The following is a 249,310-nucleotide window of genomic DNA, read 5'->3' as shown; positions in this document are numbered from 1 at the left end:
GTGGATTCCTTAATTTCTTTCATCAACGTTTTATAGTTTTTAGTGTATAAATCCTTCACCTCCTTAAGTTTATTCCAAAGTATTTTCTTCTTTTTGTTTTAAGAGAAGGGGTCTTGCTGTGTTGCCTAGGCTGGTCTCATACTCCTAGGCTTAAGCAGTCCTCTCGACTCAGCCTCCCAAATAGCTGGGACTACTGGCAATATTTTATTCTTTTTGATGCTATTGTAAAGGGGATTTTTTTAACATTTCTTTTCAAATAGTTCATAGTTAGGGTATAGCAACTGATATTTTTTTGTAAGTTAATTTTTTATCCTACAACTTTAATGAATTTATTAGTTCTAATCTTTTTTTCTTTTTTTGGAGATGTTAGGGTTTTTTACATGTAAGATAATGTCATCTGCAGGGATAATTTTTTTTTCATAATTTTTTAAAAATGCATTTCGTTATTTATTTAGATGTTTAAGCTCTTGCAGTAAGTTTTACAGGCTGGGGTGAACACTGACAAATTATTTCTCCCACAGAACTATAACCACACATTCCCAGACAGTATAAATAATACATGGTTGAACTAACATTAATACACATCACCATTTTATCAATTACATAACAAATTTTAAAGTATCCAAATATTAAGTTACACAGCTTAAAAGGCATATAAAATACTAGATGTCTGCTCAGTTAATTAGCAGAAACTCAATTTTTTTTTGCAAGAGAGGTTGAGAATTAAAAAATTCACGCTTCAAACAAAAATGAATTGGTAAACAACCTCTGGTAAATATGGGGGGAAAATTACAAGAATTTCAGAAATTTTATGATGAATTATTTTAGCTACAATAACAAAGCATCTCTACCTTTAAAAAATATTTACTAATTTAAAGAGCATATTTTTACATGTTCGGTGCAAGACAAAAGCAACCTTCTGCTAAAAATATTTAATAAACACCTCCTGTTTTTTTCAGGCCCTCCCTGTTAGGTTGTACCTCATAGTGCAAACATGAAATTAATTGTAAGGCTGTTTTGTCTGAAGACCTTAAAGACATGTGCTTCTGTACAATGGAGGTTTTTTGTAACAGCACAAAATGAGATTTATAGAAAGACATTAAATAATCCTATGAGACTTAGTTACAGCCCCCCCACACACACAAATTAGTCGTTAAGCAAACGTGATGTGTGCTGGTGTAAATGTGGGAGAGGTAAGCATAAAGTAACCATGTAGAATCTACTTTCAATGTCTGAAATGACTGAAGGAAGAAACCACATAAGGTCCAGAGTGTTCATAGTTCCTGGGACTTTAGTTCTGTATAATACTAAAAATATATAAGTATTTTGGTACCTAATCTTTCTAAATTTGTTATATATGGATAAGATTCTGGCATGGGAATAGATTTAAACAAGACGTCACTCGATAACACATGATTTCAGGAAAGGTCAAATGGTATAAATGATAAGCACATTTTAAATGCTCAACAGCAAAAATGTTTACTAAGTGTCCAAAAAGGTTGATCATAACACAGACATGGAGGGTGCAATTCTGTCAAGTTAATGGCCTGGTAAAACTTGCTTTTCAGTACTCTTCTGGAAACTGCACTAGACACATTCACAAAACCAACCTGTTGGCTAATATGTACTACAAGTTGTGTCCTGTCTCAAGTTTTACTTCCGAGACGGTAGCATTAGGCACCTTGTTTTTATTGAATGCAACCGTTCTTTTGGAGTTTTTGAAGCGCAACCATATCTTAGGAGGATACTACTTCTCCAAACACTAAAGTTGCTGTTAAAAGCTCCATGTCTCTGTTGTCTTACGAATTGTACTGCCTCTTCATATTTCATTCCACTTGCAATTCATACAAGAACAGCAAGCACTGGGCTCTCCCAAGGCCTGCAACGTACTGAACAGCAACACAACAATCAGGTTCTTCATGAAACTTGATTTTTACAAAACTTACATCAACTATGTGGTTGGATGGTGGTGCATCTAAAGGCCAATTGAGAACATGGAGCCTTCTTCACAAGAGTGGTGTCCTAAGTTGCTTCATACACTCTTACTATTGTAGGGTCCTGCTCTATTGCCTGGACTCTAGTAACTCCGTATTTCTTAAGTTCCTCTATAAATTTGTTTAAGGTCACATTGGTTGGATTATGTGAAATAAGAAATCTCATGTTCTTGTATGTGATTTCTACAGGAACTAGGTGGTTCACTTGAGCCATATTAATTTAGTTAAAAAACAATGGGGCCTGGCACAGTGGCTGACATCTGTAATCCTAGCACTCTGGGAGGCTGAGGTGTGAGGATCACTTGAGGTCAGGAGTTGGAGACCAGCCTGAAAAAAAAGCGAGACCCTGTCTCTACTAAAAATAGAAAAAAATAGCCGAGTGTGGTGGTGAGCACCTATAGTCCCAGCTACTTGGGAGGCTGAGGCAGGAGGATTGTTTGAGCATAGGAGTTTGAGGTTGCTGTGAGCTATGATCATGTCACTGTACTCTAGCCATGGTGACACAGTGAGACTATCTCTCTCTCAAAAAAAGAAAAAAACCAATAGGACAATAGGGTTATTAAAGAATTTTTAAAAATTGAATACAGAAATGATGCAAAAACAAATCTATTCCAGTATATACCACTTGAAATTCTCCATGCTTTGAGTATGAAGTTGGAAGTAATGGTAAAATACGAACCCCCTAGCAAGAAGCAGCAATTCTTTTTTTTTTCTTTTTTTGAGACAGAGTCTTACTCTGTTGCCTGGGCTAGAGTGCCATGGTATCAGCCTAGCTCACAGCAACCTCAAAGTCCTGGGCTCAAGCAATCCTCCTGCCCCAGCCTTCCAAGTAGCTGGGACTACAGGCATGTGCCACCAAGCCTGGCTAATTTCTTCTATATATTTTTAGTTACCAATTATTAAGTTCTTTCTATTTTTAGTTGAGACGGGGTCTCGCTCTTGCTCAGGCTGGTTTGGAACATCCTGACCTTGAGGGATCCTCCCGCCTCGGCCTCCCAGAGTGCTAGGATTACAGGCATGGGCTACCAGGCCCAGCCAAGAAGCAGCAATTCTTAACAATCCAGTAATACTGAGGCAACAGAAAGAGAGTGCTCCGAGGTTCATCCATCGAGATCGGAACTCTTGTATAATGCTCTGCGGATTTCAATTCAACACTTCTGTGGCCAGGTTAATCACCCTGATGGGGGCTTCTTGAAGTGGTGATGAATTTCTACAGTTTACTCGTCAGCATAGAAGTCATGCTGTGTCTGGCAGTAATCTCCACTAACCTTCAGAAACTCCATAAATGTGCGACCAAGAACACCACAGGAGTATGTTCACTCACCGAAGACTATTGTTTAATACGCTGCCCCAAGGCAGTGGCAACGCGGCTGGCGGCAGTGGTGGCGGCTGCCGGGCAGTGGGTGGTGGTGGTCATCTCAGCTGTGGAGATGCAGGCTACTTCTTTTCTGATTTGGATGCCTTTTATTTCCTTTTCTTCCCCAGTTGCTCTGGCGAGCACTTGCGGTAATATGTAGAATAGGTGAGAGTGGGCGTCCTTGCCTTTTTCCTGATCTTGGCAAGAAAGCTTTAAAATTTTCACTATTATGGTGTTAGCTGTGGGGCTTTTCATATGTGGCCTTTATCATGTTGAGGTAATTTTCTTCTATTTCTAGTTTGCTAAGAGATTTTTTTTTATCATGAAAGGATATTGAACTTTGTCAAATGTAAACGCGATTTTTATCCTTTATTCTGTTAATGTGGCTTATCATACTGATATTCTTATGTTGATCCAACATCTTTTCATTTTAGGATGAATCCCACTTAGTCATGGTGTGTGGTCCTTTCCGTGTGCTGTGGAATTTGGCTTGCTGATATTTTGAGGTTTTGTGCGTCTACATTCATCAGGGATATTGGCCTGTAGTTTTCTTTTCTTGTAATGTCTTTTACGGGGCTTTGGTATTGAGGTAATTCTGGCCTCATAAGTTTGGAAGTGTTCCTTCCTCTCCAGATTTTTGGAACAGTTTGAAAAGGATTGGCATTACTTCAAGTGTTTGGTAGAATTCACCAGTGAAGCCATTTGGACCTGGGCTTTTCTTTGATGGAAGACTTTTTATTTCTGATTCAATCTCCTTGCTGTTGGTCTGTTCTGATTTTCTACTCGTGATTCAGTCTTGGTAGGTTGTATGTTTCTAGGAATGTATCCATTTCTTTTCTTTTTTTTTTTTTTTTTGAGACAGAGTCTCACTCTGTTGCCCGGGCTAGAGTGCCGTGGCGTCAGCCTAGCTCACAGCAACCTCAGACTCCTGGTCTCAAGCGATCCTCCTGCCTCAGCCTCCCGAGTAGCTGGACTACAGGCATGTGCCACCATGCCGGGCTAATTTTTTCTATATATTTTTAGCTGTCCAATTAACTTATTTCTATTTTTGGTAGAAACGAGGTCTTGCCCTTGCTCAGGCAGGTCTTGAACTCCTGAGCTCAAACGATCCACCCGCCTTGGCCTCCCAGAGTGCTAGGATTACAGGCGTGAGCCACTGCACGCCAGAATATGGATTCTTGCTGCTGTTGGGTGGAATATTCTGCATATGTCCGTTTAGTCTTTAAAAGTTGGATTTTGTGGCCTTAAGGCTGCAGGTTCCCCACCCCTGTAGAGTCTAAAACGTAGGCGGGCGGTGGGCGGCTGGCGGCATCCTGGGGCTGCCTGATGCTCAGGGGACCCGCTGTAGGCTTAGTGCCCGTGGGAGTCAGAGCAGCCTCTCCAGAGACCCCGCAGCTAGAGGACAAAGCGGGAGGAGGGAGGGGCTGACCAGGTAGTGACGCTCAACGTGTAGGACATGCGCTGCACGAACAACGCACCTCACCCAGTGGAACTGCGGTACATGGCAGAGAATCTCCTTATGGTGGCTGTCCCTACCACTTTTCTGGAATATTTGAACTTTCCCCAGGAAATGCTTCTGAACTAGGAGAAACATTTAAATTTAAAGAAGCTGTTGTTTTAGGGAGCATCTACTTGCTAGAAGATGATGTAGAAAAAAGATGTAGGAGAACTGGGAAAAGAATACAAAGGCGATGCCTACCATTTCATGCATAAAAACTGCAATCACTTTTCTTCAACTTTCTCGAAGATTCTGTGTGGGACAGAGATTGCTCACTGCATCAGCTGCTTGCTCCTGCAGCTCCTGAGTCCCCTTTCTACAGAGGTGCCTCCTGAAGGAGGGGCTCGCTCCTGCCAAAAGCTCAGGGTCCCCTGGCTGCCTCGGAGCACTGCGGCAGGCCCCAGGCTGGCACCACGCCCAACTATAATGTCTCTCCAGTCGCACTCTCAGCACTGTCTCTGGCAGTTGAATGTCACAGGAGAAAAGTAAAGAGTAATCGTCCTTTGGGTATTTTGTATGCAAAGATGGCTCTTTCCCAAATCCCAGCCTTTCAGCTCAAGATTATATTTGTAATTTTGAAAAATCACTTGGTGCAGGAGGGAGAACTTCGTGTGAAGCTGCCCTCTGTTTTTTTTTTTTACCCACTTGTAGATTTGGATTTACTTCTGCTTTATACAAGCTCTGTTATGTTTCCGGTGTTTTGTATTTCTGTTTACAAATCTTGCGTGGACTCTTGCCACCGTGAAAGAAGAAAACCTTCGTGTCTTCAAAAATTAGGTAATCTTTGTACATGTCTGACAATTGCTAGAGCTACGTCATAAATTACAGGCATCTAAGAGGTACTTGGATACTTAGCAGTCATCATCACTTGCTTAAGAATAGTCTTCTAGATCTGTGTTGTTGGCACCAGGATGCAGAGAACCAGACTGGCCTGAGGGGAGGGAGCACACGCGCCCGGGAGCTGGGGCCTGGGCCAGTTCTGCACATGCTCCCTCCGGCCCGAGTAGCCCAGGGAACAATTAGTTTTACCCCAAATATCCATCCATCTAGGCAGGGTGGTACATTCTTATGTCTTTCTGGCTTTGCTGCCTCTCATTCTATAATTAAGATGTTTTTGGTTAAAGATATTCTTGTTAGTAAATGACAAGCGTTTTTGCAGATGCTTTTGGGGAGGAGCTTCATTTTTATTTTAATACCCGTTGATTTCTTCCCACACTGGACTTTGTTGATGGTGTAGCAATATCGTAAGTGGTAGCCTTCTGAGCAGTGGTATGAGTTGACATTCAACTGCTTTTAACTATTCAGGCTGCTTTTTTATATTAGGCCTTGAAAACCAGAATCTAAAGTAACATACCCTCAAAATGTAATTTTTTGATATTTCATACTTTTTATGTACCACATCAGAAAGAATACATCGGAGTTAGTTTGTTATGGCAGTTGTTTCACCTCATAATAGAATACTTAATCTTACATCTTGTTGAAAAATCATATATGTGTGTCTTAAAATTCATCTATTTATGTCCTTTCAAATGTATGTTTCCTACATAACATACCTGAAGGAAGGAAGTGTCACCACAGATAAATCCTCCTTAGCAAGGGTCTACCTGCTAGAGTCTACTCTCAGTTTGACTCTTGGATGTAAGAACCAAGTTATTACATGTCATTCAATTTTTCCAACTTAAGAATGAATGTCCTGGACGGGCGCGGTGGCTCATGCCTGTAATCCTAGCACTCTGGGAGGCAAGGCGGGTGGATTGCTTGAGGTCAGGAGTTCGAAACCAGCCTGAGCAAGAGCGAGACCCTGTCTCTACTATAAATAGAAAGAAATTAATTGGCCAAGTAATATATATAGTGTCCCGGCCCGCGGGACCTTCTGTTACTCGCAGGGGAGAGGGGGACCGTGCCTGAAAGAGATGAGCAAGAGAAAGAAACGAGACCAAGCAAATGGTTGTCAAGGTCTGCTTTACTTAGATTCTTAGTAGGTTTTATAAGCATACAGAAACAAGGAAGTAGAAACAAAAAAATAGAGTGGCGACGATGAGGCTTGGGTCTGGGTTAATCAGCCCCAATCAGCGTCTTATCAGTATCCTGTTTTTGACTGGTTACTCATCTCCAACCTGGCAGGTGGTCAGGAACAATTGCAGTCAGCACTCCCTGGAGCATCCCGTGGTCAGCACGTCATGGACTGCATTCTTCTCGGAGCTATAGCTGGAATTTTCCAGGGCGAAGTCCGTGCGTAGGACGAGTCATAGGGGAGTTGAGGGTCTTTGAGGGTCCTTGCCTCTAACAATATAGAAAAAATTAGCCGGGCATGGTGGCGCATGCCTGTAGTCCCAGCTACTCGGGAGGCTGAGGCAGCAGGATTGCTTGAGCCCAGGAGTTTGAGGTTGCTGTGAGCTAGGCTGACGCCACGGCACTCACTCTAGCCTGGGCAACAAAGTGGACTCTGTCTCAAAAAAAGAAAAAGAAAATCCCATTCAAGTCAGGTCCTTCCCTACAGTTAAAAATTTAAATATGTTTACATAACTAGCATTTAACCAGCTTTTACTTTGGAGGAAAGAATCTTATTTTTTGTTCTGATGTGTTTTTGAGACAGAGTCTCACTCTGTCAACTGGGCTAGAGTGTGGTGGCCAGACTAGCTCACAGAAACCTCAAACTCCTGGGCTCAAGGGATCCTTCTGCTTCAGCCTCCCAAGTAGCTGGGACTACAGGCGTGTGCCATCATGTCCTGCTGATTCTCACTATTTTTAGTAGAGACGGGGTCTCGCTCTTGCTCAGGCTGGTCTTGAACTCCTGAGCTCAAGCAGTCCTCCCGCCTCAAACTCCCAGAGTGCTAGGAGTACAGGCGTGAGCCACCATGCCCAGCCTGGAAGGAAAGAATCTTCTCAACCTGATTTCTGTAGAGAAAAATCCTATGTCAAAAATATAGGATGTCATCCATGTGATAGGACAGAGTCTATTTGTTGTAACCAAGTGAAACATCTCTCATGGTGGTGTGGACAATAATACAGTGTTAGAGGGTCAGAGCTTCAGGTTTCCACTGTTTGTTTTCAATACCTTGGGTTTTTTATTTTTTCTTTTAACCCTTCCAAGGGAACATCAGCTTTGGGAAGTGTGCCCTGTGGGATTGTAGAGGGCAGTGGTATACGGTCTCAGAGAGCCCCCTCCATGCCAGCACTCCAGCCAGCTACTGCTCTGACCCACAGCAGTGGAGCAAGTGCCCCCACCGACATTTGTACAGCAAGGAGCTCTGGTTCCAGTCAGTTGGTAGCACTGTGCGCACGAGGAGGTTCAGCACACAGGCAGCCGCAGGACTCCGTATCCATGGCTTCGTCCATCTCAGTGCGGTAGGAACAGATTCACTGCGTCAGGCTTTTAATTTGTGTTTCTCCTTATGGCTCCGTTTCTGTACTCTAATTTTGATATATGCTGTATTTTTGTTAAATGACTAAAAGACATGGATTTTTTTGTTCAGCAAGCTGGCCATTGTATTCCCTTCGCTTCAGTATGGTTTTAGAGTGAGCTCAATTATTAGACTTTCCATGTCTACTTGTTCAATAGCCATACATGTGTGCTGTTTGAAAGGTCTTACAGCTGTCAAAGAATCTTCATGGACCTGAAGATAATTTCTTGAGAAGTTGAATGCAAGCGTTTTCATAGGGTTTATATAAAAATACCAGGAATCTTCACTTTTGCTTCCTTGATATGTAGCATTGGGCTGTCATGTCACAACATTGGAATACATTGATTTATTTTTAAAAGCTTCTATAAAAATAAATAAATAAATAAATCGAAAGCAGGTCTGGCCAGGGAGATAGTAGCCTGAGGACAGAGGCCGTTGTTTATTTGCAGGGCCAAGAACTTGGTATTTGTGCTTCAGGCAATTGGTAACTACTAAAAGACATTAAGGAGTGGCAGAATGACGATGGGGCCAGAAGAAGGAAAGAAGAGACACACGAGAAATATTTAGGAGGCAACACTGGCAAGGCTGGGTGATCATGTTTGAGGGGAGGAAGAGGGCAGAGTGGAAGTTAGCTCCCAGATAAGCGCTTGGGTGACTGGCTGGGTCACAGGATGTAGGCGGGCCAGGCTGGGGCAGGGGAGCAGTGGGTGATGAGTCAGAGTCAGGATTTGGAGTTTCCGCTCATCTGCGGGACACGCCCTGGAGCTGGCAGCTGGTTCTCAAGTTCAGGAGAAAGTCCAGACTAGATCCCAATTCAGTAACCATCAGTATATTGGTAGGTATTTTATTTATCTTTATTTTTTAATTGATACAATGACTTATTTTGGGCACCAAATACTTTGGGATCAATAAAGCCTTATGGTAATTACTGATGTGTCATTTGTTCATGAAGTCAAATTTGTATAAGCCTTAATTTAAAAAATACATTTATATATATTTTGCAGTGTTTGATGTATATATATTTTTAATTTTAAAGAAATTATAGGCACATTGATCAAGGTCAGCTCCAAGAAAAACAAAAAAAAAGAATAAAAATTAAAACAAAAAAGAAATTATAGGCACAAATAGCTGTACATATTTGTGGGGTACATGTGAAATGTTTTGATACAATGTAATAATGAAATCAGGGTAATTGGAGTATCCACCACCTCAAGCATTTATCATTTCTTTTTGTTAGGAACGCTCTAGTTCCACTATTTTGATTATTTTAAAAATATACAGTAACTTAGTGATGACTACAGTTACCCTGTTGTGCTATCCAATATTAGATCTTGCCCATTCTAACTGTATTTTTGCACCTGTTAACCATCCCCACTCTATCCCCCTCCCTACTACCTTTCCCATCCTCTGGGGACCGTCACTCCGTTCTGTCTCCATGAGGTCAGTTGTGTTAATGTGTAGCTCTCACATAGGGGTGAGAGTATGTGACATTTGTCTTTCTGTGCCTGGCTTATTTCACTTAACATGATGTTCTCCAGTTCCAGCCATGTTGTCGAGAAGGACAGGATTTCATTCTTTTTATGGCTGAATAATATTCCATTGTGTATGTGTTACTACATTTTCAACAGATAAGTATCTGTTGAGGGACACTGAGGCTGGTTCCCAGCAGTGGCTGTTGGGAACAGCGCTGCAGTAAACATGGGCGTTCGGGCGCCTCTCTGACATACTGATTTCTTTTCTTTTGGATATACTGCTGGACCACACGGTAGTTCTATTTTTAGTTTTCTGAGGAACTCCATGCTGTTCTTCATCGTGGCTATACTCATTCACATCGCTGACTGGTAGGCGTTCTAAACAGTGAGGGCGATGTGAAGACCATGGGAGAGCTTAGAGACTGGTGTGAAAAACAAGCCGAAGCCCGAACCTTGGGGCGTCAGTGGATGCAGGTTTGTTTTCAACAGGGAGGTCCAAGCCTGGGGTGTGGTGAAAAGCCCGGGAAAGCCGACGGGAGGGAGGGGACAATCTGGGCAAGCATGTTCGGTTCATCGCCGCTGGCCGCCCTCTGAAGCACGCCTACTTACTTGCCGCCATGTCCCCACGCTCCCGGACTTTCTTATCTGCATTGGGGAGGTGAATCCTCCTCAATCTTGTTTGTGCACCCTTGCGAGGACTTACCCTCAGCTGTTTTTCCGCGTTGTAACTCTCCAGGCAATCGCATTCATCTGTGCTGAAAAATCCCAAGCCAGTCCTCCAGCCTAGACTCCCAGTCCCCTGGGTCCCTGCAGCCACCTGAGTTCCCGACACCTCTGTTTACACATGTGTCTTGCGGTTGCCTCACACTCGGCGTGTCATGATCGGACTATTTGGCATGGCTTCAGTTACGAATGCCTCCCCTTCCAGGGCCCTCCCTGCGCCTACACATACATTCTTGTTCTGTGGTTTCGGATTCGGTGCCCAAATCTTTCCATAACCCGCAGGATTCCCAGAGCTCTGCTCTCCCCTGCCACAGCGCCTGCTATGCCAGGTCACAGTTGCCACCGACACTCTGCCTGCTTGACTGTGAACTGCTCGGAGACAGGGCTTATGTCTTCATTGCAATTATATCCTCTTTGTTTTTCGTTTGTTTTTTTTCAGACAGAGTCTCACTTTTGTTGCCGGGCTAGAGTGAGTGCCGTGGCATCAGCCTAGCTCACAGCAACCTCAAACTCCTGGGCTCAAGCAATCCTCCTGCCTCAGCCTCCCGAGTAGCTGGGACTATAGGCATGTGCCACCATGCCTGGCTATATGTCCTCTTTGTTTAGTGAAAAATGAGATTGGAAGATAAGAATACAATAGCACTCGTGAGGGACTCATACCCTGAAAGGGAGTAAAGAACACATCCTTCTCTGGGACTGAACTGAAGGCGGGGAGAATAGACGCTGATCTATGGATATTTATAGGTTACACAGGAAGTTGACAGGGTCGAGGGACACATTTTCAGTAGTAAAGAAGGGACACATTTTCAGTAGATAAGCTGGTTACTGAGAATGAGGGAGAGGGGCTTAGGTTTGGGGCTTGAGTCGAATCATGAAGATACAGACAGCCCGTCGAGGGGCCAGGTAGGAGATGACCAAGAGGGCAGCCACCCACGTGAGGGCTGGAGCTTGGCACCGGCCTCCTGCAAAGTAACCTGCAGTCGCTAAAATGGGTCCAGATTGCAACTGTCTTTTCCATTCATTGCAGAGATGGGTTTCTTCAGGATAGTTTGGGTCTGCCAGTAGGTATGTACTGTAAGCTATGAAATTATTCCATTTACCTATTATAAAAATAGTGGCATCTAAAGACAGAATCCTAATCTAGGAGCCAATTGCTATGCTTCATGAATCCCCACTTAATCTTCCATTTCGTAAATACTTACATATTAGAAAAATGAAGATTGAGGTAAAACTCTTGTGCTTTATTTTTTTAAGAGTGAAAATGCCCATATTTCTTTCAATGATAAAAGTGGAAATACGCTTATTTGAAAGTTTTGTTGTGAACACGACCAAGTTGTGAACTTAAAAGTTCATCCTTCTAGGGCGACGAATTCTGATAATAAAATAATGGTAACTCTGTTCAACAAAAGAATTTTCTAAGCACTGTTTCTCTTACCAAACCTTTGAGACTGATCCGCTTACACACACAGTGATTTACATTAACCATGTAGAGATCCCCCCCCCACACACGTGTACTACATACATACATACTCTAAGATAAAGTGGAATTCCATTTTTACAAGTAATGGTCACATCTTTATAAAATGTGAATTTGAGTCCTGTAATGGCACTAATAAGTATTCAAACCGAGCCTGATGGAGGGAAGTGGCTGAGAAACACCTGCAAGTCTTAGTTTGGAGGGTGGGGAGTAATCAATTACTGAACTCATGCAAAACCAAGGTCCCGTTCGCTCGCTGGGGCTGTAGTGTGGAGTCTTCTAGCGTATCCTTTGTCGTGGACAGCGGGCTACTGTTACTGCAGCTGTAAATACACTATCTTTCTACAACAGCCATTTCCCTTCCCCTCCAAAGTGTCGCTAAAGGTGGCTGCAGTTTACACTCTGACTATATAGCTGTCTGTTGAAGGAAGCGTCTGATATTAAAATAGCCCAGGTATTACTCCAGCAGAAGGCAGCACTATCTCTAAACTCCCTGTGCTAGATGTAGTCCATGAATTCTTTTGTTATTTTATTAATAATAAATATATTTGAAAAATCCTACGCTTCAGCTGATTTCTCGGATAAGGAGCGAAGCAAGTCCTTATAGAGGGCAGAGTTCATGAAGCGGGGGTAGGAGTCTCTGTGCATCAGCGTGTAAATCTGAAGCTGCGCGTCGTCGAATATGTGCTGGGACGGCTCCACCATGTTCTTGTTGATGACTTCGCGCACGCGGGAGTCCAAGCTGACCTGCCGGTGGGAACAGACGCGATTGGTAAATCCATCCCAAACTCCCTCAGCTTGTTTCATTTTTTAAAAATCTCAAGCGGAACAAGACCATCCAAACACCTAAACTCTCGAAAGAGAAGCTAAAAGCATAATGAACAGGGATCCCGAAACGCCAGGGCCTCAGTGGTTAAACAGACCGCGGGCCCCACCCCGGACGGGCGGGTGGGGCTTGGGAGGGGCCCCACATTGGCATTTTTCACGAGTTCCAAGAAATGCTGGCGGAGATCACACTGATTTAGAAAACCCTGACATTGTTTTGCTTCTGTAAAATGAGCACGCTATGCCTTTTGAAGAAAAAAGGTAGCATTTGCTGACTTATTCCTTGCTTTTCACTAGTAACAGGAGGTCTAAAACCTGGAGGCCAGGCTTCTGCCCGCCAGAACACAGTGGCAGGTTTCTGGGAATGAGTGCCAGGCCGACTGGTAGGGTTGGGCACTGGGTGGAGCGGAGCTGACTCGAGCGCTCTGGAAGGTTCGAATCGTGGGGCTGAGGGCAGACGATGGCAGAAGATGGTTGTGTTTATTTTATTTTTTATTTATTTACTTTTTGAGACAGAGTCTCACTTTGTTGCCCAGGCTAGAGTGAGTGCCGTGGTGTCAGCCCAGCTCACAGCAACCTCAAACTTCTGGGCTCAGGCAATCCTCCTGCCTCAGCCTCCCGAGTAGCTGGGACTACAGGCATGCACCACCATGCCCGACTCATTTTTTCTATATATATTAGTTGGCCAATTAATTTCTTTCTATTTATAGTAGAGACAGGGTCTTGCTCTTACTCAGGCTGGTTTCGAACTCCTGACCTCGAGCAATCTGCCTGCCTTGGCCTCCCAGAGTGCTAGGATTACAGGTGTGAAGATGGCTGTGTTTAAATCCCAGTTCTGTCGCTGCTCATTTGTGCGGCCTTGGGCAAGGTAAACTCTGTGTCCCAGTGGACTCCTCCCCTGAAGTGGGCACCACGATGATGGTCATGGTAGTTTCTAGATCTTGGTGATTTAATGAGAATTTGCTTATGGTACTGGGCATCCACTAAGTCCTTAGGGAGATGTCAGCTATTACTGCTCTGATGTTTTGCTCATCCGAGATAAGACTGTCTCACAGACCTGAGCAAACTACTGGGCTCAGACTTTTCCTGTAGGACACCAGTCAAACAGGAGTCCAGGTGGAAGCTGCAAAGATTGCCTCACACATCTCTTCTGTATAAAGAACCTTAGCTGGGCCATTTCTGCACCTGTTGGCCATGCTAGTTCTACTGCCACTCGATGCATATGCCATTAACATAAAACTGAAAATGCAATCAGCTAAACTGTTAACTTAAATATTGACTTCGGCGGTCTATCTGTCCAGATGCGTATATCCACCTTCCTCCCATCCTTCCTGCCCACAAGTGGTATCTCAAAGCAACGCATTCAGACAGACAGACTCCCAGCATTGCCAGGCCTCTTTCTTGCATAGCTCATGAAAAAATAAAACTACTTGCGTCATGCAGTTCCCAGTCCTGCTTATCCTGAACTTGCCCTCTGGCTCCATTTTCAGTCAGAAGATCCTGTGGACCCCACCTCTTTAACACTCTGGAATCTGCCCACCTCTCCCCTCCTCTCCGCCACGACCCTTGTGGCAGTCACTCGCCATCTCCCGCTGGATCTGTGCAGCGGCCTCTTAACTGGTCTCCTGGCGTCGGGCTAGCGCCCTCCAAGCCCTGCTCCACGCCTAGAGTGCAGCCCCACCCTGCCACCCCAGCTCCGCAGCCTGCACTTGCTTGCGGTTGCTCTCAGGATCAAGGCCACAGTCTGAGCCTCTGAGGCCGTTTCAGGTCTGCTGGTATGGATTCCCAGCTCCACCCTCCTCCACAGCAGAGCTGCTCTGAACCACTTGGAATTAAAGAAGGAAGGAGCTAGAACTATCTTGTCCTTGTTCGCTGGTCTAGAATAACCTTTCTCCTACCCCATCCCCCAATCTACAGGGCAATGTCCCCTTGGTCCACAGGAGGGAGCAGGTGCGGAGAGGGTCAGAAATACCCCCGGGCTGCGCAGCTGACCAGTGAGGACGGAGGTTCAGACCTAAGCTGGCCCCAGGGCTATGCTCTCAAACTTTTTCAAGCTTTTACATTTCAAATAATAAATGTTTCAGTTTGGAAGGAAAGGGGTCATCTTATATCATTTTTTTTCATAAATTTGCTAAGACTTTTTTGGGTGTATTAATGCTTTAAAAGACACTGATGAAAAATCTTGCCTTAAAAAAAGAAAAATCCAACATAGCAAGACCCCATCTCAAAAAAAAAAAAAAAAAAAAGGAAAATTATGACACAATAAAAATAAGTGGAAGCCATAAATTAAAGGACCAAAATTCTTTGCTTATGAATCCAGAATGAAAATAACTTTCTGAATTCAGTATTCGAACATGTCAACTGAGTATCTCCAACTCACCAACACAAACTTAAGTCAACTGTCCTCCCATTTGGTCTGCCCGAGCAGGACACGTGGGAGTCATTTGAGACTCTGGGGTTTGCCTGAAACCAAACCTTTCCTGTCTCATGTCTGGTTTGGGCTCCTGAATTAGTCCTCTAATATCTTCTGCCCCTTGTCAGCTCCCTCTCCATCCTGCAGCCATGCTGATCACCCAGAACCCAAATTCCATGATACTGTTACAGCAGGCTAAAATCCGAGTGCTTTCCCAGGATAAAAATCCCAACTCCTCAGCATGGCACCCAGCGTCTGCACGCTCTGGGACCACCGTTCCTAAATCTGCCCTGGCGCCTGCCACCAGCCCTCACGGCACGGTGCGTGTCCTGCACTCCCCGCACTGGACTCCTTGCACTTGTCCTATTGGACGGGTTCACGCTTTCCTCCTGCCATCGTCCTGTCCTGTCCCCTGGGACGTCCTCATCCCGCTGTGTTTCTGGTCACGTGCTTTTCATTATCCTCCGTCCATCCTCGGCCTCTCTGAGCGTCTCCACCGCACTCCTGCCCCACCCCACGGGCCTCTGTGAGCACCGAGCAGTGTCCCCAGATGTCCCTGTCTGTCTGCCCACTTCTCTGGGAGCTGCCTGACAGGAGAGGCCCTGCCTCGTCAGCCTTACAAGTACACCAGCACACAGCAGGAAGTAACGAATGATTGTGTAATTAGAGTTACAAAGCACTTAATTGTAAGAATAATCTAACCTCCTAAACTTTAGATTTGAAGAAACTAAAACCTCTGAGAGGCCAGGCATGGTGGCTCAAGCCTGTAACCCCAGTACTTTGGGAGGCTGAGGCAGGAGGATCACTTGAAGCCAAGAGTTTGAGACCAGCCTGGGCAACATAGTGAGATCTCAGCCTCTATAAAACATAAAAACAATTAGCCAGGCGTAGTGGTGCCTGCCTGTAGTCCCAGCTACTCAGGAGGCTGAGGTGGCTGGGAGGATGGCTTTGAGCCCAGGAGTTCGAGGCTACAGTGAGCTACGACTGGGCTACTGCATTCCAGCCTGGGCGACAGAGCAAGACGCTGTGTCCAAAACAACAACAACAAAAAAGCCACTCTGAGAGGTGGAAACTTGCCCAATTTCACTCATCTGGTAATTTCTCTGATACAACAAAAGGACACTGTGGGGAAAACCTCTGCAGCCTCAGCATGGTACCAGTGACGCTGTTACACTCTAGAAGATAAAGATACCTGTAAAAAAGATTTTGCTCAGCATGACAGGATAATTTTATTCCAAGGACAGGCTATGAGGTATAATATTTATAAACAGTGTTAATAGTAAAATGCATAGACTCCCCCTCCAGGAGAATCTGATGAAAGTTACGGATACATTTTCCAGAAAAATGCACAACATTTTTCACAGATTTCAGGGGGCACTTGGAGCCCATCAGCGGGCCCACCGTCAAGGGGATTCGACACGGTGAGTGTGGACAGAGCTGTTTTCTACATCTTAGCGTGGCCGCTACTGTGCACGGTGAACACGGCCGAGCACGGAAGGTGTCAGCTCTGCCCACGGCCTCCTGGAAGACAGCCTTTCGTGGTCACATACCTCTTTAGGAGAAAGAATGGAAATGTAGTCGTCATATATTATCCTTGCTTTCTCTTCGATAATGGTTTTATTAGCTTCTTTTTTCAGTTCTTCACAGGCCATCCAGAAAAGCATATTTTCTTCGCTGAATTCTGTTCGTAGGAATTCTCGGAAAGTGTTTCTTCCCGCGGGGGTGATCATCAATTTGTCGAATGACTGAGCCCAGGCACTGACTTCTTCCAGCGTAGGAGATGGGCTTCTCGGGGACCGAGAGAGAGGGCAAAAAGGAATTGTTATTGGTAGTTAATTTGAATATCCTCACTAGAAACGTATCATTCCTCCTCGAGAATGAAAAATGTATGCATTCAGGCCCGTTTAGGAAGGGAAAGGGCTGTTCTCGTTTCCTCAAGCCTTTGGCAAAACATGAGTATGATACCTCCATATTGTTTATCTGGATTGCATGGCTACTGCCAAAATGCTTGCAGATCAAGCTGCTAGAATAACTGGTGAGAACACACTTATTTACAACTAGACATACCTTGCAATATTTTTTAAATTGTTAAAAGTAAAGAAAAGTCCTACAACCATCTGACCCCAAATTTCCTAAATCACCCATAACAGAAGTAAGTCAGATTTGATGACACTGGCATCGTCACAGCTCACTGTAGCCTTGAACTCCTGGCCTCACGTGATCCTCCCACCTCTGCCTCCCAAAGTGCTAGGATTACAGATGTGAGCCACCACACCTGGCTGTAAGAATCTATTTAACATATTTTTAAATTATGTGATATTTGAGAAAGAGAAAAGAACATATGTAACATAAATGCAAGTAAAAAAGGTGACAGCACAGTGAACACTTATGAATGCACCATTTACCTTAAGATCCAGAACAGCACTGACAAAGTTGCGTGTACTCTTGTGCTACTTCTGCTTGCTACTCTCCCCTGCCCCGTTTTGGGCTTGATTTTGGGCTTATCCTTTTGGAGTTATTTTTTGCTTCTATTTTAACTATATTGAGGTCAGAAAACACAGTCTGTTTAAAAATCAGTGATACTTCTCTACCTTTTTTTTTTTTCCTATGGTAGAGTCTCATTTTCTCGCCCAGACTAGAGTACCATGGGGTCATCCTAGCTCATAGCCTAGCTCATACCTCAAACTCCTGGGCTCGAGCAGTCCTCCTGCCTCAGCCTCCTCAGTAGTTGGGACTACAGGCACATGCCACCATGCCCGGCTAATTTTTTTTCTATTTTTAATAGACACAGGGTCTTACTCTTTCTTGCTCAGGCTGGTCTTGAACTCCTGGCCTCAACCCATCCTCCCGTTTTGGCCTCCCAGAGTGCTAGGATTACAAGGATGAGCCACTGCACATGGCCAACAACGATCCTTAATATTGCTTTTCTCTTATCTTTTTTTTCATAGTTTTTAATGTATGTATGTAACCCTGAAGAATGTTTTTTCTGGAGTGCAATGGCACTATCACAGCTACTGCAACCTCGAACTCCTGGGCTCAGCAATCCTCCGTCTCAGCTTCCTAAAGTGCTGGGATTATAGGCGTGAGCCACCAGCCACTGCACCAGACCTGAAAAATGCATCCTTTAGTTCTTTTTAATAAAGGTTACAAAAATGACTTACTATACATTGTCTTCTGCTTGTTGCTATTTGTGGCCAGAGTTCCTGAGTAGGTTTCACTCCTAACTTTCCATTCTTGAACTCTTCCTCATCAGGTTTGGTATTACAGTACATTGGCCTCTTAGATATCTGGGTAGTTATGTAAAAGTTTTATAACCTTGGAATGAGCTATTTCTGGAATGTTTTGTGGAACTGGCCTATAAAATCATGTGGATTCAGTATTCTGTAGAAAGGTGGCATGGGTTGAATTGTGTCACTCTAAAAAGGTATGTCGAAGTTCTATGCACCCCCCTCGCCCCAATATCTCAGAATGTGACATTATGTGGAAATAAAGTCTTTGCAGAGTTATCCAAGTTAAGTCCAGGTCATAGGGGTGAGACCTCATCCAGTATGACTAATATCCTTGTAAGAAGGAGAAATCTAGACACAGACATGGACACGCTCAGAGGTGAGATGACAGGAAGACACACGGAGAAGACGGCTGCGTGACCAGAGCACCTATCTGCAAGCCAAGGAATGCCAAGGATTGCTGGCGACTACCAGAAGCTGGGAGAGGTGAGAAGGGGCCTCCCCAGCGCCCCCAGAGTGCAGAGAAAGCACGGCCCTGCTGCCTGCCGGCCGTGGGACTTCTGGCCTCAAGAACTGTGGGGCAATACATTTCTGTTTTAAGCTACTGAGTTTCTGGTACTTTGTTATGGCAGTCGTAGCAAACTAATATAGAAAGTTATTAATTACTGACATAGTTTAATAGTTACAGGACTATTCAGACCTTTTATTTCTTCTTGACTCTGTTTTAGTAATTTCCCCCTATTTAGAAATTTTTTCATTGGCATAACGTGTTCCTAGTGTTATCACACTATCAATCTCTGATGGATGTCTATTTCACTTTTTTCCCTAATATTATTTAGTTGTTGCCTTGTCTTTGTTTTTTTGACCTGTCACAGCAGAGGGTATCTATTATGCGTCCTCTTAAAAAAAATCAGCTTTTGCCTTGATCTCCTCCACTGTATCTGTTTTCTATTTCATTAATTTCTGTGCGTATATATCAATGTCTCCCTCCTTTGACTTTTTCATGCTTATTCTTAAATTGGACACTTAGCTTGTTAGTAACCAGTCTTTCTTCTTTTCTGATATAAATATTTAGGGCTATATATTTTCTCCTACTTACTACTTGACCCTCCATCACACAGGTTTGATATATAGCACTTTCATGTAGATCAGGTATTAGTGTTTTTCTTTTAACTTTATTATTCTTTGACTTGGGAGTTACATGGAAGTGATTTAAAAAATATCAAACATGGCCGGGCGCGGTGGCTCACGCCTGTAATCCTAGCTCTCTGGGAGGCCAAGGCGGGCGGATTGCTCGAGGTCAGGAGTTTGAAACCAGCCTGAACAAGAGCGAGACCCCATCTCTACTATAAAAATAGAAAGAAATTAATTGGCCAACTAATATATATATATATATATATATATATATATATATATATAAAAAATTAGCTGGGCATGGTGGCGCATGCCTGTAGTCCCAGCTACTCGGGAGGCTGAGGCAGAAGGATTGCTTGAGCCAGGAGATTGAGGTTGCTGTGAGCTAGGCTGACGCCATGGCACTCACTCTAGCCTAGGCAACAAAGCGAGACTCTGTCTCAAAAAAAAAAAAAAAAAATCAAACATATGAGGATTTTTAGTTTATTTTTTTATTTCTTCCATTTTAATTTGTATTGGGGTCAGAAAGTGTAGTCTGTTTCTTTTTTTTCTTTTTTTTTTTTTTTGAGACAGTCTTGCTTTGTCACCCAGGCTAGAGTACAGTGGCATCGTTATAGTTCACAGCAACCTCAAACTTCTGGGCTCAAGCGATCCTCCTGCCTCAGCCGCCCAAGTAGCTGGGACTATAGGCATGCACCACCACGCCCGGCTAAGTTTTTCTATTTTTAATAGAGATGGGGTCTTGCTCTTGCTCAGGCTGGTCTCCAATTCCTGAGCTCCAGTGACTCTCCCACTCAGCCTCCCAGAGTGCTAGGATTAGAGGTGTGAGCCTCTGTGCCCGGCGATGTCTGTTTAATAATGATCCTTGTAATTTATTGAGACATTTTATATTTACTAGTCAATTATTATAAATGTTTCATCTTTGCTTGAGAAGAGTATGTATTTTCAGATGGTTAGAGGCAGGTTTTTATACATGACCAATGAATATAGCTTATTAATTGCATTTTTCAAATTACTATAATTTGTCTTAAATTTCTATCTCTTAGAAATATCCATAAGTAAGAAAGGAATGTAGAAATCCCCGACTATGGTAGCAGATTTGTAAATTTCTTGCTATAACAATTTTTGCTTTTTATGTTTTGGAACCATAGAAATTGTTATACCTTCTTACTGAGCTAAAACCTTTATATATTTTACTAGTGAAACTCGCTGTCCCTAAAGTGCCTTTTAAATTCTGAAAAGTCTATTTTGTTTGATATTAATGCATGGCAAAATAATAGAATAGTGTATAAAAGCAGACTCAGGGGTCAGACTGCCTGAATTCAAATTCAGCTCCACCATTTCTGCAAGGCTGCCACCCAGCCACAGGGCACCTCTGTGTAAATGAGGAAGAGGTATCCCTTTTCTGGGCAGGACTCAACCCTGCTTCAAAGTACACAGCTGGCCCAGGGGCTGCAGGCTGTTATTTGAGCCCACACGTGTGCCCTTGGCCAGGTGCCCTTGTGCAAAGAGCAGTCTGCGTGGCTGTGGGGGTTAGTCTTTACCAACTTTTGAGACTGTGAACAAACTACTTACTCTCTGAGATAATAGTACCTGCCACACGGAGTTGTGAAGACTAAATGTATTAACATTTGTAAAGCACTTAGATAGTTTTTGGCACATGGTTAAGCACTATGTGTCTGTTTTAATGATTTTAGCTACTCCAGTCATCTGTCTGGTATACATTTCTCTTTACTTTTAGCCCCTTTATTTTCCATACATTATTTGGGCTTGTCTCTACTGCCTTGTGGCCTAATGTTATTCAGTAATTTATTCCTGTGTTTTAAAAAAACTTATACACTATTATTATTTTATACCAACAATATTTGTTTAGATCCACTAATATTTGTATTAGTTCCTTTGTTCATTATTTCCTTCTATAATAGAGACCTTCCATTTGGTAGTTTTCTTTCTTCTTGGAAATTGTCCTTTAGAAGTTCTATTTTTATCTGTTGGTAGTAAACTCTCTGTTTTTGTTCATCTGAAAATATCTTTATTTCCCCTTTACTCCTCAAAGATAGTTTTCTTGGATACAAAATTCTAGGTGGATATTATTTTTGCATGGCATTTTGATGAATCTATCTCTGGTGCCCAAATTGCTGTTGAGAAGTCTGTTGATGGTTTAATTATCTATCCTTTGTAAGTCACCTGCTTTCTCTTTTTTGCTGCTTTTAAGTTCTCTTTGTCTTTGATATCCTGCTATTTCACTATAATTATATCTAGATGTAGACTTCACTTATCTTGCCTCATATATATTGTAGGATTCATAAAACCCACACCCGCACATATCTGGGGATTCATGTCTTTCATGAGGCCTGGAAAATCTTAACTATTCAATATTATTTCCTGTCTTTCCTCCTGTAATCTGGGACCCCGATTAGATGTATGTCAGATCTTATCATTCTACCATATATTTATTTTAACTTAATTTTTATATAGACTGAGCAACCCAAATCTGAAAATCTGAAATCTATAATACCCCAAAGTCCAAAACTTTCTAAGCACTGACATGACACTCAAAGGAAGTGCTCATTAGAGCACTGTGGATTTTGGATTTTCAGATTTGGGATGCTTACCTGGTAAGTATAATGCAAATATTCCAAAATCTGAAAAAAAATCCAAAATCTGAAACATCTCTAGTCCCAAGTATTTTGGATAAGGGATATTGAACCTGTATTTCAATCTCCTTGTCACATGGTCTTTATGGATACTTTCGTGTTCACTAATTATTTCCTTAGTTGCATCTAATCTTCTATTTCAATCACCCATTTTTTATTTGAATAATGTTTCATTTTTAAAATTTTTATTTTATTCTTTTTCAAATCTTTCTGGTCATTAAAAAAGGGTGTTAGCAATGTTTAATCTCTTAGAAGTTGGATATCTTTCTGTGTTTGTATATTATTTAATTTCTGACAAGCATCTACCACTTTTTCTTTTTTGTTTTTTAGCCCTCCCCTGACCCTCCACATAACTTTTTCTTATATTAACCTTTTTATTTTGAGATGATGGTAGGTTCATATGTCATTGTAATATAACACATAGACTGCTAACAGGTATGGGATTTCTTTCTGTGGTGATATATCCTGAAATACTAAAAGCCACTGAATTATAAACTTTAAAATGGTTAAAAATGGTTCATTTTGTGTTATGTGAATTTTATCTCAATTTTAAAAAGTCAGAAAATTAGGGGGAAAAGAAATACAGAGGGATCCCAAGTGCTGTTTACCCCATTTCTCCAGTGGGAACATCCTGTAAAACTATAGTGCAATATCACAGTCTTGCTGGGTGTTTTTGATAGTTGAATGCTTCTTAGTTGTTTTTGTGATTCCATCTCTCATTTCTTTACACATTTTAGAGATCATTATTTTTATATTTTATTACAGATAATTCTAACATCTGAGGTCCTTTGAGCACTAAATCTAAGTGTTCTTTCTACCGACTCATTTGTGGTGAGTTATTCCTTTTAGTTTGGTAATCTTTGACCAAGAGTCCATATTTGGTTGGTCTTAATCTACAGGAAACCCGGTGTCAAAATTGAGGATATTTTCTTTCCTCCAGAGAGGATGGGTATTTGCTTCTTCTGAGATCTAGGAAATATTACTGGCCCAGGATCACTTGAGCTCCGTTCTGGGATCCAGGCTTAGTTTCAACACCCTGCTTCATGGCTTCTATCAATAATGCTATCAGTCTTTGTCCTTAGAAAAAAGGCTTCTTTCCTGTGTTTAGCAGTCACTACTCAGGGATTAGCTCACTTTTTTATTCAGTTTTGTTTTTTAGGTAATTTCTTATTTTTCTTACTTGCACAAACCATTTTAGATTTATGTGAAATTTGTTGCTCTTTACTGGGAAGACCCTAGGATCATCTACTTTGCCATCAAAATGAGAAAGATCTCTGTTTAGTTTTGAAGAGTAAAAGTTGTGTAAGAATTTGGTATGCGGATAACTTGCCCTAATTACGCAAAGGTTACAGAAAAACATTCTCATATAAACAAAGATTCAAAATATACATTCCAACTCCTTTTCTTGAAATCATATCTTGCAAATGGATTACAATTGACTCAGCAGTGAAACATAAATGAAAAGTTCAAGACCAAAAAAAGTGGGTTATAAAAGGAATAACCAGCAGAGAAAACAAACACAGATGTCTAAATAATAATTTCAAATTTAGTTTCAAAATTAGATTTACTGTATATAGATGGATCCTATTTCAGTACAACTGTGTGTAAGTGAATAGGAAATTCCTTTGAGGAAAAACAAAAAATCGTTGATGGCAATTTTATCCAGAGATTGAGATGAGGTCTGGAATAAGAGGAAGATTGAGTTTTTACTGAGAAACTTTTGTATTGTTTGATTTTTGTTTTTATCATGAGTATATGAATTCTTCATCATGAAAAAGTATTATATACAGAAAAATAAAGTATCTGTCATAACTCTGGAAAAGTTATTTATTTATTTATTTAATTAATTAATTTATTTTTTTTGAGACAGAGTCTCGCTTTGTTGCCCAGGCTAGAGTGAGTGCCGTGGCGTTAGCCTAGCTCACAGCAACCTCAAACTCCAGGGCTCAAGCGATCCTCCTGCCTCAGCCTCCCGAGTAGCTGGGACTACAGGCATTCGCCACCATGCCCGGCTAATTTTTTCTCTATATATTAGTTGGCCAATTAATTTCTTTCCATTTATAGTAGAGACGAGGTCTCGCTCTTGCTCAGGCTGGTTTCGAACTCCTGACCTTGAGCAATCCGCCCGTCTCGGCCTCCCAGAGAGCTAGTGGAAAAGTTATTTTTGAAAGAAAAAACGTATACTTTTAAAATAATAATTTAAAGTAATCTACAGATGAATCCTGGATTATTTTTACAAAGGTTAATTAGATTGGAAAACCTAAAGTATGCTAAATTATGTTTCTTAAATATATAGATTCAAAAACTAAACTTTTACTCCTGCCAATTTAAGAAAAAATATAGGCCGGGCGCGGTGGCTCACGCCTGTAATCCTAGCTCTCTGGGAGGCCGAGGCGGGCGGATTGCTCGAGGTCAGGAGTTCGAAACCAGCCTGAGCAAGAGCGAGACCTCGTCTCTACTATAAAATAGAAAGAAATTAATTGGCCAACTAATATATATACAAAAAATTAGCCGGGCATGGTGGCGAATGCCTGTAGTCCCAGCTACTCGGGAGGCTGAGGCAGGAGGACTGCTTGAGCCAGGAGTTTGAGGTTGCTATGAGCTAGGCTGACGCCATGGCACTCACTCTAGCCTGGGCAACAAAGCGAGACTCTGTCTCAAAAAAAATAAAAATAAAAATAAAAAAAAAAAAAAAGAAAAAATATATATATTTATTTTTGAGACAGGGTCTCACTCTGTCACCCAGGCTAAAGTACAGTGGCATCATCACAGCTCACTGCAGTCCTGAATTGCAAGTGGTCTCCTGCCTCAGCCTCCCAAATAGCTGGTACTACAGCCGTGTGCCACCACACCCAGCTAAATTTTTTATTTTTTGTAGAGACAAGTTCTCAGTATGTTGCTCAGGGCAATCTAGAGCTCCTGGCCTCAAGTCATCCTCCTACCTCAGTCTCCCAATGTGCTAGGATTAACAGGCGTGAGCTACCATGCCCAGCCCTAGAAATATATATTAAATAATGATTTTGAAAAACTTAAAGGTAATCAGTAGTAGAATTTCATTTTCAAAAGAGAGATCATATATTCATTCCATATTACTGAAAAATCTGAAAGCAAAGAAAGCATATAGTTCATTAAGCAAAAGAAAAAAAATAAGAAAATAATTAGGGGAATTATAAGAAGACAACCAAAGAATTTGCTGGAAGATTAATCCTATTAGTGATGATCAAAATAACTGATGCCATATAATTGTATAGTAATGCCCTATTTAAAAACAGAGACTCCAACTAGGCCAAAAAAGCAAAATCCAACATAATGCTATTTTTACCAAAAAAGTTAAAAACAAGTAGACAGACAAGATATATGGGGCAAATGCAAGTATGATATTAATATCCAAATAGAACTGGAAGCAAAAGACATCAAGTTTGATTAAGAGTCATTTATATTATTAATTGAATACAACTGAGAACAAAGACAGCCCCACATGTGTCGGGGCTCCTGCCAGGCTCTGTTCCAAGTGCTTTGCTTGTATTCGACACTCACAGCAACTGGCTCAGCCCCCACCAACTCCTGTGATCCCCACAGCACATCTAAGGAGAGTGAGGCACAGCGTGGCTACTAAAGGTAAAGTGCTCAAGGTCACTCAGGCAGGACAAGTGCAGGCAGGATGAGACACAAACATGCTGCTTCCAGATGCAACACTCTCCAAAGCCTTGGCACACGATGCCAGCCGCTGTTAACAAACTCACACACTGTGCAAGACTGCAACATGTTTCCTGTATTTAACAAAAGCTGGGCAAGAGTAAATATGATAAAGAATGAACAAAATATTTAAGTGACCTTTTGGACTACTGGTGTTTTTTTTTTTCCTCAAAAAGCAGCAATTTAAAATAAAATTTATTTGGACAATGCTTTCAGGATATTTGTCTAATGTCTGTAATTATAAAAGCATAATACCAAGAATAGGTATAAGAATAGTTAAGTGAACGTAAACCAACGGATAATGTAGGAAGGAAAATAATTTTAAATTGGCATTACATAAAGTAACTTATGTATTTTTTCCCCAAAATACTTATATTCAAAAAACAATACCATTTAGCCATTTAGTATAAATTTACAGTTAAGAGGAAAAGGGCATCTTAAACTTTCCCAAAACCCAAATATGTATATTTTGTTATTTTAAAAAGTATATTATAAAAAACTAACATAACATGTTTTGTCAAGAAGCACTAATTTGTATTTGTGATTAGCAAAGGGATAGTAATGGAACTGGTTTCTCTCCCCATCACACAACAAATTAAAAGGAGTTCTGCCAGGGAAAAATGTGATGCCACATTATGATTTGATGTTACTAAATTGCAATTAAAGAAACAGAGAACAATATAATACAAAGAATAGAAAAAGGGTGGTATTTATATTAGGTTAGTGAGCTAAAAAAACTTGAGATTTTACCTTTCTTCGCAGATTGGAAGATCATCTGTTCTGAGTTCATGGGAAGCTCTTGTGGGTCTCTGATCTTGGTTTCTAACTGTGAGACTGCAAAAACAAGACATTCCCTTGTTGACTGAGCTGCCTCTGTCAAGAAAAGACTTCTTTACAAATATTTTAAAGAGAACTTCAGATCTCCAAGTAGAATTTCATTCTCCCCCTCTTTTTTTTTTTTTTTGAGAGTCTCACTCTGCCAGGCTAGAGTGCCATGGCGTCAACCTAACTCACAGCAACCTCAAACTCCTGGGCTCAAGCGATCCTGCTGCCTCAGCCTCCCGAGTAGCTGGGGCTACAGGCATGCGCCACCACGCCCGGCTGATTTTTTCTATATATATTAGTTGGCCAATTAATTTCTTTCTATTTATAGTAGAGACGGGGTCTCGCTCTTGCTCAGGCTGGTTTTGAACTCCTGACCTTGAGCAATCCACCCGCCTCAGCCTCCCAGAGTGCTAGGATTACAGGAGTGAGCCACCACACCTGGCCTTTCTCTTAAAAAAAAAAATGGCCCTGATGGTTTTCTTAAGAAAACCAAAAGTATAATGATAAGATATTAAAAAAATAAATTATATTTATCTATAATATTGTGGTCTATACTAATTGAGGAAGAAATTATTAGAAACTGTTATACTCAATTACATTTAGTATAATAACTTTTTTTATAAATATAGACTCATTAGGAAATAGTAAAAAAGTAAGATTGTCAGGAATGTTTTGGGTTTTCATTTCATTTTCTGCACCTCAAAAAAAAGTATACATCTGCTAGGCTTTGTTTCCAGTTAAAATGGAGGCATTATACATTTATAGGCACATACACAAAAGTATTAGAGAAAATCAGGAAAGTGAACAATCAAAATCTACTATTAGAGAGTTTGTTTCCTTATAAATTAATAGATTTTGAATATTTCTCTGTAAACTTATTCCAAGTATTTTTGTTGTTATTGTAAATGGAATTTCTGTTTCCATCTCATCTTCTAACTGGTTATTGGGTGTACATATGAAGGCTATTAATTTCTTAATAGCTTTATTGAGCTATCATTTATATACCATAAAGTTTACCTGTTTTAAGTGTACAATTCAGCAGTTTTTAGTATATTTACAAAGTTATGCCTAATTTCAGAATATTTTCATCAGCCCCCAAAAAACCCCACACCTGGCAGGAGTCACTCATTGATCCTTCCTCTCTACCGGCCCTGGGCAATCACTGGAATACTTCCTGTCTCCACAGATCTGCCTATTCCCAGTCACACAATCTGTGATCTTTTGCAGCTGGCTCCTTTCACTGGGCATGTTTTCACCGTTAGTTCATGTTGTACGTAGCACATACCAGTACTTCATTCTTTTTTCCAGCTGAATAATATCCCATCGTATGGATACACCCGTCACATTTTGTTTATCCATTCTTCAGTGGATAGACATTTGGGTTGTTTCCAGATTTTGGCTGTATGAATCATGTTGCTCTGCACATTCATTTGCAAAGTAGGTGTGAACATATATTTGTGTTTCTCTTGGGTAGATGCCTAGGAGTGAAACTGCTGAGTCATATGGTAACTTTTTTCTTTAACGTTTTAAGGAATTCTCAAACTGTTTTTCAAAGCAACTGCACCTTTTTACACTCTCACCAGCCATATTTGAGGGATCCAATGACTCTGTATCCTTGCCAACAGCTGTGGTTGTTGTCATTTTGATTCTAGCCTCCTAACTGGTGTGAAGTGGTATCTCATTGTGGTTTTGATTAGAATTTTGCTAATGACTAATGATGTTGAGTATCTTTTCATGTATTTATTAGCTATTTGTACATCTTCTCTGGAGAGATGTCTGTTCGGATCTTTTGACTATTTCTAAATTGGTTTATTTTTATAGTTATATTTTTAGAGGTGGGGATCCCACTCTGTTGCCCAGGCTGGAGTGCAGTGGCATGATTATAGCTCACTGCAGCCTTGAACTCTTGGGCTTAAGGGATCCTTCTACCTCAGCCCTCTGAGTAGCTAGGACTATAGGCATGTGCCACTGTGCCTGGCTAAATGGGTTTATTTCTCTTTCATTATTGAAATGTAAAGGTTATTTATATTTTAGACACAAGTCCTAAAGACTATCATTTTTTATGTTAGTTTTATACTTTTCTTCTTTACTGAATTCTTTTTTATTTGCATGAGTTATAGCAATAATTCTCTTGGGGTGTCCAGATTTCTCATCTACAAATGGGGAGAATTTTACCTCTTCATTTCCAACTCTTAGGCCTCTAATTATTTTCTCTTGTGTAACTGCATTGGCTAATACCTAAAATACAATGTTAAATAGTGGTTGAGATTGTAGAAATCCTTGTCTTGTTTTTTATTTTAGCAGGAATGCTTTTTTAGTATCCCATCAATTAATTAATTATATATTCATGGAGTACAAATGCAAATTTGCTACATTGACAGGGTGCTCTGTGGTGAAGGCAGGGCCTTCAGTGCATCCATCACCACAGCAATGTACACTGTACCCACCAATCACCCACCCACCACCCATCCCACCCATCTCACACACTCCTACCCTCCGAGACTCCACTGTCCATCATTCTGCATCCATGTGAACACATTAGTATCCCATCAATTGAAAAATGGATTTTTGTCATTGATGACTGAGTTTTCTACTATATTAACTTTTTTTTCCCCTTGGGACAGAGTCTCATTCTGTCATCCAGGCTGGAATGTAGTGGCATGATCATAGCTCACTACAGCCTTGAACTCCAGGCCTCGAGTGATCCTTCTGCCTCAGCCTCCCTGGTAGCTGGGACTACAGGCATGAGACACCATTCCAGCTAATTTTTAAACTTTTTGTAGAAATGGAGTCTCAGCATGTTGCCCAGGCTGGTCTAGAACTCTAGGCCTCAAGTGATTCTCCTACCTTCTCTTCCCAAAGTGCTAGGATTATAGGCATGAACCACTGTGCCTGGCTGTATTAACTTTTCTATCCCTTTTATTATATCTTTCTTAACACTCATCACTCCATTTTATAAAAGTATTTTAGACTGTTTTCAGCACATCCACTTTGTAAATTTTGTGTGTGTAGTTCTATTTCTCTTTAAAGGCATGCAAAATCATTAGAAATGCAGAAATCCTTTTGACTTGTTTCTTTCTTGACACCAGGGCTAAACAGTTTCAGCAAATAATGGTTTCTTTAGAAAGAAAACCTGAGAGGCACCTGGTGGTTCTCTCTCTGCGTGAGTGCTATTACTGCCTGACTCCCGAGGCTTCTGTTGCGAGCAGAACACATTACTGCACAGTGGGAATGAAACAGTGAAAAGAAAAAAATGATGGATTTGGCATGATTCCACAGAGAACTGGATACTGTGAACTATTGAATAATGCAAAATTTATTTAAGTTTTGACATATTTCCTGCCTCATTTTAAGTAGGAATGTTTTTTAAAGAGATAATGTGCTTTAGAAAAAGTGAAGAATATGTTTTTCTGTCAAGTTTCTTTCCCTGGGTCTATTGTTATTACAGAAGAACAAGAACATGCCAGTAGAAGCCAGGAGAGTTGCTCTCCATGTTTTAGGAATATTCAGTGAAAGAAGACCTAGGGTTAAATACAGTTGGTAAAATTTTGAATGACAAAGAGCAAAAAATTCTGCAACCTTCTAGAAAGGAAAACAAGTTCATTTTCAACAGAACAAGAATCTGCATGCCTTTGTTGTAAGTCTAAACAGCAGAAGCCCCATAGCAGAATTTTGAGAAAGATGTTACACAGGGCTTAGGAAACATATTACCATTTACCTCTCTTGAAAATTGACTCTACTGTGTGTATTAATATGGAAAATCTCAAAAGGAATGTTGAGAAAATATCAAGGAAATTAAATATTAAAACAGTTGAAGTTTGCTGTTAGTTTTTTCCCATCTTATTTCTCCCTCTCTCTACTCTAGGAAAAAAACCACCATCCTTAACTTATCATTTCCATTTATAGGTATGCTACTATATTCATAAATATATTTTTAAACTTTGCATAAATGTTATATGATGTATATTGCTTTGTAACTTGTTTTTTTCCTCTAGCATATGAACTGATTGTTTTACAGCATATAAAATTAAATGCTGTATGGTTTTACACTGTATCATTCATCCATTCTCCTGTTCATGAACTTTAGATTTTTCTCACTCAGATTAACATGGTAGTCTCCTTTTGTAGGGTATAGGTTTTTCTAGTTATATATTTATAAGGGTTTACATTTAACTTCCCTTTATCTGATCTTTGTTAGTGGAAGCACAAGTAGATTATCCTTTCTGTCCTATTTCATTTGTTTACTTTCCTTTTGGTCATTTTTTTCCCTATTCATCTTTTGACATTCTTTATACATTTGGGATATGAATTCTTTGTTAAATGCATTACAACCGTCTCTGAGTATGTTTTATCTTTTCATTTTATTTTTGGTATATTTTGTTAAACATATTCAAAAATAGCTTTATTAAGAAAACACCACATAATTTGCCAATTTAAACAGTAAAATTCCATGGCTTTTAGTATATTTATAGACTTGTACAACCTTTGCCATGATTTTAGATCATTTCATCACCACCCAAAAAAACCTCTGTACACATTAGCAGTCATCTAATCTATCTCCCCTATTTCTAAGCAACCACTGATCTGCTTTCTGGCTCTATGGATTTACCTATTCTGGACACTTCAGATAAGTGGAATCATATAAAATATGTGGTGTTTTGTGTTTGGCTTCTTCCACTTAGCATGATGTTTTTAGAGTTCATTCCATGTTTTGGTGGTATCAATACTTCATTCCTTTTTATGGCCAAACAGTATTCCATTGTAAGAATACACCACATTTTTTATCCATTCATTAGTTGATAGGCATTTGAGTTGTTTTCGCTTTTTGGCTATTATGAATCATGTACATGCATGTGCAAGTCTTCATGTGAACACACATTTTAGTTCTCTTATTAAATACATTTTTATATTTTAATAAAGATAGATTTATAAATCTTTTCCTTTTATTGATTTAGCTTTTTCTTTTTAAAAGTAATTTTTCCCAACACCAAGGTCAAAAGGATATTATCTTGCATTTTCTTCTTGGCCTTTAAACCATCCAGAATTGATCTTTTTTTAAAGGTGGGAATTGATTTTTGTGTATGGTGGGATGTGGGAATATAAATCTATTTTGATAAATTTGGATACCAGGTGGGATGACCAGCCTTCCTGGCTTGCCTGGGACTTGCAGGCTTTTGGGCACGTGGGACTTTTCAGTGCTGAAACTGAGAAAGTTCCAGGCAAGTGGAATGAGTTGGTCACCCAAATACCAACCATGCTGGCATTTACTGAATAGCTCATTCTTTCCTTTGCTGACGCCACCTTTGTTATGTGTTGGTGAAGTTTTCTTTTACTGTCTTCCATTGATGTTAAAACTATATGCTATACTTTTAGACTAATTATGAACGCCATTAATTTTTAAAGAAAATTGTCTTGTAATTTTTTCTAAGAAAGTCTAAGGTTATTTAAATTGCCTATGATTGACATGATATTATTTGTTGATAACTTTAGTTTTATACTTTTTAACAAAAGATTAAATGCCACACTTCATAGCTATATCTGATCCCTTTTGTATCCACTATTGTTAACTGCTTCCTGTGCCTTCCCTCTGGGTTCACCGTTTCTTTCCTGAAGTATGGCCCTTCCTAGTTCTTCAGGGAGGGTTTGCAGGTAAGAGCTCTCCCCACCTTTGTATATCTGCAAATGTCTTGTTTTATCCGCACTGTTGAATTATAGTTTGACTAATTATCAGTTAATTTTCTCCAGTAATTTGAAGGCATTGCTCTGTTGTCTTTCTTTTTTTTTTTTTTTTGAGACAGAGTCTCAGTCTGTTGCCTGGGCTAGAGTGCCATGGCATCAGCCTCGCTCACAGCAACCTCAAACTCCTGGGCTCAAGCAATCCTCTTGCCTCAGCCTCCTGAGTAGCTGGGACTACAGGCATGCGCCACCATGCCCGGCTAATTTTTTCTATATATTTTAGTTGGCCAATTAATTTCTTTCTATTTTTAGTAGAGATGGGGTCTCCCTCTTGCTCAGGCTGGCCTAGAACTCCTGAGCTCAAATGATCCGCCCGCCTCGGCCTCCCAGAGTGCAGGCGTGAGCCACTGCGCCCGGCCTGTTGTCTTTCATATACACACATATAAGTGCTACAAAGTGCTGGCGGTGATGATGATGATGATGTCTAGGTATTAATTCTTATTATATTTGCCCTACTTGGTACTCACAGGAGGAGCCTGCTCCGGGACCTGCCCCACCTTACCCCATCAGGACAACGTGTTGTTCAGGCCAGAATCACAACCTCTGTGCACCGCCCAGGGCGGCGGGAGGGAGGGAGGGCGGGCAGGGTAAACATTAGCTAGGGGCTCACCTGCACTGAGACACCCTTGCACATCTCTCAGACGATCATCTCAGTTCAGCATTGGGACCTACTAGCAAAGGGGAGGCATGGAGAAGCGGCCCATATGCAGTCTGGCCACTGCTGGTGGGTGTCTTCCCAGTCTTGGGAAGCCCTGGACACCAACCTTTTCTCAGCCCACACCCAGCGCCTCTCCTCTGGTTCTCTTGTGGAGTCATCCGGATTTGCGCCTTGAGTGCCAGGCAGTGCAGCCCTTGCCGGCCCCACGGCCACATGTTCCCACTTGCTGTCCCGAATGGATAAGGGCCCTGGTGTCGGATCCCATCCGTCCTGGGAGTACCCTATTGCTCAGTCCCTTCAGCCGGACTGGACTTCTTGGAAATCAATACTAGTCTAAGTCTAGCAGGTGCCGACCAAGCACAGGTGTTTCATTGTCAACCTCCCACCTCCTCTCCAGACATCAGTTCTAATAGTTTCATGTCACTGTCCCTGATCAGGCCCAATATTCGTTTTTCTTCTTTTCCGCTGGATAGTGAGATCTTGGTCTTGCTTACAGCCAAGCCTGCATAAATTTACAATAATTTAATTGCCTAAAGTGGTGCACAAATTTGGCTGGCACCAAGCACTTCTCATATCCAAGATTTCAAAGATGCAGCCTGATGGTCCTATGATTTTTAGGTGTAAACTATTTCCTTTTCTCCAGACCTTTAACAGTGGCCCAGGCTGTCATGGATGTTTTACATTTAAGTCATTTATCTCTTTTTTGAAGCAATGACTGGATGTCTTCCTCTACCCGGTAAGTTGGCCTATGTTTTATATTTCTATTTCTATGTAAGCACATTTTGATATTTCTCTTTATTAAAAAAAATTAATAAAATAGAAGCAGTAGAAGATAAAATCTAGGCTCGCTCTCTCTACTTCATAACCCTAACCTTAACCCCTCCAGGTTAAGGCTCATCTTTTTTTTTTTTTTTTTTGCACAATTGGATGCTCTAAGAGAGGCTCATCTTAAACCTTAACCCCTCCAGGAAGCCTTTATTGCCAAATGAGTTCCTTGAGTTAACACCTTTCTGGCCATCTAGGCAATGTGTCAGCCCCAATTTTTATATTCAGTGATAAACAGCCCTAGACTGGTCTTTAGTGGTTTAATCTATGTTACCCTGATTTCAGGGATTTCAATGTAAGTCACCTGGAAGCTGGGCAGATGTAGCCCGTTGTTCTTGGGGTGTCCTGTACAGTCAGGCACGTAGGAGCTGCTTTACAAAACACCGAATTAAGCATAAACTGGCACTATTCAAGGGTGCCATTTCTCACTCAGGAACACATTAGTAGAAAGCCCCAAACCTTACCAGGAGCAGCTACAACAGCAGCACCAGCAGAAGCAGCAAGCATTGGACCCTCGACTGCCCACTCCCTGCGGGCCGGGCGCGGCCCCCGGTGCCTCGTGGGCGGCGGGCATCTGCCGCTTGCGCATCTCCGTCCGCTCGGATCCCATGGGCTGCAACAGGGAAGGAAAGCGGGGAGGCTGCGGGGCGGGCCGCGGAGTTACGACCACAAAACCCCAGGGGTTCAGCTGTCTGGATCACTGAGAAGATACAATATGACCATACTAGGGTCATTTTTACTAATTCTGGCAAAATCCGGTGTTTAGAATCTTGAATCCGTTACTTTATCAAACATTTAATGTCCAGCACCTGCCAAGCTTTGGGATACATTCTAGGAATGCAATGGCAGGAGGAGAGGAGGCAGACGCTGTGGGAAGCCGTACAATTTGGCTCCCTCTGGCCCCAATCAAAGGGGAGCAGTGAGTGCCACAGCTTAACTACAGCGCCCGTGAGGCCAGCGCACACGTAGATGCGGAAAGAAGACGCCCAGAGAAGGTCTCCCAACTGACACAGCAGGCTGGGGGGCAGGGGGGTGGTTCTAGGAGGCCAGACCGACGAGCTTTGGATCTTTCCTAGCTGCGTCACTTTGCAGAAGTTACCCAGCTTGGTACATGCGAAACACTCAGCACACCTGGTACAGAGTAATTGCTCAATTATTGCCAGGAAGAGAGGCAGGAGAGCCAGACTGTGGCCTGCCCCGACCTGCCATGCCATCGCAGGGACGTCGCCCGGGCCCACCTCAATAGAGGCCAGGCCACCGGACACAAGAGGTCTATGTCCCACAGCCTCTGTCCTGTTGTTGGGGACTCCAGGAATGTGTGAAGGAGAGAGACATAATACAGCATAAGAACTGAGAAATTGCTAAGCCTATTTTTCCTTTTGATACTATCATTGAAATTTTTTTTTTTTTTTTGAGACAGAGTCTAGCTTTGTTACCCAGGCTAGAGTGAGTGCCGTGGCGTCAGCCTAGTTCACAGCCACCTCAAACGACTGGGCTCAAGCAATCCTGCTGCCTCAGCCTCCCGAGTAACTGGGACTACAGGCATGCACCACCATGCCCGGCTAAGTTTTTCTATATATATTAGTTGGCCAATTAATTTCTTTCTATTTATAGTAGAGATGCGGTCTTGCTCTTGCTCAGGCTGGTTTCGAACTCCTGACCTCAAGCTATCCGCTCGCCTCGGCCTCCCAGAGTGCTAGGATTACAGGTGTGAGCCACCGCACCTGGCCTATCATTGAATTCTTGATAGAGCCAATTGCAATCTAATAGCCAAGATATAATCAAGAGCCTTACAAGTAGGACTTTGGAATTAAATCCTAGATTTATTATTCTATGCCAACATGAGATTTCTCTTTCCCTCTTCAGTATTATCTGGCCTTATATGGTACTGGACTTTGTTTATAATTATTCTAATTTTATTATGTTTTTTATATTGGGTAGGTCAAGTTCTCATTAACTTAAAAGGTTCTTGTTTGTTTGTTTTTGGAGGTGAGGGGCTGTTTTTGCCTATTTTTTTTCTCCCAGTTGAATTTTGGAATCGGTTTGTCAAGGTCCAAAAATGTCATGTTGGGATTTTGATTAGGGCTACATTGAATATACAGATTTATGGGTATCTTTTATTTAGCATGGTGTGTAAGTTTCAAGATTGTGAGAGAAGAGACCTATGAAAGGGTTTTACCATCCCTTCATCGGGTAAACAAAGCCCCAACACCCAGACACCACTCACATGCCTACTTGGTCAAAAGGTGGCGGCAAAGATATGTGCCCAACTCATAGCCATGTTTTATGGGCACCCTTGGGGGACGGCTTTGAAGGCAGAAAGGGTTCTAAGCCCCTTTAATGCCCAGAGCAGAACTCTAGGCTCAAGTGACTCCAGGCCTCACTTGCTCACCTCACCTGTGACGTTGCAATGGAGGCAGAATGACCACAGCGTCACTCATTCAGGACAGCAAGGCCCAAGGACAAGCCAGGACAATCTCCAAACTCCAAATAAAGATGCTTTGAACAGAAAGTGGTGCTCCAGGTAACCACTATTTTCTAAGAGATATTGATGAAACTTGTTTCATTACAGAAAAATATCCCAACTGCTTCCCAGAAGCAAGACTGTGGCATGGTGCTGTCCAAGAGTTTCAAGGGAGTCCTATTTCAACATCTCAGTCAGTACATGAAATATCTTTTCCCTTATATCCTCTCTCATGTATAATTTAAGAGTTTTCTTCAAACAGGTCTTGCACATTTTTGATAGCTTTATTCCCGAATATTTTGTGGATTTATTTTTGCTGCTATTATAAATGCCATCTCCCCCTTGCTCCCAAATGTCTTCTAAGTAGTTATTTTGGAGTATAGGAAGGATAAGAATACTACATTGAATTCTCTCACAGTTCTTGTAGTTTTTCAGTTGTTTCTCTTGGATTTTCTAGTTAGGTGGTAATACTGTCTGTAAATAATCAATCACTCTACTCTCTTTCCTTCCTGTACCTTTCCAAGGTATCTGTCTTTACCCTGGTCTTATTTCATTGGCTAGGAAGTTCAGTAAATATTTAAAAAAGCAATACTATTAGGTATCCTTGTCATCTTCATGACTTTCTTTAATGAGGAGATTGGTAATGCTATGTCGATATGTATAATGTGTGTTGGAAGTTTCTGAAAGATAACTTTAAAAGTTAAACAGGCTTTTGTCTACTATTTACATAGTATAAAATAAGTTATGGGCTCAGTGGTGTACACCTAGTCCCAGTTACTCAGAAGTCTGAAGTAGGAGGACAGTTTGAGCCTAGGAGTTCAAGTCCAACCTGGGCAACATAGCAAGACCCTGTCTCTAAAAAAATAATATGATACATTTTTTAAAAGTTAAAAAAATGAGGGAGCTCTGTAGCCTGTTATGGAATGATCTCTAAGAATATTATAAAATAAAAATTATTTTAAAAATAAATTGTGCTAGCCTGTCTTACTGGTTAACATACTTTATTTACTTATATACAACTATTTCCTTATAAATATCTGGAGAAATCTTAGTGATTTATTGAGCAAACTCTTAGAGAACATCCTTAAGGATGCTCATGACTAAATATAGCCTTCAGAAGTCAAAAGCAAATTCTATTAAAGTCTGTTCTTATACATTTTTAAAAACAGCTTTATTAAAGTCTAATGGACACACAACAAACTACACATATTTAAAATGTATACTTTAATAAGTTTTGACATGTATATACCTGGGAAACCATCACCACAATCAAGATGGTGAACACCTATCACCCTCAGAAGCTCCCTGTGCCCCTGGGGAATTCCTGTCTCATTCTTTCCCTCCTACACCTCACTGCCCCTGGACAGTCACTGCTTTCTCTCTACATATCCATTAATTTGCATTGTCTTGAATTTTATATAAATGGGGAACTACACAATATATTTTGTTTTTGGTCTGGTTTTCGTCACTTAACATAATTATCTTGAGATTGTTGCCTCGGTTGATAGCTCTTTTTTTATTCCTGAGCAGTATTCCATTGTATGGATTTACCACAACTGATGGACTCACACCTTTTTGATGGTTGCTGAAAAGAGTAAATATATAAGACACTGTCTTCTTTTGAACATGAAAGTCTTTACTCAGATGAATTGAGAGGGGTGTATTACTAAGACTGTGTTCACATTTACTGCAACGTATACAGTCGTCACACATTTCTGGGGTTCATTCTTCCATACTGAATGATGCTTAGTGATTACACTCATTGGTATTGCTTTGAATTAGTTCTAGGTTGTTAAGCATTTTTCTAATTTATAATTTCTCATGCTTCTTTTCAGTGTTCTTTGTCTCAATTTATCTTTGTAGAGTTCCCATATGGTCTCATAATCTATAATATTTAATTTTTCCTCTGTATCATTAGCACTTCTTATATGGTTTCTCAGAATTCTTATGCATAGTTCAATAATTCTGACATCTTAAATCATGTAAAGATTTGATAAATAAGTGTGCAGAAATACTTGCTATTCCTGTAAAAATTTTCTAAGCACTTATCACTTTTCTAGTACCCAATATTTTAAATTAATGGGGATGGTTTTTGTTCAGTTGTTAAATGCTGAAGTGTTTAGTGGTGGTGCTCATTTATGCCATACACTGATGAGCTGTGGAGAAATATGACAGTCTGAGAGGAAGTAAAAGTGTTAATAAATATGAAAATTAAAAGGAAGCAAATATTGATAATTGTTAAAATTATGTGATTAACACATAGGGTTTGTTATTCTATCCTCTCCACATTCATGTATGTTTTAAATTTCCATAATAGCATTCTTAAAATGTTTTATTCTATTAGCTTTTTAAAAATCTATTGAGGCCAGGTGTGGTGGATCACGCCTGTAATCCCAGCTGAGGTGGGAGGCTGAGGTGGGAGGATCCCTTGAGGCCAGGAGTTTGAGACCAGCCTAGGCAACATAGCGAAATGCCATCTCTACAAAAAATTAAAAAAAAATTAACCAGGCAGGGTGGTGTGTTACTGTAGTCCTATCTACTCGGGAGGCTGAGGCAGGAGGATCACTTGAGCCCAGTGTTTGAGGCTGCAGTGAGCTGAATCACATGGAATCGGTCCTGTTTTGACAACGCTATTCTATTCCTCTGTTCACGTGTCTCTGGAAGAGAATGCTGGTCATTTTGTTGTCCTTTAGGATGATTCCAGCATATCACCTGCACCATCCCCCAGGGTCTGGCTGCCCTTGCTTGAGGGTCCTGGGGCTCAGAAATGAGGTGACTGTAAAGGCAATGCTACCAACCTCACATGCTTCTGTAATTCATGGCATTTCACAAGCAGCCTGAGAAAATGGGAATAATACAGGTTGGCAGCTTATTAAATATTTCAGATCTCAACTGAGAGATAATCCTACCCAAATGAGGCTTTAACCTAACTATAATCCGCTCAGAAAAGCTTTATCTTATTTTCTGTTAAACTGAAACTTGGTGGCTCGATTCCATTAACAGCTATTTATTTTCATTATAGTTTCCAAATTCTGACAATAGCCAATATTGAATTATACATTGGAAATATGATGAAATATCAAGTATTATGTGAAAAAAATCTCTTATCTCTTAAAGCCTAAGACCCGAGTTCCTGTTCCATAAAGATAGAGAATCACAGAGGAGATCTCAATGAACCAAGAACCTAAGAAGACAGAAAATTGAAACCTTCCTCAAAGACCCTTAGAAGCAGGATCTTACCATCTGGGGATAGTTTAGGGACCTGAATGAGACCAGATTACAAGGAAATTAGAGCAGACAAATTCTCCTGGAGAAGACCCAATCTCAGATCCATTTATTTAGCCTCTGAGTTACTTTTGCCTTAACAATCTGTGGCTTTTGAAGTATTTCCCTTTGGGCAGTACTGCTAGGTGGGTCATGGGTGCTTCTGGAGAACAGGCCTCAGTTAGTTAAATCTTTGTCAGAACAAAGTACTACTAGAATACTCCTCAGTACTAGCTGTTTCCTGCTTGACCTTGAGATATTAACCTTAAACATCTTACCTAGTTTAACTTCTTTTTTTTATTTTCTGAGATAAGGTCTTACTCTGTCACTCTGTGCAGTGGTGTCATCATAGCTCACTGCAGCCTCAAACTCCTGGGCTTAAGTAGTCCTCCCACCTCAGCCTCCCAAATAAAGTGAGATCAGACAGTAAATCAAAACACACACACTTGGCTGGGCGTGGTGGCTCATGCCTGTAATCCTAGCACTCTGGGAGGCCAAGGCAGGCGGATTGCTCAAGGTCAGGAGTTCGAAACCAGCCTGAGCAAGAGCGAGACTCCGTCTCTACTAGAAAGAAATTAATTGGCCAACTAAAAAATATATATAGAAAAAAATTAGCCGGGCATGGTGGTGCATGTCTGTAGTCCCAGCTACTTGGGAGGCTGAGGCAGCAGGATTGCTTGAGCCCAGGAGTTTGAGGTTGCTGTGAGCTAGGCTGATGCCACGGTACTCACTCTAGCCTGGGCAACAAAGTGAGACTCTGTCTGTCTCAAAAAAAAAAAACACAAAAAAAACACACACAAACACACACGTTTCAGTATAGGTAATTATGTAGGTAATAGTAAAAGACAGTATAATTACATGTTTTTTTCCTTGTCTTATTTGATTTAAAAAGAAATTGCATAAGACAGTATCTATAAAGTTGTACTAATAACATAGAATGTAATATATTTGACAATAATAACAGAAATAAAGGAGGCAGGAATAAACCTATATTAGAACAAAAAACTGGCAGGAGAATGTCACTCAAATCCAGAGGAAGAGATGAAAAGAAACAGAAGTCATAAATAAGTAGGTTAATATTAAAAAAAAAAAAGAAACCCTATACATATATTTCTGCTCTTATTTCTTTTCTTAGCTTCTTTAAAAGACATAGGATTATGTAAGCAATAATTATAATAATGTATTATTGGATGTCTCACATACATACACTTTATATATATAGTAATAATAGGCACACACAAAAAAAAAAGCAGAGAAAGAAAGAAGCTAAATATGGGAGCAAATTTCCTATATCTTTCTGATACATTAAGAAGTATATTGTAAGCCCCACAGAGGCCATTAAAAAGCCCAAAAATCACTAAAAAGGTAAAATGGTACAAGAGAAAATAGCAACATAAGATAAAAGGGGTTGAGGGTGGGAAAAGAGAAACATAGTAGTCATAAAATATAAACAAACAAAAAAAATGCAGAGGTAAATCCAGGCCATATCAATGATAACTTAAAAGTGAGTGAATTAAATGATCCAATCAAAAGGTAGAGATTGTCAGAATGGATACAAACATGACCCAATTATATGCTGTCTACAGAAGACACACTTCAGATTTAAAAGCACAAAGAGGGCCGGGCGCCGTGGCTCACGCTTGTAATCCTAGCACTCTGGGAGGCCGAGGCGGGCGGATTGCTCAAGGTCAGGAGTTCAAAACCAGCCTGAGCGAGACCCCGTCTCTACTATAAAAATAGAAAGAAATTAATTGGCCAACTAATATATATATATATATATATATAAAAATTAGCCGGGCATGGTGGCTCGTGCCTGTAGTCCCAGCAACTCGGGAGGCTGAGGCAGTAGGATTGCTTAAGCCCAGGAGTTTGAGGTTGCTGTGAGCTAGGCTGACGCCATGGCACTCACTCTAGCCTAGGCAAGAAAGCGAGACTCTGTCTCAAAAAAAAAATAAAAAAAAAAAAAAAAAATAAAAGCACAAAGAGATTGAAAGTAAAAGGGTGGGAAAAATATATATCTGGCAAACAGCAACCATAAGAAAGCTGAAGTATTTATAATAATAGCAAACAAAATACACTTAAATAAAAAAATTGTTACTAGAGACTAAGAGGGATATTTTGTAATGATAAAGTGGCCAATCTCTCAGGAAAATATAACAATTATAACATATACCTAACAATAGAACCACAAATACATGAAACAAAAACTGACAGAATTAATGAGAAAAATGGACAATTCAACAAAATAGTAATGAAATTCAATACCTCACTTTCAATAATGGAGAGAACAACTAGATAGAAGATCAATAAGGATATAAATAGAGGCCATAAGGCCACTATAAACCAACTACACCTTACAGAGATCTCTAGAGCAGTCCACCCACATCAGTGGAATATACATTTTTCAATATACATTTTTTTCAAGTACACATGGAAATTCTCCAGAATAGACCATATAATAAAACAAAACAGACTTAATAGACTTAAAATGTTTAATATAATACAAAGTAAGCTCTCCAAACACAACAGAATTAATTCAGAATTCAACAACAGAAAGATTTTTTTGAAACTCAAAATGTACAGAAATTAAACAACCTGCTCCTAAAGAACCAATGGACTAAAGAAAAAAAATCACAAAGAAAATTAGAAAATACTTTGACTTGAATGAAAATGAATACACAACATAGCAAAGCTTATGAGATATAGCTAAAGCAGTGCTTGGAGGGAAATTTATAATGTCTGCATTAAAAAGGAAAACAAATCTCAAATCAGAAATCTAATGTTATACCTAAGGAAACCAGAAAAAAGGGCAAACTGAAGCTAAAGAAAGAAGAAGGAAGGGAATAATTAGGATTAAGTGGAAATCAGTGACAGACAGAATGAAAAAACAATAAAGAAAATCCATAAATCCAAAAGCTGGTTATTTAAAAAATTAAAAATGACAAACCTTAGTTAGTTGAATAAGAAAAGAGAAGACTAAAATCAGAAATCAGAGATGCAACATTAGTACTGATTTTACAGAAATAAAAAGAATTATAAGGGAATACTATGAACAACTCTATGCCAACAAATTAGAAAAGTTAGATGAAATGGAAAAATTCCTAGAGAGTCATAAACTCCCAAAATTGACTGAAGAAGAAAATAAATCTCAATGGAACTTTAAAAAAAATAAAGAGATTGAATTAGTAATAACAACAAAAAAATCCTACAAAGAAAAGCCCAGATCAAATTGGCTTCACTGGTGAATTCTACCAACATTTATTTAAGAATGAATACCAATTCTTCAAAAACTTTTCCAAAAAATGGAAATGGAATGAATACTTCCCAACTCATTCTCTGAGACTAGTATTACCCCTATATCAAAAGCAGATAAAAACATCATAACCATCCTTTATGAATACAGGTGCAAAAAATTCAATAAAATACTAGTACTTAGAATCTAGCCACATGTAAAAAGGATTATATGTCACAACTAAATGGAGTTTAACACAAGAATGCAAGGTTACTTTAACTTCAAAAATCAATGTAATAACCATATCCATAGAATAAAGGACAAAAATCAGAATCTCAACAGACACAGATAAAACATTTGACAAAATCCAACATGTTTCAAGATAAAAACACTCAATAATTTAGGAATATTAATAGATGGAAGTTTTCTAAACCTCATCAAGGGCATCTACAGCACATCTATACTTAAGATCATATTAAACACTGAAAGACTAATGGCTTTACCTCTAAGGTAGAAAATAAGAAAAAGAAATGTCTATTTTCACCACTTCTATTCACACTATAATGGAGGTTCCAGCCAGGACAAGAAAAATAAATAAAAGGAAGTGATTCTATTTATATTTGCAAATGACATGATATTATTTCCAAAATATTCTAAGAATTCCACTACAAAAACTATTAGAATTAATAAATGAGTTCAGCAAGGTTATAGGATACAAAGTCAATATACAAAAATCAATTGTAATGAACATTCTGTAAATGAAGTTAAAAAAATAATTCCAGTTATAGTAGTATCAAAAAGAATAAAATAATTATGAACAAATTTAATGAAAGTACAAGATTTGTACACTGAAAACTACAATTGTTGAAAGTAAAGAATAACTAAATAAATGGAAAGACATCATATATTTATAAATAAGAAGCCTTAATGTTGTTAAGATGGCAATCATTCCCCAAGTTGATCTATATAATCCCTATCAAAACCCCTGCCTCTTTTGCAGAAATTGCCAAGCTGATCCTAAAACTCCTATGGGAATTAATGGGACCCAAAATAGCTAAAACAATTTTTAAAAAAAGGGGGCAATGTTGGATATCTCCACTTTCTAATTTTAAACTTTACTACAAATCTACAGTAATCAAGACAGTGTGGTACTAACATACGAACAGACACACTAATTAATTGAGAATCTAGAAATAAACTCTTACATTTATAATCAATTGGTCTTTGAAAAAATGGTCAAGACAATTCAATGGGGGAAAGGACAGTCTTTTCAACAAATGGTGCTAACACAAGTGGACATCGATGTGCAAAAAAATCAAATTAAACCCCTACCTCACACCATACACAAAAATTCACTCAAGTGGATCATAGATCTAAATCTAAGAGATGAAACTATGAAATGCTTAGAAAAAAACCCAGGAATAAATCTTTATGGACTTGGGATAAGCAATAATTTCTTATATAGTACACCAAAAGCATGAGAAATAAGATTGATAAATTAGCCTTAATACAATTAAAACTTTTATGCTTCAAAGCATACCATTAACAAAGAAGAAGATAACACATAGAGTGGGGAAAAAAAAATTTGGAAGTCACCTATCATGTAAGGGACTTGTATCCAGAATATATAAAGAGCTCTTACAACTTAACAAAAAAAAGACAGAAAGCCCAATTTAAAAATGGAGAAGGTATTTGACTAGACATTTCTCCAATGAACATATTCAAACGGCCAATATTCACATGAAAATATGATCAACATCATTAGTCATTAGGGAAATGAAGTTAAAACCACAATGAAATAGTATTTTATTTTCACTAGGATGGGTAAAATAAAAAAAGACAGGCAATAAATAGTGTTAGCCAGGATGTGAAGAAGTTGGAATCCTCATACACTATAGGTGGAAATGTAAAATGGTGTAGCCACTTTGGAAAACAGTTTGACAGGTTCTCAAAATGTTAAAGATGAAGTTTCTAAATCACCCATCAATTCCATGCCTTCTAATCCAAGAGAATCAAAAACATGTACACGTAGAAACTTGCACACAAATGCTCATAGCAGCATTACAGATAATAGTCAAAAAGTGAAAAAAACACAAATGTCCCTTAACTGATGAATGGACAAACAAAATGTGATATATCCATAAAATGGAGTATTTATTCAGCTATGAAAAGGAATGTGTACTGCATCCCACTACAACATGGATGAACCTTGAAAATATGCTAAGTAAATGAAGGCAGACACAATGGCTACATATTATACGATCTCATTATAAGAAATGTTCAGACTAGGCAAATCCATAGCAACTGAAAATAGTCTAGTTGTTGCCAGGAGATGGAGGTAGGGAAATGAGGAGTGACTGATAATGGGTGTTGGATTTCTTTTGGCGGTAATGAAAATGTTTTGGAATTAGTGTGTTTTCCATGAGACAAATATATCATACGGAAGGTGGCCAAGGTAGAATCTTCTTGGAAGGATCCCATCTAAAAGAGCTGGATTGGGGAATAGGACCCTAGGGCTGTGTTACAGAGACAGAAATGGTGATAGGTGTCAGAGTCAGGTGGAAGTAGAGAGGTCCCTGTTAGGGAGGGGCTGGTCTGGTCTCCCATTTACCAGCACCCCACACCACCTTTGTTGTTGACCTTGCTAGAAGGCAGCAGAGCTACTACAAGAGGGAAAGCAAAGAGGGACCAGAAGGAGATACCCTTCTCCCCCTCCTCACTCAGGTCTGACCAATCTCTGGAAAGGCCTAAGCTGGGTGAGCAGCAACTGAACTGGATGAGACTGAAGTTGGATTTAGACAGGACTGAATTTTTTTAATGCATGAAAATGAGACTGTTCTAATATTGACATTGACTTAAAAAGCTCTAGAATCCACATGAGACAGAGTCAAGAGGGAGGAAGGGAGCTCCAGTAGTGTTTGAAAATTGTGGTGGGAGAATAGATTCATTGCCTGTTTACATATAGTTCAGTCCAGCTTGTTAAATTAGGAGAGTATGCAAAGAAATATAAAAACATCTAGCATGCAAGAATGGATAAGAAGCGATGGTAGGCAAATATCACAATTATATTCTGGGGGTAGGGACATTACAAGAGATCAGTAAGGGATAAGATCAAAAACAGGAAGAAAGCCCAGCCTAGAATCTTATTCCCTGCAAAACTAAGTTTTGTATATGAAGGAGAAATCAAGATATTCTCAGATAAGCAAAGACTGAGGGAATTCACCAAGATAAGATGAGCCCTTCAAAAAGTACTCAAAAACAGTGTTACCCACGGATCAGCATAATAAACACTCATGAATGTAACTCTACTCAAAGCTAAAGATCAAAGCCCAGATACCACAATGGCTCAAGAGAGAAAATGAAGCAACAAAGTTCAACCCAACATAATGAACAGAAATCTGCCCCACCTATCAGTTATCTCAATAAATGTGAATGGCTTGAACTCCCCACTCAAGAGACATAGGCTGGACGAATGGATAAAAAAACACAAGCCAAGTATCTGCTGCCTTCAGGAAACACATCTAACCTGCAAGGATGAATATGGACTAAAGGTAAAGGGGTGGAGAACAATATTTAAGCAAACAGAAGCCAAAAGAAAGCTGGCATGGCAGTGCTGATTACAGATAACTTAGTTTTTAAATCAATAAAATAAAAGACAAAGAAGGTCACCATATAATGGTGAAGGGTACAGTTCATCAAGAAGACATAATAATTCTAAATATATATGCACCCAAACTTGGTGCACCCAGATTCATAAAGCAAACTCTACTTGATCTAAACAAATGGATAAACATCAACGCCACAATAGTTGGAGACCTTAACATCCCACTGACAGCACAGGACAGATCCTCCAAACAGAAAATCAAAGAAATAATGGTCTTAAACAGAACTCTAGAACAAATGGGCCTGACTGACATTTACAGGACATTCTACCCCCAAACCACTGAATATACGTTCTTCACATCAGCTCATGGGTCATTCTCTAAGATGGACCATATCCTAGGACACAAAGCACATCTCAAACAATTTTAAAAAACAGAAATTATACCATGTATCTTTTCAGACCACAATGGTATAAATGTAGGAATCAATCCTAACAGGGGTTCTCATTTCTACACAAAGTCATGGAAACTAAGCAACCTTCTGCTGAATGATCACTTCATAAATGAGGAAATCAAAAGATTCTCTGAACTAAACAACAAAGGTGACACAAGTTACCAAAACCTGTGGGACACAGCTAAAGCAGTCCTGAGAGGAAAGTTTATTTCCATAAATGCCTATATCCAAAAGTCAAAAAGATCACAAATAGACAACCTAATGAATCATCTCAAAGAGCTGGAAAAAGAAGAACAGACCAACCCCAAACCCAGCAGAAGAAGTGAAATCATTAAGATCAAATCAGAACTAAACGAAATTGACAACAGGGAAACTATATGGAAGATTAATAAAACAAAAACTTGGTTCTTTGAAAAAATAAACAAAATTGACACAGCATTGGCTAGACTGATGGAAAGCAGAAAAGAAAAATCTCTAATAAGCTCCATCAGGAACAATAAAGGAGAAATTACAACTGATGCCATGAAGATACAAGATATAATTTATGAATACTACAAAAACCTGTATGCACACAAACTAGAAAATGTGGAGGAAATGGACAATTTCTTAGAGACACAAAGTCTCCCTAGCCTGAACCAGGAAGAAATAGAATTCCTGAACAGACCAATATCAAGTACTGAAATTGAAACAGCAATAAAAAACCTTCCTAAAAAGGAAAGTCCTGGACCAGAAGGTTTCACACCCAAATTTTACCACACCTACACAGAAGAATTGGTGCCTATCCTGCAGAAATTATTCCACAACATTGAGAAGGATGGAAACCTCCCCAACACATTTTATGTAGCGAACATAACCCTGATACCAAAACCAGGAAAGGATGAAACAAAAAAAGAAAACTACAGACCAATATCCCTTATGAATATAGATGCAAAAATTCTCAACAAAATCCTAGCCAATCGAATCCAGGTCCTTGTCAAGAAAATAATTCATCACAACCAAGTGGGCTTCATCCCAGGGATGCAGGGATGGTTCAACATACGCAAATCTATAAACGGAATTCACCATATAAACAGAAGCAAAAACAAAGACCATATGATCCTCTCAATAGACGTGGAGAAAGCATTTGACAAAATTCAACACCCTTTATGATAAGAATGCTCAACAAAATAGGCATAGACGAGGCTTACCTAAAAATGATACAAGCCATATATGACAAACCCACAGCCAGTATCATACTGAATGGGGAAAAACTGAAAGCATTCCCACTTAGAACTGGAACAAGACAAGGTTGCCCACTATCTCCACTTTTGTTCAACATAGTGCTGGAATTCCTTGCTACAGCAATCACACAAGAGAGCGGAATTAATGGCGTCCAAATGGGAGCAGAAGAGATCAAATTCTCACTCATTGCTGATGACATGATATTATACCTAGAAAATCCCAAGGATTCAACCAAGAGACCCTTTGATCTGATAAATGAATTTGGGAAAGTCTCAGGATACAAAATCAATACACAGAAATCAGAGGCATTCATATACACCAACAACAGTCAAAGTGAGAACCAAATCAAAGACTCAATTCCCTTCAAAATAGCAACCAAGAAAATAAAGTACCTTGGAATATATTTAACTAAGGAGGTAAAAGACCTCTATAGGGAGAACTATGAAACACTGAAGAAGGAAATAGCAGACGACCTAAACAGATGAAAGAATATACTGTGCTTATGGATCGGCAGAATCAATATTGTTAAAATGTATATACTCCCCAAAGTGACCTACAGAGTCAATGCAATCCCTATCAAAATACCATCATCATTTTTCACAGATATAGAAAAGATAATTTTACACTTCCTATGGAACCAGAGAAGACCCCGTATAGCAAAATCAATCCTAGGCAATAAAAACAAAAGAGGAGGTATCAATTTACCAGACTTCAAATTATACTACAAGGCTGTAGTAATTAAAACAGCTTGGGACTGGCACAAAACAGGGACATTGACCAGTGGAACAGAACAGAGAACCCAGATATAAAACCATCCTCATATAGCCAACTAATCTTCGACAAAGCCGACAAAAACATACACTGGGGAAAACAATCCTTATTCAATAAATGGTGCTGGGAAAACTGGATAGCCACATGTAGAAGACTGAAACAAGACCCACACCTTTCACCTCTCATAAAAATCAACTCACGCTGGGTAACAGACTTGAACCTTAGGTGTGAAAGTATTAGAATTCTATAGGAAAATGTTGGAAATACTCTTCTAGACATTGGCCTAGGCAAAGAATTTATGAAGAAGACCCCAAAGGCAATCACAACAGCAACAAAAATAAACAAATGGGACCTGATCAAATTAAAAAGCTTCTGCACAAAAAACTGTCAAGAGAGCAAACAGACAACCCACAGAATGGGAGAACATTTTTGCAAGCTACACATCTGATAAAGGGCTGATAACTAGAATCTATTTAGAACTCAGGAAAATCAGCAAGAAAAAATCAAACAACCCTATCAAAAAATGGGCAAAGGACATGAACAGAAACTTCTCAAAAGAAGACAGAAGAATGGCCAACAAACATATGAAAAAATGCTCAACATCTCTAATCATCAGGGAAATGCAAATCAAAACCACAATAAGATATCACTTAACTCCAGTGAGAATGGCCTTTATCAAAAAGTCCCCAAACAATAAATGCTGGCGTGGATGCAGAGAGAGAGGAACACTCCTACACTGCTGGTTGCACTGCAAACTAGTTCAACCTCTGTGGAAAGCAATATGGAGATACCTCAAAGCAATACAAGTAGATCTACCATTTGACCCAGCAATTCCACTACTGGGCATCTACCCAAATGATCAAATGACATTCTACAAATGGGACACCTGAACTCGAATGTTTATAGCAGCACAATTCACAATTGCAAAGCTGTGGAAATAACCCAAGTGCCCACCAATTCATGAGTGGATTAATAAAATGTGGTATATGTATACCATGGAATACTACTCAGGTTTAAGAAACAATGGAAATATAGGACCTCTTGTATATTCCTGGATAGATCTGGAACCCATTCTACTAAGTGAAGTATCTCAAGAATGGAAAAACCAGCACCACATGTACTCACCAGCAAATTGGTTTTAACGGATCAACACCTAAGTGGACATATAGGACTAACATTTATCGGGTGTCTGGAGGGTGTTAGGGGGGAGGAGGGGATGGGTATATACAACCACAACAAGTAAGATGTACAACATTTGGGAGATGGACACACTTGAAGCTCTTACTCGAGGGGGAGGGGGGCATGGGCAATATATGTAACCTTAATGCTTGTATCCCCATAATACGCTAAAATAAAAATAAATTAAAAAAAAAATAGGAAGACAGACAGAATAGGGCAGGGGCAAGGAACCTGCAGCCTTAAGGCTACATGTGGCCTTCTAGATCCTTTTGACTGAATCCAAATTTTACGGAACAAATCCTTTTTACTAGTACATTTTTGTTCATTTTTTATGTTTTTATTTTATTTTTAAAATTAATGTATTTAAAATGCCAAAGAATAAAATAAGTTTTAACAAAATAAACCTCCCAAATTGACTAGCACAATTAGATCATTAGTAAGCTAAACTGACAGCTGCTATCCTCATGATTTAGTTCTAACTTCCCCCACCAGACTGTTGTCACTGCCGCACACAAGGCTGGCCGGCGACAGTTTGTGGGGCTTGAGAACACCAGTCTGTTATTAGCTTTTTTTTTTTTTTTTTTTGAGACAGAGTCTTAATCTGTTGCCCAGGCTAGAGTGCCATGGCATCAGCCTAGATCACAGCAACCTCAAACTCCTGGGCTCAAGCAATCCTTCTGCCTCAGCCTCCCAAGTAGCTGGAACTACAGGCATGTGCCACCACGCCTGGTTAATTTTTTTCTATATATGTTTAGTTGGCCAATTAATTTATTTCTGTTTATAGTAAAGATGGGGGTCTCGCTCTTGCTCAGGCTGGTTTCGAACTCCCGACCTTGAGCGATCTACCCGCCTCGGCCTCCCAGAGTGCTAGGATTACAGGCATGAGCACCACGCCCAGCCCTGTTATTAGCTTTTGACAACAGAGCACTGTATTTCTGTTTGAAGTGGAATTTGTGAATAGTTGCACAGTAAGATAGTATTTTTTAATTCTATCTGCTTAAAAGCCATCGTGTCAAAGAATACCAAGAGAATGCTGAAGGAAGAAAACAGATTTTTAAAGTGAGGATTGGGAATTGCAATATTATCTTGTTTCTGCTAAAGATGATTTACTTACTTTGTGATACTGCAATGTCAACATTAAAGAAATTCAATACGTGTCAGCTTTATAACACTCACAAGGACCACAAATATTTTAAATTAGAGGGAGAGGTGTGAAAGGTTGTATTTCAGAAATTAAAAGATGAAAAGCAAAAGTAAAGACAATTCTTTTGAGCAGAAATAAGACCTGGAAATAATGCCACTGAAGCAACTTATAAAGTAGCTTATGTACTTGGGAAAAAAGGGAAACCATTCAGTAACATAGAAATTGTGAAAGAATGCATTATCTAAGTTGTAAGATACTTAGACCCTGATAATGTTTCAAAGTACAAACAACTGCCTCTCTCAAGGAGAACCATAACTGATCAGCAGCATGAATTAGTCTTCACCTTAACAGAACAACTTCATGCAAAACTTCAAGAGGAAAATATATATTATTCAACCACTTAGGAGGAATCAACTGACACTACTGACTTGGCACAGGTTTATACTTCATTCTGATCATAACAGAAGATTTTCTTTGCTATGAAGAGTTACTTGCTTTGGGCACTCTTGCAAACAACGCAGGGAATAGGTATCTTCAACAACTTTCAAGACAAATGTCGTGAAGTTGGATTGAATTTGGTAAATTTACTGAGTGTGTGTACAGATGGTGCACCTTGCATGCCAGGAAAACATGAAGGGTTTATTACACAGATAAAAAAAAGTATTAACAGATACAGATGTTCTCATTTCTTTTCATTGTATCTTGCATCAACAAAACCTCTGTGCTAAAGTTACTGTTTTAAATGATACTTTGCAACAAGTTATAAGTATTGTTAACTATATTCATGCAAATGCAACACGGCATCATCGGTTTTGTAACATGCTAAAGTTGAACCATGAGGTATTCAGTGTGGATTTACCATATCATTCTAAAGTGTGTTGGCTATTGAAGGGACAGGTGTTAGCCAAAATTTTATCTCTGTGAGAACAGATAGTTAAATTTTATGAAGAATAGAATCAGCAATGTGAATTATTGAAAGATTTCTATAGGATTTCTGTGTGATATAAATCATGGCAAATCAAGACAACTTGAATATTTCTTTGCAAGGTAAAATTAAGTCTATATATGATATGTGGCAAAAAATCCAAGCATTCTGAAACAAGCTATCTTTTTTCAAAATAGTTCTTCTTCAAAAGGAAATTTCAGATGAACATTTTCCTCAGTTAGCAAAGGTCATTGAGGAGCAGGATGATATATGTGAATCATCTGAAGAATGCTCAGGTGTTATAGACCTATTAATTGGAGAAAACAATGAAAGGTTCACTGACTGAGAATCATGACATCACACCCAAATTAGCATTTCAGCCTCACCTACTTGATATCAACAAGGCACCTAAAGAACTACAGGTGGAATTGATTGAGCTCTCAGTAGATGACATTTTCAAGTCATTGTTTGATACTAAGAAAGATCCAGTTGAAATATGGGAAAATGCAGTAGAATACCCACATCTTCAGCAACATGCCCAAGAAATGCTTTCTTGCTTTTCAAGCACTTAGCTGCGAATCTACATTCTCCCTAACCCAAATCAAGATGCCCTTAAGATCACAGAGACTGATACCCACCTAGAGGACCAACTGAAACTTCGGACCTCCACGATGCAACCAAATATTCAAATGTCTGCTTCAAAAAGCAGACACAACAAGGTCATTAAAAGGTTGATACCAAGGAACTAAGAAGGGAGACAAAGCAAACGCCAAGACACTAACACCAGTTAGTGATGAAAGCAGTCGTGCTCACACAACTTTTATCAGAAACCAGAAGCACAACCCTAATTTCTATGAAAGAATAAACTTTAACAACTGTACTGGTTTCCTATGGCTGCTGTAACAAATTACCACAAACTGGGTGGCTTAAAACAACAGACATTTATATTCTCATAGTTCTGAAGGCTAAAAGTTCAAAATCAATCTGTCAGCAGGGCCATGCTTTCTCTCCTCTCTGGGGCTCTAGGGGAAGCTCCGTCCTTGCCCTTCTAGCATCTCGGCCTTGCCAGCAACCTTGCTCAGCCTTCCTGGCTTCCGGCAACATCACCCCTATTTCCATCTTTGCCACAAGCCTTCTTCCCTCTGGGTCTGCCGGTATCTTCAAAGCTCTCTCTCCTCACAAGGATACTAGTAGTTGGATTTCAGGCCCACCTTAATACAGTATGGCCTTATATTCACTTGATTCTATCTGCGAAGACCCTATTTCCAAATAAGGTGGCACTCACAGGCACCAGGTTAGAACGTCAACATATATTCTGGGGGAACACGATTCAACCTGCAATAACATCTAATGTGGAATGAGGGGCTCCCATGAAGCTACTTCAATGCTTCTGTCCGGAACTATCAACTATATTAGCTTCAGAATGACTGGACACTTTAATCTGCAGCTGAGGTGACTAACCGGTACGATAATTTATTAATAATATTATTTCAAGTCATTAAAAAAGATGAAATAACACATGCACATGATAAGAAAACCCATACAATACTGAAAGATTTACAATGAAAGCTGTTTCCAAGAGAAAAACACCATCATCTGTTTTTTGTTTTTATATATCCTTCCAGATATCTATGTATATACATTTTTTATGAAAACAGGAGCATGGTCTACACTGTTCTGTGCCTCTCTTTTTTACTTGACAAGGTATCTTGGCACTGTTTCCACATTAGCTCATGCAGATCTACTGTTTGCACAGGTATCAATTAGATTTTCTTCAACTTTAAACAGTCTAAACAGCTCAGTATCTCAGAAATGACAAAGACACAACCAAAATGCTTTGCTTACACAGTAATGATTGGCTTACAAAGTGTTTGTGTATATCAAGATCATTCATTTGTTCAATAAATGAGAACAGTTGTAGAAAAGTAGACAACTTATGAAGAGTCTAATAATATCTTAAGAAGTTTTCTTATTCCTTCTCCAGGTAGTATTGGTTATCACTCCAAGGCTAAGCATAGCCAGGAGACAGAATTTCTCTGCTTGACAGAGTAGGTGGTAAGAAAAGGTCTGTTGGCATTATGCCTGCAATTCCAGTACTTTGGGAGCCTAAGGAGGGAGGATTGCTTAAAGGCATAAGTTTGAGATCAGTCTGAGCAACATAGTGAGACCCTTGCCACTACAAAAAATATAAAAAATTATCCAGGTATATATACCTGTAGTCCTAGTTACTCAGGAGGCTGATGCAGGAGGATTGCTTGAACCCAGGAGTTTGAGGTTTGCAGTGAGCTATGATTGTTCCACTGGGTGACACAGTGAGACCTTGTCTCAAAAAAAAAAAAAAAAAAAAAAAAGAAGAAGAAGAAGAAGAAAAGGAAAGGTCTGCTGAATGAATGACTAGATAAAACAAAATTTTAAAATGGACATTTTAACATAACATATAAATGATTATACTTTTGCTATGTTAGTTACTCAGGAGGCTGATGCAGGAGGATTGCTTGAACCCAGGAGTTTGAGGTTTGCAGTGAGCTATGATTGTTCCACTGGGTGACACAGTGAGACCTTGTCTCAAAAAAAAAAAAAAAAAAAAAAAGAAGAAGAAGAAGAAGAAAAGGAAAGGTCTGCTGAATGAATGACTAGATAAAACAAAATTTTAAAATGGACATTTTAACATAACATATAAATGATTATACTTTTGCTATGTTAGTTACTCAGGAGGCTGATGCAGGAGGATTGCTTGAACCCAGGAGTTTGAGGTTTGCAGTGAGCTATGATTGTTCCACTGGGTGACACAGTGAGACCTTGTCTCAAAAAAAAAAAAAAAAAAAAAGAAGAAGAAGAAAAGGAAAGGTCTGCTGAATGAATGACTAGATAAAACAAAATTTTAAAATGGACATTTTAACATAACATATAAATGATTATACTTTTGCTATGTTAAAGAGTTTTTTCTAGTCCTTTTACTATACCACATGTAGGAATAATAGTTCCATTAATAACATATCCGAAGGCTCCAATTTGATGAGCAATCTTCAAGGCTGATTAAGAGCAATAATGCTTTATATCGTCATAGGGTTGCGCTTGTGACCCAGGTCACCACCATGTCAATGTAACTCCCATCAGTTCAAGTGGCTCTTTAGAAACTGGACAGCTCAGTATAGACATGTGCATTACAAAATATACTGATGTGGTCACATTCCAGTTATGATGTTCACTTTTACTTTAACAGATCCAATACATGTGTCCTCAAACTACAGCCTGCGGGCCACATCCGGGTGTTTTTGACCGTTTCTTTTTTTACTTCAAAATAAGATAGGTGCAGTGTGCATAGGAATTTGTTCATAGTTTTTTTTTTAAACTATAGTCCGGCCCTCCAACGGTCTGAGGGACAGTGAACTGGCCCTCTGTTTAAAAAGTTTGAGGACCTCCGATCTAATACTTATGTTTTAGATCTTGTTATCTTACATTAGATACTCCCGTTCACAGGCATGTGACTAGTTGATAGCATTATGCTGGACTAGAATCCTACAGACTCCCACTCCCTGCCCACCCTGCCCCCTCACCACACATGCTGTCACTCTTTCTTTCCACAACATCAGGCTGTTTCTCATGGGACTGCACATAATTTTATAAACATTAACATGCACTTAGAGTTTCAGACATTCCAACCAATTTTCTACATTTCCTTTGGCCCAACTGCAGAAACCATTTGCAAATGAAATGGACAGATGTAAGAGTTCATCAAAGGCAGAACATTAATTTAAACCTGAGCTTGAAAATAGTGAAACTAATGTTAAACAAAGGACAATATTCCAAATGAAACAGGAATGCATGCTGGGGAAGATTCCACTATGCTTCTTTGCAGAACAGAGAGATGCACAGAGAAATCATACCTCCCTGTACTTTCCAATGCTGAGCCCATCCCCAGAATGAACCAACATCAAGATTGTGATGTGAACTTTGCAGAATAGAAAGATGTGAATCTTTGTATGAATTTAAAAACATAAGTAACTTTAGTTTAAAGCATAGTTTTAGTATGTTTATCTAAGTATCGCAGACTGTATGTATACATTTTTTTACTTTAAAATGACTCAGAAATGTTCTTTGACAGTATGTATAGATCCATCTATCTACCTATTTATTTATTTAGAGACAGGGCCTCGCTCTGTCACCTGGGCTAGAGTGCAGTGGTGTCATCCATTATAGCTTCCTGCAACCTCAAATTCTTGGGTTCAAGCGATCCTCCTGCCTCAGCCTTCCCAGTAGCTAGGACTACAGGCTCGCACCACCACACCCAGCTAATTTTTTTTTCTATTTTTTGTAAAGACAGTCTTGGTCTTGCTCTTGCTCAGGCTAGTCTCAAACACATGGCCTCCCAAAGTGCTAGGATTACAGGTGTGAGCCACGGTGCCTGGCCCTATCTCATTTATTTTAAGAGTTGGATAGTATCTCATAGTTTAGATACTTTGACGTATCATATTTACTATTCCCCAGAAACTGGCAGATTTGATTATATAAAAATGTTAAACTTCTGAAAAACAAGAGAAGATATGAACAAAGTTGTCCCTGGCACCTCTGGCTGAGTATGGGAGCATATAAGTACCAATAAGAATCTCAAGTGGAATGCCTTGAAAAACATGCAGTATGTGTAAATCTGTGAATTCATAGTAACACTAAGAACTCACAGATCACTTTTAGAAGATGATAGGGAACAATTTTGAAAGCATAAATAAGTAGAAAGAATCAAGTTTTTGTCTTACTTTTCCTATAAAAAATGATACTTCAAAGTAACCTAATAGTTGATAAGGGGAGGTTTCTCTTTAAAAAAGTTTACTAGCTAATAAAGAAAGAAAGAAAAAAATGAAGAAATCACACACTATATATACATAATAATATGAATTCACGTCACCTATGAAAACATGTTCAGTTCTATCAAAAGTTAATTTAGAAGACTCTTGGCATTCTCAACAGGGTATGATATTAGATGGACGAATAGTAGCTGAAATCCAGTAAAATGAATTTATTTGAGAGAATGGAACTGTGTGAAATGAAGGATTCCATTAACATTGAAAATGCAAAATCTAAATGGAATGTAACTCAAGAATAAAATTAAATTTTACATGGCAGAAAATCACGCAAAGAAGAGATGCAAATTAAAATGTGATATCACTTTTTATCTGTCAGATTGGCAAAAAATATTCAAGATTTATTATATCTATTTTAAGTGAGGATTTTGGGAAATTGCTTTAAATCCCAACTGCTACCTGGAGGTACATATCCAATGAGGCATTACCAGTGAGGCACTTCAACTGTGCTGGGAACATACAGTGAGCCCACTCAACAGCTGTTTGCCACGTGGTTATTCCTACACATGGGGATGTGCAGTCTTGTGGTATTATGAATAGGATCTCCCGTCAGGAATTTTCTTTTTGGGGCCATCCTTGTCCAGTTTGAATATTTGTATTCTGCTAACTAAGTTGGAAAGGTTTCCATCTGTTTCAATGTACTGGAACATCTGAATTACCTGTTCTTAAAAGATACGGTAGAACTCATGAATCATCTGTCCTGCTGCCTTTCTTAGGGACAAATCTCGTAATACTCTTTCAATTTCTTCTATACTTTTTGTGTGATTTATGATTTTCTACTTCTATATGGCTCGATATTTTAAATGTATATTCTCTCAGAAAAGTATCTGGTTTATCTAAGATTTTTCAACTACATTGGCACTAAATTTATACACAGTATTTGGTTTTTCGAACTCCTGACCTTGAGCAATCCACCTGCCTCGGCCTCCCAGAGTGCTAGGATTACAGGCGTGAGCCACTGTGCCTGGCAGTATTTGGTTTTTGTTTTTAAAAATCCCCATCTCTGGTTATGCATGCATAACTCATTTCTGATGGTTTGGGCTGTGATAGAAAGATGACAGCTCTTATCTTAATCCTGTCTGCCAAAGGTTAGTCTGTAGTTCTGTTGTCCCAAGAAATGGCTTTAGGTTTTATGGATCAATTTTACTTTTAAGTGTAAATTTCATGAATTTTTGCTTCTTTTTATTATTCTTTATCTGCTTTCTTTAAAACTGCTTCATTAGTTTTCTCCTAGATTCTCACATTAAGTTCTTACTTCATTTACTATCAGTCACCGCTGTTTCCTAATAGGTGCATTTCAGGCTGTGTATTTTTATCCAATTACTGCTTGGTCATAGCCACTGAGTTTTGCTATGTAGCACCATTTTTATTTCCACATAGTTCAGATCTAACAGCTCAGTTCCAAATACCTCAGATCTAATTTCAGCTCAGATTTCTTTTTTATTAAAGGTTTTTTTAGAAGTTTATTTTTGATTTCTTCACTAACTTGACTAGTTTGTAATTTTTTACATCATTATCAGAAAATGTGGCCTGTATGATTTTAACATTTTTTAAATATATTGAGATGACTTTGTAGCCTTATTCGATAGTTTTGCCTTTTCCAAAATGTCCTATAAATTAAATCATACAGTATGCAGCCTTTTGAGTCTCGCTTCTTTCACTTAACATAATGCTTTTGAGATTCATCTGTGTTTTTATAAGCATCAGTAGTTCCCTTTTATTGCTGAGTAGTACTCAATTATTAATATATGGGAATATTTCTAAAAGAAAACAAAATGACCCATTATCCCATCTCCTGACATGCTTCCTGTCTTTTTTTGGTAGGTGCACACCTTTTTTTGGTAGTTCCAGTGTGCAGATATCAACGATCTCCAGGTTGGGCACTCTCCATCAAGCATCGTGAATGGTCAGGCAGCTTCCACCTCTCACCACCCACCTCCATGATTTCATGGAACCCGAGGGTCTATACTACAGAATGCATTTCTACGTAGGCACTCTCTGGGCTAATGCTGACAGTACTGCCGGGTCGAGTGACAGACCCTCCTGCCTAGGATGGCTCCACAATGACCCGTAGGCAGGAATCCCAAACTTCACTCTCCGGAATGGTAGCAAGGTGTGACAGGAAATTCTAGTGGGGTTTAGTCTAAGACTATTTAACTTTTCCCAAGGACAGATGTTCCTATCCTTTATTTTTATTATTGCTGTGCTTACTTCCATCGTCCATTTATTCAACTACGACAGAGGAAAAAGTGCTGTTCAAAATCCAAGGGGAATTCGACAATTTCTCATTGTGTTGTAACTAAAATCTAACATATAAACAAAAAATCCATATGCTGTAATCTAGGAAGAAAGGTCCCCAGAAAAAGCCCAAGTTGGGTGCATTCTCACACTCTGCATCTGGGTCCGGCGCTGCCCTGGGAAGTCCACACGTAACATTGCTGGACAGGCCAGGATGAGGTTTCTCTTTCACTTTAGGCCACCTGGGATTCTGACGGTAGTGGTTTAGATAGTTCTAGGGACTTCAAATGTTCTGGGATAATCTTCAGATGTCCTCTGAGTATTTTAGGGCCATCTAAATTTGGATTCCTCTGGGTGAGGAAAACTAAAAGTAGCTTCTTAAATTTCACCCAAATGCTAATTTTAATGCCTGAAATGACCCCCGATTTGACCAAATCTTTCTTGGAGTATGGGGATGGCACATTATGGCATGGATATATAATTACTTTTAAACTCAGTCTGCATCCTGGTTAAATCTTTTGGCTCCCCAACTCTTCTGCCTGTAGAATGCAAAACATAACCTTGCAATTCATTTTCTGGGTTCCTAAAAAGTCATTAGATGCAAGGGCCCGTATAAGCCTAGCCACCTGTTCTTGCCTCCCGGTAAAATCATTACCTACCCCCTACCCAGCCCACGGTATCTCTCTTATTCTTTAAATATTTTGGAGTCTTTAAGTTTTAATTGATACAAGAAGACTGTCCTGACACAGGAAACAAATGTTTCACAAGAAATGAGATCTATACGCACAAGGAATTATGCATCTCCCCTATCTGAGATACCGAGGATGGGGACACAGGGAAGACAGCTCACGATGTGATCCTTTCTGCCTGTCAGCCGGATCCCGCCTCCCAGACCTGCGTCAGTGTTTGGCAAAGTTCACTGATGTCAAGTTTGGCCTTTTCTATTTTCACATGGAAAAAGTCATTAACAATGTTAAAATGGGGTGGGGAGTGAAGCCAGAAGGCTGTGCCTGGGGACTTTACAGCTTTAGTGATTCCCAGTAGACCAGCTATAGTAGATCAGCTACAAACACGGGGAGCCTTCCTCCTAACTCACAGGTGTGAGATTTCCCCTTGCATTTTGCTGGGATGCTGTAATTTTACCTTATTTCCTCAGTGGTACCCTATGAATCTCTCTTTCAGGATTTTTTCTTTGCTGCCTGTTCAACTGATCAGCTCTTTGTTGCTGCTCCATATTAGGAACAAAGCTCCTTCCCCCATGAGCCCAATTTATTGCAATTTCGCTGTTCTCCGAGCTCCCATTGACTGTGGTCCTGAGGGGCATGAAAAGCATGGCGACATTCCAGGAATATTCTCTGTACTGCGGCCTCAAGAGATAATCTCATTTCCTTGTTCTCTGCAGTAATGTTTCTGAGTATTTAGCACAATGTGTTCCAATTTGCTCCTAATTTTATCCTCGTTCTGGTCTTCCTGCCTTCTAGGTGTCCCCTGCCTGGGAATTTGCCCTGGATGCAAGGCGATTTTTCACAGTGACCACATTTGCAGGCACACCTGGGTGCACTCAGTAGCAAAGTGGCAGAAGGTCAAGTGTGAGTCTCTTGCAGGTTACTCTGGAAACCCTTGTGGGGGGAGGATGAGGGGCCTACTGTCCAGACCCCTCTCAACCCATGCTCTCACTTCTGGCAGAACTGGAAGACGACCTGCAGTGTGTTGTAGGGACACATCTGATGTGCAGATCACTGGGCTTCTAGAACCTGAAGGGAACCATTTCTGAGGATGTTTGCCTTTGAGGTTAATTAGTCCACAAGAAGTCTTTTCTTGGCTGTTCGTTAGAGTCTCATTCAAGAATCTGCACACTGAGGATAGAAAAACAGCCCCATGAAACCATGCTAAACTCTTCCTGGGTTTAGCTGCCCACTCTGAAAACAGCAACAGGTGAATGCAGCTCTCTGTGAATCGCACCCTCCGAGCATAACATCGGATCACCTGATGCTAATTAAGTCACAAACAGGCCCTCTGCCTGCCCGAGGCTTCCACCTGTTATTATTAGCTGCTGGGAAATAAGCTAAATCCAAGTCAACAGTGATGCTTCTGTTGTGTTTAGTAGGGTGCTGAGATGAGCCAATTCTAAGCTGGAGAGAGCACTGCCCATTATTCTGCAGTATTGGCATCACCAGAAAAAAGTCCATCTTACTGCAGCTCATCAAATATTAATGAAGAGCTGAAATTACTTGCACTGACTTCAGCACAAATTGACCCAAAACCCAACCAAAGCCCTATCTTCTACTACATATGATACAGAAAGCTGATGCTTAGCAGCTAGTGGGTTTTGGGGGGAGTTCTAAACCCTGCCTCTGTGCAAAACTGAGTTTTCAAAAACTTCTGTCTTTTGGTATTGTTGTCTGAATATTTTGGTTTGATTATTTTAAGAAAAAGTTGGTTCTTTGTTTTCTAGTAAGGGAAGTCAACTGGAAGCTTAATAGTAACAAAAGCCTTTTTTGAATTATAATTACTTCCAGATGGATGCTTACACATGTCCTCATCTTTTAAAAAACCACTTAGGCATGCTACCATCTGTTTTTCAGTGACTTATAATGGAAATCTTTACACTTTTGTTTATATAGCTGTTGCCCAATGTGTAAGCCCCAGGAGGATTTAAGCCAATGAAGCTTTTAAGACTGTTAATAGTAGCATCCTTCTCCTCTCTTTTGCTGTTACTAAATGAACGTACTGTATAATTCAACTTACAGTTGCCTTTGGGGAAGTATTAGAAATAATCAGAGTATGATCTGAAGGAAATTAATAAGTTATGTATGTTTTTACTTGTTCTTTCTTAATACCAACCAACCATTAGGAGCATTCTCTAAGTGCTGGCTGAAATCTTCATGACGGGCTTCCCGCACCCCAGGAAACCATGGCATTTCTCAAGAAGGCTGCAGAAGGGTGCATTCCCAGTGATGACTTAGCCCAGGGACACTTATGAAAGTATTAATCACTTATTAAAATCTTTATCCATGAGCCTGTTAGGGACTCTTCAAATTGCTAAAGAATGTGTCAGGCAGTCATTAACAGTGTGTGTGAGCTTCTGCCGGCTTTTTAGTGTTTTCCAGAAAGGAACAGGCTCTCTAATGAGAATTTCTGAGCAATCATTGCAAATTATAGAAGAAACAGAGCAAATTACTTACAACATGGAAAAATTAATGTCTAAAATGGAACTCACCATCTCCCAGGACAAACCCACCCACCCTCTTGCTGTCTCTCTCTTGGTAAGCAGGGCTTCTATCTGGACATTTGTCCAAGAAAACTGCTATCCTCAACTCCTCCCACCTCCAACTCCTGAAAAGCAAAGGAAGCTGGTCTCCCAGAATGGCTTTCAGGTCCACCTCTGCCCCTTTAATGTGCCACAGCACTCGTTGACAGCTCTGGCCTGATTATGACAGAAGTCTCCCAGCCAATCACTCTGCCTCCATTCTTCCCTCAGATAACCAGGTAAAATTCTGGTAGAAACTGTGAGTGCATTACACATGCCCTTCCTCCTCTGTGGTCTCTCTTCTTTACTTCTCCTTCTGAAGCCAGGTAGTGGTGGGTTTGGCAGGGAGGAGGTGGCTTTGGGGCGAGTGTAGTTTTGCTTGGCAATACTTTCCATCATGGAGAGTGGAGAAGGCAAGGCCCAGGGGCAGAACAGGCTCCCTGATGCTGCTTGCTTAGGCACTGACCAGGGTTTGGAAAAAGGATGGAGAATGTTGGGTTGTCTGACAGAAGTCATCAGAGTTGGAAAACTTGCAAAAATCAGGAGCAGAAACCAGGCAGGAATATAGTTTGCGTCTCATGATTTCCTGTGGGCTGTCTCCCCTCAGGAACCTAACTTCCCTGGGTGCAGATGTATCCAGGATAAGATTAAACTATATCCTTGGACGATGTAACTAGCAGTCCAGATTGGTCAAAGTTGATACATTTTTCTAAACTGATATTTATTATCCTGTAACAATTGTTGCAAGTCTCATTGTCTACCGTATTCAGAATATTTTTAAAAGAAAACAATAGTAAAAGATTGCAGTGCTTTTTTTCATGATGGTAGAACAATGTATAGCATACAGTAGACACCTGAAATATTATGTCAAGCAAAACATATCCATATATGTACATATATGCATATCTATATATGCATATGTATAGATTACACATGCACAATATTGATAACACATCTGCTTAATAAATTTACCTGTCCATTTTGATTTAAAGGAACTAAAATTAACTGTCAGTATATGAACTGATCCCTCTATCAAAAAGATATGAATCAATCATTTTTTAATTTAAAAGCTTATCTTGGCTGGGCGCGGTGGCTCATGCCTGTAATCCTAGCACTCTGGGGGGCTGGGGTGGGTAGATTGCTCGAGGTCAGGAGTTAGAAACCAGCATGAGCAAGAGCAAGACCCCATCTATACTATAAATAGAAAGAAATTAATTGGCCAACTAATATATATATATATATATATATATATATATATATAAATATAAAATTAGCCGGGCATGGTGGCGCATGCCTGAAGTCACAGCCACTTGGAAGGCTGAGGCAGAAGGATTGCTTGAGCCCAGGAATTTGAGGTTGCTGTGAGCTAGGCTTACACAATGGCACTCACTCTAGCCTGGGCAACGAAGTGAGACCCTGTCTCAAAAAAGAAAAAGAAAAAGAAAAAGAAAAGAAAAGAAAGAAGGAAAAAAAGCTTATATTTTTCTTCATTTTCACAGCAGTATCCATAACCTACTGGTGTAATGATCCAGTGCAAATGTCACAGCTATCAACACACAGGGAACAGCATGCACACATGCACACCCCCACCCATACCCCTGCCACACATGTACCAGGATAGCCAAGATAATGAAGGAAATGCCAAGTGATAGGAAGGATTTGAGCAACCAGAATCCTCCTGCATTGCTGATGGCAGTGTAAACTGGTGCAACCACTTTGGAACACCGCACTGCACAACTGACCATGTGCACACCCTCTGAACCAGCCATTCCGGTCCTCGGTGTATACTCCCTGGAAAAGTTCCACCAAAAACATGTATTAGGATGTTCCTGGATATACTACATATAATAGCCTAAAACTACTGAAATGTTCATTAATAGTAGAATGGATAAAATTGTGGTATTTTCACACAATGGAATATTACTCAGCAATGAGAATGAATGATCTACAACCACCTCAACATGTGAATGAATCTCACCAACAATGCTGACAACCACCACTCTACATTCCATCCCTATGGTTTTTTTTTTAAGAGATTGGGTCTTGCTATGTTGCCCAGGCTGGTCTTAGACTCCTGGGCTTGTGCGATCCTCCCACCCCAGCCTCCCGAGTATCTAGGACTACAGGTATGCACCATTGTGCCCAGCTCTATCTCTATAATTTTGACTACTCTATCTCATATAAGAAGAATCACACAGCATTTGTCCTTGTGTCTGGCTTATTTGGGCTCAGCATAATGCCCTCAAGGATCAACCATGTTGTGGCATGTGTCAGAATTTAAGAGGTGGGGTTTTTCAGGGAAGAAATGTTTCGGAAATGGCAACAGACAACAAAGAGGCGCCTACCTTACTTCTAAGCCCTGAAGTAAGCGGTGGAATTTCAGTGGGAAAATGTCTCCAGCTACCAGGGCTATGCGGGAGGCAGTGTTCTCAAAGACCAGCCCGATCCCAGTGAGAGGCGAAATGGAAAGGGACATTAAGGAATGACTTGGAATGGCGTGCTGCTGCTGACAGCCTGAGGTGCAGAAAACACAGTGTGACGCTGGGAGGGGTGTGGAGGTGCGACCCACGGAGTCAGGGCTGGATCTGAGTGTCTCCACGGTGACTAGGGCCAGAGGTCCAGTGGGAATATCGGTTCAGAGGAGTCTGCGAGCCTTTGGCTGGCCTACCAGCCCATAGCTGGTGCCACAGAAGACGCGTCAGAAAACAGTGAGCACTCAGTCAAGAATGCCAAGACATCCAGTGCCACATGGGGTGTCCAGTCAGGGGTTCCCTGCCAGCCTGACCTTTGCCACTTGCAAGTACAGACCACATCACTGTGCTTTTCTAAGCCTCCTCCACATCTGCTGATTACTAACAGCCTTGAGACTTGTTGAAGGTATGAAATGAGAGAGGCTGTATCTGAAAGGCTTCTGAAAACTCAGTACAACTCCAGGGCATTATTACTTTTTAAACGTAGTTCTTGTTGACATTTAATGTGAAAATAGAACGAGCAATGTGGGAAGACCTTATGTTTTTGGATCATAAACAAACTGGTCCTGGACCAGTGTGTCTGTATTCAGCAGACAGTGAAATAGCAGGACCCACGTATCATCCCCAGACATCTGGCACCTCGACCGTTCACAACCCCAGAAGTAACCCAGAATGCCTCTGAGGACATGCGAGTGGTGACAACAATAGCCTTGCAAAGGTGAGGATGGAAAGCTGGAGGAGAGGGAGGTAAATCTGCCAGTCTGCCCAGCACAGCACGCTTGCAGGCTGGGGAGGCTCGGGGAGCCCAACGCAGGGCTGAGCGGCAGGGGGTCTAGTCCAGGCCTCACTCTCCCACATTCTTCCACGGTCTGGCTTTGTGACCTCAGCAGTGAGGCCACCACCCTGAGACTTGGTTTCATCATCTGCAAATTGGAGGGGAAAGATGATCACCAAGTTTTTCCTCTCATTCAAAATGCTGTCATTTCGTGCCACAGCATAGCTGAACTGTGCAAACAAGATGCTAAACGCAGGAAGCCATATATGTCACATGGACCCACCTGTATGAACAGTCCAGAACAGGCAAATCAGAAGAAACAGCAAGTAGCTGAAGGGCTTCTATTGGCTGCAGGAGGGAGGGACTTGGTGGGCAACAGTAAAGGGGTGCTGGGTTTCTTTCTGGGGTGATGAACATGTTGTAAAATGGCCTGCGACAATGATTACACAGCTCTGTGAATATACTAAAAGCTGTTGAACCGCACACTTTAAATGTGTGCATTGCAGGTATGTGAACTATATGTCATAAAATGGTTTTTAAATGCTGGTATTTTAATTTACTTGGGAGGCAGCATAGCAGACTGGAACAAGTACCAAAAAGAATAGGATTTGCAGGATGCTAGTTCAGCTGTCACCAACTTGGTGACCTTACATGAGTCACCTGCCTGCTCCAGGCTGCTGTTGTCTGACTCTTCCTCCCTTCTGTTCCATAAAGTTATGATTCTGTGACTTAAAGCTGAGACATATCAGAAAAGGAAGGAAAATATGCCCAAGAAAGAATAAAGACAGACAAAAGGCAGTGGGGCATAGCAGATGAGTTGTGCTGTGGGGCAGTGACAAACACAGTGGCACAGGCACTGTGGTGACAGGGGAGACACAGCAGCTTCACACGCTGCAGTCAGTGTGGGGCCCAGCAGCCCAGCTGTGATGGGGGAAATGCTACATCACAGCCCAGGACAATGTGGAGGTCCCAATATTTAGCAGAAATTTTCATGTGTGTATTTGCACACAAATCATGTGCCATGAAAACACTTTCCCTGAACATCATGTTACAATGGGAACTACAGATGAACATGCCAGTCCTATTATGTAGCATTTCAGCATTTTTCTTAATAGACATAAGTCAGTACCAAGATCAGGAATGCAAGCCCTTTCCTTAGTTAAAAGCACCTGCAGTGCTAGAGCAGTGGCCTAGAGAATTATTTACAGTCTTTCCAGTGTTCGCCTGTGGAAAAGTGGGTTCCCACAGTGCTTCTGGAGAAGCAGAAATGCATAGAGCTTAGCTAATTACATTTCAGGTTTTATTTAATTGAGTGGACAATGAATATGTACAATTAATGCCACATAAGCCCTCACTGTGTTTAATCTCATACATATTTCATTTCCATCTCAAGTTTTGAAATCTAAGAAATCTTGAGCCCACAGAGCATCGTGTATTATGCATGCTTCAGTATAACTCTAAAAAATGTGAATTGAAATTTGGTGTGAATTTAAATCCTCTACCGATCCACACTTCTATTAAAGTGCCTGAAGTCATGAGGAAAGCCACAGAGCATTACGAAGGAAGCCAGTTTCTTCTTTGGTTATGAAGTGATGCAAGGAATGCAGCCACCCAAGGGAAAAGTATCAAGCCCCCCCCCCCATGCTCCCTAACTGCCATGCGCATTTCTAGGCACACACCGAGTACCCTCAATACCAGCACAAGGGGCTGGGCAACACATGATAACCTCAGAGGCATTTCTGAAGGTGATGCAGTTTCTTCACCTAGAATGTTCTCTAAATTAATAGTACAGAGGGGAAATGCAATGTCATTGTCATCATCATCATCACGGTCATCTCTCTCCAGGCCAGGCAGGGAAGTTACAGCCAGGGGGAGACGGAGCAGTGGCTCCTGGCGGTGCGAGGCGAGGGGATGGGCTGCAAGGGGGCATCCAGCCCTGCTGAGGAACAGAGCTTCCAAGGGCTGGCCCCGAGTGGACACTGTCAAGATCTTTCAACAAGCAGAAGGTCTCTGAAATAAGAGTGGCACCTGGTTGCCTTTGCAACTGTGCCCAGACACTCCTTGGAGCTATCAGCCACTCTGTAAACGTTAAACTGACCTACCGAGCTTTTAGAAATAACGTTCTTTGTATAACTAAAAGTGAGCGGAGCAGACATTGTGTCCCTCTGATGTGATGCAGTGGAAATCCAGTGCAGCCTTTGGATCTAACATCTAGTTTGCAGAAATTTAGGGACTAGAGGAACAAGCTAGCACTGTCAGGAACAAATTCAGAATGTGGGACAGTCACAGGGCAGTGGATCCAGTCTCTTCCATAAGTTGGTGCATGAAAAAGAAGATGGGGGATGAGGAAGATGAGTAAAGAGACTAATGAGAAAGATGGCTATGTGGTTAGGTATTAGATGATACTAATTAATTATTGTTAATTTTGGGGAGCATGACAAAGGCATTGCAGATATTATATGGATATCATATTTTAAAGTCTGCTTATTATAACATTATTATCTTTTTAAGAAGTAACATTCATTTTTCTTTTAATTGCCCTTAATGTATAACATGTCTATTGATGCTTCCTTTTGTTGCCACTAAATTATGAGCAGGAGCTAAGGAAGCTCTATGGACAAGCCGCCCTTGTTTGACCACGGAGGGAGCAGGGACTCCCCCAGTGCTGCAGGAAGCCCTCTCCAGTCTGGCCCAGCCTGCTGGGGCAGCGCTAACCCATTCTACCTGTGTTGGGCACAAATATGACAGACATTAAGTCTGGATGAATGTTTGCTGGTTGAAGCACTCCATCAGTTACAGCAAATAGGTTACAAAATGTGTTAACATACATGCAAACTAAGGATATAATAATAATGTACAAAAAAGTGTGTTCATAAGTAACTAGTTTTCTCTACTCCTTTTAAGGCTGTCTGGGCAAATTTTTCCTCTATGTTTCTTTTTCACAAATTCTACTTTTCCCCATAGAAAATTCTCCACAATCCCTTGTGGACAGTAGCAATTAGCTCCTCAAACTTTGCCTTGTGTCCATTATTAGTCAGAATTTTTTATGCTGGGATGAGTGTCCTATTATAAATGATATAACATAGCAAAAACCTGTTCTATTTAAAGCTTTCAAGCTGTAAGTAATTTGAATCTCTGAAAGCCATCTGAGCTCTCTTATACACAAAACCTTTGTGCATATTATTTCCCTGTGGTCCTTCTTCATTAGTACTTTTGGGGCTTGTTAATTGCCATTAGTTTTCCTGTTAATATGAAAATGCTGAACGTTGAAATGGTGGATACCCAAAGGAACCTTAAGTTGAGTCTTCTGGTTTTATTTCCTGTAGGAGATTGCCTTTAATTGGATTTTTGGTCTGCCTTTTTGAAAATTTTGTTTTCAGAGTGAATTATTTCTGTAAGAAATAACATGTTATGGCTTGGATTTCACGTGAACTTCCTATTTACTTTCATATAGACTGTTTCCTATGAGAACCTAGTAATACCTCATACTTACATTTATGTTATGGACAAACATTTCAGTGAAGGAGCAGAGAGTAAATATTGCAGGCCTTGCAGGCCATGTGGTCTCTGTGCAACTACTCAGCTCTGCTTCTATAGCGAAAAGGCAGCCACAGATGTCAAACAAACAAGCGTGACTGTGCTCCAATGAAACTGTATTTACAGACACTGAAATTTAAATTTTGTGTCATGAAATATTGTTATTGTTTTGATTTTTTTTCCCCTAACAATTAAAAAATTCCTAGTGTTCAGGCCATACAAAAACAGGCAGTGGAGGCTGGGCATGGTGGTTCATACCTGTAATTCCAGCACTCCGGGAGGCCAAGGACAGAGGAATGCTTGAGCTCAAGAGTTCAAGACCAGCCTGAGCAAGAGTGAGACCCCATCTCTACTAAAAATAGAAAGAAATTAGTTGTGCAACTAAAAATAGAAAAAATTAGCTGGGCATAGTAGCACACACCTGTAGTCCCAGCTACTTGGGAGGCTGAGATAGAAGGAGGTCTTGAGCCTAGGAGTTTGAGGTTGCTGTGAGCCAGGCTAACGCCTCTGCACTCTAGCCTGAGAGACAGAGTGAGACTCTGTCTCAAAAAAGAAAGAAAGAAGAAAAAAAAACAGGCAATGGGCTACATTAGGTCCCTGTGCCTGAATTCTCTGACCCTTATTATAAATATACAGAAACTCTCCGCAGTTTGTTATAGATAATTGAGAAAAGGACATGCAGATTCTAAAGTAGTAACATTCTACTGATTCTGTCCAAGAATTTCCCACCATAACCTCATGATAATTTAGTGTACCACAGCATAGCAAGCTACATACCGTAATAGTCTAACAAATGCACATTCTGCCTCTAGCCCAAGGCCAGTCCCCAACTGCACACAAATAGATGCACCCACCTACTTGGTGTTCTCGTGGACATCTCAGATATCAGGGTCTGAAAGGGATTCCTGAGTCTCCGTGTCCAGCCTGTTTCTCCTCCTGTCTTCTCTATGGCCATACACGGTGTCACCATCCACTCACATCCAAGGGGTCACCTTGCTTCCTCCCTCGTCCTGCTCTTCCACACCACACTCGTCAGCAAGGCGGCTGCACATCTAGAACTGGTGCCGGCTCTGCACTGCACCCCCACTGCGCCTCCCTGGGCTGGGTGGGCCCGGTCTCTTGCTTGGACAGCTATGGGAAGCCCAGGATCCACCCCCTTCCCTCTTTTCTGTCTTCTGCAGTTTTCCCACTATAGAAGCAGGGTTGAGTAGCTGCAAGAGAGAACACAGGGCCCACAAAGCCTACAATATTTACTAACTGTTTTAAAATAGAATCCAGATCGTGAGTATCCCCTCCAGTGGCCTTCAATGGCAAATCATGACACCAGAATAAATCTAAATTCTTTATCAGACTTCTTTCTGCACTAACAATTTCCAACTAATGCATAATTTCTTCCCTATGTCTATGAATACATGAGCAAATGTATCACACCTTAACGTTTAATTTTTGAAATGATTCTGAGGAGTGCATTTCAAGACTTCATTTTATCAGTGTGGAAACAAAGACTTGGAGAGGTTGTGTGCTGTGCCCAGTGTCTCAGCTCCTAAAGACGGACTCGAGTCCAGACCATTTGGCCCCAGGCCCGAATGGACACATCCTTCCACTCCACAGAGCCTCGCTGCTCACACCACACCTGTGCACAGGTCACAATTAGAAGATTGTGCTTATTTTTGGATGCCCATCAGTAGATACCTCTGGAGTCCTTTTTCCAACAGGTCTGCTGTTGATGAGAATGGGCTAACAGAAATGCCAGCGCGTTACTGTGTCCCGAGTGGCCTTTGTGTTCCCAAGACAGTTCTCTGGAAGCTGCACCAACAGAATGTTTTTGTCTGCCATTCCTAGGGTGTGTGTGAGAGAATCTCTGTTCCTCAAGGTTTGAGTTTTCTATAATTTTCACCAAAATATCTACTGAATTTTAGATCCCCCTTCCTCTGGGCCCGAAGTGTCAAATAGCTAGATACACTGAACAGACATTTAAAACTGAGGAAATCTCAAAGACTTGAAATGTTTAGTGGTTATGCATTTTGGACTCGTTGCAGGGAACCATATAAATTTACAATTCTTGTGAGACAACATAAAGCAGTTAGATAGAGAGACCCAGGAAGAAAACCCCCAGACTAAGGTATAGATTAAAAGGCTGGTAGGGGACTAGTTTCAATTAAGAAAATAGAATCTATATGTAGTCTCATGACTCTCAGAACAGATTTGATATATTTTAACATATTTGTTAAAATATTTAACATATTTTGTATCTAACAAATATCTAACATATTTTGTATCTAAATATGTATTTAATATATTTTGTATCTCAGTCAGTATTAATAGTTTCCATACTCTTTTGTTTTTTTAAAATAGATCACTAGAAGATAAGGAAAAGAAAGTCTTTAGTTTATATTTAACATGCCCTAGGTGAGTTTTTTTAAACTTCATTTAAATTTTGCATAATTTTATCTTTTTCATACTTAATATTCTTTTCATCCTTTAACCCACATGTATTTGACACGGTCTGGTTATGTATGACATTCTCGTGTTTGTTTTTGTTAAAAAGTGTTTCATTTTACCAAAAGAACAGCACAGCCTAACAAGTCATTTAAAGGGCCAGAAGTAGCTCATTTACTTTAGCAAAAACTTAGCTCTAGTGAGAACTTGATAAATGTCAGTTTGTATAACTAGATCCCATTAACTCTTGCGCCTTGACTTAAATCTTCCCACAAATGGTAAGGAGAGTCATCCTCAGAACACGGAGGTTAGGGCAGCGAAGCCACTGTCATCACACTACGGAACTAAAGACTGAGACACGCCCACAGACTCAGGGGCATAAACATGCAGTACTGTTTTCCCAGCCCGGTCAGGTCAGCCTTGAATACTCTGCCTCTAGGATTACGACTTTCATCTCAGATTTAGAATGGACTCTAATTGTTTCCATATATTACTACAGTAATTATTTCCCAAGAAATGAATGTTGCAGTCAAAATAAAAGAGCAGCTTGGTAACAGGAAATTTAACATGAAAATTAATTATATTTAAATCATTCATGGAGATAAGTTAAAAACACTCACAGCCCCCACACAGACTCTCATCTGCAAAGGTCAACCAGCTGTCCTTTCCAGAAAAACTGTTAACTTTTTCTTAATATTTCTCGACATTGTTTTCTTATTGCCAATATCTTATAATAAGCCCTACTAGATATAACACAAAGTAGTTAGATGTGGATTTTACTGAGAATGACCATTCTGAATGCAAACCTTTCTGCAACTAAATTTTACCTAAATTCTTCAGTTTCAGAAAGTCATTTTTTGAAGGTCTACAAATGACAAAGATTTGGCCAAATATGAATCCATACACTTATTCAGTAATATTTTCATAGATATTAAGTTAAGAGTATAGTCCTTTATATTAAAAACATTTTTTCCAGAACTTTGTTCAAGTAGTATAAATTTTACAATCTGTACCAAATAGAAATATATGAAAATATAAATGTTTAAAATCAAATGATCTATGGTCAGAGCATAAAATAATGATGGATAAATATTAGAGGAATATTGGTAACATGCACCAGTTATTCAATACTCTCTTGAAACCTCCGCTGTACATTTATTACCATAAAGTATTATTATCACTGTTACACGTTCAGATTCAGACATTCACAAAACTAGTGAGCAAAGTCAAAATTTGAGTCCAGTTCTCTTTCATTCTAATGCTCATGCTTTTTACATCGCATGACTGCAATATGAAGCATAAAGACTTACAAGGATTATAACATATTTCTTCTTTTCCTTCCAGTGTTTTCAAACTCACACAACACGTATTACATGTGTAAATGGAAAACTTTGTAATGTTCATTTTCTGAATTTTATTGGAAAAAAATGATATAATAGAAAATAAATAGATAAAAATGTAATCCAAAGAAAGAAGGAAAAGAAACTTAATTCAAGGAAAATGCCAATGGGTCAGGGCAGATCATTGTTCTTATGAAACACTAAAAAAGCCAGATAAATCGATAAAATTACATTTCTAAAGACATCAGAGAGCTGTGGAAGCAAAAAAGATAAACTTTCCAAGAGGGAGAGCTCTCCCAAGGTGAGCAGTCTATCAAAAGCTCTTTTTTTCCCCTGAGGGCCTTTGCTGACTCTGAGCATGTGCCAAGGAAGATATAAAGGGACTCTAGTCTTACCTGGGGGAACAAGTCCCCTTCCATAACAAGGCCTTCCTCAAATGCATGGCTGGCCTCTAGGTATTCACCAAATGTGGAAGCTACAGGGGAAGGTGTGGGTTAAGTGCGAACCTAAAAACTTAGGGTTGTGGCGAGCACTGTAGGGGTGGGGTGGGGGAAGGGAATACCTCTAACCCTTCCTAGTGAAAGCCAAAGATATACAATATACAATGTAACCAAAAGGTCAAAAAAGAAAAAAAAAACTTTTATTGGGTGGTGGGCAGATGGGAGGGGGGAGGAGGGGAAGGATATATACTTACAAAATAGGAGCAATGTGCACCACCTGGGGGTTGGACATGCTTGATGTTTTGACAAGGCAGGTGGGGGGGTTGGGAGGAATGGCAGGGGCAATATACGTAACCCTAACAATATGTGTACCCCCATAATATGATACAATAAAAGGAAAAAACAAAAAACAAAAACCTCTGAGGGTGAGATTGAGTCTCCCACTCTTTAAAGACTAAGGAGGTAGAAATCCACCAGGCTCTCAATCCAAAGCCCAGGATAAAATTCCTGAGGAACAGGAAAGAGCTAGGGTTAAGCTAAATCTTACTAAAACTACAACCAGCCCCAACTGTTTCAATACCTGCTGGCCTGAAACCATCAGCCCCTCATTCTTAGAGAGAAAAATCCCTCCAAGGGAGATTCCTTGCTGGTGAGAGAAATTATCTGAACCCACCTAGTTTCTTTATATACAATGTTTACACACAATAAAAATTACTAGATGTGTGAAGAGATAGAAAAATATGACCAATTAAAAAAATAGATATAGATGCACAAATGATCTCAATATTGGACTTAGTAGATAAGAATTATATGGACAAAATTGATAAAAAGGGTGTTTCATTGGAGAATTTAAATTTATTTAAAAAAATTAAAAAGATACACTACCTTTAGAAAAAAACAAGTTCTGAACTTAACAATTCACTAGATGGTTTGACAGAAGACTAGGCATAGCAGAAGACAGGTTAATTAACTAAAACACACTTCAATAGAAAAATATTCAAATTGAAGCAGAGAGAGACAAAAAACAAACAAAAAAACATGAAGGAAAAAAGCAAAAATTCTATCATATATATGATTTGAGTCCTAGGAACAGGACAGAAAGAGTGAAAACAGAACAAAATCAATATGTGAAGAGACATTGAGTGAAAAATTTCTAAAGCTGATGAAAGATATCAATCCACAAATACAAGAAGCTCCATAAATCCAAAAAAAAGAATAAATACAAAGAAAACCACACGTAGGCAAATTATATTCAAAAGCATGACTTTTCAACAGAAACTATGGAAGTCAAAGATAATGAAATGAGAGTGTAAAGACAAGTGACAGACTGGAGGAAGAGATACATAATACATGCACACACATAGAGACACACACACGTATTTTTGACAGACAGCCTGTCCAGAATATATAAAGAACTCCTACAAATCAATAATATAATACCAATGGCAAAATAGGAAAATGGGCCAAAGACTTGTAGATGTAGAGGCAATTTTCAATGGAAGATACACAAATGGCTAAAAACCATATGAAAAGGTAAACAATATCATTACTAACCAGGGAAATATAATTAAAACCACAATGATATACCAGAATGACTACACAGCCACCAGAATGACTAAAATTAAGTGAGTAGACAATACTAAGTACTGGCAAGGATGTGAAGCCACACATACTTTGCTGGTGGGGGTATAAATTGATTTGGAATGTAAAAACAGTTTGGAGTATCTACTAAAGCTAAACATATACTGGACCTATTATTCAGCAATTTTGATGTTAAGCGTATACCTAATGGAAATAAGTTCATCAAAAGACATGAATGAGCATGTTCATATCAGGATTATTCATAATAGACCCATACTGGAAACAACTCAAATTCCTTCAGCAGTGGAATGGATAAATACACTGTGGTGTACTCACACATGGAACATGGCGTAACATTGAAAAATAACAATATATGCAACAACAATGGGTGAATCTCAAGAACATAATGCTGAGCTAAAGAACCAGATGCAAAGATTACGTACTATATAATTCCATGTGAAAGTTCAAAAACAGGCACAACTGATTTATGGTGAGAGAGGTTATAAAATTGGTTACCTGTGGAGTACTGACTGGGAGGAAGCAAGATGGGAGTTTCTGGGGAGGGCTGAAAATATCCTGTATCTTGATGTAGAGCAGTGGTGAGTGATTTTGCCCTCAGGGGACATTTGGCAATGTGTCAAGGGACATTTTTGGTTATTACATCTAGGGAAGGGTGCTACTGGCATCCCGTGGGTAGAGGTCAGGGATGTTGCTAATCATCCTACAATGCACTCGACAGCCCTCCACGATAAAGAGTTATTCAACCAAAAATTCAATAGTTCTGAGGCTGAGAAACACTCATCTAGATGGCAGTTCCATGGGGTAATACTTACGCACAGTTCATTAAGCTATACTCTTAAGATATGCACCCTTTAAGTTACAACTCAAGTAAACAAAGTTAAAAGCTATCACAGGCCTCACAAAAATACCTAACAGCTCCTCACTAAAACCTAGCAAACTTATGTAGACACTTTGTTTCAGTTTTATAATTAGTCTAATTTATAAGAGTCCTAACCAGCTGAATTTGTTAGGCTTTACAGTAAGTCAGGAAGATTCAGCTCTTTACATTGTGTAAAGTCCCATTAAATGCAAAGTATCTATACCTTTCTATATAGCAGGAGATATATGATTGGCATCTGGGAAATCACTAGAAATGAATATTTGCAAAAACACAATAAATGTATACAGTAGAGCCCAAACATGTGATATTCTCTTGGAGCCATCAGAAGATGAATAGAGAAAAATATACATGTACTTTTTAATAGTAGTCTAATCTTGGTTCCAAGGATAAAAACTTCTTGCTGCTAATGATCAACATGACATTACACAAATTAAGAAATCTATTAGTCCCTTAAGTCTCATTATCACCCCATCCTGAGACATAAAAGTCACTTACAAGGGTGGGGTAAGGAATAGGTTGCATAATTCCTTTTCTGTCTTTGCATAAATGTAACAGCTATATAAACCTGTGTTGATTCTAACCAGACAGTCCTAGAAAGGTTAGAAGCATGAATGTTGCTAGTCTTAGAGCAGCAACACAAACTTGTGTTCTAGCTTTGGACAACTACTGTTCAGCTAGCTTCATAGGTGACAGTGGCATAAATAGAGGCAACCAGACAGCAGGGTGCTCTCCTCTACTTCACTGTTGGACAGAAGTGTACATTGTACAACCCAGCACCTCGAGAAGTCAAATTATTGGATAACTCTGCATGAGATGTCTCTAACTAAAATCCAAATACTAATATGTAGTAATGTTAATTAACAACTAGAAACTGAGCATTCCCAAACCAGAAAGGTCAACTGGCTTTAATAACTATTGAAATAAGTCACGTAAAATATCACTGTTGGGCAACAGAGCATATTACTTATATTTCACAAATGATTCCCTATGCAAATTGATAGAATCTAATCAGCTGGATTAGAATCAAGGTAATCTATTCTACAAATTCATAATCATATAATATTACCTTGAGCACTCATTCATATCAAACTTTATTATGAATGGCCTCAACAAGAGCCCATTCAATTGTACTGTGAACTGACTCACCCCATGCAACGTTGTCTTAACTCTCCAGTTAGCTGCTCAAGGTAACATTTGGAGACCATCTCAGATGGTGCTGGGTATGACTCACACTTACTGTATTAAATGCTAAGCTCTGACTCAGAGTGAACCCTATTAGTTGCTGACTGACACTGTACTTATTTGAATAGAAGCTCACATTGTGAGTCACCTGGTGGAGCACTGAAAACCAATCTGAAATATTCCCAACTGGAGAGTAATTCACATATAATCATATTGGGACCTGACTTGGCACATGTGATTTCAAAACTCAGTTCTGCCAAACTGGCTTGGGAGCATGCTGCAAAGTCACTCCCTGCTTAATGCCCTGTGTTTCTGTCTAAGAACATGTAGTAGGTATCCTGAGATGCAGAGTCAAGAGTAGGCTATTTCCAGAAGGGATTTCTCCAGGTTAATATAAAAAGAGAGTAAAATATTCAGTGTGCAGGAGAAAACCATGGTTTCCTTTTTCAACCATGCAGGCATAATTCCTAGAAGTACCTTCCCAGAAAGACACACCATTCCTATAAATAATTGTAAGACCATATGCTCGCTTGAAAGGCTCTGCCATATAATTCTTAAACTGTTCATGTGAGGTGAGGACTGGACTTTTAAGCCACAATCTGTATCCACCCGTGAAAGGCAAATGTCATTAAGACTGCCACATGCAGAAATGAAAGGACAGTACAGGGTTTTAGGAATTGATATTCCAGTGCCTGGAATGAAGCCAGTAATAGGCAATTGCATTAAAATAAGAAAGCTTTTTTCTCTTTTACTCTTGCTAGTCCACAAAAATCTGGTATAATAAAATCACCTTCTGCGTCATTCCGAAGGCCTTTCCTAAAAGGCTTTCTTATAAAAAAAGACCTTCAAAACCAGCAGGAAAGAGATTTTAAGCATTCAAGAAAAGCTCAAAAATGATTTCTAATATAAAACTGTTATAAGAGAACATGCAATCAAATGTATACCCAAGTAGGGCCTTAAGTTCTAATGCTGGCTCTACCTCTAACTTGATCTGTGACCTCACCTTACCTGGTGCAGGTCTTGTGGTCACGTCTTATCATGTGAGGGACCATGACAAAGCTGCCATGACATTACTGCCTGGTCTTTCTTGGTGCAGGAGATAACACATGCTTGTATGTTTTTTCCTTATATATACCTTCTGGTTTCTTGTTTATTAAAGGTTCACAAATCTGTGGTGAACAGGAAATCGGCGGGGTGTGTGAGAGCTCTGGGGAGCAAGGCAGAAGCTCTAATGCCAATTCTATCTTGACTCCTAATTAGCTAGAGATCTCTGGTGCAGACCCTTAATCTCTCTGAATGTTTCCTCGTTTGTAAAATGAAGGCATTAGAATAAGTAATCTGATTTTCATCATTCTTTATTTTTCATATAAAGGGTATTTTAGCTAAAATATTTCAGGTGGGCCGGGCGCGGTGGCTCACGCCTGTAATCCTAGCTCTTGGGAGGCCGAGGCGGGCGGATTGCTCAAGGTCAGGAGTTCAAAACCAGCCTGAGCAAGAGCGAGACCCCGTCTCTACTATAAATAGAAAGAAATTAATTGGCCAACTGATATATATACATAAAAAATTAGCCGGGCATGGTGGCGCATGCCTGTAGTCCCAGCTACTTGGGAGGCTGAGGCAGAAGGATCGCTCGAGCCCAGGAGTTTGAGGTTGCTGTGAGCTAGGCTGACGCCACGGCACTCACTCTAGCCTGGACAACAAAGCGAGACTCTGTCTCAAAAAAAAAAAAAAAAAAAAAAAAAAAAAAAAAAAAAATATTTCAGGTGATCTCACAAAGCTTAGCACTTCTAGTTCCTAAGGTAAGTTTCCAGATTTTCTTAAATAAAATTCACTTTTTCTAATTTTAAGGATGAATATCTATTTCATCATGTGTACTCTTTGTATTATAGCATTTTGTTCCTGAACTTTTTTATATTTTGAAGTCTACTTAGCCAATTTAGCATCAATATAGTAACAGTAAGAATAGTTTTTGCTTGGTATGTGCCATCCATCCAGTCACAAGAACTGTATTCATTTATGTATTTTTTTGTTTTGTTTTTCTGAGACAGAGTCTCACTCTGTTGCCCGGGCTAGAGTGCCGTGGCATCAGCCTCGTTCACAGCAACCTCAATCTCCTAGGCTCAAGCGAACCTCCTGCCTCAGCCTCCTGAGTAGCTGGGACTATAGGCATGTGCCACCATGCCTGGCTAATTTTTTCTATGTATTTTTAGTTGGCCAATTAATTCCTTTCTATTTTTAGTAGAGACTGGGTCTTGCTTCTTGCTCAGGCTGGTCTCGAATTCCTGACCTTGAGCGGCCCTCCCACCTCAGTCTCCCAGAGTGCTAGGATTACAGACGTGAGCCACTGAGCCCAGCCTCTATTAATTTATTGAATGCTGGCAGCTACTGTATGAGGTATGTACTTTTATTACTCCCATTTTACAGATGATAAAACTGAGGCACAAGATTAAGTAACTAGTCTAAGGTCCCACAGCTAGGTTCGGCTTTGAACCCAGACGGTTACAGAGCTCAAGGCTCTTACCTAATAGGCAATATTGCCTCTCACCTGGGTTACTAATATGTGATACAAAAGGTGCCACTTAATGAACAGAAGATAAACAGGATGAAAGCCAACAGAAAATTAGACTTTGAGCAAAACTGTTTCAACAAAAATAGTAAATGGCCATCATGGGTGTGCCTAAGAACTTAGATTTCATTAATTTCATTACAAATGTCCTTATCAAGCCTGGGAGGAAGTCAGACATTTCCAGAACTTGGACATTTGTTTAGTCAAGTCCATTCTCTGGAACCACTAGAAATGAAGCCAAGCTATACAAGGGCCCTGCCACCTGTGCCTGGGAGTAGAGGCGCTGACCCCAGGAGGGTGACTGAAGGTTGACGCGGAAGCTCCCTGCTCCCCACACTCGGGGGCAATGCGCAGGCCCTGTGGGCAGGTGACTGTGGCTAGCTAGTGGGGAAGAGGCTCCTGCTGGAGTGGAAGGTGCTGGCTCGGGTTGCTACACCTACAACTAGCGAACCGCAGCCAGGAAGCTGGGAGTGGGGGTGGAGTGGAGTCAACAAGGAACGATTGGCCTGTCAAATTCTGAGAAGGAAAGGAAATCAAGATTTCCTTCTAGCACTCTCTTCCTTCCACAGAGAAATCTCGTACCACCACGTTCACTTCCCCAGTCCACCACCGGCGGCGCAGGGGCAGCAGCTGCTCTCCCCGGGGTCCCCCTCGCCTGGCCCTGAGCACTTCACCACAGCCCCCGCCTGCTGCTGGGGTCGCTGCTGGCCCAAGCCACTCGCCCGGGTTTTTCTTCGATGCTGGCAAGTCCCGAAAGCTCAGGACCCATCACGGTCCCCACGCACCTCCTCTCCCAAGGCTCTCCCTCCACACACTCCCTCACAAGCGCGGGGGAGGGGTGCTGCAGCACACAGCGATCCCCTCCAAAGCCTGCCCTCTCCCTCCCCCACTTCTCCAGCAGCGACGCACACACTTTCACCCCAACACCCACCCCGGCCTGGCGAGCTGCTTCTCCCAAGCCCCCACCCGCACTGTTCCTCCGCTAGAGCTGGGTCGGGGAAGGTCGCCTTGCATGGAGACTCCCAGCAGCCCACCCCGTCCAGGAGAGCCGCCCCCTTAAAGGTCCCTAACCTGTCCACTCGCGCAACGCTGCCCCGCACACAGACCGTCCCCTCCAACGCCTCTCCACCCCACCGACCCCGTCCAAGTCTGCAGCCCGGGCGCCCAGACTCATTCCAACTTCCCAAGCGCAGCTCCCAGAGTGTGGAGGAGCAAGCTCCCGGACGGTTCAAGGAAATCCCCACGGCGCCCGCACCTCAACCGCCCTGGCACAGGCAAAGGGCGGGGGACAATTCTGCCCATTCGGTTTTCAAGCAGGCGAAGAGAGGCTCTGGGTAAACAGCGACTCCCACTCGGCCTCTCCAGGGTCCACGTGCGGGACACCCACTTCCCGGCCCTGCTCCTCCGGGCCTCACCTGGGCCGCACTTCTCCGAAAGGGAGGCACCGCGCGTCCCGGCGCGTCGATTTTCCCTCCCACCTGCGCTCGAACCGCCCGCCTCGGGCGTCCGGCCGGTCCTCAGGGCTTCCCCGCATGCACGGAGAACGCCGACGCTTCCGCTCGCCCGCAGCTTCCAGAATACGCGTCTTCGGGTGGGCAACGGGAATTTCAGGTTTCCCCCACCCAGTCACAATCCCCCTCCCACGGAGGTGGCATCGCGGACGCCCCGGCGGACCCGGCAACAACTGACCCAGGGGGTTCGACGCCCCCTTAGGACACAGACACACCCTGAGCCCACACCCGCCCCCAAACAGGCACCGACTACCGGAGGGGCTGGGCCCCCGGAGGGAGCGACCGACCGGCACCGCTCCGGCGGCCACAGCGACTACTGGAGTCGGAGGTCCCCGGGCATGCACGCCGCGCCGGCTCCCGCCGCTGCCCGGCCCGAGGCCTCGGCGAGTCCGGGGAAGGAGGAGGTGCTGAGGAAGCGGGATACTCACGACCCCACCGTCCACCCCGCCGGCCGCGGGGAAATCTCCGGCCGGCTCGCCTCCGTCGCCCATGCGCATGCGTGCCGCGTGCGCCTTATTCCTATTACAAAGCCGAGCGCTGCCTTTACTACGCCGAGATTGCTCGCCTAGGCTTTCCCCCGTCGTCGCTCGCGCCTTCTCCTCCCTCTTCCTCCCCCGGCTCTGCCTCCTCCCCGCCCCCTCACGCCTCCTCACTCGCCTGGGCAATCCCGGGTGTCGCCTCCCGCCCGCGGCGGCGCACTACACCGCGGCTGGGCTGGGGAACCCCCGAGGCCCCACGCGAGCGCGACCCACGCGCAGGCCGCAGCCCCACTCCTCTGGCCCGGGTTAGGAAGTACCGAGAGTGTGGGTGCGAAGCCAGGCCAAAGCTGAGGGCGTCTGCAGAGCCCCTCGGTCATCACCGCGCCTGGGCGCGCGGGGGCCGAGAGAGACTCGAACTTGCGGAGCTGCGAGCTCGGACCTTGTGAATGGAGGGAGCGGAAGGGAGGAGCTGGGGTGGGGGCGTGCGCGGAGGGGGCTCTCAGGCCCCCGAGTCAAGCCAGTGTTCTGCCCCGCCTCCAGAGGGCAGCCCCCTACCTTCTCCCCGGCCCCCAGGCGCGTCTCTGAGCTCAGCCCCCGCCCCACCAGGCGCAGCCTCCGCCTCCGGTTTTCCCGCGCAGGAAAGGGGTCCTCGCCCTCTCCCAGCCGCGGGAGCCCGGCGGCCGCACCCGGCAAGCGAGGAGGTTACGGGATGGGTAACCGAGACCCTCGGCAGCCTCTCTCCGTCCCCTCCTCCTCCAGGGACTCCAGAGTCCGGGGCGGTGTAGACCGGGCTGCGGAGGAACCCAGCAGCCCAGCTCTGCAGGCGCGCAGCGCGCCTGTCCCCGCGGCCCGCGCTGTACCCCGGGCGTGGGCCGCGGCGGGGCCGCCGGGGCAGTGCGCCGGGGCTCGGAGGGCTAACCTGAAGCTGCGAACTGACCTGACACCAAAATAACATCACGTCATTTCCTCCCTTGCTGCGGCGAGGGCAGAGGAGTGGGAGGGCGAGCGCCAGGAGCCGCGGAGGCGCGTCTGGGGGAGGCTGGAGGAGGAGGCGGAGAGCGACGCGCGCAGAGTTTGAAAAGCAGCCTGGGGAAGAGTGAGGGCTCCCGCCCGCGCCCGCGCCCCGCGAGAGGGACCGGGCCCTGGAAAAGTGGCTAGAGTGCCTTCCCGGGGAGGGGCGGTGCTGGGGAGCTGCCGGCGCCCTTTCCTCGGGTGTGCCCAGCCCTGTGCCGACCTTCCCGCCACCCCGCTGCTGCCCGGGGCGGCTGGGTCTGTGGGGGTAGGAGGAAGCGGGAGAGGCTGGCGTCCCGGCGAGGCCGGGTGCGGGGCGTGGTGAAGGCACGGTACTCACGGGCATGGGCGACTTCTGCCGGGCGCTGGCGTCCTCTTCCCGGGGCTCGGCGGGCGTCAGCGGGGTGCCCCCCGGGAGTCGGCCGGGCAGCGCCAGCGTTGCCCCCAGCAGGAGCGAGAGGCGGCCCGGCAGCTGCTCGCGCCCGCGCGGGAGCCAGGCGGCCGGCAGGGCGGGACGCAGGGGGGAGAAGTCCGGGCGCCGCCGGGCGGCCTCAGGAGGGGGGCGCCGGAGGAGGTGAGAGAAGCTCCGCGCGAGGCTGGAGAGCGGGCTAGGAAGGAGGCCGAGCAGCTCCGGGGCGGCGGGCGAGTCTGGGAGCTGTGCGGGGCCGGCGGCGGGAGGACGGGGCGGGGAAGAGACAAAACCAGCACACCGTTACTGCGGCGCCCAGCCACTTTGATGGGCTGTTTGCTACGGCGCTCTGAGGCGTTGCTTTAAGGCTCTGAGAGAGTATCCGTGAGAGCACAAGGAAAGGCCTATGGTTAGACTCTTCACCCTCTTTCCTGGTCCCACTCCCTTTTTTCTTAACTCCTGTGGTCGGTAGACCAGCAGCGTCACGAACACCTGGAAGCCGGTTGGAAATAGAGAATCTCAGGCCCCATCCCACCCTACTGCATCAGAATCTGATGTTAACATTCCTAGGGGATTCGTGTGCACGGTAAATGTGAGATGCAGTATGTGGAAGAGTCTGTGTTTACATCTCTTGGTTCTTTAGTATCTAGATGAAAATCTCTTAGTTCACATTTGCAACTCTTGCTCTTCCCCTCCCTCCTCTGACCCTCCTTTGTCCCACCTGTCCTTTCCCACCTCCCAAGTGCCTAGGATTCTACCTGCCAGAGGCGCAGAGCTGGACTTGGCTACCAGAGCCATTGGGATAGCTGTCTAGGGAAGACTCAGATAGTGGCTGAGGAAGGCTGAGGGGTCCCAATCCCACCTCAGGCTCGTTGGAGAAAGGGAGTAGCCGATCGGGCTTTGGATCTGCTGGGCGGAGTGAGAGACCAGTACTCCATGTTGGGGCTGTCACTACAAGTGAACACCCTGTAGACCCCCTATCCGCACTCCACAGGTTCCATTTCATTCTAGAGAACACAGGCCCTTCCACCTTCCGGTTGTTGCTTAGGTGGTGGTAGTGGAAAGTGGAGGGAAGCATTGGTTTATAAATCAGGAGCACAGAGTTCTAGACTCAGCTTTACCACCAACTTGACGACTAGCCTTAGGAATATCTCTTTATTCTTTGAGTTCATGTGCTTCATTTATAAAGTAAAGGAATTGAACTCAGTGGCTTTTTAAAGTCACCTGCCTTGTTCAGGCTCTCATCTTTGAGACCTCTCAGGGCTTCTTGGTGCACTAACGTTGAGTGTAGTTGCAAACCGGAACCTAACTCGGCCAATCCAAACACCCCCCTCAAGCATCAAGCAAAACAAAAAACAATTTAATCTGTGTGTGAAAAACAAGAGTGGCGGTTGCCAAGAAAAAATGAAGGTGGAGGCAGGGAGCAGCGAATAACAGTGCCAGGGTGGCGAAGTGTGGGAGGGGAGCGCGCGCGAGGGGCTGGGCGTGGGTCCGGGGCGCGGCGGCCGCTCTCCAGGGTCCTGAAGGCGGGAGCGGTCGCGGGCGGCCGCGTGGGCCTGGCGCGGTTCCCTGCCCTGCAGTCACCAGCCCTGGCGTGTTTTCTTTCCCCGTGGAAGTCTTGTGGGAAGCGATCGTCGGGAGGGAGGGAGGAAACCTAGCAACCCATTCTCATTCATGAGGCCCTTGTGGGAAGCTGTCGAGAGCTCAGGCTGATTTGTCTTTGGGTCATTTGTATGCGCTTGTGCGAGTTGAACTCGGCTTGCATTTCCGAGTAAGTTCATACTGTTTCACTTCCCCTCATTACGTTTTCCTGGAGAATGGGGTCGTTCTGGTATTTTCGTTCTCCTTGTTCAGATGCTCCTCTCCTCCTCCACTTTTTGGCAAAGTGCATTTATTTTCGGGGCTGGAGCTGGGAGCTGGGAGGCTTCTGGAGAAGTGCCAACAACTCACTTGAGGTGGGGAAATGGGCGATTTGGAAAACACTCTTAGCTGGCCTTGGTGCCCAGCAACAGAGCCCAGGAGCCTTGGTCTTGCGGGGAGGGGAGCAGGGGACGCCCCCTCGGGCTGCAGTGGGAGTGGGAGCTGGCGGCGCCAAGCCTGCTCTGTGGGCAGGAACCGCCACAGAGAGACCCTAAGCCAAGGAGCCCCAGCTCCGGCCACCTATACCTGACTGGGCCCACCCATGACATTCCCGACCTCACACAAGGACTTGAACAAAGCCAAAAGTGCTGAAATTGAGTGCCTGGCACACTCCTGTGACACACGCCCAAGTCTGAGGGGCCGAACAAAGGAAAGGTTCCCAGGGCCTTTCCCAGAATTTGCCATCTCTAGCTAGTTTTCACATGGTTTTGTGAGAATGTGGGAACATGTAACTTGACCCTTCTTTCTCGCCTCGCCCCAGCCCCTCTTCCCGAGTCACTTGCAGGCCCCTTCCTCGGACACGCTTCATTAGGCATTTCGCTTCGGTCCTGTGCTTCAAGACAGAGACTCTTGTGAGGGCAGTGATGAAAAATGTTCAGGCAGAATAAAAGTCCCAAGTCCGATTTCAGAAAAACAAAGCTCGGGATCCTTGGCTCCTCTGGAGACAGTCACTGTTTGCCCTTCTCCACGCGGGGCTCCTGATGGGCTGCCTGCCCTGCCCGCCAGTTCTGGCTCTGGGGCCTGCTGAATGCAGTCACACCCAGCCGGGGTGGGACGGGCAGTGATGAGGGGGTGGCTGTGAAGCACGAAAGGTGTGGGGTGCTGGAATCAATCCATCGACTTCCTTTGGCTTGGCAAGGATAGAGCCACGGAGTTATCAAGGTAGCTCAGAAATTTGACCTCAGAGGTTATCTGAGCAAAGAAGTTTGGCTGCCTGGGGTGCGGGTGCCAAATGCCAGAGACCCTGTCTTCCTTTTAGGCCAGATTCTAAATGACAGTCTCAGAGTTTCACTAACATGAACCACAGGGTGGAATCATCATGGAACCTGTATTCCTGAGAGCACTGGACCTTTCTGAGGGATCCAGAAGCCTTAGGGAATACTTTATTCTGATCAAATGGCCACTTCCCTGTTAGTCATGTTGGCCGTTGAACAGTGACTAGAGAGCCTTTATGCAGACTAGAAAATCACCACATCCCAAATCAATATTAACAGTGTCTCATCCTTTTCAAAGGCAAATTGAAGATTTTCCTTCACACCTAAATAGTACATTTAACAAAGGGAACATGCAACGCAGAATAAACTACTCTTGTTACCAAAAATTTCTACAGACCTTTAGAATTAAAATTAAGTGTTATAATGGGGTTTGAAGTTAGATTTAATTTCATGAAATGACCTACTTTCTCCTGAACTTTAATCTTAAAAATTCCACTTTGCTGTAGTTTAACCATATTATACATTTTACTTTATGATATTTGGAGACATGGTTCTTCCACTTGTATCTAAGAATCTAGCTGACAGTTCTCAAGAACTATAAAAGCAAATCTTCTCCTGCACTGCCTATAAATCATGCAGATTGGAAGGTGGCATTATATTAATAAATAAGCCAAATAGGTCATGGCTGTTGGAGTCACAAGTTAATATTAATTTGAGGCCAACCTAGCTATTAATAACATGTTCTATTATTAAGGTTCATTTAGAATCTCAATGTTCCTAGTGAAAGTACAACTGTTAAAAAGAATATTTCTGCAGCTAATAATTAGTTCTGACTTCATCAAACTCTTGGGCTCAAGTGATCCTCTTGCCTCAGTCTCCCAAGTAGCTGGGACTACAGGTACACACTACCATGCCCAGCTAGTGTTTCTATTTTTAGTAGAGACCAGGTCTCACTCTTGCTCATGCTGGTCTTGAACTCTTGAACTCAAGCAATCCTCCTGCCTCAGACTCCCAGAGTGTTAGGATTACAGGTGTGAGCCACTGCACATGGCCATCCATTCTTTTAATAACTTTTAAAATCTATTTATGCGTAGGGCTTATGTGGAGATGTCATAAAAAGATGTACTAGAGGCAATGATAATGAGAAAGGAGGGGCTGGGAATGGACCAGAAATGAGAGCTCCTTAGATGACATGTACATCTGGCAAGGGAAATATTTAAAGGCTCTGTCTGCCCTGCTTTTGCCAAGATAACTGAGTCTTCTGCCTGCCCTCCCCAGTGGTATTGCTAACCAAGAGAAGGGCTTAGGGTAGGAAATGAGGCTTTATTTGAAAACTTATTATATCCCAAAATGAACTCTTGATTTTCCCCTCCAAGCCTTCTGCTATAGTCTTTGCCATCTCACTAAATGGCAACTTGATTATTTCTGTTCAGGTCAAAAACACTGGAATATCCCCAACCCTCAATTTTTTTATGCTCTCTTATCAAATCCAACAGCTTCTTACATTCACAAGTATTACCCTGTGTCATAGGTTGACTTGCACACCATAAATATATTATATATATTGGGGATTAGTACCTCAGAATATGACCTTATTTGAAAATAGAGTTGTTGCAGATGTAGTTATTAAGATGAAGGCCATGCTACTTCAGTATGAATGGTGTTCTTATAAAAAAAAAGAAAATTTGGACACAGACATGTGCACAGGGAGAATGCCATGCAAACATGAAGGCAGGAATTAGGGTAATGCATGTATAAGCCAAGGAATGCCAAATATTGCCAGCAAACTGCCAGAAGCTAAAAGGAAGCATTGAACAGATTCTGTCTCAGAAGGAATTTGGCCTCAAGACTGCAACATAGAAATCCTGCCTGAGTTTCCACCCTGCCTGTCCAGTCCCATGGATTTCAGACTCAAGACTGTACCATCCACTCTTACTTGGATTTTCACCTTGCTGGCTTGCTCTACAGATTTTGGACTGGTTAGCTTCTACAATTGCATGAACCAGTTCCTTTAAGTAATCTCTCTCCATCTCTCTCTCTCTCTCTCTCTCTCTGTCTCTCTCTCTGTCTCTCTCTGTCTCTCTCTCTGTCTCTCTCTCTCTCTCTCTCTCACACACACACACACACACACACACACACACACTTAAATATACATGCTCTATTGGTTCTAGTTTTGGGGGAACCTTGGTTAATATAACTCCCCAACTGGTCTTCTACTGCCCCTTTGCCATACTTCCTATTACAGTCTAGTCTCAAAACTGAAGCCAAAGTCTTCCTTAAAAGCATCGGTCAGACTATGTCACGCTGCAGTTCCAGACTTTTTTTTTTTTTGGAGACAGTGTCTCACTCTCTCACCCAGACTCAGACTGGAATTCAGTGACATGATCATAGCTCACTGAAACCTCCAAATCCTGGGCTCAAGCAATCCTCCAAGCTCAGCCTTTCAAGTAACTAGGACTACAGGTGTGTGCCACAACACCTGGCTAATTTTTAAAAATTATTTGTACAAATGGGGTCTTGCTATGTTGCCCAGGCTGGCCTTGAACTCCTGACCTCAAGCAATCCTCCCAACTTGGCTAGGATTGCAAGCATGAGCCCTTGCACCCACCTCCAAACTTTCTATTGACTTCTCTTCTTAGAGTAAAATCCCAAATCCTTACACAGCCCTCAAGGTACTATATTAATAGTCCCACCTTCCCTCTAAGATCTCTGCTTCCTACAAAGCTACAAAGTCTCTGCAATATTTTTTTTTCCATAGCAGTTGTCACCATTTAACATACTATGTATTCACTTGTGTATATGTAAGAAGTAGTAGTTTTATCTGTTTTGTTCATTGCTATCTCCAGAGAGCCTAGAGCAGTGCTTGGCCCTTAATAAAATACTTCATTAATATTTGTTGGACAAATGAATTAGAAACAAACTCAAATATTATTCAGCCATAAAAGTGATACAACTTTGAGACATTCTACAACATGGACAAACTTTGAAAATATTATGTTAAGTAAAAGATGCCAGACACAAAAAGAAAAATATTGTATGATTCCATTTATATGAGTTCTCAAGAATAGCCAAATTCATAGAGATAAAAAGTAGATTGTAAAGGTAAACAGTGGCTTGCAGGAGGGAAGAAGGGAGAATTATTGTTTGATGGATACAGAATCCTTGTTTGGGAAGAAAAAAACGTTCTGGAGATGGTGACAGTTGCAAAACATTATGAATGTGTTTAATGCCACTGACTTGTATGCTTAAAATAGTAAAAATAATGAATTTTATGTCATTTATATTTTACTAAAACTTAAAAAATGCTCTGGAAACCCTTTTTAAAAATTTTTTTTTGGGGGTGGGAAAGAAAAAAAAAAAAAAAATTTTTTTATTTCAGGATATTATGAGGATACAAATATTTTGGTTATATTTTACATCTTTCCCTCACTCGAACGAGGATTAGAGGCATGCCCTTCCCCTCTACAATGCTCACCCTGTCCATTAGTTGTGAGTTTACCCCCTGGAAACCTTTTAAAGTATGAGCTGAGAAGAGCCTAGAGAAGTCCATCCAGGACTGAGTTAATCATTCTGAATTCTGCCATTGAGTTTTCACATATCTCCTGGAATTCTCTCACTTTGATCTCTCTGCCATCACTCAGTGTTTGTAAGAGAGACTTGCCTAGTTTCATTCTACTTCTGGCATATGGTAGAACATAGGTCATGAGGTGGAGGAGTAGAGAGAGAAGAGCTAAAGCAGGAACAGATGAAGAGGGGGCTTGTGAGCCACTCACTTATTCATTCTTTCCACAAACATTTATTCTGTGTACTAGGCACTCTCCTAGATACTTGAGATACAAAGAGTGAGAAAGAAAATGACCTGCACTCATGGTGTGGTGAATGAGAGGTAGTAAGAGTCTGTATATCCTGAATGAGACAAGCAAGTCATGGTAAGGATTTTGGATTTTATTTTAAAAGCAATGGGAAGTCACTGATAGGTTTTAAACAAGAGACAGATGATCTGATTTATACTTTTTTTAAAAAAGACTCCTTTGGCTACTGTGTATTAGAGTGAATGGGGGGCAAGGATAGGAATAAGTGAGAAGATGACTTGGACAGGTAGGTAATGGGAATAAGAATACAAAGAAATGGACAGATTTGATATTAATATAAGTTTTAGAGATAGAATTAACAGAATTACAGATGAATTGGATGTACAGGCTGAGAAAAAGGTAATTAAGGATAATCTCTAGGTGGTTTTTTTCTTTTTTTGACTTGAGCAGTTAAGTGGCTTGATGAAATGAGGCAGGCTGGGGGAGGGAAATCAGGAATCCTGGTAAAGACACATTTCTGAGATGCCTATGAGTCATTCAGATGGAGATGTCAGGTAGGCTGTTGTAAAAGGGATTGAGTTCAGGGTAGAGAGGTCTGGGTAGGAGTCTAGGAGATGAAATTCGGAATCATTAGCATAAAATGGTATTTAAAGCCATTGGAATTGGGTAAGATCCCTAGAGACCAGGAGAAAAAGAGAGAGGGAGAAAGAGAGAGATTGCATCTACTTAAGGAGTTTGAACCAGATACAGGTAGAAATGGAGATCCACTGACAAAATTTAATCAGGAAGTTAACAGGATCACGTGTGTATTTTGGAAAGGTCTCTCTGTCCTCTCCAGCATGACTGGAAGGGGGACCAGGGAGGAGGCTGTTGCAATAATTTTTTGAGAAATGATCATGACTTGATCTAGAAAGTGTTCAATGGGGTGGAGGTAATTAAACAGATCAAGAGATAATTTTGAGCAGTGTGGCAAAATTTGGGGATTGACTGGAGGTGTGAAATGAGGACGAAAACAAGGTCAAGGATTATGCCTCCACGTTTCTGGGTTTGAACTGGGTGGATAATAGGGCCATTTACTAAGATAGAAAACTTAAGAAAAGAAGAGCTTGGGGAAAGATGAAGACATATTGCTAATTTTGAAGTGTCTACTAGACATTTAAATCTAGACATTTAGTAGACATTTGTACACTGACGTGTGGGCTGCAGCAGGCAAAGCTGAGTGGAACCACAACCCATAAAGCTGTTTCGAAGCCGCTGACACAGCCAAGAACATCTAGGGACAATGAGTTAGGGGAGGAGATTAAAAGGCCAAAGTGGAAAAATTAGGAAATTCCTAATATTTCAGAGTCAATAAAGGAAAGGGAATTTGCAAATGAGGCTGATAAAGAGCAGCCAAAGAAGTTGGAGGAAAACAAGATAAAAGGGACACCACTTAGTACCAACTAGTACCGTCCCGACACTGTTCGTGCAGTATGTCATTTATTCTTTATAATAAATCCCAGCAGGTAGTAGTTCCATCTGCATTTTACAGAGGACTGTAAAGCCTTCAGAGACTCAGAAAGGTAAAATAACCAAGGAGTCATATCCAGACAATAGCAGAGCTGGTTTGAAGGAATGTAAGCAAACCCTGGTCTATCTGGTTTCTAACTCATTAATCTTTAGTAAAATGAATGAGGGGTGTGTGTGTGTACATAGATACCCTCTGGGAGGATGCGTAGAAGTTGATAAGAGTGAAGAGTGGTTGCCTTGGATCGGGGAAGGGGAGTTGGCAATGGGTGGGATGGAGTGTACTGTGTACACTTTATTCTCCATAGTATTGTCATAAAGAGTCTGTAACACAGAGTCTGAATTGTTTTTCATGTTTGACCATTGGCAGCCTTTAGTCCCTGCCACTGCCCCTGCCCCTTTTGCCCCACATCTGGGTAAACTAAGGCAAAAGGCCAGGGACTCCCTCCTTTGGCAGCACCTGCAGGAAGTTCAAACCATGAGAGTCTGGCCCTTACAAAGGAGAACACTCAGCTCAGCCCCACCATGAACTCCAAGCCATGCTTCTTTCTCTGTTCTCTCAGCCATTTTTGGACTTGCCTGGGATCCTGCCACACCCTCCTCAGAGGCTTCCTTATGTGACCAACAAACTTTTCTATGCTCCAGTGGTGTGTGAAGCCTCACCAGTCTTGACATCCCAACCAAATTTTGGGTGTCAGCAGCAGGGGGTGGGACTCTATCCTGCCCATGTGTTGTAACCATGCATCATATTAGCTCACAACCTTAAGGCTGTGCTATTCTTGTTTTGAATACTCTAATATATAAATGCAAATTACCTAAAAAAATTTAAATGGCAGGAATACTAAGGGTCCCTGTGCCAAAGTCCTAAGGTTTCAAGATCTACCTGGGCTTTCTCTCCACTTTTCTTAGGTGTTGGCTCATTAAAAGGAAAAACCAACATGAAATAAAATAAAGCCTATGATTTTTCTTCTGTAGCATTCTAAATCTTCAGAGACCAGGAAGGGAACTATTAAATGCAATATCAGAAAATGGAAAAGAAAAATTTAAAACTCATTTTCAAAGCTTTAGTGATGTTTATCTGGGATCTCTAGTTCCTAAAAATTGCATTTGTCTAAACTATGTTTTCTTTTCATGGAGGTTTATGATTTTAAAAATTTAGTATGTGTATCTACATCTATATATTTTTTTACCAAACAAGCCACTCCTAGAGAATACGAGGCAGAACCCTAAAATAGCCCCACTATACTTGGCATTCTTACCTTTATCATAAAAATAATTGACACTTTTTACCCTGAGGTATAGATATTTATAAAATTTCCCATATATGTTACACTAATTCCTACCCCTCTCCCCAGCTATTCATTGAATAAACTGTAGACCAGTGGGGTTAGATGATTTCTGTTAGAATTAGTAAGGGGCAGAACTGTCCCACCAACTTCTGCCTCCTGACTGTGATGCTTCTTGACACCACACCCAGGAGACACAGTCATTGTTTACTGCTGCTGATGACTGTAATCTATGACACTGACATTATTGATTCATATTTCCCCAGTGCCTATGATAGTTTCTAGGTGTAATTAAGAATTAAGTATCTTTGACAACATTCATTGTCTTGGACCAAAATTCTAATTTTTCATTCTTCACATAGTAATTCTTAGTAAGTAATGTAAAGTCCATGACTAATTACTAATTCCATGCTTACAAACCTACACTGGAGATTGAATTACTGACTTCAGTTTTATAGATACTGGATAGGTTAGTGTCCTGGCTGCTACTTCTCCACCCTCCTGACTAAATTGGTTAGTTCTCTGAGGTTCTAAATGGATAATGTAGCTTCCATAATGATCTGATTTACCTAAAACCAGGGAACAGTATTTTAGATACTGAAAGGGCAGTGGAAAAGCCGTAGGTGGAGGAGGAGTGCACAGTCAGGAAGTGGAGAACCAACCACAGGTTTCTCTCGTGACGTTGGATATATCCAAAGCAGTTCCTGCCTTTGCTCATACACAGCACCTCTGACCACTGTAACCTCTTCCCCACCCTGTGGACAAGTGATCTTTCTAAAAGGTGAGTGTGGTTATGTTACTTCCCTCCCTTTAATCTCTCAGGGGCTCTTCATTTCTCTGCAGGATGAACTCGAAGCAACTTCATATTGCACTGAAGACCTTTCGTGATTCGCTGACCTGTACTCTGTCTACCCATTCTCACTACAATTTCCTTGTACTTGAAGCACCAGTTGTATTAATGTTCCTTCAGTTCCTCAAATCTTGTTCACTCTCATTCTTGGGATTTTGCATCCACTGCTCCCTTTGCCTGAATCACTCCCCCTTCCAATCTGCTCCTCTCTTCTCTCCCAGGGCAATCTCCCATTTATCCTGCCAGTCCCAGCTTAGATGCAGTTTCCTTAGGGAAGCTCTCCCGAGTTGGGTTACTTGCCTGTAACGCTTTCTCATAGCACAGACTGCTCTGCATTGTGAGAGTCTGTTTTCTTGTTAGACTCTGAGCTGTCTGAGCCTCAGTACTTTGCCCTATTTGGACCTGTGTCTCAAAACCCTATGCAGTACTGGGATATAACATGTATTTCATGAATATCTGTTAAGTGAATGAACTTTGAAATGACTTTACTTGATAACTGTTGAACCTGGGTGATTGGCACATAGGGTTTTATTGTAGTATTTTTCTTTACATGTATATATATGTTTTACTTTTTATAATAAAAAGATTTTTAATAGATGCAATTTTAAATTCTAAACGATGTGTCTCATTTCTTCTTCAATTGTAATAGGTGAGAGACTATGAGATAGAAGCTGTCACAACAGCGTGAGCAAACCTGGAAGGTCTAAGGTTTGTTAAGAAGGGACTCAGAATGCTGCATGCCAGAGGAAATGCTCCATTTGTCCGCAAGTCCTGCGGACGGATCTCCCAATTTCACACTAGTGGGCCTGACAGTCAACAAAGGAGACGGCAAGAACAAGGGAAGACATTGTCCTGTCCAAAGCGGACAATTTGTGTCAGGGCTCGAGAAGGGGGCCTGGGCTTTGTAGCTTTTCCAGTAGTCCTTAATAAGCTGGGCATTGTGTGAGGCTCCTCACCCAGGCCGCGCAGGCTGTCCTTCTATGCCTTTTTCCCTCTTCCTGCCTGGCTGCCGGGAGAACTTGTTAGCAGTCATTGATTTCTTTGAGTTGGACACAACTGAATTGAACTGCTTTGCTTGGCATTTTAAAAGGAATGTTTCTCTTGGGGAAGTCGGACATTGGCACTACTATGCAATTACCCATTTGGGGGGCCATTCAGGATTAATAACTGTTGTTAATTTCTTTCAGGGCATATGTAGCTCGAAGAGGTCAAGAAATAACTGCTCTCTCTGAGTATGGTTTTTCTCCACACAGCGGGAATGAAGTAGTGAGATAATGCACTTCTATTTACTAATCAGTTGGCCAATCAGTACTAACTGGGCTCACACTATGTGCTCAGTAAGTGCAAGGCCCATCTTTAGATGGAGATAACTAGGTTAACAGCTACTGTGGGAGAAACTGGCTACAAACCAAGCACATAGGGTTCCAGGGGGTCCCAGGATGGCAGCACAGGACTAGTGGGAACCTGAGCTCACAGATGCAGGCTTAAAAAAAAAAAAAAGAGTATCTGATTTTTTAAAAAGCCTGCATCTTTGTAGCTTGCCAGTATTTTTAAATGCATTATCTCATTTGATCTTTTTCAAAACAACTCATTGAAATCATGTGTGAGAGGTATTATTGTCTTGATTTTATAGATGTTAAAAAGCGAGACTCAGAGAATGAAATCCAACTTAGACCTTAAGTGAAAAACCAGCTCTTGACATTTCAAAGACATTGCCCTTTATGTCATTATCCTGCTTGGTGGCAGTTTGTACCTGTGTCAGCCAAAGGATGCATATTATTGAGCTTTTTCACTTGGTGAAAAAGGATGTCTTCAAGTAATCAAACTTAGTTACAATTGAGCTTCAAATTTTTCCTATGGGAAATGTTGCAATGCTTGGATTTCCAGCAGATGTCAGCATTCACCATTCTCCCACTCCTTGCTTTTAAAGAGTATTAGGAAAGAAGAGCCTATCTCCCTCTTGGGCTCCTTGGAATATTTATTGCATCTGGGCGTGAGGCACAGAGAAGAGAGCATGAGCTCTGAATCTTGACTCAGGGAGGAAAGAATTTGAAAATACAGGGAGCCTTCTGGTCCCCTGATTTCCTAAAACCCAAAGGCAACATTGTTTTCCTCCTCTGAGTGATTTCATATATCTAAAAATCAGCCCACTTCTGATGGATGAACCAAACAGAATTCTAACCTGGCTTTTGGCCAAGATTGCATGAAAAGGAGGAGGTTTGGAGTGAAGGGAGAACACAGGAACGCCGCACCTTCTCTGTAACCTGCAGAAGCCAGTGTCATCGCTGTTGGATTTTAGACCAGTGTGTGGCTTCTGAAGAGGGGCTGGAAATCGTCCCAAACTGTAAGCCTCTAGGAGTTCATTCTTGTGGCTCTAATATGAGCATGCCTTATAGATTTCATGAGCAGGAGCAGTATATTAATTCCCTTATGTCTAAGTGCATATGAAATTAAACTTTATTTCTTGTCCTAAAGGGAGGAACCAGGCCAGAATAAGAGAATCAGATGCTTCAGGTATGCCTGGGGATGTTGGGGAAAGGCCTAAGGTGAGGGGGTTGTGTGTGTGGAGGGAGGTGAGCTTCTCTTACCTCCCAGTTTGGCTGGGTCTAATGGGCCTGCTGCCTAAGGGATCCTCCCTTGCCTTATTCATGTGTTGTTAGGACTGAGTTGATCCATACAGGGTCAGCTGGCCTGGCTCAAGCAGGAGAGCAGAAAGGGTCCCCCAGAGGCTGGGGGTCTAGTGACTCCAGACTTTAGTTTTATGGGAGCCATCACAGATACTTTGCAAAATATCTGGTGGTGGGAATGGGAGATAATCAAAGAAGGTAAATGCATTTATCTCTGAGGTGTGATTATAAAGCTTGTGAATGATAGGTATAAAAATGCCTGAACTCAAACAACCAAACCAGGGCTGTCTACTTCAAGTGTCATGATTAATTTAGGAATCCCATAAGCTGGTTCAAAGTTGTAGTTGCTCAAAACACGTGCTGGAAAACTCCTTACAATTGTTTCATGACCTACAGAATGGCCAGGAATAATGGATCCAGAGGTAGATCACATTCATACTGTGCCAGATTCTCTCTCCTGGGAATGTGAAATGAGAACATGGAGATGCTGTGATTAGAAGGTGCTGGTTGGTGTTATGCTGTCTTCCAGCATCTTCCACAAATTCCTGGGCTGAAGTTTCTGAGCTGCTAGCCTCCTGCTTCCCTGCTATTTCTTTTTGTCTTCTAGTCATATGCAATTTAAACAGAGTTACAAAAATGCATTAAGACTATGTTTACAATATTTTAGTTCATTTACAGTCTTATTTTGATAAAAGTCCTTGGAATGATCTATCACTTGAAAACAAATCATTATAATTTCTAGTGTTTAGAATTCAAAATCATATAAGAAAAATATATTCTTGTTAAAAAAAACCCTTTTATATAGTTGATATCAAATCAAATAACTTATGTAGCCCATGATTTGGGTCTTATTCTTGAATATTTGAAAGTATTCCAATTGTCACTACATGGTTTAAACTATTATCCTTTCAACGTATTTGCTTCATCTTAAACTTCCTTTTTTCAGTTATTTTATTTTATTTTATCTTCTTTTTTGGAGACAGGGTCTGTCCTCCAGGCTGGAGTGCAGTGACATCATCATAGCTCACTGCAACCTCAAACTCCTGGGCTCAAGCGATCCTCCTGCCTCAGCCTCCCGAAGTGCTAGGGTCACAGGTTTGCAAGTATTTACTTGCAGTTTGTAGCTAGTCTTTCATCCTTTAAATAGTGTCTTTGGCAGAGGAAAAGTTTTAAAATTCTGATGAGGTCTAATTTATTGATTTTTTTCTAATGGATCATGCTTTTGTTGTCTAAGTACTCTTTGCCCAGCCCTAGGTCACAAAGATTTTCTCCCACTCTTTCTTAAAAGTTGTATAGTTTTACAAATAGTTGTACATTTAAGCCCATGATTCATTTGGAATTACTTTTTGTGTAAGGTGTGAGGCATAGTTTGAGGAATTTTTGAGGGTTTCTCATTGGCCCCTGGACATCTAGACACATTTTAGCCCATGTCCCCTCTTTCTGCATCTATATATTCTTAAACATTATTTCATGTCTATCTTGATTTCACTCCTTCCATTCTTCCATTAGGCCTTTTTCAGTCATCTTACCCATACTGATCATATTCTATTCCTAATTTCTTACTGCCTTACTGATTGAAAGAATGTACAGTAATTACATAGGCATCCCATATTATCGACATGAGTTCATGTAAATAATACGTTAGCATGTTTGTCTTTGCCAATATGTTGTGAGTCTCTAGAGAGGAAGTAGCATATCTTTCTTTCTCTTTATTCCCTGCAGCACCTAGCCTGAAGTTTTGAAGTTAGTGAGGATTCCATGGTATTTGTAGAATCAAAATGAATTGAGTACTACCATCCTTGTATTTGTTAGAAGAGGGATATGTCTTCTTTCTGTATTTAGATGGAATATAAATTAAAAAAAAAAAAAAAAAAACCAAGTAAAGGAGCCAGTAACATCCCAACTGGAAACTTCCTTTTACTCTCTCCTACTGCTGTACAGGCCTGGACCTGTTTACGCTGGTTATTGAGGTCAGGACAGCAGCTCAGGCTACCTGGTGCCGGCGCGTGCGGCCTGTTCTTGGATGCTGTGGGCAGGTGAACTGCTGATGCTTAAACACTTCTCCATTGCATTTGCCTGTGATTCTACTTATAGCATACCTCCCAAGACAGTTATACATTTCAAATTATGTTTATGTGTGTATGTACATAAATACAGACATATACAACATACATACACAATGTTCGTACTTTTACAACATAAATATATATTTGCTGTTGTTGTTGCTATTTCCTCAGAGTAACCTCCAAATTCTACATTTTAGAAATATATTTGGTGTGTGTTTCCTACATTTAGATGTCCATTAATTAAGGACTCCTGGCCACTATGTCCTATTTCATACTAGTGTCTTAAACTCCTAGTTCTTAGATGATAATGGGGGTGTGGAAACTCATGTGTTATTTGTTCACATATGTCTGAAAGCTCAAAAGCAAAGGTCAGTACATTTCTACAGAAAAAACTTCTTATTGACCTTTTTTTCTATAAAACTTTTCTTCCAGTTGTGCCAATTGGTTAAAATAATATCAGGAAAAAGGGGACAACTAGCAAATTAAACAGGGAATTTGCAAATAAATGATTATTATCAGGATATGAGACATGGCACAGGAAGAGATGAATTTTTTAGGGTTAAGGTATTTGGGTAGGTTTGCTGTAGTAGGATTTTACAACATTAAATTCTGAGTCTGCTCATTGTTTGTTAGACATTAACACATGCCCATCTCCCATACCTAATAACCTTTTAAGAGATAGTTCTATTAATAGCTAAGAGGATTTGCAGACTTAAACTGTACACTCTTCAAAGATACACATGACACTGAGCAGGAAAACTGTCACTCTTTAGAGAAATAATGTTATTACCTATTAATAGAAACTTATGCTTAGAAAATTCACCTTAGGACACTGTGATTTTAGAAAAAACAGCCCTTAGCTCCTTAATGTTCTTATCATCTTACATTAGTTTATCAATTTTTTCTCTTGGAATTTTTGTAGGAATCAGTCTATACTTTTTCTCTTTCTTTTATTAGTACATGGGATATAATATTTATATCAGAGAAAAACATCCAAGGGCGAATACCGATAGCTATAAAATCTATGTCTACTGCTTTTTATTTTTATTTTTATTTTTATTTTTATTTTTTTTCATATAGACCTTGGAGAATGATTTTTTTTTCTTTTTTCATATAGACATCTACTGCTTTTTAAAACATGTCCTGAAATAAGCAAAGTAACAAAAAAAGCAATGAGTAAGCATTTGTTTTGATAATGTGAAGCTGTTCAGGTTAGAGAAAACTGGATCTATACGGTAATTATCATCAAGGTTTTATATTTCCCTTGGGGTTGGCTTGAAAATATTTTTGATAAAACATTAATATATGCGAATGACGGCACTAAAGCTTGCTCATGGTTTTGTATTCTTTCTGGATTAAGCCTTTCTCTTGTCAAGAAAGAATCATGGATTGTGGAGATCGTCTTACCTTGACATCAGGTGCATCGTTGGGGTCCCCTTCATTTTCTGGGGTTTGGCGAATGTTTGCATTGTATCTCTCAGCCCTAAACAGGAGCAGGAATTGTGTCCACATAGACGGCCGGGAGGCATGTTTCTGGAGGCACTCTTGGTCATCTTGGGAAAGCATGGGCATGTTTTTACGATGAAGGCACTAAATGAATCCTGTTGCCTGGTTTCTACCAACATTCACATGGGGTCTGCTCTGTGTCTCTTCCTTTGGCTAATGCTGGGCCATCTCCTGAGTTTGCTGGGGACCTCCCTGGAAAGTTACACTAATCCAAGGAAAAGGATTATCTGTTTTGCAGATCAGTAGCTTATCCACAGGTCTTTAATGTTCTATTCCTGGTAGAGCTGCTTATTGTGAATGTGTAAGTACTGTATGTTATGAGTGCCCTCTAAAGGTAGAAAGTATCCCTTATTTATTTATTTGTAGACAAGGTCTTTCTCTGTTGCCCAGGCTGGAGTGCTCATTGCAGCCTCAAACTCCTGAGCTCAAGTGATCCTCCTGCCTCAGCGTCTGAAGTCGCTGAGACTACAGGCACGCGCCACCACACCTGGCTAATTTTTAAAGAAATTTTTCTGTAGAGACGAGATCTCACTATGTTGCCATCTCAGCCTCTTAAAGTGCTGGGATTACAAGCACTAGCCACTATACCTGTCATGTATTTTTGATTTAAATGCAATCTTAAAACAGAAAGGAATGATCCAAGTGATATACAGCTTAGTATATAATGATAAAATTAAATAGATTGCTTGGAAAAACTTCTGCATTAGTGGTGTGTGATAGGTACTTGGCAATCTTGGACTGTGTAATTGACAAGTAGATGGTTAGCCTAATCTTTCCAGGTCATTTTAAAAGGTCATTTTAATAGCTGTCACCTTCGCAGCTAGAAACTTATGATAAACTCATACCCACATTTAAACTCAAGGATTATTATACTTTTTATTTACATCATGTAAAATTAAATTGATTTTTTAATGAGGTAACTGGCCATCTAATGAGTGAGCCAAGAATTGGCTTCTAACACCATACTTCATATTTATAAACTGCTTCATAAATATAAGATTATTAAACAGAGTGCAAAAAGGTAGACTACTCTTCTGTCAAGAGGTAACTAATGTCCAGGTAGCTTCTTGGACATTGGGTTTGGAGGTACACAAAGGTGAGGCTCCAGATGTGTATTACTGGGCAGTATGAACCGGAGAAGTTTCCTTTTGTGAAACAATCCTGGGCCTCCCAAATTGCTCTACAGATTCAACATAATCCCTATATATCCCAGCTCCCTTTTTTGAAGAAGTTAACAGTTGATCCAAAAATTCATATGAAATTGTAAGGGACCCAGTATATCCAAAAGTATATTGAAAAAAGAGAACAGTCTTGAAGGATTCACACTTCCCAATTTAAGCCTTACTACAAAGCTACCATAATTAAGACTGCATAGTACTGGCATAAGGATAGACGTGTAGATCAATGGAATAGAATTGAGAATACAGGAATAAATCTGTACACTTATGGTCAATTGATTTTTGACAAGGTGCCAAGATAATTCATTGGGGGAAAGAATTGTCTTTTTAACAAATGGTGCTGGGACAACTGGTTATCCATATGCAGTAATATGATGTTGGACTTCTACTCCACACTATATGCAAAAATCAATTCTAAATGGATCATAGATCTAAATGTAAGGGTTAAAACTATGAAAGTCTTAGAAGAAAACATAAAGATAAATCTTTGTGACCATGGATTAATTAGGCAAAGCCTTCTTAGATACAATATCAAAAGCACAAAGACAAAAGGAAAACTTGTACTTCATCAAAATTAAAACCTTTTGTGCTTTCAAGTACATCACAAAGAAAGTAAAGGAGTAACTCACAAAATAGGAGAGAATATTGCAAATCATTCATGTGTATAGCATTATTTATATATATACAAAATAAGGGACTCATAATCCAGAATATAGAAGGAGCTTTTATACTTCAAAAATGAAAAACCAAATACCTCAATTAAAAATGGGTGAAGTGTTGAAATTTGTATGTCCAAAGAGGACATACAAATGGCTAAATAAGCACACGAAAAGATGTTCAACATCATTAGTATTAGGAAAAACAAGTGAAAACCACAATGAGATAACCACTTCACACCCCAATGGGTTGGCTTTAATTAACAAGACAGACAATAACAGTGTTGGCAAGGATGTGGAGAAACTGGAACTCTCATGCATTAGTGGCGGGAATGTAAAACATTGCAACTACTTTGGAAAACAGTCTGGCAGTTCCTCAGAATGTTAAACATAGAGTTACCCTCTGATCCAGCAATTTCACTCCCAGGTATCTACCCAAATAAGGGAAATGAAACCTATGTTCACACAAAGACTTGCACACAAATGTCTAAAAACTTGAAACAACCTACATGCCCATTAACTGATGGATGGATAAACAAAATGTGGTATATCTATACAATGGAGTATTATTCTGCCATAAAAGGAAATGAAGTACTGACGCAAGCTACAGCATGGATGAACCTTGAAAACACTGTGCTAAGGGAAATAGCCATTCACAAAAGACCACACAACCCTGCGAATATACCAAAAACCACTGCATTGTACCTTTTCAATGAATGAGTTGTATAGTTTGTGAATTATATCTCAAGAAAGCTATTAAATGTTTTTTAAAAAGAGAGGCAACTTCCTCAAGTGACCAAATGTTTCACAGTGGGGCAATAAATCTCATTGATTATCTCATAGTTGCAGGAACAGAGCTATGGTTTAGCTGTGGTTTCTGGCTCAGGGTCTCTCACAAGGTTGCCATGAAGCTGTTGGCCAGGGTTGCAGACATCTCAAGGCTCACCCATACAGTTGTTGTCTGTATTTAGTTCTTATAAGCCTGTTGGGCTAAGGGCTTCAAGTTTTTTCTGGTTGTTCACTGGGGGCTGCCCTTAGTTCCAGCCGCACTGGCCTCTCCATAGTTCACAACGTGGCACCTTGCTTCAGAGTGAGCGACAGAGAAGAACCTGAGAGAATGCAAGCAAGACAGAAGTTACGTCTGTTGTGACCTGATCTTAGAAGGGACTTCCCCTTACCTTTACATTATTCTATTCCTTAGAAGAGTCAGCAGATCTAGCCCACACTCAAGGAGAGAGGATTATGTGAGAATATGAATCATTGGGAGGTGGGGATCATTAGGAGCCATTTTAGAAGCTGTCTAACCATAGTGACCATGTTTTTAAAATGTCAAGTTGTGGGAAGTCCTTATGGGACCTATGGTGCAGTATAATAAAATTAACTTACCTGGAAAATATGAAGATTAGTTGCCATAAGAATTTAGGGCACAGAGGGCAAGTGAAACCCTGAATGACTGCTGTTAGACCTGATTTGGCAATACCAAAGCAATGAGAGGCTGTTAGGGTAGTTGGTTAGAGTACTTTGTAAAGGGTCATGGCGTCAATATTTCGAGTTACTGTTAAGCCAAACAAAGCCAGCTTCTTGCAAATGCCTATTGTTTTCAGGGGAATTGTATGAAAGAGAATGGAAAAACCATTCTTCCATTAAACTAGTAATTTATTCAGTGAGCTGTAAAAACTTCTCAAAGTCCTTGTAATTGAAGGTAGGCTAGTAGCATAATATTACTTAGCAGTGGTAAGTTTTCCTGATAAATCTTCTAGAATAGGATTTTCTTTGACTAGAAGCCTATATTTCTATGGATAAATATAAGTTCAATTCATGTTTGGAAAGAAAATATTGGAAATGAAGTTTATAAAATTTCGTATATTTTAGACTGAAGAAAATCCTTTGAAACTTCATCATTTTTCTACCTTCTGATGATTTCTAAGTGGTAGATTTTCTCCAAACATGTAATACAATGCTATTCTAGAATTGTTAAAGATATGGGACATTAACTAAATTTGATGGATACATTTATTATTACTATTATTTTTCTCCTGTCAACACAGTTTTATCTAATTCCCCTTATGTCATTTTAAAATAACAAATCTGGAGCTCAGTTATAAAGAAATTACAAAGTAGCTCAAAGAGTATCTTGCATATGCTATAATATATAATTAGGCAGTTGAGATCACTGTTATGATCTGAATGTTCATTGCTCCAAAATTCCTTTGTTGAAGCCTTAACTCCCAACGTGATGAAATAAGAGGTGGGACCTTTTTGAGGTCATTAGGTCATGAAAATAGAGCCTTCATGAATGAAATTATTGCCCTTATGAAAGAGACCCCAGAGTGCTCTCGCACCGTCTTTCCACCATGTGAGGATACAGTGAGAAGTCCACAGTCTACAACCCGAGGAGAGTCGTCACCAGAACCCGACCCTGCTGATGCCCTGTGAGAAGATAAATTTCTGTTGTTTATAAGCCACCTAGTCTATGGTACTTTGTTATAGCAGACAGGTTGAAAGAAGAAAATCACCAGTAGATCTGCTAAAGAAATAATGTAAGGGAGGTAGCGCCAGCGACTACCTGCATCTTCTCTTCTCTTCTCCCTGTGCCAGACACACACCTGGTAATGCCATGATGCCCGTGAAGCAGCCCCCCACCTGCTCACTGCATTTGTTCCATCTCTCTGTGCCTCTCTGGAAAGAGAAGAGTTTCCCGGAACCTGCCGCATCTTGCCTGCTGCGGCTGATGTGGCAGGGAAGGCCACATGCGGCTCAGGCCTCATTGCTGGTTTTGCTCAGATACACAGAGAAACATGCTCTGGATTTTTTTATTTTATTATTAGATTTCATGAATATGTAATAGTTGTACATATTTGTGGGTTACATGTGATATTTTGATACAAGCAAACAATATGTAATGATGAAATCTGGGTAATTGGGATATCTGTTGCCTCAAATATTTATCTTTTGTGTTAGGAACACTCCAAACCTAATCTTTTAGTTATTTTGCCATATACAATGAATTATTATTAACTATAATCGCTCTATTGTGCTACAGAACACTCGAGCTTATTCCTGCTATCTAGCTGTAATTAACTATCCCCTCTTTATTCCTCCTCCCACTACCCTTCCCTACCTGTGAACCACTGTTCTACTCTCCTTCCATGAGATCAATGTTTTAGCTTCCACATATAAGTGAGAACAGTATGCTCTGGGTTTTTCTTGCCATGAAGGAACCTATTTCATCTTAAAACTGACCACATTTGCAAGTGGGTCAAGAGTAGAAAGGAGGAAGGGGACTCCTGCAGAATTTGAGACTCTTTCTCTCTTTTCCTGGAAGGCCCTTCACCCGTTTCCTAATCAGCCTGCCTTGTCTGGGACCGGTGCAAGTGTCAGTCCCTACGTGGGGTCCCCGACTGCTGCTCCTCTCTGTAGACAGCAGCACCAGCTGCCTCTTCCAGGCTCACAGAATGCTTAGATGCACTTTGTTATTGCTCTTACTGGCATTATCTGACTCTATCTGTGCTCCTCAACTTGACTCTGAGCAACTCCAAAGAAATCCCAAAGAAAATTGGAGTGTCTGGAAAATTCGGGACACCCAATAAATGTGTCTCCAACTGAATGAGCAAAAGAGAGATTAAGCAGGCTTTCTCTTATGTTTTGCATCTGTTTACAGGGGCTTTAATCTCTCTCTGTTGTAAATGATTATCATCCACACTTTGTTCTGATGGTGTGATTAAGAAGCTTTGTTTGTATTATGTAATTAGTCTGCCCAGGCTATCCAAACAAAATACCATAGAGTGGGTGGCTTAACCAACAGAAATTAATTTTTTTTTTTTTTACATTTCTGGAGGCTAGAAGTCTAAGATCAGAGTGTCAGCATGGTCAGGTGAGGGCTTTCTTCCTGGCTTGCGGACAGCCGCCTTCTATGTTCTCATGCTGCCTTTCCTTGGTGTGTGCTTATGGAGAGAGATTGCTCTCTCTCTGGTGTCTCTTCTTTCATAAAGGCAAAAATCCCTTCATGGGGGCCCTGCCCTCACGATCTCATCTACCCCTAATTACTTTCCAAAGGCCCTGTCTCCTAATATTGTCACACTGGGAATTAGGGCTTCAACATATGAATTTTGGGGAGACACATTCAGTCTATAACATATTGCATTACAAACTCCTGAGAATCAGCCCTGGCTGACACACAAGTTCCTGTCAAATCAGGGAGTCAGGCAGCAGCTCACGGAAGACTTGGCTGTACTCCCCTTCCTACCCTTTGCCTAGTTTTGTTTAGGATCTGTACTTGTGAAGGTAGCTATTGAATGCTGGTTCCCAGAAAGATATGTCCATGTCAAATCCCCAGAGCCTGTGAATGATTCTTTACATGGAAAAAGGATCTTTGCAGATGCAATTAAGGATCCGGAGATCAACCTGAATTATCCAGCTGGGCCCTAAATTCAGTAAGTGTCCTTATAAGAGACAGAAGAGGAGGAAGAAATGTGACCATGGAGGTAGAAATTGGAGTGATGCAGCCACGAGCTCAGGAATGCTGGCAGCCTCAGGAAGCTGGAAGAGGCAGGAAACAGATTCTCACACAGAACCTTAGGATGGAATGTGGCTCTGCTGACATCTTGATTTTGGACTTCTTCCTCCAGAACCTAAAAAAAGTAAATTTCTGTTTTTTTTAAATCCTCCAAGTTTATGAAAATTTGTTGTGACAGCCCTAGGAAACAAATATAGTCAGAAATCCTTTGTTAGTCTAAGGTAATGTTTTTCAACCTTTTCTTCATTGTTGCCCCAATCACAAAGAGAAAAGTTAAATTAAAAATAAAATTGAATTTAATTTCTCCCTAAAAGAGGAATTAAATAACAAGGAATAAAATGTTGTGAGGTTGGCTTGAGCAACTATGGGCCACTGACCCTTTTAACATATGAGATCCTCCCACCTCAAAAACCATTTTTGCTTACTTTGTCATTTGCCCCTTGGGCTGGAAGTAAAGCAGGAAATATTTTGCTGAATTTTTTTTTTAAAATAGCATGAATTCTGTTTTGGCTTTTAGGAGTTTATTATGAGTTTCTATTTCTCCTCTATGAAAACTTTCCCCCTCTAGATTTGCTTTTAAAAGAACACTCAGATTTCCACTTCTGGCTAAGACAGAATGGCAGGGACCTAATTTACCCTCCCAGCTGAAACAACTAAAAAACTTGACTAAGAGTAAGAAAAAATGGTGCCAAGACAATGGACATAAGAAACAAAGGGCAGTGATCTTCAAGTGACAGGAAACAAGTGCAGTGACCCCTGAGGATGCCCTGGCTTAGTGCCTGGAAAAAGTTTGCAGGCTCTGGTTCAGTGAGTGGAGACCAGGTGGAAGCCCGTGGTCTCCTTGATTGAGAAGATGCAGCAGGGAGTCTGGAAAGGCCAGGACAGCTGGAGTTCACGGGCAGGGTGTGGTGAGGAAGAGCTTTACAGAGAGAACCTGGAGTTCTTCAGCAGGTCCCCTGGAGTGTTCAGCTGAGCACTGATCAGGGCACCGGTGTGAGGAGACTGGCTGAGGCCAGGGAAAGAGCCACCCAAGAGTCGGGGAAACAGTTCCTTGAGCTCATGAAGGGCTGGGAATGGCACCTGTGTGCGATGGCCAGCATGGGGACACTTACAATTTACAAGGCATTTGTAGTGTTGCCCTAATATTGGGGAAAATTAACCCTATACGACATGTTGCTCTGGTCCTGTCTGACAAAGCTTAAAGCAAAGACCTCAAAGAATCAAATGTTGGGTAACATAAAAGTACATCCCAGAACAAAACCCAAGAATATTTATAGGAACAAAAGAAATCCTCATGCCCAATGAGGTAGAATTCACCACATCTGGCATGTAATAAAAAATTACCGACACACAGAAGCAGGAATATATGACCCATGATGAGGAGATAAACCAATCAATTGAAATTGACCCCCTATTGACACAGGTGTTGGAATTAGTAGAATTAGTAGCCAAGGACATTAAAAAAGTTACCATAACTATACTCCATGAGAGGCTAGATGGAAAAAAAAGACATGTTAAGTAGAGACATGGAAGATATAAAATTGACTCAAATCAAATTTCTAGAGACAAAAAATTCATTTGGTGGATTACTGGTAGAGTAGACATTGCAGAATGAAATGTTAATGAACTTGAAACACAGCAAAAGAAATTATCCCAAATAAAACACAGAGGGAAAAATATGGTAAAAACAAACAGCAAACAGAGCATCAGTGAGCTGTGGGATAACTTCAAGCAGTCTAATGCACAGGTACTCAGAGTCCTCAATGGAGAGGACAGTGGGGGACATACATATACTTGAAGACATAAAGGCCAACATTTTTTCACATTTGATGGAAACTATAAATTTTACAATGCAAGAATTCCAATAAACCTAAGCCCAAGAAACATGAAGAAAACCGCACCAGGTCACATCTTCATAAAACTGCTCAAACAAGTGCAAAAGAGAAAATCTTGAAAGCAGCCAGAGAAAATAAGTCATGTTAATAAGAGCCCCAATAAGCAACAACAAAAAGTGAAGGCAAAATAGAGATGTTTTCAGACATACAAAAGCTTCAAGAATTAATCACCAGAAGATCTTGAATATAAGAAATGTTAAGTGAAGTCCTTCATGCAGAGGAAGAATGGTAACCAAATCCCCCCAAATCTGTATGTACATAAAGGAGTGAAGAACACTAAAAATGGTAAACTATTGAGAATAGATGTAAATATTTTTTAAAAATTATTTAATTCTTGTTAAAAGACTATTTCAAACAAAAAATAATAAAAGTGCATTCTGGTGTTTATGACATGTATTACAAAGGCAATAATGAAGATCAGTGTGGAAATCAATGAAATAGAAAACAAATCAAATAGAGGAAAAAAATAAATGAAACAAGAGCTGGTTCTTCGAGATCAATAAAATTGATAAACCTCTAGCCAGATGGATCAGGAAAAAAAAAAAAGACACTACCAGCTATCAATATTAGGAATGAGAGAGGTAACTTCAGTACTAATTCTATACATATCAAATGAATAATAGATAACATTATGAACAACTTTAAACTAATACTAATAAATTAGACAACGTAGATGATATGGACAAAATCATTAAAAGATGCAAACTAATAAGTTCACTTAAGGAGAAATAGATTACCTAAATAGCCTTATATTTATTAAAGAAAGAAAACTTCAGGCTCAGATGGCTTAACTGGTAAATTCTGCCTTTAATTTTTAACAGTTAACAGTAATACATTCTAACTAAAACATGTGGCATTATACAGAAGTATTTAAAGTAAAAAGCAAAAATTAAAGCATCATATCCTACTCCCCAGTTACCTATTTTTAAAAACACTTTGATGTGTGTCACTATAGATTTTTATGATATGTACATATAAACACACATGTAAACATTTTGTTAAGCAGCAAAAAATTATGTTATTCTGTACATATTACCTGAGTGTGAATGTCCTTCTGTGTTGGAAGTCAAAGCTCTATTTAAATTCTTTTTAATGGCTGCATAATACTTCAATGTATGGTATTATATTATTTTCTCATTTCTTCAACTGATGGACTAAATTTGGATTGTGTTTGTGTTTACATATCCCCCAAATTCATAGGTTGAAGCCTCAACCCTCAGTGCAAGTGTATTTGGAGCTAAGGCCTTTATGGAGGTAATTAAAGGTTAAATGAGATCATAAGGATGGAGCCCTGATCCAGTAGGATTACTGTCCCCATAAGAAGAGACATCAGGGAGCTTTCTCTACACAGCAAGAAGGTGGCCATCTGCAACCAGGATGAGGGCTCTTACTGGGAACCAAATCAGCCAGACCTTCATCTTGGACTTCACAGCCTTCCAAACTGTGAGAAATAAGTTTCTGTTGTTTAAGCTACCCAGTCTATGGTATTTTGTTATGGCAGCCTGAGATGATCAATACACATGTCTTCTGTTTTTGTTTTGCTATTATAAAAATATTGCACCCCTAAAACCCTTGTACATTCATCTTTGCACACACATACTAACAGTTCTATCGGAGAAATTCCTGGAAGTTTGATTGCTAGATTATGGAGTATGCACATTTAACATTTGGGTAGACACTTAAGCTATTCTTTCTGACAGTGGGAGGTTTGCATTCATATGCTCCATAAGGATGTCATTTTGTTAGTAAGGCCATAGCCCCAGCATGGCCTAAAATTCTGCCTTTTTATTTGGAATGATAGATGAGTGAATACGTAGGGATCCAGCTGCTTTCTCCACAGAAGCACTACTTACATTTTAGGCCAGAAAATGCCCTGAGGGGGTATGTTCCCCACTTTCAACATCTTTGAAACATGTATCAAGTTTAAAATATTAGAGGACAGTTTTGTGATCTATATATAGGTTTGTTACCAATGGATTATTTTACTATGTTATTATCGAGATTTTGTTTTAATTCCAGTATTTTCTTGGTGAGCAAATCCTTCATTAATTTAGGCTAGAGTTTCACATATAAATGGACTCAACCCATAGTATCAATTTTTAAAAACAAAATATTCAAATAAACAGGATATAAGGAATATCTATGCGTCCGGTTTTAAAAAGATTAACATTTTGCCCCATTAGCTAGAGTTCCTTTAAACATTTAACTTTAGAAAACTAACGGAGATACCATGTAAGGTCCCTTTGTATTGTTATTCAACCAACTACATTAAATTAGTGTGTATTCATCCCTCCTTATTTGTGATAGTCAGGATAATGGTTCTCCTAAAGATATCTATGACCTAACCTTGCAGATATGATTAAGGTTAAGAACCTAGAGATGTGTAGAGTTGCTTGGATTATTCAGGTGGGCCCAATTTAATCATATGACCTCCGCCCCATAAAAGCAGACAACCCTTCACTGCTGTGGTCAGAGACAGAGGTGAGGAGGCTGACTTCAAAGAAAAGGCCACCAGCCAAGGAATGCAGGCAGAGGAATGGATTCTCAAGTGCCTCCAGAAAGAACTCAGTCCTGCCAAAAACTTGTTAGCCCAGTAAGATCTATGTCTGACTTCTGACCTACTGAACTGTGATATAATAAATTTGTGTTGGTTTAAGGCACCAAATTTGTGATAACTTGTTACAGCAGCAGAAAATTAGCACAATCTTATACACTGTTATTAGGTATCTTTATTCATAATCAATGCAAAATGTTGTTTTAAAACTTGACCTCAATTTAATATTTTTAGTAGGAATGTATTGGTTATATTTATAAATCCCTTTCAATGCTTTTTAACAAAAATATGCCTTATCACCAGGGTAGTGCAGTATTACTCATTATTATCTTAAAGCAAAGAGGGTAGCTTAGGCCTAGACTATGGAAAACTTGGGCTCAAAATAGGGTTGTCAGATAAAATACAGGATGCTGAGTTAACTCTGAATTTTAAACAAACAACGTTTAACTTTTTAGTGTAATTGTAAATATTGCATGGAATGTACATTTGCTAATCTCCAACCCTAGGTTAAGATAACTTTTGTGAACTACTTCTCAGCCTCAGCTTTATATTTAAAATCCAAATAAGAATGCCTGCTTCATCAAGCTGTTAAATCCAAATAAAAATATCTATTTAAAAGTACTAAATCAGGCTGGGCATGGTGGCTCATGCCTGTAATCCTTGCATTTTGGGAGGCCAAGGTGCGATACCAGCTTGGGCAACGTAGTGAGACCCTGCCCCCCACCATCCTCTCCACCAACAAAAAAATTAGCGGTTGTGGCAATTGCGGCAGCGCTTGTAGTCCCATCTACTTGGGAGGCTGAGGCAGGAGCATTCCTTGTTTCCAGGAGTTTGAGGTCGCAGTGAGCTATGAAGACGCCACTGCAGTTTAGCCAGTACAACAGAGCAAGACCCTGTCAACCAACTAATAAATAAATAAAAGCACTAAAACAAACTTTTCAAAAGAACGTGGTTAAGGCAGGTGGGGTGGCTCAAGCCTGTAATCCTAGCACTCTGGGAGGCCAAGGCGGGAGGATCGCTCAAGGTCAGGAGTTCGAGATCAGCCTGAGCAAGAGCGAGACCCCAGTCTCTACTAAAAAATATAAAGAAATTAGCTGGACAACTAAAAAAATATATATAAAATTAGCCGAGCATGGTGGTGCATTCCTGTAGTCCCTGCTACTCGGGAGGCTGAGGCAGGAGGATCGCTTGAGCCCAGGAGTTTGAGGTTGCTATGAACTAGGCTGACGCCACGGCACTCTAGCCTGGGCAACAGAGTGAGACTCTGTCTCAAAACAAAACAAAACATGTGGTTAAGACAAAGTTTTGGCCTCTCAAACTACCTCCGGGCAGGGTCCTCAGCTGCCCCAATCCTGGGCACTGGGTTTGGGGGCCCCGGCCCCCGCCCCACTCTGCCCCACGTCTTCTGCACTGGCTGGCCCCTCCTGCGAGCCACGCGTCCCTTCCGCGGCCACCCTGTTCCAGGAGCCAGTCGGGAACAGGCCCCTTCTCAGCGCAACGCCCCTCCTCCGGCTGTTTTGGACCATTCCGGCTTCCGCCTTCCGCGGCAGTCACGTGCCTCTGGTCACGTGACAGACGCTCCTGTCATTCTGCGGCCCCTCTGGCTTCCTTCAGCCTGTGCTGTCCTCAACGTCTCCTTGGTTCGGGCGTCGCTTCACTTTCAGTCTCCCGAGTCTCCCACCGCTGCTCAGGCCTCCGGACCTGGCAGGAGACGGCCACTCGGCTCTGACTCGGCGCCCCAGCCTGGCTGCGGACGCCCCGGACCGCCGCACCCTCTCTGCCTCCTTGTGGTGCGTTGTCGGGTCTCGAGGTTTCGTGAGGTGAGACTGCCTGCGAGCTGTTTCGTCTCAGGCACTGGAACGGGTGAGGCGACCCCCGCAGTTTCTCCAGTGTCCCTGGTGTGTGCAGGTCTTTCGCCGCTCTGGCCCCTTCCGCCCTTCCCTCCAGGTTGCGAGATTTCTTTCCTTCCAGGCCTCAAACAGATTTACGAAATTGCAGAACCTTCCTGCAAGGGAAAGAAATGGGAGGGGCGGGCAGGAGAGAGGAGTGGACGGGTAAAAATTATTCCTTCCCCAGGACTGGGCCAAGGCCCTGGCTTGCTGGGGGTGCGAGACATTCAGAGACTTAGGTAACCGTCTTGAGACATCTTGAGCTACTCCCCAAAAGGTCGCTGGGGCTAAGCCTGCCTGGTTCCAGCGTTCCAGCCTGGCCCGGATGGAGCCTGTTTTGACCTGGGCCCGCCAGTCCGCGCTGCTCTTGCTTGTTTAGGCAGCAAATTCTCAGATACAGAGATTAAGTTCCATATCGACTAAGGTCATTGGGAATCTGGAATAGAATTTGGGGTATAGCTTAGTGTGGCCATGGCCGTAAACTGATGTTTGTGAATGGGAACCTATATTTTGTGTTGTGATAAAATCAAGCTTAAGCTTTTTATCTGGAAATTTTGGAGTGAGAATTACATAGCCCATTAGTGTAGGTTCTTGTCGTCAGACCGGGCTCCCATTTGGCTTACGCAAATTGTAATAGGTATTTGTTCCAAAAATTTCTCCCAAAAGTGATTTTGAAAATATGGTGGATTTTGGTTGAAAAGAAAGAACTGTCTTCTGAGAAATTATGTTCCCACTTTGTATATTTTTATTTGAATGAGTATTTTAGAAAGGAGTTATAATTTTTAATGTCACTTCAAAATGGTGCTTAGTAAAAGTTTATAAGTTGGCCTCATCTGTATTATACAGTTATAATTTTTTTCTCTGTCAGAAGAGGAAAGTTGATCCTAATTGTATAGATTTAAAATATTTTTCCATTTTGTATGCTTGTTCTATTTAACCATAATATCTGATTTCAGTATCTTAAGTGGTCATTTAAAAAATCTCAGTACAATATTGGTGCCAATAATTAAAAAACCTTTCTTGGAAAAGAAAAAGCCTAGAGAGTAACTTTTTTACAGTACAGCGGACAAGATTTGACATACAATGATAGGGCTTTCAGACTTAGGATATTGAATATTTGAGTTGAATGCCTAGGGAGATTAAAGTGATGATAATAATAATCATTGTTAAAAAAATAACACATGGTATTCTCTTTTTACCTTACATCTAAATTGAAGATCTGTTGAAAAACATTCAAGATTATAAAATTTAGATGACCAAAATGGATATCCGAGGTGCTGTGGATGCGGCTGTCCCAACCAATATTATTGCTGCCAAGGCTGCAGAAGTTCGTGCAAACAAAGTGAACTGGCAGTCTTATCTTCAGTAAGTACCAGTTTGCTGTGAATCATGGATAATCATATGCTTTTGCATCAGACTTTTTCATGGTCATGCTTCTGTGAGAGAAATACTGGAAAAATTCTAGTAAATGTGGAAGAGACACTTCCTCCTTAGAATAATTAGCTGCCTTAGGGAGTTAGCATAGTGTGGTGGAAAGAGCTTGGGGCTCTATTGGGGAAGCAGAGTTGCTCTTAGTACTTTTGACATTCTCTGGCTGGAAGGAAGTACTTTTTGAATGAGTGGGATACTTGAGAGGAATGTTTGTGGGTTATGGAAGGAGGAAGGGAGTGGCTGGCAAATATGGCCAGCGTAGCCCAGCATGCCCTGGTGATCAATGTAGGGGCAGATGATCTTTTTAGAATGGCCCATACAACGAGTGAAAAGCATAGATGTTTACGTTTTAGACCTGGGTTTGAATTTTTCTCTCTACCAGCTTGGTGGTCTTAGGCAAATCTTGTAACTTCTCTGAGGGTTAGTGAAGTAAATATGAAATGAAGATACATATCCCACAGGCTTGTTGCTGAAATAATGTATTAAAAGTACTAGCCCAGTTGAATACAAGCATTAGCATGTTGAATACACTCAATAAACTTTATTTCTTCCTCCTTTCTTGGGTGTATATTAAGATTTAGTGTGCTGATATTTTAATATTCTATATTTATCTGTAAAGTAAGTGTTTATTGTTAACTATATTTTATCATATTGACTTTACTTATCTGCTTATTTTGCTATATTTATAACTGAATTATTGAGGAAATCCAGTTCAGATTTATGTAGACATTTTAAAAAAACATCGAGGAGTCTGTAGTTTTATATTTAATAGTTTGTTTTGTTATAGAGGGGATATACAGTGTACAAATATGATTCTTTTATTTCTGTTAATTTAGCACTCATCAAACATTTATTGATTACCTGCCAACTTTGAGGCATTTTTCCAGACTTTGAGGCTCCAAAAAAGATATAAAGTGCCATTTTGAAAGAAACTCATACTCTAATAGGGAAGTCAGATGTGTTAACAGATCATTTAAATTCAGTATGTTAACTAATAATAGAAAGTTGCTCAGGGTCTGATGGGTGCACAGAAAAAGGACAGCTAATCCTACCCTCAGGAAGTTTTCCTGAAAGAGGGTGGTCCTTGAACTGAGTTTTCATGGATGAGTGGTATTTAGCCACATGTCAAGAAGGAGCAGATTTCCAAGTAGAACAGACATTGTGAGCAAAGGCAGGGAAGCAAAAACAGCAGGCTAGGTGGGAGTCATACATGTTTTGGAGGCGGCAGTGGGGAGAACTGACGCTGAAGAAACTGCCAGGGGCTGATCGTGAAGGTCCTGCGTGCAGCTGGAAGGAGTTTGGACTTGATCCTGTCAGTCAGTGTTTTGCAAGCCCTGAAACACATGGTTGATGTGAAGTCTGATAAGAAAGCTCAGCATGTAGAACAGATGAAAATGATAGTGGAATGGATGTGGGAGTGTGTGTCTCTGACCCTCTTGAGAACATTTACGATTAGGGTTCCAAGGAAGAGTAGGTGTTGGAATGACCGAAGCTAGTAGGTGGGAGTTAGATGATCAGATTTGCCTCTTGGTTGGATTGTTCTGACAACATAAAGGGTGAATTTGTGGGTAATAAGCTTAGAGGTAGGAGAGGCTATAGCAGTATTATTGGAATAGATAGAAGCTGTCTCTCTACACATAGATCATTCAGCTTATTAACTCACTTCATTAGGGTGTCTTCGTAGGGGACCTCAGGAAAGGCCTTCTCTAAAATATGTCCCTCTTTCTGTTGTTCCTGTCACTTTCTAGCCCCCTACTGGCCTCAGTGTTTTTCATACCATATACATTATGATGACTTGTGTATGTGTATTTAAAAAAATGATTTGTTTTTATATTTGTGTATTTTCTGTTCTCCCCACTGGAATGTAAGCCAAAGAGAGATGTCTAATTAATTACTGTGTCACCTATTAAAAGGTGCCTGACACATAGGAGGCTGCCAATTAACATTAGTTGATTAATTATGAATGAGTAGAGTATTGTGTTTGTTGGGAAGTGGTGGAGATGAGTATTTGGAAAAAGAAGTAACATATTTGGTAATTAACATACTATCTAACATTATTTTCATAACAATACTGTGACATAGGCTTTTCTATTCTATTCTGTTTTAAAGATGTACGGATAGCTATTCAGATAGCTTAAGTAACATGCACATGCTTATGTGAATTTTTTTTTTTTAAGAGATGGGGTCTTGCTCTGGTGCCCAGGCTGGAGTGCAGTGGCCCGATCATAGCTCACTGCAGCCTCAAACTTTTGGGCTCAAGTGATCCTGTTACCTCAATCTCCCAAGTAGTTAGGACTTCAGGTATGCACCACAGGCCCAGCTCATTTTTATTTTTTTATTTTGTAGAGATGGGTTCTTGCTGTGTTGCCCAGGCTAGTCTTAAATGCCTAGCCTCAAGTGATCCTATCACCTCAGCCTCCCAAAGTGCTAGGATTACAGGTGAGAGCCACTATGCCTGGTCTTATATAGGTTTTAATTATTCAATTGATTTAAAAGATTTTTATTGAATGCCTCTGCCTAAGTGCTAGATAAAACTGCCACTCAAACTCACAGTCCAAAGGGAATATGATCGGATGCATGCTTGAGAAGGCTGTTAGTAGATAAGAAGATAGTTTGGAGAAGGGTTGGACTAGATGTGGGGAAACCCATTGGTGGACTGTTGCCATAGGACTAGTCAAAATTGTGTGGACTAGTGCCTGATTGGCTGTGGGTGATTAGAGAAGACAACCAGAGTCTCTAACCAGCTAGGTTATGGAATTGTCAAAGGAAGACTAAGAGACAAAAGAATTTAAACAAGGAAGGAAAATGGTTACCTGCAACAATGGTTACCTGTAATGGTTACCTGAAACAAAATGGTTACCTGGAAGAAAGTCAGACTTCAGAAGGAATGGCTTGCCAAATAAGAAACATAGTTATTTAAATAGAGAAGAAAGTTGAAAAATTATAAGGTTACCAAGTGTAACCTTCGTGGTACACCTTCTTTATGGTAGAAAAACTGCAATTTTTTGACATGATTATCCTATTCACAAGGGTTATGACATATACCTTTTATACATCAGCACAGCAAAATTAGGGGCTAAAATTGTTTTAGCTAGGGAGGTCAGGTTTATAGGTATGTTCATCATTTCATTTATTTTGAGGCCAGACCTAGACAGGATAACCTTGTTATCTTGGTCTATCTCAGGACGCAGAGTGCATTTTTTCCTGACTAGTATATGAAGTGCTTAGCCAAAGTCATAACTGGGTAAAGTGTCTGTTTTTGCATTCAACTTCCCATTAGCCAGTCTAGGGGATTAACGGTGTCAGTTCTGCCCCTGTAGGGTCTGGAGTGCCTCTGCCATATGTGGGAGGAGATGGAGTGAGGACTGCAGGAGCTCCGGCCAGAGTTCAGACTGAGAGTTACCAGTGCAGGGGGTGGAGGGCAGCACCCAGGGAGAACCCGTGGTGTGAGAAATGAAGGAGCCTTCAACCTAGGAGGCAGAGGCTCAGGAGTCATTGAAGTGGACTGAGGCAGAATGGCTTGAGGGGATGAGCAGAATCTGGAAGGTAAGGAAGGGTATCAAAAAGTGGCTGTAAGCCGGGCGCGGTGGCTCACGCCTGTAATCCCAGCACTTTGGGAGGCTGAGGCGGGCGGATCGCTCAAGGTCAGGAGTTCGAAACCACCCTGAGCAAGAGTGAGACCCCGTCTCTACTATAAAAATAGAAAGAAATTAATTGGCCATCTGATATATATAGAAAAAATTAGCCGGGCATGGTGGCGCATGCCTGTAGTCCCAGCTACTGGGGAGGCTGAGGCAGGAGGATTGCTTGAGCCCAGGAGTTTGACGTTGCTGTGAGCAAGGCTGATGCCACGGCACTCACTCTAGCCTGGGCAATTAAGCGAGACTCTGTCTCAAAAAAAAAAAAAAAAAAAAAAAAAAAAGTGGCTGTAGTGTCAACTGCTTCAGAGAAGTCTAGGAGGAAGGACTGAAAACTCTTCTTTGGGCTGGTGATTAAGGAATTGTTGGAAGAATAAATAGATGAGAATAGTTCCAAAAAAGGTTTAAAAATCAGGATGTATGAAAACACAGTGCTTAAACAGTGTATAACTATTATAAGAAAGATAGAATGGTAGATTACAAAGTCCAAAAGCAAATTCAAAGTATATAAAACAATTTAGTATATATAAAACCCAAAAGGGACAAAGTAAAACACTGATAGATTTTTGAATGCATAAAAATCAAGATCTTTGAAAGAGAATGGGGTTATGGGTGGAAGTAGCAAGAAGTATGCAAGTTCAGCAACCTTGTCTTGGGGAAAGGGCAGCTGTGAGTGCCTCACCTTCCCAGGCTCTCCTGTGGGCTCAGGGAAAGCTGTGGTCCTTTGCCTAAATCCTGGTTGGGCTGTTCCCTTTGATGTCCTGTGCCCTCCATGGAATCCCTGGTTTCTCCTGGGAGCACTTCCTTTATAAGTCACTTGCACGTGAATCCTCATCTCAGGGCCTGTCTCTCTGAACCTGACCCAAGACAGCTTGGAAACAGGGGTACCCTACTATGATCATGCGTTTTGGGAACCAGCTTCATATTCAATGTTTCTCTGATTGAGTTTTGTGAAACACCAGTCCTTCAACATACTTGGGAGTAGGGGGAAGGAACAGCTTTTAAACTACTGAGTTAAAAAATATACTGATGTTCTTTGAATGATAATGCATATTATACAATTTTTAAAATTTTATTCATGCTTCTGTACTTAAATATATCAAGTGCTTTTTCTTATATTTTTCCATTTAATGTGCATAACCGTTCAGTGGAACAGGGCTGGTGGTGGTGTAATTGCCATTTTACTGGTGTGGAAAATAGTGGTCAGAGGGGTGGTGACTTGCCCAAGTTTCACACCTGGAGTTGGAATGCATCCTCAGATTAACTCAAATGCTGTGCTTTTCCTACCATACAGAAGGCCTGAAAGAGTTGATGTGAACAAATGCTAAAGTGCCCAGAATCTTTACCAGAACAAGCAAGGCCATTTTGTGAACACGTCTTTTAACAAGGAAGGATCTGTATATAGAGATTAGGATGGGGGTTTTGCACAGTGTATTTGACTACCTGATGAGTGGAGAAATTGGTAGGTCAAGCTGGGTTTGGGAAGGAAGATGATGATTCAGTGGTGATGATGCTGAACTTGTGAAGATGTTAAGATATCTACATGGAAGTAGGAGACAGTTGTCAAAGGTTTGGGTGAGAGAAAAGAATGGACTCTTACATTGAATCTCTCACAGGAAAGCATTTGGGAAAGAAAAGCAAGATTCTAAGGATTGAGTACTGGGGAGAAGACTTGAAGAGCAAAGAGCCAGTGATGAAGGGACCCCTGGAAGAGATGGAGGAAAACAGGATGGTGCAGGGTGCTTGCTGGGAAGACAGGGTTGAGGGGAGAGCTTGTTTTTCAGAGAGGAGGAAAATCACCTTTTTTGTCTGGAAGGAAAGAATGTGCTGGAGAAAATGATTATAGAAGTTCATATGTTAGGTTGGTGCAAAAGTAATTATGGTTTTGGACTGTGAATTTTAAATCATTATAACTAGGCTCAAACACATCTTCATTAATCAAAATAGTAATAAAATGTCTCTGAACTTGATAAATTAAAAGGCCAAGTAAATAGTTTGCCTTGGGAGGGGGACTAAGGGTGAGACTTTGGGCAATGCTAAGAGTTAACATTTTGCTGAGTGCTTACTGTGGGTATGTCAGGTGCTGTGCTACTAACCACCTATATGGATTACTTAATTTCCTCCTCAGTGCAACCCCTTAAAGGCAATGTGGTTATTGTTCCCATTCTGCAGGTAAATTAACTCAAGTTCCAGAGATTTTTATACCATCAGTAAGAGGTGGAGCTAAACTTTGAACCCAGGTCTGTCTGATGCCAGGGCCCTTGTGTGAGCCCTCTTAGTTTACTGCCAAGGAGAGAGGAGAAAGACCAGGAACTCCTCTGTTTACTCACAATGGCTTTCAGCTCTTACTGAACAAAAACAACTTATTTTTACTTTCTAGGGGCCAGATGATTTCTGCTGAAGATTGTGAATTTATTCAAAGGTTTGAAATGAAAAGAAGTCCGGAAGAGAAGCAAGAGATGCTTCAAACTGAAGGCAGCCAGGTGATGGATATAAAAATTATATCCTGAACACTTCCCTGTGTCATTAAAAATTCTAGAAAAAGCTTAGTGATTATATGATATTACATTTTCTGTAATTAAAATTTGCTAATAGCATTTGTATACTAATTTGTGAAACAGAAATAATGTTATACTGAAGTTCCAATAAAATGTGTTTGCAAAGGAAAACAATAATTAACATTAATTTCACTTTTTTCTAGTGTGCTAAAACATTTATAAATCTGATGACTCATATCTCCAAAGAACAGACTGTTCAGTATATTCTAACTATGGTTGATGATATGCTGCAGGTAGGTGTTTTCTCTACTTACTATATTTGGTGACTCCATTTCTTATGTACTTCACAGTAGCCACATTTTTTGTAGATTTCACTCATAGCATTGGTTCTCTTTTAGAGTATAACATACATTTTTTTAAATTATGTAAGTTGTGATTTGCTAATAGACCTAAAGATGGAGATAACCACACACAGGCTATTTTTTGATGTTTTTTAGGATATCAAGTAATCAATATGTATTTTTTCTCAAGATATGTCAGAGTTTTTGTTGAACACCAGTGAAGTTTGGTGAATCAACTGAGGCTTTCTGGATGCTCTCTGTACTTACAGATGATGTGGCTCTTTCTTTTTCAGTCAGCTAGTACATTTCAATGCTCATGTGTTCCAGGCCAGTGTCAGGCCCTGAAGGTTCAGTGCTTTTGTTCCTTTTGAGAACAGTTTTGCTCATCATCTGAAACTTTCCCAGTTGCATAAAGTTTCTGTCTACTGCTTTGCTGTCCCTGAACTCAGATGGTCCTTCTTTATTCATACTTTTGTATTTTATACTAGAGTCTAGGTTTAGATTGTTGGTATGTAGAGCAGTTGTTATGAGACAGCCTTTCAGCTGCTGAATCCACCTGTCTGCACCTCTCTAGAGACTTGAAAGAAGAGTGTCAGTCCTGGTTCTTATGGAGTGTTGTTCTGTCAGTTTCCAAGGAAAAAACATTTATTGATGGCCTGCTATTCACCAGGCACTGTGTTAACTGTTACTGGGGATACAAAGGTTAGGAAGAATGGTGCCTTCTTCCTGGGGTCATCATGTCCTTTATAGGAACCTAGGGATTTTATAATATGAGAAAGGATCAATATCATGCCTGTCTGAAAATACTTTACTAGATACAATCTCTTGTTTTCTTGTTTGTCTCACTTAACAGACTATGCTACATATCATTACATGTCAGTTCATAGAGATCTTCCATCCATATTCTGTTCATGAGAGCTATCCACTATAGTACCCCATTAGTGGATGTACCATAGTTTAATTGTCCTCCCAAGTAATAGGTATTGTGGTTGGTCCCAGAATTTTATAATAAGAAATAATGAAGCAGAGATCTTGAAATGACCCCAACACATAGAATGATAAATACTCAAGGTGATGGATACCTCAAATACCCTGACTTGATCATTGCACATTGTATGCATGTAACAAATTATTACCTGTACCCCATAAACACGTACAATTTTATATATCAATAAAATAATGAAGCAAAGAATAACCTTGTGCAAATATATTTTCATATTGTGAGGAGTATAATGTGGGGGAAAGTCTTAGAAACCAAAGTGCTGGGTAAAAGGGAACTAAGTGTGTAGTCTTGTTACAGTATTGCCAGATGTTCCACTTTGCACCCCTACCGGCAGTGTTTGAGTAAACCTGCAACCTTGTCAACAGAGGGCATTGTCAAGCTGTTACATTTTTGCCAATCACAGTGGTATCTGAAGTTGAACATCTTCAGATGTTCTTTTTTTTTTTTTTTTTTTTGAGACAGAGTCTCGCTTTCTTGCCCAGGCTAGAGTGAGTGCCGTGGTGTCAGCCTCGCTCACAGCAACCTCAGACTTCTGGGCTCAAGCAATCCTCCTGCCTCAGCCTCCCGAGTAGCTGGGACTACAGGCACGAGCCACCATGCCCGGCTGATTTTATATTATATATATTAGTTGGCCAATTAATTTCTTTCTATTTTTATGGTAGAGACGGGGTCTCGCTCAGGCTGGTTTTGAACTCCTGACCTTGAGCAATCCGCCCGCCTCGGCCTCCCAGAGTGCTAGGATTACAGGCGTGAGCCACCGCGCCCGGCCTCTTCAGATGTTCTTAAAGGTTGCTATTATATCTTTTTTCCCCTGAATTATCTATATCTTTGCCCATTTTATTTTTTTTTGAGTTTTTTATATATTAGGGATATATCTGTGATATATAGTGCAAATATATTCTCCCAGTTTGTCATTTACCATTTGTCTTTGGTTATGGTGTTCTTTGCAAGGTTAAAAAAATTTTATTTTTATTTTTTATGTAGTCTTATCAAAAAAGTTTTTATTAAAATTCAAAAATTGAATAACAGTTAGAAAGCTTTTCCTTATACCTAGGGTATAGTGGAATTCACCCATATATTTTTTCCAGTACTTGTATAGTTTTATTTTTTATGGTTATATATTTGGTTTGTTTAGAGTTGGTTCTTGTGTATTGTATAAGCTCTGTGTCTAATGTTATTCAAATGGCTGTTCAGTTGTCCTATTAAGTGATGTTTATTAAAACATCAATCTTTGCCATAGTAGTTAGAGATGCTCTCTTTAACATTAAACCTCTATGTACCTAGGCTTACTTCTGGACCTTCTGTAAAGTTATTCTGGAGTGCCTGTGTATGGTGTTCTAGCACCACCCAGTTTTAATGATAAAGAATCTTATGGCCAGTTCCCTTTTTAGTTTGTTTTTTCTTCCATTATTTTCCTAGGAAAATGCATGCTGTTTCAATATGCATGCTATTTCAGTATGAAATTGTCAGCAAGCATATCTGGATCTATGAAAAAGTTTGTTGATATTTTTACTAAGTTTTGTTAAGTTTATAAATTAGGGAGAAAAGACCTTCAGTATAATACTGAATTTTTCTATGTAAGAACAAGGAATGTCTTTCTAATTGTTAAGTGTACATTTGTGTCTTTAGGAGTGTTATAATGTTTTCACAGAAAGGTTTTTGCACATTTCTTGTTAAGCTTATGCCTGAGTATTTTATCTTCTTTCTTGCTATTATAAAAGTTTCTCTTCAATTTTATCTTTGAACTGGTTTGTTTATATATATGAAAGCTATTGATTTCTATATATTAATTTTATATATTGGTACCTTAGTGAATTTGAATGAATTTTATGACTGAATTTTCCTTCTATTTATAAAAGCACAATCTGTAAACAAAAATAGCTTTATTTCTTTTCCACTTCTTATGTGTCTGATTTATTATTCTTTTCTGACTGTGTTGGCTAATTTCTCCAATACAATGCTAAATAGTAGTGGAGATAGTGGGCATCCATGCCTTGTTTCTAATCTTGGTGGAAATGCCTCAGTGTTTCTTTGTAGTTTGATCTTGGCTGTAGGACTAAGGTACGGGTGTGTGTGTGTATATTTAGGAAGCATCTATCAATTCTTATTTTTTGAGTGCTATTATTATTAGGAATAGGTGTTGAATTTTGTCAAAGGCTTTTTTTAAAGCATCTATGGAGATAATTAACTTTTTTTCCTTCTTAGATCTATCAATATAGTGAATTATAGTAATGGATTTTCTAATTCTGAACCAATCTTGCATTTAAGTACTAAACCCCACTTGGCTGTGGTGTATTATTTCCTGTCCTTGTTATAGGTGAATCAGTTTGTTTAGGTACATCTCTCAGATATAGTATAGGCTTGGATCTTGCTTTGTGATTTGAACACTTTTTTGTTTTAATAGGTGAATTAGCCATCTACATTTATGAATATTACTAAGAAGTTTGATCTCAACTCTGTCATACTGTGTTATAACTACTGTGTGCATGTTAAATTTACAGTTTTATTCTCTTCATGATATGTTTTGTTTGCATTTTTATTTAAAATTTGTTTTTGGCATTTAGGAATTTATTTTTTCTGTTGGTTATCTTTTAATGCTGTTAATCCCTTGTTTTATTTATTAATGTGTTTTTTAAAAATTTTTTTGAGATAGGGTTTTGCTCTGTTGCCTAGGGTAGAGTGCAGTGGCATCATCATAGCTCACTGCAGCCTCAGACTCCTGGGCTCAAGTGATCCTGGCCTCAGCCTCCCAAGTAACTGGGACTACAAGCATGTACTCCCATGCCCAGCTAATTTTTCTACTCTTTAAAATGGGTACAGAGTCTATTCTTGCTCAGGCTGGTCTTGAACTCCTGGCCTCAAGCAATCCTCCCACCTTGGCCTCCCAAAGTGCTAGGATTACAGGCATGAGCTGCCGTGCACTGCATGGTTTGTTATTTTTAATAGTATTCTTTGGTTTGCAATAATCAATGAGCTTATTCTGCTTCTTTTACTCATTTTTTAGTGGCAATTTTTTTTTTTTTTTTGAGACATAGTCTTGCTTTGTTGCCCAGGCTAGAGTGAGTGCCATGGCATCAGCCTAGCTCACAGCAACCTCAAACTCCTGGACTCTAACAATCCTGCCTCAGCCTCCTAAGTAGCTGGGACTACAGGCTTGCGCCACCATGCCCGACTAATTTTTTTCTATATATGTTAGTTGGCCAATTAATTTCTTTCCATTTATAGTAGAGACAGGGTCTCGCTCTTGCTCAGGCTTGTTTCGAACTCCTGATGTCGAGCAATCCGCCTGCTTCAGCGTCCCAGAGTGCTAGGATTACAGGTGCGAGCCACCACCCGGCCCAGTGGCAATTTTTTTACTTTGTCAGAACATATAACATTTGTATAATATTATTCTACACTTGTTCCTGCCTTTGTTTTGTTATGTTAAATTTTCACCCTGCTTCTTTTGCTGAAGTTTTGCCAGGTGTCATCTGCTAGTAGATTCCATAAGTGGAATACTTGTAGGTACAGTATTCTCTAAATTTCGTATTAATGTTTTTTTTTTTTTTTCTTTTCGTCTGTAGTCTTCATATTTGAACTACAGCTTGGCTTAGAGAATCCTTGGTTTACAGTTCTTTGAAGTTTGAATTTGTTCTCTATTGAGCACCTTATAATTTAGTGTTCATTTTGGAGACTACTTTGTTCTTGGAGTTCAGGAAAGGAAAGAAATCGACTCTGGTTTATTATTATTATTATTATTATTTTCCCTTTTTAGGGGAGAATATTTTGGCTTTGCTTTTTTATTTCTGATTCAAGGTGGTTTTTCATTTCTCCAAATGCTTATTTGAAGATGTTTAATTCACTGTGGATCATTATGTTACAATATTTTTTGTTTCATCATTTTTTTGGGTGGGGAGGAATTTCATCACCTGAGATAATTTGATTTGTGTCTTCCAATTTCTTGTTATGGTAGCTTTGTATAAATTTAGGCTGCTTTCACCTATTCATATCATGGATTTGGGTAGTGTACAAAATTCCTAGCACAGGAGCACCCTATTCTCTTTTTGTAGTGAGGTACAATTTCTCTAATGGATGACTTTCTTTTGGTGGGGGGCAGATTATATATCCTATTATTTTTATTTTATTTTATTTTATTTCATTATATTTTAGGTCTCATTTTGTTTATTGCAGGACCCTAAATTTCCCCCTTTTGTTTCTTTTTCTTTTTCTCTTTACCACCCAGTCTCCTAAAGATGCTTTTCACTCTCTTATTATCTTGTTGTCTCCCAGAAGTGATGCCTTTCTGTGACTGCTCTCTACTCCCTGTAGTCGGTGCTCTGGTCTACCAGGAGTCTTTCTCAGTTCCTGCACAACTAGGGGCATATTTTATTTTCTGATGGTGATCGTAGATCAACTCAGGGACCTCTTCTTGTGCCCATATTCTTCCGTCTACACACATTTTCCACAAGTACCTTACCATTCACAAAAGCTTGAGGAAGGAGTGTGAGAGAGAGCTTTGCTGGGATTTGGCATTTATATTTTTATGGTTAATTAGAATGTGGATTCTCTGTCTTCCTGTAATTCTGATGGCATGGGTTTTATATAGTTTTATTTGTTATTTTTGTCAAACTATTTAGGAAGGATCATTGGAGAGATTCAGATTTAGGTAGCTGATATTGTCCTCAGCTACCAATTCAATATATTTTAACAATTGATTTTATTTATAAAATTTTAGTTACATTGAGAAATTTGCATATATTTTTACCATTTGATTCCTTGTCCTTTTTAGAAATATTATGATTCAAAAGTATTTCCTACTTTTAATCCTATTACTTCATTCTCATCACTTCTGAACAGAATACTTTTGGACAGAATCGTTTATTTTTTCTTGTTTAGTTTTTAGTACATAATTTTGAGAGTTAAATTGTTTTCTGTGCCGGGTATCACAGTAATTGCTAAGTATACCTGACTAGAAGGACTTCATCCTTGTTTTCTTAAAGGTTTGCAACCTGAGTTCCTCATCGGTGAAGTAATGGTGGTCTACCTGAATTTTGAGTTCTTTGATAAAGTCATTATCATAACTGTTTCAATTGTTATTCTAAACAATAATGAGTCTTTATTTAAGGAGATTGTAATAGATTCCTCAAATAGGTAACTGTTAGCACAGACCAATATTAAAACCAATGTATTTAAAAAGAATTAAATGTTGATCTGACAATTGAAATTTTTGTTTATGTGATTATTTGGGCTTTTCAGCAAGTATTGCTATTTAGTGACTGTGTTCACTTAATGAAACAGAATATAGATTTCAGCCAGAGATATTAAGAGAAAATTTAGGTGAGAGGTGAAGTTTTAATGACATTTTGATTCAGTCTTACTCAGATCCTATATCTGCCTGCTTGTATGATATGCTGGGGTTTATTTTTTTTCTGTCATTTATCTGTCCTGAGTTTTTCTATCATGATATGCTAAGAAGTAATCTTCAACATTTGAGATTTCTCTAATTCCCTGTTTCCCATGCCTGTTTGTTAGTGGTTTAAGGTGCTTCCTGCTGATCCTTAATCTAGACCTTAATCTAGATCCTTAATCTAGACCTAATTTGTGATCTTTCTGTACCCACTCCTGATTTCAGTTTCCTTTGTGTGGCAGGCAGGGTGGCACACTTGGCGTGGGTAGAGGTGACAGTGTGACTTTGGGAACAGCATGTCAGAGGTGCAGGGTGAGAAGGAATGTAATTTTTAGTCCCACACCTTGTGACCAAAATAATTATAATCATTAAAGTTGATTTTATTTGTAAAATACCTGTCCCTACCACTGTCCCCACCCCATGCCCTGTAATAATGACAGAAACAAATCACACACACAGACATACACACTGAAAAAAGAATGCACACCGATGGGACATAAAATGAAAGGTTGACAAGTGGTGTACAATTATTAATTCTTTAGTAAAATTTATTCTCATGAATGATATCATTTCTTTTCTTTTTTAGGAAAATCACCAGCGTGTTAGCATTTTCTTTGACTATGCGAAACGTAGCAAGAATACTGCGTGGCCTTATTTTCTGCCTATGTTGAATCGCCAGGATCCTTTTACTGTTCATATGGTAAATTTTGAATTGATCACATTATGTCTTTTTTTAATATCATATAAGAAGGAAATTTATGTCTGAAAATTATTTTATTATTTTTAAATTGACAGATAAAATTGTGTTCACATTCTGATTTAGGTAAGAAACAAACCTGGGCATTTTATGATGTGGTAACATGTCCATTCGCATAGGACACGAGTTTTCTCAGTTGGTATTTAGTGAAGAGGGGACATTGGGAGTTGGAAGGACATAGGGACATATGATATAGGGACATAGGGACATAGGACTATATTGAAAACGAGTTCATTAGCATCAAAGCCTGTGGTGAATTCACATGTGCAAACAGCTCTAGATTGTCTGTAGTAGGATCAAGGACATTTTATTGTAGAAAAATTAAAGTTTTTTTTGAAGCAGCTACTGTCTTTCATTTTTATTTTAATTAAGTAATTGCTTAGTTGTCTTTTAATATCTTAAACACACTCTTGTTTTAAACTTAGCCTGAAGGAGTATGTTTGGAAGCCCTAACACTGACTAATCTTTCCTGGAGTGTGGAGAAGTCCTGAGAGCAGGGTTGAGAGAATAAACCTCTGTAAAAAACAAGCTGTCTGTATTTCCAGCGGGGGAGTGGGCTACAGGCGTATGGTGGATGGCAGGAGCTCCAGAAGTTGGTTGTTTCAGTAAATGTTTTTAGAATTTTCAAATCAAGGACCATTGTCAATGAAATATTTTTGAGCATGTTTTTTTTCTCTTTGTTCCTCCCTCCTTCCCTCCCCTTCCACATCTAATCTATTTTCATTTATATATTAGTATATTCATTGTCATGTACATTATAAAACATATATATGAAGAGAAATTAAGGAGGACTCTTGAAATAAACTGTATTTTAAAGAATACTTTTTAAAAAAGCCAGTAATAAGGTGAGGTGCCTTGGCTCACACCACTCTGGGAGGCTGAGGTGGAGGATCACTTGAAGTCAGGAGTTCAAGACTTGCCTGAGCAAGACCCCATCTCTACAAAAAGTAGAAAAATTAGCTGGGCATGATGGTGCATACCTGTAGTCCCAGCTACTTAGAGACTGAGGCAGGAGGATTGCTCGAGCCTGGGAGCTTCAGATTGCAGTGAGCTGTGATGATGCCACTGCACTCTAGCCAGGGGTGACAGAGTGAGAGTGCGTCTCAAAAAATAAAAATAAGAAAATAGTAATATATTTTCTTCTTTCAAATTGTAGAAGCTTGTTTTCACTGTTTGGTTTAAATTTTTTCCTAGTGTTATAATAAAATTGACAAGTATGTTATAGAACAAATATGTATGTAGAGCAAATTTCATTATTAATAATTGTGCAGCCAAATCCACGTTAACTTCTTGAATACTTTGATTACTTTTGGCCAGTCTTTCTAAGTTTGAGGACTGTCATTAGTCTACTACATGCCAATGTAGAGCTTATGCTGGGAGTAGAAATGTCAGGTCTCTTTTCATTCCTAACAGAGTTCCTAATAGTTCCTAACTTTGCTAGGAATCCTTTTAAGTCATTTGTCTATTTTGTGAAAGTTAGATCAATTTAAACTAGATATTATGTCTGTAAATCCGTTTAGCTGGACACGCGAAAATATCAGTGTGTCACAACTCAGTGAATAAGTGAAGGTGTCCTTGTTAGCCCCTGTGTTATACAGTTCCAAATACATCAGGACACTTGAATGTCTGGCATTTTGACCTTGGAAGTGCACCTCTGTCAGTCTGGTTTAGCTATATTTGAATAAGATATTTGTAAGAACAAACATCAGTCTATGAGCACCAGAAATAAATTGAGAGTTAGCTAGCCTAGCTCTTTCATTCTCTGATAGGATTAATTATTGCTGAATAATTGGAGTTTTAGGATAGTGATTTGCATTCAGAAAGTACTGAGAGAATGTTTATTTAATCGCATTTGTGTGTGGGAAAGTAGTATTTTATATTGCCTATTTAATAAAAAAATTAATGATTAGCTTTATAACTTGAGAAAAGTGGAGACATCTTTGAGGAGAAAAGGGTATTTGTTTATGTTGAGAGAGAAATGACTGTTTAATACCTAGGATGTATATTATACAAAGGTATGGATTTTTAAGTATTAGAGCTCACAGTGGGCTTGGAATGAGTGAGGGAGAGGCTGGCAATTTGCTGTAGAGATTGCTTATAACTTTGGCAAGTGATTTGGTGAAAGTCTGCCTCTAAGAAAGATTTTTGTGTTCTTTTGTTTTTCTTGGTGATATAATGAAGTCCAGTTTTACTTTTGAAACTCAGAATAATAAGGGAAATGTCAAGAGATTCTTAAAATACAGCTAGTTTTGGTTCACTTTAATTGAAATATTTAAAAATACATTTTGAACGTTTATATTTCAAAATACAACTATTATTTTGGAGGAGTTGAGTGTTATAGAAATCATGTAGCAGAATGGCTACAAGTTATTTTTAAGGTGTATGATGTGATTTTTAGAATCAGTAAAGTATTCAGATGTATTTCTTATTTGTTTTCAGGCAGCAAGAATTATTGCCAAGTTAGCAGCTTGGGGAAAAGAATTGATGGAAGGCAGTGACTTAAATTACTATTTCAATTGGATAAAAACTCAGCTGAGTTCACAGGTAAAAGAAATTTCTTTTAGTCTCTCTGAAAGGAATACAATATCCATGTTCTCTTAATCTACTTATAGTAAACATGTTAAATTACAAAAAAAGTTGTATTAAAATAATGCCATTTCGAACTTGGTAAGTAAGCCAAACTACTTAAGGTATGGTAGTGTGCTTTGCCTTTCTTTCCTTGACTTGCTTCAATTCAAACCTTTCTGTCTTTTCTGCTGCTTGGTGTTTTCCACTTGCTCTTTTTAGGGGTCAAAGGTGTATCTTCCTTTTAGGTGGCTGCCAAGATTATACAGGTCGGAGAACTGGCAGCATCTGCAGAACTCCAAAGAGCAAGCCCATGTCAGAGTCATGATACAGGAACACAAATGGTACAGCGGGAGTGTGCATGCAGGCCAGCTTCGGGCTGAGAGCCTTCCATGGCAGCTCCTGTGTCTGCCTCAAGATTGGGAATCACCAAGATTTGTGTGAGAAATCTTGGTTTTGGGAGAGCTTTCTGAAAGTTTCTAGTGAGGTCTTTTATGCCCTTTTGGTCACATAACTTGGCCAAGCCGTCTAACCAGTTATACCAATAAACAAACTGGTCTTCACTGCTGCCAGAGGAGTTTCAACTGCAAACAGCACATTAGGATCATTAGTCAATCTGCTTGTCCTTGTCTGGCAGGGTTGATACCAGGCTTCCAGGAGCCCCTGGGGGAGCCCGGAGCTGCTGGTCCAGCTGCGAGATGACTGACTCCTACTGGGGTTTGTCCTCGTGATTTCACGGTTTCATTGTGGGATTGAAGAGTTAGGGCTAAAGTGAAGTATGAGACCTGTTTATTGGTTGTCTTGGTTGCTTACGGGCCTCTATAGCTGTACTTCTCCATGCAGGAAAATAGCTTGCAGGTGTAATGGCTGGAAAAATGACAAGTTTTTGCTTTTTGTCTTCATGTTTCCTCAGATCAGTGTAAAAGATAGGACACTAATGAAAGTTCTTTGGAGTGTCTTTTAGGCTTTCAGTGATGAAGTGTTAGGTGGTAAGGGGGAGGTTTGGTGGGAATGATGCTCAGAAAAGGAGAGAAATAAAGATGGAGGAGGAGTCTTCTGGGGATGAAAGGTAGAAGAGAATGAGATTGTGTTGTGGGGGTGGGTGGCATGGAGGAATGGGACCAGGAGAAATAATACTGGTAGGTTATTAGATTACAAATTAAGTAGTAATATAGATTTCAGGTGACTTTATTGTAATAGATTTTAATTTGAGGCATAAGAGAGACACCATGATATTTTGCTTAGTTATACATTTTGTCTTATCATTGCCTGCCTGTTTTGGGGGAGCATAATTGCTATCTATATTTGGGTAGAGATTTTAGTGTCTTGAAAAAAATTAAATCTTTTTTATGTCACTAGCATCAATTTTAACCATTTTGGGAGGCTTAGTTTTAAAAAGTATGTTTATAAGAGCCACCAATTTGCAGATTTTACCGTTTGTGAGGTATTTAAAAAACTGGGTTTTTAAACCATGAAAAAAATAGGTGTGTGAAAATGAGATTTTAAATTTCTAAATGTAGTATATAATTTGGAATCAGAATGCTTAGTTAAATATGATACCCATCCTTTTTCCTACTTTGAAATGAGCTGTTCCTTTAAACTTTATTCTGCTTTCATGTTAGCTTTTGGATATAGTGGTAATCAGGCTCTATTAGAGCTGAATTCATAAAAGGACAATTGTTAGGGAGGGATATATGCTGTAGTTTGCTACTAGCTTTTTGGGCAATCTTACCTTAGACTTTTCCTCGTAGGAATAACATTTATAGTGTGCCTCATAGGTGATTTGTCACTTTTGGAATGATTAACTATGGTTGTAATCACACACAACAACTGAGGGGAAATATTTCTCTGTTCACTGGTGGAAGCAAATACTTCAGTATTTATAACAGTTTTCATTAGAATTGAGCTTTCTGGTATTAGATAAATACTTTTCAAAACATTTCTAATGCAGTCTTTTTATAGTAGACTCTTTGGTTTTAAGTTGTGGTTTCTGCTTTGCAAGTCCTGCTGCTGCAGGGTACTGCCTAGGGCACCTGGCACAGTCTGGCTTTGCTTCCCAGAGACCGGTCACTGCTTCTGCTTGGCTTTCATGGCACTGTCTCTCTTGCTGTGGGCAGATACTTCTTCTGTACTCCTCAATCAGGATTAAATTGCAGACTCCTTGTTTAAAAAAAGTGACATGGAATTATTTTTGATTTTATTTGCTATTTTGCTCCAATGTCATGTGATAGTGCTTTATCTGGAGGTCTGTTTTTCTCTATCATAAGTGTTTTCTCTCTCATGAAAAGGACCACAATTTCATAGGAATAAACTCTCAAAAGTCAAAGTTTGGCTATTTTATTCTTTTACCTTATTATTATTATCTTTAGAAGCTTTTTAGGTAGTGTAGAGCATTGTACTTGGGTTATGGGGTCTCATGCCTGACACTTAGTAGATAATAGTTATTGAATAAAACAAAATGAAAGTTTCCTTTCAGAGATTATCACTTTTTTCTTGCACTTTCAGCCTCTGACTTTCTGCCTTAACTTTTCTTTGGTCATTTCTGTATAACATTTGAGATTTTGATTGTCATTATAACTTGTTAGCATTGCTGTGGATAACCTCATTTTAAGTTTCATAATCTGATACGGTATCTTCCTATCACCAGGCACCTATTTTGAAAAGCTTTGCCACAGAATTTAGTATAGATAGTTCAGTACAAGGTAGGCACCTTATTGGAAAACAATTCAGTAAGTAAATCCTGAGGCTTGGAAATGTGTACTAGCTTCACCTATGAAATTTAGCTGGAACTTAGTATTCAGTTTATTATTATTCCATTTTTAGTAATTTATTGATGAAAATATTATCTGGAAGAGCATAATGACATATGGAATATTTTATGTCATCCCCATGCTTTTGCTTAGTAGGATTAGGGGGAAAATTATGAAGAAAAAGTTATTAACAAGAAGTAGGAGGCCGGGCGCGGTGGCTCACGCCTGTAATCCTAGCACTCTGGGAGGCCGAGGCGGGCGGATTGCTCGAGGTCGGGAGTGTGAAACCAGCCTGAGCGAGACCCTATCTCTACTAAAAATAGAAAGAAATTAATTGACCAACTAAAAATATATACACACACAAAAAAAAATTAGCTGGGCATGGTGGTGCATGCCTGTAGTCCCAGCTACTTGGGAGGCTGAGGCAGGAGGATCGCTTGAGCCCAGGAGGAGTTTGAGGTTGCTGTGAGCTAGGCTGACGCCACAGCACTCACTCTAGCCAGGGCAACAAAAGTGAGACTCTGTCTCAAAAAAAAAAAAAAAAAAAAAAAAGAAGTAGGGAAAAAATTTGCTTAGCTCCCTTTTGTAAGCTGATAAATTAGGATAAAATTAAAGACAAAACTAAGTAATAAGTTATTTATTTCATAATAGAAACTACGTGGTAGCGGTGTTGCTGTTGAAACAGGAACAGTCTCTTCAAGTGATGTAAGTATATTACTTCTGAATTCACTGGCCTCCTAACACCCTGAAAATAAATTATTTTGAGTCATGGACATTTAAGATTTTGAAGGTGTTTACTAGTTCTCAGACTGTAAATCCATGGATTTGCTGTGTCACCTTCAGTTAGGTTAATTGTATTGCAAAACTATATAAATATTTGTGGTCTGTGGTGATCACTTTTTCTGTGGTAGACATGAGACTTGTTCTTCTCTGTTACTCTTTTATTTAGGCTTCTTTTTATTTTTGTTTTTTTTTTTGAGACAGAGCCTCACTCTGTTGCCTGAGTGCCGTGGCGTCAACCTAGCTCACAGCAACTTCAAACTCCTGGGCTCAAGCAATCCTTCTGCCTCAGCCTCCCAAGTAGCTGGGACTACAGGCATGTGCCACCATGCCTGGCTAATTTTTTCTCTCTATATGTTTTTAGTTGGCCAATTAATTTCTTTCTGTTTTCAGTAGAGATGGGGTATTGCTGTTGCTCAGGCTAGTCTCGAATTCCTGAGCTCAAACAATCCACCTGCCTCGGCCTCCCAGAGTGCTAGGATTACAGGCATGAGCCACCGCGCCCGGCCTCTTTAGGCCCCTTTTTAATCAAAGCAAGCATCTGAATTCAGATGCACAACTGGAGGGAATAATCTTAGTTTTTCTTTTCAAACTTCAGTTGTCTGATAAACTGTCTAATATCTGTCTAATCCATAGGTAAATAATACATCAAACAATTGAAAGAAATTCAGTTACCTGATGGTACTAAACCTCACTGCTGCACTATGCAGTTTAGCATTTTATGTGGGGCTATGTTGTGGCCAACCCCCACATCTCTCCCTTTTTTCTTCTTTGACCAATCTTTCCCCACATTTTTGTAGTGTCAAAAGGTTAAAGGTTAAAACTAATCATGACTGTCCAAGTTCCTTTCTTGGCTAAAGTTATCTTTCCCATTTGCAAATGACTTAAGTTTGCTATACTCTTGGAGTAGCTCAGAAACTGGCAGTAAATTTGGACAAGTAATGATGGGCATGATTGCAGCCAGTTGGGAGAAAGATAGGAAAAAAAGAGGTGAGGTATATCTAACTTCATTTGTTGGAAATATCTCTGGGATATCTCTGGAAAACATTTTAGAGGGTAGTGTCTGCAACCTGCCTATAAGATTTAAATGAAGCTCTGTAGGAGCCATGTAATATCCATATTGGTTACTGGTCTTCCCGTAGTCTGAATGGAACATATTTGTATGTATGTCCTAAGACCATAGATGGCAGCAGACTCCATTTTCAAAGCCAAGAGCTGGGCTTCTTTTGGGGCATGAATTGAAGGCTTTGAAGAATACTATTTAGGGTCAGAAGATGGCCATTAGTCTTCTGAAGTGGAATCAGAACAAGGTGTAGAACTGGATGAACCATCTCGGGATCAGGATAGGGAAGAGGAAGTGATAGTGGGGAGGAAATCTAGGTGTTCAATCAGAAGCAGATGTTTACATTGGGAATCTTTATTTTATGTGGCTTGAATCTCTACCAGTTTGAAATTTGAAAAATTGTTTAACCTTGTGCATTTTAGGCTTATTGGTAGATTTTTAAAAAAGATGTTTTCAGAATCATTTGTCTTATAAACTTAAGTGGTTGTTAAAGTGTTTATAAGTCATTAAAGCTTAAATAAGGAAGTGCAAGCTCTGCTGACATGACATTCTTATTTTGCTGTTTTCTGTGCAGTGTATTGGAAAGACAAAACCGATTAATCGAACTGGCAGTGTGTTAGTTTGATGGCTTATCTGGTAGATTCATACACATACATCCTAAGTGGAAATTAGCATCAGGAGTATTGTAAGAACAGGATGGCCTTTGATTTTCCTTTTTCTTCCTCTTAATGCCCCTCAAACCTGGACATATTCTCAGATTCTTCCTGAAGGCTCTTACTCTTTCAGACAGCTATCTACTTGAAAAGCGACTCTATGAGTTAGAGTAGGGTGTCAGCCCTTCCTTTGATACTGTTTTTTTTTTTTTAATTTTCAGAATCTAATTTAAGTCATTTAGTAAGACTATAAACCAAAGAAAATAAAACATGCCAAAGACAAGAGAAGTATACACCAACCAATAACAGGTTTCATTTTCTCCTAAGAAAATACTGCTTAGTAAGATTTAAAAAGAGAATGAGGCAATTCATTTTGATCCTGTGGCAATACTTTGAAGCTTACTTTTTGACCTAGTCAATTTTACATTTCCAGATGCTATGAAAAGCTATTAAAAGCAGTGTATGCAGAAAGCAACACCAATGGGGATTCGAGTATTTCATTTTCCTGACTGTAGTGATGATTTGGATCTTACTTTTTCTTAAAGCATCTTTTAAAGAATTCTTCAAGCTGTCTGGAGAATGCTGGCTTACAGAATTAAGCAGTGGATCTCCATGGGTTGTTAGAAGAGGTTGTAGTTGATTGATGTTGCTGAGAACTTCTTTTGCTTTGGCTGTGTTTTCAGGTGAACAGTAAATAAACTGGTACCCAATATTTCTTCTTCCCATTTCAAATCTATGGAGTAGTTTCTGAAGACCACCATTCTTAAATCCCAGAAAATGGGCTGCTGGGGCTCTCACAACAGTGACGACTTCATAGACAGCATCTTGCGAGTGAGGGCTCCATGTGTGCATTCTTTGCAAATGTAGATTTACTAGAACAAATTCTAATGTTTTCTCTCCTTTGTTGCTGCTTGATTTGAAAGAGGACCCTGTTTCTTTGCTAAGTTCTGTCAGAATATCTTTATACATACTCACCAATCACAGTGAGTAAGGACATGTTTTTTGTAGATTGACCCCGTGTGGAGAAAGTTTACCAAGTTCTTTTAGCTTCCAGTTTCTACACAAATCTTTTATGTGAGGGGAAATCAATTCCTTAGGAATATGAAAAGAAAGTGTTCTCTGACGTCTGTTCCCAGATTTTCATCCACTTGTTATCTATCATGTGGGAAATCTATATAATTTACATACTGGGTTTTTAAACACTGTATTCAAAAAAGGTGACATTTCTGGGGCTGTACATTCACAAACGAGTGCACACTTTTGTCTCTGCACATCTGTTGCTATATGGTTGGCTTCCCCATCCTCAATCTCCCCCATCTTTACAACACTGACTTCTGTGGTGCCAACCACTTTGCCACCACCTGAAGTTCTTAGGCTCAGGGCCAGGAGTTGCTGCTTTGACTTCAGTAGCTCTCTCACTTTAAAATTGGCCTAGCTTAAGAAGCTTTGCCCACCTTCTGGCAGGGGATCCTCATGTTCAGGTAGGACACTGGTTTGAATGTTTCGCAGTTTGTTATAAAGGATATTACAAAGGATTCAAATGAAGAGATGCATAGGGCAAGGTATGGCGGAAGGGTGTGGAGCTTCTGTGCCCTCCCTGGGTGCACTACCCTCTAGGAACCTCTATGGGTTCAGCTATCTTGAAGCTCCTGATACTTGTATTTTCATAGGGGAATCTTAATCTGGCAGCTGATATTTACTTAGCACTCACTATGTGTCTGGCACTGTCTCACTCATTTTACATATATTAATACATCTCCATGAATATTTACACTCCTTCTTGTGTGGGTCATAGCATTAGCTACGTTTCATGGATGAGCAGTGAGGCCAAGCAGAAGAACATGCCAGCCCGCCCAAGGTCACACAGCTAATGAGTGGCAGAGACTCCAAAGGAATGAATTACATAGAGAATTACTTTTGAGGCAGCTGAACTGGAATTGGATCTTCAGGCATTCCTCAAGTCACATTGCCTACTCAGACTTTTTAATATATGGATGTCGTATTTTAAAATCCTTTTTTTCCCCAGAGTAAGGAAAGCAGTTTAATAAACTGCATTACCTGTTATTGCCACTTGATGTCAGTATAAAACAAAAAAGTTTTATACTACAAAATGAGAAACAAACATGATTCAACGGAATTATCTTTTAAAATGGCAACAGAAGCATCATCTATCTTAAGTTATAAATGAATCATTACATTTTAATCTAAATGATTGTACATAAATGGAATTTCCTTAAAATGTATTATTTTGTTTCTCTAATTGTGGAAATAATAGACCACATCAAACAATATGTACTTACCTTAAAATTGTTCAGTTCTTTATTGGGTCTGCTTTTTTTTGTTTGTTTTTGAGGCACCAGGGCTAGAGTGCAGTGGCCCAGTCATAGCTTACTGCAATGTCAAACTCCTGGGCTCAACTGATCCTCCTGCCTCATTCTTCTGAGTAGCTGGGACTACAGGTGTGTGCTACCAATGCCTGGCTGATTTTTCATAGAGATAGGGGTCTCACTATGTTGCTCAGGCTAGTCTTGAACTCCTGGCCTCAAGCAGTCCTCCCACCTTGGCCTCACAGATTGCTATTGGCCGAGTGTGGTGGCTCACTCCTATAATCCTGGCACTTTGGGAGGCTGAGGTATGAGAGGATTGCTTGAGGCCAGGAGTTTGAGACCACAGTGCCAGGATTACAGGTGTGAGCCACTGTGCCTAGTTTGGTTCTTGAATGTGAATTATAAATCTTCTCTTCTGAGGAAACAGTGTAGCCTTGGAAGTGGATTGTTGTGTTGATGCCCTGATCCCTCACAAACTTCACAAGACTTAGAAAGAATCTGCGAATTTCTCTTTGTTTTTTTCCTTGTTTTCCTTTTTCCTCTGCCTAGCTTCATTTGTGTAGTACACATATCTGGAGAGTGAGATGACTCCTAGCTCCTGTGTTTGTTTGTGTCCTATTTTCTGGCTATTTGTGTTGCAGACTCAGTCTAGCATTAATTGCTAGATGGACATTGTTTCACTGGCAGTAGGTGACTTGGTTAAATTGTCAGGTTCTCCTTGCTTGTTTTGTCTTGCTTCTCAATGTTCTGCAATAGTTCTGTCCAGTAGAACTCCCTGCGATGTTAGAAATGTTCTGTATATCCACACTGTCCATTATGGCAGCTCCTGGCCACGTGGCTCTGGAGTTCTTAGAAATGTGGCTAATGTGAGTGAGGAAGTAAATTTTCAATTTTATTTAGTTTTTAAAAATAGTTTTGTTGAAATATATTTTACATACCATAAAATTCATTCATTTGTAGTTCAGTAGTTTTTAATATGTTTAGAGTGTGCAACCATTTCCACCACACTCTAACTTTATAATGTTTCAACCTCCCCGCCCCCCCCCACAAAAAAAAACCAACCCTGTGCTCATTAGCAGTCTTCCCCATTCCTGTTGTCCCTTCCCACCCCCTGGCAACCAGTAGTCTACTTTCTGTCTCTGGACTTGCCAGTTTTGGACATTTCATACAAATGAAATCATATACATGATCTTCTGTGATTAGCTTATTTCATTTAGCATAATATTTTTAAGATTTATCCATGTTTTAGTAAGTATTAACAGCATTTTTGAAAGAGAAGGGGGAAGAAAAAAAGTTTTCTTGCTTTGTGCCAAATTTCTTACATTGTTTTTGTCACTGTTCTAATATCCTTATTAATGGGAGGTGAATTTTACTGCTTTGGCTTTTTTTTAAATTTATGGATGTTCTGATGTGATACTCATCTTTCTTCCAGAAGAGATGGACAACTTTCTTGAGTTAGTTCTTTACTACTTTGTTGATAAGTCCATCATAAATGCTGTTTGGGCAGAAGTCAGTGGGCTGTGTCAGTAATTCACATAGTGTAGGCCTGTTCTTTAACTGCAGTCTGCTCTAGCTCATGAGATGTGAAGTCTGTGGAGACCTAAAGTAACTCACAGGCAATTACAAACAGTCCCTGGACTTAATGATGGTTCAATGTACGATTTTTCGACTTTACAATGGTGTGAAAGCAATGTGCATTCAGTAGGAACAGTACTTTGAGCACCCATACAACAATTCTGTTTTTCATTTTCAAGTAGGATATTCAATAAATTATGTAAGATATTATGTTAATACACTTTATTAGAAAATGGGCTTTGTGTTAGATGATTTTGCCCAACTGTAGGCTAATGTAAGTGTTCTGAGCACTTTGAAGGTAGGCTAGGCTAAGCTAGGATCCTTTGTTGTTAAGTGTAATAAATGCATTTTTGACTTAAGATATTTTCAATTTACTATAGGTTTATTGGGACAACCCCATCTTAAGTCATGGAGCATCTGTACATGTTTTTTGTGTGTGTAAGTTTTGATAGTATTGTTATTTACCTAAAGCAATTCTTTTTCATTGTCCTTTTATCTTTTTTACAAAGTTAGTGCTTTTCAAACATTGGGAATCTTTAAAATATATGCGCAGAATGAATGTTAAGAAAAGGAGGAAAGATAAGAACCTATGACTTTTGTTTTTCTGGTGAGATTTTTGGAAGGATTGCCTGGAGATATATTCTGGCAATGCCAAAGAAAATTAAATGGTATTTAAGTACAAGACTTTCTTTTATATGTCATTTTCAGAGTATAGCACTGATGACGATAATAAGATAACTTAATACTATGTATTTATTAGCTGGGAAGTTGTGTACAAAGCAATAATTTATAAAGTCAATCATGTTTTCTTAGTTATGCAGCAATAATTTTTCCCTATAATAAAGATTCCCAGTAGCCATGTTATTAATTATAATACATGATTAAACACATTAGATGAAAGCAGTACTTGAAGAAGATTTATAATTTTTTAAACTAACAGTGAAATTATGTTTTTGTAGGACTGTATCTTAATTCAGTTTAGGTATTTTATAAGTATTGACTTAAGGGTCTCTTTTAATAAGCCAACTTTAAGAGGATTCTTGGGGTGAATATATTTTAGTTCCCGAATATCAGGAATAATAATAATATACCTTACAGTTGTTTAATGTTTTATAGAAACTGACTTCAGTTTCATAATAGTTTTTTTGTTTGCTTTTTTGGTTTGGTAGAGCTGGTATTATTTTCCTTTGCTAATGAGAAAACAGTTTGAAGAGGTTAAGTGATTTGTCCAGTGTAATGTGGCCAGACTTCTGATTTCTGTTCCAGTGTTTGCTCCCTTCTTCCCTTTCTTTTGTCTTTTTCTTACTTTTTAATTATGCCATCACTTACATAAAGTAAAATGCAGAGGTGTTAAATGTTCAGCAGGATCAATTTATATTTCATGGCTCCTCCTACTGCCTTCACCTCAACTCCTGCGAAGATTATCATTATTATGATGATGTCTATTACCATAGATTAGTGTTGTCTGATCTGGAACTCTAGAAATGGAATCATATATAGTATGAACTCTTATGTGTCTGGATTCTCTTGCTAACTATTATGTCTGTGAAATTCAAGTTGCATTTAGCAGTAATTCTTTTTCATTGCAATGTAGTATTTCATTATATGAGTATTAACCATTCTCTTCATTGATGGATATTTGGGTTGCTTCTAGTTTTTGACTACTGTGAATAATCTTATTGTGGACATTCTTGTACATGCCTTTTGGCAGATATATATACTTTTGTCTGGGTAATTTTAGAATGAAATTGCTTGGTAATGGGATATATATGAATTTAGTTATAGTAGATATTACCAATTTCCTAAACCAGTTTGTGTACCCCGCAACAAAGTATGAGAATTTATTCTAATTCTCTACTGACACTTGGTATTGTCCTGTGTTATTTTTTAAGTGAATGTCTATCATAGCAACCAAACTCACATGTACATACACGTGCACATTCACCTTTTGTTCTAAGAGAAAAGAGTTATTTAATAGTCATGAAACATTAAATACTTTTGGAACTGTTTATCAGCAGCCTTCCATTTCATGTAAAACTGGTTTATGGTACTTAGTTTAGTCAATTATTTGTTTGAAAAGTTAATCTTGGTGCTTCACTCATATCAACAATACTGTGCATTTTTACTATCTGTCTGTTAAACAGAGATGCCTTTTACTGCAGTGCATTCTTGGTTTCTCAAGGGCTGACAATTCCAAAATTTAGATGAACATATCTTTACTCTTTTTCATTTAGTTTGCACTAAAATCCTAGCGTTTTGAAGATGAACATTGAAAATTTGTAAACATTTTTATTATATAACATTAGTTTTACTTTGGTACAATATCACTAATGGTTTTATGTTTGTCTTTTAATGCATACTTATTTTGAAATTTCTTAATTCTTGAATTACTTTGTAATTCTACAGAATATGGATCTCTGAGAACAAATTCACCAAAGGTGTACTTTGGTACACCTTTTTGGTACCTTTTTGGTACACCTCAATTGCCATTTTCCCTATGATGTGATTATTCCACCATATATACTAAGAGTTTGCATTTTCAGCAACTTTGGAGAATTTATCTAAATGATATTCTTTTAAATGTGTTGAGAAATAAGTGTTTTTTCTGTATCGTTGAGATTTGCTAAACAGAAAGTGCATGCTGTGGCAGCTTCTCTGCCCAGGATACGTGGCACAGTTCAAAGAACAGTAGCTTAGGCATGAAGAGAGTTGATTTCTAGTGTCAATTTAAGATTTACTCACAATTTTAATTTTAACAAATTATCTCACCTTTTTAAGCCTTGGGTTTCTCATCTGAAAAAAATGAGGATCATAATAATGAGCCGCTGATATCATTAAAAGGGGAAATTTTTATTTCCCTTTTTAAAATTTTCATTTGAACTTTAAAAGTACTTCATTAATATATACATGTTAATTGTCTTTGTGAAAAGTAAGTTTTTTTCCTTTTATTGACAGATTTTTTGGTAGAAGGGTTAAAAAATCCATTTGATTGCAGAAAAAAACAGAAAAGCTTTACAATAAAGAAGAACTAGTTATGGTTGAATAACATAAAAACCCAAAGAAATATTATTCAGGAAACAATACATTGGGCATCTAAAACTTTTTTTATGTGAATGTATTTTTGTTACGTTAGTCCATTTATAGGCAGTACTTTGTCACTGGAGAAGTGAATTACTTTAGCAATTTAAATTTAAGCTATTATCTGGCTAAATGAGCTTTTACACCATAAATATTTCCTAGTAAAATAAGGTGACTTAGGATAAGCTAAAAATTGATTAGCAATTTTTACTGGTTCTGAAATTGAGATGATTTAAATTAAAAAAAAATTAGGTTGGTTTTATGAAGTCCATAATTGCTTTAGCAAGTACTTTTTTTATTTCAGCATATTATGGGAGTACAAATGTTAAGGTTATGTATATTGCCCATGCTCCCCCTCCCCCCTCGAGTCAGAGCTTCAAACGTGACCATCCCCCAAATGTTGCACATCTCACTCATTATGTTTGTATATACCCATCCCCTCCTCCCCCCCTCCCCCTGCCCAACACCCGATAAATGTTATTCCTATATGTCCACTTAGGTGTTGATCCATTAATACCAATTTGCTGGTGAATACATGTGGTGCTTGTTTTTCCATTCTTGAGATACTTCACTTAGTAGAATGGGTTCCAGCTCTATCCAGGAAAATACAAGAGGTGCTATATCACCATTGTTTCTTAAAGCTGAATAGTACTCCATGGTATACATATACCACATTTTATTAATCCACTCATGTATTGATGGGCACTTGGGTTGTTTCCACAGCTTTGCAATTGTGAATTGTGCTGCTATAAACATTCGAGTGCAGGTATCTTTTGTAGAGTGTTTTTTGATCTTTTGGGTAGATGCCCAGTAGTGGAATTGCTGGATCAAATAGTAGATCTACTTGTATCACTTTAAGGTATCTCTATATTAGCAAGTACTTTTAATAGTCATTGAGATTTAATCTTCGCTCTAAAAAGAAACTGGGCAGTAGTGCCACATTGTGTACATTTTTGCAGTATTTATCATTTATATCATATAGAATTTTTTGGTCAAATTTTTAAACATTTTTGTGTGTGTGTGTGGTTAATTTGTATTTTATGTAATGACTCCATGGAAGAATGCACCCAGACAGACACTTTACACACAAGACGAACTTTGTCTCATTAATACATACTTAAAAACATGTTACCAAAAAACCCTGCAGAAACCCACCTTGAAAACTGAGTCATTGCCTGTACATCCATGTGGGATCAAAATCCTGCACAGTTTAGTAAAACACCTTTCTTTCTCCTGCACCTTTTTGTCTGCTGTTTGCTTTTACAAACTGGCAAAATGTGGGATTAGGGAAGTATTTTGTGAGAGGCAGGTGCTACATTTGTTTCTCATTATTTGTTCAAATTGTGCTCTAGGCTTCCAGTGACAAAGTGCTTCTAGCCCTGGCGGGGTCACTGATTTACTGGCTCTTCCTCCACATACACAATTATACATCATTAAGCATGCAGCAGGACTAAATGGATAGTACAATTCTCTGTCTTTTAATGCCTGTGTACAGTATTTTACTAAATGGGCCCATAGAGAGGCTGGTTTCAAACACTGCTCTTACAGGCCGAATTATAATGTTGAAAATCTGTACTACTTACTTCTGCTAGTTGATTTTTCTTTGTGAAGGTGGAAGGAAGGCTTGGATATAAAAGGAGGAGAAATCAGAGGAGTGGTGTTATGTTGGTGTGGGGGGAATCTACCAAAAAGCCTGGCATCCTGGTGTAGGCTGAGCTGCCTTTGATAACCAACAGCTACAGAAGCCAAAATATGTGATATTGAGTACTCGAAGGATAAAAGTACTGGTTAATTTTCAACAGTGCTCCTTCATTTGACATTATAATTTACAACAATGAACATTAATGCAGGAATGGCTTGGTTGAGGAGGAGTTTAAAATTAGAACCCCTCTTCTCATTAGCCCCAATAGCCTGACCCAGGGTAACTGTTGAACCATATCTATTAGGACATCGTTCATTTGGAATTAGTGTAAGATGTGAAGTTCATTTGCACTTCTTTTATTGGTTTATTCGTTCAAGAAATATTTATTGACTGCTTCATAGGTTCAATGCATGGTGCTATAAATGTAATGTTGAATAAGATGAGCATGATTCCTGCCATCAGAGGGCTACATTGTATCTGGGGAGGACAGAATAATTGCTTGAACAAAATAATTGCTCTGATTATTTTAGTAAGCTTGTGGCACTGGCCCATAGGGGAGTAGCACAGAGTCTTTTGGGAGGGTACAAGAGAAGGTCTCATCTAGGGGCTCCCATTTGCTCAGCCAGTCCTGGGGAAGAGTAAGCGGTGAGAGGATGAACCTATAGGAAGGAGGTCTAGGGGAAGAAGGGGATGCAGACTCCGGGAGCTATGGCTCTTGGATGGGAAGGAGGCCTGCTGCTGTCTCTCCTAGGTGAGACAGGTAGGAATGACTGGAAATACAGGTTAGTTATGGGGGTGAGATGTTGATAGCTGAGTGAATCTCTAATGCATGGTCCTTGTTTTTCTCTTGCCTGCTAAAAGTGAGGGAAGTGAGCACGACAGGAAGAGAGTGGTGACTGAGTGAGAGTGACTCTATGGAATGTCAGAGAGAGACCAAAATGCTGATGGCTGCATGGATGTGCTGCATGGTTCTCCAGCAGTATTGAATTGCCATTGTGTAGGATTAGAGATGGTGACTGGTTGGATTGATCCAAGGCTGATTATTTTCTTTGAAAAAAATCATTAATTTTATATAGGAGACTCATAAGATGATTTAAATGAAAGATAAGAAATTGGTGCATTTTATTTTGTTTAATTGAAGGCAATGTTCATTCATTTCCTAGTGCTGTCTCACTCTGTACATTGAAAGTCATCCCTTGAATGGTATGGCAGCTGCCTGATAGTGTACATTAGGAGAGAGTATTGTCAGCTTTAGGACTTGCACCTTTTATATTCTCTTTTTTGTTTGTTTGTTTTTTGTTTTTTTGAGTCAGAGTCTCACTCTGTTGCCCAGGCTAGAGTGCTGTGGTATCAGCCTAGCTCACAGCAACCTCAAACTCCTGGGCTCAAGCACTCATCTTGCCTCAGCCTCCCTGGTAGCTGGGACAATAGGCATGCGCCACCATGCCTGGCTAATTTTTTCTATTTTTAGTTGTTTGGCTAATTTCTTTCTATTTTTAGTAGAGATGGAGTCTCAGTCTTGCTCAGGCTGATCTCGAACTCCTGAGCTCAAACAATCCACCCCCCTCAGCCTCCCAGAGTGCTAGGATTACAGGCGTGAGCCACCACACCCGGCCTTATATGCTCTTTTGTAATGTGATACTGAAACTATAAATGATGAAGAATCCATACTTGCAGTATGTTACATATTTCAACATAGCATGGTGAATGGGCACAGAAAAGAAAGACCTATACGGAACCAAGAAATTTTTGCGATGAGAGGAAATGGTGATAAATGGAATAGAAGAGAATGCTCTAGGTTGACTTTTTGTTTATTTATGTCTAGAAACCTTACTCAAGTTATCTTTCTAAACAAGAAAGATGGGATTCCTCTTCAGAAAAAGTTTCTAACTGCTAACTTTACTGGAAAAATACATATTTTTTCCATTATGGAAGATTATTTTAGAGCTGAAAATGCATTATTTCTTTGTCAGTTTTGCTAATGTTTTGAGTTTTCAGGCAAATTATATTACTGGATATATTGTATATTTGTGGAAATGCATTAACTACTTTCTCCTTAGAACCTAACATAACCTTTTCTTGATAACGTTTGACTATTCCACCAAGTGTACTTATATTATTGTATTTTTGTGAATGAGTGCCTGGAATTTCTTTGAAATGTTAGGTTTTTATGAATGTAATTTAAATTATAACAGTTTAATAGCATCATGTACATTAGGTTTTGTGAATTTATATAACACCCATGATTCTTTCCTTGAAAAATACTTTTTTTTATTAGCATGTTCTTTGTGAAGGCTAACATCTGAAATTTCTTTCTCTCTCCCCCATTCTTAAAGATATAAGGCTCATTGTAAAATTTAGGAAAGATCCTACATCAGGTATTCCTGCTAGCTTTGGTAAAATGAAGGGGTTTGTAACTTCTGGGAGTATTATTCCTATTTTAAGTTTCAGATTTACGGTACAGTTTCTATAGGACAGTGATATAGAACTGACAGTTTTAAAAATCATAAGCAGTCTTTTTCAAGTGTTTAATTAGACTTTTTACATGCCATATAGATTTTTTAAAAAGTTTCCATTTATTGAGTTCCTATAATATGTCTATCTGTGTGCTAAATGAATTATTTCCCTTAAATCTAACAATACCCCTTCAGGATGCTTGGCAGTGTTGTCCTTATTAAGGACAAAGAAACTAAGTACCATGTTTCCCCAAAAATAAGACCTACCCATAAAATAAGCCCTAGCAGGATTTCTAAGCATTTGCCCAATATAAGCCCTACCCGGAAAATAAGACCTAGTGATGGGCGTGGCTACACAGCGCATCTGCACAACCCATGCATTTCGTCCCGGAGCGGTAAAGAAGACAAGCAGCCCTTCTCATCTGCCCCATGAAAGCTCTGTTGCTCCACATGAGAGATTGGGGCCAATGGTTCTAAAGGAAATAGAGCCACAAGAAATTCAGGACGGAATTCAGGATTTGGGAGAGTTATGATGTTCCAGAAGAAGATGACTTAACTGTATTTGAATAAATGTAGATTGTTGTACCATACTTAAAAAAAAAAACACATCCCCTGAAAATAAGCCCTAGGGTGTCTTCTCGAGGAAAAATAAATATAAGACCCTGTTTTATTTTCGGGGAAACACGGTATTGGAAAAATTCAATAACTTGCCCAAGATCATTTGAATATAGGCCTGTCTCAAAGTATACACTCTTCTTTATGTTGATTTTATTGTTGTTCTTTCATATTTCTATAATTATGTAGAACAGTATTTTCTCTATATACTGTTTCTATTCAGGGGTGTATGAAACATTATAAGCATTATAAGATAATTGCTTATTTATCAAACTATCAAAGATACAATTATTTTATTCCTGATTTCTCTAAATATGTGTGTTAAATAATTTTGAATTGTGTACATTTAATTTGGGAGACAAAATCATCTTCATTTCTAAGAGGTAGAGAAAAAAGCAAACAGGATCAACTTTTGAAAAGATATTAGGGAATTTTGGATACTCTGATGCTAACAAACTGTGGCAAAAAATGAGACTTTTCATTTAGAAATTTGTGTGCATGATCTCATGACCTTAAAAGCTTTCCAGTTTTAAAACTGTACACTTCTTCTCACATAGAGTTCTCAGTACGTGCAATGTGTTGCTGGGTGTCTGCAGCTGATGCTCCGGGTCAATGAGTACCGCTTTGCCTGGGTGGAAGCAGATGGGGTAAACTGGTGAGTGCCCTTTACTTCTAATGTGGAATAGCATTTAAAAGCATCTTTCCTTGATGTTTTCAAAGAAATAAATACATTTAATCATCTAAAAGAAGGATTTTATTTTTTCATGTCTGTTTAACAATGGATTTATGCTAACCTTTTTTAGAAGTCAGTAACTATCTAACTGAATGTTTCCCCTTCCCTTGCTTGGTCTGTGCTTTTATAAGACATTAAGATTTCCGCAAAACCTGATGCTTGGCAGAACAAATTCCAAGTACTCAGAATATAAAAAAAAATTATGAAAGTATTTTTGTAGGAAATGGAGGCAAAAATCAACAAGAAAAGGTCTTACCCAAAAAGAGTGAGTAAAAACTTCCTTTCTAATGCCATATAATTTAGCCAATTCTTTATGGGGTTCTAATTTGTAGGTACAGAAACTTTGAGGAGTTGCCTACTCGGGCTTAAGAAACTTATACCAACAATCAAAAAAAAAAAGCCTTAAAACAATGGAAGTTCTGTTTTACCACCAGAAAGCCAATTTATTTATTCATAATGAGCAATGTAACTGTTCTTAAGCCAAATACACTTTTCAGTTAGTGAGGGCATTGTTTCTCTGTTAGAAAATCCATACAGGTTACCAACAGTGGGTTGCTTAATGAATGATGATTTAGAGCAAGCATCAGACTCCATCAGACTCCTGCGCTGCATCTCAGTATAGGGATATACTTGGGAAAGGGACCCAAGTTGTCTAGATCTCCTCAGTCAATATTTGTGTGCTGTTACTTAGAGTAGGTTCTGCAAAGGCTATGAATTGGATTTGAATTGTCACAATCACTCAATATTTATCGATCCAGTAAGTTAGTAATTATTTTTATATTGATCTATATAATTTCAATCTATTCATGTTTATTTAACCCTCAATATGGCAGAAAAAATAACTGTCACAATTTGCCATCTGGGTCTAATAGACCATTTAAAAATAGATTTTTAGTCATTTTGTGAAAAATTAACAGAAGTAGGAATAAAGAAAGAGTGAAAAACAGCTATTAGAAATTTTAATAAGAATTTGAACATAGCAGACCTTTTTGTAACAAGAATATTTTGATGCACAAATATCATAAAAGATGAAAGAAAATCATCATATGTCCTATTGCAGAATGGTCTAGGTTCTTGTTGCAAACCATTGTCCGGAAGTTTTTCATGTTGAGTGGTTGACTGGGTGAGAATACCATGTTTTTTTTTTTGTCCAAAGTATATTGCTCCATAATCAGTTCTTGAGTTTGAGAAAATTAATTTAAGACATAGTCATCTAAAGACTCACAGTTTAAGATTTCACTTATATGACCAATTTCACCATTATTGTTAGAAAACAGAATCTTAATCTGTCTCTTTGCTTTCATCTTCTGATTAACCTAATAATTGTGAAGTGCTTTCCTCTGTTAGTTGCCATTATAGGTGGAAAATAAAAAATTGTGAATTCTCAGCTGGGTTCACACTGTGTAAGGAGATTCATTAGAAAGACCCACGGGCTTAGCATATAGTTGTACTCACAGCTAAGATTTATTACAGAGATGTAGCTAGGATACACAGCTGGGCCACAGGGACAAAGACACAGGCTGTGTCTAGAGGAATCCATGTGCAGGATTCCTCATGCTCTTTCTTTCCCATGGGGGGTCATACACAGTGCATCTTCCCCCAGTGTCGAAAATGCAGCAACATTTGTGTGTAGTTTTTGTCCAGGAAACCCATCAGAGACTCAGCTCCCAAGGTTTTTATTGGAGATTAGTCACCTAGAATACACCTAGAATACGCCTAGAATACACCAAAATTCCAGACTCCTGAAGGAAAGTAGGCATCTTAATCTATTTCAGCTGCTATACTAAAATACTATAACCTGGGTGTCTTATAAACAACATAAATTTATTTCTTACAGTTCTGGAGTGTGGAAAGTCCAAGACCAGGGAACTGGGAGTAATTGCCTCCACAAATTAATACCATTTATGAACATTTATACTCCCAGATTTTGAAGTATTTTTAAAGTATCAAGTAGTATATAATTTAAATATGAGATTTTTATTAATAAAAAGCACATCGAACATTACATTGTTGGGTGACGTTGCATGATGAGGTAGGAGGTATTCATAGGTGTGTACAGCAGTAGCTTACTGAGAGTGACATGCCAGCTAGTAAACCAGCTATTTGTCTCCCTACAGTAGTTTGATTAAAAAAAAACAAACAAAAAACAAAACCTTGATTAGAAAACAAAACAGAAAATAATGAGTTTGGCCTCATGAACCTTAGCCTTCCTCCTAATCTTGGCTTTGACAATTATACTTATTGAGCTCTCTGCATAATATGGGAATACAAAGAAAGATTTATGGCCTCTTCCTTGAAGATGTTTATAATTTAATCAGAAATACCTAACAAAGTTAGCTTTAGGATTCTATAGCATCATTTAGTAATTTTTTCAGTGATTTTAAAAGCAACACCAGCTCAGTGATTTGCTATTTTTTCATGCAGCAGTCACATTTGACTTACCTTTGTGATGAGAGGGACAGCAGAGATCTCAATGGTGGTGAATGCTCACTCATCTGCAGGTCTCTTCCTCAGAGTTTCCTTTCCCTTTCTGTACTAGACTGTAAGGTATATGAGATCCTAGACAGTATCTATTTTTGCCTACCATTATATCCCGCATGTCTTGCACTGTATCTGCTATGTAGGTGCTCCATAAATATTTGTTAAATCACTGTATTTAGGTTTATTGTGGCCTTGTGTCCCCTTAGCATACTTGTCTTCATGTCCTATTGTATTCGGAGTTCTTAATCCCTAAGTGAATCCCTTCCTTATTCTGGTAAAGAGGAGTTTTATTTTTCTTCATTACGATGTTGCTTGTGGTTGATATTTGGGTATAGAAGACTTATCTTTTCAATAGAATCATGGGTATTGTATATAAATTTTAAACTTGCCTGAACTTCTCTGTGGTGTTCATCGTCACTGATAGCTCCCTCCTTTGAAACCTCTATACTTCAGTTTTAGCAACAGCGTAGTGTCTCTGAGCTCCCCTTAACCACTCTGGTTATTTAAAAAGTTTTTATTTTAATAGAGATAATTTGATATGAAGAATTATTAACTAGGTATAAATTTGCTAATTTATTTTGCTCTGAAAACAAACAAAAAAGTGACTTTTAAGTGTCAGAGAGGTAGCAAGTGCAGATACCACCCATAAAGCTGTGTGCTGGTGGGAGCAAAGGTAAGAGATTGGAATAGTGATTTAGTGAAAACTTGCATTCTTGGAGGAGGTGCTGAGTGAAGCTGAAATTTAAACCTTTGAAGAGGTTTTGCTCATCTGATGTTGGTGTCTCTGAACTCTGAGAAAGAGCCTTGTGGGTCTGGGACCAGGCCCCTTGAGTTGGCTAGTGCTGGTGTCTCTGAGGATGTGTGATGAGGCTGCTTCTGCTAGCACTGGAAAAACTGGATTTGTTGCTGCCATGGAAAAGAACTGCTGCTGCCAGGGCGAAGGAGTCTTTCTGGGGTGATGCTCACAGGAACAGGAGTCAACGGGGGAAAGTCCGTTCTTCCTCCATCCTTGCAGTCAGCCTCTAGCTCCTGCTCTTGGCACAGCCTAACAGGGAGCCAGCTGGGAAACAGAAATGTGGTCTCCAGGGTCTCTGCCACAGCATCAGAAAGCAAAGCATAGAAGGCTTAGTTAATAATTAGATCAGAGCAAAGGAAACCAGGTACTAGGTATTTATAGTATTAAATTACATGATTTTACAGCAGTTTATATACTGACATCAATATTAAATAAAAGCAAGTTTTTCATAACAACCAATAATAGAGGAGACAAGGGAGAAACCATCCATGAAACAATTAAGGACAATTTTGCAAATTTAGAACTATATACAAATCACAGAAATGGAGAAATGACACAGATACAAGCCTTCTGCTAAGTAAATACAATTTTAGATTGTAAAATTAGATTTAAAATTTTAAAAATTTTTATTAATAGAGCAGTTTTTGTTTTATTAAAAAAATTGAAAATGCACAGAATTCCCATATATATCTTCCTTCCCCTTAGGGTTGCCCTTATCACTAACATCTTGCATTAGTGTGGCACATTTGTTCTAATTCATGAACTAATATTGATAGACTTTTGTTAATAGCTTCATGGTTTACATTAGGGTTCACGCTTTGTGTTGTACATTTTATGCATTTGGAGCTCCCTTTAACCTTTCTCTGGTCGTTTTTTAATGATCTTATTTGATGATTTCTGTCTTTCACTGTTTGAGTGTAGGCATTCCCCAGGGATAGTTCCATAGCCCTCTTCCTCTATTATGTATATTATCTCCCTTGGTACAACCTCTTTTATGTTCATGTTTGTAGCTTTTCTAGTTTCTTTTTTTTTTTGGCAGAGTCTTGCTCTGTCTCCTGGGCTGTAGTGCAGTGGTGCAATCATAGCTCACTGCAGCCTCCAACTCCTGGGCTCAACCAATCCTCTCACCTCAGCCTCTCGAATAGCTGTGTACATGCCAGGTGTGTGTATGCCAACATACCTGGCTAATTTTTCTTATTTTTTGTAGAGATAGGGTCTCTATGTTACTCAGGCTGTTTTCCTAGTTTCTTTATCACTAAAGTAAGATATCAAACTAGAAGCATCTGAGTTTTTTCCTGACCCCCAAATTTAGTGATTGGCCGTGTCAAATTTGAACTCATCTCATCACAGGTTTCCCCACTCTCAACCCCTTTTTTCTGTGAGCTTCCTGTGTATTTTAAAGCTATCATTGATCCTCTTCATTGCCCAGACTCAAAATCTCGGTATAACATTTGGCTCTATTCCTGTAACTGTTTAGATTCCTCTAACCATTCCTCTAACCATTTCCTCTGCCATATTGCAAGTCTTTGTTCCCTTTCTCATTGCTTCTATGCAGCAAGGGCTCCTGATTCCTGAGGGCTTGTGACTTTTGGAGAGAGGAGTAAGTGGAGTTGTGCTGGAAATGGCCCTCTGTGAGTAGCAATCTAGCTGCTTGTTATTGTTGGCAGAAAAGAAACTGAAGACATAATTCAGAGAGGCTTGTTCCATTAGCACAAAAAGCTAATAATTGCTTATTTCTTCTTTCTCGTTGTGCTGTCATATTAAATGTTTTCTAAATGTTTTCTCTTTTTCAGCATAATGGGAGTTTTGAGTAACAAATGTGGCTTTCAACTCCAATATCAAATGATTTTTTCTATATGGCTCCTGGCATTCAGTCCTCAAATGTGTGAACATCTGCGGCGCTATAATATCATTCCTGTTCTGTCTGATATCCTTCAAGAATCCGTCAAAGAGAAAGTAACAAGAATCATTCTTGCAGCATTTCATGTAAGTGTTTTCTGTTGAGAGTGTCTATTTGTGTCTGTGTCTGTGAGGCATTTTTCACTGTGCAGTATACTTGAGTTTTTAGCAGGTGGGAAAAAGTTACTTATTTTCCATGGTTGTAAAACTGTAGAGTCTTAGTGAACATAGAGTAAATATCACTAATTTGTATTTATGGCAGGGGACAGTGGGACAGGTGGGAGGAAACCCTCTAAGTGAAGGAAATGTGTGAGTTATAGAATGCTCATACGGAAATACAGTTGCATTACGTTTAGATAGAGGAAGTCTCTTTTTGCTGCTGAGCATTCCAAGAGACTGTTATTGCAGTTTTCTCTTTCATGTTTTAGTATGGAGTTGTGTTTCAGATTCTGGATCTACTGACTAGCAGTATGTTTCTGGAGCAACTTTTTAAACAGTTAAATTATCCTATTAGGATATTGGAGTTTTGTCTGTTATCTAAGTCAACTTCCTCCTTTGAACAGATGAGGAGGTTGAGGACAAAATAGGACCTGAGCTAGAATCTGAATCCTAAGTTGCCAGGCAGTTATAAGACAGAAATCAAATATTTTAATTGGTTACCCAGAGCCAATGTGTTTGCTATCAAAATTTTCTATTGATAATTTTGTTGGTTGCTTTAGGATTTATTTTATTTTATTTTTATTTATTTTTATTATTTCAGCATATTATGGGGGTACAAATGTTAAAGTTACATATATTGCCCATGTCCCCCCCCCACTCGCTTTAGGATTTAAATGGGCTTCTGGGGGGTGGCTTGGTTGAAGTAATATCTCTTAACAGTGCTACTCGAGAGTAATAATGGGGGGCATGTCTCATGTAGCGCTTACTCTGTTCTAAGGGCTTTCCATTTAACTCATTGAATGCTCACCAGAGCCCTATAACCTAGCAGCTGTTGTTATTGTTAGTATCTAGGTGTTGTTAGTGTTGGTCTGTACTTTACAAATGGGGATACTGAGGTAGAAAGGTCACTTTGCTGGTAGATGGAAGACATGCAAATCCAGGATGTTGGCTTCAGAATCTGTACTTTTAACCATTACTTGTTCTCAAGCTTTCTTTAAATGAACAACAAGAAGTCAAAAATAGAAAGGAGTGCAGATGTATTATAAAAATTTAAATAGATATCACATTTGCCAGATATATTCACTAACATCTTTCAGATGTTTCCAAGCACATAAAGATAAATGTATAAATAAGTGTATGATTTTTTGTATTTAAAAACAAAAATGGCATCACATTATAAATTCTGTTCTATAACATTTTAACAATATATGATGAATATGTTTTCATTGATATATATATATATATATATATATGTATATGTATAGGTGTTCAGTATTCTTTTAAATGGCCATGTTCCACTGTTGGTATAAAGTAGTTTATTTAATCAGTGCGCTCGCTATTAATGGGCATGTGGGGTGTTTCTAGTTTCTTTTACATATGTTTGCCCACTTTGATGAATATTTCTTTTGGATATAGTTCTAGAGAGTCAAAGGAATATGCCTCTTATACTTTTGATAGATAATGTCAAATCACCTTTCAAAAATGTGCAAATTTACATTTCTGTCAACTGTATATTGAGAGTACATATTTTTCTTCTCTTTCACTAGCATTTCATATTATTTTTTAATTTTAATTTTATTGTTTTTAAAAGATAAAATAGGTGATTTATATTGTGATCATTATAAATATATATATTTTGAATAATAGACTTTAATGATCTATTAATTTTTACAAAATCTTAGGTGAAAAATGAAATTATTGTTTTATTTTTTAATTAAGAGCATATTTTATTTTATGTATTTGTGATTTTTTTTTTTTTTTTTTGAGACAGAGTCTCACTGTGTTGGCCCATCTAGAGTGTCATGGCATCATCCTAGCTCATAGCAACCTCAAACTCCTAGGCTCAAACAATCCTTGTGCCTCAGCCTGGAATTATAGGCTGGGATTACAGGCATGCACCACGTTGGCCGGCTAATTTTTTCTGTTTTTGGTAGAGACGGGATCTTACTCTTGCTCAGGCTGGTCTTGAATTCCTGAGCTCAAATGATCCACCTGCTTCGGCCTCTCAGAGTGCTAGGATTACGGGTGTGAGCCACGGAGCCCAGACTGTTTATTTTGAAACAGTCTCGCACTGTCATTCCAGCTAGAGTGCAATGGTGTCATCATAGCTCACTGTAACCTCAAACTCCTGGGCTCAAGTGATTTTCCTGCCTCAGCCTTCCTAGTAGCTGGGACTACAGGGATGCACCACCACACCCAGTTAATTTTTTCTGTTTTTTAGTAGAGATGGAGGTCTCAATCTTGCTCAGGTTGGTCTCCAACCCTGAAGCTCAAGCAATCCTCCTGCCTTGGCCTCTCAGACTGCTAGGATTACAGGTGTGAGCCATTGCCCCCAGCCAAAATCATTGTTTTAAATTTGCATGCTGTTAATGAATGAGGCTGAGCATCTTTTAATATTTTTATTCATCATTTATATTCTCTCTATAAATTGCTTATTCATAGGATTTGTCACCTTTTAAATTTTAAAATTTAATGTGGAGGCACTCTTTTCTAGATGTCTGTAGTTAATAACAACAACTAATGTTTATTGAGAGCTTATTCTGTGTCAGGCACACTTCTAATTATTTTAAATGTATTACACATTTAATCATCCCAAGAATGCCATTCAATGGCCATCAGGCCACTAGAGGTTAAATAATTTACCAAAATAGCTAGTAATTGGCAGAGCAGCGATTTAAACTCAAATAGTGTGACTCACTTTTAACCATTATGCTAACCAGTTGTTGATGCTGCGAATAATAATTGTTATAATTTATTGAGTGATTTTCATGTATTGCTTTATTTAATCTTCATAATTACCCAATAGGTTCTGTTACTATTTATATTTTCTAGATGAGGAAACCAAGACTTGGAAATTAATCCTTAGTGAGTGATAGGATTGGAATTTCAGTGAGATCAGTCAGGTTCTTAACTGACTTAACTACTTAAGTCAGTTAACTCCTCTGCCATCTCCTTTTTTCTTGTCTTGGTGTATTAATATTTTCTCAGGAACCCTAAGACTGACATTAAAAGGGGAGAAAACTGTGAAAAGGCAAACCAAAGCTAACATGAGAGGGGAGGATTCCTTTGCCTAAAATACCAGCTGGAAGTGTTAAACCCAAGTGTCTTTCCTGGCTTGCGTGGGTGACTGAAGGTGTGGAGAAGCAAGGAGAGTGTGGAAAGTGAAATCAATGCATGGCCTGCTGGATATGAAAAATGCTGACCAGGTGTTGGTCTGGGCATTAGATTTTTTTTTTTTTTTTTGAGACAGAGTCTCGCTTTGTTGCTCAGGCTAGAGTGAGTGCCGTGGCGTTAGCCTAGCTCACAGCAACCTCAAACTCCTGGGCTCAAGCAATCCTCCTGCCTCAGCCTCCCGAGTAGCTGGGACTACAGGCATGCGCCACCATACTCAGCTAATTTTTTGTACATATTTTTAGTTGGCCAATTAATTTCTTTCTATTTATAGTAGAGGCGGGGGTCTCGCTCTTGCTCAGGCTGGTTTCGAACTCCTGAACTCCAGCAATCTGCCCGCCTCGGCCTCCCAGAGAGCTAGGATTACAGGCGTGAGCCACCGCGCCCGGCCTTGGGCATTAGATTTGCTTTTTTTTTTTTGAGACAGAGTCTCACTCTGTTGCCTGGGCCAGAGTGCCGTGGCGTCAGCCTAGCTCACCGCAACCTCAAACTCCTGGGCCCAAAGTGATCCTTCTGGCTCAGCCTCCTGAGTAGCTGGGACTACAGGCATGTGCCACTATGCCCAGCTAATTTTTTCTATATATTTTTAGTTGGCCAATTAATTTCTTTCTTTTTTTTTTTCTTTCTTTTTTTTTTTTTTAGTAGAGACGGTCTCGCTCTGGCTCAGGTTGGTCTCGAACTCCTGAGCTCAAACAGTCCTCCTGCCTCGGCCTCCCAGAGTGCTAGATTTGCTTTTGATTATCTTTCTTTATAAAAAGTAACCTCTTTTTTACATAAAAATTGTTCTGTGGCCCTTAAAGAAGTTTACTGTTAAGAAACAGGCAAATGTGGTCCCTCCTTGTACCTCTCCTACACCATGGTGGCTCTGCCATTGGTGTTTCCAGCACTTTGTATATATGAGTTGTTGCGGTAAATTTCAGTCTAGTCCAGATAAAGTAATAATCGGTTTTTAAATTAGAATAGATTGTATCAATGAAGTTTTACTCTAAAATATTTTAGTAGCTAAACTGCATGTATTTTTCTAAGTGTTTCATTGTCCATATTCTTATTTATTTAGTAAAGATGAAATATTCCAGAAATAGGGTCTTTTGCCAGTCTCTTCTAATTCACAAAAAAGTTTTGAGTCCATTATATATGCCAGGTCCTTTGCTAATCATTAGAGAACACAGATAACCAAGGTACAGCTGGACGTCGAAAATCTGTGGTTTAGTGAAGACAGACTGCAAACAAGCAATGTCAGTATGATGCAGTGATAAGTGATGCAAAAGAGGCAAAGTAGTATAAAAGAGGTAGATGGTGAAGGGGGTTTTAAGAAAGTTTCAGAGAAGAGAGGGCTCAAAGGGCTTTGTGTGTGTGTGTGTGAGAGAGATCTGATCTTTATTTTTTGTTTTATTTGTTTTGTTTGTATTGTATATATTCATGGAGTACAAGTACATGAAGGGCCTTTTGAAGGTTGAATAGTTATTTTGGAATTACAAAGATAGAAATTGATAAATGTTAACAAGTAAAGAAAGAGCCTTCTAGAATCATCAGTAATTTGTTCTTGTAGGATTTATTACTCCCCGTGCCCCAAGTGGATACTGAGAGAGTAAATGGAACACATAAATCTGGCCCTTGAACATACAATCCTGCTATCTGTGGCTGTTTCCTTTCTGAAGGCACAGACTTGCTTCTTAAATGGAGCTTTTGCTTCTACTATTCTGGGCATTGGACTGGTGGGGCCAACACTAATATTTCAGATAACGAATAAGGTTAGTTGTCTGACCTTAACTTATATTCACTCTCAAAGACATCGCACATGAAAGGATATACCTTCAAATAAGCTTCTTTTTCAATTCTACTTTTGCTACTGTTTTGTGTACTTTGCATACTCTGAGGGAACATGGAGTAAGAAGTGATTCTTCTTTTAAATTTATTCACTCTAGCCAAATACTTATGGCATCTTTTCAACTCAATATATTTATTCTCCGAAAGATTAAAGCTCCTTCTGTTCTGTTTGTCTTTGTTTTGAGTTTCTCCATTGTCTTTCCTCCTTTCTGTGCTCTATAGTCATAGGAGTCTTTATTTTGCTAAAATCTTCTGGACTAAATAAGCATCTACCATTTTAAGAAAATGGAGCTAGTTTGATAATATGGAGCTAGTTTGGTAATATGGTCTTATAAAAGATATGGTAGAGAAATATTAAGAAAAAAAATTCAAATTATCTGTAGTCTCACTCCCAGATATGGAGCCCTCTTGATGTTTCCAGCAATTTATAATCTCTCTTCCCTTACTACACAAGGCTTTAACTCTGGATGAATTGCAGTGGGTGCTGAAAAGCCGGGGTTTCTGCATTCTCTCTTCACAATTGGGGTGAATCATGCTTGGCATTAATTACCAAAAAGGGTATGTGCACTTGTGGTGCTTGCACGGCATGTGCAGCGGAGGTCAGACTTGCCGGGCTCTTGCGCTGGCCTCCGGGTCTTTGGCAAGTTGCTTAGCCTCTCTGTGTGCTTCAACTTTTTCCATATGTCCAGTGAAAGCCATGTCTGGTACTGGTATTTTAATTGATTTCTTTATTGACTGAGTTAAATTCTTTTATAAACTTATGGATGCTTTGTTTTGTTCTCATATTTAAAACTATGATGATAATATTCTATGATGAATTATCCATTTACTTGAAGCTTCTATTATGTTGGGAATCAGTGTCCGTCAAAGTCTCCTATATCTAGTTTTCATAATTATGTTAAGACTACTAATATATTAGAAGTTTATTACAATAACCCACTTAAAAATCATATCACAGAAAGTGTGACTACAGGGAGGGAGTTCCTATTTTCTGTTAGTGCATGGTCTTTTTTCTAAATTGGAAGCTATTCATAAACTTGATATTGAAAGCTCTTTTCCGAAAATAAGATATTTTATAATTGCTAAACTGTTAGGAAGATAGTCACCCTTGATGCAATGTCTTTGGAGTTAGATTATTCTATGAAAATGAGTTATTACTGTTTTTATTTTGTTTGTACAACTTTTACTTTTGGGCAAAAGAAAGGTCAACAATTTCCTAAGTAATTAACAAGGAAGTCAGTAGTACGATTTTTCAGTGTATATTATATTTACCTGTCCTTTTTTGCATGTTACATATTTTTTGAAATTAAAATATCTATTTTTCAAAATGTGGATGATTGTAAAATTTACCATAAAATTTGTTATAAGCTTTTGTTAATAAAACAGCTTGTTTATTTTGTTAATAAAACAGCTTGTTTATTTAAGATAAAAGAGATGTGGGAAAGAGCTATAATAGAAGTCAGGGTCTTATTTTAGCTGTTCCATTGTTTCAAAAAATATATCTTTTCATTGTGTCTTTTCCCCTCAATTTTGAGAAACTACATTAGTTTTTAATGTATTATTTAGATAATATTTTAAGTGCTATGAGTTTCTGGGAAAATGTATAGTAATGAGTTGAGATTTACATAAGCTGCTGTATTCATTATACGGTAGCTGTTCTGTTTGAGCTTCCCGAGAGAGATACCTGAAATCAGGTATCTCTTAATATTGTAATGTCAAGGAAAAGAAGTATTAGTTGATATTAGTCGAATCCTACCTTTAAGTTCTTGCTTCCTCTTTTCTCTTCCTCTCTCGCTACTTCCCTATTCCTCTCTATCCTTCCCTTTATTCCTCTTATAGATTATTTATTCACCTTGGCTGTTTATTGAAGACCACATATGTACAAGGCAATGTGTTAGTTACTGATGGTGTGCAAAGTTAAATAAGACAAAATACCTTTTCTCAGGGCCTTTGAAATTTTGTTTAAATCTTTGTCTTTGATTTGCTATGAAATAAAAAGAAGACATAAAAAAATCTTCGTCTTGATGGAGTGACTTGGTGAAGTCACCATGTTTACATTATACGAAGCTCAAAAAGTCACAAGAAGTGTAGAGTGTAGAGCTGGACTGAAATCCTTAGTTTTTATTTTGACCTGATTTGGGAACTCTCTGGATTAATTATTTACTTTTATGGAAATGTGTGAAATAGAGTAGTGAACTCTTTGCTAATTTTCCTTTCAGTGTGGTGCAGTAGAAAGACTAGAGTATCTGGAGTGGATAGACCTAGGTGTGAATTCTTGCACTTGACTGTTCAATGTTAAGAGAGTGGCTTGAACTCCCAGAGCTAGATTCTTCATTGATGTGAGGTGATAGGTAATATTTAACTCACTTTAAGACTGGAAGAGGATTCAATGAAATAACAAAGTGCCTGACAATAATAAATATATAATATGTTCTTATTTACCTGCTTTTTTCTCCATAAGATCATACTATAATAGCAGTTTGCTTCTTTAATCTCCTATCTCTGTAAGTTGGTTTCTTGCTAAATTAATTGAGTCCAGGCAAAGATCCAGTGCTATTTTGTTTGATTTAAAAAAGGAAGCATGAATATGTTACTAATATTTAGCAAGATTTAAAAATATTGTTTAAGCTGTAGTTTTAATTTTTTACCCATAACATGTGGAATTTATTATAATTATTTCTGGGCTTCTGTTGTCTAATTTTGGCTCTAAATTAATTTTAAATAGACCCTGTCCACTGGCAGAAATATTAGTTTTTTTTACTCTCCTGTGCTAAATTTGGGATAATGAAATCATTATGTGAATATGCTGAGAGCTGAATGTCAGAAGAACATTTTTACACATCCACAGTTTTAATATACACAATGGAGCTAAAATTGAGCCATTGGTGAGTACCTAGTAAAGCCATTTGATTTAGACCATCAAACAGGTGGGAGAATAAAAGGGTGATTTAAAAAAAATCATTCTCAAATTCCTGTAACATTTAAAAAAGATATCATGGTTATTTGAAGATGGTCTGGTTATGTATTTTTCCCACATCTTGAAACTCACAAGGAAAGTTTTTTTTTTTTTTTTTGGCTGAAGACTTTAGAAAGCTTGCTGAGCTCCTGTGAGCTGAACAAATCTAGCAGCTGCTAATTATTATTATTTTCTCCCCATTTGGCTGGATGAATTTTATTTTTGAAAATGTCAATCTCACTTATTCATAGAAGGTGCTGAACTCCAGGTCTCTGCAAATATTACTGCTTTTGGTTAAATTGATTTGTCAATCTTCAGTTCCTAAAATAAATTAGAATGTTTTGGGGCTGTGACTGAGAAAGACATTGGAGATCATCTTTGTCATCTACAGTTTTATGTCTGTTGTGTGTTTGATTTCTCTTTTTGGCTCTTCATAGTCAAGAGCCTATGTTATATGATAGATAATAAGGTAAATTGTATTTTTACAACTGTGTGATTTTCATCAGAAAAGCCTAAGAAGAATTACCACCAAATTGAGTTCTTCTTTTCATTAAATATATTAATCATAATGTTTAAGTCACATCTATACACATATACTCACGCAGACATAGACATACACATACATACATCTTCCTATGCAGGCAGTTCATAGTTGTAACCCTTTTGAAGAGGCTAGCTCTAGTCTGAGTGTATGGAGGCTGTTTTGCCCACTGTTTGACATGGAAGTATTTCCATGAAGAAATTTTATTCTCAAGTCTATCCCTTTTTCTCTATTTTAGGAATTCTGCCTTGACCTCTTTGATTAACCTCTATCTTGCTTATTAGATAGCAGGTTTGGGTGAAGTCTAGCAAGACTGAGGCTTTTAAACATTTTTTTATTTCAGGATATTACAGGGGGTACAAATGTTTAGGTTACATATATTGCCTTTGTCCCACCTGAGTCAGAACTTCCAGCGTGGCCATCCCCCAAACAGTGTGCACCGCACCCATTAGGTATAAATATACCCATTCCTCCTTCACCCTCCTATCTGCCCGAAACTCAATGAATGTTATTACTATATGTACACTTAAGTGTTGATCATTTAATACCAATTTGATGGTGCGTACATGTGGAGCTTGTTTTTCCATTCTTGGGATACTTAGTAGAATGGGTTCTAGCTCTATCCATGATAAGACAAGAGGTGCTACATTATCATTGGTTTTCGTGGCTGAGTAGAACTCCATGGTATACATATACCACATTTTATTAATCTCATGTATTGATGGGCATTTTTAATTTCAAAGTGAGTCCTTGGCCGGGCGCGGTGGCTCACGCCTGTAATCCTAGCACTCTGGGAGGCCGAGGCGGGCGGATTGCTCGAGGTTGGGAGTTCGAAACCATCCTGAGCGAGACCCCGTCTCTACTAAAAATAGAAAGAAATTAATTGACCAACTAAAAATATATATACAAAAAAATAGCCGGGCATGGTGGCACATGCCTGTAGTCCCAGCTACTTGGGAGGCTGAGGCAGGAGGATCGTTTGAGCCCAGGAGTTTGAGGTTGCTGTGAGCTAGGCTGACGCCATGGCACTCACTCTAGCCTGGGCAACAAAAGTGAGACTCTGTCTCAAAAAAAAAAAAAATAAAATAAAATAAAAAAAAAAAAAAAAAAAAAAAAAAAAGTGAGTCCTTTTAATACAGCACTTTTTAAAGTCTGGTCCGAGTTATCAATGCAGTACAGTGAACTGTTTTTTAGCAGCCTGCAATGGATAAGTACAGAAAGTGAAAGTGAGCATTTAGAGCCAAATGCTATTTCTACTGGATTGGCCACTTTTGATTTTGAGGTGAAGATATCATTTAGTTTTAGAGAAAGAATAATGTATTCAAAGAATATGTTGCTGCCAGATTATGTATGTTTCTGGCAAATTCAGTTTCTTAAAGTACTTTTTATAGCCCATTCCTTTTTTTCATTCTTTATAATAAAATAGAGCAATGAAATGAGAACATGTTTTTAAGGAAGAATAGATAAAGCTTAATGATTAGTTTGCCAGAATTGACGAAACAGGGAGAATCAAAGATGACCAAGCTTTGCAGTGCCATTATCTTGGACAATTGGAAGGAAAGTTGGTTTTAGAAGAATACCATAGAGCCACCTTATATATCAATTATATTGAATATGTTGAGGTTATGGTTGAAGCCATTAGTTATAATATCTGAAATATGGAATTTAATTCACCAGGCAACAAATATATAGTGAAATTAACACACACACACAAAATATGAACAAGGCCAGGCATGGTGGTTCATGCCTGTAATCCTAGCACTCTGGGAGGCTGAGGTCGGTGGATTGTTTGAGCTCAGGAGTTCAAGACCAGCCTGAGCAAGAGGGAGATCCCATCTCTACTAAAATAATAGAAAGAAATTAGCTGGACAACTAAAAGTATACAGAAAAAATTAGCCAGGCATGGTGGCACATGCCTGTAGTTCCAGCTACTCGAGAAGCTGAGGCAGGAGGATCACCTGAGCCCAGGATTTTGAGGTTGCTGTGAGCTAGGCTGATGCCATGGCAATCCTACCCCAGGTAACAGAGTAAGAATCTGTCTCAAAAAAAAAAATGAACAAAAGGATATGAGTGGGTAATAGGAAAAGTAACTGGAAAAGATAACAGAAAATTTAGTAGGAAGACAAGTACAATCTCACAGAAGGAAAGGAAGAATGGAAGAGTTTCATAAAGGTGGAGGTTATCAGATTTAGGCCTTCCCATATTTTAAGGACTCAGAAAAGAATTTGAGTGGAAAGACATAATAGGTGTTCTGAAAGAGAATAGTTCGTAAGAGTAGTCATAGCCAGAACTGGAGGTTAAGGAAAGAATTAAAAATAATCCGTGATATCTAGTATGGTTCTACTGAGTAGGATTTCATAGTTTAGTAAAGGAGACAAGGATATAAAAATATTAATGTCAGCCTGGTGTGGTGGCTCACACTTATAACCCCAGCGCTTTGGGACGCCAAGGCGGTGGGGCGGTGGGGAGGATCACTTGAGGACAGACGTTTCAGACCAGTCTGTGCAACATGGCAAAACCTCATCTCTATAAAAAAATGAAAAGAAAAAATAAAAAGAATTAATGTCATATATCATGATGATTTCTTCTTTGACCTATGGATTATGCAGAAGTGCATTGTTAAATTTCAAAATAGAAATTAGAAGCTTACTAGTCTTTGGTACAGGACTCACTGGCTGTGAAACCTTGCCCGCAGCCGGCACTCATAGTCTGCACGATAGTTTGTGCTGTGCATTGACTACAAGTCCATTTTGCTCTTGTGTGATGAGGCGAGATTTAAAGCACTGAAAGCTTGTTTTACTTTACAGGCAGCTTTACTTGTAATGTAAATCAGAATAGGTAACATATACATACATGTTTTTATTACGTTATTTTTAAATGTTCATAATTTTATTTTGATAAATGAAAAGTTAGAGAACTCATATTACGGCTGTTGGCTAAAGTCGACACTCGGCCGTGCGTGTTCATCTGTGTCTATCGACTATAGTCAACACTCATACTGAAGTGGTTAATTGAATTCCATTAAACTTAGAGAACATATTCTGTAAGATTTCAATCCTTTGAAATTTGAGGCTTGTTTTATGGTTCCTCTTACAATCTATCATAGGGAATGTACTAAGTGTAAACTTTAAGAGAATGCATATTTTGTAGGTGGAGTAGTGTTCTATAAATATTATTTAGGTCAGGGTGGTTGATAGTGTTATTCAGATCTTCTGTGCAATGATTTTTTGTTGTTGTTGTTTAGTGGTTCTATCAATTGATGAGAGAGAGAACTGTTAAAATCTCTAGCTATTATTGTAGATGTGTCTGTTTCTCCCTTCAGTTTTGTCAGTTTTTGCATCATGAATTTTGAAGCTTTTTTATTAAAACATTGAGGCTGGGTGCGGTGATTCATGCCTGTAATCCTAGCACTCTGGGAGGCAGAGGCGGGTGGATTGCTCGAGGTCAGGAGTTAGAAAGCAGCCTGAGCAAGAGCGGGACCCCATCTCCACTATAAATGGAAAGAAATTAATTGGCCAACTAATATATATGGAAAAAATTAGCTGGGCATGGTGGCGCATGCCTGTAGTCCCAGCTACTTGGGAGGCTGAGGCAGCAGGATTGTTTGAGCCCAGGAGTTTGAGGTTGCTGTGAGCTAGGCTGAGACCATGGCACTTACTCTAGCCTGGGCAACAAAGCGAGACTCTGTCTCAAAAAAAAAAAAAAAATTATGAATGTTACATTTTCTGATGAATTAGCCTTCGTATCATTGTGAAATGTCTTTATCACTAGTAATGCTCATTTTCTTGATTTCTACTTTATTTGAAATTAATATGACACACCAGCTTTCTTATGGTTTGCATGGTATATCTTTTTCTATCTTTTTAGTGTCAGCCTATCTGTGTTGTTATATTTAAAGTTTGTCTATTAATTATTGGTCTGGTTGGATTTACCATTCTACTGTTTTCTGTTTGCTCATCTGTTTTTTGTTCTTCTGCCTTTCATTTTTGCCTTCTCTTGGGTTAATTGAATTCTTTAGAAATTTTCATTTTTCTTCAGAGGTAATCAGTGTGTTAAAAAAATTTCATTTTACTTAACATAATAACCTCCTGTTCTATCCATGTTGCTAAAAATGATAGGATTTTATTCTTTTTTATGGCTGAATGATTTTTGGTTATCAGAGGACAGGAAGGATAGAGGGGAGGAAGGGGATGAAGTGAGGCGGATGGATTAATGGGTATAGAAACACAATTACATAGAAGAAACAAAGACCTAGTGTTCGACAATTCAGTAAGGTGACTATCGTGAACAATAACCTGTTATAGATTTCAAAATAGCTAGAAAAGAATAATTCGAATGTTGCCAGTGTAAATATAAATGTTTAAGGTGATGGATATCACGGTTATCCTGATTTGATCATTACATATTATATGAATCTGTCAAAATATCACATGTACCCTGATAATATACAACTTTTATGTATTACACTTAAAGTTCATATTATACTATTTTATGAAAATGTAAGAACTTGCAATCTTTTATGCTATAGTTGTCGTATCTACATATGTTATAAATGCTATAATTGCAGTGTTTTTGCTCTTAACAGTCTTATGTATGTTATGGAAGTTAAAAGGGAAATACAGTTGTTTATATTTGTCCAACTATATAGTATATCTGCATCTCATCCTTCCTTCCTACAGATCTAGTTTTCTACATGATAGTATCATTTTCCTTCAGCTGTAGAATTTCCTTTAGCCTAGGGATCAGCAAACTACAGTAGCCAATGGGCCAAATGTGACCCGCCACCTATTTTTATAAATAAAGTGTTATTAGAATACTCATTTGCTTTGCTTATTCATTTATGTGTTTTCTGTGGATGCTTTTACACTATAACAGCAGTAGTGTGTAGTTGTGACAGACTACAAAGCCTAAAATATTTAGTCTTTGGCCTTTTACAGTAAAAGTTTGCCAACTCCTGCTTTAGCATACATCTGCTGGTGATTATCTCAGTTTCATTATATAAAAATGATTTTATTTTACTTTTATTCTTGAAGGATATTTTTGCCAAATGCAAATTCTGGGTTCATAGTTCTTTTTTTCTCTCAGCACTTTAAAGATATCATTCCACTGTCTTATGACTTCCCTCCATTGTTTCTGATGAAAAGTCAGCCTTCCTTTGTATTTTTGTTTCCCTGTACATCATGTGTTGTCTTTCTCTAGCTGCCATCAAAATTTCCTTGTTATATAAATATTTGGTTTTCTGAAGATCGAATGTGGTATATCTGGGTATATTTTATTTTATTCTTTCTGGTGTTTACTGCACTTACAGATTTGTAGATTTATGTCTTTTACTAAACTTAGAAAAATTTTGTTCATTATGTGTTCAGATGTTTTTTTCTGCACCTTTTTACTCCTCCTTGCCTTCTGGGCAATTACACTTGTTAGACCTTTTGATTATTACACTGTAAGTTACTGAGCCTTTGTTCACTTTGTGGAGGAGTAGGAATAGGGAGTATCTTTTTGTATGTGCTTGTGAAATTGAATAATTTCTGTTTATCTGTCTTCATTGAATCCTGTGTCATCTCCAATCTGCTTTTGAGCACATTAGCAAATTTTAAAATTCAAAATTATAGAATTTCCATTTGGAAATTTATAGTGTCTATTTCTCTGCTGAACTTTCCCTTTTGTTCCTTTTTCCTTCCTTTTTTCTTTCATTACTAGCATATGTTCTTTAGGCATATTTATAATGTTTACTTTAAATCTTTTTCTGCTAATCCCAGCATCTAATTCATCTCAGGGTTGATCTTCCTTGATTGACTTTTTTCTTGAGTGTTGTCACATTTTCCTGTTTTGTCGTATGTCTACTAATTTGTGAATGTGTCCTGAATGTTGTAAATCAATGGTCTCCAACCTTTTTGGTACCAGGGTCTGGTTTCCTGAAATAAAAATTTCCACGGACTGGAGTGGGGAGGTGGGAGAGCTGCTGTAAATAGAGATGAAGCTTTGCTTGCCCGCTACTCACCTCCTGCTATGCAGCCCCCACCTCCTGCTATGCACCCTCCCTTCCTAAGTTTCGTGGACGACAACTTTTCCATGGATGGGGCAGGGGGTGGGGTGTCGAGGGCAGCGGAGCTCTGTGGCTGTGTCCCTAAAATGCCACGGACTGATACCAGTTTGTGGCCTGGGGATTGGGGACTGCAGCTGTGTATGTTACATCCTAGAGACTCTGGTTTCTGTTGTGTTGCTCCATAGAGTGTTGAGTTTTTTGTTTTAGCAGGCAGTTAACTTGACTGCACTCCAACTCTTAAGTTCTGTCTTCCTGTGGTGAGCAGCAGCTGGAATTCATTTTTCATTTCTTTTAGGCATAGGTGGGCTGCTTAAAGTCTGTCTTTGCATGCACAGTGTAGTGGTCAGTCAGAGAGTGGGCAAAGTTCAACACAAAGGGACTTCTTTGTGTTTCTCTCCGTGATTTCTCCTCTCACTTTCTAGTTGATGTGGTCACTCTGAACTGTCTTTTGTTTCTTCAGGCCTACGGACCTGTGGGTTTCTGTCTGAGTTTTACCTGGATTGTTTCTGACTGGGGTCTGCCCTTGGGAGATAAGCTATTTGTAACACCAGAAATTCTCCTAGTACCATTTATTTTTTCTATGTGTAGAATCCCTTCCAATTTCTACTGTCCTTTGTTCCTTCGAGTTTTATATTTCATTCAGATTTTATAGCTATTTTCTATGAGAGTGTTGACCAAATAGGAGCTATTATACTTTTCCATCACTTGAAATAGAATCTGTGGAATATATTTACAATTTTGAACCATTTTAAATACATACTTTGTTCGCAGTATTTCACATGAAAGGATAAAACAGCACTTAATAGAAATTCAGAAGTAACATGAAAATATCACAAAATTGTAGTTTTTTGTTCTTTGTAGTAATTCTTTCACCATGATGACAATTTTAACACTTTAGCATGAAACATGGATTTTTGAAATGATTTTTATTATGGAAACTTTTTTTTTGATGTCTGCATGAGGCATATTTTATGACTTAAGATAACAGTTCCAAATTAGATTGACTCAAAGACTGAATAATTTCTACTTTAAATAGAGGCTTTACTAATCTTTATAAGTCTCATAAAATTTACCAGTGTAACTTGGTGCTTATATTAGTTTTGTCTTTTTGTCTGTGAACTATAATCTGAGAATTCTATATACAGCAAAAGTATTCTTCAAACTTTTTATCTGTTTGATAAGGATGTGCCTCTGCTTGGGCTTGGTGTTCTTTGAACATTTTATGTCCAAAAATTTCTCTCACATTGGATTTGGGAAATTTTCAGCTACTATTTCTTCAAATAAAATTTCAGCTACATTTTTTCTTCTTTTGGTATTCCATTTGCACATATGTTGAATTGTTTGGCAACATTGTTTGGCACATATGTTGGATCATTTGCCAAATCTATTCATTTCTTAAAAATCTTTATCTCTCTATTCTTCTCCTTAGATAATTTTAATCTATTTGCAAGTTTATTTAATCTTTCCTGTTTCATCTCCACTTGTTTAAGTCTATCAGCTAATTTTCTATTTCAGAAATTGTATGTTTTACTTATAGGATGTCCATTTGATCATTTTTAATAGTTTCTTGTTTTTCCCCTGAGATTTTCATTCATTGAAAGCATATTTTTTTTCAGCATATTATGGGGGTACAAATGTTAAGGTTACGTATAAGCATATTTTATTTCATTGAGGATTGTTGTAGTTGTTTTGAAATCTTTGTTGGCTCTAGTATCTTGTTCATCCTAGAGCTATACTCAATTGGTTTTCTTCTAAGACTGTATTCTGTGCTCTTTTTTTTTTTTTTTTTTTGTATTTCTGGTAATTTTGGATTTTATCTTGGCCATTATGAATACTGTGCTGTGGAGATTCTGCATTCTGCTGTTTTTCTCCAACAAGTTATTGCTTCCTTTGTTTTAGGGGAAAGTTTTCTTAACTGACTTTCAACTACAGACTTTGTTTCTTGGGTAGCAGCTCTGGTTGCAGTTCAGATCTTTGTCTTTAGCTGAGCTGGTTTGAGGCTGTCCTGCACATGCATGTTTCAGGGTTGGTCAGAGAACAGATCAGATAGAATTTGGGTCCTTTTTCTAGTTCTGCTACGCTTCTTGGTGGTTTTCTTCACTTGCCTCAGTGTTCATGGTTTTCCAGCTTCACTTTCTGGTTCCCCAGCCCCAAAACACTACTGAGCTTTTCTGTGGGTTCTCTGACTGCCATGGTGTCCAATGCACAGACCATACTTAGCTTCAAGTTAGAAACTTCAGTGACAGGGACTTAATTATATTGTTCTCCAACTTCCCTACCCTAGGAGAGTCTGATCTTCACATCAGAGTCTATCTGCTTTTATTCACTATTTTTTGAGGTAGTTGCTTTTTGAGTCTCTCCAGGTTTTATAGTTGTTTTCTATAAGGGAGGAGTTTGTCCAGTAGGTTCTTAGTCCATTATACCTGAGTGGAAGTTCATGTTTCAAAGTAATTCTTAATGCAAGTTAATTTAGTTATGTTACTGCTACTCATTATCTGTTTATATAAAAAAGGATTACAAGTAGTTTGTGATCTTTACAGTTGTAAGCACTTAGGAGGAATATTAGGTTAACAAATACTTTATTGAGTGTCAACTCTGAGCCAGACACAGCCAAGCTACTGGTGGTATAAATAAACTAAGGGAAACTCTCTCAAGGTACTTAAAATCTGAGGGAAACAGGAAGGGAGGAAGAATGGTGGCTGGCATCAATCTCACTAACTTCCACATGCTAAGCTAAATCTGTTTTTGCATCTATTTGTTCTAATTATTAGGGCTATAACTTGCTTGTAAAAAGGAAAAGAAGTAGTGTCAAATTTTGGTACATTGATTTAGAATTGTTATTACATGACTGCTGTGAAGTTGTTATTGTACTTTGTTTTTTGGGATGAGATATTTGACAATTCTTTAGCAGCTTGGTGAAAGTAGCTGTCTTGACAGTAGGGGCCTATCATGTTTCTTCTGCTTCTAGGGCTTAGCCTGGTCCTTACTCAGAAATACTGGTTAATTCAGTGAACAGTTTATATGTTTTTAGGTTCTTTTGCTATTTTCCTAAGTACTCTTTTTAAAAATAGAAAGTCACAGAAGAAAACTAGAGAATTTACCTGAATGTCACAGAACTTTTCTGATAATTGTTCAAGCAAGAGAGTTTTTTTTTTTTTAATTGTTGTTCCTTGTGCACTTACAGGTTGATTAGAGGGGAAGAAAAAAGGTGACTGAAAACTAGAGAGATACTTGAAGAAACATTCGTTTTTAGTATCTTAAGTACTCTAGGTGGGCAGCAAACGGAGAAAGGCCATGAGAAAGGATTGAGATGAATTTAATTGTGAATGTGTTCAATGTTGTAAGGCTCATCTGGTTTCATGAATTTGCGTGTCATCCTTATGCAGGGGCCATGCTAATCTTCTCTGTTTTAGTCCAATTTTAGTATATGTGCTGCCGAACCAAGCCTAAGTCTGGGTTGATAAAGATGTTTAGTAAGCCAGGAAGTATGGACGTAATCAAAAGTAGGCTCCTGATATGGGACACTCAGGAATGAATAAGGATTTGAGGTAGAGTCATCCACTTAAAGGTGGTGGTTAAACCTGAGACTAGAAGGGGGAAAGAGGGTATAAAAGAAAGTGTAGAGGTCTGAGAACATCACATGACAAATTATAGTTTTTCATTATCATTGTGTCTAACCCAGAACTTTTTAGAAAAGTCAACTGAAAGAGAAACACGCCAAGAATATGCTTTGGCCATGATTCAGTGCAAAGTTCTGAAGCAGTTGGAGAACTTGGAACAGCAGAAGTACGATGATGAAGATATCAGTGAAGATATCAAATTTCTTTTGGAAAAACTTGGTGAGAGTGTCCAGGACCTTAGGTGTGTTTTTCTTTTAAATTCTCAAATGCTGGATCTGTTGAGCTTTGTTTTGACTTACATAGCAAGCATTTCAAGATCTTACATAGCATTTCAACAATCTAAATTTGTTGCCAACTGTAAAAATAAAGAGATTTTACTAAAATATGTTATGTATTCTTTTGAGACATCATTTTTACATGGCGACAGTTGGTGAGAGCTATGTATTGTCTCTCCTCACTCAGGGAGATTCCCACTGTTTCTTGCTATCTGAAATTTGACTGGCTTTCCTCCCTCAGGAACCCCTTGAGCTTTTCTCGCCTGCAAAGGCTGGGAGGTCCTGGCCTGGCCGAAGATGTCGAATCTCATCGTTCTACGTCCTTTATTGTTTCCTGTCCCCAGTTCCCCTCAATAAAGTGGCTTAAACCCCCGCCCCCCAAAAAGGAACCCCTTGAGAGTCTTCTTTCAGAGTCTTTTTAAGCAGCTATCATTAACTATCATTAACTAATGATAGTTTGTTAATTTGTGGAGGAGGTTTGCCCATATATGGAGAGAATATTTTTCCTGCTTTTTGAAGTTCCTATTGGCTTATTTTATTTTATTTTTTAGAGATGGGATCTCTCTGTGTTGCCCAGGCTGTAGTGCAGAGGCCCAATCATAGCTCACTGCAGCCTTGAACTCCCGGGCTCCTGGGATACTCCCAGAGGCCTCAGCCTCCCAAGTAGCTGGAATTATAGACATGCACCATCACGCTAATTTTTCTAATTTTTTGTGATGGGGGTCTCACTATGTTGCCCAGACTGGTCTTGATTTCTTGGCCTCAAGTGATCCTCCCAGCTCAGCCTCCCAAAGTACATGAGCCTGTACATGTACATCCCAAAGTACATCTGGATGGATTTTATTTTATATGAAAGGTTTGTTTTTTATATGAAATTTTATTTTTATTTCTTATATGAAAAAATAATGCAAATAATATACATAGGATAAAGAAAAACCACCTTACACAGTAGGGAAGGGACTCCATACCACTCCTACCATCTTCCCCGCCTAGTCCTGCTTCCCCTCTGATTTCTTGTGTTTGTTTCCAAAAAGCCTCCTAGCTCCTCTCTGCCTACCCCTATCTCCCACAAAATAGGGCTTATGTTTCATAATATCTTGATGATTTTTCCCATTAACATGCATATTCTTTGTTTTCAAACTATTCTCAGGAAATAGATTCTTCTCTTTAGGTGGATTGGGTTTTGGAAGCCAGGCTGATGTGGGTTTGAATTTTTTCCACTACTTTCTCCATATGTGGCCTTAAACAAGCATCTTGAATTTTTCACGTCATTGTGGCAAAGTAGTAATAAAAATGCTAACCTTGTAGAATTTGTTATGAGGTTCCAACTGCCCAGCAAATACCTTTGCTGTAGTATGTGCTTCAGAAATGTATTTATCAGATAATTCAATGCAGCCATGATCCCAAGGCCCAAAAGATTTCCCAGAGATGGGAGGTGTTACCTGTATCAGCGGTTTGTACTGAATTTTTGTGGAGGGAGGCAAATTATTTTTGAAATTTTGTAATTCCAAATATGGATAAGTTGATTTTAATATAATAGGCAGGCCAGCAATAGGCCTTATAGTTATAGATTCTATTATTATTATGTTTATTTAACAATTTATGATCAGTTCTTTTGTAATCATTAAGGCCTTTTTTTAAAAAAATAAGATTACTGATAGTTAGCTTTCTAAGTGATTTAATTCATGTTAACTAATAACTGAATTTATTTACATAAAGCTAATAGGGGGATGGAGGTAGCTGAAAGAGGCTTGTCTCTGTTTTTGCTGTTGTAGGTTTAGGATATGAATGTTAAAAATACTAGTTTACTTCTTATACTAGCTGGCCCTACGTTAAAGTAAATTACTATTTTATTCAAACAAGATACTCTGATCAATTTACCCAGTACAGCCCAGTTGTACCGAGTTAACAGCCACATCCGAATGGCTACAACTCTTTTTTACTTGAAAGTAAGTCCAAACATGTCTTGACACTGTGTTTGTCTTCTGGCTTACCACATTAACAATTTCCTATCATAAAGCTTTGAATAATCAAGTTATTCTACACATAGTGAATAGTTTTTGAATTAAATTGAATTGCAATTTGTTATATGTACAGAGGTTTTTGTTTTTAATTAGTCTATAATAGCTTCATTCAGGTAACAAATTACCTCTACACTGTTAGTAATCACATTGTAAAATATTATACTGATACATATGATTTTTTTTGTGATATATTGTAGTTTATGATACTTATAATAGTATTAAGTATACTATTATTTTATGTTAAAGTACTATGCTTTTACATAAGTTTGCATTAATATATTTAGTGGTCTGGCAAATAAAGAATTTCAGGTGTCTTGGTAGAAATCCTGATAGATTATCAAGTCTTTTATTAATACTTATACACAATAATGTATATATTGGGGAAAAGATTTTGAAAGTAAGTGCTCATTTTAATATCTCATGCCCAGCATTCAAATTTGACAGGCATGTTGGACCTTAGTGACTAGAATAAAAGTTCACATGATTTACTAAAGATTGTTTCAACTTTGTTTAGTGTTCAGTCTTTGTTATTTAATCATCAGTGAAGTTGTTTATTTTGCTTATTTTTGGAGTAACTCTCAGATTTTTATAAACTTTGAATTCTTTAAAATTTTTATAGTTCATTTGATGAATACAGTTCAGAACTTAAATCTGGAAGGTTGGAATGGAGTCCTGTGCATAAATCTGAAAAATTTTGGAGGGAGAATGCTGTGAGGTTAAATGAGAAGAATTATGAACTTTTGAAGTAAGTTTTTTATTCTACTTTACACTCTTAATACCTGTTATTCTAAATCATTGCCAACATTTGTTTTTGTCACTCTTTAAGTGTGAGATACTCTGTGGTTTTAATTTATATTAATATTTTCTTGCTGACTGAAGTGATTGAATAGCTTTTCACTTCCTTTTGGCCATTTGGACATCTCATTTTCTTGTGGAAGTACCAAAGTACCTGTTGAAGTCTTTTTTTTTTTTCATTTTATAGGAATTCTATAAATAGTCAGAACATGAGTTCTTTGTCATACATATATATTCATTGCAATTATTTTGTCTCATGATGTTGCATACCATTTTACTCTTTTTTTTTTCTTTTTTTCTTTTATTTTTATTTTTGTTTTTTTATTTCGGCATATTATGGGGGTACAGATTTTAAGGTTTCAATAAATGCCCATTTCCCCCCCTCCCCCAAAAAGTCTGAGTCTCCATCATGACCATCCCCTAGATGGTACGCATCTCACTCATTATGTATGTATATACCCGCCCCCCCTCCCTCCTCCCACCTGCCCAATACCCTATTACTGTAGTACCTATGTGTCCACTTATGTGCTACTCAGTTAATACCAGTTTGCTGGAGAATATATCTGGTGCTTGTTTTTCCATTCTTGGGATACTTCACTTAGTAGTATGGGTTCCAGCTCTAACCAGGAAAATATAAGATGTGCTATGTCACCATTGTTTCTTAGAGCTGAATAGTACTCCATGGTATACATATACCACATTTTATTAATCCATTCTTGGATTGATGGGCACTTGGGCTGTTTCCACAGCCTTGCAATTATGAATTGTGCTGCTATAAACATTTGAGTGCAGGTGTCTTTTTTGTAGAGTGTCATTGGATCATTTGGGTAGATGCCCAGCAATGGGATTGCTGGATCAAATGGTAGATTCACTTGTATCGCTTTAAGGTATCTCCATATTTCTTTCCACAGAGGTTGAACGAGTTTGCAGTCCCACCAGCAGTGTAGGAGTGTTCCTCTCTCTCTGCAACCACGCCAGCATTTATTGTTTGGAGATTTTTTGATAAAGGCCATTCTCACTGGGGTTAGGTGATATCTCAGTGTGGTTTTGATTTGCATTTCCCTGATGATTAGAGATGTTGAGCATTTCTTCATATGTTTGTTGGCCATTCTTCTGTCTTCTTTAGAAAAATTTCTGTTCAAGTCCTTTGCCCACTTTTTAATGGGGTTATTTGATTTTTTCTTCCTAATTTTCGTGAGTTCTAAGTATATTCTAGTTATCAGTCCCTTATTGGATGCATAAGATGCAAAAATTTTCTCCCATTCTGTAGGTTGTCTGTTTACTTTCATGACTATTTCTTTGGCTGTGCAGAAGCTTTGTAGTTTGATCATGTCCCATTTATTTATTTTTGTTGCTACTGTGATTGCCTTTGGGGACTTCTTCATAAACTCTTTGCCCAGGCCAATGTCTAGGAGAGTGTTTCCAACTTTTTCCTCTAGAGTTCTAATAGTTTCATACCTTAGGAATTTTACTCTTTAATGGTGTCTTGGTGAAGAAAAGCTTTAAATTTTAATGTAGCTTAATTTATTTCTCTGTATGGTTCATGCTCTCCTGTGTCCTAGTTAAGAAATTTTTGCCTACACAAGGTCATAAAGATATCTTTCTATGTTATCTTCTAGAAGTTTTTAACCTCTTATATTTAGATCTCCAGTCCATCTGGGATTGATTTTTAGGTAAGATAAAAAATAGGAAAAAAAAAGGGAACAAGATTTATTTTTTTTCTTTACATGGATATCTACTTGAACCAGCATGATTTATTAAAAACAGCATTTTCCCCAGTGCTCTGGAAGTTTACCTTTGTCATAACAAGATGACCAAACATGTGCATGTATCTTTCTTTTTTAGTGAAATATAATTCATATGCCATCCAATTCACCTAATATGTACAATTCACTGGTTTTTATTAATAGTGTATTCACAGATAAGTACATTCATCAAAATAGTCAATTTTAGAACATTTTCATCACTTAAAAAAGAAATCCCATATCCTGTAGCTGTCACTTCTCTATCCACCCATCTGCCCAGCCCTAGAAACCACTAATCTCTGGATTTGCCTATTATAGAAATTTTCTATAAATGGAATCATATAATATTTGCTTTTTTTCTGACTAGATTCTTTCACTAACCATAATGTGTTTTAACGTTCATCCATGTTGTGGCATTTATTAGTACTTCATTCCTTTTTATGGAATAATAGTCCATTGCATGGATAAGATTATATTTTATTTATTCACTCATTAGTTAATAGACATTTGGGTTGTTTCTACCTTTTTGTTATTATGAATATTGTTGTCAATAATATGTGTTGTACAAGTTATTGCGTGGACACACAATTTGACTTCCCTTGCTTGGGTTGATATCTAGTAATAAAGTTGCTGAGACATATGGTAACTCTGTGTTTAACCATTTGTGGAACTGCCAGACTATGTTCCAAAGTGGCTGCACACTTTTATATTATCATCAGTAGGGTATGAGGGTTCTCATTTCTACACTTGTTATTATCTGACCTTTTGATTCTAGCCATCTTAATGAAAATACAATGGTATCTCATTGTGGAGTCTATTTGTATTTTCTGATAGCCAATTAGGTCAAGTATCTTTTTATGCTTGTTGGCCATTTGTATACAGTCTCTGGATAAATGTCTGTTCAGATCCTTGGCTCATTTTTTAATTGGTTTGCCTTTTTAAATTAGTTATAAATGTTATATTTTCTGGATGCCAGTCCCGGATGAGATACATGATTTGCAAACTTTTCTCTCATTTTGTGGGTTGTCTTCTTATTTTCTTGATAGTGTCCTTTGAAGCACAAAAGTTTAAAAATTTTAATCAAGTCCAATTTATTTTTTGAGTTCCTCATGCTTTTAGTGTTGTAGCAAATAATCCATTGCCAAAACTGAGGTTATGACAATTTACTTCTATGTTTTCTCTAATATTTTTATAGTTTTAGCTTACATTTAGATCTTTGATCCATTTTGAGTTAATTTTGGTAAATGGTGTATCATAAGGGTCCAAATTCATTATTTTGCATGTGGTTATCTGATTGTCCAAGGCCATTTGTTGAAAAGATTTCTTTCCCTGTTGAATTATCTTGGCACCCTGTGGACCTGCACAGTTCAAACCTGTGCTGTTTGAGGGTCACCTGTATAAGATTATGTCATCTGCAAATAGAGTTTTACTTCTTAACTTTTTAATCTGGATGCCTTTTATTTATTATTATTTTTTTGCCTAGTTGTCCTGGCTAGAACCTCTACTATGCAAATGTCTTTCTGAATTCTTTATTCTATTTCATCACCTATTTGTCTATTCTTACTCTAATACTATGTTATATTAATTGCTGTACTTTATATTAAGTCTGATATTTGATAGTATGAGCAGTCCTCTTCTAAGGTGTCTCGGTGCTTTCTGGCATTTCTGTGTGTATTTTGGAATCAGCTTGTCAAGCAACAGTTTTATTGGTATTTTTATCTGGATTGAATCCATAGTTCATTGTAAAGGGAATTGATAATTTTTAAAAATTTGGTGGGGTCTTCCAATCCGTGGATATGGTATATCTCTTCATTTATGTAGGATTTCATTTGGATAGTGTTATGATCGTTCCTATCTTTCATTAGATTTATTCCCATGTATGTGGTTTTTGGTGTTCCTGTAGATCATGCCATTATAATTTTTCACTTTCTATTTCAGCTTTAATGAAACTTTTTGTGATGATATAAATAGTATATATTTGTGCTGCTCAATACAATATTTGTGGCTAAAGAACACTTGAAATGTTGCTGGTGTGACTGAGAAACTGAATTTTATAATTTAATTTTAAATAGCCACCCTCCCTGCCAGCTTGGTATTGGTTTTCTCAGGTTATTTAATGTTTGTTTCTGACTTTCCACTTCAGCATTTTGTTGTTTTTGTTTCATTTTCCATTTGTTTTCCTTAAGGATTTATGCTTTAAAAAAATCCCTTTATTGTCATTTAAATGAAGTATCTAGAAGCCGCAAAGGTAAGTACATGTGGCTGATGGAGCATTTATAGGCACACCAGTCTCTGTTGTTTAGACTTCATTTTCTCTATATAACTGAAAATGATACATTATTATCATTTAAACAAAGTATGGCAAACCACAGTGAATTGTGGGACTGATGAAGAATAGGAGGCAGGAGAGGGCAGATTATCTTTTCAGCATTGCCTTGCAACTTGAGTTTTAACAACATCAACAGACAGAGCTTGGATAATGTTTTTTAAATTTAGTTTTTGGAAATCTTGAATATAATGGAGGGGAGCTTTTTACAAATTATTACAAAAGTATTACATGTCTCTTTATTATGATACCCTGAAAGAGGCTTTCAAAAAGGGCACATTCTGTTTTCTGGCATTAGGTGTCAGTTTTTATAGCTCCTTTAGATTACTCCCTTTATCTTTGTATGACTCTTAATGATTTTTCTGAAAACCAGAAACAATGATATGTGGTATTTTTCTTTTATGTTTATGTGATGATGAAGAAATATGAAATAATTGTCTTTAGTTTTTATCCCTATCTGCATAGGATGATTGTCAGGAGGGCATACTAGTGTTGTCTTCCAAACTAGTTGATAAAATAGATCTGGATGAAATCTTTACATAATTCTGCTATTTACAAAGAACAATACATATTTTTAATATGTGGAGAATCACACTTATGTCAGGCTATGACCTATGTTTGCAAAATTTAAATTCATTTTTTTCTTTATCACTTTTGAGTACAGTAGTGTTCAGAAATTACCTTGTAGCTTGTATATTATAGTTTTGAAATAAGTATTTATTTTGAATAAGGAAATATTCTGAAATATAAGAAAAGCAAAAGCCAAAAGAGCAGAACAAATTTATAAAACTGAAGGAAACCATGTGAAAGAGAATGAGAGCAAATTTGTTGAGTGATCAATTAGAATAATAATGTAAATTCTATTTTGGGTTTGAATAGGCACTTTTCAAGATTACATTTCTAGCAAGTATCAGAGTCAGAATTCATGTTTGGTCTGATTATAAAACAATGGTATGTTACTATCTGGATTTCATGGAGTATTTGATAGAATCATGGCTTGTGGCTCATGTGGTGATAGAAGTTTGTATTATGATTGATGAATTCATTGTTGACTTACAGCTGTGTTCAGAGATGACTTGGAGGGAGCTTTCTCTTTATCACAAAAATCTCTTTATTTTGAACTGTTTCTTTTGAACCTTTTTATTGATGATTAAACTAAAGAAATACAAAGCATGCTGAGCACATTTACAATCTTACAAAGATATTTCATTGTTGCTGAAGATATTCAGGGTACTAAATGGCCCTAAAGAATAATTGATGCAGCATAGATGTAGGGGGTGCCCCAATGAAGGGAGGAAAGCCCCTTGAACTCACCAAGTGGCTTCTTGGCTTTGCGCAGGAATGAATTTGAGAGAGAGCCAACTAGCTACAGGAAGGTTTTATTGAAACACAGAGAGACAACAGATCTTACTCCACAGACAGAGTAGGGGTCCTTTCCCAAGCAGGAGGGGTATACCTTATGGGGCAGTGGTAATATTTATATATATAATAAAATATATATATATGTATTTTAGGTTTTTTTAATTTATTTTTTATTTTTTTATTTCAGTATATTATGGGGATACAAATGATAAATGTTTAGGCTACATATATTGCCTTTGCCCCACCTGAGTCAGAGCTTGAAGCATGTCCATCCCCCAGATGGTGTGTACCACACCCATTAGGTGTGAATATATCCATCCCCTTCTCTCCACTCTCACCCGCCCAACACCTGATGAGTGTTACTACTACATGTGCGCACAAGTGTTGATCAGTTAATACTAATTTGATGGTGGGTACATGTGATGCTTGTTTTTCCATTCTTGTGATACTTCACTCAGGAGAATGGGCTCCAGCTCTATCCAGGATAATACAAGAGGTGCTATATCACCGTTGTTTTTTGTGGCCGAGTAGAACCTCTGTGGTTTACATATACCACATTTTATTAATCCACTCATGTATTGATGGGCTCTTGGGTTGTTTCCACATCTTTGCAATTGTGAATTGTGCTGCTATAAACATTGGCGTGCAGGTGTCTTTTTTATAGAATGTCTTTTTTTCCTTTGGGTAGTTGCCCAGTAATGGGATTGCTGGATCAAATGGTAGTTCTACTTTTAGCTCTTTTTGGTATCTCTGTATTACTTTTCACAGAGGTTGTACTAGTTTGCAGTCCTACCAGCAGTGTATGAGTGTTCCTATCTCTCCACATCCATGCCAACATTTCTTGTTTTGGGACTTTTTCATAAAAGCCATTCTCACTGGAGTTAAGTGATAGCTCATTGTGGTTTTGACTTGCATTTCCCTGATGATTAGAGATGTTGAGCATTTTTTCATATGTTTGTTGGCCATTAATCTGTCTTCTTTTGAAAAATTTCTGTTCATATCCTTTGCCTAGTTTTTAATGGGGTTGTTTGATTTTTTTCTTGCTGATTTTCCTGAGTTCTGCATAGATTCTGTTATCAGCCCTTTATTCGATGTGTAGCATGCAAATATTTCTCCCATTCTGTAAGTTATCTGTTTGCTCTTGTGATAGTTTCCTTGGCTATAAAGGCATCTATTAGGCATAGTAAGTCATCCATTCTCAGGTGGTCCCAGCAGTGACTTTGTGACTTTCTTGTTCGGGGTGGTTAGGGTCTGGTCAGAATGGCTTTACTTAGGCAGTTGACCTTCCTTTTCTGCCATATCCCTACATTATAACCATTAAAATCATTTCTATGTTTTGTAAATTTGACTGGAAAGCCTCTGAGATTTCTTCCAGGTCTAACATGCTTTGAGTCTAAGACTCTGCTTTGTAAATATTAATGGAGCTCTTGTTAAAATGCAGATTCTAACTCACTAGGTCTAGAGTAGGGGCTACAATTCAGCATTTGTTAGAACAAATGTCCAGGTGATGTAGATGGTTTGCACGCCATATTTTGTATGTTGGTCCCAGCCATATGGAGAATGGCTTAAGTCACTGAATGTGATTTAAGCAAAGACTGGCAAAATTTTTCTGTAAAGGCCCATATGGGAAACATTTTAGACTTTGTGAGCCATTTAGTCTCTGTCACAACTACTCAACTCTGCCATCATGATGCCAAAGCATCCATACAGTAAAACTTTATTTGCAAAAACAGATGGCAGCTAGCTTTGGACTCGACTTGTAATTTGCTGCCTCCTGGTTTGAGGAATTCAGAATGTCAACCTTAGGTAATGAGATTCAGAAAATATGATTAAGTATAGAGTTTATTTGAGCTCAGAGTTTGAGGATGGCTACCTGTGAGCATAGATTCAAATTGCCCTGCATCTATGAGGGCTGTCCTGAAAGTATCCAGCCATCGTTAATGAGAATGGTTACACTCCTGATTAGCAGCAGTTACAAGTGGGTTTTTTTTGTTGTTGTTGTTTTTTTGTTTTTTGGTTTTTTTGAGACAGAGTCTCACTTTGTTGTCCAGGCTAGAGTGAGTGCCGTGGCGTCAGCCTGGCTCACAGCAACCTCAATCTCCGGGGCTCAGCGATCCTACTGCCTCAGCCTCCCGAGTAGCTGGGACTACAGGCATGCGCCACCATGCCCGGCTAATTTTTTGTATATATATTTTTAGTTGGTCAATTAATTTATTTCTATTTTTGGTAGAGACGGGGTCTCGCTCAGGCTGGTTTCGAACTCCTGACCTTGAGCAATCCGCCCGCCTCGGCCTCCCAAAGTGCTAGGATTACAGGCGTGAGCCACCACGCCCGGCCTACAAGTGGGTTTTTAAGAAAAAAAGAAGAGGGAGTTTCTAAATTGTTTACTAAGAATTTACATCAAAATAACAAGCTATTGATTGGCTATACATTGTTCTTTGTATCATAAATTTGAGGAACCTGAAGATAATGGATGAGGTGGCTTGTCAGGGGCAAAATACCTTTAAACAATTGCCCCTGGCCCATCCTAATGTTGTCTGGGCTTGATAAATTTTGCATATTTTGAATAGTTCAGACTACTCTGAGCTATTTTTCTTTTCTCAAGAATAAACATTATGTCATGCTTTTAAGGAATTCTGTGTTAATGTAATTGGCTTACAATTTCATAAAATAATTTCTTAATATTAAAATATCACATAATGAAATGATCAAAGTCTTTTATCTTTTGAAATTACTAAAATGTTCCAGTTGAATTAAATTAAGATTAAGTTTAGAATATTTGCAAGGTGGTCTTTAAAAAGAACATTCATAGTTTAAAATATCAAAAATATATATACACATGAGAAATTGAAGGAGTCTACACAAGAGACACCTTTTTCAATTCTGTTGTTCATAGAGGCATAAGTAAGGAGAAAAGTATGATAGCAGAGAAATCTTGATCTGTGATCTTCAGAAAAAGCTATCCACTTCTAGGATGCTGTCTGCTTCTCAGGAGAAACTTCCCTGGCTAGTTTCTCACCTTAAGGTCTCCAATGGTGTATAGTTCCAAGAGTCTGGAGGGGCCCTTCAAGTTGTGAGTTTATTAACCCAAGGTTCAGGGTCCTGAAGTTTTGCTGCAGTTTGGGTGGCAAGGGCAGTCTGATGTCGTTCTCAGGAGACATAGTCTCCAGATTCTAGATTGTCCTCAGTCAATGTGCACCATGAAAGCTTTCTTTACCTGGTAAAAATACACTTTGGCATAATTAATTAAAGCTTTGCAGCATTTAGTCATATCAGTGTTTAGTAGCGGAGGATGCACAAGGTATTATGATTAGGTGTATAGGCTTTACCATGACGATTTCATAAGGGATCAACTTATGTTTTGCACTGCAAGTGGATCTGATTATCATCAATCTGCAATACCTATGACCAAGGCAATTCAGTCAATTCAGTTAGCTTTACCTAATGCTGTTGTATGTGTAATACCTTACTTAACGATTTTATAACTTGTCCAGTGAAACAAGTACTTCTATGATTAAAGATTTTTCCAGGAATGTCCCATGAGGAAAACATTTCCTAATAACCATTTAGCCACTGTTATAACATTAGCCCTCTTGCACAGGAAAGCTTTTATACAACCAGAAAACATACATTCAAAATGGCCATTGAACCAAATCCGTCTGTAAATGTTACAATGGCCCATCAGACCATTATATATTTTACTTTTTTTTTTTTTTTTTTTTTTTTTTGAGACAGAGTCTCGCTTTGTTGCCCAGGCTAGAGTGAGTGCCGTGGCGTCAGCCTAGCTCACAGCAACCTCAAACTCCTGGGCTCGAGTGATCCTTCTGCCTCAGCCTCCCGGGTAGCTGGGACTACAGGCATACGCCACCATGCCCGGCTAATTTTTTTTTTATATATATATCAGTTAGCCAATTAATTTCTTTCTATTTATAGTAGAGACGGGGTCTTGCTCTTGCTCAGGCTGGTTTTGAACTCCTGACCTTGAGCAATCCGCCCGCCTCGGCCTCCCAAGAGCTAGGATTACAGGCGTGAGCCACCGCGCCCGGCCATTATATATTTTAAATTTGGGTTATTTTACCTGTTCCATGATGAGTCATGGAATGCAGAGCTTTTTTTTATTTTATTTTTATTTTTTATTTTTATTTCGGCATATTATGGGGGTACAGATTTTAAGGTTTCAATAAATGCCATTTCCCCCACTCTCCCCACAAGTCTGAGTTTCCACCATGACCCCCCCCCCAGATGGTGCACATCTCACTCATTATGTATGTATATACCTGACCCCTCCCCCCTGCCCAATACCCTGTTACTGTAGTACCTATGTGTCCACTTAGGTGCTACTCAGTTAATACCAGTTTGCTGGAGAATATATCTGGTGCTTGTTTTTCCATTCTTGGGATACTTCACTTAGTAGTATGGGTTCCAGCTCTAACCAGGAAAATATAAGATGTGCTATATCACCGTTGTTTCTAAGAGCTGAATAGTACTCCATGGTATACATATACCACATTTTATTAATCCATTCTTGGATTGATGGGCACTTGGGCTGTTTCCACAGCAATTATGAATTGCAATTATGAATTGTGCTGCTATAAACATTCGAGTGCACGTGTCTTTTCTGTAGAGTGTCATTGGATCTTTTGGGTAGATGCCCAGTAATGGGATTGTTGGATCAAATGGTAGATTCACTTGTATTGCTTTAAGGTATCTCCATATTTCTTTCCACAGAGGTTGAACTACTTTGCAGTCCCACCAGCAGTGTAGGAGTGTTCCTCTCTCTCCACATCCAAGCCCACATTTGTTATTTGGAGACTTTTTGATAAAGGCCATTCTCACTGGAGTTAAGTGATATCTCATTGTAGTTTTGATTTGCATTTCCCTGATGATTAGAGATGTTGAGCATTTTTTCATATGTTTGTTGGCCATTCTACTGTCTTCTTCAGAAGAGGTTCTGTTCAAGTCCTTTGCCCACTTTTTAATAGGGTTATTTGATTTTTTCTTGCTGATTTTTGTGAGTTCTAAGTATATTCTAGTTATCAGCCCCTTATCGGATGCGTAGGATGCAAAAATTTTCCCCCATTCTGTAGGTTGTCTGTTTACTTTCATGACTATTTCTTTGGCTGTGCAGAAGCTATTTAGTTTGATCATGTCCCATTTATCTATTTTTCTTGCTGCTGTGATCGCTTTTGGGACTTCTTCATAAACTCTTTGCCTAGGCTGATGTCTAGGAGAGTGTTTCCAACATTTTCCTCTAGAATTCTAATAGTTTCATACCTTAGGTTTAAGTCTGTTATCCAATGTGAGTTGATTTTTGTGAGAGGTGAAAGGTGTGCGTCCTGCTTTATAACCTTCTACAAGTGGCTGTACAGTTTTCCCAGCACCATTTATTGAAAAGGGATTCTTTTCCCCAGCGTATGTTTTTGTCTGCTTTGTCAAAGATTAGATGGCTATATGAGGATGGTTTTATATCAGGATTCTCAGATCTGTTCCACTGGTCAATATTCCTATTTTTATGCCAATGGCAGATTGTTTTAATTACTACAGCTTTGTAGTATAGTTTGATATCTGGCATATTAATATCTCCCATTTTGTTTTTGTTGCCTGGAATTGCTCTTGATATTTGGGGTCTTCTTTGGTTCCATACGAAGCGTAAAATTATTTTTTCTATATCTGTGAAGAATGCTGATGGGATTTTAATAGGTATTGCATTGAATCTGTAGATCACTTTGGGTAATATAGACATTTTAATGATGTTGAGTCTGCCGATCCACGAGCATTGTATGGATTTCCATCTGTTTACATCCTCTGCTATTTCCTTCCTCAGTGTTTCATAGTTCTCCCTGTAGAGGTCTTTTACGTCCTTGGTTAAGTATATTCCTAGGTACTTTAATTTCTTTGTTGCTATTGTGAAGGGAATTGAGTCTTTGATTTGGTTCTCAATTAGATTGTTGTTGGCGTATATGAATGCCTCTGATTTCTGTGTATTGATTTTGTATCCTGAGATTTTACTAAATTCATTGATCAGTTCCTAGAGTTTCTTGGTTGAATCTTTGGGGTTTTCTAGATATAATATCATATCATCAGCAAACAGTCAAAGTTTGATCTCTTCTGCCCCTATTTGGATACCTTTACTTCCATTTTCCTGTCTGATTGCGGTAGCCAGGACTTCCAGCACTATGTTGAATAGAAGTTGAGATAGTGGGCAGCCTTGTCTGGTTCTAGTTCTAAGTGGGAATGCTTTCAGTTTTTCCCCATTCAGTATGATGTTGGCTATGGGTCTGTCATATATGGCTTGTATCATTTTTAGGTATGTCCCATCTATGCCTATTATATTAAGTATTCGTATCATGAAAGGGTGTTGAGTTTTGTCAAAAGGTTTTCCTGCCATTTATTGAAAGAATCATGTGGTCTTTGTTTTTGCTTCTGTTTATGTGGTGAATTGCATTTATAGATTTACGTATGTTGAACCATCCCTGCATCCCTGGGATGAAGCCCACTTGGTCGTGATGGATTATTTTTTTGATAAGCGTCTGGATTCGGTTAGCTAAGATTTTGTTGAAAATTTTTGCATCTATATTCATTAGGGATATTGGTCTGTAGTTTTCTTTTTTTGTTGCATCCTTTCCTTGTTTTGGTATCAGAGATCAGAGTAATATTCGCTTCATAAAAGGTGTCGGGGAGGTTTCCATTCTTCTTGATGTTGTGGAATAGTTTCTGCAAGATAGGTACTAGTTCTTCTTTGTGTGGTAAAATTCGGGTGTGAAACCATCTGGACCAGGACTTTTCTTTTTAGGGAGATTTTTAATTGCTGTTTCTATTTCAGCTCTTGAGATTGGTCTGTTCAGGGAATCTATTTCTTCCTGGTTGAGCCTGGGGAGGCTGTGTGTTTCTAGAAATTTGTCCATTTCCTCCACATTTTCCAGTTTGTGTGAATAAAGATTTTTGTAGTACTCATAAATTATATCTTGTACCTCTTTGGGATCAGTTGTGATATGTCCTTTCTTGTTCCTGATGGAGCTTATTAGAGATTTCTCTTTTCTGCTTTTCGTTAGCTTAGCCAGTGGTGTGTCAATTTTATTTTTTCAAAGAACCAAGTTTTTGTTTTATTAATCTCCTGAATAGCTTTCCTGTTCTCAATTTTGTTTAGTTCTGATTTGATCTTGTTGATTTCACTTCCTCTGCTGGGTTTGGGTTTGGTCTGTTCTTCTTTTTCCAGCTCTTTGAGTTGTTTCATTAGATTGTCTATTTGTGATCTTTTTGACTTTTGGTTATAGGCATTTACAGAGATAAACTTTCCTCTCAGTACTGCTTTAGTTGTGTCCCAGAGAATTTGATAACTTGTCTCTCCATTGTCATTTTCTTCATAGAGTTTTTTAATTTCCATCTTGATTTCTTCATTTAGGAAGTAATCATTTAGTAGGAGGTTGTTTAATTTCCACGTTTTTGTGTAGAAATGTGAGTTTCTGTTATGGTTGATTTCTACTTTTATTCCACTATGATCTGAGAAGGTACATGGTATGATTTCTATTTTTTTAAATTTCATGATGTTTACTTTGTGTCCTGGGATATGGTCAATCTTAGAGAATGTCCCGTGAGCTGATGAGAAGAACATATATTCAGTGGATTTTGGGTAGAATGTTCTGTAAATGTCAGTCAGACCCAATTGTTCTAGAGTTTTGTTTTAGTCCATTATTTCTTTATTCATTTTCTGTTTGGAGGATCTGTCTTGTTCCGTCAGTGGTGTGTTGAAATCTCCGGTGATTATGGAGTTGCTATTAATCCATTTGCTTAGATCCAGTAAGGTTTGCTGTATGAATCTGGGTGCACCTAAGTTGGGTGCATATATATTTAAAATTGTTATCTCTTCTTGTTGAAGTGTGCCCTTCACCATGATATAATGACCCTCTTTGTCTTTCACTTCTTTTGTTGGTTTAAAAACTAAATCGTCTGAAATTAGAACTGCCACGCCAGCCTTCTTTTGGCTTCCACTTGCTTGGAATATTGATCTCCACCCTTTTACTTTTAGTCTGTGTGCATCCTTGAAGGTTAGATGTGTTTCCTGAAGAAAGCATATACGTGGCTTATATTTTCTTATCCATTCAGCCCCCCTATGTCTCTTGAGTGGAGAGTTTAAGCCATTCACATTTATTGAGAGAACTGATAGGTAAGGTAGATTACTGTTCATTCTGTTGGGTTAGATGTTGTTGCTTTGATTCTCTTTTGAGCCATTGTAATATCTGGCCTTTAATCTTTGGGTTTTGGTTGTTTTTATATTCGTGAGTTTTTATTATGGTATTCCGTGCGTAACACTGTTTTGAGTACTTCTTGTAGGGCTGGTCTTGTCATGGTGAATTCTGTGAGACTTTGCTTGTCTGAGAATGTCTTTATTTCTCCTTCATATATGAAGCTTCGTTTTGCAGGGAATAAAATTCTAGGCTGGGCATTGTTTTGTTTCAGAAGAGTGAGAATGGGGCCCCAGTCTCTCTTTGCTTGTAAAGTCTCATTAAAGAAGTCTGGTGTTATTCGAATTGGCTTTCCCTTGTATGTTACTTGTTTCTTTCATCTTACAGCTCTTAGAAGGGCTTCTTTAGTTGATATTTTAGTCAGTCTGATGACTGCATGTCATGACGTCTTCCTGTTTGCATTGAATCTCCCAGGGGTCCTCTGAGCTTCTTGAACTTGTATATTGAGATTTTTAGCAAGGCCTGGGAAATTTTCCTCTATTATATCTTCAAATAGTTTGTCCAACCCTTGAGTGTTGTCTTCTTCTCTTTCTGGTACCCCAATGACCCTCACATTAGGTTTCTTCACATAATCCCATATCTCTTGTAGGCTTTGCTCTTTTCTCTTGTTTCTCTGCTCTATCTCTGTGACTGTTTTATTAAGTTGGAGGATGTTATCTTCAGTCTCTGAGATTCTCTCTTCTGTTTGATCTACCCTGTTCTTGAGACTTTCCACTGTAGTTTGTAGTTCCCTGAATTGTTTCTTCATTTCCAGGAGTTCGGTTAAACTTTTCTTCATTGTGTCTATTTCTTTAGTGAACTTTTGTTCCAGATCCTGGAGGCTTTTTGTGTTTTTTTGTGTGTTGGTTATTGAGTTGTTCTTGCAGGTCGTTTAATTTTCTGATGAGCCACATTCGAAATCCTCTTCTGTCATTTTGGTTGCCTGATTTTGGTTAGTGTCTGTTTCTAGGGGGCTGGTCCTCCTATTTGGGGGTGTGTTTTCTGCTTGGTTCTTCATATTTCCTGAGTACTTTTTCCCATGTCGATCAGTTGTTGTTTCTTTCCTTTAGGTTTTTGTTTGGGTATTCAGACGCCTTGTTTAGTTTCTGAGCTGGTAGGTGGTATCTGTGGGTGGGATTCGACCACTCCCTGTATAATGAGTCAGTAGGTGCCGTGAAAAGAGTGTGCAGGATGCCCTGCCTGTCAGTAGGTGGAGCTTGCTTGGAGGAACAGGCTACGCTATTGTTTTTATGTCCTGTTATCAGCTCTTGTTTCTGTAGAGAGGCACTCTTGTGCCTCAGGTGGTGAGTGCGGCCCTGGGACTTCCAGGTGTGTCCTTTTCTACCCCTTCTGTGAGGGCTGGTCTAAGAGTCTGGGGGTACCTGGGTTGGGTAAGCCTGCCCTCAGGCACCACCAATGCTGTTAGCAGGGGTCAAAGTTCTGTTCTCTGCTTCCAGGAAAAGCTGTGAGGGAGGGGCTGGAATCGCCCAGCTCAGTCAGAGAGTATGCGTGTGGGGGTGGGGCTGTCTGACACGCGCAGTCTGGAGCAGGCCTAGCTTCTTTCTACCCTCCCCTACTCCGCAGCTACTCCTGGGTCTCTGCCAGCAGGCCAGACCACACGCCACCAGGCTTCCCCTGCCTGTGATTCCGGCCAGGAGGTTCCCTGCCAGGAACACCACCAGGGCTGAGCGCACGGCCTCCCTTTGGGAGGAGGGTTGCCCTCTAGGACTGTGGTCTGCTCCTGAAGACACACACCTCAGTAGGCTACTCATGTATATCCCTTCTTTGTCCCGGGCAATGCAAGACCTCAGTGCACGGGATCTGGTCTGCAGGTCTGACCTCTGGGTCCCCGCGTTCAAACTGTGTCCCCATCAGGGAGAGGTATGCCAGTCCCGATTCTCCCACCGGGAGTCCAAGCTGGGTCTATGTCTCTCAGCCTCAGGGTCTGCCCCATTCTCCTGGGATCACTGTGCCGGCAGCACCTGGGAGGGCTGGCGGGTAGAGAGCTCACAGTCTGAGTTCCCCTTAGTCAGCTGTAGGGCCCCAAAAGGGAAGGTTCCGTTCCCTGTAGGTCCCTCTGGCTGGTGGCTATATTGTCTCTCTAGGGAGCTGCGGTAGGGTCAGGGGAGAGGAGAAGGAGGCAATATGGCGTCTGCCACGCGGCTCGGGTCTGTGCACACGGAGGTGCCCCGAGGGAGTTCGAGCCTGGTGCCGCGTCCGGTACTGGGTTACCACTCACTGGTGGCGGCCGTCGCTGGGATGGTGTCCGCAGGTCTCTCCACCCGCTGGGGAGCCCACCAGCAGTCCCAGATGCAGGGGAGGGGAAACGGCATATCCACCTACCCCTCCCGCTGGTGTCTGGGCTGCTCCGGCGGTCCCAGCTTCCAGTTCTCCTCCGGGACCTCCTCCTGTGGAGTCTCCCTGGGTCTCAGGTACTCCTCCTTTCTACCCTCATCTGATGAAGGCTCGTCTTCTTGCTTCTTCTAATTTCTGCTAGAATCTGTCTTTTCTGCAGAGACACTCTGTCTGGCGGTGTTTCTCGTCCGCCATCTTGATTCAATCCAGAGCTTTTAATAATGGAGGCTTTATGGTCTTAGGAAGGACCAGGTGGCTGTCCAGGCTCTCTATTAGTCCACCCTTAACTTAAGTAAGACTTACATCCTCTTACATAGCAATTTTGTTTCTCATTTCAGGTGTACTGTACTGTTTATTAGATGAATTATCACAGGTGATTTAACTTGGGCCATGGGGTTCATTCAAATTACATATCTAAATAATTTCAAAACTGGCTGATTTAGCATGAAAATCTGGCAAAGTATTTTCTGTATATTTGATTGTCTCATCCTGCTTAGGTTAGCAGTTTTGTATACCAGTCATTCTCTTTATTAGAGTGCTGGAAATTCTTACCCAGTCCAGATGATAAGATCTTAAAGAAGTCAGAAACCTGTGGAGTGCTCCTCTATAGGAGGAGCACCTCCAGAGTGGTTGTCAGGGTCCTTTTCATCTTTTTATGAACCTCCTTGAGGACACAGTTCTCTAGTATTTTACTTGCTTGTGAAGAGTTTTCAGAAACTGCATCAGTGTTAAGCCATTAACTGTGAAAGTAAAATGGTCATAGTTAAAGACACAGTCAACAAGAAATTTGGTTATTTCTGTAGCCTACAATAATTTAACAGCAACCATAATTATGAGTGATAACATATACCTAGACATATCAGAATTTTAGAAATCCTATATAATTTTGTAACATATATTAATGTTCATAAAAGTGTAACTCAAAGAAGGCTAAACATAATTTTTTACTTGACAGTGCTTCCCATGTAATTTAACATATCAAATAAGCCTGTTTCTCTCCTTTTTGAATGCAGCAAGAGCCCTCTGTAGCACCCCAAAATTAGTTTGAGGTAAGAAAAAAAGACTTAATTTTAAATTCAAAATTTAATTTTGGGAAGCCTGTCAGATATGTCAAAGGTTTAAAATACTTAATGAAAATAAGATCACAGGTTGCTGTAAAATATTAATAATAATTTATTTAGCCAAAATTATAATTCAGATATTTTGAAAAGCAAAAACCTTTGCTCTTTAATAGAGAAGAGACTCAGTTTTCCCAACAATCAAAGGACCTAAGAAAGACAGGGTCTGTTGCTCCTTTTCTCCCATCTTTTTTTTTAATAAAGTTTACTCAAAAGGTGAACAAAAATATTTTATTGTGTGTTATTAATATTACATGAAATTTTTGTTCAAAAGAGAAAACAAGATTTTACTTTTGTAATAGTTTATTATCAATACCAGGCTAATTATAATAAAACCATATAAACAAATCCATCCAATCTTAGTCAGTTTTTGATCACATCATATTTCCATAAACATTTTATAATCTCTTATAAATTAAAAATAAATTCTTTCTCTTCCCAACTTTCTATTCTTATGTAGTTTTATCTACTTTTTTATTACTTCAATTTGAAACAACCTTTAATAACTTTTAAACTTGACATTTTTTTTTAAGAAACACATATTTTCATACCTTTACAACTTTCCTCAAAAGCATATCTTGCTTTGTCTTCCTCAGTCATCTTAGGTCTCAAGTAGCAGGAAAGAAAACAGAGGGGATCCTGGAAACTGGAATTCAAACTCTGTGTGATGTTGCCATTTACTGCCAGTTTCTTTCTATCTAAGGCCTCTAACTGGATCCAAACCAGTTAATTATCAAATCTGATTTGATTCTGGACCCATCCCAGTTTCTGTCATGACTTCTGAACCCAGTTCAGATAAAAATTTGTTCAAATGAATTCAAGTAGCTCAAAACACAAATCCATGGAGCTTTGGAATCTGAGAACTTACCTGTGATTCCTAGTCAGTGCTAAAGAGATAAAATGAGACAGGTAAAATGAGTCTAGCAGGTACCTTGCATGGTCACTCAGTATTCCTGGTGGTGTCTGGGAGCTCTACTTTGGATCCCACTTCTGATACCATTTGTTAAAAACCTTGAACAAATTAAATTTAAGAGAATTTAATTGAGCAAAGAACAATTCATGAATCAGGCAGCCCCTGAACTGTAATAGGTTCAGAGAGACTCTGGCCCTGCTACATGGTCACAGAAGATTTATGGATAGACAAAGGAAAATGATATACAGAAAGTGGAAGTGCGGTGCAGAAATGGCTTGGCATTTGCTGAACAGTTGACTGCCTATGATTGGCTGAAACTCAGTTATTAGCACAGGAGTAGGTTATAGCCTATTTACATATCCAGTTAGGTTATAGTTCACTATATGTGGAGAAACCTTTAGGCCAAACTTAATATATGTAAGAAGGCAGCTTTAGGCTAAACTTAATTTAATAGTGCGTAAATATACCTTACTTGCATCTTTACATAGAGTTATTTATGCATGTCATCATACTAAATGTATTAATTTGTGACTTGTCTTTTCACTTCCTGTGGCTTGGAGTCAATTAAGATGGCTGTCTTAGTCATTTTTAAAGATACTATATACAGATATTTTATTGGAAATATGAAAATATTTCTGCAGGAAAGCTTCCTAGAAATAGAATTGCTGGGCCAGGAATGGTAGCTCATGTCTGTAATCCCAGCACTTTGGAAGGCCAAGGTGAGAGGATTGCTTGAGGCCAGGAGTTTGAGACAAGCCTGGGCAACAAAGTGAGATCCCTGTCTCTACAAAAAACAGAAAAATTAGCTGAGCATGGTGACACACACCTGTAGTCGTAGCTATTTGGGGAGACCGAGGAGGGAGGATCCCTTGAGCCAAGGAGTTTGAAGTTGCAGTGAGCTATGAGGGCACCACAGCACTTCAGCCTGGGTGACAGAACAAGACCCTGTCTAAAAAAAGAAAAAAAGGAAGGAAAGAAAAGAAAAGAAATAGAAAAGGGTCTGTGTGTTTTACACTCTATCAGAAGCTGTCAAAATTGATTTTCTTAATTGGCTTCACCAACTTAATGCTTTATTTATTTTTCAACAAGTGTTGAGCATCTGTTCTGTGGTTAGTACAGATCTAGGAGTTACAGATAAAATGTCAAAACAAAGTCCTTATTTTCATTAAGCTTACATTGTATTTGGGAAAGACTAAACAAATAGTTAATAGGTAATATAAATATGTAATATAAAGACAGGTAGAGAAGAGAATGATGGGAGAGGATATTGATTAGGGGGGACCATGGGCTCTTATGTAAGAGGTGACATTTGAGCTCAGAACTGAAAAATTCTCTTCAGTATACAACTGATTTCAATTTGCTAATTTGTTAAGGTTTTTATGTATCTGTTTCAAGTGAGCAGATATTGATAGAATATTAGAAAGCATTTTAAAAAAATATTTTAGTCTCTTCTACCTAGGTATTTAAAAAAGTTACCCATTTTGATTGGTTACCACAACTATGCTGTGCTTGTAGAATGAGTTGAGATCTTTTCCATTTATTTCTAGGCCATTGAGCAGTTAAGATAACATTGGAATAATCTATTTCTTGAATGATCTCTACTTGCACGCATGAGGAAGGCAGTCCTTTCCTAGCTTTCTTGGATTCTGAGCAGTGTCAGCCTCCTATTCTTTTACTCCCAAGGACATGTGTATCCCTGAGTAGATGCACTCTCTCCCTGCTGGTCCTTGAGGAGGGAGACAGAAACTGTGGCAAAGGGGAGCCTTCTCTGCCCTTGGTACCTGGCTGCTTTCTGAGAAGTACCCATCAGGTTTCAACAGCAGTATGAGAAAGTGCTAGGAGGGCAAGGGAGTTGGATGCCAACTGGATTTGGGCTGCCATCTTTAAGAAACATTCACTTGCCATTATGGATTTCATTCTATTTGTAAGGTACACGTTCCACCCTTTTGCTAGAGTTGAGCCAGAGAGAGGGAAGATGTGTGTGCTTAGTGCTCAGTCCACCGTCTTGGTCATAGGACACTGAAAATAATTTGTCCCAGTGCTAACAATAGATCCTGTGGTTTACAAGTGGTTTATTTAAAAAATATTAGCAATGATCCACTGGTAGTCCTACATTAAAATAACTTTACTCACATTCTAGTTGTCTTTTTTGAGATAGATGGAGAGAACGAGTCCCTGATATTTTGGGAATTATGCATAGTATGTGTTGTGAATCTAAAAGTAACCTGTTATGTATGTATAATGGTTTGGAAACTGCTAACATATGTAACAGTAAAATCCTTAGAAAAATGATTTATAAATGCCTATTTTCAGGAAGATATCTGCATTATACTTGTGTTCTGCTGTGCTCTATAGAAAACTTAGAACTTGATCTCTCTTTGGATTTTATTTATTTCAGAATCTTGACAAAACTTTTGGAAGTGTCAGATGATCCACAAGTCTTAGCTGTTGCTGCCCATGATGTTGGAGAATATGTGCGGCATTATCCACGAGGCAAACGGTAAGAGAAAACCATTAATTTTATTTGGTTTCTTGAAACCTTCAACATAGAATCCTAAAGAATGTACTTACCTAAAACAGAGTAGTTTAGCAAAGAAATAAGAGTAAGTGAAATCAAGATTGCCGTATAGTAGGAATTATGAACAACCCAACTAAAAGTGAATAGTATAAAAATATAAGTACACTTTCATAATACTATTGTGTAGTGGCCAACAGAGATTGCACTAGCTATTTCATGTTAAAGATTTTCTTTGGTTTGTATGATTTAATTCAATAGCCATTTTGTGAGCACTGGCTGTTTTTCAGTTACTATTTGTGTTTATAGAAATGAATTAGACATCGTTATTGAGCTTAGTAGATTCAAAGTATAAAAGGAAATATAACATCTGTAAAGAACAGTTATAGTAGATGAATAGTAATGGAATTTTATATTTCAAAGTACAGGGTATGGCATTATAGAGGAGGAGATACTGGTCACATAATTTAAATTTACTAAGATACATTAACAACAAAGGGATGGTCAGGTTTATTTTGGAAAAATAAGAAATCAAGGTATCAATATTGTATCAAGGGGCAAAACAGTAAATGCGACAAAAGGGCTGTTTTATTTTGTTTGGAAAAACAGGAATGTGTAGTGCGGTTTCTTTTGCTAATTGGTTCCCTAATCTATAAAATTGGAGTGATAATAATATTGATGTAAGGATTGATGTGAGAATTAAATGAGTTAATATGAGTACATTGTTTAGAATAGTGCTGGTAAGTATAAAGTAAATGCTTAATAACTGTTGGCTGCTTTTATTATTATTATTATTAACTCACAGTTTATTATAGGCAAAGGTGACCATGAATTAAAATCAACTAAAGGAAGAGAGATATAGGGCAGAGTCTAGGAAAATTACCAAATATAGAGCATCTTCTCTTCTCATTATGAAGTCAGGATAGCATTACTTTCCTGGCATAGGTGCATGACAAAACACACAGAGTATTGCCAATCAGGGAAGAATTTGCTTTTATTACTAATGCTAATATTTTATATTTATCAAAGCTATATATTAGGAAGAAATATAACAGTATTTATCTTGTTTATCAAGTAACAATATCAAAATGAGTAAACCCATGACTTCTTAGAATGTGTGGAAAAAATTGGTGGAGCCACGGTTGTAGTTGGAGACATTAACATTCTATAATTCCTCATGACTTCTTATTGTGTATAAATATCTAAACACTGTGGGTCTACCCTACAGTGGGAGCTCTTCTAGAGAAGCAGTAGGTAAGTGGCAGATGGGAAACTACTCAGGATGGTGGAAAATTAGTGTAGTTAATGAATCACTCAGTGTTTGAACTGCAGGATGTTTTCATTCTGATCCAGTGGTGCAAACCCTTGCATGGAACCTTATTCTAGGTACACTTCAGAAAGCAGATGGCACAGATACAGGTATATAAGAGTGTGTGTGTTTGTAAAAGAACTTAGTACATTACAAGAAGTTTCAAAAACAAATGGAAAACTATTTTTGGAAACTAGGAGGATAAAAAGCTTTTTTTGGGGAAAAATAGTATAGGCTGAGTATCCCTTATCTGAATGCTTGGGATTAGAAGTATTTTGGATTTTTTTTCAAATTTTGGAATATTTGCATTACTGGTTGAGCATCCCTAATCTAAAAGTCTGAAATCTGACATGCTCCAATAAACATCTCTTTTAAGTATCATGTCTGTGCTCAAAAATTTGAGATTTTGGAAGATTTGGGATTTTTGGATTTGGGATGTTCAACCTGTAACAAAAATATTATATTCTTGCTTCACTCTGTATTTAAAAGAAAACATTAAAAGATCCTACACTATTTCTTGAAGCATTATTTATAATAGCAAAAAATTTTGAAAATAACCAAAATATTCAATAATGATGACATAAACAGTATGGTACATGCAGATATCATAATATCAGGAATCTTTGATGACATGGGAGAATGCTTGTCACAATGAACAATAAGCTGAACAATGCACAACTGCAGTTATTAGATATGAATATACACATACTATATGAAACAAAGCAATGGAAATATTGACAGTGGTTGTCTGTCATCTGTGGGATTATAGATGATTTTTTTTTTGAAAGAAGTGATTTTTATAATTTTAAGCACGGAGGAACCAAGGCATAAAAAAATCAAGTTACTTTCTTCATTTCAAAATCTGAATTCCATCATTGCAGGTTCCCCAACCAGTGCTATCACTTGTTCTTTTTAAACAACTATAATAGGGTAATCTTGGCTAGCAGATTAGGATCTAAGGAGAAAAGATGTTAGGATTCCACCAACTCTGGGAGCAAGACATTCTCCTGTTACCTTTGTAGCTCCTGCCTGGATCCAGACACATGGGTGAGGCTTATACAAGGGAAGAATAAGTGATTGTATAAGTAATGTGATTTCAGAATATTCAGAAGATGCTGAATCTTCAAGAACTTTTTCTCATATTATTGTAATTCCATATTGTTGGTATAAAATATTAATTTCCATTTAAATGAAAATACTTCTGACAGGGCTGGGATGTCAAGCCCTTATCTGTTATTTTACCTTAATATGAAATAAAATTTATTTATTTTTATTTCAAAATATTAAGGGGATACAAATATTTCTGTTACATGGATAGCTTTTATAATGCTTTGGTCAGAGCTATAAGTGTGCCCATCACCCGAATAGTGTTCATTGTACCCATTAGATGACTTTTTACTTCTCTTCCCCGCCCCTCCACACTTCTTGATTTCCAGTGATTTTTGCTTATTACCTCTGTGCCCATTTGTGCCCGTCAATTAGTTCCAAATGTTAGAGTACATGTGGTATTTGTTTTTTGATTCTTGAGATACTTCACCTTCGATAATGGTCTCCAGTTTCATATAAATTGCTGCAAAAGATATTCATTCTTTTTGTTACTGAGTAAACACACACACACACACACATCACATTTTGTTAATCTACTCATGAATTGACGGGCACTTGGGTTGATTCCACATCTTTGCAATTGTGAATTGTGCTGCTATAAACATTCAAGTGCAGGTGTTTTTTTGTTGAAATGACTTCTTTTCCTCTGGGTAGATGCCCAGTAGTGGGATTGCTGGCTTAGGTCTATTTTTAGTACTTTAAGAAATCTCCAGAATATTTTTTATAGAGGTTGTACTAATTTGTAGTCCCACCAACAGTGTATAAGATTTCCTTTCTCTCTGTATCCATGCCAGCGTCTGTTGTTTTTGGACTTTTTAATAAAAGCCATTCAGGGGTAAGGTGATATCTTATTGTGGTTTTAATTTGCATTTCCCCGATGATTAGTGATGTTGAGCATTTTTTGATGTTTCTTGGCCATTTGTTTATCTTCTTTTGAAAAGCTTCTGTTCATGTCTTTTGCCCACTTTTTAATGGGGTTGTTTATTTTTTTCTTGCTCATTTGTTTGAGTTCTTTGTAGATTCGGAATATTAGCCCTTTATTGGATGTATACTTTGCAAATATTTTTCTCCCATTCTGTAGGTTATCTGTTTGCTCTGTTGATTATTTCCCCCACTGCACAGAAGCTTTTTAATTTAATCAAGTCCAATTTATGTATTTTTGTTGCTGCTGTAATTGCTGTTGGAGTCTTAATCATAAATTCTTTCCCTAGGCTGATATCTAGAGAAATTTTTCCTACATTTTCTTCTAGAATTTTTATGATTTTGTATCTTATATTTAAGTATTTTATCCATTTTGAATTAATTTTTGTAAGTGGTGATAGAGAGAGGGTTCCTGTTTCATTCTTCTGCATGTGGCTATCCAATTTTCCAAGCACTATTTATTCAACATGGCTTCTTTCCCCCAGTATATGTTATTGTCTGCTTTGTCAGTTGGCTGTATGTGGATGGTTTTATATCTGGGTTCTCTATTCTGTTCCATTGGTCTATGTTTCTATTTTTCTTTTTTTTTTTTTTATCAATACTGTGCTGTTTTGGTTACTATAACTTTGTAGTATAGTTTCAGTTCTGGTAGTGTGTGTGATGCCTCCAGATTGTTCTTTTTGCTTAAGATTGGTTTGGCTATTTGGGCTCTTTTCTGGTTCCAAATAAAGTGTAGAATTATTTTTTCTAAATCTGAAATATGACATTGGCATTTTAATGGGGATTGCCTTTAATCAGTAAACCACTTTGGGCAGTATGGACGTTTTAGCAATGTTGGTTCTACTGATTAATGAGCATGATATGTTTTTCCATTTGTTTGTGTCATCTGCAATTTCTTTCCTCAGCATTTCATGGTTCTCCTTGTAGAGATCTTTCATCTCCTTGGCCAAGCATATTCCTAAGTATTTTAACACACCCCTCTGAAAAGCAGCTAGCTCTCTATTGCTGTTGCAGTGATCCAGGGAGGGCTTGGGACTCAGAGCTGACATTTCTACTCTTGGGTGGGTCAATTCAGTCTCCACAATTAACAAGGTGGGATGGACCCAACAGGCCTCACTGGTCAAATGGAAATGAGATATTCAATGATATAGCAAGCTGGCCCCACGGCATCTCAGCTTTACACGAAAAAGTGACAGCTACTACTCGAGGGAAGGTCAGGCTGCCACAGCTGTTCAACCTCAGTAGCTGCTATGCAGAGCCAATGTGGATGTGGCCACTATACTTGGTGGGCACACTCAAGGCTGCTTTCATGGCTGTGGCCATCATCTCCTTGACGAACTGTTATATTTTTACTCACTCCTGGGATGTTGCCAATGGCCTAGCTGTGTGAGCTGACACTTGAAAAACTGTAGACTAGTGAATTAGAGACATGCCTCTTAGGCCAGAACTGTGAAAGCAAATTGTAGTTGCTGTTCAAACCCTCACTGCCCAAGTTGCTATCTTTGCTGTTGGGGTCTGTCATGCAATAGACATGGCAACACATCCATCTGTGTTGGCAAAAAGAAAGGGACTCTCTATTTCTGATGCAGACACTACTACTGTATGTCGACAGTGATTCCTGCCAACAGTTAATCCTATGGCATCACGGTGAGGGAGGCACATTGTGAGGCATGGTGCCCCCCCCTCCCCCCCGACTTCTCCTAGACCAACCACAAAGGATATATGTATGGCCTGCTCTCAGGGCTGTCATGACATAGGTTTTCAGGTGACAGTGTTGCCACTACACTCAAATTGGTTGAGCCTGGCTACAATAATTTTGACCTTCAAAACCAGTTTGTGTCTCCTGTTCAGTTTTCCTCACCATTTAGATGCTGACAGTAGTGTGCCTTTTACTTCAAAGGCCACTCAATAGTGGGCTGATGGCCAAGGTACTTGATGCATCTTCCTTGCTACCTACCATCCTCCTTCATCTGGCATTTTTGAGCTTTGCAATAGCCTCCTCAAAAATTTAAGTGAAAAGATTTCTGACTCTACCTTTCTCATCTCCTCCTCTTGCCATGATAGTTTTGCCATATTAATGTGACTGTCCCTAGAAAGGGGGTTGTTTCCTCTCAGCAGCTTTCTGGGTAATGCAAAGGATGAAAGATCTTGAAAATTTGGGATTCTGTCTTGACCAATCCTAGGCATGATGCTTCTTTCTTTCCCTTAATGGCAACTCCAGGTCAGCCTGGTTGGTGTTCCACAGTCCAGCCAAATGGGGGCTTCAGGGATTTAGACTTAATTTTGGTTCAGCTTCTTGGAGTCCTTTGTTGGACTTCATTGATCTAGATGAGGAGTCAGCATATCACAACTCATGGCTGGGTGACTATTTAACATTTTATCAGAACATTTTATCAGACTATTTAACATTTTATCGATTCATTTACATATTGTCTATGGCTGCTTTAGCTACAACTGGAAGAATTGAGTAGTTGCAACAGAGACCATATGGCCCGCAAGCCTAAAATACTTACTTATCTAGCCCTTAGGAAAAAGTTTGTTGACACCTGTAACCTGGATCATAAGGAAAAGGACAGCTTGGTTAGTGCAGTGCTCACTAAGTCCCTCTGTAGTGACTCACATAGGCTAAAGATGGGGATTTAATGAATCTCTCCAAGTTTTTCAGAAATGCCCTTGTCCCCTTGTACTTGGCCCCTTCAGACCAAAGGTCTGGTTACAATTAAGAGATGATTAGAGAATGGTGAATGGGACACAATTGATTTTGCGGTGGTGGGAAGATGACAATAACCTCAGTGCATCTGAAGCGAACACCTCAGACCTCAGAGACACAGGGCAGGGAGAGACATTAATCATCTCTGTTTTCAGCGAATTTTTTTTTCCTTTTATTTCATCATATTATGGAGGTACAAATATTGTTAGGGTTACATATATTGCCCCTGCCACCCCACCCCCCCACGTGCTAGAGCTTTAAGCATGTCCAATCCCCAGGTGGTGCGCACCGCACCCATTATGTAAGTATACACCCTTCTCCTCTCCACCCCCCCCCCGCCTGCCCAACACCTGATAAAAGTTTGGGTTTTTTTTTGACATTTTGGTTACATTGTATATCTTTGCCTCTCCCTAAGAAGGGTTAGAGGTATGCCCTTCCCCCAACAATGCTCGCCACATCCCTAAGATGTGGGTTTCCCCCCTGCCCCCCGAATCCCTGGTGAACACTACCACCATTTGAGCACCATAGTTTTAATCAGTCAGTACCAATTTGATGGCGAATAGATGTGGGGCCCATTTTCCATATCTTGTGTCGCCTCACTTTGGATAATGGGCTTAAGCTTAATCCAGGATAGCATAAACTGTGCTAGCTCACTGTCGTTTCTTAGAATTGAATAATATTCCATTGTGAGCATATACCACATTTTAATTATCCACTCATGAATTGACAGGCACTTGTATTGTTTCCATGACCGTGCAATAGTGAATTGTGCTATGATAAACATTTGGGTGCAGATGTCTTTATAATAGAATGTCTTATGCTCTTTTGGGTAGATGCCCAACAATGCTATTGCTGGGTCGAATGGTATTTCTATTTCTAGCTGTTTGAGGTATCTCCAAATTCTTTTCCACAAAGGTTGCACTCATTTGCAGTCCCACCAGGAGTGTAAGAGTGTTCTTGTCTCTCCACATCCTTGCCAGCATTTGTTGTTTGGGGATTTCTTTTTTTTTTTTTTTTTTTTTGAGTCAACGTTAGTGAGAATGGGGATTTCTTGATACAAGCCATTCTCACTGGAGTTAGATGGTATCTTATTGTGGTTTTGATTTGTATTTCTCTGATGATTAGAGATTTGAGCATTTTTTTTTATATGTTTGCAGGCCATTATTCTGTCTTCTTTGGAGAGGTTTCTGTTCATTTCCGTTGCCCATTTCTTGATGGGATTGTTTGATAGATTCTTGTTAATTCTTTTAAGTTGTAGATAGATTCTTGTTATTAGATATTTATCAGAGGTGTAGAGAGCAAATATTTTCTCCCACTCTGTGGGTTGTTTATTTACTCTACTGGTAGTTTCCTTGGCTGTGCAGAAACTTTTTAATTTGATCAGATCCCATTTGTTTATTTTTGATGCTGCAGTGATTGCCTTGGGGGTTGCCTCAAAAATTCTTTGCCTAGACCAATGTCTGATAGGGTTTTTCCCAACATCATCTTCTAGGATTCTTAAGGTTTCATGCCTTAGGTTTAAGTCTGTTATCTATCTTGAGTGAATTTTTTGTGAGAGGTGAGAGGTAGGGATCCTGATTCACTCTTCTGCATGTAGCTAACCAGTTTCCCCAGCACCATTTATTGAAGAGAGATTCTTTTCCCCATTGTATATTTTTGTCAGCTTTATCAAAGATTAGGTTACTGTATACTGATGGTTTCATCTCTGATATCTCAGATCTATTCCAGATATCGATGCTTCTGTTCTTGTGCCACTACCAGGCTGATTTAACTATTATTGCTCTATAGTACAGCTTGAAGTCAGGAAGACGGATGCCTCCCATTTTGTTCTTTTTATTTAAGATTGCCTTGGCTATATGAGGTTTTTTCTGGTTCCATACAAAGTGAAGAATTATTTTTTCTAGATCTGTAAAGAATGCTGATGGTATTTTGATGGGGATTGCATTGATTCTGTAGATCACTTTAGGTAATATTGTCATTTTAATGATATTGATTCTACTAATCCATGAACACGGTAGATTTTTCCATCTGTTTAAATCATCTGCAATTTCTTTTTTTAGTGTTTCATAGTTCTCCTTGTATAAATTGTTTTTGGTGAATTTCTCCAAGAGCTTTCTTCAAAGGAAACACACATATCTCCCAAGCTGTTACAGGTGCCTTATTCTTAATTGACAGCTGGGTCTGTCATCCATCACCAGACAGTTCTGACTACAATTTCATGACCATTCTCTTTAATCTGAGAAATATGTTGGAAACAGAAAGGATAAAGGTAGCTCAAGCAAAATGCCTGTCAACAGTTCTGTGTGCCTTCCCTACTCCCAATCCTGAAGCCATCCCTCAGCCATTCCATGGTGCAGACAGATGTCCCTTGTCTGGTGGCATGCACAAATAGTATAGTCACTCCTGAAATAATTAGACTCAAGTATTTGAATTGAACTGGGACTCCTAAGGTCTTTCATTCAGCTGGGAAGCCACTCTGGGCTTATGTCCCCAAGTCATGAAGGTCTTACTTGGGTAGCCCCAACAGTGATAAACAACTTTCTAGGTGCACCACAGGTACCCTGGTATTGTGCTTCTTATATGCTAACCAGGCATTAGCTCACCTTCCTCCCAAAGCCACAGTAACTTGTACTTTAGGGGTGGTTATAAGAGACCTTCAAATATTTCAGGAAATGCTACCAGTAGATCATATAGCCTTCAGAAAAGTATGGGGGAAGCTACCCTTGTAGACTCTGATGATTCGTTTCATTTGGTTAGCTGGTTGGGTCAAGGATGCTGGGGCATGTGGGTGGTGAGGTCATTGCTGCAGGTTGGCCTCATCCTGGTGCTTGGAGTCTTGTAGGAAGTAGCCTGAATTAAGTGGCATATGAGACTAATCGAATGGACTTGGTCTCAGCCTGTGCCAGCCAGATTAATCAGAGCCACCAGGGAGTGTTGTTTTCATGGGTAAATTTGCCAACAAGCAAGATGATGTAGAAATGAAGGGTTGATACTGTGCAAAAACATTTCTCTTGCGTTTCTGAACTTGCAACATGAGACACTGAATGCCCTTTTTGAAGAGATTTTTCTGCCTAGGGGCAAGAGGCAGGTGTGCTTACTGCCATATGAGAGATTTGGGTTCCATAAATTTAGGGTTTCTCTTCCGTATAATGTGTGGAGCTCATCTGGCTCCCTTTATGTTGCCAAGTAGAAATTGAGGCATTGGGGAACCAGCACAAAAATGCTAGTATCTTGCTACTTCTGTTGCTGTGAGCAATATACTGTCCATGAGATCTAGGAGTCTTGTGTCTTCTACCAGCATCCATCAAACTATGACAGGCTAACTTGTTAGCTGCAAGTAGGGTAAACATTAAGACCTTCATAAGTCTCATAAGACTATAACATCAAGAACTATCTGAGATTAATGCCATTCAAAAATAGCCTATTTTGCTGTGGAACATTAAAGATCTTTAGGTAAGGCAGATATAAATATAGCTAATAACCAAGGTCTCTAACCCATCCAAGATGTGTTTAACATGAAAAACAGCCTTCTGTTTTTATTCTGTTTGTATCTGTAGATATAACCTTCTTAGAATTATAACTGCTAAAAAGTGAATGAAGGTAAAAGTATCATAATAGTCTAAAGTAATCTAAAATCCTAAAAATGAAAAGCTTACTAAAGAACTTACCTTCTCACTTACTGACTCAGCATTGACATGACTAACCAGCTGGTGTTTCCCATATTTCTTTTGGATATTACTGTGTGCACCCGATCTACTGCCCTGTCAGAAGCCTGTTATGCCTTCGCAGGATCCACTTCTGTTCCAGATCCCTTTCTTCATCCCTTACTGTCTCCCCCTAGTAAGCATTATCTCTCGCACCACACTTGACATTCTCTATACTATACCATCTGCTGCAGTCAGTCCTTGATGCTCTTGCTGAAGCAGTCTTTTTTGGCCTGAATCTCTGGCCATGCTACTCCTTTACTGTGTCCTTCCAGTGGCTTGTATTTATAGCATGAATCAACATTTGCACTCTTTATTCCAAAGCCTCTCCCCAGAGTAACTTATTTCTCGTGCAGTATCCTGCTCCTTCTTTTTTAAGATATATTTTCAAATTATTTTCTCATCACGTAGTACCTTGAAGACTCTCTTCTTTGAGCCTTCTCAAAAAAAAATAGTGTTTTCTCTCAGTTACAGGAGGTTTTTTCAAACTTAATAGGTCTTCAGTGCATTTGCAGACCAATAATTTGAAATAAATGTTTTAAAAGATTAATCATAATACTCAAAAACTTTAAATTACACTTTAAATTACTGATAATTTTCATGTCAATTATAGGAATTATTTTGAGTGTGATCTTTTACCAAGGTACCTAGAACAGGCTTCTAGAGTCATAAGCCAGGATCTCTGTACTCAGTTTCTTTTCTTACTCTTTATTGCTACTGAATTAGAAAATGCTAAGTCACTACTATCAGTTGGCAGGAGTGGCTGCAAGAGTTAGAAGCTTTGCTGGAGTTTGGAATATTCAGATTATATGTGGCCTTCCCACAAAAGTCTGCTTCAATACTTAATCAGATACTCAGTTGATAAGCCCATTCTAAACAAAAGCAGGAAAATGGAATGTTGCTTCTTGTGAGATAGTAAAACTTCCAGCCTACTCTTGGGTTGCATTCAGCAATATAAAAGCATTTTTTTTGATATTCAGTTGTGGCTTTTGGATATGATTTTTAACTATAGCCCTTGTTCATTTTTTTCCTCATGAATAAAAGTAACACTTCAAAACGTGGGGAAAATCCAAACTCTTCATGATATATTCATTTTTACCACAAGTCATTTATCTTAGAAAATTATTTTGGTATATCAAATTTCATGTTGATATTTAGAACTCAAATGATAGGTTTATTCAAAAAAAATGGTATACCTCTGATTGGAAAAGCAGAGTTTTATATACTCCCCATAATTCTTCTAAGTTACCTTTTTACTTTAAAAAAAATTACCTTCTTTTGTGGGAACAAAATAGATGTGGTATTTGTGCTTGTTGAATTTATAAACTGTAGAGGGCATATTGCTACATAGATATAAAAGTATCCACTTACGTATAAATGGAACCATACATGAAACTTAACTATTTTTAGCATTATGTGTGGAATCATGTTATAGTGTAATATAGTTTTATTAGCCTCTAAATAGCCATTACTAGAATGCTAAGCAATAGAATTCTTATCAGGATATTTTGTGTAAACTCATCTGAATTATTTAAACTATATTACAAAGGAAAAAGATCTTTATAACAAGCAAAAATAGTTCTGTGCTTTTTAGGATATTTAAAGTTTACTCTAAAATTACATTTCTGTGTTTTGCCAGCTGGTGTATTTCTTTCATGTTCTTACTATTGTTGAGCTTGTTAATCATGTATTATATTCCAAGTCCTTAAAGTTTAACATGCTTTCGACTCAGTTTGTTTTGAAATATGGTTAGCAAGTTTATCCCTAGTAGACAATAGCTAATAAATGAAGTACTTGAATCTAGTTCAAAAGTAAATCACCAAAATATCCTGTCTTTTAAATGATATCTTTGATCTACCAACTGCAAGGATTCTTCTCGCCATTTTTTTTAAAGCATTTATGATGTCGGAGATTTATATAATCTGGAAGTAACTGGTGCTTCAGTCACATCTGGAATTGAAAGGATGAGATGAACAATTGTTTATTTCATAACAGTGTGAGTTTCAGTGAGGTGAGGTTATCTACCCTCTATGAGTTCTGCTAGGCTTGCTGGGGTGGAGAGCAATAATGTGTAGTTTATAAATGAATGCTTAATAAATGAACATAATATCAATTATTAAAAGCAAAACTCTTCAAAATTTTCTTGGCTGGTGGTAGTAAGAGAAGATAGTGTAAGGGGCAAGGTAGTATAAAATGTCAAAAATACTGCTTTATAAGAGTGCTAGGAAGTACATTTGTTGTGAGGATTACGTGAAATAAAAAATTTAGCGTAGTGCCCAACCTGCGGAAAAAGTGCTTGTGTTGGTATTATTGTAAATGGTGTGTGGTCTGTTTTTTTATCATTCATATTTTGTTCACAATATGACAGCTTTCTGAAATTGTATGTTGATCCTCATTATTAACAGATTCAAGGTTTGTGAATTTGCCTACCTGCTAAAATGTATTTGTAACCCCTGTATTAGTACTCGTGGTGCTTTTGCTGGAGTCGTCAGTGGGCACGTTTCTAGAGGAGGTGGGACAAGGCACCGTTCTGCCGCTTTGTGTTCACTCTTGTACTGTAAGGTGTCCTGCTTGTGGTCTATTTAGTGCCGCTTTTTTTCATTTTTGTGTTTTTTGGGGGTGATTTTACTGTTTAAGGTGGCCCCCAACCATAGTGCACAAGTGCTGTGCAGCGTTAGTAAGCACAGAAGGCCGTGATGTGCCTGCGGAGAAGATGCGTGCGCTAGACAGGCTTCCTTCAGGTGGGGGTTATAGCTCAGTGCTCAGGGAAGGTCCAGAGAATGAGCATTGGAGGGGGGCTGTGTAAAGGGCCTTATCAGCTGTTCTAAGGATTTCGGTCCTTTTGTTAAGAGCAGTGGAAGCCACTGAATTGTTTTAAGCAAGAAAAATGATATTGAGAGTTTTATAAAGATCCCTTTGATCACAGTGAGGAGAATGGATAGAAAGGGAGCAGCCCTTGTATAGTTGTCATGGCAACTGACCTGGGCTTACAGTATAGTGTGGGGACATGGGCTTTATGTCCTTCAGTGGTCCCAACACTGCTGTAAGGGAGATGTCCTTATTCTCCCTATTTGGCAGGGAAGAATTCCTGAGGTAAATAACTTGCTTAATGTCACATGTCTGATAAATGGCTGCATTGATCTGTTAGATAGGATAATGTTTACTGGATAGTGCCTGCTACATAATAAGTGTTCAATTAATGTTTCATTATATACTTATATTGTATTCTTTTTTCTCCTCAATACATTCAAAAATTTCTTTTTTAAAAAACTGGGAAGGTATATAGGTAAAAGCCTCCCTCTCATCCCAACCCCCATTCACTTATTTCTTCCTAATCCTAGAAACTTTACTGATCTGTGAGTTTGTCTTAAACCACCCAGTACCCTATTACGTTAAAGTATACTAGGGCTGAGGAACTCCACGGCTCTGTCCATAACCACACCATTGCAAAAGAATAGAGAGCCTCTTTCTTCTTGTTGGTGAAGCACGTAGCCATTTTCACTTTAGTTTTGTGTCTGTAATATAAGTGGATTTTCAGGGTGTGAGGGGTGTGGTGATAGAAAGCAGTGTTGGTTGTTTGTCATTTCGGTGCTCGTAAAGACACGAATTTTCTCCTCTGTCTCACTGCTCAGAGGGTCACATGGCCATATCCTTTTGTTACAAGAAAGGGGCAGATATCTTAAACTCGATAGTCTTTTTCAGGAAATTAACATGGATGCTCTTTAATCCTCTGTCTTCTGCTACCTTGCATCCAAGCCCAAGTCTGTCACACAGCATGGTCACTAGTGGACTTGATATTAATCTTATGTTATTATAAAGATTTGATGGTGTCAATACTGATTTTAAGAAAGCCAGAAATACAATAATAAGTTAATACTCGGCTACCTAGAAAACTATAATCTAGAATACTATTGTCTGTGTGCTATCTAGGTAGATGATGTTTTCCTGGATTAAGAAATGAGAACAACAGTTGGATTTATCATTAGGAATTCAAAAGAGAAAATATTTGAATACTTTAAATCTGTGATCCAGAGAAAATGATGTCAAAAGGCATGTGTTGGTTTAGTTACAAATATTGTAACTTTTATTTATTTACTTTACCATAGGGTCTCACTATGTTGCCCAGTCTGGTCTCAAACTCCTGGACCTAAGCCATCCTCCCTTCTCAGCTTCCCAAGTAGCAGGGAGTACAGGCACACGACATCATGCCTGGTGTATGTTGTAACTTTGTAAAAAGTCCCTTAGCTTTTTGGTATTTGAACCTTCTGTTTATGAACAGTATGAATTTGAAAATAATTGCAGACTTCTCACCAAGTCTCTTCTGTGTGCAGGGTCATTGAGCAGCTTGGTGGGAAGCAGCTGGTGATGAACCACATGCATCATGAAGACCAGCAGGTCCGGTATAATGCTCTGCTGGCCGTGCAGAAGCTCATGGTGCACAACTGGTATGCTATAACTTTTTGCTCACACTCATACGTAGGTCTGCAAGCTCTCATTTGCCCATTCTATAGTTCTTATGTAAATGATCTTATGAGTGATCATTTTTAATACCAGTGATTTTGATTAAAAATTTAGAAATATATTTTAGTAACTCAGAGCAATGACATGATAATTTTAAAAAGACGATCTGTACTAATGGTTTTAAAGAATGTATATTCAGAGTAATAATATCAAAACAATTCCAGAAATAACTAAAAGGACTCTGTGACATAAGTCAGTCTTTTTTATAGTTGAATGGAATACAATTTGATTACTGATTACTTTAGAGATGCTATAATTTTGTGGCGTTTTACTATTCAACATATGGTTAACCTGGATGGATTTTACCAGTTTACATAAAAACACTAAAAACTGATGGATCAATTCAGATTCAACTGTCACATTTCGTTCATTGTAGCTTTTTGCTTTTGAAGTAACCAAAGTCATGCTTTCCTGTTGTGTTTTTATTTTTAAAGTAAAAATTATTGACATACTTAAAACAAGTTAAATTAAGGAGTAAGTGCTTAGATATAATGGTGGGTCCTTGTGTACATGAAAGAACACGTGAGGATTCCCTTTGCATGCCCATTTGTATCCATAGGTTGGGTCTTCAGTGCTTTCAGGGCTCTTCTGAACAGTTCAGATGCCTCTCTGTTCTTCACCCTCTGGAAGAATAATCTCATTTTGGACTGTTTTTGTTAAGGCACAACGAACAACAGTACATTGCCTATAACAGTAATGCTACCATGCCTCCAAAGGAAAGGATTAATGGTACATTAGAATGGGTGCATTTGAAGATACAAGCAGATACAGTATAAGAGAGTATCTAGGCATCAAGTATTACATAATATGGTCCTGCCACTTAAGCACTTTTCTCACAGATACTGACATGTATGCATTCTTATAACAACTGCTTTTTGAGTACTTCTTACCCTGACGTGTTAAATGCCATCTATAAATATGATGGAAGTGGGTACAAATTTACATAGGGTGATTAGAGAAGACCTCTCTGTGTAGGCCAAACAGTTAAGCTGAGACAGTAATAAGGAACCAGTCAGACAGATCAATTATTGAGAGTAATAAGCATTTCAGGTAGAGAGAGTGAAAGGGGAAAAGGCCATGAAGCAGGAATGAGCTTGGCTTGTTTAAAACAAGGTGTAGGGACTTATGTGGTTGTGAAGCTTATGGGTGGAGATGCCACTGGCACCTAGTGGGTAGGGACCAGCGGTGCTGGTAAACATCCTACAATGTAGCGACAGTACCCAATATTAAAGAAGTATCTGGCCCTATATGTCAGTTCTGAGGTTGAGAAACTCTGATTTGAAAGATGGTATAAGGGCTAAGATGGAAATATATGATTGAGGAGAGGTAGGCAGAGACCTGATCACAGAAGGTCTTGTGGACTGCCATTTGACTATTGCTTTTATAAGATGAGTTGAAAGCCATTGAAAGATTTTTAAACAGGGGAATGACAAGATTTGGTATATGTTTTAAAAAGACCACTTTGACATAATATTGGAAGTGATAATAATAGCTGAGAATTTTCTAGAATTACTGAAAGGCATCAATTCCCAGAATCATGAACATTAATGCATCTCAAAAAAAATAAATAAAGGAAATCTGCTGCTATGTATATATAATGAAATCATATGAAATTAAACATAAAGAGACAACTGTTAAAATAACAGGAGAGAAAAGACAGTACCTTCAAGAGAATAACAATTAGACTGACAACCAAGTTCTTACAGGCAACAATGGAAGACAAAATTCTGTGGAACAATACTTCACTTTGCTGAAAAATATTTAGAACTATATCACCTTCAAAGTATCATTCAATAATGAAAGGAAAATATGACATTTCAGATAACAAACAGAGAGTATTTTGTACCAATAGTTGCTTGCTTACTGAAGGAAATGATTAAGAATTACTCTTTAGGCAGAAAGGAAATGATCCCAAGGGGATGAAGGAAGATATTATGAGAAAAAAATCACTAACTACTTGGGTATACTTAACCTACTTAATAATTATTTATGAGCAATGACTGTGTGTAAGCTCTGTTTTAAGTATTTAGGGTATAACATTGAAAAAACACCACCACAAAAACTTCCTGCCTTCACAGGGCTTACATTCTAGTGAGTCTCTACACAAATATTGACTGCATAAAGGAATAATAAGGTACCCTTTTTGAATTAAAAAAAAACTGAAATACAGAGCAGCACAAATAAAATCTCCTAAGTTTTTACATTGTTCTGAAGGAGAGTAAAGATATAGCTAAAAGTAGATTTTCATAAGTTAAGCATGTATGCAAATTTTCTACAGTATCATGAAAAAAACAGAGATCAAAAACAAAACTTCCAAACTCAACCAATGTGAAGGAAGGCAAGGGATCAGAGAAAATGACACATTTTAAAAGTCAGGTAAATAGAAGGCAAAGAATATGATAGACATAATTCCAAATACCAGTCATTACAATTAAAAATGAACCGAACATTCCAGTTAAAAGATAAAGATTGTCATATAAGAACAAAAGAATTCTAATCTAACTACATAGATTTATAGGAAGCACATTTAAATTAAAATTTATATGGGAGACTATATAAAATATTTACACAAGGCAAATACAAACAAAATAAAGCTGGCCTAATTATATTAATAACACATGAAATAGACTATAAACAGTATTATTAGAGATTGAGAGGACTACCAAGTAATAGTAAGAGTTTCTCTTTACCAGAAAGATGTACTGAAGATATGATACTATGTCAGCCCCATTTTCTTTCTCCTCTTCCTCTAGAATTCTACTTGGAAATAAGATGTATTTTATTATTCTGTCCTCCATATCTCAAACCCTATTTTATCTTTTCCATTTTTTGATTCTCTCCGGCATTGTGGATAATATCTTTATATCACTAATTGTTTCTTAAGTGTTTCTAATCAGCTATTAAAATGACCATTTATTTAAATATTTAATTATTATGTTTCTTTCTAAAAGTTATAGTTTTTTTCATTTTCAAGTCTGCTTAATCATTTTCCATAATCTCTTACTTCTTAGTCATTATTCCATCCCTTCTTTTACTTTTTAAAATGTTTTAAATATACTTCCTTTATATTCAATTTTTAATGCTTTTAATGTCCCAAAATTTGTTAGAATCTTCTGTTTGTATTTTCTACTGGTTCTCACAAATAATGCCTACTTTCTTTCTATTCCTTCCTTGCTTGCTTGCTTCTTTCCTTCCTTCCTTTCTTTCAGTGCTGCACAGTTAGCAAATGCAGTCTAACATATAATGACAAAAGAGATGAGTCAATGATTCTCCTGGTATATAGGGTATAGGGGTGGGAGGAACAGAGAGAAGTGAGGAAAAAGGTGAGATTACCAAGGGGCACAAGAAAACTTTTGGAGATAATGTATATGCTCCTTATTTTGATTGTCATGATGGTTTCACAGGTGTATACTTACATTAAAACTTACCAAATTATATACTTTAGGCAGTTTATTGTATGTTAATTATAATCCAGTAAACTTTTCAAAAGTTAGATGCAGACAACCAAAAAAAAAAAAAAAAGATCACTTTGGCTACTCTCTAGAGAATGGATTGATTGTATCGGGCTAAATGTGAAAACGAGAAGAGCATTTTAGCTGGTTCTCATGGTGGTCTAGGGTTGAGGTGGTTGATGGATTGGACAAACATTGAGGTAAGAAGTAGATGGATTTAGGTAGATTTCAGAGCTAGAGCTGGCAGCACCTGATGGACTAGAAGTGTTTTTTACTTTTTTTCCATATCCTTTCTGCAAGATGAATGGGATCAAAGCAGAGAGTACTCCAAAATAGTTTTTATCTGTGAAGCAGAAGGAATAACTTCAAGTCTGTCAGTAAAAAGATAGATAGAGTACTCTACTGGATTTTTCTCCTCATTTCACTTTTACCTCAAGCTAGATTTTTCAACATAAAAGAATTACTTAGAAATTTCATGTCTCATGGTTTGTTTACATATCTTTCATGAAATTAGTTTAAAGGATGTTGGTGTTTAATAGGGTAAAGCTGTTGCACTCAGTGAACTTGTATTTGCCAGATGTTTTTCTAAAGTCCTATGAAAGTCACAGTTTTATTTCCCCTTTTTGTTAAAATTAGGGTTGTTGAAGTATAATTCTTGTTTTATTAATAAAAAATGATTTCATTTTAATAGTTCTTTTTCTTGAAGAATTTGTTGTTGGGTTTAGTATTTTTCTTGTTTTTTTTATAAATGTATATTCCTGAGTGAAAGAAATGTGCATAAAATGGAAATACAATGTTGACCTTTCTCCTTTGCCTATAGAAGAAAGTTTTTGGTTGAGAATTTTTGTTGTTCAAATGATTATGCATTGAAGATGAAATATTTTAAATTTGATTTTTTCCTTGAATTTAGGAACTTAGTCTCATAGTACATTTTTCTGTGGTTGATTGCAAGAGGAAGAGTATGTTTGTATAGACAGAAACTGGCTTATTCGTTCGTTATCACTGGCTAATTGATGAGAGTTCTTTTTTCCACACACTCTCTAATTATGTGCCAAGCTATTTTAACTTTAATGTTTTAAATTTGATAAATCTCCTTTGCATTTAGTGAAGAAGATTATTGTTACTATATATTTCTATACTTTATTCATAAAGAAATTTTCATATTAAGGAAAATTACTATTCATATGTGACCTCTATATTTTCTTGTGACTTACGAATTTCTGTGTGTCTGTGAGCAAGAGAATGAAAGTTGCTCAAGTAATAGCAATTTATTTCTTTTTTTTAATAGTCCAAAGCCAAGCAATTTATTTCAATACCAGATTAATAGGAGACTAAATAGAATACTATTTGGAAAGTAATCTTCTGCAAAGTATATCCCCAAATGTAAAAGGGGTTTGGATCAATGTCTTTACTCAGGTAACCTAGTTGTCTGTATTAAACCATTCTAGTTAAAACTACCTTTCTACTTGCCTAAAATAGGGGCTTTTAGCCTAAAATATGCTACTGATGTTCTAAAGATGTTTATTAATTCAGTCTTACAAAGTTCTCTTAGGAGTATTTACTTTCATATCACGTGAAAACTTGAAAGCACAGTTGAGTTTGTTGTCTCAGCATCAGTTTGATTTAAATTGAAATGAGTTTTTATAAATGATATATTTTAGCACTCCATAATAAAATAAATTATTTGAAAGTAATTAAAATATAATCGTGGATGAAAGTAGCATAAAGGTCTCTGTGGCGGCGGCAGCAGCAGCACTTTTCCAGAGCCCCCTGGGCATTTTCCAGACTCACCGTTCACTCTCACGCCACATTCTTACATTTCCAACATAGCTTGAATTATCTTTCCTACCCTAAATGATTTTTAAAATTTTGATATTGCATTATTCCTAAAGTTTTTGTTTATTAGACTAATTTGTAATTTTTGATATAGTAAAGTTAATATTTATTATTTTCTGCAGGGAATTTAAGTTTTAAGTATAATTTCAAAATTACATTCTAAGTGTAAATTAGATACTTATCAAATCATGGAACTGAGTCAGCGTGGATCTTGATTTTGATTCTAATATTAGGAGTTGAATACTATTTCTTGATAATGTAGAGATAGAGTTGAGTTTATATAACATGAAGTATAGAGTTATATAACATGTAAAAGTATTTATTTAATTCTTTTTCATGATTTTATGATTGATTTCAAAATTATTTCCCTGATTGTAGGTCTTAGCATAGCCAGTGTTTCTTACCTTCCACTTCACATCAGCGTTTAGATAGAATAATGGATTACAGATAACCCTACCTGAGTGTGGGTGGGGAGAGGAGTAGAGTTGCTAAGGAGGGAGGGGACAGTTGGTGTCCACTGGGGCCCCCTCACTCGGGAGGCCTTCCGCAGGCTGCTCCTGCTCACAGGTGTTCCTCGCCGTCTCATGTGCAGCCTTTGGATCTTTCTGTGCCCACCCTGACGTTCTTGGTGCATCCCTTGTTCTTTTGTGCAGTGCTGGATTTTTATATTTATAAATTTGGCAAAATATATAAACAATGACAACTTACTCTAGAGAACTTATTATATACTCCCAGTTCATACATTTAACATCATAAAATTTCATCATTTTTCTCCTACAGAATGATTTAAAATGTAATCAGCCTCTAATTCAGAAGCAACAATATGTGCATATGGACAGCTCAGGACTTCAGGAAAGGAACACTGAATTTTGTAGGTAGAGGATCTTGTGTAGAATTTTCTATGTATATTTCTAGATTCTTTTTCAACCCTTTCTCAAGCAGAATAAGTTATAAGAGTATTCCCCTCTCTAGGTCTGTATGTATAGGTAAATTAATGTAACAGAGAAAAACTCACCAGGTGAACAGTATGGATAAAACTATTTTGTACGCTGACATTTGTATCTGCTTAGGATATTTTAGTTATTCTGTAAGTGCACAGCCATAAACAGAGTAATTAAAATAGTTACTTAAAATTGAAGGGAAAAAAAAGCCCTTATGTGTTTTAACCTTTTAGCATTAATAATCATGTTACTAAAACATTCCATATAATTTTTAATAAACATGTAACATTTTCAGATTTAACTTTTCCATAATTAATTTAGAAAATTTTGGTCTCTTTCTGGGTGCTTGGAATTTTCCACATTATTATTTTACATTTTTAATGGAGGAACCTTTGAGACTATCTTTATTGTAGTATGCTTTGTTTGTTTTTATATAGATTTTTAAAAAGTATTAAGACCAATTCCAAGTAAAGAGGAATTCTTTACAGCTATTGTCTCACCATCAGTTGGGCAAGTCTGTCGTCCAGTCTAAAGCTGCTGCTGCTTTGCTGGTGAAGAGATATTTCTTGAGGCTGTGTTAACTTTTTCTTTTTCTGGACACTGTGTACCACTTAATTGCAGTTGATTTGGAAGTACCAGCAAAACATAAACCTTAGATTGCTACAAAGTACCAGCATAAATAAACATTTGAAAAAGGTGGATAATAAGCATTGACAGTAAGGAAAATAAAACCCCTGATGCATAATGGAGTCTGTGCACTTTGTAATTAAATATTAAATCAGGTACAGATTTCACATGTTAGTGCACATGACTCAGGTGTAAAGATCTGTGGATCTAGTTCATGGTTTAGTTTTGTTTGATTAGGATCAACCTCTTAGACAAACAGATACCAGAATTGAGTTTTGAAGAATTGATAAAGCATGGACAAAAGGTTTGTCTAGTAAGAAGAAATAGAGAAAACCGAATTAATTTGCTTTGCTATTAAATGCTTTCTCTTCTCTTTCTATGGGCTGAGTAGTTACTTTGTGGTTACTTGGTATATATATTTCATTGCACACACGTGTCTGTGTGTGTTTGTGTATATTTTAAATAAACCTCAATAGAATGATCTGTAGAGTATGCTAAAATTCAATAAAGGTTAAACAAATTTTATATCTACTCTCTAAGAGATTTAAGCTTTTGAATTATTTTCTCAGTTTTCTTTTATGCATGTCACCCAGATGTTACATCTTGATGGGGGCAAAAATCTCATGGGTAATGGAAATGAATTGACAAGTTTTTGTCACTAGTAAAAATCTGAGGATTCAGCCCTCCTCACCCAAAAAAGATGATAAGCCTGTCATCTTAAGAAAGGTACCTTTTGATGTAAATATTCTTTAATTATATTTTCATTAAATTTACATTTTAAAAGAATTATGCAGCAATGTATCAGTTACTTTTTTAATATTCTAAATTTAAATCCCCTTATGTGAGTTAAATGAAGTTTATCATCCATCCCTATTTGTATTTAAAAAAAATGAATTCCGGAAAAAGGTGCCAAAGTGTTAGCTCAAGGGCCAGAGGTTTTCCTAAAAGATCAGATTTCTTACACCCACACTGTATCAAAGCTCTGTTTCCGTGTACCTCCTGTAGTAGTGCTTCAGGGCTTAAGGGCTAGGTATTTGTACACACCTGAAACAAAAATAGTCTCTGGAATGACAGCAGTTTCTGTCTTGCTAAATATCCTAGAAATGTCTTCTGAGAAAACATTTTAGTGTTTGGTTTTAACACTGCTCTGTTCCATTTGTATCCAGTTCCTTTTTCAGATAAGAAAGCTCTGGGAGTGTTTACCTTTATCTCTGTGATTGTCTCTGATTTAGGCAGGAATACTTGTTAGATAATTAAGTATGTGCTAAAGTAGAGAAATACAAAGTAGAAAATAAAGGCATAGCACACAGTTGCAGTGCAGTGTCGTGGGCGCTGTGATGGAAGTATATATATAATGGTGTTAATAGGAGTTTGGCAGTGGTGACTGAGGGAGGTGGTGCTTGAGCTGAGTCCTAAGGACCAAGGAGTCAGGGGGTGAAGATGTGGTTGGAGTGCAGGGAGGACTTCCAGGCAGAGGCTGTGGGAGCAGGCTGTGTGTGGGGAGTCAAAGCAGTGTCACCAGAAACAACTTGAAAGACTGGGAGCGGCTGAACTAACGCTGGAAGGCCTCCTTTGAAGTCATGTGTTCTGTCTCAGTATTTCAGGAAGGCTTAACCTAATCATAGTAATCTGAATGTCAATTTTATTTCTTTTAGGATTTTTATTTTAATAAGTAAAGGATTTATCTTTCTTATGTCACGTTGGCAAGTCCAGAGCTGGAACCAGAGGCTCAACATGGTCATGAAAAAACCAGGGTCTTTCAACCTTCCTGCTCCCCTGTCAGTAGAGTGGAGCTTTCATCCTCCTGGCTGTGATTGAAAAGGAACATGTGCAAAGAAGAATACTTTCTTATGAAACTTCATCTTTTTTTTTTTTTTTGACTTTTTTAAGTGGAATTTTACCTACTGAAGAGTTATTTTCACCTAGATTCACCAGTTTTGACCTTTTGCCACATTTGTGTTCACGTGTGCTCTCTCTTGCTCTCTCCCCTTCTGAACTATTTGGGAATAAGTGGCAGATATTTTGGCCCTTCAATCCTCCATACTTCAGAAGTGGGGATATACTCTTATACAACTGTGGTGCACTGATGTAATATATAGCTCATATGTAGACTTCCTTCTCTATTGCTTATACTCTTGTCTTACTTTTTTTATTTTTATTTTTATTTATTTATTTTTTTTGAGACAGAGTCTCGGTTTGTTGTCCAGGCTAGAGTGAGTGCCATGGCATCAGCCTAGCTCACAGCAACCTCAAACTCCTGGGCTCAAGCGATCCTTCTGCCTTAGCCTCCCAAGTAGCTGGGACTACAGGCATGCGCCACCATGCCCGGCTAATTTTTTATATATATATCAGTTGGCCAATTAATTTCTTTCTATTTATAGTAGAGATGGGGTCTCACTCTTGCTCAGGCTGGTTTTGAACTCCTGACCTTGAGCAATCCGCCCGCCTCGGCCTCCCAGAGAGCTAGGATTACAGGCGTGAGCCACCGTGCCCGGCCTTGGCTTACTTTTTTGTCCATTTCAGGATCATACACTGCATTTAGTTGTTATGTCCTCTTTAAGTAGAATAGTTCTTTGGTCTTTCTTAATGTGGATAGTATTAAATACAACAGGGCAGTTGCTTAGTAGATTGTCCTTCACTTTGGGGCCGTTGGTGTTTCCTCAGGATGAGGTTGAGGTTGTATGTTTTGGCAGGAACACCAGGAAGGATATGGTGTCCCCCTCAGTGTTTCAATCAGGGAAGTTCCTGAGTCATTTCACTCTATTATTGGCAGTTTAACTTTGAGCACTTGGTTATGGTGGCATCTGTTAGATTTCTCCACTGCAAGTGAACTTTTTTTTCTTTTGAATAAGTAAGTAATCTGTGGGGAGATATTTTGAGATGCTAAATACTTGTTCTGTTTCCTAGCAAACTCTCACCCAATTATTTTAGCATCCACAGATATTTCTTGACTAAGTCAATTATTATTATACAAGTTGCAAAGTATCTTTTGAAATTTTATTTTTAAAAAATGTTAATGCCTTTTGAGTCAGCAGTCTGTATTCATCAGTGCTTCAGGAACTGAATCTTAATTTCATGTAACAGTTTGGAAGAGAATCTTGTCTAGGTTTCCTTGGGAGACTGGGGAGGAGGTGAGAATGGCCCTGGGCGTGGACTTTCAGAGCCAGGCTTCTGCAGCCAGTGAGAAGTTTATCTTATTCTGTTTCTCCTTTCTGTCTAGCACCTAAGTACCATTTGATAAGTTTCATTTCAGATAGTTACCTAGAGAAAAATGTGACTCAGTATTACCTTCTTATCTTATGATTTTCTGAAAATGACATATGTTCGATCTCTTCCAGGGTGTTTTTATGATGGACATAATAAAGCTATTAAAAAACTTCTCCTCACCAAGCTTTTCAACACAACTTAGTACTAGAGATTTTATTTGAGATACTAAGAGTGAGTGTTCTCTCACATGAATATAATTTTAAGAAAGGTAAATTATAAGATGTTTAGATTACTGTAGACATTTGTTCTCCTTAGTTATTAGAAATACAAATGAATGACATGTATTTGGTAAGGTTCATATGTTTATGGCCAGTATGTTAGTAATGTTAATAAACTTTTAGCATAATTTTAAGACTCTACTTTTTTTAATCTGTCTGATTTTGTTCTGCCTACAAAAGAAAATTGTGTGTGTGTGTGTGCATACACATACCTCTTTTCTATGATATCTTTTGCATATTTTATGTTTGAAATCAAATATATTCAGTTTATTGTCTCTTGACAACAACCTATAATAATTTTGCTATTTGTGTCCTAAGAATTACAAGTTATTTTAAGTAAGAATAATGCATTCTGATTTATTCATTTCATTTTTGATAAAATTGAAGGAATGGTAAAAATTGATTCTTAAATGATAATCTAAAAAATTAGCATTTTTATAGATTGTGTGAAGAAGCTGTACATTTAGCTAAAAAATAATGTAATTGATAAAATTGTAGGAACAAGTTAGCCACTAGAAATTCTATCAGAACAAAACAGGAATGTATCAATAATTGATTCTAAGGAGTACCTTAGTTAAACTGAGGCCGAAACAGTTTTTCGTATTCTTTATATTCACCAGGAGTAGTTTGTTTGCAAGAAACAAAAGCCTACTCACATTAGCTTTAATATAAGGAGATAATGTTATAAGGATATCATGTAGCTCACAGGATCTAATATTAGGTGAAGTCACATAATCCACTGAAACTGGGGACCAGAAAGCTGGCAGGAAGCAAGGCAGCAACTTTTTCCATCTCCTTTTACCTCTGGGCCACGTGGTTTCTCATATCTATAGCCTATCTGCTTAGTGCTTTTCTACAGTCTGGCCTTTCTGCCTAAAACCCAGTGTTGCTCCAAAGCAGCAGACTAAGCTCAGTGTCTTCATGATTTTCTAGCTCAGCTTTCCACATTCAGCTGGCTCAGTTTGATTATGCCATTAAAAAAAACAATTTTAGAATATTATGGGGATACACATGTTTTGGTTACATAATTTGCTTTTGTACAGTTTGAGTCAAAGTTACAAGTGCACCCTTCGCCCAGTTAGGGTGCATTGTACCCGTTAGGTGTGAGTTTACTCACCCCCTCCTCCCCTTCCACCTACTTGATTTCCATTGAGTTTTATTACCATATGTGGACATAAGTGTTGATCAATTAGTTTCAATTTAGTATTGAGTAACATGTGGTGTTTGTCTTTCCATTCTTGCTATACTTCACTTAGAAGAATGATCTCCAGTTCCATCCTGGTTGTTATGAAAGTTACTAGATCACCATTTTTTTTTAATGGCTGAATAGAACTCCATGGTGTACATATACCACATTTTATTAATGCACTCATGTATTGATGGGCATTTGGGTTGTTTCCACATCTTTGCAATTTTGAATTGTGCTGCTATAAACATTTGAGTGCAAGTGTCTTTTTTATAAAATGTCTTTTTCCTTTGTGTAAATACCCGGTAGGAGGATTCCAGTGTAAAATAAGCCAAGGGGACGGGGCAAGGGAGGGCTAAAAAGCGTACAATGGATGTGGCAGTGACAGTGGCATTGGTGACCTGGGCCAGGGCCCTTGGTGGCCACAGAAGGTAGGTGGCAATAGGCTGAAGACAGTGATAAGTAAGAATAGTGTGAGCATTTCTTTCTGAAGCCGTGTCAACCCAGGGAGGAGGGAGGCTAGTACTTGGGACCTGAGGTAGAGATTGGATTTTCGTTATCTCTTATTTGTTTTAAAACAGGTGATGTTTAGATGCTGTCAGGAGGAAGTTAGAATGGGAGAGGTGGAAGACTCAAGGCCCGAAGACTCAGGATGGGGCTGTCACCTAGATAGAGATCGTTAGTGAGATTGTTTACCATTAAATGAGTAGATACTTCCCTGCCCAGTACTCCTAATGGTGAGATTAAAACATGTGTCCAGATTATTAGCAAATATTTATTAAAATGAATTGCTAAATTGGAGGGGGGCGGTGAAGTGAGGTGTCCAGTTTACCCAGAATAAGTATTTTCCTCATAGCTAAAGGTTTAACTTGTTAAGTTCCAAACTAGTAATTTGGGGTGGAGGTGGGGCTGGGTAGCGGGTGGGAAGCAATATGATTCTTTAAAATTGTTCAGTGTATTTCCCAGTCTTTATCAATTACTGTGTGCAACAGATGGCAGATGGGAGTAGAGTGAGACAGGCCTGGCCCGGACCGTGGGAGGGAAGAGAATTAACATTATTGAGGCTCTAAAGCAGCACTAACCAGAGACTCACATTGTCTTTTTAATCCTCGCACATCTCAGCATAGCAGATGTCACTCTTCTCCTGTGTATATTGTTAATAAGAGATAAGTCCCAGGCATAAGGGTGGTTAAGTAATTGTCCAGACTCTTCTATTATGGGCATTAGATTGGAACCCAAGTGTGTAACCCCTAATTCCAAATTTGGTGTCCCTCCATCCTGCTCTCCCCAGTAAGGCATATGGGGTCTAATGGGTGTATAGCCACTTGCACCCTTTGCCCAGCATCATGAGAGTTCTCCTGCCAAGCCAGTTTTCTGCTTTGCTGTGCGGATGGCACTGCCGTGGAGCTCGTCCCTCTTCTGTCTCTTCTTATTTTCATTGTCTGGGTCTATTGCTTACTGTCCTGATGATTCATTCTTTTCTTTTCCTCTCATCTCCTTGCCTTTTCTGTCTTGATTGCAGCTACTACATCTACAGTTTGCTGAATGATTTGAAATTTTTTTTGTCCCTTCCTTCCTTTTGTTCCTCCCACACCCTGACTTTTGTGCGGGAAGCTGGCTGCATGCAGGTCCTGCCCCGGCAATCAGACGGCCTTTCCTACAGCTGGAACTAATGGATGGGCCCCAGTAGGTTGATTGCCTGGCCTTCCCTTCTTTGTGCATCACTTATTTAATCACTGCCTGCTGCTCCTGGCTCTTTGTTGATGGAAAGAGATGCCTTTTTACCCCCTTTCCCAACTTGACTTCAGGTTTAGGGTGATGACTCTGTTACCACTGAAAGGGAAGGTAACTTACCTCTTTGGTGTTCAGAAAACAACTTCTAAGGACAACTGAACTCTGCCTGACCCCTAAGTCCTAAGTTAAGCATCTTCCCACGTCTTTTTAGGAGTAGACACAACTTGAGTTATAAGCATTTTAATCAAGTAAATATGGCTGTCATCATAACATTCAAATTTTACAGATTAAATTAACATCATTTGTTTCTTTTTTGATATCTTAGCTTTTGAAGTTATGAGGGTGATTTCTCTCATTTAAGAACGTTGCTTGTTGTGCCTGCTTACCTATAGAATCAAAAAAATCAATTAGATAACATATTAAATATAGTAGTTTAAAATATTAAAACATATATTAAATCTATATTAAATGTCCATTTAAGAATTTTTTTTACAAGTAGTGATTTAGAACCTGGTAATTTCAAGACCTGTTTTTTCCTCCCCAAGTACCTGTATTTGGAATTATCTGTATTTTATTATTTATCATCATATATATTTTTAAAAAATACCTTTTTATCATTTGTAGTCTCTTTGAAGTAATGTTTGTCATACTTTCTTTTTATGTTTTAATGTTTGAAATGTTTAAGAAATCAAAACCATTGAAGGAGTTATATCGCTTCTATTGGTTTATTAACTTTTAAAAATAGCTAATTGTAGATTATATTGAAATGAAATTTATTTTATTTTGAAAACTGATTTTTGACAGAGAAGGTTGGTAATAGTAGTTGGTAGTTCCATTAATCACATACTCTTTACATTTATATCAGATTTTGAAATTTAAAGAAATCTAACTTTCCTGTTTTATCTTTTTTTGGGAAAGCTGGATTGCTCATCCTGTGGTGGAGGGCAGCAGGCACACGCTTCATTGTACTGTTGTGGAAAAGGGTGGTACACCCAGCTGTGTGGAGAGTGAGCCTTGCCTGGGCCCAGCAAGGTTCTGGCCAGAGAGCAGGTGGGAGCTGTGAACAGATTAGAGGAAGCAGCCAAAGGAGGAGGGCAGAGGTGAGGGGGGAGGGGGAGTTCTAGGGAGAGAGGACTCTGTGTGCAAACACACCCAGGTGGGGAGTTAGCAGTGGTTTCAGGTAGTGGGAGCCTGGTTATGAAGGTGAAAATAAGGTTGGAGACCTATGTAGTGGCCACGTCGTGACAAACCATCTTTTCTGTGCTGAGAAGTTTGAGTTCTTTCCTGAAGGCTATGGAAAACCACTAAGGGGTAGTGCAAATAATGGCATCATTTTAGCAAGACTATTCTAGAGACAGTGGAGGTAACTGGATGAGAGGGTGTAATACTGGAGGGAAAAGGCCAGAAGGCTGTAGATCCAATCCAAGCCATGGAGTGTGCGGACGTCCCCAAGGAAGGCAGGTTCAGGGGAGAGAGGGGAGGATAGAGTTGGTGTGTTGAGGCGAGAAGATCTGTAAGACCTGGATACCAGTTGGATGTGGGGGAGAAATAAGAGGGAGGAGGCCAACGACTTTCCAGGTTTATAATTGATATTTTTAGTTACCAAACAAAATCAGATAAACAAACTGAAAACCTCTTGTCACCCTGTATGTAGTGTGTGTACCAAAGTTGTATAATTTTACTGCATTATTAATTTTGTATTACTTATTAATTAATTACTGCCTTATTAATTTTGCCAAAGTTGTATGATTTTGCTGCCTTATTTTACTGACCTCTTTTTAAATAGCTCTGAGACTCATTTCAAGTGATTTTTATTCATATCAAAAAGAAAAAAACAACAGACCCACATGTTTTGGTTTATTTTAGTTTTTGTGTATCTCGTGAGGAAACGATGCTCTAAAGAATAATTTTGTAGGCTAGAAGATATTTTAAGCTTATTTATAAAGCTGATTTTATTCACTGTATACTACATTTCATTAAAACGTTGAATTAGTCTTCTAAAATATTGTTTCTTTACTGTGTATTTAGTTGAGCTTTCTTGTGTTATAAGAAGACTCTAATTAACGATCATTTAATTTTGTTTGAGCAATTCTATAGTGATAGAATGGTTTAGATTATGGAGTAGTTGGTATGTTTAACTGCTGACGTCTTTGTCTCCACTGGTGTTTTAAGCACGTTTCCTTTTAGGAGAAAAATGCATTCTTTTCCAGGACTAATGTTCCTGTAGGACTCTTCAGCTATTTTTCACTTGACAGTCTTCAAGCTCTTACTCAGTTTATGCCAGGCACTGATCTAAATACTGAAAGAAGATATGTCAGACACTCTCTCCACTCTCATGTGCTCTCAGGCTTATACTCTAAATATAATTCAAGAAAAAGGAGTTGATAATAAGTCTTAAATGTGGACTTTGCTTACATACTATCTTTCTTGTGAATATAAAATAAACTTTCTTATTAGAAGTCCTTATAACAACACAGACTTTTCTCCCACATTATACCTTATGTCACTGGATGAGTTTGTGGTATGCTTAGTTGGGGCATGCTGTGCATTGTGCAGATTGCATTTGGTTGTAACTCCTTGCTGATCAGGAATCAGCATTTAAAAAGAAACTGAGTGGCTTAATGCATTGGTTATGATATCATCCACTAGACAAATACTACCCAGACATAAAAAAGAATAAAATCATGTCTTTTGCAGCAACATGGATGAAACAGGAAGCCATTATCCTAAGTGAAATAATTCAGGAACAGAAAGTCAAACACCGCACGTTCTCACTTTTACATGGGAGATAAATATGGGTATGGAACTGCTGGGCACAGTGGCTCACGCCTATAATCCTAGCACTCTGGGAAGCCGAGGCAGGAAGATTGCATGAGGTTAGGAGTTCAAGACCAGCCTTAGTAAGAGTGAAACCGTGTCTCTAAAAAAAATAAGCAAGCAAACAAAAAACAGTGGATATGCGTGGACATACAGAGTAGAATAATAGATATTGGAGAATCCAAAAGGTGGGAGGGGCATGAAGGATGAAAAATAACCTGTTGGATTCAGTGTACATTCTTTGGGTGATAGGTACAGTAAAAGTCCAGATTTCACCACTGGGCAGTGTATCCAGATAACGAAACTGCACTTGTACCCCTAAATCTTTAACAATAAACTTTTAAAAAAATGAAAAAAACAAACATATCATAATTATGACTTAGTTTTAGTTTTAATAATAATTAAGATAAACTCATAGAAAGAAGTAGGATATAGAATTCCAGGAACATTATAATTTTAGTTATGGAAAATTTACACACTGAAAGAAGACTAGAGAAAATAATACAGAAATGTTAGTAACAATGAGTTTTCTACTCAGCTTTGTAGTAAGTAAGGCAAAACAGGAAAATAAGAGAGACTTTATAGTTTTCATTGATTAATATGTTTGTCAGTAGAAAATTAACTTTTTTCTGGGTACTAAATTGTATCAGTGAAGTTACCATGTAATTTCTGGCACTAAATTATATAGTTGAAGTTACCATGTGTTTCAGGTTACATAGGTGAAGTTAGCATGTTGTTGAATACTATCATAGTGTCTTCAATTACAGTTTTAAAGAAGAATAAAAATGTTAACTCTTTAAACAACTAAATATACTCTGAAGAGTTTGGCACTTATTTATAATTTGGTGAGGGACTTTCTGTAGCTTTAAGAGTGAATATAGCAAGTAAATGCTTCCTGGTGCTCTAGCTTCTAACAGCATGAACCTTGATCATTAAAGCCACCTTCAGACTACTGGCTGTCAAATCTTCGCCATTTCAGTGATGCTTTGTAGGAACCAGAAAGCAGTTTTTCAGTAATTCCTACTCAGTTGGGTACTCTTTTGTAGTATACAGCGTGATGTGAGTTGTTTTGTACTTGGATTTTTTTAAAAAGGGGAGAGGTTTTCAGACTGCTCCTGTTTTCGGTTTCAGAGATGTTGGGATCCCAAGATCCTAGCAGTTTCAGTAATCGGAGAAGAAAAATACTACACTTCGAGTTGAATTTTTATTGTTGTATTGATCTTCATGTATAGAGAGAAAGATTGATTGATTCAATACTTGGATTAATTCATTTAAAAGATCTCTTCTTGCATCCTTTGTTCTAGATACATTGTAATCACCTGAGATAAAATCCATACTAGTTTTTTCTTTTGCCTGACAGAAATGTAACTTTAACCTGAAGAAATTACTTACAACTTCTCATTGTTTTCTAATCTATGAAAAGAGGAAGTGTCTGCTTTTTGCACCTTCTCAAGCCCTCCTGGAGGCTAGGCAGCCCCACAGAAGGAGAATAGGATCAGAGCCCTGGCCAGGCCCTCGGGCAGATTATGGAAGTGTTCTGCACCTGTTCCCTCTCCTGTAACGTGGAGAAGGTAGCACCCACCCCACGGGGTGCTCTGAGATGAAAGGGTCACGTGTGGGTGCACCTGTGCTAAAGTGCAGCGTGGGCAGCCCCAGGCACGTGGGGTCAGGACCCCCAGGGCTGAAATCACAGGGGAGTCAGAGGCCAGCTTGGGTCCCCCAGTCTTGGGAGTGTTTTCATTTGACAGCATGTTGCCATTTGGCATCAGGGGAGTAAACTATAGTATTTGACAAGCCTAGTTCAAAGAAGTAGATTTTCGCCAAAGCTTGCATAGGTTGGGTCTTTTTCTGTAGTACAGTGTCATTCTCAGTTGAGCCACAGTTCAGTTCCCTTTGATATTTTAATGACCCACGTGCCATAACAAACAGCAATTTCAAGAAAGCCTGTGGAGGAGATTTGATTCTTCTTCCTGTGCGTCTAGTCTAGCTCTTCTTTTGGTGGGCGTTTGGCATTTTATGACAGATACCTCAAGTTAGGCTCACAGAGTTTCATCTGGGGCCCTTGATGTGCAGGTTCTTAGTTGGAACCTTTACATCTATATATGTCCGTGTCCTTTCTCAAATCCTACATCACATAAACTCCCATTAGCAGACAGAGGAAAAGAGGTGTTGGTTTCCTACACTCAGGCACTCAGGTCATGAAGAAGAAGTGGGTGCCTCTCGGCCACCTTGTAGGTATGAAAAAACAAGACTGTAGAAGAGGATGTTGCCCATAACATATCCTGGAGGCTTTGCCTTGCGTCGTTAGCTGTCTGTGGAAACTTATATTTAGAACATAGTCCTTGACGTTGGCCCTTCCTTTATTGAAAGAGCCATGGCTTATTGTGATCAAAGGATGCCACAGCATCTTTGAGTATACTTTAACATGTTTTGTAAGGAGCCACACTAAACAATATAACATTCACAATTGGAATATTTGAACACCCTCTGAAATGAAGCATATCTAATTTCAGGTTTAATTTGTTAAGTAGGCCGGGCGCGGTGGCTCACGCCTGTAATCCTAGCACTCTGGGAGGCCGAGGCGGGAGGATTGCTCAAGGTCAGGAGTTCAAAACCAGCCTGAGCAAGAGTGAGACCCCGTCTCTACTATAAATAGAAAGAAATTAATTGGGCAACTAATATATATAGAAAAAATTAGCCGGGCATGGTGGCGCATGCCTGTAGTCCCAGCTACTCGGGAGGCTGAGGCAGCAGGATTGCTTGAGCCCAGGAGTTTGAGGTTGCTGTGAGCTAGGCTGATGCCACGGCACTCACTCTAGCCTGGACAACAAAGCGAGACTCTGTCTCAAAAAACAAACAAACAATAATTTGTTAAGTATGTGTAGGAAAACTATAAGATCTGGAAGTAAGACCTGGAAATTTTACAATAAATATTATAATCTTCCTTTCTCCTGCCAAGAAAACAAAAGAAAACAAACCTTTGTAGTGACAAATACTCCCAGGTTGTAGGCCTTCCCAGAGTGGCAGCATTAATGGTGATCATAAACTCCTGTTTTTTTCAGTCTGATAAAATTTATAGGATGGCTTCCCTTTGGGCCTTTGTACAAAGTGGACGTGAATATTTACTTACTCCTGGTTGAATGTAAGGTCCCCGTTGTCTCAAGTATGTCAGAGTAGTCCCTAATAACACAAGAATATTATACACTTCAGTGTGACACCCAAAATTAATGAGTCAGTCATAAGAACGTTACTATAAGGGTGAAAAAGACTGTAAACCATATTCATGTCATAGGAAGTTTCAGTCAGCCTCACTGTGTTTGAAAGCGTGGCTCCCTGACACCCTCGTACAGCCCCTTCACAGATTCCTCCTCCTCTCTCCCATGCCCAGTGCTGCTTGCTTTTCTCAGTCTGTTACTTTGGTCTAGGCTGTGACAGCAGAGGGGAGAGCAGGGCAGGTGAAATCCATGGGACGTCTCTCCCCTTTTTCTGGACCTTTCTGGAGAGAGGCAGAATCACATTTACCAGTGGATGCTGGGGGCCCCTGTGGGTTTTTTCCTGAGGGTGCTCAAACAGTCGGTGGGGGTGGGAGGGTGAGGCGGGGGGTGGCACTGCCCGTGTGCCTGGATGGTGGGGGACGGCGTTGCTGGTGTTCCTGGATAGGCGGGGTGGCACTGTCCGTGTGCCTGGATGGTGGGGGACGGTGTTGCTGGTGTTCCTGGATAGGTGGGGGGTGGCACTGCCCGTGTGCCTGGATGGTGCGGGACGGTGTTGCTGGTGTTCCTGGATAGGTGGGGGGTGGGACTGCCCGTGTGCCAGGATGGTGGGGGACGGCGTTGCTGGTGTTCCTGGATAGGCGGGGGGTGGGACTGCCCGTGTGCCAGGATGGTGGGGGACGGCGTTGCTGGTGTTCCTGGATAGGCGGGGGTGGCACTGCCCGTGTGCCTGGATGGTGGGGGACGGCGTTGCTGGTGTTCCTGGATAGGCGGGGGTGGCACTGCCCGTGTGCCTGGATGGTGGGGGATAGTGTTGCTGGTGTTCCTGGATAGGTGGGGGGTGGCACTGCCCGTGTGCCTGGATGGTGGGGGACGGCGTTGCTGGTGTTCCTGGATAGGCGGGGGTGGCACTGCCCGTGTGCCTGGATGGTGGGGGACGGCGTTGCTGGTGTTCCTGGATAGGCGGGGGTGGCACTACCCATGTGCCTGGATGGTGGGGGACGGTGTTGCTGGTGTTCCTGGATAGGCGGGGGTGGCACTGCCCATGTGCCTGGATGGTGGGGGACGGTGTTGCTGGTGTTCCTGGATAGGCGGGGTGGCACTGCCCGTGTGCCTGGATGGTGGGGGACGGCGTTGCTGGTGTTCCTGGATAGGCGGGGGTGGCACTGCCCGTGTGCCTGGATGGTGGGGGACGGCGTTGCTGGTGTTCCAGGATAGGCAGGGGTGGCACTGCCCGTGTGCCTGGATGGTGGGGGATGGTGTTGCTGGTGTTCCTGGATAGGCGGGGGTGGCACTGCCCATGTGCCTGGATGGTGGGGGACGGTGTTGCTGGTGTTCCTGGATAGGCGGGGGTGGCACTGCCCGTGTGCCTGGATGGTGGGGGATGGTGTTGCTGGTGTTCCTGGATAGGCGGGGTGGCACTGCCAGTGTGCCTGGATGGTGGGGGATGGCGTTGCTGGTGTTCCTGGATAGGCGGGGGTGGCACTGCCCGTGTGCCTGGATGGTGGGGGACGGCTTTGGTGGTGTTCCTGGATAGGCGGGGGTGGCACTGCCAGTGTGCCTGGATGGTGGGGGATGGTGTTGCTGGTGTTCCTGGATAGGCGGGGATGGCACTGCCCGTGTGCCTGGATGGTGGGGGACGGCGTTGCTGGTGTTCCTGGATAGGCGGGGGTGGCACTGCCAGTGTGCCTGGATGGTGGGGGACGGCTTTGGTGGTGTTCCTGGATAGGCGGGGGTGGCACTGCCCGTGTGCCTGGATGGTGGGGGACGGCGTTGCTGGTGTTCCTGGATAGGCGGGGGTGGCACTGCCCGTGTGCCTGGATGGTGGGGGACGGCGTTGCTGGTGTTCCTGGATAGGCGGGGGTGGCACTGCCCGTGTGCCTGGATGGTGGGGGACGGCGTTGCTGGTGTTCCTGGATAGGCGGGGGTGGCACTGCCCGTGTGCCTGGATGGTGGGGGATGGTGTTGCTGGTGTTCCTGGATAGGCGGGGGTGGCACTGCCCGTGTGCCTGGATGGTGGGGGACGGTGTTGCTGGTGTTCCTGGATAGGCGGGGGTGGCACTGCCCGTGTGCCTGGATAGGGTGACGGGGGTGGTGGTGTTGGTGTGCCTGGGTAGGACGTGGGGGCTAACACTGCCCGTGTGCCTGCCACTCGCCGCCTGGCTGGGCACTTTCACACTTGGTGCCTCCTGAGCCCTCGCAGGAAGAACACTGAACCACTGGGGCCAGCACATCTGCGACGTGATGGAGCTGGAATGTAAACCCACATGTCTATCCAAAATTCATGTTTGTTTCTTTTTATAGGACGGAATCTTTTAAATATTCTTTTTAAAAAATCTCTTTTTTCTGTCCTTATTAGTTCTAAAATAAAATTTTGGGAAACTCCTTCACAGGAAAATAAGGAGAAGATTATTTTCTGTCCTGGAATTAACGGTGGTACCTGTGTATAAGCTAAGTGTACACATGTTATGGGTGCATGTTCGGTGGTTTTTCTGAAGGAGAGCATGATCGGTATGATTGGGGACAACGGCTCCAATTCACAGTCGCCCCTTTGTGGAGTGAGAGCTGCTGCCCAGTGTGGGCTGCTCTGTGTTCTGGCACGACTGTCTTGTGAGGGCTTTAGATGGTGCCCAGCACAGGGGCACAGTGCTCCAGGGTGAGCAGCTCCTGTAGGTGGTGTGATCGCCATGTTACTTTTGGTGATCTATTTTCATGTGCTCCTGTGTTCATCCCAGGGATAGCTATGGGTATTCTCTAACAGCAAGAAATTTATTTTTCATGTATGAGGCCACTTGGAATCATAATTAAGTTGAATTTTAAACTTCAGATTGCAGGGGTGGCAGCAGGAATACACAAGACTTTTATCTGAATGGGAAAGTAGACTTTCTCCAAGAAGTAATTACGTTTCCTTGTACTCATCCATTTGAGTAATTGTAGTAACCACAGGTTATTAGTACAAATACTGGTATAAGAATTACTAGTTTGTGTGTGCGATGACTTGTTTTAGTTTGGTACATGGAGAAGAATTCATATGGTCCAGTACTTTTGAAATATGGAAAGGCTTAGTTTTCTATGGCCGTTTTATTAATAATTTTGAGATGTTAAAGTAAGTATAGACAGTGTATATCACGTCTTGATTTGGCAAGCGGTTCTTTGTATTTAAATTCTGTATTTCATTCCTGTGTTTCAGGGAATACCTGGGCAAGCAGCTCCAGTCCGAGCAGCCCCAGACTGCAGCCGCCCGCAGCTGAGCGGCTCTCCAGCTCCCCTTCTGCCACAGAGGGACCTGGGAGTGGCAGCTTCTGTGTTTAGGGCCAAAAGTAAATACTTTTTGATTTTACTTGGAATTTCCTTCTGTTATGTAGCTTTTCCTGCTGTTAGTTTCTGAAAACAGTGTTTGCCCAGTAAGTTGTATAAAAAAGTAAGTGTATCCAAGGAAAATATTACTGTTACATATACTGCTTGCAATTTCTGTATTTATTGTTCTCTGGAAATGAATATAGTTATTAAAGGATTCTCACTCCAAATGTGTTCTCTTTACTTCGACTGTGAACAAGTAACCTATTGTCTCTTTTCCAACCAGATGGGGAGATTGTTGTTGTAAAGTAGTGAATAGCAAATAAATGTTTTGATTATCTATCATCCATTTATTTATTCACCTGTCTCTATATCTCCATCATCTATCTGCACACACACTGCAGCTGTTAGAGTTAGCAATATTTAGAGAACTCTAAAATCTTAAATTAATTTTTAATATGATGCTATGGTTTAAAAGATTTGCTTCTGGAGTTCAGTGGAAAGTTTTAGCAATAGGTTAGTTTATTTTCCATACTTTTATTCTTGGTTTTTAGTACCTGAAGTTTATTTTAATATTTTTTGGTTTAAATATTGCCAACAGATATTTATTTTTCCCTTCCCCTTTATTTCTAGAACCACCGCCCTTTTGCCGGGCACACATGGCATACAGGCCCCCAACCCCAAATCTGAGCCTTTTGTTTTTTAACCTAATCAACCTGATCTCTCTGAGTCTCATTTTTCATTCATTTTCGTTTTTTATTCCTAGCAGTTCTATGACTGTTGAGTATATGTGCTAAGGCTGTGGTCCCCAACCACCAGGCTGTGGACTGGGCTGCAGAGGCCCGTTTTCCCCCATCTGTGGAAAAACTGCCTTCCATGAAACTTAGGAACTTGGGAGGGGGCGCACAGCGAGTGAAGCTTCATCTGTGTTTACAGCTGCCATTCTCCCCATTGTCACATCGTCGCCTGAGCTCGGGCCACCCCATCTGCCACCCCCACCTTCAACCCCCATCCCTGTTGGTGGAAAAATTGTCTTCCATGAAACCAGTCCCTGCTGGCAAAAAGTTGGGGACTGCTGTGCTAAGGCTAATAAACTATTCTGGTAGTTTCTTTTTTTTTTCTCCTATAGAAAGACACTCAGGATTCATCTCCTGTTTAAGAATCAAAGACTGTTTCATTTTTAAGATGGAAATCCTGTGGGAAAAGTTAGTTAAAATGATTGATGTTTTTGTTAGTGGGTTCATGTGATGCAGTGATTTTCCTTAAAGGATTTCATATTTGCCAGACTATAGATACTCTGTTCAAACCAATATTTTTTTGACTAAAAGCTTAAATTTTTTTTTTTTTTTTTTGAGACAGAGTCTCACTTTGTTGCCCAGGCTAGAGTGAGTGCCGTGGCATCAGCCTGGCTCACAGCAACCTCAATCTCCTGGGCTCAGCGATCCTACTGCCTCAGCCTCCCGAGTAGCTGGGACTACAGGCATGTGCCACCATGCCCGGCTAATTTTTTGTATATATATTTTTAGTTGGTCAATTAATTTCTTTCTATTTTTGGTAGAGACGGGGTCTCACTCAGGCTGGTTTCGAACTCCTGACCTTGAGCGATCCGCCCGCCTCGGCCTCCCAAAGTGCTAGGATTACAGGCGTGAGCCACCGCGCCCGGCCTAAAAGCTTAAAATTTTTTAAATTGCTTAGACATATATAATTTGCTTTCCAGAAACATGGAAAATCACTCGACAGAGCTTTTCTCATGATAATTAGAATAGTCTCTATTAGGAAAAGATCAATTTTCATGTTAATGTAGTAGTGGCCTGTAAAGTTATTAGGTTTTTAAGACATTCAATTTCCAGAAGTTCTGGTAACGAAAGACATGGCAATCTTCTGAGTTTCATAAGAGCATGTTGATCATTTGATGTTGTAGGTTCTGATTTTAGTTTTATTTTCCACAGCTTTGTATTTCTAAAGGAGAAACCAGTGACAGTTATTCTGGTGGAAATTATTAATGCTGTAACTCCCAAGAAGTGCTTTTGTGCATGAGCAGCAATACTCCCGTGTCACCATGCTGTAATTATTACCCTGTATATTAAAGTTAACTATCTCTGGGCACCTTTTCCCTCTAAACCTTTATGCTCAGTTTATAGAACTTAAAACAGTTATGAAAACAATCACTTTTATTTTTTTCTTTGCTTAATGTTTTTGATTAATGTTCAATGATTAAATCCACATCAAACTATAATACCACCTACAGTTAAATTTTGAATACCTAAGTAGCCTTATCAATTTGATACACCAAATCTTAGAAAATGCTCACAAATCAAATCAGGCATATGGGTAGTAGAACAAATTCTGTTAAGCATTTTTAAGTATCATCAAAAAACAGCCTAAACAAAGAGGCCAATTATTATAAAATGTGTTGTTACACATTTTCATCAGTATTATAGGGTTAACTAATTTCATTTTCTCTGTACTTATTTTTACATCTTCCTTGGTTTCATAGGTATGCACCTCTCCAAGAGGACTGGCGCCTAGTATTTCAGGCCAACTGAGATTGATAGGCTAAAACCCTGGTGTCTTTTAGGGAACTGTGTGCAACACTTTGTGGTTGAATGTGTGAGGCTGCCACGTGGGCTAAACCACAAAACTCGAAACTTGGAGTCTCAGGGTGTGACAATTCAGCTGCCAATGGGGTACATTTGTTTTTGTGGTCACACTTTTTTTTGTCAGTTGAGTTTTTAAAGTACGTGTTCTTCAACTCGGTTCTAATGCATTACCTAAGTTTCTCTTTTTGGCAATCCAGTACATGAGGGGGCTTTCCTGGTCCTTGGCTGTCACTCCTCTCTGCGATGCATACAGCCCTGAGTTAAGTCCTCTGCCTCCTCCACTAGGAGGCGATTTCTCCCCTTTCTCTCTAAAATCCTTTTATGTCTCGTTGACTATCAGTCTGTTCTCAACTTGTCAGAAATAATTTCACTAAAAGTTGAAACATATTAGAAAAAAACTTAGTGTAGAGTTGAGGTATTGTTTTAATGGATTTTTTTGTTGAGGGCATTAATAGGTTCTACAAAGTTTAACACAAAACCCAACTATATAAAACCAAATTTCTAAAATATCATTCAACCTGACCAGGTATACTAGTACTTTTACAAAGCGAAAACTTCCAATTTTCAGATTTTGCGGGACACATAAACTTTCACATTAAAGACAGAATGAAATCTATCTTGCTTTCTTGGAAATCTTTCTTTGGGTCTTGTTGAGTCAAATATTTTAAAAGGTGCATGCAAATGGCCTTCCCCTTGGCAGATGAAGCTTGTTCCAACACATTGTACCTGGCTAGCCACAAATATCAGATTTACAGAATGTTTCCAGTTAAAAATATTTTCCCCTTTCTATTTAGCCACATCAGAGTCAATGGAGTTACTTTTCATATAATTAAAATTTACATAACTTTGTAAACTCTTGTCAAGTCTTGGAAAGCACAGAGCCAAGTTGGGATGCTTTTGATTAGTCTGAAAATAACTTAAAAAGTTCTCTGTTCTCATTTTTCCCTTAGAAAATAGAGACTATTTTAGACTGAATTTTGAAGCCACTCGAAGTTGGTTCCCAAATATGAACCTTGCAATGAAATCTCTTTTGTTTTGCTATCCAAAATGTTCTGTTCTGGTTAAGAGATGTAGCTTCTTTAACTTTCTGAATAAGTTTCCAATGAGAAAGTCAGTTGGGAAAAAGAATGAACTATGAATAATTTTAAACTCAACATTGTATGCAAATCTGACAGTTCACATTAAAGAGCGTTGATTACTCTTCCAAAAATAAGGTAGAAGAAACACTTCTATGAAAAAGGAATCCTGGTCTGATACGTTTTGCCACCAGTGACTGACTGTCTTTGCCTTTGTCTTTTTTCCCCTTCTCAAAGGAAGAAAGAAAGAATCAGGGAACTTGGGTAACAGCATAAATCTAAAGATTAACACCAAATAACAATGTAACATATGTAGAAATAAGATATTTTAATATTTGGAACAATAGCACAAAGGTTGCACAGGGAGGAAATGGATTTGTGCTCTTGTCAGCTTCTGACATTAGATTTGAAGTGGTACAATGTTAACATAAAGTAGACTGTGGTGAGTTAAATTCCCTAGAACAACCACCAAAACAATAAACAAACTGAAGTTACAGGGCATAGTTAAAGATCCATTAGTGCAGATAAAATGGGATATGGGAAAATACTTGATTAACCCAAAAGAGTGCAGGAGAAGAACACAGAAGAGAGGGGGCACCTAGAAAATAAGTAGCCAGAGAGTAGACTTACACCCAACAATAACTACGGTAACAGGCAGGGATCTGGAACTCCCACTTTCTGCTGCAGAATTTGAGCTGTTTCAGTGTGGCCAACCTCCAGGAAGCCACTGCTTCCAGGTCCTAGGATTTGGGGAGAGGAGGGCTTCTGGAGTGCTGAGTGGCTTGTTTCTGTCACCGTCCTCCATACGTGGTGGCAATGACTTCCAGGTCCCTCTTCCCAGGAACCCTCCCCACACCACCGCAATGCAGGCGCCTGGCCTCCAGGTGCCGGCCACGCTGCCCAGAGGTGACCGGGCCCCTGTGGAGGTCCTTCCAGGGACTGCAGTTGAGTCCATTCAGAGATGGCCAGGCAGTGTCTGCAGTGCGGCAGGCTCAGGTGCCATGGGCAGCCACGTCTATTGTGATGCAGTGTCATTCCTTATTCTGATGTGACTTCACACACACAGAGAAGTAGCAAGAATAGTACAAAGAGCTCCCTTAGGCCTCTACTTGAGTTCATGTTGGCTTGACTATTGGCATTTTATGATACACGGTGATATCTGGTAGGTGCCTCTCCGATAACTTTTTCCCCCAAATACTTTTTAGAGTGTTTAATTTTTTGCCAGTTTATTTTTCTAGGTGAGATTTGAATAATTTTTTTTCAGATTTCAAAAGATTGAGATTTTGATGTGATTTATTTCAACCCATACATTAATTTGGGAAGACTTTTATAGCACTAACTTTTCCTATCTAAAAAAATGGAATCTCTTTCCATTTAGTCAATGTATCTGAAGTTATTGGAGTTTCAGCATATAAATTCTGTAAATTCTTGTTAAAGTTATTTCTACCTATTTTTAAATTTTTGTTGTGAAAAGGATTTTCTATTACATTTTCACTGTTAGCATTTAGGAACATTATTTATAAACATATGTAAATATAATATTAATAGATATCCTATATCTAGTCATTTTGCCATATTGTTATTAACTTTATGTTTTTCAGTCTTGTTTTTCTTCCTGGGTATATAGTCACATATCCTATAAACAATGACAGTTTTATTTCCTTCTTTTCAATAGGTGTGCAGGTCCTTTCTATTTGATGTCTGTAACAGAGAGATCTAGGTTAAATAAGCTCTGTCTCATACTATCAATTAGATATCAAATTTCTTTAGGCTTCAGCTTTGTAGTCTATAAAACAGAAAAAAGATAGTGACTACTTCATAGAGTTGTGAAGAAGACCCTGTACATAAATAATAAGCACTCAAAATGTGCTTTGTTAGTTATCGTACTGTTCTGAACCCATAGGATGATGCTACTACTAGCACATCTTTTATGGGTCTTCATTTTAAAAGTGAAGCCCCTAGTGTTCCACTCTTATGCGAGATACAGCTGTTGGTCTGGGGTGTTTATCATGTTAAGGAGGGTCTGGTCGACTTTGAGTTTTCTCCTCATCAGCGATGCATGTTGAATCGTGTCCCTGCCTTTGTGGCATCTAATGAAACACTCCCGTAAGAATTCATACTTCACCTGTTGATGTGATCTCCTAAGGTGACCCCCAAATAATCTGTGGATTTCCTAATACTAAGATACCTTTATCGTTCTGGAATAAATCACATTTGCTCCTAGCGAATTATTCTTTTAATACACAAATAGATTCTCTTTATGTTTTCAAACCCTTGATCTGTGATTATTAGCAATGCCTCTCAGCTTTGGCCACCTGCACATTTAATAACTATAACTTTTATGTCTTCATCCAAGTGGGTGATGACAATGTTAACTGGACCATGACCAGGTTTAGAAACTGGAAATCAATGGAAAGAACCCAAATATTCCAGTCAGAAACTCATTTCCATGATTCATTACACTTTTTACTGTGCAGTCCATTAATGGTAAGGCCATAGCAAACAGAATTGGAATTTTTGGTTTGTTTTAACAACTTTGGTCTGCAAAGTACTCTTGAGTAATGAGTTCTAATCCTCTAAGTCTTACATAGATATGTCCTTTAAGATGCTTTTGGCTGCAAGCAGTACAACATTTGAGGTAAACAGCCACCATGTCCACTCAAGAAGCCCGGGGCATCCTGCTCTCTGGGCTCTCAGCTCGCCCTGCCATGCGTCTGTGTGCTGCAGGCTGACCCTTCTCCAGCCTGGACACCGGGCCTCACACCAGCCTCTCTCCACGTGTCCCTTCCTTTGTCTGCAAGTCCCTACAGACGTCTCCCCACTTCTCACTGGCTGGAAGCAGGGCACAGTCAATGCAGGACCATGAGGTTAAAGGGGATGCCCTTCCTTGCTTGGGATCTGGCAATAGCAGAGAAGGTCCCCGAACATAGCAAGTTCCACTGGCAAAGACAATGCAAGGGAAACGGGTGTGGATTGAGCAGACACCTGTACCCACCGCAGGAAGCGGGACCTCCGGTTGTGGGGTGTTGCAGAGGGTGACCTCCCAGAGACCTTGGTGCATTACAAGGAGCCAGGGCCCTTGTAAGAGCTCTGCTTATAGGCCTGGATTTTAATGTACACTATTGCTGGTATAAGAACAAGTCACTCATACCACCCCTGCTTAAAGTGAACAGTCCTTCCCCAGCGAGGCTCTGTGGTCAGTAAGTCAGATGAAATCGTTATTCTGGAGTGACATTTATAATCGTCACTTCGTATTACCGTTTATTCAGTGTGTGCTGTGCTCATCTCGGGTGAGCAGTCCCCCGGGATTTCCAGTGTGAATCTGCCCATCCGGGTCCAGAACCCGTCAGCCTGGTGCTTGGGGCTTTCCTAAGGTACCGCCCATCGTCGCTTCTCTAACAGGACAGCCTGCCAGGGGATCCAGTGGTTAAGAAAGTCAGGGGCTCACCTTGCAAGAAGAGGCTTTGGGAAGGGTGACCCTAAAATGGCCATGGAGCAGCCGCGCACCAGGTTCATGCTGAAGACAACTGCGGTCATCCCGAGCCTAGCCTGGGGGACGCTGAGTCTTCTCCTGGGACACTGGCGCTGCAGGCCCTGCCCTGCTCTTCCTGATCCTCAGCTGCCTGTCAGCAACAGCTGGCCCCAGAGAAGGGCGGTTCTTGAGCCCCGCTGCCAGGCAGGGTGGCGGTGAGGTCCCTGGGCTGGATGCTTTGCATTTTTAAATGTAAACCATCACAGTCTTCTACACAGTGCACTTATCCTGAGGAAAATCTATTCCCAGCTTTGGGGATGGAACTCAGGGGCACGTTTCAAACCAGGGGAATATAATCCAGACACATTAAGGCATTTCACTGGACTCGGGCACTTAGCATCTTTATATGCAAAAGGGACACATACGCCCTTGGTAGGTAGGCTTTGACGGGTTTCCTCTAGAATGATCCCTCCTCCTCACTGCCCTGGATCCTGTCCTGAAACTTTTGTCCTGTGCCACTGTGAGCCCAGGCATGGGGAGGGGAGCCCAACGGAGGTGATGTGGAGGTCTGTCCTCTTTCAGGGGCTGTGGACTTTCTCATAAGAGTATGAATAACAAAGTCCTTTAAAAATCACACTCTTACAATTACATATAAATGTTAGGGCCATATTTATATGTTAAAAATCCTATTTGATATTTAACGATACCATTTTAATAAAAATTATTCTGAGAAGATGGCTGAGTGACTCTACATATTAAAATTATGCACTTACCATGCAATTTTTATTGGTGTATTTACATTTTGAAAGTAAGAAGTGAATCTCCTAAACTCTTGCTTATCTTGTTTTTTTCCTGCCAAGTTACTGCTAAATATAAATGATTATCAAGGAATGAATGTTTATGACACGCTCAGCCCTACTCCGAGGCTGGACAGGAAAAAGCAAAGAGGAAGGTGGGAATGTACTTTCTATGACCTGCAAACCTAAACTCTTCCTGCTGAGCCCTCCAAATACCAGGGGCATATGTAGCTTTTTCCTTAAAAAACAATCACTTCATTCCCCCGTGGATAAGAAGTAGGGAGAGGGCCATAGAAGGTGACTTTCCTGAGTCCCGGTTGGCACTCACAAGTGCCAGTGGAGGCTGCTGAGCTCAGACCACTGCGGTGAGCCTGAGGCAGCCTTGCGCCAACGACCCGTGAATGCAGTGGGCCTGGGGTTTATGGGCTGATGACCATTGCGGTCATTTCTCCATCCTGTGCTTTGACATGCCAGGATGGGGCCAGTGTCAGTTGTGGCTTCCTAAAATGTGGCCCCAGAGTCAGAACCCCTCCCGCCTCACTGTGTCAAAGACCAAGTGGTATATAAGGACATCCAGAAAGCACGATCATTCCTCGTAAGCAAGCTGCAACCCCCTTGGGGGGCGGGGAGGAGAAATGATACATGCAAAGTTAAGAATCCCCCAAAAGGCAAGGAACTAATTTCAGTCAATTATAATCAATAAAGACACAGCAGCAGCCTCGCTCTCACCGTGGTCTTGCTTATACAATGCATTAACGTTGACAGCCAACTCGGCCAACTCAACAGGAGCAGAGTCACACAGGGAAATGCCACTTTCTTCTTCCTCCTCTTTCGATGGCGAGGGGCACCAGGTGAAAGGCGGGAGGTGGGTGAGAGGCCAGGAGAACCTCTCTGCGCGTCCACCCCTCCAGCGGCAGCGCCTGCAGTCCACAGGAGTGCTGCGGAGAAGGGGGAGTAATTTTTAAAAATGTATTAATCTATTATTTGTAATAGTAAAATGATAATTGTATATATTTATGGGAAACGATGTGTTGTTTTGTATATATATGCGTTGCAAAGGTTAAATCAGGTTAATTAGCATTTCCATCACCTCACCTGCTTATTTTCTTGTGGTGAGAATGTTTAAAATCTACTCTTGAACAATTTTGAAATACATGATATATTATTATGGTCACCATGCTGTGCCATAGATCAATCTTATTTCTTCTAACTTCTAACTAGAACTTTGTGCCAAAAAGAGAGTAATGTTAATTGACTATGAGATTGACATGGTGACCAGGCTGTTTTAATAATTAAAAGTTGCTGAAAAGTGTGGAATCAGACTGAAACCTCATTAAGGGCACTCAATTGAGAGAAAGGGGGAATTTATGGAGCAAATGTATACTTTCTGGGAAAATGGTATCATTTAATGTATTTTAATAGGATTCCTCAGTCAAACCAATGACACTTTTATTTTATCTATGGATCTATTTAATGTTCTCCACACTAGATTGTAAGCATCATGTGATTGGAGACATGTCTGTGTTATTCACCAAAATGTACCAAATCCCAGCCAACAGCTGCACAAAGCAGGGATTGATAGGTATTTGCTGCAGGGCTGTTGCAGAATGCTCCTCTGGATCTGTCCTGGCCCTACTCTTGATCGCTAGCGATTATGAGAATATTATTTGATCTTGCCAAATTCACTAAAATAACAAACAGCAATAAAAATGCATTGAACTCTCCTGTGCTTGGCATGGTGACAGTCCCTCTACTTGGATTGGCCTGTCCATACCCCACAGGAATGCCGTGCGGCACTGGTCTTGCTTTACAGAGGAGGAAACCACAGCTAAGGGAGGTCAAGGGTAGCGAATCACTTGTGTGCCAAGGCCAGAATTTAAACTCAACTCAAGATATTCTTAACCTCTACCTTGTCAAGAATCTTTGTACCCAGAGCAGCCATCAGTCATTCTCTTACCTGCATTGTTCTTATTTTAATGAGATTCAACATACCTTCTATAGAAAACAGTATGTTTATGGACTTTTAGATTATTTTAGAAATAGAAAATTGAATATATTCTTTTTCCTCTTAAATGTACAGCAGGATTTCTGTGTGTGCCCCTGAGGTCCTGACTGCTATGGGAACTGCCTCCTGTATTAGTTCTTTCCTGCTCCATAACAATGGGACTGTGAACCCAGCATCACGGTTTCTATGGCTCTGGGCCCACCCTAACAAAGCTTAAAAGCAAGCTTTGAAAGAATTGCTATTCCTAAGTAACTGTGGGCCAACTTCTTTTAAAGGAATACAGTGAAATTCAGTGCAGAGAAATGTGAAAGTCACAATGCCTAGCAGCCAGTTAAAAAAATCACGCAGCATGCAAAGAAGAAAAATAAGATCCACAATTAGGAGAAAATCGATTCAAGTAAAGCAAACCTAGAAATGACAGAGAGTATTAACACACAATGAGGCTAAAACAATTTATAGTATGCTCCACATGCTCAAGAAAGTAGAGGAAACCATGAATATGAGGAGGAGAGAAATTAAAGATATTAAGAAAGACCCAAATGGAACTTCTGGAGACAAAAGAGATATTATCAGAAATGAATATCTACATTTGATTAGATCAACAGCAGATCAGACACTGCAGAAGAATCATAATACTGAAAACACAGCAGTAGAAACTATCCAAAATGAGGCACAAAGAAAAAAAAAGACTGAAAAAATAAGTCTCAATGAATCATGGGATTCAAGTGTCTGTCACACTGTGTGTGATAAAGTATGAGAAGGAGAGAAGAGAGAAGAGGGACCAAAAATATGAATAAATAATGGCTATAAATTTTCCATACTTGATGAAAACTATAAAGTCATAAAGAAATTATGAACTTCAAATAGAAAAAAATATAAAGAAAATCTGCATAGTCCTAAACCTACTAAAGAAATTTAATTTCTAGGTAAAAACATTCTAACAGAGAACAGAAAACTCTCGATCCAAGTGCTTCTCTGGTGAAATATGCTAAAACTTAAGAAAAAAATCAATACCAATATGATATCAGTTTCTCCAGACAAAGGAAGAAGGAATACCTCCCAATTCATTTTTCAAAGGCCAAAATCACCATCACCCCACAGCCGGATAAAACAAAGTTACAAGAAAAGAAAACTACAGAGCAATATCCTTCATATACACAGATGTAAAAATCTTAACAACATTTTAGCAAACTGAATCTAACAATATGTAGAAAAGATAATACATCTTGTCCAAACTAGGGTTTGTTGCAGTAATTGAAGGTAGATTTAACATTTAAAAAATCAATGTAACTCACCAAATTTACAGACTGAAAGAAAAGCCTCACATGATTATTTTAATATATGCAGAGAAATAATCTGACAAGATTCGGTAGCCATTCACAATAAAAACTCCCAACAAACTAGAGATACAAGGAAACCTCCTCAACTTGAGAAAGGCTCCTACTAAAACCCTACAGATGACAATATGCTAAGTGGTTAAAGACTCAATGCTTTTCGTTTAAGATTAGGAATAAATCAGTCATGTCTGTTCCAGTCAATGCTATAATGTAAGTCCCAGTTTTGCACAAGATGGCAAGATAAAAGAAAGCATGTAGGTTGGAAAGCAAAATGTAAAACTTTTTTTATTCACAAATGACACCACCATCCATGTAGAAAATGTGAAGTAATGTACAAAAGTTCCTAGAACTAATAAATATGATACAAGGTCAATATATAAAAATCAAATGTATTACTCTCTGCTAGCCACCAACAATTAGAAATTGAAATTAAAATCGCATAAATATATGACATATGCAACAAAATTCAACAAAATATGTGCAAAACCTGCAAAACCTGTACATTGAAAACCATAAAACATTACTGAGACAAAGAAGACCAAATTAATGAAGAGATATATTATGATCATGGATTTTGGAAGATGGCAGGTCTCCCGTATTGATCCAATACAATCTCTATGGAAATACCATTTAACTTTTTTTGAAGAAATCGACAAGCTGATTTTAAAATTTATATAGAAATGCAAAGGACCTAGATGAGTCAAAACAATTTTGAAAGAAAGAAAGTTGGAGGACTTACAATATCTGGTTTAAAGATGGTACTCACGTGAGTATGTACTGGGATGAGAATTAACATATAAACCAGTGGGGCAGAAGAGAGTCCAGAAACAACACTTGACAGAATAAAACTAATCGAATGATGCTTACTTTGGAAGATTAAAATAAAAACAAACTAGAACAAAAATCTCGGATAGTAGTAGAATGTGATTTTTGAGGATCGTGATCTGAGTTTGTGTTCCAAGGTGGTTGCGTTGCTTGGTTTGGGAAGAAGATGTTGCTTACCTTTCGAGTTTTGTAAGTTAAATATTCATGGTGAAATATTTAGGGTAATTCTTAAAATAAAAATCAAACGAAATCAAGCCATGGCTGTCGAGGAGAGATAGAAGTTGATATCCCAACTCCACCGCTCAGTAGCTTTGTGATTTCGTCCCCCCAGGTGTTATAACGATGTCTATTCATTGTTGACGGGGTTCCCTGAGACCACGGGCTGGGAAGACTTGCAACCTGGCGCATGCGCATTGAATGGTGGTCCTGGCTCCAGTTCCCTGGTTCCCGCTGTGATGATCCTTGCACAGGCCCAGAGGCCTGTGCGTATGTGTGCGTGTGCGTGCTCGCGTGCACTCGGCCCCTGTGCCTCCAGGCCAGAGCGCCTCCGGGCGGCGTGCACCGAGCTGGCTGCTGAAGGGCTGCGCGTTCCCCGTGCCTGACACGGTCTCCTACACACCGCAGTCGCTCTGCAAATATTGGTGGTTTTTATGAGATGTGTATCTGCATAGCAACCCTAGCGAAGGATTTCAGAGGATTTGAAAGTGAGAAAAAAGAAGTGCACCGAACAGTTGGATTTCTATTTAAACAGGTTTTAAAAAGAGAAACCTGACTTAGTCTTTAAACAGAGTCAGCGAAAGGTGCCTTGAGTTGCTTAGTAACCTCACACTGTTCTATTTATACAAGCGCATTGCACAGGAACCGGCGGTTCCTTTTGGTTCCTGCAGGATGCGGACCATTTCCCAGGGATTCTGGTTTATTCGATGTGAAGAGCTCCACTGATGCAAAGGGCTGCTAAAAGTCAACATGTCATTAAAATTTTTTCCCTTAATTTTTGTTTGGAAATAATTTCAAGTTTACAAAAACGTTGCAAAAACCAAAAAATAGTATAAAGAAATTTTATACACAGATTCACCTTTTAAAAAAAAATTTAGTCCACTTTATTTATCATTTTCACATTCTCTATCTCTCTCCTAATACAAACACATATTATTTTTCCTGAACCATTTGATGGTGAGTTGCACACATCATGACCTTTTAGCCCTAAATATTACAATGTATATATTGTCAGAATAGGAATAGTCTCTTATATAACCACAGCACAATGATCAACTAATTGTGTATTACTTTTATCTGATTTACTGTTCACAGCTAATTATTTTTGGGTTGACTTAATGTCCTTTGTAGCAACATTTTTTCTTGCAGTGCTGGATCTACATTAAGGTTAGGTATCCCATCCTCAGAAATTGAGATTTAACAGATTTGATCTGAGGCCCAGGAATCTGCTTTATTTTTTTAGATGCTTCCCAGGTGATTATGGCTACCGAAGATTCAGGAACACAGGTAAGATACACCACTGGTGAGGCCAGAGTCATGGGCATGGTCGTGACAACAACTACCCTGTGTGCAGTGGCCAGAGGACCAGCTGAACAGCACATGGAAGACTGTTTCAAACCAACCAATGACTCTCACTGAGTTCATTTCCACTCCTGGGAATCCCCTCAAATGAGTTGTTGGGGCCAGCTCTGTACTGACACAGATCTCCAGAGGGTGAGTTTGTGGCATCACCTTTGACAAGCATTGCCATCATGCCAGCTGCTCATCCCTGCTCTGAGGACTGAAGGAGGTAGGCCACACAAAATGTCCTGCATAGAATAGATACTCAATAAATGCTAGGTGAGTTGGATTTTGAATGCAGGGTATTAAAAAGATAAATACTGTCCTTACAGCCTTGTCAATAGTGGCACATGGGCTCAGAATTCTTTCCCTCCTTGACACCACTCATGTCAAAGTCTTAGCTTTCAACAAGCTGCAGACTATATGAAGGCAGGATTTGGAAACAAAGTATGTTAAAGTAGAAGAAACTTAGAGTGAACTCATGACTACCTGATTCCAAAATCTATATGGAAATGCAAAGGACCTAGAATAGCCAAGACAATTTTGAAAAGGAAAAGCAGAATTGGAGACTTAAACAGTACCTGATGTAAAGACTTATTTTATAGATTCAATAATCAGTCAGGTGGTACTGGCATCAGAATAAATATAGAAATCGATGTGAGATTTAAAAATCTCTGTTCTTAAAGTCCAGAAATAGGCCCACATCTATATGACAATTGATTTGTCAGAGTGCAAAGGCAATTCAGTGGTGAAATGATAGTCATTTTGACAAATGTTGCTGAAGCAATTGGATATTCAGTTTCCAAAAAATTAACTCAAACTGGATCATTGACTTGAATGTAAAACTTAAAACCATCAAATGTCTGAGTGGTTTTTCTCTGACAGCTGTCACCACGGGCCCCTCCTTTGCCTACCCAGCTCCCTCTCACAGCAGCTCACAGAGCTGGGCCCAGAGCTATGCTCCTGAATCGGTTCCTATCTTAGTTCATTAGTGCTGCTATAACAAAATACTGGAGAGTATTTTATAATTTATAAAGAAGAGAAATTTATTTTGCACAGTTCTAGAGGCTGGGAAGTCCAAGATCAAGGCACTAGTGTTAGTGTCTGGTGAGGCCCTGGTCTCTGCTTCCAAGATGGCACCTTGTTGCTGGAACACTGTATCCTCGTGTGGCAGAAGAGATGGAGGGGCCAAGGGCCCAGGCTGGTTCCCTCCAGCCCTCTCCTGAGGTTGCTAATCCTATTCTTGAGGACTCTGCCTTCATGACTTAATCATTTCCTAAGAGGCCTCACCTCTTAATGCTACCACATTGAGGTTTAGGTTCCAACATACACATTTTGGAGGGCACACACACATTCAAACCAGAGAAGTTCCTAATTTTTCCTCTGGAGACTTAGAAGATAAATAAATAAGGGAAAAAGAGGGACCCTTGACATCTGAACTCTAGGGCACTGAAAGGAGAGACGGCCAAGAAGCACGTTAATGTGTATGGGCTCTAAATGTGATCTTGGCCCCAGATAGTGTTGGCACTGATATTTTTTCATCCTTTAATGCATAGTATATAATGCATAGTATTGAATTCATCAATAATAATCATTAAAAATTGAAATAAAATTGTGATTTCTAAGATTCTGTACTAATTTAACATAATCTAATTTGCTGAAAATGACTATTGCACGTTTTTAAAAATACTTTGTTTTATCCTTTCTTTTTCAGTGTATTTGATTTCTAAGTTAAAGCTCATTCCCTACTGTCTGTGGATATTTTGTGATCATATTCCGTCTTTGACAGGCAATCTCATTTTTACCATTGATCTGGGAAACAATGACCACATTTACAGAGGTTACATTTCGATGTGGCTTTAGTTTTCAGCAGACTGAATTAAGCAAGTAGGATCTCAATGGCCACTGGCATTGTCATGCATGTAGAATATTGCCTTGAAATTATTTGCCAACCCTACAATGATGATTAACATTGTTTATCACTAGATAATTTCACTATCACCATCACATATAATTACCTATTTATTTTGTTATCTTTTTCAAAGAAACGGTGACACCAGCCCCTGCAAGGAGATGAGCCTTCTCTGCTTGCAGATGGGGGAGGAGCATATGGGTGGTATTGGTGAGTAGAGGGGATGGAGGTGACTCTCAGTGGGAGGGAATCCAGCCTCCTCCAGCTAAGTAAACCCCTGCTGAGCAACTGCCTTGTGTGTGGCCCACACTAGACACTGTATACACCGTCTTTTAGTAGCTTACAGCTCACTGAGAGAAGAGTTAGCTCTACATAAAAATTTGCACTAGTTTTGCTAAGAAGAAAGCAGAGCAGGGCATTTCTTCTGCATCTCTTCTGCTTCCTGATATGCTCTATGTAGAAAGGCAGCTTAAGTGGCAATCACCTGGCCTCTCCTGGGTCCTTCACTCACTTCACCCAGGACAGAGGGAGTGATTTAGCTAATGTTGAATTTGAGAGGAGAAACTTGGCGTGTGGCTCTCAGATGCTTCTTCTCCAACTCACTGGAGTAAGCAGGCTGCAGGGAAATTGGCTTGTGTTGGGAGGGTTGGCTCACCACAGTCATGACTGGTTGGCAAGTCTGCCAAGGTCTGGGGCTCAGGACTGTGAAGCTCACTTGTGCGCACTCTCAACAACAGCTGCATTAGTAACGAAAATGACATTCGACCTTATTCTCAATGGCTTCAGGATAAAAAGGAAGTGTCATTCATCAGGGTCCTCAAAGACACCTACAGTAAGAATACATACACTGAGAGAATAGAAATGAGACCCCTAACCTAGCCTGGGGTTCAGGGAAGGCTATTTCAAGAAAATGATCCTGGAGTTGAACATTAATGGATGAGCAGAGGTTCACCAGCCAAGAGGAGAGAGAGTATGAAGACTTCTTTCTCCATGGAATGGTCATGGCACCCTTGGCAAAAATCAATTTACTATAGCTGTATTGTTTTATTTCTAGACTCAATTCTATTCCATTGCTATATGTATTTATTCATATACTAGTGCCACACTGTCTTGATTACTGTAGATTTGTAGTATGTTTTGAAAATAGCAAGTGAAAACTCCAACTTTATTCTTCTTTTTTTCAAAGTTCTTTGGCTATTTCGAATTTCTTATAAGCATACATGAATTTATATATCAGCTTTTCCATTTCTAGAAAAAGAGCCATTGGGATTTTGGTAGGGATTGCATCAAATATGTAGATTGCTTTGTGGAGTATTGTCATTTTAATATTTATTCTTCCAATTCATGAATATGAGATGTCTTTACATTTATTTAGGTCTTCTTTAATCTCTTTTATCAATGTTTTATAGTTATCAGTGTATGAAACTTGCATCTCCTTTGTTAAATTTATTCTCTAGTATTTTATTTTTTTGATGCTATTGTAAACAAATTACTTTCTTAATTTTCTTTTTAGATTATTCATTGAATATGTATAGAAACAACTGATTTTCATATATTAATCTTATAGTCTGCAACTGCTGAATTCACTTATTATGAATTCTAAGATTTTTGTGAATTTAAAAAAATTTTCTATGTATATAGAATCATGTCATCTGCAAATTGAGATGGGTTTGCTCCTTTCTTCCTAATCTGAATGTCTCTTATTTCCTTTTCTTGCCTAATTCCTCTGGCTAGAACTTCCAGTACAATGTTGAATAGAAGTGGTGAAACGGACCATCCTTTCTTGTTCCTAATCCTAAGGGGAAAGCTTTCAGTCTTTCACCACTGAGTACAATGTTAACTGTGGGTGTTTCATAAACACCATTTATTGTGGTGAGAAAGTTATTTTATATTCCTGGTTTCCTGAGTGCCTTCATTATGAAAGGCTGTTGAATTCGTAAAATGCCTTTTCTGTGTCATTTGAGATCATCATGTGGTTTTCTTTCCCCTTCATTCCATTAACATGTTGCATTACATTGATAGATTTTAGCATATTGAACCATCTTTGCTTTCTGGGGATAAATCTCATTTA

At 39.3% G+C, this 249,310-nt stretch overlaps 2 protein-coding genes, 1 non-coding gene and 2 pseudogenes across 8 annotated transcripts; 1 reads left to right on the top strand and 4 right to left on the bottom strand.

Moving 5' to 3' along the window:
• Nucleotides 1–1,627: 1,627 nt before the first annotated feature.
• Nucleotides 1,628–2,393, bottom strand: LOC142871969 (protein tyrosine phosphatase type IVA 1 pseudogene; annotated as a pseudogene).
• A 9,275-nt stretch (nt 2,394–11,668) lies between these two features.
• Nucleotides 11,669–99,740, bottom strand: RGS20 (regulator of G protein signaling 20). Of its 2 annotated transcripts, XM_012751779.3 has the most exons (7): nt 99,576–99,740; nt 93,747–93,754; nt 83,098–83,422; nt 34,386–34,534; nt 26,628–26,711; nt 16,714–16,948; nt 11,669–12,672 (listed from the first exon to the last, which is right to left on the bottom strand). In XM_012751779.3, the coding sequence occupies exons 1-7, from the start codon at nt 99,738–99,740 to the stop codon at nt 12,484–12,486; spliced, it is 1,155 nt and encodes a 384-aa protein (XP_012607233.1). In that variant the 3' UTR covers nt 11,669–12,483. The 2 variants fall into 2 exon arrangements, with proteins under 2 accessions (XP_012607233.1, XP_012607223.1); XM_012751769.3 differs by lacking the exons at nt 83,098–83,422; nt 93,747–93,754; nt 99,576–99,740 and adding an exon at nt 81,696–81,858.
• A 12,276-nt stretch (nt 99,741–112,016) lies between these two features.
• ATP6V1H (ATPase H+ transporting V1 subunit H) lies at nt 112,017–232,001 on the top strand. 5 transcript variants are annotated; one of them, XM_012751765.3, is made up of 14 exons: nt 112,017–112,293; nt 113,580–113,727; nt 119,812–119,914; nt 120,133–120,222; nt 127,246–127,359; nt 129,856–129,960; nt 133,383–133,436; nt 147,478–147,575; nt 152,724–152,916; nt 171,212–171,390; nt 174,068–174,193; nt 194,683–194,784; nt 208,882–208,995; nt 231,552–232,001. In XM_012751765.3, the coding sequence occupies exons 2-14, from the start codon at nt 113,615–113,617 to the stop codon at nt 231,610–231,612; spliced, it is 1,452 nt and encodes a 483-aa protein (XP_012607219.1). In that variant the 5' UTR covers nt 112,017–112,293; nt 113,580–113,614; the 3' UTR covers nt 231,613–232,001. The 5 variants fall into 5 exon arrangements, with proteins under 5 accessions (XP_012607219.1, XP_075861410.1, XP_075861411.1 ...); XM_076005295.1 differs by having other exon boundaries at nt 112,017–112,336; XM_076005296.1 differs by having other exon boundaries at nt 112,017–112,371.
• LOC142871886 (inositol polyphosphate 4-phosphatase type II pseudogene) lies at nt 135,848–136,745 on the bottom strand (annotated as a pseudogene).
• LOC142872021 (U6 spliceosomal RNA) lies at nt 170,871–170,975 on the bottom strand. Its single transcript, XR_012920269.1, has one exon. It is a non-coding gene; the product is annotated as a U6 spliceosomal RNA (small nuclear RNA).
• Nucleotides 232,002–249,310: the final 17,309 nt, after the last annotated feature.

This window comes from Microcebus murinus, chromosome 7, assembly GCF_040939455.1.
Source record: "Microcebus murinus isolate Inina chromosome 7, M.murinus_Inina_mat1.0, whole genome shotgun sequence".
In the NCBI taxonomy this organism is placed as follows: domain Eukaryota; kingdom Metazoa; phylum Chordata; class Mammalia; order Primates; family Cheirogaleidae; genus Microcebus; species Microcebus murinus.
The sequence above is the reverse complement of the archived record's forward strand: the minus strand, read 5'-3'. Positions and strand labels throughout refer to the sequence as shown.

Excerpts from the sequence above, each read along its gene's own strand:
- RGS20 (XM_012751779.3), bottom strand. The coding sequence starts at position 99,740 with ATGCCCATGCTTTCCCAAGATGACCAAGAGTGCCTCCAGAAACATGCC. Across the intron at positions 34,535-83,097 it reads GGCAGAAGTCGCCCATGCCC|CCCATGGGATCCGAGCGGAC; the intron begins GTGAGTACCGTG and ends TCCCTGTTGCAG. Across the intron at positions 26,712-34,385 it reads TGCTGTTGTAGCTGCTCCTG|TCTCACAGTTAGAAACCAAG; the intron begins GTAAGGTTTGGG and ends TTGTTTTTGCAG.
- ATP6V1H (XM_012751765.3), top strand. The coding sequence starts at position 113,615 with ATGACCAAAATGGATATCCGAGGTGCTGTGGATGCGGCTGTCCCAACC. Across the intron at positions 119,915-120,132 it reads TTCAAACTGAAGGCAGCCAG|TGTGCTAAAACATTTATAAA; the intron begins GTGATGGATATA and ends ACTTTTTTCTAG. Across the intron at positions 147,576-152,723 it reads GAAGCAGATGGGGTAAACTG|CATAATGGGAGTTTTGAGTA; the intron begins GTGAGTGCCCTT and ends TCTCTTTTTCAG.